The sequence below is a fragment of the Lepus europaeus genome, chromosome 14 (assembly GCF_033115175.1).
Source record: "Lepus europaeus isolate LE1 chromosome 14, mLepTim1.pri, whole genome shotgun sequence".
Classification (NCBI taxonomy): domain Eukaryota; kingdom Metazoa; phylum Chordata; class Mammalia; order Lagomorpha; family Leporidae; genus Lepus; species Lepus europaeus.
Genome location: NC_084840.1, coordinates 2450453 through 2738810, shown reverse-complemented (window position 1 = coordinate 2738810; position 288358 = coordinate 2450453). Strand labels below are relative to the sequence as shown.

General features: G+C 47.7%; 4 protein-coding genes and 1 pseudogene across 11 annotated transcripts; 2 read left to right on the top strand and 3 right to left on the bottom strand.

Annotated features, from left to right (window-relative positions):
- Window positions 1-85590: 85590 nt before the first annotated feature.
- Window positions 85591-105008, top strand: IVNS1ABP (influenza virus NS1A binding protein). Of its 3 annotated transcripts, none has more exons than XM_062211510.1 (15): window positions 85591-85726; window positions 91306-91522; window positions 93122-93250; window positions 93451-93620; window positions 93747-93822; window positions 94878-95051; window positions 95362-95487; window positions 96845-96952; window positions 100927-101056; window positions 101288-101512; window positions 101943-102064; window positions 102160-102286; window positions 102370-102501; window positions 102613-102786; window positions 103687-105008. In XM_062211510.1, exons 3-15 carry the CDS (start codon window positions 93140-93142, stop codon window positions 103938-103940), a joined length of 1929 nt encoding a protein of 642 aa, XP_062067494.1. In that variant the 5' UTR covers window positions 85591-85726; window positions 91306-91522; window positions 93122-93139; the 3' UTR covers window positions 103941-105008. The 3 variants fall into 3 exon arrangements, with proteins under 3 accessions (XP_062067494.1, XP_062067493.1, XP_062067495.1); XM_062211509.1 differs by lacking the exon at window positions 85591-85726 and adding an exon at window positions 86661-86769; XM_062211511.1 differs by lacking the exon at window positions 85591-85726 and adding an exon at window positions 87340-87358.
- Window positions 105009-110664: 5656 nt separating this feature from the next.
- On the bottom strand, window positions 110665-197884 carry SWT1 (SWT1 RNA endoribonuclease homolog). 3 transcript variants are annotated; one of them, XM_062211500.1, is made up of 18 exons: window positions 197683-197884; window positions 194015-194101; window positions 188664-188722; window positions 184812-185523; window positions 179738-179797; window positions 177215-177344; window positions 175438-175539; window positions 174611-174799; window positions 170633-170726; window positions 163954-164099; window positions 161932-162095; window positions 159668-159806; window positions 155681-155832; window positions 147956-148143; window positions 145482-145613; window positions 123480-123546; window positions 121080-121144; window positions 110665-111526 (listed from the first exon to the last, which is right to left on the bottom strand). In XM_062211500.1, the coding sequence occupies exons 2-18, from the start codon at window positions 194090-194092 to the stop codon at window positions 111400-111402; spliced, it is 2604 nt and encodes an 867-aa protein (XP_062067484.1). In that variant the 5' UTR covers window positions 194093-194101; window positions 197683-197884; the 3' UTR covers window positions 110665-111399. The 3 variants fall into 3 exon arrangements, with proteins under 3 accessions (XP_062067484.1, XP_062067485.1, XP_062067486.1); XM_062211501.1 differs by lacking the exon at window positions 197683-197884 and adding an exon at window positions 196903-196966; XM_062211502.1 differs by lacking the exon at window positions 197683-197884 and adding an exon at window positions 196446-196486.
- Window positions 134164-134736, bottom strand: LOC133773661 (nucleolus and neural progenitor protein-like; annotated as a pseudogene).
- Window positions 197254-232471, top strand: TRMT1L (tRNA methyltransferase 1 like). 2 transcript variants are annotated; one of them, XM_062211503.1, is made up of 16 exons: window positions 197254-197358; window positions 198199-198333; window positions 202316-202426; window positions 203502-203615; window positions 206344-206408; window positions 207503-207632; window positions 209737-209860; window positions 210325-210404; window positions 212265-212511; window positions 213561-213773; window positions 215039-215229; window positions 221433-221511; window positions 225391-225557; window positions 227880-227942; window positions 231134-231260; window positions 231358-232471. In XM_062211503.1, exons 1-16 carry the CDS (start codon window positions 197256-197258, stop codon window positions 231608-231610), a joined length of 2202 nt encoding a protein of 733 aa, XP_062067487.1. In that variant the 5' UTR covers window positions 197254-197255; the 3' UTR covers window positions 231611-232471. The 2 variants fall into 2 exon arrangements, with proteins under 2 accessions (XP_062067487.1, XP_062067488.1); XM_062211504.1 differs by lacking the exon at window positions 198199-198333 and having other exon boundaries at window positions 197261-197358.
- Window positions 232472-239012: 6541 nt separating this feature from the next.
- Window positions 239013-284636, bottom strand: RNF2 (ring finger protein 2). 3 transcript variants are annotated; one of them, XM_062211505.1, is made up of 7 exons: window positions 284546-284636; window positions 251017-251105; window positions 249439-249599; window positions 248290-248505; window positions 240369-240641; window positions 239576-239747; window positions 239013-239312 (listed from the first exon to the last, which is right to left on the bottom strand). In XM_062211505.1, the coding sequence occupies exons 2-7, from the start codon at window positions 251101-251103 to the stop codon at window positions 239211-239213; spliced, it is 1011 nt and encodes a 336-aa protein (XP_062067489.1). In that variant the 5' UTR covers window positions 251104-251105; window positions 284546-284636; the 3' UTR covers window positions 239013-239210. The 3 variants fall into 3 exon arrangements, with proteins under 3 accessions (XP_062067489.1, XP_062067490.1, XP_062067492.1); XM_062211506.1 differs by lacking the exon at window positions 284546-284636 and adding an exon at window positions 284007-284101; XM_062211508.1 differs by lacking the exon at window positions 284546-284636 and adding an exon at window positions 282084-282223.
- Window positions 284637-288358: the final 3722 nt, after the last annotated feature.

Genomic DNA, 288358 nt, shown 5'->3' with positions numbered 1-288358 from the left:
GTATTTTCTTTATGAATTTTCAGAAAAATATCAGGTTACAACTCTTTTTATTGAAGATTTATAATTCTTGCAAAAGGTCACAAAGTCCAGAGCAAATTCTTTGTTCCTACTTCAACCTTAGGCCAGGAATTAATGGAAAGCCCATTTTATTCTCACTGGCCATGGTGTTGGGATTTACAGCTTTGAGGCCAAATATCCCATAATCCTGGCCTCTCCCAATCCCTCACACACCTAATCCAAGTTCCCACCACTCCCTGGAGTTGCTTACTATTGAACAGAACCTACGTTTACTTGTTTAATGGTAAGTTTGATATATAGTCTTGAAAGTAATTTTTATTCAGAAGAAACATCTTCCAAAATGTCCACACTTCATCTTCATGTCACCATTTGCTACGTTCTCTATAACCACGGCATTTCCATTACAATCATGTTCATTTCTCAAGAAGGGTCCGATTAGAGGTTGCTAGACAACCTCATGTTTTAGCCGGGTCATCAAAGATTTATCCAACCCGACTGTGCTCTCCAGGTTCCACGTGAGGTGCCGGAGGCAGTAACGAAGGAGCCCAAAGCCCGGTGGAATCCATGGTCAAGAGTACAGATGACGTCGCCCGAGACGGGTGTGTAAAACAGGGGTGGAGAGCATTTCTTTCATGTGGTGGCTGCCTGAAGCACTGTTTGAGAACCCTAGAATCAGGACTCTGTGAAAATTGCTGAAATAATGAACAGCGTCTGCCCTGAGCACGTGGGATTTGGTTCATATTGTACGTACACAACAAGAACAAGGGACCAAGGGTGAATACTGGATGTTGGCACTTGAGAGACCGATGGGAGAAGGCAAAGGGCAGCAGACAACTCAGGTCAACAGCAGCATCAAGAAGAAGAGTGTTTGGTGTTTAGCGCAGCAGGTGAGATCCTACTTGGGACACCTGCATCCCACACTAGACAGCCCAGGTTAGAGTCCCAGCTCTGCTTCTGACTCCAGCTTCCTGCTAATGCAAGCCTTGGGAGGCAGCACAGGATGGTTCAAGTGTGTGCATCCGGGCCCCTGACATGCCCGACCTGGACTGAGTTCCTGGCTCCCATTTCAACCTGGCTGTTTGCAGGGCTTTGGGGAGTGAACCAGCAGATAGGAAATGTGTCTGTCCCTCCCTCCCCCCCCAATAAAGTGAAAATTAATAAACAAACTTTTTGATAATAAATCAAAAGAAGAGAGTGTCCAGGAGGCAGCCATCAATGATGTCAAACACAGCATCTTGGGGGAGAAGTCTGGCAAACTGCACTCTGTCAGCCCTCTCCTGAGAGCATCTCAGCTGAGAGGCACAGCGTAAGCGCAGGCACCGAGGGAGGGAGGAAGTGGGGAAGTCGGCGTTTCCCTGGGAATCCCAGGTTCCTCACACTGCGTACCGCTCCCTAGAATACAGGGCACTTTGAAAAGTTTGTGGCAAGCGGGACTAGAAGACAAGTCTGCTTTGGTGCAAAAACAATTTGAAATTCATGCATTTTTTTTCATAATTTGCACATCCCATAAAATTTCTGAAGACTTCTCATATAAAGAGTTCCCATTTTTTGCACCAAAATAAACTTTTTTCTTAAATTATTTCATTTTTTAAAATTTTTGATTAACATGTTGTACTTGTGCATTTTATGGGCTATGGTGCAATAATTCAATACAAATACACAACAAAAACCAATCCAAAAATAAACCTTTTGTCTTTTTTTGCTAAATTATTGACTTTTGTTCTCAGTAAATTATGTCTTCAGATTCAATACCTTGAAATTTACTCAGTGTCCAATATCTACAGTGAGTCTGGTGTCTGTAATGGCTTCCCTCTGTTCAAGCTTGCTAATGGATTTTGAGTCTCCAAAATCGAACTTATTAATCAATATTTTTTTGACAGGCAGAGTGGACAGTGAGAGAGAGACAGAGAGAAGGTCTTCTTTTTTGCCGTTGGTTCACCCTCCAATGGCCGCTGCGGCCGGCTCATCGCGCTGGTCCAAAGCCAGGAGCCAGGTGCTTCTCCTGGTCTCCCATGCAGGTGCAGGGCCCAAGCACTTGGACCATCCTCCACTGCCTTCCCGGGCCATAGCAGAGAGCTGGCCTGGAAGAGGGGCAACCGGGACAGAATCCGGCGCCCCGACCGGGACTAGAATTTTCTGTGCCGCTGCCGCTAGGCGGAGGATTAGCCTGTTGAGCCACAGCGCCGGCCATTATAAATCAATATTTTGAAAACTCCTTTAGGCCAGTGCTGTGGCTTAACAGGCTAATCCTCCGCCTTGCGGCGCCGGCACACCGGGTTCTAGTCCCGGTGGGAGCGCTGGATTCTATCCCGGTTGCCCCTCTTCCAGGCCAGCTCTCTGCTATGGCCCGGGAAGGCAGTGGAGGATGGTCCAAGTGCTTGGGCCCTGCACCTGCATGGGAGACCAGGAGAAGCACCTGGCTCCTGGCTTTGGACCAGCGCGATGAGCCGGCCGCAGCGGCCATTGGAGGGTGAACCAACGGCAAAAAAGAAGACCTTCTCTCTGTCTCTCTCTCACTGTCCACTCTGCTGTTAAAAAAAAGAAAGAAAGAAAGAAAGAAAAAACTCCTTTAAAATACAAACAAATTCTGAATTTGGTTCAGGTGAGTCTTTATTCTCCAGTGTGATTACTCCACTGTGGATTATTCAATCTAAATCACACTTTGTGGAAGAGGTGACATAAAGGTATGTCCTAAGTGTGATTTCTCAACGCACACAGTCATGAAAACTGTGGACAGTTTTGGATTTGTAAGAGGCATAACGCTGAAGCCACATGGGCTGAGCCCTCCTCGGCCGGCTTGCCACACCTGTTACGAGGGCCGGAAGAACCAGCATGCCCACCCCCACAGCAAGGCTTGTTCGGGGAACAGCCACGTGCTCTCTGCTTCAGATGCATCTGGCTGGGCCACAGGTTTGTACATGTGGACAAAAAAACTGAACCAGGAGTCAGAAATGCACGCAAGGAGCGAGCTGGCAATCAGAGCCTCCTGAGCTCTGGGCGGCCAGGACAAGCACTGAGTGACATCCGTGAGGCCCCTTCCTGTGAGATACCCCCTGCCACCAGGCACCCACAGGACAGGAGGGCAGAGCAGGGCACCCAGGGCAAGCAGGACGAGGCAGACCAGCCCGAACCTGGGCACCAGGAAGAGAGCCCTTGTCTTCAAGATTAATGTTTAATGACGTGGACGGGAAATTGGCAGGCAGACTCAGCAACAAGCACTGGTTAGCGCGCTGGCCACTCCTGCAGCTGCGGGCCTGTTATGGAGGTAAATTACAGCTGCCTGGCGTGCGCCTGCACCATGGAAGGTCCTGGTCTAAGTCAGGATGGAGGCAATGCCAGCGTATTACGTCAGGAGTCATTAAGTGTGTGATTTACGCTATGTCAGGAGCTTGTGTAGCCAGGGTAAGTGCATCTTTATAAATATTAGGGCGAGTTCTCTGTCCTGTAATTTAAGTCATGATTAAAGCTTTCTTGCGGCAATACAAACTGCCAGCTCATTACTCATGATCACATTTCACATTAGCAGTATCATCTTCATTCATTCTTGTGACTCGTGAATATTTAGGCTTAATGTTGGAAGCAGTTCTTAAGCATAGCCAAATCTTCTGTCAAGCAAGTCGTTATTCACTCTCTGATTTTTTTAAATCTATTTTTAAAGTCTTATTTATTTGTTTGAAAGGCAGAGTTAGAGAGAGAGAGATCGATCGATCTTCCATCTACTGGTTCACTCTCCAGATGGCTGCAATGGCCAGGGCTGGGCCACTGTTCCGGAGCCTGGAACCCCATCTGGGTCTCCCAAAGGGTTGCAGGGGCCCAAATTCTTGAGCCATCTTTTGCTGCTTTCCCAGGCAAATTATCAGAGAGTTGGATCAGAAGTGAAACAAGCTGGAATTCAAACCAGAGCTCACATGAGATGCCAGTATTGTAAGTGGTGGCTTAACCCATTGTGCCATGACACCTGTCCCTAACTCTATTTTTTAATAAACTTATATTTTGGAATGATTTATTTATTTGAGAGGCAGAGTTACAGATAGAGGGAGGCAGAAACAGAGAGGAAGGTCTTCATCCACTGGTTCATTCCCCAGATGTCTGCAATGGCTAGAGCTAGACCAATGCAAAGCCAGGAGCCATGAGCCTCTTCTGGGTCTCCCGCACAGTTGCAGGGGTCCAAGCACCTGAGCCATCTTCCACTGCTTTCCCAGGTCATCAGCAGGGAGCTGGATCAGAAGTGGAGCAGCCGGGACAGGAACCAGAACCCATATAGGATGCCAGTACCACAGGTAGAGGCCCAACCCACTGAACCACAGCATTGGCCCCCTTACATCTGTTTTCTAACTTCATTCCCAGTGACCAATATGAGACAGTTATTGACATAAAAGATGCACGGCCAACCACGTGGTTCCTTAGGGTCACCAAGTGAAACCCAGTTCTACAGGGCAGATAGATTTGCAGTTTGCACTTGCCAGAACCATCCAAGTTGTTTGCCATTTAACTTGTCATAATGAGTTATTCAGTCTTCACTGGGTTCCAATAGTATCAAGCATTGCTACAGTTATCTGATTTAATCCTCACAATGTCAGGGATAAATATCATCAACCTGAGGGAACCAAATGCCAAAGTGACGAGCCTGGTTTCTAAATTTTTTCACCGTTGTTGTTTTTGAGTGACAAAGAGAGCGCCCATCTGCTGCTCACTCCCCAAACGCCTGCAGTGGCCAGGGCTGGGCCAGGGCTGACGCCAGGAGTCAAGAGCTCCAACCAGGCCTCCCACGTGGGTGGCAGGAGCCCAAACACTTGAGCCATCAATTGGGGAACACAGGAATCCTTATGGGGAGGTTTTTAAAACTATCATTTATTTATTTATTTTTTATTTGAAAGACAGAGAGGCAGTCCATCCACTGGCTCATTCACCAGATGCCTGAAACACCTGCGGCTGGACCAGACTGAATCCAGCAGCCTGGACCTCAGTCTGGGTCACCCATGTGGTGACAGGGACCCAGGTGCTTGAACCATCACCTGCTGGCTCCCAGGATGTTGATCAGCAGGAAGCTGGAATCAGAAGAGGCGGAACTGGAGCCCAGGCACTCTGACACGGGATGCATGCGTCCCAAGCAGTTCTTAACCACTGCACCAAACGTCAGCCCCTTGGGTGGCTTTCTAAAAATGCAGATTAGAGAGCCCCATCCTCTTTTGTACCAACTCAGTAGGCCTATGGCAGAGTTCCAAATCTGCATTTTTTAAAAGGTTTATTTTATTTATTTGAAAGACAGAGTTACAGTGAAAGGTAGAGACAGAGAGAGAGAGGTCTTCCATCCATTGGTTCACTCCCAAATGGCCGCAATGGCTGGAGCTGTGCCGATCCAAAGCCAGGAGCTTCTTCCAAGTCCCCTGCGTGGGTGCAGAGGCCCAAGGACTGGGGCCATCTTCTACTGCTTTCCCAGGCCATAGCAGAGAGATGGATCAGAAGTGGAGCAGCCAGGACAAGAACCAGCACCCATATGGGATGCAGGCGCTTCAGGCCAGGGTTTTAACCCACTGTGCCACATCGCCGGCCCCCACCGAATCTGCATTTTTAACAACAGGGAGAAAAATCCACCTCAAGTAGTCTTGGGAAAAACTCTGCCTCCCAAGGCTGCAGTGCAAGGGGGCATCTCCCCCTCGCCCTCCCTCCATTGCCTGTCGGACATCACTCATAGTCTTTAGGGTCTCCTTAGCAGAAACATCCACGTATTGGTTATGAGTGGAACTCCTCGAAGAACAGATACAATGGTGATAATCCCAAGGCTGAGCTCAGCCACCGCTCATTGCCCGACTTCTGATCATCACCATCCTGCAGTGTCGCTAACACCAGCTTCACTCTACAGAAGAAATGGCTCTTAGCCAGCTTAAACAGGTTTCCTAAGATTTTCATCTGCTTTTCTAAGACCTATGGAGCCCAGAAGAAGAACCTTTCCATCGCTCCACTAATTCGGGGAGAACTGGTTTATGATCCTGATCCTTTTCCCGCACTCAGAGTCCTGGAACTGATGGGAGCTGAGAACAGGGTTCCAGCGTCCCTGTTGCCGGCCCATTCTGCTGACTTTGTGCACAGTGAACGTGGAAAGTCCAGAGACCTCACACCTACCCTGTACCGTAACGCTCTACCCATACAGACAGTAACTAAAGATGATGCCTCGTTTAAACAGGATTTTTTACATAGAAATTCGTTTCTCATGCCTGCAACTGCTAGGCATAAAGCAGGAGTCTCGGGCCACAGCACTCTCAAATCCCTGTATCCTGAAAGTGAGCCATGCACAACAGCGGAAGAGGTTTCTCCTGGTTTCAGTACCAGAGCCCTCACCACCCCCGACACACACATCTTTCATATCAGACCCGTGTGCTTCCCTCGCAAAGACAGGGGGGTCACACACCATCCACCACACAGGGGCTGTTAGGGAGAGGAAGCTGTGCAGCAGCTGAGTGCTCCCAAGACCCTGTGAGTCTCAAAAACCCAACTCGGGCAGCCGGGGGGTTGCTCGCAATGAATGAGGGAGGCTGGCTTCCTGGCCGTGCGGGCCTGCAAGCAGCCCCACGAGTGGCTTGAAAGCAAGGTGGAAGGAACTAGGCCTCAGCCCATCAGCCGTGTGCATGGACACCCTGAGTCAATGGTCGCTATCTTAGAAGCAGACGTTGGGCCCCCGTCCAGGGAAGAAGGATCCTGATTGGCACAGTGACTGTTGGCGTTCAAAAGCCCTGGGCCAAAACCACACAGCTAAGCTGATCTTGGGTTCCTGACTCTCTGTCGTCATGAGAAAATAAATGTCGTTTTAAGCTCACACACACACACATGCACACACACACAAACCAGCACTCCTAGAACTTGCCTCTGAGATCACGTAATTAAACCACCTCCCTCAGATCTGGCCTGCAGGGAGTCTGGGGTGAATACCATGGTGTTTTGTAATTACGTTTTGTTCACTTATATTCCTATGTCAGCAACTCCAAAATGGGTTTTAGGAATTAGCACACCTGTCTCAGCCCATGTCAGCAGAGGACTGGGAAGTGAAGCTGTTGGGTCTGTTTGCAGCCAGAAAGTCACTGGTACTTGCTGTACCTTCTATGGGATCATCCTGACCCTGACTCCGCGCCAGGCCTATGTTAGCTGGACGGCAGCACCTGCAGTCTACTTGTTGACTTAACTGGACGGCAGCACCTGCGGTCTACTTGTTGACTTAAGTGGACGGCAGCACCTGCAGTGTACTTGTTGACTTCCCACCCCGAGTCACTTCTTGGAACCTACAGAGATCCTGGGTTGGCTATGGTCTGGGAGTGTGACATTCGTGGGATTGGACCATGGCCTCTATCCTACTTGGTTGAGATTCCAAGGCATTTATACAAACAGGTGCCAAAGATGAACCATATCTTTCATGTTGGCCCCAAAGCAAAGCACATCAAAGAAGAGTCTAACGATTCCAACAAGGAACTTGGGAGTCCTGGAACCTTAGTGCCTCCTCCTCTTGAGTGTGGCTAGGAGAGTGCCCGGAGTCCTGGCTGGCACAGCCCATCCGTGTAGCAGGTGAGCATCAGCCTTGCTCCTGGAGGCCAGGGGGCCTATCCTCACCACGGACTTCATTCTCTGACTTCAAAGGGAAGTCTGCTGTGCAGAGTGAAGGCTCCTGGATGCGAGCATGGGATGAGGAAGGCAGTTTTTAATCTCCTGTCTGTGTTTTGTGAGCCACAGCTTTGCTTGGTTTTAAACATGGGCTGCCCAAGGGAAGTGGCTCAGAGACCACCCAGGAGCCTTGTTGGTCGAGGATTCTCCTTGTCCAGCTTCACCGTCTCCCTCCCCTTGGGAACCGTGTGCTGCATTTCAGCAATGTGAGCAGCCAGGGATTCATCATTTAATTTCACAGAGAAAAGGCAGAGATGAAAGATCTTCTGTTTCTTTAGAATGTACTGGTTGTTTTTCTTTGTGGGTTGTACTGGAGATCACCTCCAGGAGCCGTGGTGCCCACCTTACCCTATCCCAAACGTGCCCAGGCAGAGAGGTTCTGCACAAGCCAGCTGTAGGACACTGGCCTCGACTTCCCAACTCTGTGTCAGAAGGCTTGGACTACAGCTGGTTGGGGTCATATTCTAGGGACACAAAATCTACCTGGGAGGGATGTGTTTTTTAAGCAAATATTGTGAAAAGTCACCCTTACAGCTACAAAGATTTAAGAATAAAAAGGGTCTAGGTCTGGGCCAGGCTTGTGGCACAGTGGGTTAAGCCACCACCTGCAATGCCAGCGTCCCATGTAAGCACTGGTCAAGTCCTGACTGCTCCACTTCCCATCAGCTGTCTGTTGATAGCCTGGGAAAGCAGTGGAAGATGGCCTAAGTACTTGGGCTCCTGCACCCACGGGAGACCCAGATGGAGTTCCAGGCTCCTGACTTCAGCCTGGCCCAACCCTGGCCATTGCAACTATTTGGGGAGTGAACTAGCAGATGAAAGATCTATCTCTTTCTGTCTCTGTCTGTAACTCTGCCTTCGAAATAAATAAATCTTTAAACAAATAGAAAGGGTCTATAGCAAGACAGTTCCAGGGAACTTCCAGCATTTCCTACGATTGTTCACATCCTCTCAGACAACTGTGCCTCTGCTTGACTGTACTCCCACTCTCCAGGGGTAGCTGGGAAAACCCCACACCCAGGGGTAGCTGGGAAACTCACACCCCACAGCCAGCTTCCTTCAGTCATTGGTACCTGGCCGCGGCATGAGGCGTGGCCTGCGGGGAGAGCAGAGTGAGTGCATCGCTGGTGCTCAGGTCTCTTGGAATCAGGTATGGCCCCGCTCCCTGGGAAACATGACAGTGGGCCCGATTCTAGTTAGCTGTGCTTCCCTGCAGAGGTCAAGGCTGACCACTGCAGATGGAGGACACTTGGCCTGTTGAGGTGTCTGGCTCCTCCCCAACAGTCTAAGAGGAACAACGTTCCCAGTTTGCCCAGGACATTCCTTGTGTTGGCCCTGAAGGCCCCATCTGGTACTTCACCCCTCAGTCCCAGGGTGGCTGGTCACCCTATGCCAACTGTTGGCCTTAGGGGTGAGTGAGTGGTGTAGTGGTTAGGTCACTGCTCGGGAGGCCCACCTTGTGACATAGCAGGCTAAGCTTCCATCTGCAACTCCAGCATCCCAGATGAGCACCAGTTTGTGTCCCGGCTGTTCCACTTCTGACCCAGTAGCCTACTAATGCACCTGGAAAAGCAGTGGAAGATGGCCCAAGTCCTTGGGCCCTGCAGTGCAGGGAGATCCGGAAATAGCTCCAGCTCCTGGCTTCAGCCTGGCCCAGCCCCAGCTGTTTTGGCCATTTGGGGAGTGAACCAGTGAATGGAAGATCTCTCTCTATAACTCTGCCTTTCAAATAAATGGGGAAAAAAAATCGTAAGTCCCTTCTTGAGATGCCCAAGTTCTTGGGTCCTAGCTCCCACATGGGAGAGCTGACTTGAGTTCATGGCTCCCAACTTTGGCCTGGCCCAGTCCTGGCTGTGGCAGGCATCTGAGGAGTGAACCGGTGGATAGAAGTCTTCTGTCTGTCTCTCTGCCTTTCAAATAAGGTAAAGAATAAATACAATTGTTTTTAACAGGTTGGCCTAGGAGTTAGTTTTTTTTTTTTTTTTCAATTTTGAATGGGCTAACGAGATTTAAATAGCAGATGATTTCACAGAAAAAAAAAAAAGATTTCTGGGTTCTCTTCAAAAATGGAACTATCTGGCACCACGGGTCTCTCATGGCCATGAAAAGCAGAAACTGAGGGAGCTGCCCCACGGGACAAGTGCTGTCACTGCCAGGGCCCCACAGCCCCAGACGCCACTGCCCCAGAGTGACCGGAGCCCTCAGGAGTGGGACCGGAGCCCCCAGAGTGACCGGAGCCCCCAGAGTGAGACCAGAGCCCTCAGAGTGATCAGAGCCCCCAGAGTGACCGGAGCCCCCAGAGTGAGACTGGAGCCCCCAGAGTGGGACCAGAACCCCCAGAGTGATCAGAGCCCCCAGAGTGATCAGAGCCCCCAGAGTGACCGGAGCCCCCAGAGTGAGACTGGAGCCCCCAGGAGTGGGACCAGAGCCCCCAGGAGTGAGACTGGAGTCCCCAGGAGTGAGACTGGAGTCCCCAGGAGTGAGACTGGAGCCCTCAGAGTGATCGGAGCCCCCAGAGAACAGAGCCCCCAGGAGTGGGACCAGAGCTCCCAGAGTGAGACCAGAGCCCTCAGAGTGATCAGAGGCCCCAGAGTGACCGGAGCCCCCAGAGTGAGGCTGGAGCCCCCAGGAGTGGGACCAGAGCCCCCAGGAGTGAGACAGGAGCTCCCAGAGTGACCGGAGCCCCCAGAGTGATCAGAGCCCTCAGAGTGATCAGAGCCCCCAGAGTGACCGGAGCCCTCAGGAGTGGGACCAGAGCCCCCAGAGTGGGACCAGAGCCCCCAGAGTGATCAGAGCCCCCAGAGTGACCGGAGCCCCCAGAGTGAGACCGGAGCCCCCAGGAGTGGGACCGGAGTCCCCAGGAGTGGGACCAGAACCCCCAGAGTGAGACCAGAGCCCTCAGAGTGATCAGAGCCCCCAGAGTGACCGGAGCCCCCAGAGTGAGACTGGAGCCCCCAGGAGTGGGACCAGAGCCCCCAGGAGTGAGACTGGAGCTCCCAGAGTGAGACCAGAGCCCTCAGAGTGATCAGAGCCCCCAGAGTGACCGGAGCCCTCAGGAGTGGGACCAGAGCCCCCAGAGTGGGACCAGAGCCCCCAGAGTGATCAGAGCCCTCAGAGTGATCAGAGCCCCCAGAGTGACCGGAGCCCCCAGAGTGAGACTGGAGCCCCCAGGAGTGGGACCGGAGCCCCCAGAGTGACCGGAGCCCCCAGAGTGAGACTGGAGTCCCCAGGAGTGGGACTGGAGCCCCCAGAGTGACCAGAGCCCCCAGAGTGGGACCAGAGCCCTCAGAGTGGGACCAGAACCCCCAGAGTGAGACCAGAGCCCTCAGAGTGATCAGAGCCCCCAGAGTGACCGGAGCCCCCAGAGTGAGACTGGAGCCCCCAGAGTGGGACCAGAACCCCCAGAGTGATCAGAGCCCCCAGAGTGATCAGAGCCCCCAGAGTGACCGGAGCCCCCAGAGTGAGACTGGAGCCCCCAGGAGTGGGACCGGAGCCCTCAGAGTGACCAGAGCCCCCAGAGTGAGACTGGAGTCCCCAGGAGTGGGACCGGAGCCCCCAGAGTGGGACCAGAACCCCCAGAGTGAGACCAGAGCCCTCAGAGTGATCAGAGCCCCCAGAGTGACCGGAGCCCCCAGAGTGAGACTGGAGCCCCCAGGAGTGGGACCGGAGCCCCCAGAGTGATCAGAGCCCCCAGAGTGGGACCGGAGCCCCCAGAGTGGGACCAGAACCCCCAGAGTGAGACCAGAACCCCCAGAGTGACCAGAGCCCCCAGAGTGGCCGGAGCCCCCAGAGTGAGACCAGAGCCCTCAGAGTGATCAGAGCCCCCAGAGTGACCGGAGCCCCCAGAGTGACTGGAGCCCCCAGAGTGAGACTGGAGCCCCCAGGAGTGGGACCAGAACCCCCAGAGTGATCAGAGCCCCCAGAGTGAGACTGGAGTCCCCAGGAGTGGGACCAGAGCCCCCAGGAGTGAGACTGGAGTCCCCAGGAGTGAGACTGGAGCCCCCAGGAGTGGGACCAGAGCCCCCAGGAGTGAGACAGGAGCTCCCAGAGTGACCGGAGCCCCCAGGAGTGGGACCAGAACCCCCAGGAGTGAGACTGGAGTCCCCAGGAGTGGGACTGGAGCCCTCAGAGTGATTGGAGCCCCCAGAGTGAGACCGGAGCCCTCAGGAGTGGGACCGGAGCCCCCAGAGTGAGACCAGAGCCCTCAGAGTGATCAGAGCCCCCAGAGTGACCGGAGCCCCCAGAGTGAGACTGGAGCCCCCAGGAGTGGGACCAGAGCCCCCAGGAGTGAGACTGGAGCCCCCAGGAGTGAGACAGGAGCTCCCAGAGTGAGACCGGAGCCCCCAGGAGTGGGACCAGAGCCTGGCCACTGTCCTCTGGCTTCTGCAAGGTGCCCCATGCTCACATCCACACCTGAGCCCTAAGAAGGGAAAGTGGAGATGGCCCACTGTGGAAACAGTGCCGTGGTGAGGGTCCTGGCCCTCCACGTCTGGGCGGGTGGCTGTGCAGAGGCCACCACGCCCTGGCACCTCGTGCACCAGCTCCCTCCCGTGGGACGCTCCACTTGCATCACCGCTCCTGCCTGTGTGAAAAACCAAAGCGACCTTGTCTTCCCCACCAGGACTCCCTCGAGATTCCCCGTCTCTAATCACTGTCTGGGCTTCACCGATCTTGCAGTCAGCAGGGACTCAGGCAAACACACACAACCTCCGCCACGTGGTGGACGTGCGTGTCCTGCCACATGGAGCTGTTCACAGAGGCTCATCTCCTACTGAAGACTCTTGTCAGTCTTTATATCCTCTCCTGGGAGCCCCAAAAAGGCCACCAGCCCGGGGTTGGGGTGGGGGGACCTGAGGGTCTCGGCAGGGCGAGACCAGCACACAGCACATACCTGGCCTCCAGTGCTGACCTAAGTCGCGTTAATGGGATGCAAAAACTGCCCAGAAGGCGTTGGCTCTGAATCTGGGGAGAGGTTAAGTTCAAATCTGCACGTCCAGCTCAACACTGGCTGCTCCTAGCCAGGTGTCCTTGACCAAGGAATTTCTCAGCGTCCACGTGGGCATGACACAAATAATCCTTCCTCTGCCCAGGGAAGCTGTGAGGACTGAACAAGACAATGTTCCAGGCCTAGCACACAGCAGGCCCTTGATAAAGAGGAGCTACTGCAAGTTGTCTTCCACAAAGGAAATTGGAGGGAGAGGAAGGAATGCTCACGCCCCCTCTAGGCGTGAAAGACGGCAAAGGGAAGACAGAAGTGTAAGAGTTGAGCCTTTCATAGGAGCCCGAGCCTCCACCTGCGGCACTGGCATCCCATATGGCACCAGTTCATGTCCCGGCTGCTCCTCTTCCCATTCAGGTCTCTGCTTATGGCCCGGAAAAGCAGTGGAAAATGGCCCAAGTTCTTGAGCCCCTGAACCCACTTGGGAGACCTGGAAGAAGCTCCTGGCTTCTGGCTTCAGCTCCGGCCATTGCAGCCATTTGGTGAGTGACCCAGAGGATGGAAGACTTCTCTCTCCCTCCCTCTCTTTCTCTGTAACTCTGCTTTCAAATAAATAAATAAATCTTTTTTTAAAAGGATCAATAGAAAATTATCGTTAGGAAGCCACTGTTCATCTGACCAAGCTTAGGAAATGTACAACTCCTTTTTTTAAAAAGATTATTTATAATCATATGAAATGCCGGCACTGTAGGCGGCGTCTTTACCAACTATGCCACAGCGCTGGACCCTAAATTGATCCTTTTAAAGTTAGGTTTTTGATATGTAAAACTGATAAATCAACAGCATCCGTGATGGCAAAGAGCTTTCTCAATCAGAAAAGCAGGCAGATGTGAGGTGAAGATTGAAAAGAACTGTGGATTTTATCCTTCCGTTAGTACTTTATTAGTTATATTTTATATATACACATACAACTTACATAGGTGTATATATAATATAGCACTGTATTGTTCAGGTATGTTTATAAAAATAATAATAAATAGGTACATACAAATAAACCTTTATGGATTTAACATAATAAAAGTGAAGTCGAGTAACAGGTTTCTTTCTTTGCTGATATAAAAATCCCCACTCAGAGGCTGCACAGTCCAAGTCCTTCAGAGAGTTAAGTTCCACCGCCGCCCTCGGCTGAAACAAAGGTCCACAGCCAGCCATGGAAAGCAGTGCCCGGGCTGGCCCACGCCTCACTTCTCCGCGAGCTGCACACCGGCCCTCTCTCCAGAGACCTGAGAACCTCACTGAGCTTTGTTAGAGACCAGGGCTTCAGAGGTGGGGTTGCTGCTCACGACCCCAGACTCACACCACTGCCTCCTTGGAGAACAGCAGCGATTCCTGAACTGAGGAAGGGCGGTCTCTCCAGAGGTGGCCCAGTCTAGGCGTGGCTGGCGAGGCTGCCCCGAAGGCCCGTGGAGGCTGTCGGTGCTCCTGGGAGCCACACTGCAGGATTATTCCCTGTCCGTTTAAACCAGCTTGACTCCCTTCTTTCCAAGTGGGCCTCAGCAGACGCAACCCTTAGTCCCCACTCCTGAGAATCTCATCCAGCCTGTAGCCACAGGTGATCAGGGAAGACCCCTGAGCAGAGGACACTGGAGCAGGGACCTGTGGGTGCCACTGAGACCGAGATCCGCCCCAGGGACCAGGCAGCGCCACTCCTGCCAGGGCCAGCACGAAGAACACGGGCTGCAGAGCTTGTCCTGGAGGGGCCCATTCGACCTCTGGGCTCGCATGCCAGCACCCCTGGGTGGTGGGACCAACTCAGACAACATCCCTGACTCCATCCCTGTGAGAGGTGGCTGTGGCTTCCTGTGAGTGCCCTGTCAGGGACCAGTCTGAAGGTCGGTTCAGTCTTCACGTGTTTGTGGAGCACCTGCTGTGCCCTGGGCACCATTCCAGGTGCTTGAGGTACACCAACGGCAAAGAGAGACATGGATGTCTACACCAGCGGCAAAGAGAGACGTGGATGTCTACACCAGCGGCAGAGACGTAGATGTCTACACCAGCGGAAAAGAGAGACGTGGTGTCTACACCAGCGGCAAAGAGAGACATGGATGTCTACACCAGCGGCAGATGTAGATGTCTACACCAGTGGCAAAGAGAGACGTGGATGTCTACACCAGCGGAAAAGAGAGACATGGATGTTTACACCAGCGGAAAAGAGAGACGTGGGTGTCTACACCAGCGGAAAAGAGAGATGTGGGTATCTACACCAGCGGAAAAGAGAGATGTGGGTGTCTACACCAGTGGAAAAGAGAGATGTGGATGTCTTTACACCAGCAGCAAAGAGAGACGTGAATGTCTACACCAGCGGCAAAGAGAGACGTGAATGTCTACACCAGCGGAAAAGAGAGACATATAGCTCTACACTAGTGGAAGAGAGATGTGGGTGTCTACACCAGCGGAAAAGAAAGACGTGAATGTCTACACCAGTGGAAAAGAGAGACGTGGATGTCTACACCAGCGGAATAGAGACGTGATGTCTTTTTGTTGTCATGGAGATCATGTTCCAGCTGGGGAGGATGAGGAGGACCAATAACAAACAAACATGAAAAACGCACTTTGTGCGGGACCTGTGGCTCTCAACTGTGAGTGACTTTGCCAACCAGGCGACATCTGTCAACATCTGGAGACACTTCGGGCCATCACAGCCTGGGAAAGGAGTTGCTGGTGTTTCTCGGGCAGAGAGCAGGGATGGTGCCAAGCATGCTACAACACACAGGATTAACCTCCCCACAAGAATTATCCCCCAGATGTCAGGAGTGCTGGAGGAAGGGCCGGCGGCATGGCGAAGTGGGTACAGACACTGCCTGTGACACCAGAATCCCATACGGTCACCAGTGTTTCCTGGCTGCTCCACCTCCAATCCAGCTCCCTGCTAATGGCCTGGGAAAACCAGCAGAAGGTGGCCCTAGTATTTGGGCCCCTGCACCCACATGGGAGGCCCAGATGGAGCTCCTGACTCCTGGCCCAGCCCTGGCCACTGCAGATGGAAGATCTCTCCCTCCCTCTCTGTAACTCTTTCAAATAAAATAAATAAATTTTAAAAAAGAAAAGGGGTGCCAAAGGTGAGAAACCTTGTATTAGATGGTGACAAGTGCAGTGAAGAGGAAAATCAGAGAACGGTGATGGGGAGTCCCAGGGGCAGGGTGGAGGGGTGGGGAGTTGCTCAGGGAAGCACCTGCTGGGAAGATGGCCCCTGAGAACACCTGGAGGCGGAGAGGCCGCTGGGCACCTGCACGGGAGAGTGGCAGGGGTGGAGGCAGAAGGGCACGGGTCCAGGCACACTGGCTCACTCCCCAAATGCCCACAACAACTGAGCATGGGCCAGGTTGAAGCCAAGAGCTGAGAACTCAATCCAGGTCTTCCACATGGGCAACAGGAACCATGTGAGCCGTCACTGTTGCCTTCTAGGGTCTGCACTGGCAGGGAGCCCGAGCTAGGAGCCAAATGTGGGACTTGAATCCAGGTGCTCTGTCGTGGGATACAGCATCTCAGCCCCCGTAGGCCTCTTTTTAAACAGAAGGTTCCTACTAAGCCATATATCTGGTTCTCAGAATAAGTTTATGCCAAATAGAAGAAAGGAAATACCTAGAGTTCCAGAAAGTGACCTTAAAGCACACCCACTTTGAGAAAAATAATGGAAACAGATATTTTTAAAGGTCCTTATTAAGGAGGGATAAAGACAGTGTCAAGACCTCTTGGGAGGTGCAGTCTGCGTGCTTTGATTCCTGTCGCCTGGGGTGCCCAGGCTTCCCCACCAAGGGAGTGTCAGCCCAGACCCGGGTCTGCAGGGGAGGGTACGTGGCCGGTGCTGGCTCTCCCCACCGTGACTCACAGGATGGCGGGGCCAGCTCACTTCCTGTTCCTTTGTGTGCTGTGGGGCCTTCTCTGTGCCGTGGAGCCTTCTCTGTGCCGTGGAATAAGCGTGGTGGTGAGCACGGTTGGTGGCACAGGAGGGCGATGAGCTATCCTCAGGCAGACGCAGGAGGCCTGTGCCTCCTGCTGTAGCTCCCCGCCCCCACCGGGGAGTCCTCCAGAGAGAGCCGCTTTGCAGGGGAGGACTAAGTCTTGGGCTCACCAACTTCCACCCCAACCTGGACTCACCTCCTTACCCTCTGTCCAGCTGCCAGAGCAGCAGGGCCCCTTGCCACGTGGCTGGGGTCAGGGCACGGGACTGCTCCCCTTCTCCTGCACTTACAAAGAGCCCCGTTGCTTTATGCCATGTGTATCGATGAGCTCTGTGAGCACCAAATACTCATGGACAAATCGAATTTCTCCCCCTAGTTGAAAAGGCTACGGACGAGTTTCTTCTGCCTTTTGAGTTGTGCTTCTGGACACGACAAAGAAGCAGGGATACGAGATTGAGAAATAGGAGGTGCAGCTTCCCGTGTTCGGTACATCCCCAACTACCTGTATGACCCTCCGCTCTCCCCAGAGCCCTGGTCGAATGGGTTGGCCACACGGAGCCTGTATGACCCTCCGCTCTCCCCAGAGCCCTGGTCGAATGGGTTGGCCACATGGAGCCTTAGCCTTCTCACAGAGAATGTCTGGGATTCAGTTTTGACGACTTCTGTACAACCTACAGAGTTCCTTAAATGATGCCAGTAATGCATGATACTGTTACTTTCAGTTTCTTGGTCTCCTAAGGAATTTATGCTAATAATTATCCACTCCTGAGAATTAATTTTTAAAAGATTTATTTATTTATTTGAGAGGCATAGTTACAGACAGAGAGAGAGGTCTTCTATTTCCTGGTTCACTCCCAAAATGGTCACAATGGCCAGAGCTGGACCATTCCAAAGCCAAGATCCAGGAGCTCCTTCTGGGTCTCCCACGTGGGTGCAGGGGCCCAAGGACTGGGCCATCTTCTGCTACTTTCCAGGCCATAGCAGAGAGCTGGATTGGAAGCAGAGCAGCCAGGACTCAAACCAGACTTGAAGCCCATATGGGATGCCAGCACTGCAGGGGGCGGCTTTGCCTGCTGCACATAGCCACAGCGCCAGGCCCCGAGCATTAATTTGAGGTGGCTACAAGGGAAAGGATACTGGGCCACAGGCTGAAGGGGCTGCTCCAGGAAGAGTGCAGATGCATGGGGGGTGCTCGCAAAAACACCTAGGAGTGCTACAGCCTGCCAGGCCATCCAAGAGCACTACCCACCACAGCCAGTGTCTGAGCAGACAGTGTGGAAACACTCAAGGGGTGCCCCAGCGGGGTCCACATGGCATCGGAGGTAGACCAGATGACCTCTAGGCCTTTCTGACTCCAAATCTAAAAAGTATTGTCTTAAGGCATTTTCTGCTGTACCAGAACCACACAGAGTGAGGAACTTGCAGGCAATGGAAATGCAGGGGCTCACAGTTCTGGGTGCTAGGAAGGGTGACAGCAGAGTGGCGGTCTCCAGCCCACATCATGACACAACGACGAACGAGCACGCATCCACGAGAAATACACAGGGCTGCATGGTGACACAGCAGCAGGTGAGCATGCACACATGTGAAACACAGGGATGCATGGTGACACGGTGACCAGTGAGCACGCGTCCACGTGAAACACACAGGGCCGCATGGTGACCAGTGAGCACGCGTCCACAGCAAACTAACAGGGGACATTGGCCAAGCTAATTGCTCCTGAGAGCAGCTCCTAAGGGCTCTGCTCCTCAAACTCCACCGCCTTCCCTTACAAGGAAAGTAAACACCCGCACGGGTTCTGAAGGGTGCACTCCGGGTGAAGCTCTGGTGTTTGCAGGCTTTGCCTTGCTAGGGTTCCCTGTCGCGCTGTTGTCTCTGTGTGCACTGCCGCTTCCCAGGCAAGTCCAGAGGTTCTTCCAGGGCCAGAATGGGATTCCCTCTCATAGAGCATCTATGGAACGCATCTTAGAACCTCCCAACTCTGCCTGGAGCCGCCATGGCCCACCATTCAGGAAGGCCACACAGTGGGTGGGACCTGGACCCCAACTCTCAGCCCCCAGTGCATCCATCTGCTTGGAGCTGTTGGGCTCTCCAGGCGTAAGCCTGATCCAAGAATGATTTTCTTTTTTTTTTTTTTTTTTGACAGGCAGAGTGGACAGTGAGAGAGAGAGAGACAGAGAGAAAGGTCTTCCTTTTGCCGTTGGTTCACCCTCCAATGGCCGCCGCGGTAGCGCGCTGCGGCCGGCGCACCGCGCTGTTCCGATGGCAGGAGCCAGGTGCTTCTCCTGGTCTCCCATGGGGTGCAGGACCCAAGGACTTGGGCCATCCTCCACTGCACTCCCTAGCCACAGCAGAGAGCTGGCCTGGAAGAGGGGCAACCGGGACAGGATCGGTGCCCCGACCGGGACTAGAACCCGGTGTGCCGGCGCCGCAAGGCGGAGGATTAGCCTGTTGAGCTACGGCGCCGGCCGTCCAAGAATGATTTTCCTAACATACACCATTGCTGTTGTTTTCTCCATAGTTTCTCGGTGCAAAACAGGGCATGATTTTGGCTAGCTCCGTTCTTTCTCAGTAATCTTAAAGTTCAGATAGGTGGCCAGAGGAAAAAAGTATCAGAAGCTTGGAAGTGCTGTGAGTAGCCACACTTCCTGATGGTGGCTGTCCCTGCAGAGTGCTCTCTAAATCACAGAAAAAAGGCATCCAGAGGGAGCCAAACCCAGATGCCACGGACTCACACATTCAGAGACAGAGCCTCGACATCCAGCGTCTGTCTTCAGATCACAGCACGAACCACAGCGCTAGTCCTTATGTGTTATGTCTGCAAATGTATACAGTGCAAACCACTGAAGGCACGGGAATTAATCGGGACAAACAGCATTGCACGGAAACAGGCTAAGCTTTTTCCTTACACTCATTGATCTGCTATTGTAAGAGACTGACAAAGCAAAAACCACATGACATGCCTGTCCAGTTTGTTTTCACCAATCTACTTTGCAATATGAATCTTTTTATCAGATTAATACAATTTCCCCAGCTAGAGATCATTCTTACTAATATAGGCAAACTGTCTATCTGTAAAATTCTGAAAATCCATCACTAATCACTAAAAATAACCCCAGCTCATTGAAAACCGTGTCTTCTGTTTGAAAGCATTTAGAGTGCTCCCACGAGCAGCTTCCCTGGGGCTCTGGATCCATCTGGGATCTGTGGATGTAGTCACAGCGCCGAGTAGCCTGGCCACCGCCTACGGTCAACAACTCCGCGCGCACGAGAAAAATGAAGGGTGGCTTCGGCCATGAATCACACTCCGGCTCAGAAGTTACTGTGCCCATTTGTGGCTTCTGTATGAACGTACTGAAAAGGTGCACCCTAACAGGGTTGTAGTAAATCCAGCAAAAAGACAGAGCAAACCCTTTTATACGGCCCTTTTAATCCTCACTGATTTCCTGAGAAAAATCAGGACTCAGAGTTTGGTGCAGCAGGTTGGACACAGCGTGGGATGCCCGCGGGCTGCAGCAGAGCACCTGGGCTTGAGTCCTGGCTCTGTTCCCAGCTTCTGGCTAAAGCCCATCCCGGGAGGCAGAAGAGGTGGCTCAAGTGCTTGGGTCCCTGCCACCGCACAGGAGACCTGGGTTGAGATCCAGGATCCTGACTTTGACCTGGCCCAGCCCTGGCTCTTGTAGGTGTCTGGGGAGCAAAACAGTGCATAGAAGATCTCCGTCTGTCCTGTCTCTCTGACTTTCAAATGAATTAAATAATTTTTTAGATTTTTAAATCAAATTTAGACTTCTGAAGCCTATCATATACTATTTATTAAAGAGTTGTTACGGGGGCCAGCGCTGTGGCACATCAGGTTAAAGCCCTGGCCTGCAGTGCCAGCATCCCATATGGGCGTCGGTTCTAGTCCCGGCTCCTCCTCTTCCAATCCAGCTCTCTGCTATGACCTGGGAAAGCAGTAGAAGATGGCCCAAGTCCTTGGCCCCTGCACCCGAATGGGAGATCTGGAGGAAGCTCCTGGCTCCTGGCTTCGGATCTGCGCAGCTCCAGCCATTGCGGGCATCTGGGGAGTGAACCAGTGGATGGAAGACCTCTCTCTGTGTCTCTATCTCTCTCTATCTCTTTCAAATAAATAAAACAAATCTTTTAAAAAAAAAAAAAAAAGTTGTTACTTTAGATTAACTCAAGTAGTCGTGAAATCTGGTTAGCCGAACACCATGAAGTCAGTCTCGTGCTGACAGAAAAGCAAGAACTGAAGCGTCTCCCTTCGTGGCTTTGAGGCCAGGGCAAGTCAGCAGACTCAGACAAGTTGACAGTCTCGGCACTCGCAGGGAAGCTGCGCAGGACGGACCAACCCTGGCATCCCGGGAGAAAGCCACCAACCAGGGCACTGAGCTGAGCAGGCCCAGCGCCTCTACTGTCTTGAGCCAGCTGTGCCCGCGTCATGGCAGGCCAGCGTGGAAACCATGATTAGTCCTTTGGTAAACAGAGAAGAGGTTCTACAGGCAAGAGAAGCCAAACCTGAGTCACACACTGGAGGCTGCACCCGGGAGGAGCTGGCTCAGCCCCCTCAACCCCTCCTGCAGAGCCCGCACACTGCCCGCTGGTCTTCAAAAGATGGAAAGACCACACCTAGGCCACAGCAGCCATGGTACACAGAGACCCAGCACCAGCACCTGGGCCACAGCAGCCTAGGTACATGGAGGACCAGCACCAGCACCTTGGCCACAGCAGCCATGGTACACGGAGACCCAGCATCAGCACCTGGGCCACAGCAGCCCAGGTACACAGAGACCCAGCACCAGCACCTGGGCCACAGCAGCCATGGTACACGGAGACCCAGCACCAGCACCTGGGCCACAGCAGCCTAGGTACATGGAGGACCAGCACCAGCACCTTGGCCACAGCAGCCATGGTACACGGAGACCCAGCATCAGCACCTGGGCCACAGCAGCCATGGTACAAAGAGACCCAGCATCAGCACCTGGGCCACAGCAGCCATGGTACACGGAGACCCAGCACCAGCACCTGGGCCACAGCAGCCATGGTACACGGAGACCCAGCACCAGCACCTGGGCCACAGCAGCCCAGGTACACGGAGACCCAGCACCAGCACCTGGGCCACAGCAGCCATGGTACACAGAGACCCAGCATCAGCACCTGGGCCACAGCAGCCATGGTACACGGAGACCCAGCATCAGCACCTGGGCCACAGCAGCCATGGTACACGGAGACCCAGCACCAGCACCTGGGCCACAGCAGCCCAGGTACACGGAGACCCAGCACCAGCACCTGGGCCACAGCAGCTCAGGTACACAGAGACCCAGCACCAGCACCTGGGCCACAGCAGCCCAGGTACACAGAGACTCAGCATCAGTACCTGGGCCACAGCAGCCCAGGTACACAGAGACCCAGCACCAGCACCTGGGCCACAGCAGCCATGGTACACAGAGACCCAGCACCAGCACCTGGGCCACAGCAGCCATGGTACACGGAGACCCAGCACCAGCACCTGGGCCACAGCAGCCATGGTACACGGAGACCCAGCACCAGCACCTGGGCCACAGCAGCCCAGGTACACGGAGACCCAGCACCAGCACCTGGGCCACAGCAGCCATGGTACACAGAGACTCAGCATCAGCACCTGGGCCACAGCAGCCATGGTACACGGAGACCCAGCATCAGCACCTGGGCCACAGCAGCCCAGGTACACAGAGACCCAGCACCAGCACCTGGGCCACAGCAGCCATGGTACACGGAGACCCAGCACCAGCACCTGGGCCACAGCAGCCCAGGTACACGGAGACCCAGCACCAGCACCTGGGCCACAGCAGCCCAGGTACACGGAGACCCAGCACCAGCACCTGGGCCACAGCAGCCATGGTACATGGAGACCCAGCATCAGTACCTGGGCCACAGCAGCCCAGGTGCACGGAGACCCAGCACCAGCACCTGGGCCACAGCAGCCATGGTACACAGAGACTCAGCATCAGCACCTGGGCCACAGCAGCCATGGTACACGGAGACCCAGCACCAGCACCTGGGCCACAGCAGCCATGGTACACAGAGACTCAGCATCAGCACCTGGGCCACAGCAGCCCAGGTACATGGAGACCCAGCACCAGCACCTGGGCCACAGCAGCCATGGTACACGGAGACTCAGCATCAGTACCTGGGCCACAGCAGCCCAGTTACACGGAGACCCAGCATCAGCACCTTGGCCACAGCAGCCCAGGTACACAGAGACCCAGCACCAGCACCTTGGCCACAACAGCCATGGTACACGGAGACCCAGCACCAGCACCTGGGCCACAACAGCCATGGCACACGGAGACCCAGCATCAGTACCTGGGCCACAGCAGCCCAGTACGCAGAGACCCAGCACCAACACCTGGGCCACAGCAGCCATGGTACACGGAGACCCAGCACCAGCACCTGGGCCACAACAGCCCAGGTACACGGAGACCCGGCACCAGCACCTGGGCCACAGCAGCCCAGGTACACGGAGACCCAGCATCCGCGGGTGCAGCCCAGATGCATTCAAGGCCACCACATCCCAGGGGCTCAGATAAGTCTGCCAAAGTCCACCCTCCCCACCCCATTGACATGGGAGACTCAGGCACCTTCCCTCTGTAGACTCCAGGCATGTTTGACGTAGGACGAAGTCCCTGGACTTCCCCCAGCCACCAAGGTCTCAGCCTGGTATGCTCTGGGGACCATCCTGCCACCGTCATGGGTGCTGCCCTCCCTGTAGCCCAGGCTAGATAGGGCCAGTTCCTTCACATCCACACCTCACTTCACGTCCTTCCCCAATTGCCACTGATTCATGGCTCTGGCAGGATCTTTTTTTATCTTTTTTTTTTTAAGATTATATTTATTTGAAAGGCAGAGTTAGAGAGACTGTGTGTGAGAGAGAGAGAGAGAGAGAGAGAGAGAGAGAGAATCTTTCTTCTGCTGGTTCACTCCCTTCAACAGCTGGAGCTAGGCCAGGCCAAAGCCAGGAGCCTGGAACTCCACCCAGGTTCCCCACATGAGTGCAGGGGCCCAAGGACTTGGCCATCTTCTGCTGCTCTCCCAGGCCATTAGCAGGGAGCTGGATGGGAAGTGGAGCAACCTGGACTCCAACCATATGGGCACTCATATGGGATGTCAGTGCTGCAGCCAGTGGCTTAACCTGCTGCGCCACTATGCAGGCCCCTGCACCCAACTTCCAGGCAAGATTCCAGGCAATGGGGAAATGAGAGTGAGAATGTGAAAAACAAAAGTAAGAGCTAAACATCCTTGTTCCTAAAAGGCCCTGGGTCACCCTGGCCCCAGCCTCTGGACTCGACTCTGTCCCTCCCTGCCACTTTCTGCTGAGCCCCTCTCCCCAGCCCCTGTCACTTTACCTTGGAAACCGACTGTTCCCATCCCCTTGCAAACGGTATCCTCCCCATGAGCTCTGAAAACATTTTCCTAAGTAAAGACACCACCCTTCCCTCTGCGGCCAGGTGATCGCACACAGCCTGCCAGGCACACACACCTGTGCCTTCCTTGGAAACCCAGGAGCAGGCAGTGGGTGCCCCGAGGGGGTCCTTCAGACTCGGGGGAGAACCAGCCGGACGACAGGCTCTCCGAACACACTTGAGCTTTCACACCTGAGACGGCTTGTCTGGGACACCAGCAAAGGGTCCCAGGCCCGGTCCCTCTCTGACAGCCCTGCACGGTGGCACTGACACCGTCGGGGTCACGCCATGGTTCCAGCCTCCCAGCTGTAGCTCACGCTGCCACTCTCCCAGCCCCCAGCCCCCACACACGCTTTTGCTCCTGGAGGCCCTTCCTGCCGTTCACCTCCTGACTCCGTCCTTTCTCCCAGTCAACCCGCAGGCAGCCCCCAGCCAGCGGCGCTTGGCGTCACTCCGCCTCCTCCCTGCTGATTCCAGGAGCCCCTGCAGGTTCCTCACAGGAATGGAGCAGACCCAGGGTCTCCAAACCAGAGGGCAATTAACCCCAAAGTTAGTGCAAGGGTACCTCCAAAAATTCACAGAAAAACAGATTTATGTTTGATGCAGATTTTGAAAACCACACATAGTTCTTTCGCAAGATGCATTTTTCCATGACCTTTTGGGAGACCCCTCTTGTCCCTGCTGAGGTCAGCTAGGTGAGCCTGTGCACCCAGAAATCACACTGTGCAAGAGACCCAGGGTTTCTATTCCTAAATCCCGTATCTACCTGGTTGTGTCCATGATTGGTCATTAACTTCTCAGATCCTTATTTTTAAAAATATGTAATATATTGTACAAAATCAAAGTAGCTGCCCAACTCAGCACATTCGGCAGTTAGAGGATTAAATGTGAACGCATACATGTCCTCAATCTGGGGAGCACAGTGCATAAGACGGACAAATTACTACAAGTATTAGGATGCCCCAGATATCTTAAACAGACCTTGCATATCTTGTCAGGCAGCTCAGACTGTAGATAGAAATGTCCCCATGTTCATTATGCAGAATTTTCTAATAAAGAAACACCACTGTTATCTCTCAAGAACATTTACTCATCCATAAAAAAAAAAATCTCGCCAACAAGCAAGACGTCTTCTGTCTTTCTCTCAACCACAGACCTGCTCCCCTGTCCTATGGGATTAGCTGTCATGGAAGTCGAGGGAGAGGCCACCTTTAAGGCCAATGTCATGAAAATGATTGTACTTTTCTTTTTTAAAAAGAGATTCATTTATTTACTTGAGAGGTAGAGTTACAAACAGAAAGAGGAGGGAGAGACAGGGAGGTCCTCCATCCACTGGTTCACTCCCCAAATGGCCACAACGGCTAGAATTGGACCAGGCGGAGGCCAGGAGCCAGAAGTTTCTTCCAGTCTCCCGTGCAGGTGCAGAAGCCCAAGCATCTGGGCCATCTTCCACTGCTCTCCCAGGTCATCAGCAGGAAGCTGGATTGGAAGTGGAGCAGCCGGGACTCAAACCAGTGCCCACATGGGACGCCGATGCCGCAGGCAAATGCTTAACCTCCTGTGCCACAGCACTGGCCCCATGGTTGCACTTTTCAACATTTGATGGAAAACTCTGCTAGCAAAAGACATTTTCAACGCTGCAAATTTTACTTAACACTGAAGAATCACTGTTTTTAGTTTTTTTCTTTTAAATAATGAGCATATTTTCTTATAGGAACCTAATAAACATTCAAGTCCTTTGGCCCATGGTTCTTCGTCCCCTGTTCCAATAGTGGTTAGTTTCCTTGAGCTGCTGTAGGAGACCACCACTATCTTGCTGACTTCAAACAACAGAACTCAGTCTGGAGCCAGCAGTGGAAGTCAGTTTTGTTCGGCTGAAGTCAAAATATCAGCATGGCTGCCTGTGTGTTTCTTCTCCAGGCTACAGGAGAATCCTGCCTTCCCTTCTCCAGCTTGTCTTGTGGCTGTCTCCCTGCAGGCTCTGCCCCTGTGTCCACAGTGCCTCTCCCACATCTGCATGGGTGACCTCCCAAGATACTTGTGCTGAACTCCAGGATTACCTCTTGCCTCAAAATTTTGAACTGCTGCAAGGGGGTGTGTATCTTCATGGTGAAATGACCACATCTCACATTGGAGTGCCCGATTCCAGCTTCCTGCCAATACAGATCCCGGGTAGCAGTGTAGTTGGGTTCTGCAACCCATGGAGGAGACCCAGGTTGAGTTCCCAGCTCCTGATTATGGCCCCAGTCCAGCCCTGGCCACTGCGGGCATCTGGGGAGAGAATGAGCAGATGGGAGCACTCACATGCATGGTCTCCCCCCCCCCCACCTTGTCTCTGAAGTTAATAACATTTACTCTTTAAGCACCTCTGCAAGGACTTTCTTTCCAAGTAAGGTCATTTCTGTAGATCCCAGGGATGAGATGAGGGCATCTTTGGGGACGCCATTCTCAGCCTACCACACAGTGCTTCTCAAACTTTAGCATTCGTCAGAATCTCTAGAAGGGCCTCAATCCCCTAATTTCTCGTTTAGAAAATTTGGAGTGAAGCCCAAGATTCTGAGTTATTAGCAAATCCCTGGTCTCCAGGCCACGTTCTGAGGCTCTCTAGTCTCCTCTGTCTTCTTGCTGAATTTTCCCGCCACGTTTTCCACGTAGACGTACCTTCAGGGCTGCTGGCGGAGACAGTGCGGGAGATCCCCGCCTCCTCTCCGTGAAGCCGCACTTTCTGCTCTGCACCTGAGCCCTGCGCTGGATGCTCCTGCCTTGACCGAGCTGGCGCTCTTGTTGGTTTCTGAGAGGGAAAGCGTCAAATAATTGGTGAGATAATGGGACCTCGTGTAAGGGCTTTGATCCACACCTTCCATCTCCAGCCAGCCTCTGTGCCATTCCCCAGATGCCATGCCCAGCAGGAGACCGTCTCCCTCACCTGTCCAGACTTCCACCTCTGCCACCCAAATCCCAGCGCTCCAGAAGGTTCAGACCGTCTGCCTAGCCTTTCCTCCTGACGTCAACGAGTACTTGCTAAGCTTCCTGCCACCATCAGTACGCCCTCTCATGTGAGCGGATCTCTTGGGCCTGGCGGGGAAAACTGACCTGAGAGCGTGAGGTTAGCACGTGACGAAGAACACAAACGCAAGGGAGAAGGCAGGGGTTCTCACGCCGTCAGCTCCCCGTGCGCCGTGGTGCCTGCCTTTTGGGCAGTTGCGTTGTAAGAGCTGCTCGGGTTTGATTCTGTCTCTTGCAGTCCTTTCTCATAACCCACGTGAAGGGTGGAGGACTTCCTCCCCTCGACTGTCCCCTACGAGGAAAGCACTCCCTCCCTGTCCTGGCAAGAGCAGGCCGAGCCCCTAACCCTTCCCAACAGGAGGCCACGCGCTGGCCCTGACCACGCTGGGTGTCTTGAAAAGTCACCTAGGAATACTTGCTGTGAGCCTGAGGCGGCACAGAACTAAGATCAGAAGAGCCTGTTTTCTCTCGGGAGAAATGTTCACAGGAACCATGCAGGGGAAGGCCCGTGTGACCGGTTTTACTGTAAATCCAGAGAAGTTAAGTAGGTTTTTATGATGCCACAATGCCAAGGGAACAAAAGGAGTAACCACTCCTCCTGAAGGGCTGGTATTTGGTGGGGAGCAAGGAGGGCGGGGCGGAGGGGCTCACGGGGAGGGCGGGGAAAGCCACAGCCAAAGACGCTTCACCAAAGAGCTGGTCCCAGAGCCTTCACTCTGCTTGGGAGCTGCTTGGCCTTTGTACGGGTCCTGGCAATGTGGCTGAGCGAAGACTCTGGATCCCAGGGCTTCACAAGCCCACACTGTCCTGACCCTAGCAGGTGTCCTTGTGGGCAAACTCAACTCAGAGCCACTTCCGGGAGTGGACACGTGGCAAACATTTACATTTACAACCTTCCTTATCTCCTGAGTCTCCTGACTCCCAAGTCTGTTCCGAAGGAGATTTCCTACGCCAAGAAGTTCATTTATTAACCTAGTGACATAGCTGCGGCTTCCTGTGTAACCTAGCAGAGAAATCAGTTACTAAGGAGGAAGGGGTTGGGATTCTCATGTAAAACTCTGGGGCTAAACGAAGGAACCCATTCCAGTGGAGATCCTGACTCCAGCCCTGGGCGCAGCCCGCTGCCTGTCCCCTATCTGAAACAGGACCAGAGTGCTTCAGGGTGTGGGGTGTTCTGGGTTTCAGGTTATTTGCACAGACTCCATCAGTTGAGCGTTCCTAATAGGAAAATGAAGATCTTGGCTCTTCACATTAGGCGTGGTCAGCCTCGCCCACCCCGGCTGAGCCTTCCTCACCATAATTGGTTCTCCAGCCTCTGAGCCATGGGGGGGGGGGGGGGCCACTGGCTATGTGTAACACCATTCACAGGCCATGCAAAACGATCGACTTAAATATTAACCTGCTATGGATTTATTGAATTTCGAGTCCTGCCTGCAATTGCCTTGGAGGGGGGGCCAGACCCAGCGATTTCACAGGCCTCATCCGGTCCATGGGCCGGATGTTCTGCTTTTTAAATACAGAGCAAACACTGGGTGGCTCGGGACCAGGGTGATTATAGTTGTAATGTTATTCCAGATTGTTCACTTTTAAAGAACCTGGGGGATTCTTCTCTGTCCTCATTGCCTTCACAATTAACTCTCTTTTTTTTTTTTTTTAATTTATTTATTTGACAGGAAGAGTTACAGAGAGAGACACAGAGAGAAAGGTACGGTTAACTCTTACATGTGAAGTGTGTGGGAATACAGAAACGAATGCCAGGTTCTTTCTCTGCAGAAGCTGAGTCTAACAGAAGATGAACGGGAGACAAAGCATGCGGGTGCCACCACGGCTGTGTATGCAGGGGCACGAGTGACACACAAAGCAGGGAGGGCGTGTCTGCTCAGTGACATGAGACAGAACGGAACCAAAAACGGCTTCATGGGGTCAACTCCTGAACCCACTGCTCAGACACAGACTGCCTTGCAAGCCAACTCTAGAAACCGGCTGCATGTCTTGCTCCCCTGGAACCAGCTCCGGGCCCTCCCAAGCCGGCTTTTTTCCTCCTTTCCTCTCACCCCCACAAGTCATCCTTCATTCAGTCAACAAGCACTTGCAAGGCTCCTACAGGCGTGAAGCACAAGTTGTATAAGTAAGGATTCTTCTCTCGAGCAGCTCATGGATTGAAGAGAGAGAGAACATCTCAACTTTTAAAGTATCCTGTGGTTAAAAGATAAAATCCTATGACACTTTGGATTCTGTTTCCCCGAAGATGGATGGGGCCAGGAGGGAGGAAGAGGAGGAGCGAAGCAGAGGTATTAGGGGATGACAATTGTCGGAATTAGACGTAGCAACCATCTCAGCTTGTGTTCTGGACTGATACAGACCAGGTGCCTTATGAAGAAAAGAGGTTTATTTTGGCTCAAGGTTCTGGAGACTGGGAAGTTCAAGTGTGTGGTGCCAGCACCTGTTGCAGGTCTTCCTGCTGCAGAGCTGCACACAGACATCATATGGCCAGGGGCTCCCAAGAGACCAGCAAACTGGCTTTTATAGCAGCCCTGCTAGTGATAACTAACCCACTCCCTCAATAGCCCCTTAGCCTGTTCCTCCTTACCCACTCACCTCTCAGCACCACTGCACTGAGGACCAAGTTCCCCACACACCTCACACCACAGCAATGTGTGCAATGCGACCACTTGTCCGGGCTGGACTGCATTTCCCAGAATCCCCCTCCCCTAGGTATCTGCTTAGGGAAGGCCACAGAAATCCTTATGTGGGACTCAGGGAGCTGAACAGGCACCAGCATTTGGCCAAGCAGTTGAGATGCCAGGTGCACCCGTGTCAGAGGCCTGGGCTTGAGGCCTGGCTCTGCTTCCAGCTCCAGCTTCCTGCTGGCACACACCCTGGGGGGCAGCAGGGGACGGCTCAACAGTAGGGGGTTCCTGCCACCCACGTGGGAGGCCTGGATTGAGTTTCTGGCTCCTGACAGTGGCCCCAGATCAGGCCCAGTCATTGCAGCTTTCTCTGTCTCTCAAATAAATAAACAAAAATCTTTAAAAATTAACGGTTATTTGGGACTGGCACTGTGGCATAGCAGGTAAAGCCACCGCCTGCTGTGCTGGTATTCCATATGAGCACTGGTTCAAGTCCCGACTGCTTCACTTCTGATCCAGCTCTCTGCTATGGCCTAGGAAACAGGGGAAGATGGCCCACGTGCTGGGGCCCCGTCACATACTTGGGAGACCCAGAAGAAGCTCCTGGCTCCTGGCTTCAGATCTGGCAATTGCAGCCATCTAGGGAGTGAACAAGCAAATGGAAGATCTCTCTCTCTCTCTCTCTCTCTCTCTCTCCCTCTGCTTCTCTGTAACTCTTTCAAATAAACAAACACATCTTAAATAAAAAGTAATGGTTATATGTGCATTTTCAACTGCACAGGGGCAGTGCCACTACTCCCTGCTGTTCCAGGGCCAGCTGCACAGTACGTCTTCAGAGCCCATGACTAGTATCTAGTCCTCCACGCGGGCTTCTCCCGCAGCCACTACGTTCTTGCTGGAAGAAAGGAAGTCTCTGCGGCTCTCGATTCTGTGGGCACCTCCAGAGGACATGGGGGGACAGGTCTCGGTTCTGTGGGCACCTCCACAGGACATGGGGGGACAGGGCTCTCGGTTCTGTGGGCACCTCCACAGGACATGGAGGACAGGGCTCGGTTCTGTGGGCACCTCCACAGGACATGGAGGACAGGGCTCTCGGTTCTGTGGGCTCCACAGGACATGGAAGACAGGGCTCTCGGTTCTGTGGGCACCTCCACAGGACATGGGGGACAGGGCTCTCGGTTCTGAGGGCACCTCCACAGGACATGGGGGGACAGGGCTCGGTTCTGTGGGCACCTCCACAGGACATGAGGGGACAGGGCTCGGTTCTGTGGGCACCTCCACAGGACACGGGGGACAGGGCTCTCAGTTCTGAGGGCACCTCCACAGGACATGGGGGGACAGGGCTCGGTTCTGTGGACACCTCCACAAGACATGAGGGGACAGGGCTCGGTTCTGTGGACACCTCCACAGGACATGGGGGACAGGGCTCTCGGTTCTGAGGGCACCTCCACAGGACATGGGGGACAGGGCTCTCGGTTCTGTGGACACCTCCACAGGACATGGGGGACAGGGCTCTTAGTTCTGTGGGCACCTCCAGAGGACATGGGGGGACAGGGCTCTCGGTTCTGTGGGCACCTCCACAGGACATGGGGGACAGGGCTCTCGGTTCTGTGGGCACCTCCACAGGACATGGGGGACAGGGCTCTCGGTTCTGTGGGCACCTCCACAGGACATGGGGGACAGGGCTCTCGGTTCTGTGGACACCTAACACAGGACATGAGGGAACAGGGCTCGGTTCTGTGGGCACCTCCACTGGACATGGGGGACAGGGCTCTCGGTTCTGTGGGCACCTCCACAGGACATGGGGGACAGGGCTCTCGGTTCTGTGGGCACCTCCACAGGACATGGGGGACAGGGCTCTCGGTTCTGTGGACACCTCCACAGGACATGGGGGGACAGGGCTCTCGGTTCTGTGGGCACCTCCACAGGACATGGGGGACAGGGCTCTCGGTTCTGTGGACACCTCCACAGGACATGGGGGACAGGGCTCTCGGTTCTGTGGGCACCTCCACAGGACATGGAGGACAGGGCTCTCGGTTCTGTGGACACCTCCACAGGACATGGAGGACAGGGCTCTCGGTTCTGTGGGCACCTCCAGAGGACATGGAGGACAGGGCTCTCGGTTCTGTGGGCACCTCCACAGGACATGGAGGACAGGGCTCTCGGTTCTGTGGGCACCTCCACAGGACATGGAGGACAGGGCTCTCGGTTCTGTGGACACCTCCACGGGACATGGGGGGACAGGGCTCTCGGTTCTGTGGGCACCTCCACAGGACATGGAGGACAGGGCTCTCGGTTCTGTGGGCACCTCCACAGGACATGGAGGACAGGGCTCTCGGTTCTGTGGGCACCTCCACAGGACATGGAGGACAGGGCTCTCGGTTCTGTGGACACCTCCACAGGACATGGAGGACATGGAGGACAGGGCTCTCGGTTCTGTGGGCACCTCCACAGGACATGGAGGACAGGGCTCTCGGTTCTGTGGGCACCTCCAGAGGACATGGAGGACAGGGCTCTCGGTTCTGTGGGCACCTCCAGAGGACATGGAGGACAGGGCTCTCGGTTCTGTGGGCCCCTCAGAGGACATGGAGGACAGGGCTCGGTTCTGTGGGCACCTCCACAGGACATGGAGGACAGGGCTCTCGGTTCTGTGGGCACCTCCAGAGGACATGGAGGACAGGGCTCTCGGTTCTGTGGGCACCTCCACAGGACATGGAGGACAGGGCTCGGTTCTGTGGGCACCTCCAGAGGACATGAAGGACAGGGCTCTCGGTTCTTTGGGCACCTCCACAGGACATGGGGGACAGGGCTCTCGGTTCTGTGGGCACCTCCACAGGACATGGGGGGACAGGGCTCTCGGTTCTGTGGGCACCTCCACAGGACATGGAGGACAAGGCTCGGTTCTGTGGGCACCTCCAGAGGACATGGAGGACAGGGCTCTCGGTTCTGTGGGCACCTCCACAGGACATGGAGGACAGGGCTCTCGGTTCTGTGGGCACCTCCACAGGACATGGGGGGACAGGGCTCTCGGTTCTGTGGGCACCTCCACAGGACATGGGGGACAGGGCTCTCGGTTCTGGGGGCACCTCCACAGGACATGGAGGACAGGGCTCTCGGTTCTGTGGGCACCTCCACAGGACATGGAGGACAGGGCTCGGTTCTGTGGGCACCTCCACAGGACATGGAGGAAAGGGCTCTCGGTTCTGTGGGCACCTCCACAGGACATGGAGGACAGGGCTCGGTTCTGTGGGCACCTCCAGAGGACATGGAGGACAGGGCTCTCGGTTCTGTGGGCACCTCCACAGGACATGGAGGACAGGGCTCTCGGTTCTGTGGGCACCTCCACAGGACATGGAGGACAGGGCTCTCGGTTCTGTGGGCGCCTCCACAGGACATGGGGGACAGGGCTCTCGGTTCTGTGGGCGCCTCCACAGGACATGGGGGGACAGGGCTCTCGGTTCTGTGGGCGCCTCCACAGGACATGGGGGACAGGGCTCTCGGTTCTGTGGGCACCTCCACGGGACATGGGGGACAGGGCTCTCGGTTCTGTGGGCACCTCCACGGGACATGGGGGAAAGGGCTCTCGGTTCTGTGGGCACCTCCACGGGACATGGGGGACAGGGCTCTCGGTTCTGTGGGCACCTCCACGGGACATGGGGGACAGGGCTCTCGGTTCTGTGGGCACCTCCACGGGACATGGGGGACAGGGCTCTCGGTTGTGTGGGCACCTCCACGGGACATGGAGGACAGGGCTCTCGGTTCTGTGGACACCTCCACAGGACCTGGAGGACAGGGCTCGGTTCTGTGGGCACCTCCACAGGACCTGGAGGACAGGGCTCTCGGTTCTGTGGGCACCTCCACAGGACCTGGAGGACAGGGCTCTCGGTTCTGTGGGCACCTCCACAGGACATGGAGGACAGGGCTCTCGGTTCTGTGGGCACCTCCACAGGACATGGAGGACAGAGCTCTCGGTTCTGTGGGCACCTCCAGAGGACATGGAGGACAGGGCTCTCGGTTCTGTGGACACCTCCACAGGACATGGGGGGACAGGGCTCTCGGTTCTGTGGACACCTCCACAGGACATGGGGGGAAGGGCTCTCGGTTCTGTGGGCACCTCCACAGGACATGGAGGACAGGGCTCTCGGTTCTGTGGGCACCTCCACAGGACATGGAGGACAGGGCTCTCGGTTCTGTGGGCACCTCCACAGGACATGGAGGACAGGGCTCTCGGTTCTGTGGACACCTCCACAGGACATGGGGGGACAGGGCTCTCGGTTCTGTGGGCACCTCCACAGGACATGGGGGGACAGGGCTCTCGGTTCTGTGGGCACCTCCACAGGACATGGAGGACAGGGCTCTCGGTTCTGAGGGCACCTCCACAGGACATGGGGGGACAGGACTCGGTTCTGTGGGCACCTCCACAGGACATGAGGGGACAGGGCTCGGTTCTGTGGGCACCTCCACAGGACACGGGGGACAGGGCTCTCGGTTCTGAGGGCACCTCCACAGGACATGGGGGACAGGGCTCTCGGTTCTGTGGACACCTCCACAGGACATGGAGGACAGGGCTCTCGGTTCTGTGGACACCTCCACAGGACATGGAGGACAGGGCTCTCGGTTCTGTGGACACCTCCACAGGACATGGAGGACAGGGCTCTCGGTTCTGTGGGCACCTCCAGAGGACATGGAGGACAGGGCTCTCGGTTCTGTGGGCACCTCCACGGGACATGGAGGACAGGGCTCACGGTTCTGTGGACACCTCCACGGGACATGGGGGACAGGGCTCTCGGTTCTGTGGGCACCTCCAGAGGACATGGGGGGACAGGGCTCTCGGTTCTGTGGGCACCTCCACAGGACATGGAGGACAGGGCTCTCGGTTCTGTGGGCACCTCCACAGGACATGGAGGACAGGGCTCTCGGTTCTGTGGACACCTCCACAGGACATGGAGAACATGGAGGACAGGGCTCTCGGTTCTGTGGGCACCTCCACAGGACATGGAGGACAGGGCTCTCGGTTCTGTGGGCACCTCCAGAGGACATGGAGGACAGGGCTCTCGGTTCTGTGGGCACCTCCACAGGACATGGAGGACAGGGCTCTCGGTTCTGTGGACACCTCCACGGGACATGGGGGGACAGGGCTCTCGGTTCTGTGGGCACCTCCAGAGGACATGGAGGACAGGGCTCTCGGTTCTGTGGGCACCTCCACAGGACATGGAGGACAGGGCTCTCGGTTCTGTGGGCACCTCCACAGGACATGGAGGACAGGGCTCTCGGTTCTGTGGACACCTCCACAGGACATGGAGGACATGGAGGACAGGGCTCTCGGTTATGTGGGCACCTCCACAGGACATGGGGAAAGGGCTCTCGGTTCTGTGGACACCTCCACAGGACATGGAGGACAGGGCTCTCGGTTCTGTGGGCACCTCCACAGGACATGGAGGACAGGGCTCTCGGTTCTGTGGGCACCTCCAGAGGACATGGAGGACAGGGCTCTCGGTTCTGTGGGCACCTCCACAGGACATGGAGGACAGGGCTCGGTTCTGTGGGCACCTCCAGAGGACATGGAGGACAGGGCTCTCGGTTCTGTGGGCACCTCCAGAGGACATGGAGGACAGGGCTCTCGGTTCTGTGGGCACCTCCACAGGACATGGAGGACAGGGCTCTCGGTTCTGTGGGCTCCTCCACAGGACATGGAGGACAGGGCTCGGTTCTGTGGGCACCTCCACAGGACATGGAGGACAGGGCTCTCGGTTCTGTGGGCTCCACAGGACATGGAGGACAGGGCTCTCGGTTCTGTGGGCACCTCCACAGGACATGGAGGACAGGGCTCTCGGTTCTGAGGGCACCTCCACAGGACATGGGGGGACAGGGCTCGGTTCTGTGGGCACCTCCACAGGACATGAGGGGACAGGGTTCGGTTCTGTGGGCACCTCTACAGGACACAGGGGACAGGGCTCTCGGTTCTGAGGGCACCTCCACAGGACATGGGGGGACAGGGCTCGGTTCTGTGGACACCTCCACAGGACATGGAGGACAGGGCTCGGTTCTGTGGGCACCTCCACAGGACATGGGGGACAGGGCTCTCGGTTCTGAGGGCACCTCCACAGGACATGGAGGACAGGGCTCTCGGTTCTGTGGGCACCTCCACAGCACATGGGGGACAGGGCTCTCGGTTCTGTGGGCACCTCCACAGGACATGGGGGGACAGGGCTCTCGGTTCTGTGGGCACCTCCACAGGACATGGGGGACAGGGCTCTCGGTTCTGTGGCACCTCAAGAGGACATGGGGGACAGGGCTCTCGGTTCTGTGGGCACCTCCACAGGACATGGAGGACAGGGCTCTCGGTTCTGTGGGCACCTCCACAGGACATGGGGGACAGGGCTCTCGGTTCTGTGGGCACCTCCACAGGACATGAGGGGACAGGGCTCGGTTCTGTGGGCACCTCCACAGGTCATGGGGGACAGGGCTCTCAGTTCTGAGGGCACCTCCACAGGACATGGGGGACAGGGCTCTCGGTTCTGTGGGCACCTCCACAGGACATGGAGGACAGGGCTCTCGGTTCTGTGGGCACCTCCACAGGACATGGGGGACAGGGCTCTCGGTTCTGTGGACAACTCCACAGGACATGGGGGACAGGGCTCTCGGTTCTGTGGGCACCTCCACAGGACATGGAGGACAGGGCTTTCGGTTCTGTGGACACCTCCACAGGACATGGAGGACAGGGCTCTCGGTTCTGTGGGCACCTCCACAGGACATGGGGGGACAGGGCTCTCGGTTCTGTGGGCACCTCCACAGGACATGGGGGACAGGGCTCTCGGTTCTGTGGGCACCTCCACAGGACATGGAGGACAGGGCTCGGTTCTGTGGGCACCTCCAGAGGACATGGAGGACAGGGCTCTCGGTTCTGTGGACACCTCCACAGGACATGGAGGACAGGGCTCTCGGTTCTGTGGGCACCTCCACAGGACATGGAGGACAGGGCTCGGTTCTGTGGGCACCTCCACAGGACATGGAGGACAGGGCTCGGTTCTGTGGGCACCTCCACAGGACATGGAGGACAGGGCTCTCGGTTCTGTGGGCACCTCCACAGGACATGGAGGACAGGGCTCGGTTCTGTGGGCACCTCCAGAAGACATGGAGGACAGGGCTCTCGGTTCTGTGGGCACCTCCACAGGACATGGGGGACAGGGCTCTCGGTTCTGTGGGCACCTCCACAGGACATGGGGGGACAGGGCTCTCGGTTCTGTGGGCACCTCCACAGGACATGGAGGACAGGGCTCGGTTCTGTGGGCACCTCCAGAGGACATGGAGGACAGGGCTCTCGGTTCTGTGGGCACCTCCACAGGACATGGAGGACAGGGCTCTCGGTTCTGTGGGCACCTCCACAGGACATGGGGGGACAGGGCTCTCGGTTCTGTGGGCACCTCCACAGGACATGGGGGACAGGGCTCTCGGTTCTGGGGGCACCTCCACAGGACATGGAGGACAGGGCTCTCGGTTCTGTGGGCACCTCCACAGGACATGGAGGACAGGGCTCGGTTCTGTGGGCACCTCCACAGGACATGGAGGACAGGGCTCTCGGTTCTGTGGGCACCTCCAGAGGACATGGAGGACAGGGCTCGGTTCTGTGGGCACCTCCACAGGACATGGAGGACAGGGCTCTCGGTTCTGTGGGCACCTCCAGAGGACATGGAGAACAGGGCTCGGTTCTGTCGGCACCTCCACAGGACATGGAGGACAGGGCTCTCGGTTCTGTGGGCACCTCCACAGGACATGGGGGACAGGGCTCTCGGTTCTGTGGGCACCTCCACAGGACATGGAGGACAGGGCTCGGTTCTGTGGGCACCTCCACAGGACATGGGGGACAGGGCTCTCGGTTCTGTGGGCACCTCCAGAGGACATGGAGGACAGGGCTCTCGGTTCTGTGGGCACCTCCACAGGACATGGAGGACAGGGCTCGGTTCTGTGGGCACCTCCAGAGGACATGGAGGACAGGGCTCTCGGTTCTGTGGGCACCTCCACAGGACATGGAGGACAGGGCTCGGTTCTGTGGGCACCTCCAGAAGACATGGAGGACAGTGCTCTCGGTTCTGTGGGCACCTCCACAGGACATGGGGGACAGGGCTCTCGGTTCTGTGGGCACCTCCACAGGACATGGGGGGACAGGGCTCTCGGTTCTGTGGGCACCTCCACAGGACATGGAGGACAGGGCTCGGTTCTGTGGGCACCTCCAGAGGACATAGAGGACAGGGCTCTCGGTTCTGTGGGCACCTCCACAGGACATGGAGGACAGGGCTCTCGGTTCTGTGGGCACCTCCACAGGACATGGGGGGACAGGGCTCTCGGTTCTGTGGGCACCTCCACAGGACATGGGGGACAGGGCTCTCGGTTCTGGGGGCACCTCCACAGGACATGGAGGACAGGGCTCTCGGTTCTGTGGGCACCTCCACAGGACATGGGGGACAGGGCTCGGTTCTGTGGACACCTCCACAGGACATGGAGGACAGGGCTCTCGGTTCTGTGGGCACCTCCAGAGGACATGGAGGACAGGGCTCGGTTCTGTGGGCACCTCCACAGGACATGGAGGACAGGGCTCTCGGTTCTGTGGGCACCTCCAGAGGACATGGAGGACAGGGCTCTCGGTTCTGTGGGCACCTCCACAGGACATGGAGGACAGGGCTCTCGGTTCTGTGGGCACCTCCACAGGACATGGAGGACAGGGCTCTCGGTTCTGTGGGCACCTCCACAGGACATGGGGGGACAGGGCTCTCGGTTCTGTGGGCACCTCCACAGGACATGGGGGACAGGGCTCTCGGTTCTGTGGGCACCTCCACAGGACATGGAGGACAGGGCTCTCGGTTCTGTGGGCACCTCCACAGGACATGGAGGACAGGGCTCGGTTCTGTGGGCACCTCCACAGGACATGGAGGACAGGGCTCTCGGTTCTGTGGGCACCTCCACAGGACATGGAGGACAGGGCTCGGTTCTGTGGGCACCTCCAGAGGACATGGAGGACAGGGCTCTCGGTTCTGTGGGCACCTCCACAGGACATGGAGGACAGGGCTCTCGGTTCTGGGGGCACCTCCACAGGACATGGAGGACAGGGCTCTCGGTTCTGTGGGCGCCTCCACAGGACATGGGGGGACAGGGCTCTCGGTTCTGTGGGCGCCTCCACAGGACATGGGGGGACAGGGCTCTCGGTTCTGTGGGCGCCTCCACAGGACATGGGGGACAGGGCTCTCGGTTCTGTGGGCACCTCCACGGGACATGGGGGACAGGGCTCTCGGTTCTGTGGGCACCTCCACGGGACATGGGGGAAAGGGCTCTCGGTTCTGTGGGCACCTCCACGGGACATGGGGGACAGGGCTCTCGGTTCTGTGGGCACCTCCACGGGACATGGGGGACAGGGCTCTCGGTTCTGTGGGCACCTCCACGGGACATGGGGGACAGGGCTCTCGGTTGTGTGGGCACCTCCACGGGACATGGAGGACAGGGCTCTCGGTTCTGTGGACACCTCCACAGGACCTGGAGGACAGGGCTCGGTTCTGTGGGCACCTCCACAGGACCTGGAGGACAGGGCTCTCGGTTCTGTGGGCACCTCCACAGGACCTGGAGGACAGGGCTCTCGGTTCTGTGGGCACCTCCACAGGACCTGGAGGACAGGGCTCTCGGTTCTGTGGGCACCTCCACAGGACATGGAGGACAGAGCTCTCGGTTCTGTGGGCACCTCCACAGGACATGGAGGACAGGGCTCTCGGTTCTGTGGACACCTCCACAGGACATGGGGGGACAGGGCTCTCGGTTCTGTGGACACCTCCACAGGACATGGGGGGACAGGGCTCTCGGTTCTGTGGGCACCTCCACAGGACATGGAGGACAGGGCTCTCGGTTCTGTGGGCACCTCCACAGGACATGGAGGACAGGGCTCTCGGTTCTGTGGGCACCTCCACAGGACATGGAGGACAGGGCTCTCGGTTCTGAGGGCACCTCCACAGGACATGGGGGGACAGGGCTCTCGGTTCTGTGGGCACCTCCACAGGACATGGAGGACAGGGCTCTCGGTTCTGTGGGCACCTCCACAGGACATGGAGGACAGGGCTCTCGGTTCTGTGGGCACCTCCACAGGACATGGAGGACAGGGCTCTCGGTTCTGTGGGCTCCTCCACAGGACATGGAGGACAGGGCTCGGTTCTGTGGGCACCTCCACAGGACATGGAGGACAGGGCTCTCGGTTCTGTGGGCTCCACAGGACATGGAGGACAGGGCTCTCGGTTCTGTGGGCACCTCCACAGGACATGGAGGACAGGGCTCTCGGTTGTGAGGGCACCTCCACAGGACATGGGGGGACAGGGCTCGGTTCTGTGGGCACCTCCACAGGACATGAGGGGACAGGGTTCGGTTCTGTGGGCACCTCCACAGGACACAGGGGACAGGGCTCTCGGTTCTGAGGGCACCTCCACAGGACATGGGGGGACAGGGCTCGGTTCTGTGGACACCTCCACAGGACATGGAGGACAGGGCTCGGTTCTGTGGGCACCTCCACAGGACATGGGGGACAGGGCTCTCGTTTCTGAGGGCACCTCCACAGGACATGGAGGACAGGGCTCTCGGTTCTGTGGGCACCTCCACAGGACATGGGGGACAGGGCTCTCGGTTCTGTGGGCACCTCCACAGGACATGGGGGGACAGGGCTCTCGGTTCTGTGGGCACCTCCACAGGACATGGGGGACAGGGCTCTCGGTTCTGTGGCACCTCCAGAGGACATGGGGGACAGGGCTCTCGGTTCTCTGGGCACCTCCACAGGACATGGAGGACAGGGCTCTCGGTTCTGTGGGCACCTCCACAGGACATGGGGGACAGGGCTCTCGGTTCTGTGGGCACCTCCACAGGACATGAGGGGACAGGGCTCGGTTCTGTGGGCACCTCCACAGGACATGGGGGACAGGGCTCTCAGTTCTGAGGGCACCTCCACAGGACATGGGGGACAGGGCTCTCGGTTCTGTGGGCACCTCCACAGGACATGGGGGACAGGGCTCTCGGTTCTGTGGGCACCTCCACAGGACATGGAGGACAGGGCTCTCGGATCTGTGGGCACCTCCACAGGACATGGGGGACAGGGCTCTCGGTTCTGTGGACAACTCCACAGGACATGGGGGACAGGGCTCTCGGTTCTGTGGGCACCTCCACAGGACATGGAGGACAGGGCTCTCGGTTCTGTGGACACCTCCACAGGACATGGAGGACAGGGCTCTCGGTTCTGTGGGCACCTCCACAGGACATGGGGGGACAGGGCTCTCGGTTCTGTGGGCACCTCCACAGGACATGGAGGACAGGGCTCTCGGTTCTGTGGGCACCTCCACAGGACATGGAGGACAGGGCTCGGTTCTGTGGGCACCTCCAGAGGACATGGAGGACAGGGCTCTCGGTTCTGTGGACACCTCCACAGGACATGGAGGACAGGGCTCTCGGTTCTGTGGGCACCTCCACAGGACATGGAGGACAGGGCTCGGTTCTGTGGGCACCTCCACAGGACATGGAGGACAGGGCTCGGTTCTGTGGGCACCTCCACAGGACATGGAGGACAGGGCTCTCGGTTCTGTGGGCACCTCCACAGGACATGGAGGACAGGGCTCGGTTCTGTGGGCACCTCCAGAAGACATGGAGGACAGGGCTCTCGGTTCTGTGGGCACCTCCACAGGACATGGGGGACAGGGCTCTCGGTTCTGTGGGCACCTCCACAGGACATGGGGGGACAGGGCTCTCGGTTCTGTGGGCACCTCCACAGGACATGGAGGACAGGGCTCGGTTCTGTGGGCACCTCCAGAGGACATGGAGGACAGGGCTCTCGGTTCTGTGGGCACCTCCACAGGACATGGAGGACAGGGCTCTCGGTTCTGTGGGCACCTCCACGGACATGGGGGGACAGGGCTCTCGGTTCTGTGGGCACCTCCACAGGACATGGGGGACAGGGCTCTCGGTTCTGGGGGCACCTCCACAGGACATGGAGGACAGGGCTCTCGGTTCTGTGGGCACCTCCACAGGACATGGAGGACAGGGCTCGGTTCTGTGGGCACCTCCACAGGACATGGAGGACAGGGCTCTCGGTTCTGTGGGCACCTCCAGAGGACATGGAGGACAGGGCTCGGTTCTGTGGGCACCTCCACAGGACATGGAGGACAGGGCTCTCGGTTCTGTGGGCACCTCCAGAGGACATTGAGAACAGGGCTCGGTTCTGTCGGCACCTCCACAGGACATGGAGGACAGGGCTCTCGGTTCTGTGGGCACCTCCACAGGACATGGGGGACAGGGCTCTCGGTTCTGTGGGCACCTCCACAGGACATGGAGGACAGGGCTCGGTTCTGTGGGCACCTCCACAGGACATGGGGGACAGGGCTCTCGGTTCTGTGGGCACCTCCAGAGGACATGGAGGACAGGGCTCTCGGTTCTGTGGGCACCTCCACAGGACATGGAGGACAGGGCTTGGTTCTGTGGGCACCTCCAGAAGACATGGAGGACAGGGCTCTCGGTTCTGTGGGCACCTCCACAGGACATGGAGGACAGGGCTCTCGGTTCTGTGGGCACCTCCAGAGGACATGGAGGACAGGGCTCTCGGTTCTGTGGGCACCTCCACAGGACATGGAGGACAGGGCTCTCGGTTCTGTGGGCACCTCCACAGGACATGGAGGACAGGGCTCTCGGTTCTGTGGGCACCTCCACAGGACATGGAGGACAGGGCTCGGTTCTGTGGGCACCTCCACAGGACATGGAGGACAGGGCTCTCGGTTCTGTGGGCACCTCCAGAGGACATGGAGGACAGGGCTCTCGGTTCTGTGGGCACCTCCACAGGACATGGAGGACAGGGCTCGGTTCTGTGGGCACCTCCACAGGACATGGAGGACAGGGCTCTCGGTTCTGTGGGCACCTCCACAGGACATGGAGGACAGGGCTCGGTTCTGTGGGCACCTCCACAGGACATGGAGGACAGGGCTCTCGGTTCTGTGGGCACCTCCACAGGACATGGAGGACAGGGCTCTCGGTTCTGTGGGCACCTCCACAGGACATGGAGGACAGGGCTCGGTTCTGTGCGCACCTCCACAGGACATGGAGGACAGGGCTCTCGGGTCTGTGGGCACCTCCAGAGGACATGGAGGACATGGCTCTCGGTTCTGGGGGCACCTCCACAGGACATGGAGGACAGGGCTCGGTTCTGTGGGCACCTCCACAGGACATGGAGGACAGGGCTCTCGGTTCTGTGGGCACCTCCACAGGACATGGAGGACAGGGCTCGGTTCTGTGGGCACCTCCACAGGACATGGAGGACAGGGCTCTCGGTTCTGTGGGCACCTCCACAGGACATGGGGGGACAGGGCTCTCGGTTCTGTGGGCACCTCCACAGGACATGGAGGACAGGGCTCTCGGTTCTGAGGGCACCTCCACAGGACATGGGGGGACAGGACTCGGTTCTGTGGGCACCTCCACAGGACATGAGGGGACAGGGCTCGGTTCTGTGGGCACCTCCACAGGACACGGGGGACAGGGCTCTCGGTTCTGAGGGCACCTCCACAGGACATGGGGGACAGGGCTCTCGGTTCTGTGGGCACCTCCACAGGACATGAGGGGACAGGGCTCGGTTCTGTGGGCACCTCCACAGGACATGGGGGGACAGGGCTCTCGGTTCTGAGGGCACCTCCACAGGACATGGGGGACAGGGCTCTCGGTTCTGTGGGCACCTCCACAGGACATGGGGGACAGGGCTCTCGGTTCTGTGGACACCTCCACAGGACATGGGGGGACAGGGCTCTCGGTTCTGTGCGCACCTCCACAGGACATGGAGGACATGGAGGACAGGGCTCTCGGTTCTGTGGACACCTCCACAGGACATGGGGGACAGGGCTCTCGGTTCTGTGGACACCTCCACAGGACATGGGGGGACAGGGCTCTCGGTTCTGTGCACACCTCCACAGGACATGGAGGACAGGGCTCTCGGTTCTGTGGGCACCTCCGCAGGACATGGAGGACAGGGCTCTCGGTTCTGTGGGCACCTCCACAGGACATGGAGGACAGGGCTCTCGGTTCTGTGGGCACCTCCACAGGACATGGGGAAAGGGCTCTCGGTTCTGTGGACACCTCCACAGGACATGGAGGACAGGGCTCGGTTCTGTGGGAACCTCCAGAGGACATGGAGGACAGGGCTCTCGGTTCTGTGCGCACCTCCACAGGACATGGAGGACAGGGCTCTCGGTTCTGTGGACACCTCCACAGGACATGGGGGGACAGGGCTCTCGGTTCTGTGCGCACCTCCACAGGACATGGAGGACAGGGCTCTCGGTTCTGTGGGCACCTCCGCAGGACATGGAGGACAGGGCTCTCGGTTCTGTGGGCACCTCCACAGGACATGGGGGACAGGGCTCTCGGTTCTGTGGACACCTCCACAGGACATGGGGGGACAGGGCTCTCGGTTCTGTGCGCACCTCCACAGGACATGGAGGACATGGAGGACAGGGCTCTCGGTTCTGTGGGCACCTCCACAGGACATGGGGGACAGGGCTCTCGGTTCTGTGGACACCTCCACAGGACATGGGGGGACAGGGCTCTCGGTTCTGTGCGCACCTCCACAGGACATGGAGGACAGGGCTCTCGGTTCTGTGGGCACCTCCGCAGGACATGGAGGACAGGGCTCTCGGTTCTGGGGGCACCTCCACAGGACATGGAGGACAGGGCTCTCGGTTCTGTGGACACCTCCACAGGACATGGGGAAAGGGCTCTCGGTTCTGTGGACACCTCCACAGGACATGGAGGACAGGGCTCGGTTCTGTGGGCACCTCCAGAGGACATGGAGGACAGGGCTCTCGGTTCTGTGGGCACCTCCACAGGACATGGAGGACAGGGCTCTCGGTTCTGTGGGCACCTCCACAGGACATGGAGGACAGGGCTCGGTTCTGTGGGCACCTCCACAGGACATGGAGGACAGGGCTCTCGGTTCTGTGGGCACCTCCACAGGACATGGAGGACAGGGCTCGGTTCTGTGGGCACCTCCACAGGACATGGAGGACAGGGCTCTCGGTTCTGTGGGCACCTCCACAGGACATGGAGGACAGGGCTCGGTTCTGTGGGCACCTCCACAGGACATGGGGGGACAGGGCTCTCGGTTCTGTGGGCACCTCCACAGGACATGGAGGACAGGGCTCTCGGTTCTGTGGGCACCTCCACAGGACATGAGGGACAGGGCTCTCCGTTCTGTGGGCACCTCCACAGGACATGGAGGACGGGGCTCGGTTCTGTGGGCACCTCCACAGGACATGGAGGTCAGGGCTCTCGGTTCTGTGGACACCTCCAGAGGACATGGAGGACAGGGCTCTCGGTTCTTTGGGCACCTCCACAGGACATGGAGGACAGGGCTCGGTTCTGTGGGCACCTCCAGAGGACATGGAGGACAGGGCTCTCGGTTCTGTGGGCACCTCCACAGGACATGGAGGACAGGGCTCTCGGTTCTGTGGGCACCTCCACAGGACATGGAGGACAGGGCTCGGTTCTGTGGGCACCTCCACAGGACATGGAGGACAGGGCTCTCGGTTCTGTGGGCACCTCCACAGGACATGGAGGACAGGGCTCGGTTCTGTGGGCACCTCCACAGGACATGGAGGACAGGGCTCTCGGTTCTGTGGGCACCTCCACAGGACATGGAGGACAGGGCTCGGTTCTGTGGGCACCTCCACAGGACATGGGGGGACAGGGCTCTCGGTTCTGTGGGCACCTCCACAGGACATGGAGGACAGGGCTCGGTTCTGTGGGCACCTCCACAGGACATGGAGGACAGGGCTCGGTTCTGTGGGCACCTCCACAGGACATGGAGGACAGGGCTCTCGGTTCTGTGGGCTCCACAGGACATGGAGGACAGGGCTCTCGGTTCTGTGGGCACCTCCACAGGACATGGAGGACAGGGCTCGGTTCTGTGGGCACCTCCACAGGACATGGAGGACAGGGCTCTCGGTTCTGTGGGCTCCACAGGACATGGAGGACAGGGCTCTCGGTTCTGTGGGCACCTCCACAGGACATGGAGGACAGGGCTCTCGGTTCTGAGGGCACCTCCACAGGACATGGGGGACAGGACTCGGTTCTGTGGGCACCTCCACAGGACATGAGGGGACAGGGCTCGGTTCTGTGGGCACCTCCACAGGACATGGGGGACAGGGCTCTCGGTTCTGTGGGCACCTCCAGAGGACATGGGGGACAGGGCTCTCGGTTCTGTGGGCACCTTCACAGGACATGAGGGGACAGGGCTCGGTTCTGTGGGCACCTCCACAGGACATGGGGGGACAGGGCTCTCGGTTCTGAGGGCACCTCCACAGGACATGGGGGACAGGGCTCTCGGTTCTGTGGGCACCTCCACAGGACATGGGGGACAGGGCTCTCGGTTCTGTGGACACCTCCACAGGACATGGGGGGACAGGGCTCTCGGTTCTGTGCGCACCTCCACAGGACATGGAGGACATGGAGGACAGGGCTCTCGGTTCTGTGGACACCTGCACAGGACATGGGGGACAGGGCTCTCGGTTCTGTGGGCACCTCCACAGGACATGGGGGGACAGGGCTCTCGGTTCTGTGCGCACCTCCACAGGACATGGAGGACAGGGCTCTCGGTTCTGTGGGCACCTCCGCAGGACATGGAGGACAGGGCTCTCGGTTCTGTGGACACCTCCACAGGACATGGAGGACATGCAGGACAGGGCTCTCGGTTCTGTGGACACCTCCACAGGACATGGGGAAAGGGCTCTCGGTTCTGTGGACACCTCCACAGGACATGGAGGACAGGGCTCGGTTCTGTGGGCACCTCCAGAGGACATGGAGGACAGGGCTCGGTTCTGTGGGCACCTCCACAGGACATGGAGGACAGGGCTCTCGGTTCTGTGGGCACCTCCACAGGACATGGAGGACAGGGCTCGGTTCTGTGGGCACCTCCAGAGGACATGGAGGACAGGGCTCTCGGTTCTGTGGGCACCTCCACAGGACATGGAGGACAGGGCTCGGTTCTGTGGGCACCTCCACAGGACATGGAGGACAGGGCTCTCGGTTCTGTGGGCACCTCCACAGGACATGGAGGACAGGGCTCGGTTCTGTGGGCACCTCCACAGGACATGGGGGGACAGGGCTCTCGGTTCTGTGGGCACCTCCACAGGACATGGAGGACAGGGCTCTCGGTTCTGTGGGCACCTCCACAGGACATGGGGGACAGGGCTCTCCGTTCTGTGGGCACCTCCACAGGACATGGAGGACAGGGCTCGGTTCTGTGGGCACCTCCACAGGACATGGAGGTCAGGGCTCTCGGTTCTGTGGACACCTCCAGAGGACATGGAGGACAGGGCTCTCGGTTCTTTGGGCACCTCCACAGGACATGGAGGACAGGGCTCGGTTCTGTGGGCACCTCCAGAGGACATGGAGGACAGGGCTCTCGGTTCTGTGGGCACCTCCACAGGACATGGAGGACAGGGCTCTCGGTTCTGTGGGCACCTCCACAGGACATGGAGGACAGGGCTCGGTTCTGTGGGCACCTCCACAGGACATGGGGGGACAGGGCTCTCGGTTCTGTGGGCACCTCCACAGGACATGGAGGACAGGGCTCGGTTCTGTGGGCACCTCCACAGGACATGGAGGACAGGGCTCTCAGTTCTGTGGGCACCTCCACAGGACATGGGGGGACAGGGCTCGGTTCTGTGGGCACCTCCACAGGACATGGCGGGACAGGGCTCTCGGTTCTGTGGGCACCTCCACAGGACATGGGGGGACAGGGCTCTTGGTTCTGTGGGCACCTCCACAGGACATGGAGGACAGGGCTCTCGGTTCTGTGGGCACCTCCAGAGGACATGGAGGACAGGGCTCTCGGTTCTGTGGGCACCTCCACAGGACATGGAGGACAGGGCTCGGTTCTGTGGGCACCTCCACAGGACATGGAGGACAGGGCTCTCGGTTCTGTGGGCACCTCCACAGGACATGGGGGACAGGGCTCTCGGTTCTGTGGGCACCTCCACAGGGCATGGGGGGACAGGGCTCTCAGTTCTGTGGGCACCTCCACAGGACATGGGGGACAGGGCTCTCGGTTCTGTGGGCACCTCCAGAGGACATGGAGGACAGGGCTTGGTTCTGTGGGCACCTCCACAGGACATGGAGGACAGGGCTCTCGGTTCTGTGGGCACCTCCACAGGACATGGGGGGACAGGGCTTTCGGTTCTGTGGGCACCTCCACAGGACATGGGGGACAGGGCTCTCGGTTCTGTGGGCACCTCCACAGGACATGGAGGACAGGGCTCTCGGTTCTGTGGGCACCTCCACAGGACATGGAGGACAGGGCTCGGTTCTGTGGGCACCTCCACAGGACATGGAGGACAGGGCTCTCGGTTCTGTGGGCACCTCCACAGGACATGGAGGACAGGGCTCGGTTCTGTGGGCACCTCCACAGGACATGGAGGACAGGGCTCTCGGTTCTGTGGGCACCTCCACAGGACATGGAGGACAGGGCTCTCGGTTCTGTGGGCACCTCCACAGGACATGGAGGACAGGGCTCTCGGTTCTGTGGGCGCCTCCACAGGACATGGGGGGACAGGGCTCTCGGTTCTGTGGGCACCTCCACAGGACATGGAGGACAGGGCTCTCGGTTCTGTGGGCACCTCCACAGGACATGGAGGACAGGGCTCGGTTCTGTGGGCACCTCCACAGGACATGGAGGACAGGGCTCTCGGTTCTGTGGGCACCTCCACAGGACATGGAGGACAGGGCTCGGTTCTCTGGGCACCTCTACAGGACATGGACATGGAGGGACAGGTCCTTCCCTACCCTCACTCACCGCAGCTCATGGGCGGGCACTGGAGAGATCAGCCAGCAGTGCTCCCTCCTGGCCTTTGGAACCGGCCGGGAGAAGCCTTCTGCGGTACCCAAGCCTCTGCTGCTACATCCAGCAATTCGGAGCACCCCAGCACCGGGTTTCTCACTCCAACACATTTCTCTTCAGATCCCTACGGCCAGTCAGCTTTGTTAGCCACAGCCAAGAGACTCACGACCACCTAACTTCTCACCCACTTAATCTTGCCTTTCCTAGAAAAGTTAAAGACCTCGATGAATGAAGAAAATACATATGAAATTGTGCTAGACAGTTTTACAGCACATAAGCCTCTTTCTTCTTTTGGATACAATAGGATTCAATAATTCAGTGTTTCTAATTTTTTCCCATTTGTAAAAGATACACATGTAGGAGGGCCGGCGCTGTGGCGCAGTGGGTTAAAGCCCCAGCCTGCAGCACCAGCATCCCATGTGGGCGCAGATTCTAGTCCTGGCTGGCCTCTTCCGATCCAGCTCTCTGCTATGGCCTGGGAAAGCAGTAGAAGATGGCCCAGGTCCTTGGGCCCCTGCACACATGCAGGAGACCCGGAAGAAGCTCCTGGCTCCTGACTTTGGATTGGCTCAGCTCCAGCCATTATGGCCATTTGGGGAGTGACCTATTGGAATGGAAGACCTCTCTCTCTCTCTCTAGCTCTACCTGTCTCTGTAACTCTTTCAAATGAATAAAATAAAATAATTCTTTAAAAAAAGGTACACATGTCTTCTATCTGAAATGTTTAACAACTACTTCAAAACTTACACAATTTTTTAAAATTCCTTTTTTTTAAATAAATATCTTGTGAATTCATCTGTGTTCTTTACAGACAATTAGCAAATCCCATGATACAGCTCCTACTTCACATTTCCCACATAAGATCCCCGAGCTCAGCCGGGAGCCGACCCTCTGGCTTCAGTGAGTACCTCGGTGACCCTCACAGACACGATTTGCCTCAGATTTGTGGAGCTTTCCCTTTTACACATCAGCTGAGCTGAAACGTCTGGTTGCTATGCAACCACTTTTCTCTCAACAACCAGAAATAGAACTCATAGATGGCCGACTTTAAACATATAACACACACAGATCTGAAGTTACACAGGGACCCAGCCCACAGTGTGGTGTTCTTGTCATGAATATGGATTTCATGGTGACACGAGTTCTGAATAATTTGATCCATGCATTCTCAGATAGCTCTACCACCTGGTGCTTTTCCCCAATAATTCCCTCGCTGCTGAGCGTGGATTTGACACGGAGACCAACCAGCCTTCCGAAGCAACTCTCTCGAAAAACTGCTCATAAACTGGACAGTGAGCTTTTGTTGAATCAAAGCTTTCTTTTTCCCCTTAAAGTTTCATTCATTCATTCATTCATTGCATTCATTCTGACAGAGAGCAGGGGTGAGGCAGAGAAAGACAGATCTGACCCGGTCACTCTCCGGGAGCATTTGCGCTCCGGCTGCACCACAGCTCTCCTGGTTGAGCCTTGCCACTGCCTCCAGGAAGCCACCGCCTGCCTTGGCCAACCTGTCCCTTACAAAGATCTTTGGAGTGGCCATTGGGTGTTGAGGAAGCACGAGGCCCTGTTTTAAGTCCAACGTGTGTCTGAACTCACAGGAGGAGTCCCATGTGACAGACGAGAAGAGGGGAACAGAGAGGTCACAGAACTTATTCCGGGTCAGGCATCCAGAGAGCAGCAGCGTGGGGATCCAGACTCGGGCTCCGTCTTCGTCACTGCACTCTCGCCTTTGGCAAGGTTCGTCACGCGGGCTTTAACTACCTTTGAGGCGCATCGTACAGTCGCAGGACACACAGTTACCTGTGTAGCTGGGTGTTCCGCTCATTCGCGTTTCACCATCAGCTTTAGTCGGGCTCGTACCAGTGGGAATTCAAGAGCAAAACAAGAGTGTCACAGGTGAGCAGGAGCCGCCGAGGGACTGACTTCAGCCAACAGGGCTGACGCTGGGCCAGTTCAGCTGAACTCCCACAGCACACACTGTGCTCACTCAGAGTGGGTCCCTGCATCACGAGGTTTCTAGAACCACTTCCAGTAAATTCCACTTCTGAGAACTAATTTCCTTCCTAGAGGAATGCTTAGCGACTTAAAAAAGAAAAGAAAAAGCCTGATGTATCATACCAAAATAAATAAATAAGAGACAAACCTTGTTTTCTTAGCAGGGAGGGAAATGACACTTTAAGGGGAGCCAGCATTCGTTCGGAAGGTTTGCAAAGCTATGGTCTGGCTACATGCACAGGACTGTGGGATAAAGGGAGACACTTTTGGCAGTGGGAGGAAGAGAAAAATAAGGGGAGACACAGTAACTGGTAGCAGAGATGCCCAGTGGGTATTTGAGATGAAATATTATGTGTGATATAAAACTTGTCCTTCATTTCCCCACGAATTTGCCAATAAATTTCACATTTCTCAATAAATGAAAAGTTATTTCCATTTAGAATACTCACAAACATCTTTTTTTTCAAAGTAGTTTCCCCTTTTATGCTGTCATTTGACTTTCTAAAAATGACGTATATTGGTAAAAAGCCATGTGCTGGTATGTAGCTTCCTCTTCCCTTCCCCACTGAGGTCTCAGTCCAGAAGGGGTGAGTGTTTACCAGCAACACAGGAAGGAAGGATGTTCCCCTTCAATTATTTCCCAAAGGAGGAAGGGAAGGTATTCAACATAAAGAAAATATAAATCAGCCCAGAGAGGAGGCACCAAGATGGCAGAACAGGGAGGCGCTTACTACCCTAGTCTAAGGGAAGACAGTTTTTAAAAAGAAGTGGAGAGAGTGCAGTTTCAGGAAGAGCTGGGGAGAAAACAGCAGAGGAAACTCGATGCATATTAGAGGGACGCTGTGGACCCATGTGGGGGGCGTGGCTGTGCACACCTCAGGATTCCAGCAGCCGAGAGCCTCAGCACCAGCTGTGGAGTGAGGTGAGAACAGACTGCGGCTACCCAAGCCTCTGGCAATAAAGCTGCAGGAAGAGCCTGGTGTGAGTCTAGCTTGGAGCCCTGTGGGGGGCAGTATACCTGCCAACCTAGAGGAACAAAAAGGGGGCACGTTTCTCTCTCCCTGGCCACCCGACACTGGTGGCCTATAAGTGGCCAAGAGTGGTGGGTGCCATTTTGGATATATGTGCCCAGCAACCAGCCGAGAGGAGTCTCGCTGAGAGAACTGACAAGGGGCTGGGTGCTCGTGACTGAGGGAGCCTTGTGTGCTGGGACTGTGAAAACACTGTGGCTGCATGGGAGGGCACGAGGTGTGGCTGGGTCTTTGGGCAGTCACTGTGGGTGGCTCCACACACTCACGGCTCCCTGACTCCCTGGTGAGGGTCACTGCTGCAGGAATCCATGCTCACACCGAGGAATGCATGGATCCTCTGTGTGGTTCTTGTGGTAGTGCAGATGAATACTGTACCCACAGGGGCTAGTGCCCACGCACTGGTCTCCTTGGAGGAGAGGAGCCGAGTGGGAGACTACACTAACAGAGCTGAACAAACCTCCCATCCGATAAAAAAATTATCATGCCCAATTTGGGAGTCACCTTGGACACTCCCCTCACCCTGGAGCACTGACCAGAGCTCTCTCTGGCCACACCCACCACATGCCTCAGGGTAGTCACTGAAAGAGCAGACACTCCACCAAACCACAGAGGCAAAGTCCAAAGATAAATGCTATCAGAGGGAAAAATAAATCACCAAGTACCTCCATAAATGTCTACAAATAAACACAGCAATTGAAGAAACAAGAATAAGGAAGACAACATGATGCCCCCAAAGGAACACAACACTTCAATACCAGAATGTGAAGATGAAGAGATTGAAGAAATGCCAGAAATGGAATTCAGAAAATTGATCATAGGATTCCTTAGAAGTAATCAGAAGCAAACCCACACATTAAAGAAATCCATACATGACATGAATGAACATTATTCCAGTGAAATTGAGATTTTAAAGAGAAATCAAAACAAAATATTGAAAATGAAGAATTCATTAGAACAAATTTTTAAAAAGGTGGTAAAAAGCCTTAACAACAAACTTGGTGAGGCAGAAGAAAGAATATCTGAGTTAGAAGACAAATCTCTGGAAATTTTACAGTCAGATCAAAAAAAGGAAGAAGAAATTAGAAAACTAAAAAACAGTGTTGGAGACCTATGGGATACTATCAAATGACCCAACATATGGGTCTTAGGAGTTCCTGAAGGCAGGGGAAGAGAAAATGGATTAGAAGTTTTTTAGTGAAATAACTACAGAAAACTTCTTGGGGCCGGCGCTGTGGCTCACTTGGTTAATTCTCCTCCTGCGGTGCCAGCATCCCATATGGGCGCCAGTTCTAGTCCCGGTTGCTCCTCTTCCAGTCCAGCTCTCTGCTGTGGCCCAGGAGTGCAGTGGAGGATGGCTCAAGTGCTTGGGCACCTGCACCCCATGGGAGACCAGGAGGAAGCACCTGGCTCCTGGTTTTGGATCGCAGCACTCTCCGTACCAGCCATTTGGGGAGTGAACCAATGGAAGGAAGACCTTTCTCTCTGTCTCTGTCTCTCTCTCTGTCTACAACTCTACCTGTCAAATAAAAAAAATTATAAAACAAAAAAAAGAAAACTTCTCTAATTTGGAGAGATAAAGGGATGTCCAAGTGCAGGAAGCACATAGAACTCCTAATAGACATGACCAGAAAAGATCTTCACCACGTGGTAATCAAACTCTCCACAGTAAAACATAAAGAAAAGATTCTAAAATGTGCAAGAGAGAAATGTCAGATTACTCTCAGAGGATCTCCAACTAGACTCACAGCTGACTTCTCATCAGAAACCCTATAGGCTAGGAGATAATGGCGAGATATATTCTAAGTCTTAAGAGAAAAAAGCTGCCAACCCAGAATACTATACCCTGCAAAGTTCTCATTTATGAATGAAGGTGAAATAGAGACCTTCCATAACAAACAGAAATTGAAAGAATTTGTCACCTCTCATCCAGCTTTTTAAGTATAAAAGATACTTAAGGATGTGCTGCACACAGAAACATGGTCATCACTATGAAAGCAGGTGAAGGCAGAAAATCTCCCAGTAAAAGTACAAAGGAAATCCAAAGTAAAAATAGAAATATTTATGGGAAAATGGCAGCGCAAAGTCATTACTTATCAAAAGTCACCTTGAATGTAAATGCCTCAATTCTCCAGTTAAAAGACACAGAATGGCTGAATGGGTTAAAAAACAAAACCCATCTATTTGCTGCCTACAAGAAATACATCTCACCAACAAAGATACATGCAGAGTAAAAGTGAAAGAATGGAAAAAGATATTCCATGCTAACAGAAACCAAAAAAGAGCTGGTGTAGCCATCCTAACATCAGACAAAATAGACTTTAACACAAAAACTGTTAAAAGAGACAAAGAAGGTCACTGTGCAATAATTAAGGTATAAATTCAACAGGAAGATGTGACTATAATAGATGTATATGCACCTAGTTACAGGGCACCTGGTTATTTAAAAGAACTGTTAATGGATCTAAAGGGAGACAAAGACTCAAATACAATAGCAATGGCGGACTTCAGTATCCCACTTCCAGCAATGGAAAGATCAACCAGACAGAAAATCAGCAAGGAAACAATAGTTAATCAACACTATAGACCAAATGGACCTAATGGATATCTACAGAACTTTTCATCCTGCAGTTGTAGAATACACACTCTTCTCACCTTTTGCATGGAACTTTCTCTAGGATAGATCACAGACAGGCCAGGTCATAAAGCAAGTCTCAGCAAATTAAAAAAAAAAATCAAAATCATACCATGCATCTTCACTGACCACAAAGGAATGAAGCTGGAAATCAACAACTCAAGAAACTCCAGAACATATGGAAACACATGGAGACTGAACAACATGCTCCTGAATGAACAGTGGGTCATAGAAGAAATCAAAAGAGAAATTAAAAAACTGTTGAGGAAGGGTTTTTTTTCCATACTATTTGTTGAACTCTTTACTTAGTATAATCTTATGTGTATAAAGTTAATTGAACATAGATCTTAGTAAAAAATAAGAATGGGAATAGGAGAGGGAAGAGGAAGAAGGGTGGGAGTGGGGGTGGGAGAGTGAGTATGGTGGGAGAATCATATCTCTATGTTCTAAAGTTGAATTTATTAAATCATGGAATTTGTTTACCTTAAATAAAAGGTTTCTGGGGAAAATAAATAAATCAGCCCAGAAAAAACCACCAAGAACTTTGTTGAGAATTAAATCAACCTGGGAAAGAAAGCAAGCTGAAGATATGCTAGTTGATCGCTTTCATGAACTCTTTGTCCACTTACTCACCCACCTGTGTGTGAACACCACCCTGGATGCCAGAGACAGAAATGAAGTTCATATGCCTGACGCTCACACCAGAAAAAGAGGAAGCAGATTCGGAACCAAAAATCACACTTGAATGTGGCAGCATGCTACTGGAGGCAGGAAGAGGAGACCCATGTGAGGGCTTGGCTGAGGAGGAAAGTGGGGTGCAGGGGGCCTTCTATGAAGGGTGCAGCTGAAGCGGGGTCTGCAGACGTGAGCACACATTCTCAGAAGGAAAAGCAGCTCAGGTCCCAGGATCAGATTTAATGTTAGGAGCAAAGTCCCTGCAAGATAAAAGGTCATGGTGAGGATGAGGTCAGAGACAACTAGGCCAGCGAGATAGCAGGAGGCCTGGCGGGAAAGGGCTTCTTTACTTCAGTAGGGAATTTGGACTTTATCCTGGTGGCAACCAAGAGCTGACAGAGATCTGGAGGGAAACTGGAAGGAGAGAGAAGCAGCCAACACATGTGCTACCTGACTCACTTGTCATAGCCGGGAGCCAACAGGCACACCGGAAATCAGGCTGAAGACAGAGGCCATGTATACTGTCCAAGACACAAACAGCAACTACTAGAACTGAAGATACGTGAGCCAACAAGTGCCGGGAGGTGGAAGTAAGCAGAGAGAAGCTCCTGTGAGAGCGCTTCCTACACCTCACACGTTGATAGTGCCCAGAGCTGATAAGTCAAGAATAAGAAATTGACAGAAGAATTTAAAGTAGTAGACCTAGAAAGGGTGCCTAGGGAAGGAGAGATTTATTTTCATCGCCTATGCTTTTATGCTGTTTGATTTGAGGGGCTTTTTTCCTGTACTTTAGGTATTTATGTTTAAAGAGAGGGGCATGGGGCAGGTGTTTGCCTAGCGGTTAGAACATGTCCATGAGTGCCTGGATTCAAGTCCTGGCTTGACGGAGAGGGGAAAAACAGAGAAAGAGATTGGGAGAAACCTACCACTTGGCAGAAAGCTGGTCAGGTAAGGTAGGTCTTTGGCTCCTAACTACTCATCTTAAGTAACTATTCATGATTTAACTAGGCCTTTGAATCAAAGCAAATGGGAACTGGCCTAAAAGGAAATATACTTAGATAGATAGATAGATAGATACAGACAGACAGACTTAGGTATAGATACCTATATCAGAGAGAATGTGGTCTATAGACCAATATGGTACCAACAGTAAGTAGCAGGGTTACCAAAGTTATATTCTATTTTCTGGCTTCACAAATATAATTCCTTAACACATTTCATATAAAGTGTGTAAGTGCCAAACACTGAACTGTGAAATGACAATGAGTTTTTTTTTTTTTCAGAGCTATGATGCTTTGTAGAAAATGACTTTTAAAAGAACCATGTTAAAAAAAGTTAACTGGGGCCGGCACTATGGTATAGTAGGCTAAGCCTCCACCTGCTGAGCTGGCATCCCATATGGGCACTGGTTTGTGTCCCAGCTGCTCCTCTTCCAATCCAGCTCTCTGCCTAGGGCCTGGGAAAGCAGCAGAAGATGGCCCAAGTGCTTGTGCCCCTGCACCCGTGTGGGAGACCTGGAGGAGGCTCCTGGCTCCAGATCAGTGCAGCCCCAGCCACTGCAGCCATTTGGAGAGTGAATCAGTGGATAGAGGACCTCTTTCTCTGTCTCTCTCTCTGTGTCTGTAGCTCTGCCTCTCAAATAAATAAGTAAAATCTTTTTTAATTATTTTTTAATTATTGAACAAATTATCTTTATGAAAAAGAATATATGGAAAAGACCATCCCCAAGTATCCCACTAGCAAATTATTTCTTTCTGTTGGTTTTGCGCCCACATCCCCTGCATTTGGTGCAAACAGAGCCAGGTGCTCCTTTTTCCTCCCCTTCATCACCTGCTACACAAGGGCACGTGTCACTGTCACCTTGGTGACAGGATCCCGCACCTCTCTCGGGAGGGGGTCTCCAAAGGGATGTTTGTTGCTCTTCCTGGTTCCATCAGCCCTCATGGACCTCACAAGCAAAATAGCCTTTACCCACACACTGGTGGTAAAGCATGGATCCTAACCCACACAGTGGTGGTAAAGCATGGATCCTAACCGTGTCCCTAAGTTCAAAATAATGAGCTCTAGTGTTGCTCCTCTACTTTACATTCAGCAAATCTAAGGAGTAAGAGATTTAAAGCCCTTGATCGTTAGGCCTTTGAGGAAAGGCCACTAGACACACAGCAGGTTCCAAATGAACACTTGGCTTTTGTTTCTTGCTTTTTTCATGTTTACCACAGAAGAGTTCAAACTTTATTAAAACTGTCCTAATAATTTAGAATGGACACTGTCACCGGAGTTTTCAGTTTCCCTTGGAAATAATATTGTTGCTTTGTGATAAATTCAAGATTAAAAAAGTGTAAACCACATTTAACAAACCAGCAACAATCTTCTAGAAGATTATGCTAAAAAGCCAAGAGCAAGAATCCTTAAAAAGAAGAGATTCATCCCTCAGTCAGAAAGGTGACACAGAAAACAGCATTACAATCTTCTCGTGGCAGGACCACCTATACATCAGCCCTTGCTTTCTTGTGCAATATGGTGTATGTGTGAGCCCACATTGCACCACACTCACGAGTGGCAGCCGATGCGGCAAGACCAGGGTGGAACACTCAGCTCCGCCCCTAACTGGGCGGCCTGGGCCAGGTATTTAATCCAAGTCTTGGGTTTCCACTCACACTGACTTCGCAGGGCTGTGGTGAGCAGTAAATGGAAGAACGGCTGCAAGGAACTTGGCTTGGTGCAGGGCCAGGGTCAGCTTTGCTCTAAGTAACATTTTATTTCTTAGCAGAAATGCCTATTCTATTTTAAAAAGCACCTTTAACACAGGCTGGCAGCTACCCTTTAATATGTGAAAATCAGAATTTTTAGGTAGATGTTGTGCACTCGACAAAGATAACTAAACAAACTAACAACCCAAGGCCTGCGAGGCAGGTTCTGCCGCCCACAACCCTCGCTGGCCACACCAGCATGCCAGGAAGTCCTCCCAGGCAAGGCCCTCCTCCAAGGACGCCGTCTCACGGCGACTGTTCTCTCACCAGCAGGAAAGGACATGGCCGTCGTCTGTTGGCTCGAGGAGAGGACGCTGGTCACCAAGGGTAACTCCCCCAGACTCTCCCCGGAAATCTGAACGCCGAGGCCAGCAGGAGTTTCCTTCCACGCTACTGTCCTAACGCTACAACTCCAGCGTCAGACGATCTTCTCCGGGCTTCGGCAGCGGGGTGGAGGGGTGGTGAAGACGCACACGGAGCCGGCGTGTGGCCTGCATCGCAGGAGCGGGCTGTCCACCCCTGCTCTAGGGTCCACGCACAAACCTTGAGAGCCTCTGCCTGACCGACTTTGAACTCCAGAAGCAACGCAGTCAAAACCTGGATGCACGCGTGACGAGTGCGGGGACACGGCCTGCTCCCCGTCCCGGCTGCTTGGGTTATCACAGGAGGCGCTGGCTTTGTGGCCCTGCGATCATTTAATGCCACACTGGGAGATTTCTGCGAGCCCACAGGGACCTGCCACCCAGCAGTAACACTCCCAGCTGTAAAAACTGCTCAGAAGCTCAGAGAACTGGGAAGTGTGCCCATGGTTTGGGCACCAAAACTCGTTTTTGTGGGAAAACCCGAATGCGACTGATGGGAAATGCTTGTTGCCTCGGTGCACCCAGTGTGGCTGTGGATGCCGTCCTCGGCAAATATGGAGCGTCTGGCCCAGACTGCACTGAGCGTGTCCATGCTGCCTCCTGGCCCAGAAGGAAAGCGATCCGAGCACTGGCCACAGCCGGCCCCCAGGGTTGCAGGAAGGAGCTGTGCACCTGTGTTCCACTTGACCACCGTTACAGCACAGAGGCAGAGCAGGAGACCTGGTCTGAAACCAGCACATTTACCCCCGGGGCCCCCCCACACGAGACTCCTCCAGTTCTCAGTGTTTGCACAGAGTACACGCCCAGCGTTTGCTCCACTGAGCAGGCGAACACAGGGCTCTCATAGGCATCTCTTTGAAGAGGGGCTGCACACAGAGCGGTAGTGCCAGGGAACCACCGCTGTGAAGACACGTGAGGACTCCTAACGCCGTACGCATGCTTCTCCCTCCACTGTTGCCGTAAGTTATTTTCATTCAAAAATGTCATTTTTTTTCTCCCCTCTATGTACCAGGCACTAAGGTGGATACACTGTGAATGGAAGCGGCGTCTTTTTTTTTTTTTTTTAACTTTTATTTAATGAATATAAATTTCCAGTGTACAGCTCATGGATTACAATGGCTTCCACCTCCCATAACTTCCCTCCCACCCGCAACCCTCCCCTCTCCCGCGGCGTCTTCTTTCATAAGAAAATAACAATTCAAAGGAGGGCTGCATCAAATTGAGAAGTTTCTGTACTTCAAAAGAAACAGTCAGGAAAGTGAAGAGGCAACCAACAGAATGGGAAAAAATATTTGCAAACTATGCTACAGATAAAGGGTTGATAACCAGAATCTACAAAGAAATAAAGAAACTCCACAACATCAAAACAAACAACCCACTTAAGAGATGGGCCAAAGACCTCAACAGACATTTTTCAAAAGAGGAAATCCAAATGGCCAACAGACACATGAAAAAATGTTCAAGATCACTAGCAATCAGAGAAATGCAAATCAAAACCACAATGAGGTTTCACCTCACCCCGGTGAGAATGGCTCACATCCAGAAATCTACCAACAACAGATGCTGGCAAGGATGTGGGGAAAAAGGGACACTAACCCACTGTTGGTGGGAATGCAAACTGGTAAAGCCACTATGGAAGTCAGTCTGGAGATTCCTCAGAAACATGAATATAACCCTACCATACAACCCAGCCATCCCACTCCTTGGAATTTACCCAAAGAAAATTAAACTGGCAAACAAAAAAGCTGTCTGCACCTTAATGTTTATTGCAGCTCAATTCACAATAGCTAAGACCTGGAACCAACCCAAATGCCCATCAACAGTAGACTGGATAAAGAAATTATGGGACAAGTACTCTATAGAATACTATACAGCAGTCAAAAACAATGAAATCCGGTCATTTGCAACAAAATGGAGGAATCTGGAAAACATTATGCTGAGTGAATTAAGCCAGTCCCAAAGGGACAAATATCATATGTTCTCCCTGATCGGCAACAACTAACTGAACACCAAAGGGGAAACCTTTTGAAGTGAAATGGACACTATGAGAAACAGTGACTTGATCAGCCCTTGTCCTGATTGTTGATGTACAATGTAATACTTTATCCCTTTTAGTATTTTTTTTGTTCTAATACCATTGGTTGAACTCTGTAATTAACACACAATTATTCTTAGGTGTTTAAATTTAACTGAAAAGTGATCCCTGTTAAATATAAGAGTGGGAATAAGAGAGGGAGCAGATGTACAATTTGGGACAGGCTCAATCGGACTTGCCCCAAATGGTGGAATTAGAAACGTGCCAGGGGATTCCAATACAATCCCATCAAGGTGGCATGTACCCATGCCATCTCACTAGTCCAAGTGATCAATTTCAGTTCACAATTGATCACACTGATAGGTCTAAGAGTCAAAGGGATCACACAAACAAGACAAGTGTCTGCTAATACTAACTGATAGAATCAAAAAGGGAGAGAACAATCCAATATGGGAAGCAGGATACACAGCAGACTCATGGAATAGCAGATGTCCTAAACAGCATTCTGGCCTCAGAATCAGCCCTTAAGGCAGTCGGATCTGGCTGAAGAGCCCATGAGAGTATTTTAGGCATGGAAAGCCAAGGCACTCTGGGGAGGAAAAAAAAAAAGAAGACCTAAATGAAAGATCTCTGTGAGTGAGATCCTGGTGGAAAGAACAGGGCCATCAAAGAAGGACGTACCTTTCTCTGAAGGGAGGAGAGAACTTCCACTTTGACTATGACCCTGTCTGAATAAGATCGAAGTCGGCGAACTCAAAAGGCTTCCATAGCCTTGGCAACTCATGACTAAAGCCTAGGGAGATTACTGATGCCATAAACAAGAGTGTCAAATTGTTAAGTCAACAACAGGAGTCACTGTGTACTCACTCTTCATGTGGGATCTGTTCTTATGTGTTGTCCAATGTGAAATAATGCTATAACTAGTACTGAAACAGTATTTTACACTTTGTGTTTCTGTGTGGGTGCAAACTGATGAAATCTTTACTTAGTATATACTAAATCAACCTTCTGTATATAAAGATAATTGAAAATGAATTTTGATGTGAATGGAATGGGAGAAGGAGCGGGAGATGGGAGGGTTGCGGGTGGGAGGGAAGTTATGAGGGGGGGAAGCCATTATAATCCATAAACTGTACTTTGGTAATTTATATTTACTAAATAAAAGTTAAAAAAAAAAAAAAGGAGGGCTTTTGGCTCAGGGCTGAGACTTCGGGGCCCCTGCCTCCCATATTGGATTCCTGGAGTTCTGCTTCCATTCCAGCTCCCTGCTACTGTGCACCCTGGGAGGCAGTGGGTGATAGCTCAAGTGTCTGGGTCCCTACCACCCACGTGCGAGCTGCACGTAGAGTTCCGGGCTCCTGCTTCAGACTGGTCCAGTCCCAGCTGTTGTGGGCACTTGGGGAGTGAACCAGCAGACGGAAGATCTATCTCTGCCTTTTAAATAAATAATTTTTGAAAAGAAGATAATGATTTGAAAGTGGATACACAAGATTCCTCTAGGTGCTTTTTAATTTACTGAGTACCTTCTACAGGCCTAGTATTCTAGGTGCTGGGGACTCCACCATGAATAAAGCAGAGAAAAATCCCCCAGCGTCACACAGCTTACATCCTAGTGGGTGGAAGTGGCTCACAGCCTATCTAAATAACACGAACAATAAATGTGAAGCAGAGGAGACAACAGGCAGTGCGACAGTGGGGTGCAGCTTTACAGGGGGTGCTCACGGAAGGCTCACTGGCAAGAAGACGTCTGAGGAAACAGATGGAACAAATGAGACAGGGCCCTGCATGTACAGGCAAACGGCAGGTGTGCAGGCCCTGAGGCCAGAGGGGCCCGGCCACCCTGGAGGAAGAGGAGGAGGAGGGAGGGGCCCCGGGAGGACTGGACACGAGTCTGGTGAGTGAAGAGCCTCTGAGGGATGCTGAGTAGTTGGGCGGATGACGGATGTATAGGAGTTTCTTGGTGCCAGGAAGGAACTGAGCACGGAGGAGTATCTGGGAGAGGGAATCCTGGCCAAGGGGCCGGCGAAGGCCTCGCTGAAGGGAAGGCACTCAGGTCTGAGGAACCTGGAGAGGCTACAGTAGGGGATTAGCTCTCAGGAAAGGGAGCAAGTGGGAAGCCACCATGGCCTCACGTTTTATCTCCTGAAGGGGTGAAATGACCTTCCCAAGGCCTTATAAAGACTGCTCGTGTGACTCGTAAAATGAAAGAATTTTTGAAAAGCAGGTCATAACTCATTTATGGAAGTGGTCACCATATGGAATAGAAAGCATCAGAATGTCCCACAGGCTGTAAGGTAGGGACAGGGGTAGGAATCCGAATTCTTCATGCACATGCAAGTCTGTGTCCAGTCTGAAACTCACGTGATTAGAAGGAAAGAACATGAAAGGGGAGGGCAGGAGAGACACTGCTGCCATCTTACTGCTGGGTGCAGGGAATAGAACAAGAGAGAGGGGCTGGCGCTGTGATGCAGCAGGTAAAGCTGCCGCCTGCAGTGCCAGCATCCCATATGGACTCCGGTTCAAGTCCTAGCTGCTCCACTTCCGATCCAGCTCTCTGCTATGGCCTGGGAAAGCAGTAGAAGATGGCCCCAGTCCTTGGGCCCCTGCACCACGTGAGAGACCTGGAAGAGGTTCCTGGCTCCTTGGTTTGGATTGACACAGCTCCGGCCGTTGCAGCCAATTGGGGAGTGAACCAGCAGATGGAGGAGCTCTCTCTCTCTCTCTCTCTCTCTCTCTCTGCCTCTCCTTCTCTCTCTGTGTAACTCTCTCAAATAAATAAATAAATCTTAAAAAAAAAAAGTACAGGAGAGAAATAAGGGTGTGGATGCCTCACCTGGTAGATGTGGGCAGGCAGAGTGGCCAGGGTGGGACCCGGATGGAATGGATGGCAGGCCCATTGCTGATCTTGAATGAGTGGCCGGGGAGATGATGAGGTGAGTCTCCACCATGCTGGCTGCTAGACGCCATGAGGGAGATCTGTGATCAGCCTGAGGAGGAGGCTGGATGTGGGGACGGGGAGGTGATCAGCACTCATGTAAAAGGAGGTTCTGAAGGGTTTCATGATCAGGCCTATCCAATCCATAACCATGCCAATGCATACTATGCCAATCCAATCTGCAATCACGCCAGCCCATGACCATGTCAATCCAACCCACAACCATGCCAAGTCACAACCATGCCAATCTATGACCACGCCAGTCCATGGCCACACCCCCCCACAACCATGCCAGTCCGTGACCACACCCACCCACAACCATGCCAGTCCGTGACCACACCCCCCCACAACCATGCCAGTCCGTGACCACACCCCCCCACAACCACGCCAGTCCATGGCCACACCCCCCCACAACCATGCCAGTCCGTGACCACGCCAATGCATAGATGGGGCAGCTATCCCATACGTATTTTGAGACCTTTAAAAAAAAGGCTTTTCTGAAATTCATACTGCCCATGGCCTCCCTTATTTTTCTTGCAATCTTAATCAAGGTCAGTCCCTTGAGAACAAAGGCGCACACACACACACACACACCAGTAGCGTAAATGATGATAATCCAGGCAAGAAGTAAGAAACGTCCAAAACCAGTGTTTCTCCAGTGGAAATCTGAATCAGGCCATGAACCCGGGTCTTGGAATGTGTGGCTGACTCCCGCTGTATGGCTCAGATTCACCACTGCCACCCCCGTCTGCTGCGGCTCACCTAGGCGCTCAGACTTCCCAGAACACCGCCCTGGTCAGGGTTGAGAGCTAACACCACCGGGCCGTGGGCAGAAGGCTCTGTTGACATTTTCACTCCAGCAGATCTGTTTACAGTGTGGAACCTGGCAGCGAGACTTCCACGGGACGGTCCCACTGTTGATAAGGTTTCCCTTCAGCAAAACACTTGGGCCACACTCATTTTCAACATGTACACCCAGGCTTTGACTAATTTGGCCTGTAAAAAAAAGCCACTGAGGAACAGAATAAAAGTAAAAGCAACATAGCAAAACTATTTCAAAACACATAATATTTTCTTCACTCAGGCAGCTGTGCACCTCTTGCCCTGAAGTTTCACATAAGACCTGGGACCCACAGGATCCCACAGCCTTGACCCAACAGCAAACTGCCAACCACACTGACCCTGGGCTCCAACTCCCAGGGCTCCTGGGAAAGGACCGAGCCAGCGGGCACTCGTGCACATTGGCAAAATGGGATCAGCACGTCCCACGTCATGGCTCTTTGTCTTTTGGGGGCTCAAGTTCCCTGAGCAGAAAGGGGCGGCATGGCAGAGGGATTTGTACAAGCCTGTAATGTGACACGTAATAGAAACAGGAGTGGCATTTGCCGTTTAATCACATGACATCGTCAACACAGAGATTGAGACAGCACTTCAGCAAGGGAGGTGATGCTGGCTCGAGTGGTGTGCAAAGGGCAGCCAGGCAGTGTGCTCTCGGGGGTCCCACAGCGTCCAAAGCTTTCGGCATCTGAGCTGGTTGAGTGCAGCTCTGGAGCCAATGGCAGCCCTCTCTATCCTTCCTCACATTCAGCGAAGGACTACCTCCAGCTGGGCTCCAAGAACAAAAGGACCACTCGCAGGTCAACTGTGGACTCCACCCTTTGAGCAAGTGACCCTAGATGCCAGCAAACAAAATTCATGGGAGGCCATTTGTTGGAACTGAGCACCTGCACCAGGTCCTGGTAGAGCAAACCAAGCCAAAAGCGGCACCGGGAAAGAGTAAGAGAGAGGGAGAAAAAGCAGCCGACTCTGTAACCCAGAATACAGGATTGAAGCCAGAGGTGGCCACAGGGACTCAACAGAGCATCTGAACCCAGCTTCCAGCTTGAGCCTGCTTCATGGAGAATGTTCTAGAAACACCATAATCAGGGAGGACCAGATCATCACAATAAGAAAGCCGCCGGAACCAGTCTGAGTCAGACTTTCAGACTCGGGAGTCTGAAGCTGTGTTTGCAAACAGGCAGGGTCCTCACGCCTTCCCTCCTCCTGCCTGCTGGACTCTCCCCCCACCCTTGCTGTAAGGGCCCTGGCCAACGGCTTCTGGCGGACGCAGTTTCTCAGGGCACTGAGACCCCTGTCTCCTTCCTTCGTCCTAAGTAAATAAGGTGTTCCTCTGGGCACCCCGGCTTGAGGCTGGTTATCTGGCGACACCCCAGGCTAACAGAAGGCTTCTAGTGTCCACTAACAGATCCGAATTAGAGCAGCGTGAACCAGCACAATGAGGATGGCTCCTTACAAGGAAAGTAAGCAGAAATCTGAGCCTGGGAAAAGCAGAGGAGGATGGCACCAGTCCCTGGGCCCCTGCACCCACGTGCGGGACCCGGAAGAAGCTCCTGGCTCCTGGGCCCCTGCACCCCACGTGCAGGACCCGGAAGAAGCTCCTGGCTCCTGGGCCCCTGCACCCACGTGCGGGACCCGGAAGAAGCTCCTGGCTCCTGGGCCCCTGCACCCCACGTGCGGGACCCGGAAGAAGCTCCTGGCTCCTGGGCCCCTGCACCCCACGTGCGGGACCCGGAAGAAGCTCCTGGCTCCTGGGCCCCTGCACCCACGTGCGGGACCCGGAAGAAGCTCCTGGCTCCTGGGCCCCTGCACCCACGTGCGGGACCCGGAAGAAGCTCCTGGCTCCTGGGCCCCTGCACCCCACGTGCGGGACCCGGAAGAAGCTCCTGGCTCCTGGGCCCCTGCACCCCACGTGCGGGACCCGGAAGAAGCTCCTGGCTCCTGGGCCCCTGCACCCACGTGCGGAACCCGGAAGAAGCTCCTGGCTCCTGGGCCCCTGCACCCCACGTGCGGGACCCGGAAGAAGCTCCTGGCTCCTGGGCCCCTGCACCCCACGTGCGGAACCCGGAAGAAGCTCCTGGCTCCTGGCTTCAGCCTGGCCCGGCCTTAGTCATTGTGGTCATTTGGGGAGTGAACCAGCAGATGGAAGATATCTCACCCCTCCCCCAGCTCGTCTCTCCCCTTCTCTCTGTGTAACTCTGCCTGTCAAATAAATAAATAAAAATCTTTTAAAAAGTTGTCAAGTTAGCCTAAGACACCACCAAAAACAAACACTATAATTTACAAAATGTAAAGACAATAAATGGGTGTTTTAACTTCAGTGTAAAACTGGCTCTGACCAGCAAGCAAAAACAAAGAAAGCGACTGGCATCAGGTAGCAGTACTGCAAAGCAGGAGGAGAGTCCCCAAGACGGAGCGTTTTCCTGGAGGCTTAGCCCGATGTTTCTAACAGGAAATATTTTTTTAAAGATTTTATTTATTTTACTTGAGAAGTAGAATTACAGACAGTGAGAGGGAGAGACAGAGAGAAAGGTCTTCTGTCTGTTGGTTCACTCCCCAAATGGCCACAATGGCTGGAGCTACGCCAATCTGCAGCCAGGAGCCAAGAGCTTCTTCCAGGTCTCCCACGTGGGTGCAGGGGCCCAAGCACTTGGACCATCCTCCACTGCTTTCCCAGGCCGTAGCAGAGAGCTGGCCTGGAAGAGGAGCAGCCAGAACTAGAACTGGTGCCCATATGGGATGCTGGCACCGCAGGCAGAAGATTAACCTACTACACAACGGTGCCAGCCCTGGGAAATATTTTTAAAAGTACTTGGGAGGGGCCAGCGCTGTGGCATAACCAGTTAAGCCACCATCAGCAATGCCAGCATCCCATATGGGTGCCTGTTTGAGTCTTAGTTGTTCCACTTCCAATCCAGCTCTTTGCTATGGCCTGGGAAAGCATCAGAAGATGGCCCAAATCCTTGGGGCCCCTGAACCCACTTGGGAGACCCAGATGAAGTTCCTGGCTCCTGGCTTCAGCCTGGCCCAGCCCTGGGGATTGTGGCCTTTGGAGAATGAACCAGTGGATGGAAGATAGCTAGCTAGCTAGATAGATAGATCTCACTCTGCCTTTCAAATAAATAACAAATCTTTTCAAAAATAATTTTAAAATATTTAATAATAATCATTGGGAATAATTTGGAAACAACTGATCTTTTTATTTATTTTTGATAAAAGGTATTTAAAAGCTGTTGAATCATCCCCACTACTTAGTAAATAGAACAACTAGAAAACTGTTTGATGAATCATCCTATCTAAATAATATAATAGTGTGCAAGTCTCTCTAAAGAAACCAAGGAGTGGGGCTGGCGCTGTGGCATAGCCAGTAAAGCCGCCACCAGTGATGAAGCAACCATATGGGCACTGATTCCTGTCCTGGCTGCTCCACTTCCAATCCAGCTTCCTGATAATGGCCTGGGACAGCAGCAGAAGGTGGCCCAAGTGCTCGGGCCACTACACCCACATGGGAGACCTGGAAGAAGTTCTTAGCTCCTGGCTTCTGCCTGGCCCAGCACTGGCCATTGTGGCCATTTGGAGGAGTGAACCAGCAGATGAAAGCTCGCTCTCTCATGTGCTCTCTCTCTTTCTCTCTCTCTCTCTAACGTTCAAATACATAAATCAATCTTTGAAAGAAAAAAAAAAAAAAGAAACCAAGGTGCTTCACAGACTTACCCAAAGCCCTGCTAAAAACAGTAAAGATGGCTTTACTCAAGGGAGCTACTACAAGGAGTAGGGCAGACAGACACTTTACTCAAGGGAGCTACTACAAGGAGTAGGGCAGACAGACACTTTACTCAAGGGAGCTACTACAAGGAGTAGGGCAGACAGACTTCTCAAGGGAGCTACTACAAGGAGTAGGGCAGATACTTTACTCAAGGGAGCTACTACAAGGAGTAGGGCAGACAGATACTTTACTCAAGGGAGCTACTACAAGGAGTAGGGCAGATACTTTACTCAAGGGAGCTACTACAAGGAGTAGGGCAGATACTTTACTCAAGGTAGCTACTACAAGTAGTAGGGCAGACAGACACTTTACTCAAGGGAGCTACTACAAGGAGCAGGGCAGACAGACACTTTACTCATGGGAGCTACTATAAGGAACAGGGTAGACAGATACTTTACTCATGGGAGCTACTACAAGGAGTAGGGCAGATACTTTACTCAAGGGAGCTACTACAAGGAGCAGGGCAGATACTTTACTCAAGGGAGCTACTACAAGGAGCAGGGCAGACAGACACTTTACTCATGGGAGCTACTACAAGGAGTAGGGCAGACACACTTTACTCAAGGGAGCTACTACAAGGAGTAGGGCAGACAGATACTTTACTCATGGGAGCTACTACAAGGAGTAGGGCAGACACACTTTACTCAAGGGAGCTACTACAAGGAGTAGGGCAGATACTTTACTCAAGGGAGCTACTACAAGGAGTAGGGCAGACAGACACTTTACTCATGGGAGCTACTACAAGGAGTAGGGAAGACACACTTTACTCAAGGGAGCTACTACAAGGAGTAGGGCAGACAGACACTTTACTCAAGGGAGCTACTACAAGGAGTAGGGCAGACAGACACTTTACTCATGGGAGCTACTACAAGGAGTAGGGCAGACAGACACTTTACTCAAGGGAGCTACTACAAGGAGTAGGGCAGACAGACACTTTACTCAAGGGAGCTACTACAAGGAGTAGGGCAGACAGATACTATACTCATGGGAGCTACTACAAGGAGTAGGGCAGATACTTTACTCATGGGAGCTACTACAAGGAGTAGGGCAGACAGATACTTTACTCAAGGGAGCTACTACAAGGAGTAGGGCAGATACTTTACTCATGGGAGCTACTACAAGGAGTAGGGCAGACAGACACTTTACTCATGGGAGCTACTACAAGGAGTAGGGCAGATACTTTACTCAAGGGAGCTACTACAAGGAGTAGGGCAGATACTTTACTCAAGGGAGCTACTACAAGGAGTAGGGCAGACAGACACTTTACTCATGGGAGCTACTACAAGGAGTAGGGCAGACAGATACTATACTCATGGGAGCTACTACAAGGAGTAGGGGGGAGAGAGCAGGCTGCACATCAAGCACAAGGAGAAGTGGGACTCCGTGAGGGAGGAGGTGTCAGTGGACGGGAAACCCCTGAGTGAGCAGCAGAGGGGAGGAGGTGTCCTGGCTACACGTGTGACAGGCAGGCCAGGGTCACAGGACGTCACCTGGGGCAGGACGGAGGAGCCCATCAGCTGTCGGGGGTGGTCAGAGACAGAGGCGGGGCGTTCTTGCTAACCTGGATTCTTGGGGCGCATGGCGGGGACGGGGCCACCAGGCACACAGGGGCTGCTCACAGTTTTCTCAGGGACAGACCCTGCCTGCAGTACAGATCTGCTCTAGAAAGGGTGCCGCTTCCCGCCCGGGGTTGGGAACCGGGAGCAGGCACCAGGCTGCAGGCCCCGCTGTGTTCGCGTGCTCAGAGACCAGGAAGCCCCTCTGGCAGGAACTACGGCGATGTGGGAACTTGGGGTGCCCCAGCGGGGCTCCTGCTGCCACATGACAGTGGGGGACCTTCAGGAAGACAAACCCACATGGGAGAGGGTTCACTCACTCACGTTATGAACAAGGTCTGACCTGAACATGGCAAACCTGCAGCTCCAGGCCGGCGTCATGGTGCAGTGGTAAGCCACCTGCCACACGGCATCCTTTATGAGCACCTGTACAAGTCTCAGTGACTCCACTTCCCATCCAGCTCCCTGCTAATGTGCCTGGGAAGGCAGCAGATGATCACGCCCCAAGCACTTGGGCCCCCGTGACCCATGTGGAAGACCCGAATGGAGTTCCAGACTCCTGGCTTCAGCCTGGCCTAGCCCCAGCTGTTGTGGGCATTTGGGCAGTGAACCAGCAGAGGGAAGATCTCTCTCTCTCTCTCTCTCTCTCACTAACTTTGCCTTTCAAATAAATTTCAGGTGAACCTGATGGCCATGCCACTTGAAACTGGCTTGTTAAGGAAATGTATCTATCTAATCCTGATTTCTTGGAAGATCAGGTAAACCACTCAGTTTCAGCTTGGTGCCATGCAACTTTAGCCTGAGTGACTCATCTTGAATTTTGGAGGGCCCGGCCAAGCTGAGTGCCACAACCATGGCCTCCTGTAAGGACTAACTGAGCAGTGGGAGAGAGCTCAAGGCCGCAGAAGGAACAAGGAGCAGGCACTACCTTCACTGTGTCGCCCCTTTCAAGGGCCACGGGAAATACCTGACACCACAAGCAGGCCAGGAAGACCCCAGGACTTCCCAGTGGCCATGTGACTAACTTTGGGAACTTCTCGATGTAGTGGGGAGGAGACGCTGGGGGCTCCGACTCACTCCAGTTCAACCCTATGAGTAACAGCCTCTCACTGCTGCTCCAGTGAGCTCACTGGGCATGATCTGGGGAAAGGCAGGTGATCCTTTAGATAAAAGGTCTAAAACTCATTACATAGGAAATCTCTGTTGTCTCCACCTCCAGCCCCCTTCCCTGCAAACCAAGCCCATGAGGAAACTAGATTGATTTGTCAAAGTTCTAAGGCAGTACCTTCTCATGCCAAGAAAGAAACCCAGATCTTTCCATTTCTGTCTCTAACTCCACTCTCCGAAGTTCAAGTCCAGAATTTTAGCCACAGACTAGACACAACTGCAAACAGGCTGTCTCGGCGAGGCATTAATTTGTATTTTCCTCAAGTTGTTTTTCATGCTGTTTGGCTAAAACACAGCATTGGCTAGGCTGTGTACCAGTCCCTGAATCACCAGGTGCGTCAGTCCTCTTGGGTGGCAGCCTGCCTGCCGACGGGACAAGTCCCCAGACCAGTATTCCTCCCTTTGTCAGCATCTCCCTGGGAGGGACTCTGGGGATTCCTATGGGTAACAGAGGCCCCATTTGCTAAAGGAAAGAAGATTCTGAGCCTGAACTTCCCATTAAGGATTTACAGTCTTGTTTGGCCAAGCACAGATATCAGCATGAACGGAAGGCATTCACAGGGGAGACCAACGACAGGGTCTCCAGCAGAAATTCTCATCTGCTGTTGTACAAAATGTGAGGCCTGAAAGCCATTTGTTGACTTCATTAAGAACTTTCTGTGGCCCAGAAACATGCTACATTTCTGGAAATTGCACATTTTAACTCAAATTAGTGCAACATGGCTCCTTGTACTCTGGTTTCTTTTACACCTGCAGGGTTATATCCACCAAGGGACAGGACAGGGTCTTCCAAATCATTTTGTGAGCATCTGTGTTGTTTCTGGGGCCGGCGTAGTGGGTAAAGCCATCGCCTGCAGTGCCAGCATCCCATATGTTGTCAGTTCAAGTCCTAGCTGCTCCACTTCTGATCCAGCTCTCTGCTGTGGCCTGGGAAAGCAGTGGAAGGTGGCCCAAGTCCTTGGGCCCCTGCACCCACGTGGGAGATCCAGAAGAAGCCCCTGGCTCCTGGCTCCTGGCTTCAGATTGGCCCAGCTCTGGCCATTGCAGCTATTTGAGGAGTGAACCAGTGGATGGAAGATCTCTTTCTCTCTTTGCCTCTGCCTTTCAAGTAAATAAATAAATCTTTAAAAACAGTATTGTTTCTGATCCAGTCCAGCAGGACCCTTGCAGCACCTTTGGTGACCTCACAGGCCTCCAGGATTGGAGTTCAACTCTCACTTTCCCAACAGATGGCAGATGGCACTCGTAGATACCAGTGCAGATGAACACTCTAAGCATTGCCAATCAGTAGAGGCTGACTTCTAATTCAAAAGTTATTTGCAGGGACTGGTGTTTTTGTTAGGTAGGAAGTCAGATAGGAGGTTATGTGTGTGTGACAAAGGCCTAAGGAGACATTTGGGTCCAGCATCTGCATCTCAAGGTCATCCCGATAACCTTCCAGGGGCAGCCCAGTATTTGCATCCTGCCCTGCCCCTTCTACCCATAACCTGCCTGGTGGGGGACCCCACCCCTTCTGCCTCATATCTGCATTTCAAATATCCTGCTCAGGATCCTGATCCTCCAGGGGGTACTTCACATCCTTCCTCTAACCGGGGCAACGGGGCAACGACAGCCAGGCTTCCCCGTGTCTGATACCTTCAAGGGGAAAACTCAGATAGGAGTTTTTAGTATTTACATCCATGAAGTCTTTTGTTCCAGGAGGAGATGTGAGAAGACAAAGACCCATCCCCTTAAAAACCGCGGACCTACCAGACTGCGCGCTCAGCCCTCTGCCTCTATGCTGAGCTGCCCGCCTGGCCTGCCCAGGTGTACTCTCTCCACTCAACCATGTAACCCCGCTCTCCCCAAGTCCGAGCGACTGGGCACTCTCTCTCAGGTCCTGTCTGGAGAGGTGCCCATCCGTTCTCACAGATGTCCCTTCCCTAATAAACCTTGCTATTTTACTTTCCACTACTCCCTGTCTCACGCCTGAATTCTTTCTTGTGTGAAGACAAGAACCCTGCCATTCACTGGTAACATTTTGGCACAGCAGATTGGGCCTCTGCCTGTGATACTGGCATCCCATAGGAGTACCAGCTCAAGTCCTGGCTGCTCCACTTCCGATCCGGCTCCCTGCTGGTGAGCCTAGGAAGGTAGCAGAAAATGGCCCAAAGTGCTTGGGCCCCTGCCACCCATGTTGGGGACCCAGATGGAGTTCCAGGCTCCTGGCTTCAGTCTGACTCAGCTCTGGCTGTAGCAGCCATTTAGGAAGTGAGCCAGCAGATGGAAGATCTCTCTGTCTTTCAAATAAAAAATAAATCTTTAAAAAGGAAATTTGGCTGGCGCCGCAGCTCAATAGGCTAATCCTATGCCTGTCAAACAAACAAATAAATAAATAAAAAGGAAATTTATTTGTAGCCCCAGGACTAGCTAGGTTAAATCACTAGAAAATCTTGTTCTTGAGAAGATTTTTAGACGTCTCACATCTTTTTCCTAGAGCCTTAATGTCCCATTCCCAATGGAACATTCTTTAGATAACTCCAAAATACCATCTCCCTTTGTTTGAACAACATTAGAATTCCAGTTCCCCGGGAGCTTTGATTGGTATTAAGAAATAACTGCATGGCCGGCGCCGTGGCTCAACAGGCTAATCCTCCGCCTAGCAGCACCAGCACACCGGGTTCTAGTCCCAGTTGGGGTGCCGGATTCTGTCCCAGTTGCCCCTCTTCCAGGCCAGCTCTCTGCTGTGGCCTTGGAGTGCAGTGGAGGATGGCCCAAGTGCTTGGGCTCTGCACCCCATGGGAGACCAGGATGAGCACCTGGCTCCTGCCTTTGGATCAGCGCGGTGCGCTGGCCGCAGCGCACTGGCCACGGTGGCCATTGGGGGGTGAACCAATGGCAAAAGGAAGACCTTTCTCTCTGTCTCTCTCTCTCTCACTGTCCACTCTGCCTGTCAAAAAAAAAAAAAAAAAAAAGAAAGAACGAACTGCAGGTGGGAGACAAGGAACAGCTTATCCTCTCCCTATTTAGATAGATAGATAGATAGATAGATAGATAGATAGATAGATAGATAGATTCTTTGAAAAGAGTAGGCCTGCGGTTTCTCAAATGTCCTACTTAAGTTGGCCCTACTTAAGTTGGAATGTTGGTTTGACTTGTGTCTCGGGCAGGCATCGTATCAACTCCTACTCTATCCAACTTCTCCATCCTCAAGGGCTCTGCACAGCTGCTGCTGAGTATGTGCAGGCTTGCTTGAGAGCTGTAAATCCCCACTTGTGACCGGTGAACACTGCGGGACAGGAGCTGCAAATCTGCGGTCCTTTTCAGGATTCCAGAACAGAATCCAACGTGTCTGGCTCAGCGTTTTACCAAGAGTGCTCCCTCTACAGAAGGGGTCCTGCCATCAGTTAAGTTCAGGAACCCAGAATCCAGCATCCCTCTCGACGATGCTAGCACGTGAGAGGGTACAAGAAGTCCCACGGGAATAGCTAGGCCTGTCCAGCTGCGCAGAGGCATGGGCGCTCTGCCCTCCACCCACAGTGGAGCCGCTCGCCTCCCCTGCAAACATGACAGTGACCCCACTTTATGAGCCCGCTCCTGCTCTGTGGAGTCCTCCATTCCCCTCACAACTTCTGTCTAATCACCCGCGGGGCCAGGAGCTCACCAGCGGGAAAGCTCTCGGCCAAATCGTTTTCTTAAAAAAACGCACCGATGATGGCGTTTCTCCCCAGGTTACCATGCCTCAGCCACGTCCTGCCGCCTTTCAGACAACTCTGGCTTCTGAAGACCAAACAGGGCATCTGCCTCCTGCCTGCCTTCGTTTCTTTGGTTGGTCAACCTGCTCCCTTCTTGCCACCGACCCCGACTCGGACCATAACCTACAGAGAGTCCTCAGCCGCCGTTTTAATTTAGCACCTGTGTCCTATGGTGCCCTTCCCTACGCACCCCGAAGACTGGAATCCATCACCAGGTCTCAGCTCAGGTCCCACCTCCTTCGGATGCTCCCCTGACCACTGGCCTCCTTCCCCATCCACAGCACTTGGAGCCTGTCTCCCTCAGTGTGTCACAGCCGTATGCCAGTGTCTGACCCCCACCCCCTGGGAGAAAACCTCCCCACAGTGCCTGCTACACTGACGCAATAAACCTGTGCCAGGGAATCAGTCAACCAGCAGACATGAGGCTTTGCAATCAGCTTTTCATTTTCTAGGAAAGGGTGCACCACCAGCTCTTTCCTTATCTGCTCTGCCTTCTACCCTCTAATCTGCCCCTGCCTTGGGTAGGAACCTCTCTGGTTTCTCCACATTCCTGTTAGAAGGAAGAACATGAAACTAGAGCCCTAGGCAGCACGGCATGTTACCTGGGGCCTTAAGCTGAATCCTCTGTCGGGTAGGAAGGTAGACTTTAGCCTTTGTGGGAGAGGGGGAGAATGAGGGAGGAAACATGGACGCTCATCTTGGGAGCAGGCCAGCATTTCCACATCAACCCTTACTGCGTCCTACAACCTCGCAGGTGGGTGCCAGGTCTTCCCGGGACACCTCAGGGAATCTTCCCAGCCCTGCGCCAGGGGAGCTGTCAGGTCCATAACACTGTGTTGATCAAACCAGGGAGGAATTTCATGAGTTCCACACCTGGAAAGCCCCTGGCCAGCAAGCCCCCAGATGGACTGGGCTCTCGGCTTTTTGCCAAGATGCTCACCTGGCTGGCCAGGCGCATTCTATACACTAAACCTCGCTAGGCTGATTACTGTTTCACACCTGACATTCTTTTGGGAAGACAAGGACCTCTGCTCTGGTAACAAATCTACAAAGAATTTCATCTCAAAACTCATCTCAAAGTTTGGTACTTCCATCCACAGACATTTTCTTTTTAAAAGAAATGTAGGGAGAGAGCACTGTGGTGCAGTAGGTTGGCGTGCCTGCTTCTAGTCCCAGCTACTTCATGCTTCCCATCCAGCTTCCTGCTAACGTGCCTGGGAGGCAGCCGTGATGGCTCACGTCCTTGCGTCCATGGCACCCATGTGGGAGAGGCTGACCCCTGACTTTGGCCCAGCCCCAACTGTTGTGGGCATTTGGGGAGTGAACCAGTAGGTGGAAGCCATCTCTCTGTCACTTTGAAATAAATAAACAAATCTTAAAAATAAACAAATAAAAGCAAGAAATGAAAGGTAGAACTTTGGACAAGGGAAGCCCTTGACCCCACAGTCGGAGCCATCCCCAGCCTCTGTACCCCTTGAGCAGTCAAGACCCTCCCCTTGGCTGCTGTCCCCTCATCCAAGGCCTACCAGCAGAGCTGTGCCTGGAGTGAGGCAGACGCCCACTTATCATGAACAGCATCCTCCTGAGATCCTGGTGAGGACAGAGGATGACGGAAGATACAAGGTGGGAAGCAGATTCCCATCTTGGATGAAACCGAGTTCCTCGACTTAATCAAGCCAACAAGGGAGACCCTCAGAAGGGCTCACAGCCCTCTTCCCATTGGTGACTGTTTCCACGCCCATGGTGAGGAGGATGAAGGATTCCTGTGCACAAGGCCTGTGCCTCTCGCGAGACATTTGCAGTGGGGAGAAAGCATTTGTTCTAGGATTTTTTACTTCCTTATCATGGGAACAAAATCTGGATGTTGCCACCTGAGTCCGTTCATCCAATCACGGGTCAATACAGCCGTCGTGGTCCCGCAGGGGTTTAGAAAGTTGTTTTTGTATTTGATGCAGAAAAACTGAGTTTCAAATGAGCACATTGGCTTTGAGAAACTCCAGTTAAAACCTAGACTACCTTGTGTTCAAGTTTTACAAGTTTAAAACAAAATGCTGTGCACCCTAAGTTGCCAGTGAAGCATTTCTCTTTCCACGCTCCTTTCCCCGGCGTGATTACAGCTCCGCAGTCTCCTGAGGGTTCTGGGACTTCCACCTCTGGACAGAAAGGTTTCTCCTCTACAGGGTCTGCAAGCTGAAGCTGTGTGTACCCCAAAAACACATTTGTCGTAACACTTGGCGCAAAGCTGGGCACGCGGAGGAGGTGAGAAAAATACCCTGAGCACAAACTGCTGTTCCAGGTTCCTGACTCCTGTCAGAAACGGACCAAAAGTCCAAGCTTTCGCAGTTAGGGAGTTTCATTTGGTTTGTCCTCAGACAGCCACATACACACAGAAAAACACTGGTGCTCAGTAGGAACCCTGAATAATTTATATATTTGGTCTAATCTCTTAAACGCCTTGGAGAAACAGAGTGCCGCATCTCGTTCTGGGTTTCTCTGGTACAAGAGCTCAGGCGTGAGAGTACCCGTTTTGGTAAAGAAGTAAGCAGTTGCATTTGTGTTTCTTTAGCATGGCGGTAGGATTTAGTAAACACGGTGAGGACTCTCAAAGTTAGAAACCGCTTCTACTGGGCTCTGCGTTACCTTATACATCGCCTTACTAGAGGATATGTCCCAGGAACATCTTCCCCGGGAGAAATCTGTTCTTCTGATGTTAAAGGATTGTAACTTCCTCAAAAGAAAACACTTTTAGTACCTTTAGTGTTGGGTATATAACTCATACTCAAACACAAAAAAGATGAATAACTTAAAGATGTCCATACATTTTCGCTAAAGACTACTGAAAGCAATGTTTCAAAATAACCTAAGTCTGCTATTTTGTACTGTTAGGAAAAGCGAAGAAGAAAATTTCTTGAGTCTTTTGAAGACAGCAAAATTCGGATTCCCAAGCAGGACCGCTGCGATGCTTTGAAGGTCCCCTTTGTGACTGGTATTGAGATTACTCCTCCCTGTGCGAAATCCAGAGGGCAAGACTGACTCCGACTGTGACTGTGGTACTTGGAGGTGGGTCCTGTGGGGTCCAGAGTGGCTTAATGCAACAGGACTGACTGTGGCTGTGTCAGACAAGGAGGAGCGACCTAAGCAGGACACTCCTTCTTGCTATGGGATGCTTGGCACCTCCCTGGCTTCTGCAGAGCCCCCAGCAGTGAGAAGGACCTCCACAGACCAGGCGGCAAGGCAAATAAACCTTTGCTTCTTAGAAGTCTGTGCTATTCAGTTTTAGCACCAGAGAAAATGCACTAGACAACCAAGCATGCCCATGACATTGCTCAATTGTCAAAAGTTAGCAAAATTATCTAAAGGGGCCCCAATGTCCCAAAGAATCCCAGGGTGGGACATTAATAAGGCCTTTGGGGGCAGGTATTTGGCACAGTGGTTAAGAAGCCATTTGGAATGCCTGTGTCCCATGTTGGAGTGCCTGGGTTCCAGTTCTGGTTCTGCTTGAGTGAATTCCGGCTTCCAACTAATAGGCACCGGGGAGGCAGCGAGTGATGGCTCAAGTACTTGGGCCTCTGTCATCCACATGGAAGCACAGATTCAGTTTCTGGTTCCTGGCTTTGGCCTGGCCCAGCCTCGGCTATTGCAGGTATTTGGGAAGTTAACCAGCAGATGGGAGCTCAGCTCTCATTCTGTCTGCCTTTCAAAAAAAAACAAAGTCCTTTCAATTACCAGCACTCCCTGGAAAAAGTCCACCTTGGGAAAACATGCCAAAATATGCCAGGAACACAGTTGCTCTGAGCACAACACACAGGCAGCAGTTGAAGTCAAGATACCACATGGCACCACCAGGACTTTTGGATGGTAAGTGATGAAAAGTGCAAAGAAACTTGCCAGGAGCACCAGTCTGGGCAGTGCCCCTTGGCTGCCCTGCAACCCTCACGTGGCCCTGCTCTCCCTGCGGCTGGCTTTCTCCGTGGGATGGCCACAGCGGCTCCAGGCCCCGATCTTCCATGTTCCCGTCTAGTCAGTGTCCCAGGATTCATTACCATTGGACTAGTTTTGGTTACAAACCCATTCGTGAACATTTGTTGTGACTCAGGGGTGCTAAAGAGGAGGAGAGAGAGATGGACCTCCAGACACCACACTGTCCACTGTGGTGACTGCATCACCAGTTGTATACTGCTTTTGAGCTGTGTCAACATCGAGTCAACACCCTGTTTCTTGAAAACTCACATCCTGAATTCACGGAGCCATCTGCTCAGGTCATAATGCTTACAAGTTCAAGCGTTCTCTTTGTGATGGTGAAGGCACACAAGGCCGTGAGAAGGTTTTTGTTTATTTATTTTTGAAGATTTATTGATTTGAAAGGCAGAGTTATGGGGGTAGGAGAAGAAAGAGAGAGAGAGAGAGATTGAGTCTTCCACCTACTGGCTCACTGCCCAGATGGTCCCTATGGCCAGAGCTGGGCCAGGAGCCAGGAACTCCATCCAGGTCTTGTCACATGGATGGCAGGGGCCAAAGTACTTGGACCATCCTCCATTGATATCCCAGACATAGTAACAGGCAGCTGGATTGGAAGCAGAGGAGCCGAGATTCGATTCAGTGCCCTGATTGGCATGATGGCATCACAGGTGGTGGCTAAACCTACTGTGCTGCAACACCCCTTAGTTGATATTTAGCTAGGTTTTCTGATAGAGACCCTCACGGCAGAACAGGTAAGCTTTCCCATCCTCAGGTGCCCATCATTGATCGAACAGACCATTCCTTGAGTCTGCAGCACCACAAACGTGAGTGAAGGGTGGGTGCAGTGGAGCACCCTACATCCCCTTGGGCATACTCTTGCCCTCCTTGAGGAAGACATGAGATCAGTTAAGGCCACCTGGCACTGAGTCACCAGAGGAACCTTTACACCCTCAGGTACGATCTGTGCCTCTTTCCAGATCCTTCGCACTCCAGCTTTCTCCTGAGTCACAGCCAGGATCTGGAATAGGGCCTCCAGTCCAGTGCTCATCCCCTTCCACTGGGCTGCTCCTTGCAAGTGGGAAGGTGCTAACTGGGTGTTGAAGGACAGGTCAGAGCTAGGTATCGTGACGAGGGAAGTGTCGAGGAGGGAGCAGGGTGTCTTTGGCTATGTTGTCACCATAGTTTTACTTTTTTTTAAAAGGATTTATTTTATCTTTTTTTAAAAAATTTACTTGACAAATAGAGTTAGATAGTGAGAGAGAGAAAGAGAGAGAGAAAGAGAGAGAGAAAGAGAGAGAGAAAGAGAGAGAGAGAGAGAGAGATCTTCCTTCCATTGGTTCACCCCACAGATGGCTGCCATGGCTGGTGCTGCGCCAATCCAAAGCCAGGAGCCAGGTGCTTCCTCCTGGTCTCCCATGCGGGTGCAGGGCCCAAGTACCTGGGCCATCCTCCACCGCCCTCCCGGGCCACAGCAGAGAGCTGGACTGGAAGAGGAGCAGCTGGGACTAGAAGCTGGTGCCCACATGGGATGCCGGCGCCGCAGGCAGAGGATCAGCCAAGTGAGCCACGGCGCCGGCCCCCAGGATTTATTTTATTTTAAATGAAAGGTAGAGGTACAGAGAGAGACAGAGAGACCTTCCAGCCACTTTTTCACTCCCCAAATGACTGTGATGGCAAGAGCTGGGCCAGGCCAAAGCCAGGAGCCTGGAACTCCATCTGGGTCTCCCATATGGGTGGCAGGAACCCAAGCACTTGGGCCATCTTCTGCTGCTTTCCCAGGGCATTAGCAGGGAGCTGGATTGGAAGTGGAGCAGCCAGTGCTCATATGGGATGCCAGCGTTGAAGGCAGCAGCTTAACTCTGTGCCGCAACACTGGCCCTACCAGAGTTTTCCTTTCACATTTTTTTTCCTCTAATGAGACATCAGCAGTGATGATTAGCAGTAAAATGTTTCCTTGATGTTTCCGTCTCCAACGGCCCCAATTCTGAAGGAGCGCTGCTGGCAGGCGCTACTCTGAAGAAGCAGGAACCTTTAGGTAATTATTTATTTATTTATTTTTACTTGAAAGAGACAGAGATTTTCCATCTGCTGGTTCACTGCCCCAACGGCCTTAGCAGCCTGGGCAGGGCTAAAACCAGGGCCAGAAATTCCACCCACGTGTCTTACATGGGTGGCAGGAACCCAGCTACTTTTGCCATCACTGCTGCCTCCCAGGGTGTGCATAAACAGGAAGCTGGAGTCCCAGTTGCAGCTGAGCCTTGAACCTAGGCACTCTGATGTGGGATCAGGCATTCCAAACAGCATCCCAACCACTGCACCAAACGCCAGCCTGTAGATAACCACTGTACAACACTGTCTTCAGTAGTCAGATGTTCAGCTCACCACATCTCGTAAAACGTGTTCTCATTGTACTTCACTCTGGTCTTCAGACGGCAGGAAACGTTACTGAAAAGGGAAGAACTGAAGTCATATCCCAACTGCTCTGTCTTTCTGTGTTTGTTCTGGAACGGTCTCCAGGTTCCTGTGTGAAGTGATCAGTTTACACTAGCAACAGTTGGCCGGCCAGTCCAACTGAACCAGATCGCCTGTGACCAACCAGGTATGTGGATGTGACCACAGCAAAAAACCTCTTTCCGGCTGGAAGGGTATAGATTGTGCTTTATATTGCTGACTTTTTATACACTTGATGAGTGAGTACCAAACTCAGCGTAGTACACCTGCTGCTTATACCATGCCTTTCTTACTCCCAGCAAGTAAGCTGATTAAAACACGAAAAATTTTTTGATGAAATCTTTTTTTAAAGATCTATTTATTTTTTTACTTGAAAGTCAGAGTTACACAGAGAGAGAAGGAGAGGCAGAGAGAGAGAGGTCTTCCATCTGCTGGTTCACTCCCCAGTTGGCCCCAATGGCCGGAGTTGCGTCAATCTGAAGCCAGGAGCCAGGAGCCTTCTCCAGGTCTCCCACGTGGGTTCAGGGGCCCAAGGACCTAGGCCATTCTCCACTGCCTTCTCAGGCCATAGCAGAGAGCCAGATCGGAAGTGGAGCAGCTGGGACTCGAAGCAGCGCCCATATGGGATGCCGGCGCTGCAGGCGCAGCCCCACCGGCTACACCGCAGCACTAGCCCCTGGATGAAATCTTTTAGAAAACCTAAGCTGCCGCTCAGAGTTCAAGAGCTGACTGTAACATTTGGGATCACAGGTCCAAACAGGCAACACGGGAGGAATGTTTGAATTGTGTGAGAAGTCTTAGTTCCTGAGAAACAGTCCCAGACTCCTTGTTGTTGGAAGAGGAAGCTGGAGCTGTTCTCAAAAGCTCTGGCAAGGCTGGTGTCTGGCACAGTGGTTCACATGGCTGGGGAGGCCTTTATCCCTTCTCCCAGTCTGGGTTCAAGTCCCAGCTCTGCTCCACATTCTAGTTTCCTGCTAACACACCCTGGGAGGCAGCAGAGATGGCTCAAGTGTTTGGGGTCCTGCCACCTGTGGGGGAGACCTGGATTGGATTTCAGGCTCCTGGCTTTGGCCTGGCCCAGCCCTGGCTGCTGAGGGCATTCAGAGAGTAAACCAGTGGATAGAAGATCTTTCTCTGACTCTGTCTCTGAAATAATGAAACATAAATACTTTTTTTTAAACTTCTGGCATTGATGATGTTAGAAAACTAGCACAGGCCATTAGTAAGTCTTATTGGGATGAGGGCCAGTAAGGATAATTCAGGACTAAAGTATATATTTGGAGGTATATATTTGGAGAATTTTATACCCTTGGATTAAAAAAAAAATCTGAACAGCTTGCTCCATACTGAGAAAAAATCTCTAAGGAAGCCCTAAGGGGAAAATGGAAGATTCCTCCTAGACGGGAATACTTTTTTTTTTTTTTTTAAGATTTATTTACTTGAAAGTCAGAGTTACACAGAGAGAGAAGGGGAGGCAGAGAGAGAGAGAGAGGTCTTCCATCTGCTGGTTCACTCCCTAATTGGCCACAACATCCAGAGCTGTGCTGATCCAAAGCCAGGAGCCAGGAGCCTCTTCCGGGTCTCCCATGTTGGTGCAGGGGCCCAAGGACTGGGGCCATCTTCTTTCCCAGGCCATACCAGAAAGCTGGATAGGAAGTGGCGTAGCCAGGACTCGAACCGGCACCCATAGGGATGCCAGTACTGCAGGCGGCTTTACCTGCTACGCCTCAGCGCCAGCCCCAAAGGGAATACTTATTAAGGGAACACGTTTTCAGAGAGGCGTCAAGCTCTCAGTGTGTTATGCATTGCAGCACAGAACAATTTCCAATGACCTACTTTAGAGGAAGTGAGTGTGGATGTTTCCAGATTTCCCCCTAGGCTTCTTATGCCTTTTATGACACTACCATTTTCTTGTTTCTGCTCTTAAGCCTCCATGAATGTACCCTAAAAATACCCGGAAAAGCCCAAAGAAGAGAACAAGACTGAGCCACGAGCAGCAGGCCAGCCACTCAGAGCACAGACACCAGTGGGCTCAGGTGGGGAGGACCACTTCGCTGAGTCTCAGGCAGGCAGCAGAGGGCAGCTGGCAGCTGACCAGACAGCTGATCAAAAACCGAGGTACCGTGACAGAAGTTTTACAAAGTAAACAAGATGCCAATGTAAAATTATCTTTAAGAGCAGTGTGGGGGCCAGTGTTGTAGCGTAGCAGGTAAAGCCGCTGCCTGCAGGGCCGGCACCCCATATGGGCGTCGGGTCCCGGCTGCTCCACTTCCTATCCAGCTCTCTACTATGGTCTGGGAAAGCAGTAGAAGATGGCCCAAGCCCTTGGGCCCCTGCATCCACATGGGAAACCCGGAAGAAGCTCCTGGCTTTGGATTGGCACAGCTCTGGCCGTTGTGGCCAACTGGGGAGTGAATCAGCAGATGGAAGACCTCTCTGTCTCTACTATCTCTCTCTCTCTCTCTCTTTCTCTCTCTCTGCCTCTCCTTCTCTCTCTGTGTAACTCCGACTTTCAAATAAATACATCTTAAAAAAAAAAAAAAGCAGTGTGAAGGAGAGGTGAAGACACAACTGCTTCCCCTTCCCCACTCCCACCCCTCCGTCATCATGCCCAAGGGAAGGCTGAAGGGGCTGCTAAGGGGGCTAAGGCCAAGGTGAAGGAGGAGCCACAGAGAAGCCCTGCAGGGTTATCTGCTGACCTGGCTCCTCTAAAGCCAGATCCCAAGCCGAAGGCCCCAGTGAACGCGAGAGAAGGGAAGAGGGAGCAGCTGTCACTGGCAGGAGAGTAACCCTGCAGAAACCAGACAGGACGCTGCAGGTGTCCTTCTAAGATCGTCACAAAACACACCAAACACCGGAGTAAGGCAAAGGGTTTACTGGGGAAACCCAGCAGGCTGCAGGGAAGGGGCGAAGTAGGAAAAAGAGAAGGAGAGTGTAACAGAGAGGAGAGAGAGGGATGAGCTAGCGAGGAGAGAAGAGAGAGACGAGAGAGAGCGAGCAGGAAAGAGGAGGCTAGAGAGGCGAGGGGAGAGGAGCGAGAGAGAGGAGGAGCGAAGAGAGGGGATCAAGAGAGAAGCCAAGAGAGAGAAGAGAGAGCAGAGAGACAGCGAGAGAGAAGCAAGAGACCAGAGTGGGCAAGAAAGAGCGAGAGGAGAGCCACGTGTTCAGGAACAGATCCTTTTAAAACTTTGCCAGAGGGCAGGCAGGGAAGTAGGAGCAGCGAATCCCATTAGGATGGGGGTGGAGCTTGACACTGATGGTTGGGCCTTGTGGCCACCTGGCTTCCAGCAATAGCAGGGGGGGGGGGGGGGCGGCTAGAGCCTAGGATAGTGTCAGGGTGTAGATAGCGCCATAGATAAAACTGTGCCATTTTCCTAACAGTCCTTTGTTGGTAAATGTATACTTCTGGGAACTATGCAGCTTGAAATACTATTTTTAATCAAGTTTTATAAAAATGCAGGACTTTGTTTTACTTTTTGTGAGCTACGTTGTTAGCACAGAACCCTTCATTCTTGTTTTGGGGGAAGGAGCACGGGTCTCTAACAGAAGGTCTCAGGCTTCTCCCTGCCCCTGACACACAGCCACCATGGCCCAGTGTCTCATGGCATTGAGAAGCTAAATTCAATTTCACGTCCTCTTCCTCCTCCCTGGTTTGCCTTCAACATGGACTCCTTTACATCCAGAGACCTCTTGAATCCGAACCCCCAACCCCCCAGAATGACAGACAATCTGGACATCACCGTGACACCATGGAGATGGCCCCTTTAAAGAGCCACAGTTCCTTTTCTAGATTGTGGATCTTCAGATAATTCTACCACCTCCATTCCATTTCCTGCAAGTCAGCGTTGATTTGTGCAAAGTTGTTGAACAAGCTAGATGTGAAATGTCCACTCTCTAAACTCTCCCTGTTCGGAGCATCAGAAAAAGACTTCATTGGGTTTTACAACGGCTTTCAGATTTGGTAGCCCACTGAGGAAGGGAGTGTGACAGTTGCATACATTTTTGTTTGTTCTGTACAGGTTTTTTTAGAATTTATTTATTTGAAAGGCAAAATTACAAAGAGGGAAAGAGGGAGAGATCTTTCACCTGCTGGTTCGTTCCCCAAATGGCCACAATGGCCAGCACTGGGCCAGGCCAAAGCCAGGAGCCAGGAGCTTCATCCAGGTCTCCTGCATAGGTAGCAGGGCCCAAGCACTTGTGCCATCTTGCACTGCTTTCCCAGGTGCATTAGCAGGGAGCTAGATTGGAAGTGGAGCAGCCAGAACTTGAACTGCTCCTATGGGATGCTGGCCCCGAATTATTGTCTACTATTAACAATTTTCTGCCTGTGTCCCTGCTGAAATATCAAGATTGTTTATGAAAGGAACTTTAATACAGCTGGACACAGTTTGTCTCGGAAAAAATAATGTTAAGACCATGATTCACAAATTGGCTGAACTGCTAAGCGGTACTATTTAATTAAATCAACATATCATAATTAGCGTGGCTGGTAAGTAAGAGAGGTGACTAATACCTGGGGAGAGGTGGAGCAGGTTCCGACGCCCAGCAGTGTGGGGACAAATGGCCCAGGTGCTTGTCCGAGCACGACCTCCAGCACCCAGAGGTGCTGCTTAGCAGTTTTAGAGGCTGCACACTACTGCCTGCAGGATGGGGTCGCTGAGAGTTGGGGGCGAGTGTGCTGTGCCTGTGGGAGGGTTGGCAGCATTCCAGGTCCAGACAGCAGCAGGGCCTCTCCCCTGCGCTCCCCAGAAAGCCACTCCCCTTTGCTTGTCCTTTAGTCCTGGGACCTCTGTCTGTCTCTAGGAAGGATACTGGGTGATCCTAACCAGTGTGGTTGGTGACTGCACTTGAACCAAAGCGGACTTCCAGAGCCCAGCACCTCAAAGTCTGATCTTGTCAGCAAACTGAGCAGCTGCAGGCTTAGCCAAGACAAGGTCCAACTGTGGTACAGCGGGTGTCCAATCCACTCCGCCTGGTGTCCTTTGGAAAGGGGGACGTCTGCACAACAAGCAAGCACACGGGGAGGACACAGTGTAGACTGGACGCGTGGCCACAAGCCAGGCACCATCCCGGGCTGGGCAGGGGCGTGGCCCTGTCTCCTCCGAGCTCAGACCACAAGCCCGGCAACCTCCCGGGGCTGGGCAGAGGTGGGCAGCCTGGCCCGCCGCACTGAGCGCTCATCCGCCAGAGCTGCAGACCACCTGCTTCTGCCGTGTAAGCCACGGTCTGCGGGACCTGGTGAGGCAGTCTTGGCGAACTGCTGGCGGTGAGGAGAAACACGGCACACAGCGGCGCCCCGGAGTTCAGGAGGTGGGTGCGCGAGGCGGGGTCGGGGACAGTGATGCCAACATGGCAGACCGGCCCCAACGCCTGGTTCATTTCCCAAGGCCCACGCAAAGCAGGCACTCAAGACGTCGCTGCTCTCATTTTTAAGCACTGCGACCAGACGCTTCGAACTTGCTGCTCCAAAAGGCTGACACGACCCGCAGGCTCCGTCTCCAAGTTTCGGCCCGCGCGGCCCCTCGGCTGCAGCAGCCGCGGGCGCGTTTCCGGCCAGAGCGGGCTGAGCGCGCGCAGGTGCGAGCGCGGCCTACCCTCTCCTCAGGAGACCACAAGCCGGCACACTCGCTCCGCCCGGACTCGGCCATGTTGGGGGGTGGCGAGCAGGACTCCCCCGCCTCAAGGGGACGCTCCCTGGCGGCCGGCTTTCCTGAGGCGGGGATCCGCGGGAAGTCCGGGAACACGGAGCAGGGCGCGGGGGCCCGCGGGAGCGTCACAGTCCCGCCGCGCGCGGTCGGGGCGCGGGCCGCTGAGTCCCGCGGCGCGGGGGCCTCCCGAGGCCCAGGCACCCGGGGGCACCGGACCGGCTGAGGCGCCCGCCGCCACCCCGCGCGCCGCGGAGCCCGCCGAGCCGCCGGGGCGGGGCCGAGGGCGGGGGCGGGGTCGAGGGCGGGGGCGGGGCCTCCCGACGCGCGCCTGTGATTCGCCGCCGGGGGCGGGCCGGAAGCGGGCCGGGGCGGGGCCTTCCGACGCGCGCCTGTGATTCGCCGCCGGGGGCGGGCCGGAAGCGGGCCGGGGGCGCCGGCGGCGCGGCGCACGTGGTGACGTGCGCGGAGGCGCGGCGGCGGCGGCAGTGTCGGCGGCCGCGCGCGGAGGTCGGTCGTGCGGGCTGCGTGGCGCGGCGCTGCGGCGAGAGAGGCTCCCGTGACCCCGGCGGCGCCGCGTCCCCTGCCCGCGCGGACGGGCCGCGACGTCCTCCGCCGCCTGGAGCTCCGCGGCGCCGGTTCCCGCCCGCCCCCCTGCCCGCCGCGGCCCCCGAGATGCGTTTCCCCGTCTCCTCAGACGCGAGCCAGGTAACGCGCGGGCGCCCGCGGGCGGCGGGGGCCCGGCCCCGCGCGCCCCCCGAGGCCGCCGGGCCCGCCGGAGTGGGCGGCGCCGCGGGCCTTTGTTCCCGCTCCACGTTGCCCGCGTCTGCGGCCCGCGCGGGGCGGGGCGGCGCTGAGTGACTGCGGGGCCCGCCAATGGCGCGCGCGCGCGGCGGGTTCGCCGCCTGGCCCGGGGTCCGAGGACGGCCCCGCAGCCCGCGCGCGGCGGGCGAGCGTGTGGGCCGGGGATGGCGGCGGCGACGCCGGCCGCGGGGGCGCCGTGCGCGGTGACCTCGGTCGGCGGCGAGGCCCGCGTCGTCCTGCGGCCACTCCGCCCCGGTGCTGGACGGGGAGAGAACAGCTCCGGGCGGGCACCCGCCGCCGCGGCGCGTCAGGAGTGTGGGAGTGGGGGTAAGCGCGCGTGGACCGCTGGGCGCAGCCGGTAGGTGCGGGTCTGCCCGTGGCCATTGTTCGCAGCTGCGGGTCTGCTGTGCTAACCCTCTCCCGCCCCAAGACCGAGCGTTTGGGTTTCCGCCGTGGTTCTGAGTTAGTGTCTCGAATGACTTGCTGTTGGAAGGTGAGGTTTTGTTTTTTACTTGGGTGTTTTAAGGGGTAAGTGGATGTGGCTTTTCCGGTAAGTTTTTAATTATTTTCCTGGTAGGGAAGTCTTTTCGCCTTTGAGACTGCGATGACGTCCCTGTGAAGTGCCCCGGCTGTGTGACCCTACCGCCACACCCCGCAGCTAGGAGGTCCTGCACCTGCCGCGGCGCGTGGGCGGAGGGGCTACGGGATTGTGATTCCTGGGCTTTGTTAGCGCCACAGGAAGCGCATGTGTGTCTGGACTTGTTAACTCGTGTTGCCACCTTGCAGATGCTTCTAGGCCTACACTGGGTCAGCATTCGCCCATTTTCGATAGCACCCCGAGGAGCAGCAGCTACCTCCGTGTTAGAATGTCCCAAACTAAATTCTTGCTTTCCTTCCTTTTCTGTGATGCTTCCTGAAATTCTTACTGTCGGTGAAAGTCCTCTCAGGCTTAGTAAGGGGCCAAACACCAGTGTGCACCATCTTCCATGGTTTGCCCTTCTCCCTGTTCTTCTCGGCTGGCCCCCACGTTTGTGTCTCTAGCGTGCCCTGTGCTTCCTTGTTACCGTTCTTCATCTGCTCTGGGTGCTTGGCATTGTGTAAACCTTAGAATTGGTCTCTTACTTCCCCTCCCACAGTTTGCAAGACTACACTCTTGAAACCAGAGAGCTGCAGTTTCTGAAATTTGTGTGCTGTCATACCACTTTCCCCTCTTTTGTCCCAGCTTTTTTCGCTGCTTAGTTTATCTGTCCTGGCTGGTAAATAAAGTGTTCAAGGCTGGGGAATTAACTGCATTGTGTTGGGAGCATTCCTTTCCAGTTTGTGCTGCTGTGTTTGGTTCCACAGTGTTAGTGCTGTAATGGAAGAATTACAGAACTATGAGATTAAAGGCGTGGAGCCAGTGAGTGAGTTTTGGTGTGGATTATGGTGCTAGTGGCTTTAGAAGTGATGTTGGGACTGGTTTTGAAAAGCCCTGTTGCTTTTTGTGTTGTTTACTGCTCTTAAATGATTGCCTTTAAGCTGAAATATCTGTTCACTTGCCTTGGGGTTTTGAGGATGCATTAGAAGTTTGGTGATAAGGTTTTATCTGGCTCTTGCTGAAGCCAGAGAATTTTGGAGAGGCCATACTGTGCCTGTCCTTTTCACAACTTGAAGACCTATTGAATTGTATTTAGTGAAGGTAATCTTTGCGGGCTGTGGTAACTTATGAACCTATGGGTGTTACTAAAGCAGTGTAATTACTCATTTGTGAATCTCCTCCCTTTCTTGGACTGGCCATACTAAGGAAGTGAAATACATTTTCTTAATCAGAATATGTTGTGTTTGACCCTAGTTCTGTTTTTTAAGTGGATCAGTTAAAAGTGTATTTTAAACACCAAGTAAAATTCCGAGTTTTTTTTCTTGTCTTTTTCTTTTTTTTTAAGATTTATTTACTTGAAAGGCATAGTCACCAAGAGAAGGAAAGGGAGAGAGATTGAGATCGAGATCAATCTTCCATCCACTGGTTTACTTCCCAAAGGACCACAACCAGCAGGGCTGGGCCAGACTGAAGCCAGGAAGAGCTTCATCCAGGTCTCCCACATGGGTGCAGGAGCCCAAGCACTTGGGCCATTGTCTTCTGCCTTCCCAGGCAGTTTAGCATGGAGCTGAATTGAAAGTGCAGCGGCCAGAACTAGAACTGGAACTGGCTTCCATATGGGATGTTGGCATTGCAGGTAGTGGTGTAACTTGTTATGCCACAACACTGGCCCCAAATTCTAAGTTTTAAACCCTTAATGTGACTGCTGGATGTTTGGGCTTTTGATTTGGCCTTGCAAAGGAAAAAATTATTCCTTTTTGTTGTTCTTATTGTTGTTGTTCCTTAAGTTATTGTGTTTGGGTTTCATGGACCAAGTAGGAGTTGTGAATTTGAGGGGGTAGTTTACGGCTCTTGATTTACTCAAGCCTACTTTAAACATGAAAGTCAGTGTGGTCTTTTAAAAACAAGATCACATTAGCTTAAATGTGATCTGAATTTGGGCTAGCTAGGGCCATCCTCTAACCATAGATAATAAAGAGATGGGGTTCATGCTAAGAACTTGATGCACTAAAAAGCAAGTGCTCCATGTAGGACTCATTCTATTGCAAAACTCCTAGCAGTGTTGTACAATTTGTATGCCAAGAGTTGCTTCAAAGTTCCCCAAAGGACTGTAGTATTTTTAGCCTTCTATTTTCCCCCCAAGTTTAAGGTGGGGCATTCAACTCATCAAACATGTCCAATGCCTTTTTTTTGTTTAGATCAAGACAAGTTTATGAATAAAGCTAGTCAGTGTTTGGACTATTTAAATTTACATATTGCAGGATTTTATTCGCTTTTCAAAGGATGTATTTTAATCATATCTGCATAATTTGAGGTTTCCCTGCCATCCAGCTTGTTTTGAATGCATCTTAGCAAACTGGAAAGGAGCTTCCAGCCAAGCCTGTGAGTTGCCCCCGTGCCCCCCCCCCCCCAAGTATACACCACAGATAAAAGATTTCCTTAGTTTGAGCCAACTGTTGGCTGAAAATGTTGGGAGGCTTTTTTTTTTAAACATAGTGTGTTCTCTGTATGCATGGTATTATGTGAATCTGGGAAAACATTGTTTCTTAAAGCAAGCTGAATTAGCCAACCTGAATAAACATGTAGAACAGAGGAAATCAGTATCGCATGATGATATGGTAAGGTTTCGATGCAGGAGTGAATGTTAACAGCACTCCCAACCTGAGCTGGATTACTCAGGTTTCCTTAAAATGGAAATTATGGAAACACTAGTTGGGACGTGGGGACCCTGCACTCACTGACAGCACACGGGTTGTACTTAGCACAGCAGGGTTGTTGAATTAAAGCTGGATTGGCCTCAGTAGAGTCAGGGTAATTATTCACTTTGACATAATTATTAAAATAGTGAATTTGATTGTATAAAGCAAATCCAGGTAATTTTTTAAGATGTCCATTTTTTAAATTGTGGACATTATTTCAAGTGATTTTTTATTTAGTTCTAGTTTCCTGAGTTAGACTGTGTTGTAGTAGCAGTTCAGATAATTAAAAAAATAACTCCCATCTGAATTCTACTGGAGTAACTGACAGGGGAAAATACGGAGAGCAGCAGTTGGGTAGGAGGCTTGCTGACCCTGACTGGTGTTTTATTTCTCTTTAAGAAAACTGATGATGCAGAGTAGGGGCACTGTGTTTTCCTTTTTGTTTGTAGATGTATAGGCTGGCTGTGGCGGGGAAGAGGGGGGATGTGAAAGGTGAGCAGAGTCTTCCTGGGGCCTTGAAGATGAGCAGATACATTGAAGTACAGAGCAGACAAGCTGAAGGATGCCAGATACCTTTCGTAGAAGGTCCTGTATGTGGAGGATGGGGAGAAAGTACCCAACTGTGGGGATTTGGCTGAGGCTCTGTGGTGGTAAGATTCCGTCTGGCAGAGGTTGGGTTAAGGGAGTTGCAAGTAGAGGGTAATTGAACAAAGGTACAGAAGCAGAAAGTGCAGAATGTGTTCCGAGGAACAGTGTATTCCCATTTGGGAACCGTGCCTAAAAGTGGTTTACTGACTCCTAAGAGCAGGTCTCAGGTGTGCCTGTTGGTTGAATTCTAAAGAAGAAATTGAACAGTAAAGAATGTTAGACTTAACAGTATTTATGTTTTTCTCTAATTCTTATGCTTGTATATACTACTTAGCAATAAATCATTCGTTCCTTCCCTCTGGGGAAGTATTTTTATTTTTTTTAAGATCATCAGATTAGTTGCAAGGCAAGTAAAAAGTGTTTATGTGTAATTAGATTTGTTGGCTTTTGAATGCAGTGTGAATATTTTAGTGTTTAAATCAAAAATCTCTTGAAGATCGGGAATTCTTATGTATGTTGTATGTAGATTTGGTCTTCTCGTTCTGAATATCTGACTTAGATCTGTCATTGTTTTAGATTATGATGCATCATTCTCACAGAAGAAATTCGTGTCTATAGCTTTTAAGGACTGATTACATCATTTCCAAGCCTGATAGTTTTGGAGTCACCATTAGAGCTTAAGACACATCTGCCGTCACTTCAGCCACCTGTCTTCACCTGACACAGTGCTGGGCATCGACACGCCTTTGTTCTTGGATTGTTTGCAGAAATACGGTTCTCACCACTGGAGCAGGCAAGTAAACGCAGTGCCCGGGAAGACATTTCTCTGAAGATTGTGCTGGGTACAATAATAGCCTCTCATGATTTTTTAAAGGGCAGACAAGTCAGTACTCGTTTGAATATGAATATGAGAAATACTTCTGTTTACCTTGTCTATGACCTATGTTGACTTTAATTCAGTTACTGCAAACTGAAATCTCCTATCAGTGCTTTTTATGGATACATTTTATGTAGTCATTTGTTTACAGGTAAAGGTTAAATGTGAAATTTTCTCAAACTTAAGTGTCTGTTATGTAATCTTAATAAAATGATTTGTAATATAGGAAGCTCACTAAAGGAAAGCTGTAAATTCATATTTACCTCAGATTTCAAAACATACTCAAAAAAAAAAAAGTCATTTGGCAATAGTGACAGGACTTTTCAGACTTCCAAGTGTGTTTCTAGTTAAGGGAGGAAGAAGTTTGAGAATTTCCCACATCTAAATCTTCATTATGTATAAATTTGAAGGATAGAGTCACATTGAGGATTCTTCAAGGGAACTGAAAAGAGGTAGTTTTGGGGTCTATAGGAGTTTTCCTCATGTGTGTGTAAGGGAATACAACAGCCCAAATCCAAGGAAATCTGTATGATGTGATGGTTACTGCACGTCCTTCCAGCCTTTCGAGGCTGCTCGTTACAAAGGCTTGAGCCAGGGCAGAGTTTCATTTCCTTCTGTTCATAATAAGCATGCTAACAGGCATAGAGGCCTGTCCTGAATTCTTGAGATAAACCACTGTTGCATGAATCCTTGAAAAGATTTATGACCAGGGGCCAACGCTGTGGAACAGTAGATCCTCCGCCTCTGGGGCCAGCATCTCATGGGCGCTGCTTCTTGTCCTGGTTGCTCCTCTTCCAATCCAGCTCTCTGCTGTGGCCTGGGCCAAGTGCTTGGGTCCCTGCACCCGTGTGGAAGACCTGGCTCCACAAAGAAGCTCCTGGCTTTGGATCGGCCCAGCTCCAGCCGATGCAGCCATTTGGGGAGAGATTCAGTGGACGGAAGACCTCTCTCTCTCTCTCCCTCTCACTGTAACCCTACCTCTCAAATAAATAAATAAATCTTTTAAAAAAAAAATTATAACCAGTGCATTGTGGGTACAAAGACTTGGTCACTCACCAGAATTGTTTTCAGCCAAGTTTTTATGTAATAAAAATTTTTTTCTAAAGATTTATTTATTGAAAGGCAGATTTAGAGAGAGATAACCTCCATCTACTGGTTCACTCCCCAAATAGCCGCAACAGCGAAGGCTAGGCTGGGCCAAAGCCAGGAGCTTCTTCAGGTCTCCCATGTGGGTGCAGAGGCCCAAGTCCTTGGGCCATCTTCTCCTACTTTCTCAGGCTCTTTAGGCAGGGAAGCCGGATTGAATGTGGAGCAACTGGGACATGAACCAGTGCCTGCGTGAGCTGCAGGTGGTAGGTAGCTTATCCTGCTACACCACAGTGCCAGCCTCTGTATGATAAGATTTTTATATGCTATTTATAGGATAAATTTGAGAATACAGATTCTATATTACTCTTTAAACTTTTAGAAACCACCATTTGTAAGTAAAATAACTCTGCCCTTTTCGCCATTTAGCTAAATTTATAAGAAAAAATGATTCCCAATGGATATTTGATGTTTGAAGATGAAAATTTTATCGAGTCTTCTGTTGCCAAATTGAATGCCCTGAGGAAAAGTGGACAGTTCTGTGATGTTCGACTTCAGGTATTTTAAACTTCATTGGAAACTTATAGAATTGATCTTTTATTGTTAAGTTTTTGGGTTTGCTTATTTTTTCCCTGTAGGCATTTAATGAAAGGACTTTTAAACAGAATGCTATACCTAGAAACGTAAGAGAATCTGGTGTAATTAGCTAAAGCCATGTAGGTCCACATACTTCTGATTTTAATTCTTCATAATTTTAGGTCTGTGGCCATGAGATGTTAGCACACAGAGCAGTGCTGGCTTGCTGCAGCCCCTATTTATTTGAAATCTTTAATAGTGACAGTGATCCTCATGGAGTTTCTCATGTCAAATTTGATGATCTAAACCCGGAAGCCGTTGAAGTCTTGTTAAACTATGCCTACACTGCTCAGTAAGTACTCTGAAGTAAAGCATGTAATTGGGGAACATTAGGGAATCTCAAGTCTCTCCACAGATTTAAGTATCTGTGCTTTAAGGCCTTGGTATCATAAAGAACTTTTTTTTTTTTTTTAAATAGGTTGAAAGCTGATAAGGAATTAGTAAAAGATGTTTATTCTGCAGCAAAAAAGCTGAAAATGGATCGAGTAAAGCAGGTAGAGTATCAGAAGTCATAAACAAGGGTCACTGTAACTAGACAGTCTGATTGTGTGTGACCTAAATGCAGAAGTTATCATAAAACGTTTCTTTAGTCTCAAGAACTTGGACGTGTCCCTTTCACCCCAGAGAACCAGGTGCGTTGTTCTGTTTGGCTGTAGTAGTAATGGAGCAAGATCACACTTTCTCTCAGAAAGGTAATTTGACTAAGTCTTGGTTTTTTAACAGTGTCTTTGGGATGGCTAAGTCAGTTTCTGACAGCATTATTACAATATTCATCTGTTCTTCTGTCTCAGTTCTTTGTTCCGCTGTACCTGGTGGTGGCTGTACTCCATCTAGAATTCGGTGCCAGTGAGAAGTGCTTAGTGGTTAATAGAGAAAAGGACATTGGGTTGTCTGAGGCTGAGGGTCAGTGAACTGCAAGCCAGAGGCCAGCTGCTTGTTTCATCAAGTTTTATTGGAACTCAGCCCCATGTTTGTTCACATGTGATCACAGCTGCCTTCCAGCCACAGTAGACTTGAGTAGCGACAGGCGATATGGGGCCCACAAGCCTGAAATACTTACTGTCTGGGTCTTTAAGAAAAAGTTGGGTATTCTGGTCCTTCCTCTGATGCTTCCCCGCCAAAAAAAAAAAAACTTGATTTACAGCATGTGCACCTGAGTTCGTGTGCCAGGCCCTTCCTGCTGTAGTTGTGTCTTCGAAGTTGTTTCCCAGTTTTCTTTTGCTGCAGCGAAACTGAATTGCCTGCAGCATCTTCCCCACTGCTTGTCTGTGCCAGCGTAGTCATCGTCTCTGCTGTAGAGCCCAGTTGTGGCACCGCCTCTCGGGAAGCCTTACCTTGTTGTAGTTTCAGTTGGTCGCCTCACCGTAAACAGCTCAGATGATTGAAGCTTATCGTTTGCCGCTGTGTGATTCCTACTGTTAAACTGGTTGTATCAAAAGTGATTTTGATTCGTCTTTATATCTTTTGTAGTGTTTATACATTGACATCAAGTAGAACTTGTTGAATGACATGTATGTGAAGATTGACACTAGTGTATTTTTCCCCTAAGGTTTGTGGTGATTATTTGCTGTCTAGAATGGATATAACCAGCTGTATCTCCTACCGAAATTTTGCCAGTTGTATGGGAGACTCCCGTTTGTTGAATAAGGTTGATGCTTACATTCAGGAGCATTTGTTACAAATTTCAGAAGAGGAGGAGTTTCTTAAACTTCCACGGCTAAAGGTAAGGGGTTAAAAGTTTAGAAATAGATGATGCCAGGTAGTTCTAGGCACAGGATCTTTGTCCACACTTCAAGAAAATGAGTAATGGTTATGAAAACAATTTTTTGAAATCGTTATTCTTAGAGCAGTGGGCTTTGGTCTATTAGTTTATTTGCTTTTTAAAATTCTGGCTCCTGGTTTAGTTATAGGTTAGATAGAATAAGCAATATGGAATGCAGTTGGGCATCTGTGACATGTTTGTTATGAAATTGAGAGCTGAGAACCAGAAGTTTCAACACTGATATGTGTGTCATTTCTTTCCCCAACTTTAGTTGGAGGTAATGCTGGAAGATAATGTTTGCTTGCCCAGCAATGGCAAATTATATACAAAGGTAATCAACTGGGTGCAGCGTAGCATCTGGGAGAATGGAGACAGTCTGGAAGAGCTGATGGAAGAGGTTAGTTTTAAAGTAAATGGGATTCAACAATTCTTAAAAATTATTTTGCTATAACTTGAAGGATTCCCTTTAACTTTTATTTTATAACCATGACCCTAAAGAATTTAAATTTTGCTATAGGTACCCCTAAGCTGAGAAACAGGGGGGGTGTCCAGGTGAGCTGAATGAACCGTTCAGTTTGGTCTTCTGCTTTTCTTTTTTTATTTCTTTGCTTATTATGTGCTGTTAACTTTCTTTAAAGTGGCATGTAATTTGCTTTAGAAATGGGAGGTGGTACTGAGATTTTCTGTAGATTCTTAATTTTTCTTCACAGGTTTTTGCTTTTAATTTGACAAGTAGGTAAAAGCTTCTAATGGTTGTTCCTCCCCATTGATTTATCTCCCCATAGGTTTATTAACAAAACTAGGATACCCAAGACTGAAGAAACCAGAAGAAACCTCAAGTGTATTGACACGTAAAGAAGCAGCAGTCCTGCCCCAGTTCTCCTAAGAAAAACCGCTGTGGGCAGAGAACGATGATGATTTAATGGTGTTTACTCCTTTACAGGGTTCTTATCTTTAAAGCTTTGTGTCTTTTTCAATGGTGTTGTTCACACATACAGTCACTCACTTAACTTGGGCTATTTTTAAAAACACATAAGAGAAACAAAATTGATGGAGAAATGGTGGGAATTAAAAATATACAGGTGGGACAGTGGAGTAACCATGAGTTTTATCCACATGACCCTCTCAGAGCTACAGACTTGCTGGATCTGTTAGGCCTAGGAAAACATTGTTGTCCTTGTGTTCTGGAAAGGCTAACAGATGCTTTGTAAGTCCTGTATGATTTCCCACTGGAAAATCAGATACATTAGCCGTGTATTAGCATCTGCCAAGGGAGATTCCTCTACAGCTTGCTTGAATTTTTGGATTTGTTTTTTCTTAGTTTTTCTTAACATTGTCTACAGGAGAGAGATGTGTATGCACAACAGACCATTTATCTTCAAAAGTGTAAACTATATTCAGTATTTTGCTGTAAATGTGTGTATTCTTTGAGTGCATATGTTGTTGTACTAGTACCTGTTTTCTTAATGTTGGAGAGTAGAAATTATGAAAAATTGAAGATTTCTTTGAAACCAGTCAAGCCAAGGAGTTCAACCAGTAGTGGATTTTGTGTATGATTTGGGATTTTTGTTTTTGCTTTTTAAATTTTTACCACCATGACATACATTTTTCTTTACTGCGGGATCCTGCCAGAGTAAGATGTCAAGGAGCACAAGCAGCACACGGGAGGTTACCGTGAGGCGTTTGTGTGGTCTGCGTACAGTGGAGTAGCCGTGGTGAAGTTGCCACATGGGTGTTCTGTTGCTGTTTTGCAGGTTCAAACCTTGTACTACTCAGCTGATCACAAGCTGCTTGATGGGAACCTTCTAGATGGACAGGCTGAGGTGTTTGGCAGTGATGATGACCACATTCAGTTTGTGCAGGTACACATTGCACAGTCTGAGGTAACCTCAGGTTCAAGTTTGACTAGAGAATTCTATAGCTTACAAATTTTCCTTTAATAAAGGAAACTAGATGAAGTTCATTGATCTAACTGTACAGAAACATTTTTGGGAGAAAACCAGCATATTTTAGGTTTCCTGGCATTTTTGCCATATGAGAAGAAATTAAATTAGGAAACTCCATTTAGGTTTTTTTTTTTTTTTTATCTAAAGTAGAATTTACAGCTAGGAAGGGTCAATAAGATGAAACAATGTAAAAATTACTTGTTATATTGGTTACATTACCAGAAATAGTTGTGTGCAGTAGACGTGGCTAATGGACCCAATTTAAAGGTGCATGGGGGGATGCTTAAATTGTTGACAGCTCTCTGAAAAAAGTTTTTTGGGGATGTTTAATTACCTAGCATTCTCATAACTTGAATTAGAAATGGTATAGTTAAGACTGCACAATGTTAAAAACTTGAGAGGTTAATCACAAGTTACAAAGTTGAAAGTGATTGAGCAAAATAAATTTCAAAAAGCACCGATGTGTTGATTGAGTTACCCTGCCTTTTATAGAGGCCATTTTGACTATCCCCCATGTCTTTATTGGGGAAATCGTACTTGTACATGATCAATAATTGATAGAGAACAGATATCGCAGCTAGCTTACAGACAAGTAACCTCCAGAAGGAACACAGATTTGAAGTGTCACACGGTGAAGACCCATGCAGGACTGCCCAGGTCAAACAGATTTCGAGCATCCTGGAAGCCTGCCTTTTGCCCTCTCCCCATCACTGCTCCTAACTTGTTGACATAATCCATCGGTTTGCTTGTCTGTAAAATCTCTACAAATGGTCACTTTTACGTGGTCTTTAGTGCAGCCTTGTTTCTAAGAAGCTGTAAAGTAGTCTGAATCAACCCAGATTAAGGATTGTTGTCCTCTCAAAACCAGAGAGGGTAAATGGTAGAGTCAGTGGTAACCGGGATAGATGGTCATCTGAGCAGATGTTAGCTCAGTCCATTGGCAATAGTAAGTGATTATGTCCACTTTTGAAAACTAAGATGAACTAGTTTGAGAACTTTGTGTCTTGAATATTTAGGTATTTCCCCTCTTACTGTAAACATTTAAAATTAACATTTTGTAGAGTACCTTTTTCAACAAGCAAAGATGGCCCAGTAAGTGGCAGGCTGTGGTCCTTGGCATGGAGCCACAGAGTGGGGAAGAGGCAGTTTCTGCTTGCTGGGCCTGGTAAGAGTGGGCAGAACTGTGCCGACTTGTCTGACCTGTCTACCTGAAGCCTAAGGGGGAGAAGGCCGCAGAGGCGAAGCTGACACACTGTGGAAATGTCTCCGAGCAGGCACTAGGGGGAGCAGTCTTGGGATTACAGGAGTTCACGTGGCAGATAGAGGGAGCCGTGCAATGCACGCTGGGGACTGGGCAGGTGGGTAAATGCCATCTGAGTGAGACTTTGGCAATGGAGGGCTTTTACTGAAGTCTAGATGACGGAGTGATGCAAACAGATGGGTTTCAAAGCTAGTAATGAAAAACAGTAAGGGGTTGGAGTCAATCACTGTTTTTATAGTTGAAAGAGACCTATGGATTCACCAGTGGTCATATTTTAAACAGATGGTTACCTATTAGGTGGCAGTCTCTGGACATTGGGATCCCAGCTGATTTGTGTCTGACCTTCCAACACTGCTGCCTTGGACCATTCCTGTTTTCATAACCAGGCACACATGGTAGATTAGAACTTGGGAGACTGGTTCGTAAACTGTTGCAGGCAGTAGTTCAGGTTTAAAAAAATTAAAGAGGGCTTAATCTAAAGGCATGAAGGCCAAGATAAATTCTTTATAGACACTGGTAGGTGGATACTTCAAAAAGTACATAGAAAATGAAACTATAAAAGGAGTTTATTTTGGTATAAAAATTTTGAAATTCATGCATCATTTTCCATAATAGACACTTTTTTGTGAATTTTGGACTCCTCCTCCATACAGAGGATAAGCTGACCTTAGTGATTGCTTAGGAAGATTAACGAAAAGGGAGAGTTGGAAGAATGAGCGGGATTCTGACATGTGACTCGAGGTCATGAAGGTAAAAGGCTACGGAGACATTAGGCCTCAGGAATAGGAAAAGGAGGCTGAGCGAAGCTGTTAAGGATGTAGGAGGACAGTCAGAATCTGATGTCATAAAGCTACCTAAAGCAGGGGGGCAAAAGGCGAAATTGTAAACTCCCAGGTCCACCTCGGAGAGGCTGTGTAATGAAAGAAGGGAACTGGTAACTCTATGATAATTCTTTAATGGATTAAAGAGTTAACCTGCATTTTTGTTACCATGGCTGAATGCTGTAGCCGCTTTCACATTCATTTCCTCTTGTTTACAGTCCATAAAGGAGAAAATTTATTTTACTTTTAAATCTGAAAGGCAGAGAAAGGGAGCTTCCATTCCTTGGCATTCCCAAATGCTGAAACAGCTGGAGCTGGGTCAGGCGGTGTCCAGGTCTCCTGTGTGGGAGGCCAGGCACGCACTAGCAGGAAGCAGGAGCTGGAGGCAGAACCAGGCCTTGAACATCACGTACCACTGTGTGATATGGGTGTCTCACTGCCGCATCCAACCCCTGACTCCATACAGTGACTCTTAACGTAAGCCTTGTCCACAGTGCTAGTCTGGACCCCGTACCACAGATTGGAATGGGGTCTCCTGCGCCTTGTAATTCCTAATAGCAGAAAAGGTTAGCTCTGTTAACTTGCAACCTGTCACAGTGTCGAGTGGGCTTTGTCCTCAGAATTCCCAGTGTTTTGTTTTATCTGAATTATCTTGGGAAGTGCATACACGTGTTAGTCTGTAAGATGGTACAAACTGTCGCGCTCACTGATCCGGGGGGTGATGTGAATAAAGTGCCTGATGAAAGTCTAAGTGGAGCTCAGTGACCACCAGGGGCGTGACCTGTCCCCTTTTCAGGACATGCTTGCTGAACCACCTGGACTTCACTGTTCTGGGTATTTTTCTAACAGCTTCTAGTTGCTAACAAAACCTTTTACTTATTATGTGGCTTTTTGTTTCTAGTGGCAACAGGAATTTCCATTACAAATCGTAGTAATTTGTGTGGTCTGGCCTTGAGGACCAGAGTAAGCTGCATGAGCAGACTGCCGGGTACTGAAGGTGTTCACTGGCAGTTCCTCTGAGCAGTCCTGATTCTTCACATTCCACGTGTCATGTCCGTGAGAAGTGGCCAGGGCTAACATGATTGGAAGAAAGCCACAGAAGGAAACAAGGGCGTGTGTCTGGTTCCTTGACAGTGGCGTGGGAATTGGCAGTGTTGCCCCATTTCTCCCTCTTAGCATTCCTGTGTACTCCAGCTTTATGAATATTTGGTTCTTTTAGTATTAGTATTGTTTCATTTCTGATTACTATTTTTGTTACTGTGTTTGTATTTTATCTTAGAAAACTACTCCATAATATCTTTAAGGCAGCCTGAAAGATAACAAAGTTTAAATGTTTCTTGGAATTGCCACTCCTTTATAAAACCTGTGCTCACTGGTTGGCATTGTGTAAAGGATATACAGTATTCTAACAGTTTCTTGGAGACAGTTAAATATGTTCTCCCATTTAGAATTTTTAATGTCTGTTGGAAGATTCTGTACTTTAAAAAAAAATACGTGAATTAGGTGGAGTATATAGGTGATTTTTTTTCCCTTCCCCTCAACTTCTCGTTTATGGAAGGATTCTGGTACTTGAACTGCAGCGTCAGGCTGAGCTTAGTTTCTGCCCAGGCCAGCTGTGCCACTGTAGTTCCTTCATTTTGAAGTGGACATGGAGGTAGGCCCGTGGTTTCTGTCAGTTGGAAAGTGTTGCTTTCCGTGAAGCGTAGTGGTTGCTTGGCGTTTGTGCAGGGATGTCGAATAGCTCAGGTACAGCGGTGCACCAGCTGTAGCTCTGGCTAGGTGTCTGTAGCTGCCTTTTGGTTTTGCAGAAGAAGCCACCACGTGAGAATGGCCACAAGCAAATCAGTGGCAGCTCCACTGGATGTCTGTCTTCTCCCAGTGCTGCCACGCAAAGCCCTAAGCATGAGTGGAAAATCGTTGCTTCGGAAAAGACTTCAAGTAAGTAAATGACTCTTGTCAGATTATCTTCAGTGTGTCTATTTTTAAGGAGTGCTGTCCAGTTAATACTTGGAATGGACTATTTGAGGAAAGAAACTCAAAAGCAGTGAAATTTGAAAAACAATAGATTGTTCCAGTGTAGGAACTAAAGACTGGAATCCAGTTCGGGATCTTACAGGAACCAGAATTAGTAATGATTGCATCTTAAACATGGAACTCTTATACTTGCAGATAACACTTACTTGTGCCTGGCTGTGCTGGATGGTATATTCTGTGTTATTTTCCTTCACGGGCGAAACAGCCCACAGAGCTCACCAACAAGTACTCCAAAACTAACTAAGAGTTTAAGTTTTGAGATGCAACCAGATGAGCTAATAGAAAAGCCTATGTCTCCTATGCAGTACGCACGATCTGGTCTGGGGACAGCAGAGATGAATGGCAAACTCATAGCTGCAGGTAAGAACAGACCCGTTTAGTGGTCCATCAGAAGTAGTAACTGGCTAGGCCCGTCAATGGGCATCCCCCTTGCTTGTGGCATGCAAACTCCGGAAGACAGATGATGCCTTCTCCCGTGGCATCCCAGAGAGATAGGGAGACCAGCCTCTAAAGGGTATTGAGCTTACGTAAGATGCAGGCCAGTGTCTGATTCTAGTTTTCAGCCAATTAAAAGTGGGACCATTTTTCTCTCAATTCTCAAGCCATGTTAAGTGATTTAGTCCCTGATACTGTTATTCTTCAACTGTTACATGTAGATAAACCATCAACCTCTGGGCCCTTCAGATTTTTTGATACATTTTTTCTTGGAGTGCAGATGCTAAGCCATTCTGGACTGGAAACCCTGGTCCAGTTTATGATCTTAGACACCTTTTTGCGATTCTGGTTCTAGGTGGTTATAACAGAGAGGAATGTCTTCGGACGGTTGAATGCTATGATCCACATACAGATCGTTGGTCCTTCCTTGCTCCCATGAGAACACCACGAGCCCGATTTCAGATGGCTGTACTCATGGTAAGCACATTGCATTGCAGAAGCAACCCATATTTAGCTGCTTTTCATAGCCTACCTGAGAAAGGTGGAAATTCTCATCTCTCACCTTGGCACAGGGCCAGCTCTACGTGGTGGGTGGGTCGAATGGCCACTCTGATGACCTAAGTTGTGGAGAGATGTATGACCCAAACATAGATGACTGGACTCCTGTTCCAGAATTAAGAACTAACCGTTGCAATGCAGGTAATGATACTTTCCTTACGAAGACAGCCAGCATGTAAAGAGGACAGTTGGATTAACCATATGGTCACATTTTGTTTACATAGGAGTGTGTGCTCTCAATGGAAAATTATATATCGTTGGTGGCTCTGATCCATATGGCCAAAAAGGACTGAAAAATTGTGATGTCTTTGACCCTGTAACAAAGTTGTGGACAAGCTGTGCTCCTCTTAACATTCGTAAGTTTTTTCTTTGGGGCGGGGTAGACCCGGGGATCAACCATTGGTGTGGTAAATACTTAACATTTTGGGGAGGTGTAATAACAATATAAGTTTGACTTGATTTTATAGGTAGACACCAGTCTGCAGTCTGTGAGCTTGGAGGTTATTTGTATATAATCGGAGGTGCAGAGTCTTGGAATTGTCTGAACACAGTAGAACGTTACAATCCTGAAAATAACACCTGGACTTTAATTGCACCCATGAATGTGGCGAGGCGGGGAGCTGGAGTAGCTGTTCTTGAGGGTGAGTTGGGGATTTGGAGAGGTGAAGAGCCAGGTAGTGGCAAGAGTCTGCTGGGTGACAGTAAGCCTACACCGGTTTAAATGAGAATTCAGGAGCAGCCATCTGGGGGCAGTGGGCATTGATCTTAGAAATTGTCTTTTCTAATCAGAGACTCATAGTAGTGATCCGTGAAAATATTCACCGAGCTTAATCAAGTCCGAAGTCACTGTCTTCCATAAACCATATCCACAACGCATCATCTTGGGTTTTGAGTTTCCCTTTCTTCAAAGCTGGAACATAAGAATTTTATTTGCAAAACAAAGTAAATGGAAATTCTTAGTCTTTTCCAATTATCTACTCCATTCCTTAACTATAAGTCTTCCAAAGCACTAAACATTTTTATTAATTCCTAATGCAAATAGCATTGCTTTTGGGGCAATAGTTAGCTGGTGAAAGCTTCAGTGTGTAGACCCAGTAGCAAGCAGCACACTGGTCGGGAGCCTTAAATCTTTATTCTGTTGGGAAACCTGAGAAGTTCTTCAGTTATCTGGGCCCTGCTTTCCTGTAACTTCCTTTGAGTCTGCGTTTCGTCCACTAGTCTGATAGAAAATTCCAGTGCAGAAAACAGAACTTGTCACAGTAGTTGCGTTGTTAGGCAAATTGCCAATTCTGCATCTTGTTCCTACAGAGTAGGGAACTGCGGTAGGAGTGTTGCTGCTGCACCCCACTCCCACTTAAGTTTTCCTATGTTCTGAGTGGGAATTTTTATTGGTTTTGTTCATGTACCCAGCTTCTAATGTGCTTGCCACAATAGTAGACATTTAATAAGGACACTTTTTTTTTTTTTTAAAGCAAGACAGACCAAGAGGGTTACTGCTTGTTGCGTAGACCTCTAAACTGACCATCTTGTTTCTTTTCTAGGAAAACTGTTTGTCGGTGGTGGCTTTGATGGTTCTCATGCCATCAGCTGTGTGGAGATGTATGATCCGGCCAGAAACGAGTGGAAGATGACGGGAAACATGACTTCACCAAGGAGCAACGCTGGGATCGCAACTGTGGGAAACACCATTTATGCAGTGGGAGGGTTTGATGGCAATGAGTTTCTGAATACGGTGGAAGTCTACAATCTTGAGGCAAATGAGTGGAGCCCCTACACAAAGATCTTCCAGTTCTAACAAACCCTCTGAAACTAACAGGCTTAGTGATGTAATTGTGTTCAGTAGAGGCACATTTGTGAATAAGGAGGGTGGGTGGGATTGGACGTTGCTAAAGGCAACACAGAGCTTTTGCATATTGCATACTTTAACTTTTCATTTGGAAAGGAGTGCAGAGAGGAAGATCTGTTTCGTGTATTTTTAAGATTTCCTTGGTTGTTTTACTTATTGGAAGTTGATACTGTAAAAGAATAAATTGAGAATTGATTGGGCACATCTTTTCAAGTCCCCTCTCCACGTTGGTTTTGCCGGCTTGCGCACTTTGACTCATAAGCTCTGTATTATGGGACAGCGGGGTAGGGTTTAAAGATGTAAGCAGATTTTTTTTGTTTTTTTTAAGGGCCCTTTTCCAATAACTGGAACACTCTAACAAATTCTTATTTAACTAGATGACAGTAAATATTTTTGTTCTTATTAAAGGAAAGTTGACATGCGTATCAAATCTTTAATCCTTTATTGTCGCCTTTTTGTAGCTTTTCATATTCTCGGCAGAGTGCTTTACCTGTTGAAGTACAAAGTGGCAAATCGAACTCACCAAGCATGCAGACTGAGGCTTTTCTTTTAAATACCCAAAATACAGGCTTTGCCTCGGCAGTCTTTTTTTTTTTCTTTTTTGAGAATGCAGTGCTGGGGTATTTGAATGGAATTGCTAACCAGTGCATAGCTGTGAGGTTCATGGGTGAAACACTGGTTTGAATTACTGCTTATTGAGAGTATATTTTATATAGCAATACATTTAATACTTGGTAGTTAAGAACAGTGAGTACTTTGTCTTCTGATAATTCCCGCTTTCTTCATTTGTCATTGGCAATACAATCCTGAATGGTAGCTCTCAGTTGTGACAAGTTACTAAAGCTGTCCTGAGTGTGTGAATGGAGCCTTTACTTATCAGAACTGTGGGATAATCTGGGTGGGGTGCCTTGGTGTCTTGTGCGGGTGCTATGCACCTACTTCAGGGCACCGCAGTGACGGCGTCCTTCATGCTTGCTGCTGATGCAAACACATTAAAGGTTTCTTGCAAGAAATGCACCATGGGAGTAATGTCCAAATATTGTTTGTGTACTCATTAACTAAGAAAGCTATTGCACAGCGTTTCCAATAACACTGAGCTTGTAATGCATTGGAGAAGTGCTCACCTGGGTGCTGCGAGGGGTGAAGCACACAGGCACCTCCTGAGCCAGGGGGATGAGCTGACACTGGCTAACCTGTTCCCCTCGCCTAATGTTCCATTGGGACTTAGCCTCTCTCTCAAAGAACAACCAGACAGGGAAGTCAGTTTACTGTGTAGTGCCTGAGCATCTGTCCCTCTTGACTCTGAACCAAGACTAATAGGACCTTTTATATGATCTGTACGTGTTCAATTCAGCACAAGAAAATAAAGGTTAGTTGAGGATCTCAGCACTAAAATCCTCGAAGTCGCTTCTCATTTCCTGACTTGCTGAAGTGTTCCACAGGATATCTGTGTTGCCACTGATGCCAGACCACTGATGTGGCTGAGAGATGGCATTGTTAGGAAGCCAGTCTCCACCAACACGAGTGTCCATGCAGGAGGAAAGTGGTGTCGTCACACACCCGTCACCCTCAGGCATGGCTAAAGGTGCCTGTTGGGAGGCGGAAAGGGCGTGGCCTCATAAAACTTTTAAACCATTATTAATGTTGGGATAGTTTAGAAGTAATATTTGTACCAGAACTTGATAGCACTTGTGTTTAAAACAAACTACTTCTATACTGCAGTATAAAATGTCTGCTTCTAATTAATTGGTAATACGTAGGCATGACTTTTATTTGGCTTGGTAGTGTTCTCATTTTTGGCTTCCGAGGTATGAGGATACCTCAAAAAGGTTGGGGAAAATGGGAAAGCTTTCATTCAGGAATCTTTGAGGTCACGCACACGATGATCAGTCTTGGAGATGTGTATCATGAAAACTGCAGAGATTAAGATTTTCTTGCATCTATTTTTTAAGAAAATCTATTCCATTTCTTTACTTTTTGGGAAAAAGAGTTCCTGTACCTATCTGTTCACTTTTTTTTGTTTGTTTGTTTTTTAAGGATTTATTTATTTGACAGAGCTACAGAGAGAGAGACAGAGAGGTCTTCCATCCACTGGTTCACTCCCCAGATGGCTGCAACAGCTGAAGCTGTGCCCATCAGAAGCCAGGAGCTTCTTCCAGGTTCCCACACCAGTGCAGGGGCCCAAAGACTTGGTCCATCTTCTACTGCTATCCCCAGCCATAGCAGAGAGCTGGATCGGAAGCAGAACAGCTAGGACTAGAACTGGCACCCATATGGGATGCTGGTGCTTCAGGCAAGGGCATTAAACCACTACGCCACAGTGTTGGCCCCTATCTGTTCACTTCTAAAATTCCTATAATGCCAGGGCTGGGGGCCTGGAAATGAGTCAGGAGATGGAGTTGGGCATCAAACTAAGGGGAAGCAGGCATCTGTTGATGCTATGAATGCCTGTCCCTCTCCATTTTGAAAGTACCCTTGCATGCTTGACCTTTGCTTATTTTAAGAAAAACATCTGGTTTTGGGGGTGTGATAGAGCACTGGTTCACTCCCCAGATGACCGCAACGGCCAGAGCTGTGCTGAGCAGGAGCCAGGAGCTTCTTCCAGGTCTCCCACACGGGTGCAGGGGCCCATGGACTTCAGCCATCTTCTACTTCTTTCCCAGGCCAGGGATTTAACCTGCTATGCCACAAAGCAAGCCCCTAGAATCCTTTCTTAATAAATGAGGTATGGAATTTAATCTCTCAGACATCAGAACTCCTCTAGGCAAAGCAGAAATATTCTCAACAGAACATTCTGCAGCTTCAGGGTAGTCCTGAAAAATCCAGTCTCTAGTCCTAGTCATTCATTTGTATCCTACTTTGTCCTCAACCCAGCCCCCAAGTCTTTGAAGAATCTGAGGCATAAGATACAAGGCAAAGGGACTGGTGCTGTGGGGAGCAGGTGAAGCCGCTGCCTGTGATCCTGGCATCCCACAGGGATCCCACAAGTCCTGGTCGCCTCTCCAAATCCAGCTCTCTGCTACGGCCTGGGAAAGCAGGAGAAGATGGCCCAAGTGCTTGGGCTCCTGCACCCGCTTGGGAGACCAGAGGAAGCTCCAGGCTCCTGGTTTCAGATCGGCCCAGCTCCAGCCATTGTGGCCATTTGGGAAGTGAACCAGCAGATGGAAGGCCTGTGTCTGTCTCTAATTCTGCCTTTCAGATAAAAGATACAAGGTAAGTTAACTGAAACACCAATATGAACTTTGAAAATACTTGATAAGGGATGCCACAAATTTCGGGCAGGCCTTGTAAACGAGCTCATTACATCAGAGCATCAGTAGATAAAAGATCTGCCTCTCTGTTGCTTGTTCAGATATTTTAAAAGAAGTAATTGCTCTGAAATACAAATAGCCCATGTAATAAGACCAGAAATTTCAAAAGGATCTTGTGATACACATAGTAAAAAGAATTTATGGGGGGGGGGGGGCACGCGTGAATGTCTGCTAGCATAATGACCAGTGAAGTACTGGACTTTCTGAGTAGCTGCACCAGTGCTGGCTGGAGAGACGCATGCTCCATCACTGGGCTGAGGATGTCAAGTTTGCATTCTGTGAAAACAGAACAAACTAAAGGGAACCTACGTCTGACCAGTGACTGCCGTGGACTTCCAACCATCTGTATGCTCCCCCTCCCAGGTCCTGACAGTCCTCCTGTATAAACAAGCATTTAATTATCTTTCTCTTAACCAAAAGGGAACCAAGTCTTTAATGGTACAAGCTTGAAAAATAACCCATGAAGGATTTACAGAACTCTGGAAACAACACTGTAGCGTTTTTCCAGAGCTTCTTCCAGGTCTCCCACGTGGGTGCAGGGGCCCATGCACTTGGGCCATCCCCCACTGCTTTCCCAGGCCATTAGCAAGGAGCTGGATTGGAAGAGGAGCAAACCAGTGCCCATATGGGATGCCAGTGTCACATGTGGCTTAACCCACTATGTCACAACACTAGCCCTAGCACTTCAGCTCTTAAAAATGTGCAAAGACATTTTACCAAAGAAGATAAACTGATGTCAACAGGAACATGAAAAGATGCTCGCTCTGATAAAGCATTAAGAAAATGTAAATTAAAATTCTATTAAGGGGGCCAGCACTGGCATAGCGAGTAAAGCTGCTGCCTGCAGTGCTGGCACCCATATGGGCGCCAGTTGGAGGCCTGGCCGCTCCACTTCCAGTGCAGCTCTCTGCTGTGGCCTGGGAAAGCAGATGGCCTAAGTCCTTGGGCCCCTGCACCTGCATGGGAGACCTGGAAGAAGTTCCAGGCTCCTGGCTTCAGATTAGTGCAGCTCTGGCTGTTGTGGCCAACTGCGGAGTGAACCAGTGGATGGAAGACCTCTCTCTCTGCCTCTCCTATTTTTTTAAAAAATTTATTAAGATGCACAGCAACTAGAATTCATAAGTTGCTGGGGAAGTAGCACAACTGTGTAGGCACTTTGAGAAAAGTCGGCAGCTTCTAACACCCTGTGGCAAAGCAGTCCCAGTCCTAGGTTCCTGCCCAAGTGGAGCATGTTCACACAGAAACCTGTGTTGTGAATACAGCACTTCATTCACAATCACCAGGGACCAATCCGCTGGAGTAGCCGCCCAACAGCCGAGTGTGTAAGCTGGTCCATCTATGCGATGGAATGCTATTTAGGAACGAACAGAACTGGTGAACACTGGATGGCCTCAGGCGTCGAGCTAAGGGAAAGGCCTGGGAGGCTCCCTGATGGATTTTCTTGGGAAAGGGACACAATCACAATCAGTAGCTTCCCAAGGTAACTACAAGGGGGCATGTAGGAACTTGGGATGATGGGACCTTGGAAACAACAGTTCTATAAATCAAAATGACCTCGCCTGTAAAGGAGCCAGCTTGAGAGTGAGAGTGAGTGGACAGGCTGAGGAGAGCTTACGAGGGACAGGACAGTGAGACGAGGCGCTAGGCTGGGAGCGGCAGCGTATCCACCTACCTCCTCTTCCAGATCTGTACATTGGCACTTCATGGAAATGTACCCTCAATGCTTCTGACATCCAGAATTTGAGGCAAAATGCATCCAATTTACAAACAAAACTAAGAACAGCATAGAGATTCCTATCACAAGACTGTCCAAATCGGAGGAGAGCAGTGGTGGCTGCAGGTTGCTAAAAGCCAGAAGGAATAGGAACAGTGACAGCCAGGCTCAAGGTTAACCAAGACACCAGCCCTGTAAACCTGGCCTGATCCTGAAAGGACTTCTGTTCTTCCTTAAGAAAACATCTAAAATAGCAAGAAAATAGAGCTTTGGATTTTTTTTTTTTTTTTTTTTTTTTTGACAGAGTGGATAGTGAGAGAGAGAGACAGAGAGAAAGGTCTTCCTTTTTTACCGTTGGTTCACCCTCCAATGGCCGCAGTGGCCGGCGCATCGCGCTGATCCAAAGCCAGGAGCCAGGTGCTTCTCCTGGTCTCCCATGGGGTGCAGGGCCCAAGGACTTGGGCCATCCTCCACTGCACTCCCGGGCCATAGCAGAGAGCTGGACTGGAAGAGGGGCGACCGGGATAGAATCTGGCGCCCTAACCGGAACTAGAACCCGGTGTGCTGGCACCGCAAGGCAGAGGATTAAAGCCACAGCGCCGGCCATGGATCTGTCTTGTGTGGTGTTTCATGTGACAAAGACCTACGACGTGGAAGTCTAGTCACAACTGCCCACAGCAAGTCCTAACAAGACGATTTGGGCCCAAGAGACCTCAATTCTTAGCCAGCTTCTCCTTGGCCCAGAACACAGGGAGAGCCGAGGGCCTTCAAAACCAGACGATTCTCCTTGGTCTTCCTGGGAAGGAAGATGAGAGACTAGTATGTAAAAAGGAAGACTGGAAGAGGCTGAGTGTAAAATGGTGCCAAGGACCTAGGCACGCACCACTTGAGTCACCTGATGGTGCTGCTTTTCACAGCAGAGTACCTCTGGTGCGACCTACCTGTCACTCCTGGCTCACAGCATGCTCACCACGACTCCACCCTGAGCGTGCGAGCTGTGCATACTGAAGAACGGAGACTTGGGAGCCCCAAGCTGCTCTTCCAAGGATCTCGCCATCACGCCATCAAAACATCAAAATGCATATTCTGCAAGGAGAGGCTTAGGATCCATAAACCAAATGAGTTACTCCAACCCAGAGCAGGCCAGACTAGGGAGCGGGAGGCAAAGAAACAGAAACGTACAAGTTTAAGATCAGAAAAGAAGGCAACAAAGAATGGAGAGGGGAAGAGGGGGGTGGGGGAAGCTCTGACATTTTAAATGAAAGAACAAATTTTAAAATAATTATAAACCAAAGTAAGAAGACTGTAAGAAAGGATGAGATAAAATGACACGTTAATGTACAACGTAAGAGGTATGTAGCGTGCACAGGTGACAATATGAAGGACAGCAAAACCTGAACAGCACTGAGGTAAAAGCAAGGGACGTGAAGTGACAGAGCCAGCGGCCGAGGGGTGACAATGTAAGCAGTTCTTGTGGGGGCCGAGGGCTGTTCTCTGCTCATCTCATGGCTCACGGTGCACAGGCCCCACCAGGCCATGGGCCGTACACTTTCCTGCACAAACTCCAGCAAACTCCTCAAGAAGTTATTAGACGAGGGCCACTCGTACTATGTTCAGAAATCCAACCGAAAAGGAAAGTGGAAAAAACTACCAAAAATAATTTTTATTATTTTTGACATTATAATAAAATGTCAAGTTGTATTTAATCTGATGTATTAACAAAAGCATAATACATACCAGTAAACATTAGGTTTCCAACTTAAAAAATCAGAAGAGAGGAGTAAGTCCACTATACACTTGTTTCAGTTAGCAGCAAACCAGGGGCAAGCTGTCAGTCCCTGCCACCTAATTCCATAAACTCATTCTTCATAGTTAAGGGAAACTCAAGAGGGCTGGCCTGGCTCCTCCCCATCAGAAATGCACTCAAAAGTAACAAGGCCAGAGAAGAGGTTGCACAGGAAGTGGGAGCTGAAATCAAAATTCAACTTTCATTACCTTAGGAAGGGGGATGTTGGCATGGATGACATTCAATCATAAAACAGCACAGAGCAAGATGTCGTTCGGATGTGGCGAGTGTGGGTTTGTGGTGTCTCTGCTCACCTGCCATCATCAGGCCTGAAAGATGCTAAAGCTGTGCTTTGAGCCGTCCTCCGGTGCCACCGCCCCAGGACGAGGGCAAAGGCGGCTCTCTGAGGGCCACAGGCTCCACGGCACCGCAAAGGCAAGAGCGCTGGGCTCACAGCTCACCACACAGTGGCCACCTCAGCGGCCTGCCAGGGACAGGAAAGCACCTTTGTGTACCTAGGAAACATCCCCCACAGAGTGACCAGATGGAAGCGACTCTCCTTCACGACACATGGGATTCCAGGTCAGCAGGGAGGCCCTAGGGCTGGGCGTGCACACCTGCACACCAGCCCCTGTGTCTGGCCTCCATGTACACAGATGCGCTGCACTGCTGCATGGCGGCCGCCATCTCGACCAGCTGGCGGCATCCGATGGTTAGCTTTTCCCTAGGAGAGAGAAACGCCGAGTCACTGCAGGGCAGCTGGCCACGTACGTTTTGCTTTGTATTTTCTTAATTAACAAGTGACAAGTATATACATTTATCAAGTACAAACTGGTATTTTCAAATATTTTGAAATATTGTGGACTGGTTAATTAGTATATGCATTACCGCATTGTGTGTGTGGAGAACACTTAAACATTACTCTCTTAGGAGCTGGCATTGTAGCAGAGCACGTTAAGCCACCACCTGTGACTGGCATCATATGAGCACCAGTTCGAGTCCTGCAAGCCAGCTCCCTGCTAATGCACCTGGGAAAACAGCAGAAGGTGCTCAAGTGCCTGGGCTCCTGCCACCCACATGGGGGACGGGAATAGAGCTCCAGGCTCCAGATCTGGCCTGGCCCAGCCCCAGCCATTTCAGCCATTTGGGGAGTGAGCCAGTGGATGGAAAATATTCTCTCATATTCTCTCTCTCTCTCTCCTCCCTCTCTCCCTCCTTTTTTTCAAATACATAAATAAATCTTTTTTAAAAAGTTACCCAGAGATTTTCAACATTCAGAGCTGTTACTAACTGAAGTCACCATGCTGTACAATAGACATCTTGAACTTACTCCTCCTGTATGGCATTCTGTGTCCTTTCAACAGCATCTCCCCAAGTTCCTATCCCCAAAGCCCCTGGTTATTGGTTATTTTCAATGTACTGTCTCTATGAGACCAACTTCTTTTAGACTCCACATACAATGAGATCACACACAGTATCTGTCCTTCCTTCTGTGTCAGGCTTATTTCATTTAATGTCTTCCAGCTTCATCCATGTCACAAGACAGGATCCTTTTTTTTTTTTTTTTTTTTTTTTTTGACAGGCAGAGTGGATAGTGAGAGAGAGAAACAGAGAGAAAGGTCTTCCTTTTTGCCGTTGATTCACCCTCCAATGGCCGCCGCGGCCGGTGCATCGTGCTGATCCGAAGCCAGGAGCCAGGTGCTTCTCCTGGTCTCCTGGTGCAGGGCCCAAGCACTTGGGCCATCCTCCACTGCACTCCCGGGCCACAGCAGAGAGCTGGCCTGGAAGAGGGGCAACCGGGATAGAATCCGGTGCCCCAACCAGAACTAGAACTGGGTGTGCCAGCGCCGCAAGGCAGAGGATTAGTCTGTTAAGCCACGGCGCTGGCCAAATGAACAGTACTCTAACATTCAAAAATCCCACATTTCCCTTCCTCTGAGCTGCTAGTGGACACTGAAGCTGACCCCTGGTCTTGGTGATTCTGGATAGTGCTCATTAACATCAAAGTGCAGGCGTCTCTTTCATACACAGATTCCATCTCCTTTGGATATATTCAAAACTCTTAATGATACAAAATACACCCAGATTTTGGGATGAAATGCCAACAATTATGGTCTCTTAGGACAGATAAAACAACATGGATAATCACAACTTCACATACTTGTAGACAGCCAACGAGGGGCCGACCTTGGCAAAATTCCTAGGACTCAGGACTAAGGCTCCCGGGGCAGGCCTGCTGCCAACAAGCCAAGCTGGAGTGTAAACAGTGCAGTGGGCTGGGCTGAACAACCTCGTTCTGCTTTCCTCTCTGAAATTCCTCTCCTAGCAGGAGATGGACTTACCTTAAAATGTTCTAATCCAAGGGGTAAGCAACACTGGGACTGTTAGCTTAACACTGTCTTACTTGGCGCTGGCTTGGAGGAAACAGAGAGGGTGCGCCTCCTAAAGGCAGCAGGTGCTTGAGAGGATAAGAAGCGACAGAGCGTCCACAGTTAGGCAGAGCTTCTAGATTACCTGGCAGTTAACACGGAGTATCGGCTACCAACCCTGAACAAGGGGTGGGGGTGCAGGATGTAACACCTGGTATCTTCCGTGCCGCCACTGAAATTTTTCCCAAGGCAAAGCCAGCCAGGCAGGCGCTCAGAAGCTGACCTGGAGCTCCCTAGCCACCAAGCCCACGGTTGTGTCTGCAGTCTGGAATTCCAATCTCACGGAGAACACCCTGCAGCTACACAAGCTCATGGAGAACACACGCCAGGTGTTCAGGAAACGACAACCGCAGTTTTTATTACAGTTGTTACTTCCTTGGCCTCTTAGGTGGCCCAAGTCTGCACACCACTCACCTCTCCCACACCGCGGATCCCTCGACACACAGACAAGGGAAACAACGGCTATCAAAACCCAGGGACAGGACAGAGGGAGCTGCGACAATGAAGTGCAGATCCGCCATGTTTCGAACAAGCTCACTTCCTGAGGATGTGTCTCTTGAGACCGGTTAGAACTTGACTGTGGCTTTGTTACCCCAGTCCTGCTTCCTACACTTAATGATACCACCACCCTGTACCAATGTTCAGGAAGTGATTTCAGAACACCGTAAGATGGTCAGAAGAGCAGAGATATAAATGTTTTCTTATAAACACAAAAACAAATCAGACAGGCAGGTCCCTAGTCTTGTCTTCGCTTGTTGATTTCATATGTGGGGAAAAACCCCTCGCCAACCAGATCCCCTGGAGCCTGGCTCCGTGACTTTCCCTTTCTTCTCGCTCGCATTCAGAGGCGACACTGCCCCTGGTGTCCTCTGGGGCCTTCACTCCCGTGACTCAGGCTTCTCACACCAAGTCTCACCTACAGACTGTGTCCCTGCAGCAAGTCCTGACACTGCAGACGGGCAGTGCCCAGCTTGCGCTGGCTCTAGTCTCTATCAGAGCATGCTGGTGAGAATTCTCGAATTCCCTCCCCCATGGCTTCTATGTAGAGTGACAGAACCTCAGGTGCCCCTGGAGGAACACTGGACACCTCTGCTCGCCACTTGGCAGCCTCTCTAAAGTCCTCTCGCCTCGGCTTTTGCCTCTCGGTGATGGGAAACTCTACGTTTTGGAGATCTCCTAGTTATCAGGAAGTTCTTCCTTCACAGCGGGACCACAAAGGTCATCTATCTGACCTAAGTGTGCCTAAATAAAAACAAAAAGCCTGTATCTTTCTTCAAATAGTACAAATACCTTAGGTCCCTTACTGAATTCCTATTTTTTTTTTCTCCATACTAACCCTATTAACCCACGTATCTTTTCTGGACCAACAGCTTAAAACTGGAGGTTGCTTCTAGTTCTGTGACTTTTTTGTTGTTCTTAAGATTTCTGCAAAACAAAAAGCCCCTGTTTCTCTGTATTTTCCCATTATGGATACCAAATTGACTTACCAAGTCTCAGGTCAAGATAACCAGAAGTTTGGTCAAATCCATTAAAACATAATTCCACTTAGATGTAATTTTTCCCAGAATCCTTTCTATGTATTAGAAGGAAGTCCATAATGGACATTTTGTTTTCTAACTCACTGACCATTACCACACATTTGCAATGTGTATCTCAAATGAGAGAGAAACAGGATGCAGTCTCAGCGAATATAAAAGCAGCATGCAGCAGCCAGTACCATACTCAACGGTAGATTGACAGATGGCTGCAAGAGCAAGAAAAGGCTGCTTGTATTCAACAACTTACTGCAAAGTCTAGCCAGAGAAATTAGGTACAGAAAAGAAACTGGAAACAAAATTATCTCAAATTGTAAATTCTAAAGAACTCACAAAATAATTGTGAGAAAGAACTGATTTAGCACTAACAATGAACAGACCAAAAAGGAAATAAAGATAACAATCCCATGTATAACAGTATCAATTGTACACTAAAAATAAATACTATTGCTGGCCGGTGCCGTGGCTCAACAGGCTAATCCTCCGCCTTGCAGCGCCGGCACACCGGGTTCTAGTCCCGGTTGGGGCGCTGGATTCTATCCCGGTTGCCCCTCTTCCAGGCCAGTTCTCTGCTATGGCCCGGGAAGGCAGTGGAGGATGGCCCAAGTGCTTGGGCCCTGCATCCACATGGGAGACCAGGAGAAGCACCTGGCTCCTGGCTTCGGATCAGCGCAATGCGCCGGCCGCAGCGGCCATTGGAGGGTGAACCAACGGCAAAAAGGAAGACCTTTCTCTCTGTCTCTCTCTCTCTCACTATCCACTCTGCCTGTCCAAAAAAATAAATAAATAAACAAATAAATAAATAAATACTATTGCTGAAAGAAATTAAATACCTAAGTAAGTGAAAAGGCCATGTTAATGGACTGGAAGATGGTATGTTCCCCAAAGACACTGACAGAGTCAACACAATGCCTACCAACATCCCAAAAACCTTTTTTGTGTAAATGGAACAGATGATCCCAAAACTCATATAGGATTGTGAGGCACCCCCAAACTGCCAAATCTTGAAAAATGTCAGATGATGCACATTTTTCAATTTCAAAATTGTATGCAAAGCAGCAGTTATCAAAACAAGTGTGGTACTGGCATAAAGACAGGCATATAGACCAATGGGACAGAAATGAAGGTGTAAAAATAAACCCTCTCATAAAGGAGTCTTAGGGTACGACAAACGTGTTATAATAAAAACGTGTGGAATTCACTGTTTTTAATACTAAATAAACTTATACTAATGTGTGACAACATTTCTTGGAAGAACTGTAACAGGAGCTAAAACCAGAGGATGCAAGACCTCTCTGTCTCTCTCTCTGTCTTTCCCTCTGTAACTCTGCCTTTCAAATATATAAATAAATCTTAAATAAAAAAAAAAACAGTAAGTTAAAGTGGTAGCATATTTGACCACAGATAATAGAAAATTAACAAAATTTTTTTTAAAAAAAGGAATAGAAGGAACATACCAACATAATAAAAGTCCAAATCTAACAAGCCAACAGCTGACATCACACTGAATGGGGAAAAGCTGAAGGCTTTCTAAGATCTAGAACAAGACAAAGATATCCTCTTTCACCACTTTTATTCAACATCGTACTAGAAACCTTGGCTAGTAGAATTAGGCAAGAGAGAGAGAGAGTTTCCCAACTGCAAAGGAGGAAGTCGAATTGCCACTGTGTGCAGAGGACATGCTCTTATAGAATGAAAACCCAAAGCCTCTACCAAACAGCTGCTAGAATTAACACGTTCCACCAAATTCCAGGCTGCAATGTTAATGTACAAAAAAGAACACTACTGTATACTGGGTGACTCACCTGAAAAAGAAATAAAGCAATCTCGTTTCCAAGAGATAAAAAAACAGAAATTTAAACAAAAACCCTAGGAATAAATTTAACCAAAGTAGTGAAAGATCTCTAAAATTAGAACTATACAACACTGATAAAAGAAATTCAAGACAGAAACAAAAGGACACTCCATGTTTATGAACAAGAATCAATATCATTACAATGTACACATTACACAATTTACAGATTCAATGCAATCTCTATGAAAATCCCAAAAGCATTTTTCACAAAAGTACAAGAACATGACTAAAATTTGTATGGAACCACAAAAGACCCCAAATACAAAATAACCTATAGCAAAGAGAATAAGCAGGAAGCATTCCATTACCTGACTTCATATGGCAAAGTTACGTGGTAAGAACGGTATGGCATTGCCATAAAGCAAGACAAAGAGAATAGAGCAGAGATACTGGAAGTGAACCCTTGCATCTACAGCCAACGGGTCTTCCACCAAGGTGCTAAGAACATGCACTGGGAAAAGGAGTCTTTCCCAAAAAAATGGTGCTGGGAAAACTGGATATCCACATGCAGAAATAAATGAGACCCTTATGTCTCACGTACAAACATCAATTCTAAATGGATGAAAGACCTGCAGGTAACACCTGCAACTTTGAAACTACTGGAAGACTACAGAGGAAGAGCCTGAGGATGTAAGAGCAGGCAAGGATTTTTTTTTTTTTTTTTTTTATGGCTCAGACCCCAAAAGCAGATAAACAAAGCAAAGAGATAAAATACGATTGTATTAAACTAAATAGCTTTTGCAAAGCAAAAGAAACATTCAACATTGTGAAGAGACAACCTACAGAAAGTAAATATTTGAAAGTTATACCTCTGACAATGGGTTAATAATGAAAATATATAAGGAAGCTAAACCAGTTAATAGCAAGAATTTCACAAATAATCCAACTGTATAATGGGCATTTTTCAAAAGAAGTCATATAAGTGGGAAAATGTACATAAAAAATGCTCAGCATCACTGATCACTAGGGAAATAGAAACCAAAACCATCATGCGATATCACCTAATTCCAGTCCGACTGCCCAATATCAAAGACAAAAACAAGTACTGATGAGGTGACGAGAGGGCATGCTTGCACACGGCTGGCAGGACTGTAAGTTGGTAGAGCCGTTACGGAAGAGCACATGGCAGTTCCTCGAGGGACTACACGTAGAACCATCACGATCCAGTGATCCCAATACTTGATAAAGACCCACGGGAAACGAAATCACTCTGTCAAAGAGAAATCTGCACTCCCCAGTTCACCGCAGCCAAGAAGAGAAACCACCTGTGTCTGTCCACGGCGAATGGACAAAGAAAACAACACAATGAGAAGGCTGTACCCTCATCTCATCTGCAGTAACATGAATAGAACTTCAAGTCACCATGTAAGTGAAGTAAGCCAGCAACAGAAAGACAAGTTCCACATGGCCTCACTCATATGTGGAGTGTAAAAAAGTTAATTTTATAGAAGTTGAGAGTACAGTGGTGGTTTCCAGAGGCTGGAGAGGGAAGGGGATAGGGAGGAATGGGGAAAGGTTAATTAATGGGCACCAAGTTACAATTCTATAGGAGGAGGTGGAACGACTGTACAGTAGGGTGACTGAAGAAAATAACACGCTGAGTATGTATAAAAAAGCACAGAGTTTTGAATGTCTTCACCAGTAAGAAATGTTAAATATGGGGCCAGTGCCGCGGCATAGCAGGTTAAGCCTCCACCTGCAATGCCCACAACCCAAGTGGGGTTCAAGTCCCGGGTACTTCACTTCTAGTCCAGCTCCCTGCTAATGGCCTGGGAAAGCAGTAGAAGATGGCCCAAGTCCTTGGGCCCCTGCACCCACGTGGGAGACCCAGAAGAAGCTCCTGGCTCCTGGCTTCGGATTGGTGCAGCTTCAGTCATTGCAGCCATTTGGGGAGTGAACCAGCAGATGGAAGATATCTCTGTCTCACCCTCTGTAACTCTGCCTCTCAAATAAATAAATAAATTTTTACAAAATGTTCAATGTTTGAGGAGATGGGTACATTCACCCTGACTGGACATTACACAGAGCGTACATGGAGGGGACATCACATGGTCCCTCAGAAATACGTATAATTTTAAGGCATCAGTTAAAAGTTAAAAATAAATAAAATTTTAAGAATTGTTTAAAAAATCAAAACAAGACATTCAAGAGCACAGGCCATGGCAACATCTTGAGACACTTAAGGTGTTCTGTCGATGACTTCTGGAGGGCCGAAGAACAGCAGCATCTGCTTATTGTGAGGGCGCTGTGAGGGGCCGGCCGCAGCTGCAGCAGAAACACAGGCAGGAAAGGCCCCCAGAGTCCAGCCCCAGGACCGCACTCGAGCCCCTTCGCTCCGGCTCAAGGACCATTTCCAAAGTTTTGATGGGAAGTCACTAGACATCCACCTCACAGTCCTGATTTGCCTCCTTCTGACTTCGGTCTCTTTATCTTAAAATAATCTGCAAAGGGCACCCATTTTTATTCAGTTAATAATGTAAATGATGGCACAGACATGGCTGAATTCCCAGAGTCCTCAATTCTTTAAGTAAGGACTACATGGTTGGTATTGTAACTTACAATGTGTCTTGATGGAACTTGGGTTGAGAAAGTTCACATTTTTCATTTCCATCTTTTAATTCCATTTTTCCACATTTTGAAGTCCCTTTCAAAATGGTCAACTGATTTTCAATAAGGAGACCATGACCCTTCAATGGGGGCAAGAATGGTCTTTCCAACAAATGGTGCTATTATAACTTTGCCTTGTGTTGCTAACTATGATATTTGGAAGGTCAGGTATATTAAATGCATTTTCAACTTTGGACTTATCTTCAACATATGATATGATATTGTAATCTACCCTACCTTACCTTGAGTGGCAAAGTCCTAAATTTGGCTTTTAGATTATTTTTCTCAAAAAAAAAATTTTTTTTGAAAGACCAGGCTATTAACTTAATGCAGTGGATCTCAAACTTGGCTGTACTCTAGAGGAACTGTTTGTAAACACTGGGCTCTATTCCCACTTTCTGATTCTGTATCAGAATCAGATACAGAATCAGAATCTGGGGCAGGTCTTAGAATCTGTACTTCTGACAAGTTTCTGGGTCCAGGACACACTTGGCGAGACACAGATCCAACACAACCCTGAGGATTCTGCCATGGAGCTCACCTCTGTAGTCAGAGTATGGAAATTCCTGGGGCCAGCACAGCGCGCTAAGCCGCCACCTGAGACCCTGGCATCCCTATATGGGCACTGATTCAAGTTCTGGATGCTCCACTTCCAAGTTCCCTGCTAACGGCCTGGGAAAGCAGCAGAAGACAGCCCAAGTAACCGGGCTCCTGCCAGCCCCGCGGGAGACCTGGATGGAGTTCCAGGCTCCTGGCCTGGGCCCGTGTCTGCTACTCACAAGTTGCCTAGTTTTCGGTATTTCGTTTCAGCAGCCTGACTGGATCCAGACAGCTCTCAAGTTGAGGGTTTCGGCAGACAAGTTCATGAGGCTCTCCAGCACCTCTACCCCCATATTCTATTTTAGGTCAAAACTAAGGTTCATCCATGTTCTGATTCATGGTTTACAATCAGTTTACTGCAACATACATAGGCATTCCAAAACATCACTATTGCTAATACCAGTGCATTATCCAAAACCATGCAGTAAAAACCACAGGCTTTATGGGGAAAATATGGTTGGGACACATTTGCGACAACAAAACAGGATGGCTGGGGCCAGCATGGCACAGCAGGCTAAGTCACAGCCTGCAACAGTGGCATTCTTTACGGTCACCAGTCCTGACTTCTGATCCAGCTCCCTGCGAACGGGCCTGGGAAAGCAGTGGGAGATGGCCTCAGGGCTTGGGCCCAACCAGCCTCCACGTGGGACCCGGACGAAGGTACAGGCTCTCGGCTTTGGCCTAGCCCAGCTCCAAGAATTGTGGCCATTTGGAGAATGAAGCAGGGGATGCAGGATATCTCACTCTGTCTCCCTGTAACTCTGCCTTTCAAATAAGTAGAATGTTTATAAAAGATCTACTTATGTATTTGAAAGGCAGAGTTACACAGAGAGAGAAGCAGAGACAGAGAGAGAGAGAAAAAGAGAGAGACAGAGAGAGAGAGGCCTTCCAACTGCTGGTTCACTCCCCAATTGGAAACGACGGCCGGAGCAGTGCCAATCCAAAGCCAGGAGCCAGGAGCTTCTTCCAGGTCTCCCACGTGGGTGCAGGCACCCAAGGACTTGGGCCATCTTCTACTGCTTTCCCAGGCCATAGCAGAGAGCTGGATCGGAAGTGGAGCAGCCAGGACTAGAATCGGCGCCCATATGGGATGCTGATATTGCAGGCAGTGGCTTAACTGCTGTGCCACAGGGCTGGCCCCAATTTTTTTTTTTTTAAATCACAGTGCAGTGGAAAGGATTAAAAACAGCCAGAACTTTTCACCCTCACACCAAGTGGTGAGTATGGGAAGCGCATGGACACAGGCCTTACCGGTACTCAGTCTGAGAGACACAGTCATGCAGCTCCTGAGCAGTAAATCTGACATTTTTATTTACCTGAAAAGAATCAAAATATGGTTATTAAAAACGAGCGATGAGAGCACCATCACATCTGAGAGCAGAATCTCTCAAACAGTAAGTCCAGTGACCACAACGCTAATTATCTCTGGCGCTTGTCTTACAAGTCAGTCTGTTCACAGCGTCAGCTGAAGTGAGCTGGACTTAGAAGTCATGGGAATCTCAACAAAGCAGGCGATCACTTTGGAGATCAAGTGGACGGAAAACCATGTAAGGCTATCAATGGTGGAAAGATCCATCTAACTTAGGCAAAAGCTTCACATACGGACATTTCCTCAGGAAACCCATTTTCAGTTTGAAGGTCTACATATTTAATGTAAGTTACGAAGAATGATAATTCAGAGACATAATTTACGACCCTGAGTATAAAATTTCTTCATCACACAAACACTTGTGTGGCACACATATGGAGGCCACGTGGAAGGAGCTTTCTTCCCGCACCTTGCCGCTGACTGAGGCCACGCTGCATTTACGTGCAGGGACGAACCTGGAAACGTGCACAGGAACATCTTTCTTACCAGAATGCAAGGACAGGGGACACATTTTCAAAAAGTTGACATACGGTTTTATTGTTCTGTATCTACTGCTGTGACTCCCATTTAACAGATGAAGGAACCGAGACACAAAGAATTACAAATTGTTCCTAGCCATACAGTTAACAAGCGGAGGACACAACAGTTGAACATAAGCGGTCTGACCTCAGAGTCCATGTTCTTTTCTTAAAGATTTACTTTGTTTATTTGAAAGTCAGAGTTATGGTGGGGAGGGATATTGATCTTCCATCTACTGGTTCACTCCCCAAATGTCCACAATAGCCAGGAACCAGGAGCTTCTTCCAGATCTCCCACTTGGATGGCAGGGGCCCAAACACTTGGACCATCTGCTGTTGCTTTTCCCAGGCCATAGCAGGGAGCTGGATTGGAAGTGGAGTGGCTCAGACACACACATGGGGGCCAGTGTGGGATGTCGGTATTGCAGGCTGCGGCTTCCCACCACGCCATGCCACAAGGACAGCCCAGCGTCTGTGCTCTTAATCACCAGGTTCTTAATGGAAGGCATGGCATGCAAAAAACCACATAGTGGCAGGCGTTTCATGCTTTATTCCATATCTGAGTGCCTGGTTTGACTCCCGGCTCTGCCACTTCAACCCAGCTTCCTACTAAAGTACCTGGGAAGACAGCAGGTGTTGGCTCAGAAGCTACTGGGTTCCTGCCATCCTAATGGGACACCGGGTCTGAGCTCCAGGCTTCTGGCTTCCGCCAGGCACAGTCCTGACTGTTTTAGGAATCTGGGAGCAAACTAGCAGACGGGAGAGCTGTTTCTCTCTCTACCTTTAAAGTACATTGAAAACAAAATTTGAAAAGATTTTTTTAGGAACAAATGTATAGAAGTATATTTAAAGGAGCTTATTTCCTTAAGACATGAGACCTGAATCTATGTCACACTGCTTCATTTAGAATGTTTTAAAAATGAAACACACAAACTTGAAAATAGGAATATACAAAGAATACAGGCAGAGTTTTGAGCAAAAACTGGCAATCGGCAGAGCACCTTCTGTGGATCAGCAAGATGCAGCTCTAACCCCAATCCATGCTGCTGCCCCAGAGGAAACACAACTGTGGTTTTCCTTCCCAGTATCGGGGTTCTGCCTGCCTGGGGGTGGGGGTGGGAGTGGGTAGCATCTGTAATTGCCACAATGACTCGGCTAGCCAATTAGTATTTGAAGAGGAACCACAAAGTCAGACAGCCAGCTGTGCTCCACACAATCCAGAAACGACCTGTCCAAAATGCCAACAGCACCCTGATGAGAATCAGTTCTGCGCTGGAGAAAAGGTACTGTTCTTATGATTCTACTGTATGCTTTAGGGAACCAAAGTAGAAACTGAATACATATGTCACTCTTGGGCTGCAGGAGTCCTGGAGATGGGAAGGTGTAGGCCAAAGCACAGAAAACAGGATAAGCAGGGTGAGTGAGCCCAGCGATCTGATGTGTCACATGAGGACCATCGCTAATGATCCGGCGACATGTGCCATCTTTGCCACACACACACAAAAGGGTACTATATTAATTTATCTGACTACAGTAACTTTCACTATTGTATGACTGTGTCAAAACATCATGTCGTACATCTTAAACACATACAATTTCTAAGAGATAGTATGTCACTGGCAAATTTCTGTGGCATTCAAGAATTTAATTTAAAGCACATACTAAACAGCATTCCATTCCATTTCTGAAACTCCTACTATCATTATTTGTATTAAAACTTACTTATGGTGGAAACATAATAACAGCTACAAGTATTTCTCTTACCTCATACTTGATTAGGAAGTTATAGAGGGTCTCAACATCTTGATAATTACTGTCAGGGGCTAAAATCCTGTTTTAAAAATAAAACAGAGAAGGGGGGATAAATTAAACAAAAAATAAACCCCTAAAAACCAGCACATTCTCCCCAAAACATCCCCATACTGTGAAATGACCCTGAAATAACTTATTCAAAGGTTTATATTCTGTTTCATCTTTCATCAATTAAAAATTATAGAACCATGAACTTAATTCAACATAGCAATTTATAAAAATATTTTTGATTATTTAAATTGACTCTCATAACATCCATTAATCAACAACCTTAAGTATTCTTGCAAATGAAATTAGGATTCATGTTTTGAGTTACAATAACACAGACTTCTCAAAAAGGGGCAGAAATATCAAGCGCATTTACCCTCCATGTCTTTTAGGCTGTGGACAAGGTTTCAATATCTCCCACAGAAATGTTCAAACAGCCCAAACAGATAACTGATGAAACTCTTAGACACATAAAAGAAATCCCAAAGATCGTGACTAAATTTTTTTTTTAAGGTTTATTTATCTGAAGGGCAGAGTTACACAGAGAGAGCAAGAGGGAGGGAGGGACTGAGAGAGAGAAAAATAAAGAGGGCTTCCACTGCTGGCTCACCCCAAACGGCCACAGTGACCAGGGCGGGGCCAGGCTGAAGCAGGAGCTTCTTCCAGGTCTCCCATGTGGGTGCAGGGCCCGAGGCCATCTTCCCTTGCCTTCCCAGGCACATTAACAAGGAGCTGGATCGGCAGTGGAGTAGCTGAGACGAACCAGTGCTCACAAGAGATGCTGGTACCACAGGTGGCAGCTTAATCCACTAACAGACACAACACCAGCCCCAATGACTAAAGTCTAAAAACACTGAGCCATCAACCTAGCGTTTTATGAAAATCAAGTTATCAGTCATGGTGGTTCAGTGGTTGAGTTCTGTCTATCTCACTTCATCCAGCTGCGTGACTTTGGGTGAACTATCAGGGATGAGGATGATTAACGGTCTATTAGTTTTGAGAATTAAGTTAATTACAGTAAGAAAAGGCCTTTACAGGCGAGTATGTGGTGAAGGGATTCAGATACGACTTGGGGCCCCACATGCAGTGTCAGGATGCCTGGCCTGGAGCCCTGGCTCTGCGGTCTGTTCTGCTGATGCACACCCTGGATGGCACAGGCCATGGCTCAAGCACTTGGGGCTCTGCCACCCATGTGGGAGACAGGCTTGAGTTCTATGTGGTTTTTTAATTATAACAATGTGCCTAGGTCCTTACAACGCCTGACTCTGCCAGATTTGAGAGTTGAACATCTCTCAATCTTAATTACATCTTTAGACTATTTGGTCTTTATTATATTTATGGGATAGCTTTTATAAATAATTTTTTAGGTTATAGTCAAAGTTGCTATGCTCCCTTGGAGGGCACACATACAGAATATCTTTAAAAATATGTAAGTCTGCATGATAATACCAATTTCACACCAACAAGTTTTTCTCCCAACAAGTAATTCTAAACTACAAATCATCTCCTGAGTGAGAGAAAACACACACCCACGGGAGCACATGCACGCAAGCTAACACGTGGGAAGGGAAAGGTCCAGAAGCTGTTTCCTTTAAAAGCATACATGAAAACAAAGCTTTGTAACTAATCTAAAGCAACCCTTCAAGAAAATAAATAAATAAAGCAATCCTTCAGAAAGGTGACACACACAAAGCAGTATGTTCTGACTTTGCAGCCACTGGAAACAAACTGGCAGCAGCATGGAGTCGCTGACTCCTGTCTTCTGTGGCTTTGGAAGTAAAACCCAAACTGTCCACACGAGAGGTAAGGAGAGGAGACACAAGATGCTTCTAGTAAGAGCCTTGCAAACTCCACGCTCCTATCCCAGAGAACCAAATGAACATGTCTTTGTGCTTAAATATTTTATAGAAAAACTAGCTCTAGGGAAATTAGCTATTTGTCTATAGCAACATATCAAATCCAAAGTAAGAAATAAAGGAAATAAGCATGTTATAATTCAAGTATTTCTTACAAACTCACAGATCTATACAATGACCACCACGATCCAGATCCCTCTGTCCTCACTGCCCATTCCCTGTCTTGACAGAGCTGCCCTTTCTGGACTCAACAATTTGCTCGTTTCTTTCCTCTGACCCGCACAGAGGCACAGCGGTGACTGCAAACAGCTGCACACCACACTCAAGTCCAGAGGAGGCGGCGAACTCCAGCAGACACCTGCGTGACCTTCAATGTGAGCCCTCAACGGAGGAGACAAACTTTATTAAAGGTGCTCAATTTAGGGGTGAATTTAGACCTCCTTACATCCTGTGAGCGCAGAAGGGAATGGAATGTGGTCTATAGGAAAAACCACAAACTTGTGCTCATACAAGTACAGCCTCAAGAAAACATACAAAACCAAAATGGAGACAAATGGATATGAACTTTTGTGCCTTAAAACGTCCCCACACAACATTCCTGGGAGGTCAGCTTCCTCTAGTTCTTTTTTTCTTACGTCAGTAGGCAGACAAAAGATTCTTAGAATTAAAGTCTTACAATTATCCTTTTCAAATGGCAACTTTCTAAAAGAGTGTTAGAAAAAAAGAACTAGCCCTTGGGGAAAGTAAGTATTTTCAGAAAATGTCTATTCTTTATTTATATTTATATCCATATTTGTCACTTCAAGAGAAACTCATATCAACAAATAATGATTTATTAACAAAGCAAGATTGAATGGAACAGACTTCAGTTTCCTTTGTAACAGCGTTGACACTAGGCTGGTAGCTGATGGCCCAGGAGCACAGTAAGACGGGTACCACGGCAATGCTGAAGACATCCACTGAGGTAGGGGAACACACCCACAGCAGGGAACTACAGCACATTAAAAACTCATGTCCACACTCTCCAAGAGCGCAGTTGAAGCTTACACATTACTAGGAAACATTATTACAACTTTCGGGTTAATAGTCTCATTTATCTGGCACTTAACAAATGCTTCCTCCTTTACCTCTGCAATTCAATACTCTAGGTCATAAACTGCACTTCACATATTAGGAAACAAGCACACAAAAAGACTAATCTATCTGGTAAGGAGATGGAGTAAGGATTCACCTTAGGTCCGTCTGACCCTCAAAGCTCTGTTCCTTTTCATGTGAATATGGTGACACACCTGAAAACGCCACCGGACTGGAATCTGCTGCTCATGAATGCTAAGTGATGTCACGGATGCATACAAGCAGCATCACTACTAAACTGGGCGAAATTCATCCGATCAACAACAGCAAACACTGGAGGAAAAAAGTCTTGATCTGGATGATATATAAAAGTAAAATTAAAATCACATGTTTTCTGCAGTTAATTTGGTGACAAGTATACAAATGAAAGACATTCTTCAGCCCCAGATTCTTAAAGAATGTCTATATAAAAACGGTAAGAAGAAAAAATAGTTACCACTTAAACAAAATTGTTTAAAAATATTATTTATTTGAGAGGCAGAGAGACAGTGAGACAAACGGAACTGGTAGAGAGGAGGAGCTACATGCCAAAGAATGAAATTGAACCCCTCTCTCTCATCATATACAAAAATCAACTCAAAATGGATTAAAGACCTAAATGTGAGTCCTGCAATTTTGCAACTATTAGAAGAAAACACATCAGGACATCAGAATGGGCAAAGATTTTCTCGATCAGACTCTAAAAGCACAGGAAATAAAAGGAAAAGTAGATAAATTGGATTTTACTAAGGAACTTTTACACACCAAAGGAAATAATCAACGGACTGAAGAGACAACCTACAAAATGGGAGAACATATCTGCAAGCTATATATCTCAAAGGGCCAATATCTAGAATATGTAAAGAACCCAAACAACTCAGTAGCAAAAAAAAAAAAAAAAGAATCCAATTTTCAAATGGAGAGATAGTTAAACAGACATTTCTCATAGGAAGGAATGCAAATGGCTAATAGGTATATGAAAAAATCCATTACACCATCAATCATCACGGAAATACAGATCAAAACCATAACAAGGCAAACCTCACTCCAGTAAGATTGGCCATTACCAAAAAGAAAAGATAGGGGCTGGCGCCATGGCTCACTTGGTTAATCCTCCACCTGCGGTGCCGGCATCCCATATGGGCACCAGGTTCTAGTCCCAGTTGCTCCTCTTCCAGTCCAGCTCTCTGCTGTGGCCCGGGAAGGCAATGGAGGATGGCCCAAGTACTTAGGCGCCTGCACCTGCGTGGGAGACCAGGAGGAAGCATTTGGCTCCTGGCTTCGGATCGGCGTAGCTCTGGCTGTAGCGGCCATTTTGGGGGCTGAATCAATGGAAGGAAGACCTTTCTCTCTGTCTCTCACTAACTCTCTCAAATAAATAAATAAATAAAAGATAACAGAAAACAACTTCAGCAAAGATCTGAAGGGAACTCTTGCACACTGTAAGTGGGAATTAATTTAGTATAGCCACTGTAGAAAATGGCATGGAAGTTCTTCGAACTAAACATATAACTATCTTGCACTTGGGCCATCCTCCACTGCACTCCCGGGCCATAGCAGAGAGCTGGCCTGGAAGAGGGGCAACCGGGATAGAATCCGGTGCCCCAACCGGGACTAGAACCCGGTGTGCCGGCACCGCAAGGCGGAGGATTAGCCTGTTAAGCCACGGTGCCAGTCTAAACATATAACTATCTTATGATCCAGCAATCCACGCCTGTGTATATACGCACACAGATCTGAAATCCATCTGCTGAAGAGACATCTGCACTGGCCTGTTGGCTGCAGGATTCAGAACAGCCAAGAACTGGAAACAATGTGTCTATCCACCGATGAACGGATAAAGAAAATGTGGTATACAGACACAAAATACTACCAGCAAAAAAAGGATGGAATCCTGTCATCTGCAACAACATGGGTGGAGCTGGAGATCATTATCTTACGTGAAATAAACCAAGTACAGAAGGCAAGTATCATAGGTAGAGCCTAGCAAACAGGTGCTCTCCTAATGTAGAGAAGTTGGGAGAGAGCGATGAGGAGAGGTTGACTGTTGGGCAACAGGCTATCGCTGAATCAGGGTAAGAAGTTCTAGGGTTCTACTGCACAGTAAGGTGACTACAGGTGACATTAACATGCTGTATAATTTCTCTATTAAAAATCCTAGAAGACAGGATTTTAAATGTTCTCACTATAAACAATGTCAAATGAAAGGGAACATATTACACCATTTACTATGAGTAAATATTGCAGTGTGAACCTGCAACAAAGCATCACAGTGAGCACCCCACAAATATGCACAATTTTTATCTTTTTTAAAATTAAAAAAGTTGGTGATGAGAACAAGAGAGTTTTCAGGTAATTTTATGACTGTATGTGAGATTAATCATAAAGCAACTCTACAGAAGGAAAATATTATTTTGGTAAAGGAACAACTCATATTGTATGGCTTTCACGGAGAAGAGACACACAGATACATCCTGTCAGAGTGCACTGATAGGTGACACAGTTCCTTGTGGACTTTGCAGATGGGCCAGAACATATGTCCATGTACTGTTCACGGACCCTGGCTGTTACCTGGTGAGCCAGCATCTTCCGCTACTGTAGGTTCTCTTCTACACTGGCATTTAACCATAGCAACACCCGTGCTTATGCTCACAGGCTCTCTCTCGTCAGCCTGCCAGAGTTCAAAACACAGTAGGACCACTTTCTGGCCAGATGTTACCAAGGAAATTACTTTACCCTCTCTGCGCCTGTGTTTCTCATTTTTGAAACAGGGAAAACAATAGTGTTACCTACCCCCACAGGGCTATTAACAGGATTAAATGAGTTGATACACATATTTGGAATAAGCCTTGGTTTAATAAATATGTTAGCTATTATTATAATATGCTACTATTATTATTCTATTTATCTTTTTTATTTTTTTTAAAGATTTATTTATTTATTTGAAAGTCAGAGTTACACCGAGAAAGGAGAGGCAGAAAGAGAGAGGTCTTCCATCCGATGGTTCACTCCCCAACTGGCCGCAACGGTCAGAGCTGCGCCGATCCGAAGCCAGGAGCCAGAAGCTTCTTCTAGTCTCCTGCACGGGTACAGGGGCCCAAGGACTTGGGCCATCCTCTCTTGGTTTCTCAGGCCATAGCAGAGAGCTGGACTGGAAGAGGAGCAGCCAGGACTAGAACCGGCGCCCATATGGGATGCTGGCGCTTTAGGCCAAGGCGTTAACCCACTGTGCCACAGTGCCGACCCCTCTTATCTTTATAAAAAAAAAAAATCTCAAATTATCACTGTTGCTCATCAATAGAGAACCAAATGAAGATTCCGATCTGGTAGTCTGCTCTGGGTTTGGCAGGCATATCAGCAGACCCTGTGGTCTCTATTAATCTAACACTCTGCTCATCTTGGTCCTAGACACTAATACAAGAATCAAGAGAAGTCAGGGGCCGGCGCCGTGGCTCAACAGGCTAATCCTCCGCCTTGCGGCGCCGGCACACCGGGTTCTAGTCCCGGTCGGGGCACCGGATTCTGTCCCGGTTGCCCCTCTTCCAGGCCAGCTCTCTGCTGTGGCCAGGGAGTGCAGTGGAGGATGGCCCAAGTGCTTGGGCCCTGCACCCGCATGGGAGACCAGGAGAAGCACCTGGCTCCTGCCATCGGATCAGCGCGGTGCGCCGGCCGCAGCGCGCTGGCCACAGCGGCCATTGGAGGGTGAACCAACGGCAAAAGGAAGACCTTTCTCTCTCTCTCTCTCTCTCTCTCTCTCTCTCTCTCTCTCTCTCTCTCTCTCACACTGTCCACTCTGCCTGTCAAAAAAAAAAAAAAAGAGAAGTCAGGAAAAACGAAAAGCAAAAGATGCCTAGTGTCCACTTCATAACAACCCTCAATTCCTCCCGGGGCCGCCACTGTGGCACAGCAGGTTAACGCCTGGCCTGCAGTGCCAGCATCCCATATGGGTGCCGGTTCGAGACCCGGCTGCTCCCCTTCCAATCCAGCTCTCTGCTGTGGCCTGGGAAAGCAGTAGAAGATGGCCCAAGTCCTTGGGCCCCTGCACCCATGTGGGAGACCCAGAAGAAGCTCCTGGCTCCTGGCTTCGGATTGGCACAGCTCCGACCATTACGGCCAACTGGGGAGTGAACCAGCGGATGGAAGACCTCTCTCTCTCTCTGCCTCTCTTCCTTCTGTGTAACTCTGACTTTCAAATAAAATAAATAAATCTTTAAAAAAATTCCTCCTAATTTTGTAAATAAAAAAAAAAGTAGAGCCAAATTCTAACAAACCAAGATGGTTACCAATACAGAATCCAATATTATCTAGACATGGGGGGGGGGGGGGGGCACAGGGGTAGTGCCCAATCCACTGTCTCCCAACTAGATGAGCAGAGGTGGTTTCACGTTAGCAGGGCCCAGGCTCGCTCTCAGTAGTTATTCTGATACGTGGCTGTAGTCATAGTACTGAGCTTTGCTTAGCTGTGTTGGCAACAGCTCCAGTTGTTCCTTCCGAGACTAAGTAAAAGGGACAGCGAGGGACACTCCACACGTCAGTGCTTTAGAACTGTACCTACTGTAACCCTGGTGCTTATGTTTCAGGTGCTATCTAAGGAACATTCCTACTGATTTGACCTTCTGTTTGTCCTAAGGAAATCCAGCGCAAACTTGTGATCTCTTCTAGCTACAGCATGTTCTCTGGCTGTTTCTTCCTTGGCCCCAAGTCACTCCTTAGCCTAACTATCTTAACTCTACCCCAACATTCTAAAAAACTGCCACTGAAAAATTTTTTTAGAAATTAATTTTTTTTTTTCATACCAAAGGAAGAGAGATAGACAGGACAGTCGGACAAAAAGAGATATCCCACCTGCGGGTCCACTTCCCAAATGCATCCAACATCTGGGATTGGGTCAGGCTCAAGTCAGGAGCCAGGAACTCAAACCAGGTCTCCCCAGGCAGATGGCAGGGACCCAGGTACTCGAGCCATCGCTGCCTGCCAGGGTGCACATTAGCAGGAAGTGGCACACACAGCAGGGCAAGACTCCTACCCAGGCACTCAGATGTGAGATGCAGGCTACCCAAGAAATGTCTTAACCATTGCACCAAATACTCACCCCACCAACCAATGATTTCAGGGTTGTTCAACCCAATGGACACTTTTTAATCACACCTTATGGGCTCCTTGGTTATAGCATGAAACTGTTAACGCCAGCATCCCACATTGCAGTGCCAGTTTCAGTCCCAGCTCTCCACTTCCAATCAACTCTCTGCCAATGCACCTGAGAAAGCAGCAGGAAATGGCTCAAGCACTTTGGCCCTGCCACCCATGTGGGAGACCTGTATGGAGTTCTACGTTCCTGGTTTCAGCCTGGCCTAGCTCTAATCATTGAGGCCACTGGGGAATGAACCAGTCGACAGAAAATCTGTCACTCTTCCAAATAAATAAAATTTTTTCCTTTTTTTTCTTTTTAAAAGGTCTATTTTCTTTTGGAATTCATTCCTCCTGGACATTTGTGATGTCCATCTCTTTTTTTCTTTTTAAAAGATTTTATTTATTTATTTGATAGGTAGAGTTAGAGAGAAAGGAAGAGACAGAGAGAAAGATCTTCCTTCCGTTGGTTCACTCCTCAAATGGCTGCAATGGCCGGAGCCGCGCCGATCCAAAGCCAGGAGTCTGGTGCTTCTTCCCAGTCTCCACATGGGTGCAGGGCCCAAGGACTTGGGCCATCTTCTACTGCTTTCCCAGGCCACAGCATAGAGCTGGATTGGAAGGGGACAGCCAGGATTAGAACCAGCACCTGTATGGGATGCTGGCGCTGCAGGCGGAGGATTAACCTATTTTTTTTTTTTTTTTGACAGGCAGAGTTAGACAGTGAGAGAGAGACAGAGAGAAAGGTCTTCCTTCCGCTGGTTTACCCCCTGAATGGCCGCTACAGCTGGCGCACTGCGCAAATCCGAAGCCAGGAGCCAGGTGCTTCCTCCTGGTCTCCCATGCGGGTGCAGGGCCCAAGCACTTGGGCCATCCTCCACTGCCTTCCCAGACCGCAGCAGAGAGCTGGACTAGAAGAACAACAACCGGGACAGAACCAGCGCCGGGGTGCCGGCGCCGCAGGCGGAGGATTAGCCCAGTGAGCCACGGCGCCAGCCGAGGATTTACCTGTTGCGCAGGGCACTGGCCCCGTGATGTTCAGCTCCTTACCTTGACCCTCTCCTCCCTAGTCTCCTTCCACAGGGCTGTACATCAGACTGGGCTAACCACCCCTGCTGGCTGAGCGCTCCCCACACTGCTTACAGACACATGCCTCAGGTCCTCCCATCCCTACCTGCCTGTCTTTGGCTCCTCATTCCTTTCTAGACTTCCTCCTGTGTATTTCTACCTCAAATTTCCGGCATCATGTTTGTCCCTTGGGCCTACGGAGTGTTTATACAAATTCAGCATACCTGGGGTACTATTTGTAACATCATGTGGGGCCTGCATTGTGAGGCCCATGAGTTAAGCCACTGCCTATGACACAGGCAGCCCACGTGAGTGGCCAGTGTGAGTCCTGGCTGCTCCACTTCCAATTCAGCACCAGCTCGTGTGCCTGAGAAGGCAGTCGCAGATGACCCACGTACTTGGGCCCCTGCCACCCATGTGGGAGACCTGGCTTTGGCTTTCCCTGGCCACTGAGGCCACTGGGGAGTGAACCAGCAGGTGGAAGATCTGTCTCTCTCCTTTGCTGCCTCTCTCTAACTCTGCCTTCCAAATACATCATAAAAAAAAAAAAAAAAGATACCATGTGCTCATCTTCTAACAATAAGCATAATTTTCCTTTTCTTATCTTGAAAATACTATATTCTACTCAAGCATGTTTTCTAAGTTCTTAAACATTTCTAAAATATCTACTCTATTACAAAGGGAAAAACTCAAGACATACTATTATAATGCATCACAATTACCAACTTGCCTTTTGCTTCTTCATCTATGAATGACACGCTGTGTTGGTACATGAATGCTAACTTAGCCTTGACCTTGTGTGGTCCATGCCAAATAATGGAAATTTTTACTTAAGTTTTTGCTGTTGTAAACTTTTATTTACTCATTTTAAAGGCAGGACAGAGGAAAAAAGAGAGAGAGAGAGAGAGAGAGAGAGAAAGGTCCCAACCACTCTTTCACTACCTACAGGCTACATACAACAGGGAGCTGGGAGCTCTACCCAGTTCTGTTGCGTGGGTGGGTGAGCAGGAAGCTGGAGTCAGGAGCCACGCTGGGTTTGGAATCCAGGTCCTGCAGTGTGGGATGCAGCGTCTTCACTGGCGCCTCACCTGCTGGCCGTGTGGACACAGGTGTTAGCCATCCCTTCAAACTGCATGGCGCTGATGGTCAGCACCACTTCAGATCTGGTTTCCTGACCTACTGTGCCAGCTGCTTCAGTTGTTAACATCTGTCTCTTGAGATAAGACCATTTACTAATAGAAACACTTTAGGGCTATTCATTTCAACCAAGAAAAGTAGACTTATTTTCAGAAAAAGGGAATTTTCTTTTAAGTGACACACAACTACCAGGTTTTATTGAACTAAAGTGAACTCTTGTGCAATACTGCACAAATTCATCTTTTCCCTGAGTTCCATCCAAGTAGTACTAAAAAATTTCAACAGTTCTACTAAAACAGAATAGTAAACGAGCTTGCTAATTGTTCAACAGCCTCATGTATGAATATCTAAACTCTCATTAAAGCAAAAATATCACCAGTGTCATCTGTCTCCTCAGTGGTTCCCAATGTGCTGTTTATTTATTTGCATCTTTCTCCATGAATCAGTTTCATAGTCACTGCTTCCTGTAAGGTTCTCATGAGTCTGCTTCTCCGTGGTTTGTTAAGACCAGATTGAAAGCCCTGCTGCTGAGAGGCGCACACTGTCAGGATCAGGGCAGAGCTCAGCGCGTGAACTGCGCGGGGTGGCCGTCTCCACCAGGCGCTGGAATCTGTGGTCATCTTCTGAGTCCCTCGAGAGAACTGCTGAATTTCCTCTAAAAGAGCTGACTGAACCTTTCTCTGTGGTTTTCTCTGTCTTGGTAAAAATGTATTCTGTGATCTTAGGATAATGCTCTCAAGTTTTGATACCTGAGCCACAAACAAGGCAGCTGCAATTGGATGTTTCTTGGACAGCCTGCAGCCCTGAGCTTCCACATGTTCAAGCCGGGTACTTTTAAAAAGTGTGTTACCCAGAAAGGTGGCCTGAGCCCTGGGCTTTTTGCTCTTGCACCATATAACTGCTATTTGAACTTCTTCAGAAAGTTATATGAAAGTTGAAAAAACAAATGAAAAAGGATAAATGCTCCTAAGTAAATATTTCCTATTTTTTGTCAGTTACATAATATTGTTTTAAATTAGATTTGGAAATTTTTTTAAAGTTCTATAAAACCAACTTAATAATTGAATACAACTCACTCTGAAGTCATTTGTTCTTCAGTTAGAAACCTAGTGTATTTAAAGGTGGGTTCTACAAAATGAAACCAGAGCTTACAGTCATCCTGCTGAGTAGAACTGTGTGACTCAGGCAGCGATATACCTTTAACTCCACTGTCACAAGTATAAAATGGATGCGATAGCACCTTTGATAGGGCTACTGTATGATGCAAATAACGTAATCTAAGTGAAGGACCTAGCACAGTGCCTGGGAAATATTAAGTATTTAACAAACAGTACCAAATATTGAATTAGTACTGTTAGCATTAAATAATATTGAGTTCAAACAAATCTTTGTAATAAGCACTCAAAGGAACATGGCTAGCTCCACCAGGGCTAACTGGGAAAAGTGTGTGGAATAGAAGGTCTCAACACTGTCAATGTACAAATGGATACGACTCTGAGCAGTGCACGGAGATTGAGAGGTCATTCCAGGCTCTGAGAAGAGATTGAGTTCAAGGTTCACCACCAAGAAAGACAGCCTGCCTCGAACATCACTAATAAGGGGAGACACTGCGTCACAATGTGTTAAGCTGCTGCATGTAACCCTGGCATCCCATGTGATCGTCAGTTAAAGTCCTGACTGTACCATTTCCAATCCAGCTCCCCAGTAATGCACCTGGGAAATCAACAGAAGATGGTCCAGGTATTTGGGTCCCTGTCATTCAAGTGGGAGACCCAAATGGAGTTCCGGCCTCCTGGCTTCAGCCTGGATCAGCCCTGAACACTGTTGCCATTTAGGGAGTAAACCAGCAGGTGGAAGATTCCTCTCTTTTTCTCTGTCACTCTGCCTTTCAAATAAACAATAAAATATTGTTTTAAATCACTAATAAACAAATGTGGCCTAACTATATAAAGAACACAACAGGGAACAGAAGGTAGATGTGGGCCAGGCAATAGAAAGGAATGACTGCTACAGTGGAGAAGTTATTTGAATCAGAGGCCAGAAGGGGTAAATGAGTGTTTTCTGAACACAAGAATAAATGAAACAACTGAAATGTGATGTAAGCCCTGGGTAATCTGGCAGCTGCCCAAGGTGTCTGACAGAGTCTGTTAGAAGACAACGACAAGAATCTCGACATTAAGGCGTAATGTTGGAACCACAAGTTCTGCTAGCACCAGGAAATCCAAGACTCACACGGAAACATAGGAAAGGGAGAATCAATAGGATCCGCCACAGTCCTGACGGTACAGACGGATGCTGCACAGCTGGGTAAGGCCAGGGAAAACAAGCACAGTCACTCCACAGCAGACTACGGCTCCTAAAGAGGGTGCATCTCCAAAGCAAGATAAAAACTGCTTTTGAGAATAGAAACCAGTAAGAATAATGACATGAGAACACAGAAGCAGTTAGACATTCATATACTAACATGTGCTAGTTCGTTACTTCATCCCAATAATACTATGAGTACTACTGCTCTTTCAGACAAGCTGAAGAACAGGGGTTCTAGGTAACTTCTCCCAGGTCAGGGACCTGTGACGCAGTAGAGCTACGATGCGAGCCCAGGGAAGAGACTCCAGTGCCCATGTTTCTGGCCATCAACACCACAGACGAGACTGAGGCCCACTCCGAGAGATGACAGAGCCTCGGAGACTCCCCAGTTCTAGCCAAGGTTCTCACAGCAGCTCCTTAGGGAAGGATGAACACACACTCCGTAGACAGCACTGCAGCCTGCCCTGCCATGTTTCAGTATCCTGAGACAACTACCGGGACGCCATAGGACAAAACCTAATAATCTGCACAGAGCTTAGAAAGGGGACTGAAGAATAAGAATGTCCCTATATAGAGGAAAGGCTGCCTCAACTATTTGGCAAACAAAACTTGAAAGCGGAAAAGTGGCTAGAGTCAAACCTCTGCGGCCTGCAGCTGTGGATTCAACCAACCTAGGATCAAAGTATCTGGGGAAAAAGCCTGTTGTGCATATGTACAGAGTCTTTCCTTTCCCATTATTCCCAAACCAATGCAGAGCAGCAACTGTTCACACAGCATGCAGTGTGTCTTCCCTCCAGGAATCACTCTACTCACAAATATTTTGTTTTAGCTGGTAGTTTCTGATCTCAGTGTGGACACGTAAATGGACATTGTGATATACAATCCCCACTTTCTTCAAACTGGATTACTACGAGTCCAAGTTTTCAGTAAACTGGCAAAAAAATTCCTAAACTTACAAATGTGGGAACCAAACTCTGCACCTATGTCTGTGCAATCCCAGTGTTAAGATTTAAATAACGAGGTAGTTCCATTCACTGTAATTATTCCTGCCTATTGTTTATTATGTATGTTAACTCTTGTACAAGATAGAGATAGATGAAAAACAAAACAGCTTTTGCCCTTAGAGCGTTTACAGTCTGGTCTCTAAGACAGCTGAATATAAACAATGTGAAGGAATTATACACTTTTAAGTGATCAAATGTTTTTTAAATTAGGAAAATATTGATGAATCAAACTATAAAATTTGAGTTACTCAAGAATGCAACACCAAGGTATAAAAGAGATGGAAACAAAATCAAACAGTCCAGAGAGATGGCTGATGGAATGCTGTTAACCAAAACAGAAATTCTAAAACAAGAGAACTAAGGGGAATGCAGGAGAGGTGGTAATGGTGAGGTAATGCCAGCAACTTTCCAGAAGTGAGAGTGTAAACTTTCAAATGGAAGGAAACACATACCTGAAATTAAATGAAACAAGCTTTATACTCAGATATACTGTGATGAAACTGCCAAACAAAAGTTATAGAGGAAATCTTACAAGCATTCAAGGGGAAAAAATTACCTACCCTTTCTTTATGCAGACTTCCTAATTCCAAGATGACCAAAGATAATGAAAGTATCTTTTATCAGTATAATTATAAAATTGTAATTTTATAAGTGTCAACCTAGAACCTATACCCAACTAAACTATCCATCAAGAATGAAAGCAGGGACATATTTTACAGTGGTTGGGATGCTTCTGGGATGTCCACAACCTGTATCAGAGTACTTGGCCGTGACTTCTTGTGTACTTGGCTCTGTTTCTAATTCCAGGTTCCTAATGGTGTGTATCCTGGGAGGCAGATGATTTCTCAAGTAGTTGGATCCCTACTGCCCACATGTCTGGGTGTTACCAGCACTGGAGAGTGACGTAGCAGACGGGCTATCTCCATCCGTTTGTCTCTATATCTCTGTCCTTTAGATTAAAAAAAAAATCTTTAAAGAATGAAAGCAAAATAAAAATACTTCCAGCCAGAATGAGAGTTTTTATCACTAACAGGTCTCTGCTAAATCACTAAAAATGTGCTTCAATCAACAGGGAACTAAGAGTCAGCAGTGTGGCACAGCAGGTTAAGCCTCCGTCTGCAAAGGCACAATCCCATGTGAGCAGCAGTTCAAGTCCCGGCTGCTCCACTTCCGATCCAGCTCCCTGCTAATGCACCTGGGAAAACAGCAGACGATGGCCCAAGTCCTTGGGCTCCTGGCTTCTGCCTGGCCCAGCACAGGCTGTTGTGACCATTTGGGGAGTGAACCAGTGGATGAAAATCTCTCTCCATCTGCCTCTCCTTCTCTTTCTGTAACTTTCCTTTTCGAATAAATAAAAAATATATCTTTAAAAACAATAAATTAAGGCCGGCGCCGTGGCTTAACAGGCTAATCCTCCACCTTGCGGCACCGGCACACCGGGTTCTAGTCCTGGTCGGGGCGCCGGATTCTATCCCGGTTGCCCCTCTTCCAGGCCAGTTCTCTGCTATGGCCCGGGAAGGCAGTGGAGGATGGCCCAAGTGCTTGGGCCTTGCACCCCATGGGAGACCAGGAGAAGCACCTGGCTCCTGGCTCTGGATCAGCGAGATGCGCCGGCCGCAGCGGCCATTGGAGGGTGAACCAACGGCAAAAAGGAAGACCTTTCTCTCTGTCTCTCTCTCTCACTATCCACTCTGCCTGTCAAAAAAAAAACAAAAAAAAAAACAAAAAAAACCCTAAAAACAATAAATTGGAGCTCTCTGTCTCTCCCTCTCTTACACTTTCCTTCTCCCTCTTTTCCTTCTTCACTCCTTCCCTCTGGTCTGTCTGGTTTCCCCACCAATAAACCTTTTTCCCTAAAATAATAATAATAATAATAAATTAAAAATTATATGCTAAAAGAAAAAGTAGGATGAAGAAGATAGCAATAAAAATTTTCAAAAGCAAATCAACATGATAAAGCCAAAAACAATAAATAGAAACTATTACATAGAAACAGGGTGGTGATTTAAAACAATACAGAACTACAGTGTTACCAGGAAATAAGGACAAGGAGGATGGAGACAGGCCAGACGGTAAAGTGTTCTAAGATTTTATTCAGGATCTGAATAATATTGATATTTTAGACTTTATAAATCAAATACACATTTATTAGTTTAAGGGTAAAAACAAATAATTAAATAAAAAGTATAACTTTCGAACTAGTAGAAGGATAAACAAGAGGAACTGGAAAAACAACAGCAACAAATCTCATACACTTTGTTTAATCCAGTAAAAGGCAAAAAGAGCAAATGAAAAGGATCATAAATAGAAAAAATAAGGCAGGGCTGAGGCTATGGCACAGTAGGTTAAGCTGCCAGCAACACCAGAATCCCACATGGGCACCAGTTCATGTTCCAGCTGCTCTACTTCCGACCCAGCTCTCTGCTAATGGCCTGGGAAAAGTAGCAGAAGATGGACCAAGAGTTCTGGCTCCTGCACCCATGTGGGAGACCTGGATCAAACTCCTGGCTGTCCACAACTCCACAAGAGAGCTCAGGTAAGAACTGCCCAAGAGTCTAGTCAACCCCTAGCACCGAGAAAAAAAAAAATGGTTGCTACTGTTTCCAGGGGTAGGGAACGTAGTCCGTAGCCATATAAGACTTGCAAAATCACTTGGCCTGGGTAAGGACTCGAAATTCAGTAATTCTGTAGCAGGCTGACTTTTAAATTGATAATTTCATATGGTCTGCAAGTGATGTTATAAATATATAAATGGTCCTTGGCAGAAAAAAAGGCTCCACACCCTATTTAGGGAGATTTATTATGTAGATAACCAAAACATGAAGGCTAGAAGTAAGGCCATCAACAATCAATCAGACAAATGTAACCTATGCCATTTCTTTTGTAGCTAATCTTTCGGTTGGTTGAGCACAAAGAACTCTAACTGCTATTGCTTTTCCTTTCTCCTAAACTCATCACCTTTTTAGAGGAGATCCCATCCATGAAAGTTCTGTATCTAGCTGATCATTTCCCACAGGAGTAGATAAAGGGAAAAGACCATTCATTTCCACTGATGGTAGACAGATGTGACGGTGGCAGCAGGAACCAATCACCCCAGAACCCAAGACACATCCAGAGCTGGAGCAGAACGCAGAAACCCACGGAACAGGCAGGTACACACACCAGTCCCTCCTTAACAGTCATCCCATCTCAGAAGTCTCTAAGTTGAAGAACTCATGAGTAAAATTTTGAACATGGAATTCCACTGAAAATGACTTTCAATATAAAGTTGAAAATGCATCGTTTTTGCAAATACATTGATCCATGTGATAATAAAACATCTCTGTGAGTTCTCTCAAGACAATGGCTCCACCAAAATTTTCAATTTTCATTTACAACAGTCACGTTGAGCTTTATTAACAGTGAAATACACACTTTCAATTTCAAGTATAATATATCAGCATGAAGGAAAAATAAGACTAACATTGTAAATACAGCTTAAAAAGTAATTGTCAGGGGCCAGCGCTGTGGAACAGCAAGTTAAATCTTTGGCCTACAGTGCCAGCACCCAATATGGGTTCCAGTTCAAGTCTCAACTGCTCCACTTTTTGATCCAGCTCCCTGCTAATGAGCCTGAGAAAGCAAGGCAGGATGGCCCAAGTGCTTGGGCCCCTGCACCCATGTGGGAGACCTGAAAGATGCTCCTGGCTCCTGACTTTGGATCGGCACAGCTCTGGCCGTTGCAGCCATTTGGAGTGTGAACCAGCTGATCAAAGATCTCTCTCTCTCTCTCTCTCTCTCTCTACCTCTCTCTGTAGCTCTTTCAAATGAATAAATAAATAAATCTTAAAAAAAAAAAAAAAGGCTGGCGCCGTGGCTCAACAGGCTAATCCTCCAACTTGCGGCGCTGGCACACCGGGTTCTAGTCCTGGTTGGGGCACCGGATTCTGTCCCGGTTGCCCCTCTTCCAGGCCAGTTCTCTGCTATGGCCTGGGAGTACAGTGGAGGATGGCCCAAGTGCTTGGGCCCTGCACCCCATGGGAGACCAGGAGAAGCACCTGGCTCCTGCCTTCAGATCAGCGCGGTGCGCCGGCCGCAGCGCGCTGGCCGCGCCGGCCATTGGAGGGTGAACCAACGGCAAAAGGAAGACCTTTCTCTCTGTCTCTCTCTCTCACTGTCCACTCTGCCTGTCAAAAAAAAAAAAAAAAGATTTATTTATTTATTTGAAAGTCAGAGTTACACAGGGAGACAAGGAGAGGCAGAGAGAAAGAAGGGGGGGGGGGGGTCTTCCATCTGCTGGTTCACTCCCCAACTGGCTGCAACGGCCAGAGCTGCAACAATCCGGAGCCAGAAGCCTCTTCTGGGGTCTCCCACATGGGTACAGGGGCCCAAGGACTTGAGCCATCTTCTACTGCTTTCCCAGGCCATAGCAGAGAGCTAGATTGGAAGTGGAGCAGCCAGGTCTTGAACTGGCGCCCATATGGAGCTGGCACTGCAGGCTGTGGCTGCACCCGATATGCCACAGTGCCAGCCCCATAAAAATAAATCTTTAAAAAAAAAAAAAAAACAGTATTTTGGATACCATTTAATTATTTTTTAAAAAAAGTAAGTTTCATATACATCATCTTATATATTATTCTGACAAAAGCATCAGAATTCTCATTTAACAAGGAAAGAAATCATGGCTTAGAAAGGTCAGATATCAGGCCCAAAGTCTGCTACAAGGGGATATATGTGGAACTAGAGCCCCAGGCTCTGAGTTCACCAAACACATTTTCAGTCTCTTCTTCAACAGAAGGACCTTGTTAATGGGCCACCTTACTACTGAGTCTCCGTGTAGCACCATCTAATGTTTAACTATCACATTTTAACTTAAATATCTATTGTCTGAAGTGTGAAGGAAAAAAAAAAACCCTTTGCAATCATCAGAGTTTCTGTGAATTTTCAACACCCCTCCTGGTGGCTCACAGGAACAGCAGCATCTACGGGAACACCATACACACGTACCCCTGGAAAGCTTGTTTAAAACACAACTTCTCTGTTCTACAAAACAGCTAGAGTTTTTACTCCAGTAAGTCTGGGATATAAGACCCAGGACTCTGCATGCTTAACAATTCCCCACAAACAAGTTGAGAATCACCAGCTTGGTTAGTAATGCCAACAACTTATTTTTAAAGCACAACAAGCCTGTCAAATGCTCTGGAAAGTTTCTACAAGGGTGCTTTCAAACGTCCATGAAAAATGTGTATTATAAAAACCTATGCATGGATTTCAACAAGGTTTTCCAACAAAATGTAAACTTATCTTTTAACTCCGTTTTTCATATACTTTTTGAAGTATCTTCATAGGATGGCTGTTTTATAGACAAGGACTAAGGCTGAAAAGACAGTTTTAATGATATATACCAGGTCACATGCTAAAAAGTAACAGAGCCACCCATGTTTTCTTTTTTGTTTGTTTTAATTTTTTCACCCATATTTTCTTATAGATAGGATTAGGAGTTTTAAAAAGGAAAAAATAACAAAATTACATCAGTCTTCATGTTCAAGAATGACTTGTTTCTAGTTCAGCTCTCACATAAGTAGTACACACTCTGTCTCTCAGCCCTGGCTCCACAGGGTCCCCAGAGGCGTGTGGAGAAAGGCCTATGCCAAAGCCCCGCTCAGCGAGACTGACATTTAATTGGCTTAAGGTAGCGCCTCCTCAGGGATTTTTTGTTTTACTTTTTTTAAACACTCAGGCGATTACAATCTGCCATCAGGGCTAAGAACCAGTAAGCCAGCACTGCTCAGGCTCTTCGGGGCACCGAACCCCTGAGAGGCCAATGTCGCCGGGCCACAGGCCCAGGGTGTCTGATTCAGTGAGACTGGGAAGGCCGGAGAATGCACTTCTAACAAGTTCAAGGTGGACCACACTTGCAGAACCACTGCCTAAGCACACTGGCTAATGGTTCTCAGCCTTGCCTACACAACAAAATAACCTGAAGAAACTTTAAAAGTCTTCATAGCCAGGCACACCTCACAGCAACTACACCACAATCTTTGCCATGGGGGATCCAGGCATCACTATGTTCTTAATGCTCCTAAAATTAGTAAGGTTGTTCTATAGAGGTTTATAAAGCCATTAAGATGCCAACAGATATAAAGTGAGTTCCCAAGATAGCAGTATAGTATGCAGTATTTCTAATGATTTTTTTTTTTTTGGACCAGAAACAGTATGTCAAGGACATAATTAATGGTTCTGAATATGTGTTAAATAGGAGCCTATACATACACTGCTTTGTATGGCCTACGAGACAATTCTCCTCCAACCTTGACCAACGCCCTCCTCCGTCCAGTGCAGCCGCCCCGTACGACACGCTGTAGTCACAGCAGTCCACAGTCCACCCTCACCCCACTGCACATCTTTGCAGTTTCAGTTGCCTGAAGTCAACCATGGTACAAAACATGGGACAATAAGCCACAGTCACATAACTTTTATTATATTTTATTGTTATAATTGTTCTATTTTATTATGTTGCTGTTAATCTCTTGGTGTGACTGATTTATAAATTAAACTTTAAACTTGAGCCAAAACCTGTAGCCTCCCAAACTGTCCATTAGCAGGAAGCCAAAATCTGAAATGGAGTCAGGACTTGAACCCGCATACTCTGACATGGGCTGTGGAAGTGCTTAGTGGACTCCCTTACAAAAAGAAATATTTTATTTTATTTGAAAGGCAGAGCTACAGAGAGAGATCTTCCATTCACTGATTTACCCCCCAAATGGCCACAATGGCCGGGGCTGGGCCAGGCCAAAGCCAGGAGCTTTACCCAGGTCTCTTGTGTGGGTCATCCTTTGCCACTTTCCCATGCACATCAGCAGAGAGCTGGACTGGAAGCAGAGCAGCCAGGACTCAAACCAGCGCCCACAGTGGAGGCCAGCATCACAGGCAGCAGCTTAACACACTGTGCACAATGCTGACCCCTACAGTGGACTTTTTTTTTTTTTAATTTATTTGAAAGGCAGAGCCAGAGGCAGACAGACAGATCTTTCATATGCTGGTTCACTCCCTAAATAGCCAAAATGGCCGGAGCTGGGTCAATCCAAAATCAGGAGCCTCTTCTGGGCCTCCCCTGCAGGTGCAGGGGCCCAAGCACTTGGCCATCTTCCACTGCTTTCCCAGGCCACAGTAGAGAGATGGACCACATCTCCCACGGGGGTGTAGGGGCCCAAGCACCTGGACTGGAAGTGCAGCAGCTGGGACTTGAACCAGTGCCCATAGGGGATGCTGGCACTGTCGGTAGAGGCTTCACCCGCTACGCCACAGTACTTGCCCCTCAAGTGAACTCTCAACTACTGTGCCAAACATCTAACCAGCATGTATTTTCTATGTACTTCATCATAAATATTTAAAATAACCACATATGTGTAAGTCTCAAAGCATATTAAGACCATGTTGCACAGGGCTGGTGCTGTGGTATAGCAGGTAAAGCTGCCGCCTGCAGTGCCAGCACCCCATATGGGTGCCGGTTCGAGTCCCGGCTGCTCCACTTCTGATCCACTTCTCTGCTATGGCCTGGGAAAGTAGTAGAAGATGGCTCAAGTCCTGTACCTGCGTGGGAGACCCGAAGAAGCTCCTGGCTCCTGGCTACAGATCAGCATAGCTCTGGCTGTTGCAGCCATCTGTGGAGTGAACCAGCGGATGAAAGACCTCTCTCTGTTCAACTCTGCCTTTCAAATAAATAAATTAAAAAAAAAAAAAAATACTATGTTTCTGGGCCCAGCATTGTGGCAAAGCCAGCACCCCATGATCAGAATGCCAGATCTTGCCCTTGCTGTTCTGCCTCCAATTCAGTTCCTTGCAAATGTGCCTGGGAAGGTGGTGGAAAATGGCCCAAGAGCTTGTCTGTGTGTGTGTCTGTGTGTGAGTGTGTGTCCCTTCAACTCCTGGGGGAGACCAGGAGAGTTTCTTTCAGTTTGTAGCACTGTACTGCAGGAAATCAACCCTGTTAAAGACATTAACAAGCACTGACTTTATCTAACGGGGCCGTGATAATTACTGTAGCGTACTGATCCTGTAGACTGTAGTGATTAGCAAGGGCCCGCTGTGGATCATGCTCCGTTCCAGGAGCTCCGGCTACACAACAAAGACAACAAACTTCTTCATGATGCAAAAGCCTTTGGCAGGTTTTTTTTCTAGACAGGGAAAAGGTAAAAACATTCTTGTGGTACAAACTAGAAATATGGATTCGCTGAATGGGAGGGATAAAGAGCTTAATCTAAAAACCATTAGTTCATGAACTTGCTGGAAGATACCCAACAATTTTGTAAAAGGTGATAAGCACTGAAGAAAGAAAAGCAATAAGTGAAACTCTAAATTAACACAGTGTTTACCTCTGAATTCCTTCAAGAATGTCCTTCACAGCTGCCATTAACTTCTGAAGATAAAGAAACGCTTCTTCCAATGATGCTACCGTTGAAGTACTCAGAGCTGAATTTGAGCCCAGTCTTTGAAACACATCCATACTAACAAAGAACAAAAGAAAAGATACTCATGGGTACATATGCACATTTATTGTGGTTCAAGTGTTTCGATGGCTAATGCAGACAATAATTTAAAATCCATCTCTCATAATGGCAACGTGTAAAAATTAAAGCTAACATTCATGCATAAGACCTAGGCCAGACAGTATACAGGTGTAATCTAAAATAATGCTGAAAAAGCTGCGTGAATGATGCTTCATTCAGAGACTACAAGAGACAGAGGGAAGCAGTACTATCAGCCTACATTCACAGAATTCAAGAATGCAAAAATGAAGATAAACATTAGGTATCAGATTAGTTATCTATTGAACCTGGAAGTTTAGTCCAGTAATTCCTCCTCTAGAAATCTATCATAAAGAATGATTATTCATAATCAGGCAAAAAAAAAAAAAAAACTAATAATACCCTAAATGTCCAACAATATACAAAGTATTTAACAGTAAATGATCAAACAGAATATTATTAAAATGATGCTCATGCTATCCATGAAATAGAAAAACAAAGGTATAGAAAATTTACTTATGTAACATGTAAGCAATCATTTAAAATAATCAAACATGTGGTAATGGTTTTGAACTGTAACCCCCACTCCCCACCACCATCACCAAAATTCACGTTCACCCAGAGCCTCAGCATGTGACCTTATCTGAAGCAGGGTCTTTGTAGATGTAATAGGTTAAGCTAACATTAAGTCACATTAAGGCAGGCATTTTGTCCCACAGTTAAGTTGCCTGTGCCCCCTACTGGAGTACCCAGGCTCACCACCCACCTCCGGGTCCTGCCTCCAGCTTCCTGGGAGGAAGCAGGTCATAGCTCTAGTACTTGGGTCCCTGCCACTCAGGGGGCTGATGTGGACTGAGCTCCCAGCTCCTGGTCCCCACGGGCACTTAGGGAGTGAGCCAGCTCAGTGGAGCGCTCTCCCTGTCTCAGATAAAACAGAACTCTCTTTTTTAAATGAAGTCACACTGGATTAGAGCGGGGCTGCCATCTGTGAAGACAGCAGCAAGAGCTAACACCTACAGGCAAGGACTGCCGGCGCCCACCGGAAGGCCAAGGAAAGGCAGGGGACACGCCACACCCTCTGAGAACTTCGAGAAGGAATCACTAGGCAGATCCCTGGCTTTCAGACTTCAGGGCTCAAGAACAGGGAGTGAATAAATTCATGCTGTTTTAAGTCACCTGGTTTGTGGCAATTAGTTATGGCGGCGCTAGGAAAGCAATGCAGATGCCCCCAAACACAGCCGGGTGCACACGACATTAGCAGTGCTTACTAACTGTGCTAGCCTTCAGTGAGCACACCAGGGAACTTCCTCCCCCACCTCAACAGTACTCTCCAAGGTATTCTTTTTGTTAATTGTGGCAAAATACACATAACATAAAATTCACCATTTATACCAAAAGGTAAAAAAAGGCATTTTGCTTAATTACAGTTCCCACTGCAAACTCAAGAGTACATGTTAAAAACTTATCTCAGAAATTTTACTGAGAACCAGCAGGAAAGATTTTTAACTTGAAGCATTAATAGCACCTAACAGAAACACACACACAAAAGCTTACCTGATGAGTAGTCCATTCGCAGCTGATAGCAAGCCAGGGGCAGGAAGATATCATTCAAAGCCACGCACAAACACTCCGAGAGTGTGGAAGAGGGACTGTGCACAGGTCCTACCACGTCACTCAACGGGCCTCTCCACACGAGAGGCCCACACACAATTACAGTGAAAAAGCTCCACAGTGACTCTGACACCCAACCACGCTTGGGAAACAATGAAGGAGGCTTAAGTAAACAGCATGGACCGAGCAGCCTCGGCCTCTTCTCTTCCTGAAGGCCCCTGTGTAACGTCTACTGTCCAGAAACTAAAAGGAGCTCTCCAGGATGCAACACAAAAGCATGTGCACTGTCAGTCAATTCTAAAACACATGAAGTACCCAAACCTCGCTTTTAATTCCATTTTTCCACACATTTTCTGAAGTATTCTCATATTTAGGTAATGTCTCCTTAAGGTTTCACATCTGAACCATCCATAAAGAGTTGTTTTTTAAAGACACTCTAGCAGCTTCCACCTCAGTCGCACCGAGTCAACTTCTAGGAACAGAGCCCAGGCATACAAATTTCTAAAACTCGTCAGGTAATTCTGACGTGTACCCCGATTTAAGAACCACTATTTCTAAGGTATCACACTTTGACAAAAAGCCTGAATAAGATATTCTAGTACATTAAACCAACAACCCAAACCCACCTGTTCAACGTACAGTAGCAACAGAAACCTTTGAAAAAAGCAAGTTTGTAATTCTAGAATTAAAAGTTCTTGGAAGTTTGGTACCTGTTTTGACATATTGAAATCCAGACATTCTCTAGAACAGACCAGATTTCTTGATGCCTGCTAGGCTGGAGAAGACAGGAATCTGAGAACACAGCGCTTTCTTGGCTATGAGACTTCACCGGACAAGTATCTTCTTGCTTTTTATTCACTGCGTGTTCTGAAGAATTTGGCTCCAGTGTTGTCTTGACCTGAGGAGAGAAGATGCAGCTAGTCTTTCACAAGTCAATAAGGAAAAGGGAATACTGACTGCACTTACAAAGGTTCTAGCTATCTGGGAGATATAGAATAGTCCCAAGAAAAGCATCAGAATTAGAAAACATTTTCCTTCTCCATCAGAATAAAAAATTACACTTCCAGTCTATTTATTATAGTGCCTTGATTTCTTAACTAATATGCCAACATCAACTTACAACTTTTTACAGATGTGAGTATTTCTACAGATATTATGGGACTTAATTAGCCAGAGAACTAACAACAGTCAAGCATCCATGCACCTCACAATCCAAGAAAAAGAACCATAAAGGGTTGCAAAAAATAAAAATAATTTAAACCTGACATCGTGGACAATGGTTACCACCACTGAAGGTTTCTAACTTAGGCGGGGATACTCATGCACTCAGAATTGCATTCTAAAGACAAACTGCAACAAAATACAGGCAGGAAGACTGCTTAGAAGGCTACTGAAATAATCCAGGAGTCCTGAGAACTTGAATTACATATGAAAGACAACAGAATGGAAAAAAAAAGTATGCAGGAAATATTTTAAAAGTACTTGGTAGCTGGCGCTTCGGCTCACTAGGCTAATCCTCCGCCTGCGGCGCTGGCACACCGAGTTCTAGTCCCGGTTGGGGCGCCGGATTCTGTCCCGGTTGCCCCTCTTCCAGGCCAGCTCTCTGCTGTGGCCAGGAAGTGCAGTGGAGGATGGCCCAAGTGCTTGGGCCCTGCACCCCATGGGAGACCAGGAGAAGCACCTGGCTCCTGGCTTCGGATCAGAGCAATGCGCCGGCCACAGTGGCCATTGGAGGGTGAACCAACGGCAAAGGAAGACCTTTCTGTCTGTTTCTCTCTCTCACTATGCACTCTGCCTGTCAAAAAAAAAAAAAAAAGTAATTGGCCTGAAGTGCCTGCATCCCATATGGGCGCCAGTTCAAGAACCGGCTGCTCCTCTTCTGATCCAGCTCTCTGCTATGGCCTGGGAAAGCAGTAGAGGATGGCCCAAGTCCTTGGGCCCCTGCACCCACGTGGGAGACCCAGAAGAAGCTCCTGGCTCCTGGCTTTGGATCGGCACAGCTCCGGCCATTATGGCCAACTGGGGAGTGAACCATCGGATGGAAGACCTCTCTCTCTCTCTCTCTGCCTCTCCTCTCTCTGTGTAACTCTTTCAAATAAATAAATAAATCTTTAATTTTAAAAAAAAAAGTACTTGGCCAAGTACTATATTCAGGAAGTGAGGGAGATCTTTAGATTTTTCTTAACCTAGATACCTGGGAGAATAAAGCTACAACCACCAGAGAAATATAAACACAATTTTATTTAGAAGTCAAACATAAAAACACTTGGAAGCAGCGTGTCCCAGACACGTGTGATGCAACGATAGAAATGCTATTTTATTGTGAACATTCACTTTGATTTTAAACCAGCACATCAAGGTTTTGCATTGCTGATGAGGGATAACAATCTTAAAATAACATAATAATATGAAATACTATATCTTAAAATGGCAATAAGTGATTTATTGTGTAATTTGTCTATGTCTCCAACCTTATGGCCTCCTGAGGTAAAGCCAAGAAAGGCTGCTTACAGAGAAGAAAAGGAGAACAGAGTACAAGCTGCTTTTTAAGTATATGTGTATGCTGCCAGGTAAACGCAGATCTAACAGGTAAGCAGATGTGCAGAGCTGAAGCCATCACAGAAGCACGGAGACGCTGAGGGAGAAGGCAGCATAAAGGTAAGGCCAGAAACACTGGCCACCTGCCGGGGGAAGACGGGCACAAGTGCACAATGGCAGTGGGCGCTGAGCGAGAGGGCCTCCAGGAGGGGGGATGGACAGCATCAATGCTAAGAGCGGCTGAGACGCTAAGAGGGAGAGAGGGTGGCCTCCCCGTCAGGAAGGCGACGAGCACCTGGGGTCTGGACTGAGTGTGGAGACAGAACTCCCCCTTGCCGTGTGCCACCACAGACAGAGAAGGGAGGCATTAGACAGAAGCATCTTCAGGCAACACTCTTCTGCCCTTCCCACCAGGCCCGATTTTATGCATCTTTCACACACAGCAGCAGGGACTTGGCTGTTTGGTATCTGAACCAGTCAAAGCAGGAGGCACTGTGAGAGGCAGATGACTGTCTGCAACAGGAACTAAGAGCTGGGAGCCCAATGCCAAAGAAGAGACCAAAACAGAAATTGGCAGCCCACTTGCCAATTACAGAGAAAGGGAAAAACTGTCCCAATGTCCCAGTGGCTCCTGGGAGTGCTGACACTGTTCAAAATGGTGACCCTGAGTCATTAAGAAAATATTTTACTCAGTTTGAGAAGCACCATGCTTGCTAAATTATGCTTAAATGAGATTTCTAATATTAACAGCAATAATATTCGCTGAGCATCTTTTAATGTACAGGAACTTTCTAAGAATTTTCCGTGTATTAGCTCACTGAATCTGCACAACCACCCTGTGGAGCAGATACATGAGTATCAAAGTGTCCCCTTTCCCTCTGCTGGGGTGGAAGAAAACACAGATGAGTCCTCCCATTTTTGTTCATATTAAATTATGAACTTAATAAATACACATGAATGGAAAGACATTTATGCCCTGTGATAATTTGTTTTAAATCGCCATATACATTTTAAATATGTGCCTACTGATTTATTTGAAAAGCAGAAACAGAGTATCCATCTACTGGTTCACTCTCCAAATGCCCACAGTGGCTGGTGATTGGCCAGGCCAAAGTGGGGAATCAGAAACTCAATCCAGGTCTCTTACATGGGTGGCAGGAACTGACTCTTGAGTCAACACCATTGCCTCCCAGGGTCTGCATGAGCAGGAAGCTAAAGTCAGGAGCTGGAGCTGGTATTGCAGTGTGTGATGTGGGCATTGGTATTTAGTAGCAACCACTTTGCCAAATACCCACCCCACCACATACATTCGAAATAAAGACCAGGGCAGTGCTGTGGTACAGTGGGCACCCCATAGCAGAGGTGCTGGCTCACGTGCCAGCTGCTTCGTTTCCAATCCAACTTCTTGCTGATGCACCCTGGGAGGCAGCAGATGATGGCCCAGCAATGGGGTCTACACCCACTTGGGAGACCCAGATGGAGCTCTGGGCTTCTGGCTTCAGCCTGGCCCAGCCCTGGCTATTGTGCGCATTTGGGGAGTGAATCAGTGGATGGAAGATTCTCTCCTTCTCTCTCTCTCTCTCTCTCTGCTTTTCAAGTATATAAAAATAAATATTGAAAAGTAAATAAGTAGACTAAAGACCAGCCTTCAGCTAGAGCTCTTTAACAGAAGTATGTATGACTACACAGGCAGACCCTCCCTCTGTGCTAGGCACTAAGGTCTCTACAGATATTAACCTGTCTCCTCCTCATGACAGTTCTACGGCAGGCATCATTATCATACTAACTGTACAAAAGAGAGGATTAAGGCTCAGAAAATTTAAGTAACTAGAGTTAGAAACCCAAGTCAGGACCCTGAAGTCTAAATCTGATTAACAAGACTGTCTGTATTCTATCATGTTGGTGTGGCAAACCTACTGGGGGGGGCAAGGAGTGTGAATGGTTTATAAAATAAAAATGTATATATCTGCTTCCTGTTTCCACCCCACTTACGAATACAAAAGAATCTAGAAAATGATAATGCTGGTTTACCTTTCCATTTGGTTTCTAAAAAGTCTTTCAGAAACAAACAAATAATGAATAGTTCCAGGGCCAGTGTTGTGGTGTAATGCCAGCATCCCATATGGGCACTGGTTTGAGCCCCAGCTGCTCTCCACTTCCGATCCAGCTTCCTGCTGATGACCTGGGAAAGCAGCACAGGATGACCCAAGTCTTTGGGCCCTGCCCATGTGGGAGATCTGGAGGAGACAACCGGTTCCTGGCTTCAGCCTGGCCTATGCCCAGCTGTTGTGGCCATTTGGGGAGTGAACCAGCAGATGGAATGAATCAATCAACCAATCAATCTCTCTCCCCCCACCTCTTTCAAATAAATAAATGAATAAAAATATGAAAAAAATGAGTAGTTCTCTTTTCCTTGTTTTCTACACTTGATAAATAGTGGATTTTATAGCCACTAAACTGAGATACCCTATCTTTGAAGGTTATTTATTGCTCAAGTTAATGAGACATTACTAAATATTTAACACATGTACAAAATCTAATGCACTGTACAAAACTGTTGAAAGCTTTTTTGTCAAAGACCAAGCTAAATCACAATAATCAAGTTACTGAGACAATGAACTGTTGCTAACTTGAAAACCACGGAAAAACACTTCAGCGCTCCAGAGCTGGAAACCAAGCAGGCTGTTTCACACGAAGGCTTCATGCTGAGGGGAGAGAGCTAATGAGGACACTGGATTCTGTGCCACTCACACTCAAGAACCTCTTGCTAATGTAGCAACTGCAAAGTCGAGATCTAGTGATAAATAACTATGCAACAGTTCAATAGTTCTAAGTATGCAGTGGGAAACCAAACAGCAGGAATACCTTTACCAGAAAAATACCACTAAATGTCAACATCACATTTTCAGGGAACCTCCATCTTTTGGTGTCCAGTAGATGGACAGAACTGAAAACTTTTAAATTTAACTCACTGTTAAAATACTTTAAATATTAAAATAATTTTAAAAAGTATATTTTGTCTCAATCCTAAATTTCATTTTATTCTCAACAATCTTAATGCAAATAAAGTTAAGCCCATAAGTATACTGGAACTCTCCATCTCAGTCACTACTTTATTTCACTAAAGATACTGCACAGGACTCAACGCTGGGATGGGAATGAGGTACCATATCTCTTCCAACACAATCCTAATACAGCGCTCAAGCCCCTACTAAGGAGCTTCTGTAAGTCACCCTTGCCATTAAAAACAAAAACTACCAATGTTTTGAACATCTCAAACCAAAGATCATTTCATCCCTTTGTCAATTCCTTCCTCAAGAATTATCACATATTCTCTCTCTTCCCATGGACTCAGAGGATGCAGGATACTAAAATATCCACTCCCCCCATTCCTTTCCCTTCCTGAACAATGCCCACATGTATGTGTGCTTTCCTCACCTTTAAGTAAACTTTATCACTTTGTAAGAAAAAAAAAATGAATTATGTATTTCCTGCTAGTTTATAAAAAAGATGCACCTTTTACTTCACAAGATAGTCTCTTAGCAAGTAAGTTCTTTTCTCACCAACTATAATGAAGGTTAGTTAGTGTCATCAAATCCTTGGCTGACTTCATAGCTAGTAGCCCTATCTGACCATGAAAAGATCAATGAGGAAAACCTAGCCAATTCTGTGCCTTCAAGAAAAAAAAGAACATGTTTTCTATATTAAAGTCCCATAATACCTCCTCTAGTAATAGTGACACTGAGGTATTTTGAGCAGTTTCTGGCACATAAAGCTCCCAGAATTTTCTGCAATTGAAATTAGACTTTACAAATAAAATATTACTGGGGACAAAATTTACATAGGTAAGTTTAGAAAGAGTAAAAAGGTAATAGTGTTAGGATGATGCGTAAGAATCACATGAGGAAACATGTTTAAAAAAATAGGTCAAATGGTTACATTTGGGGATGGCACTGTGGTGCAGTGGGTTAAGCCATCACTTACGATGCCAGCATCCCGGACTGGAGCGCTAGGAGTCCCTGCGGCTTCACTCCAATGCAACTTCCTGCTAATGTGCCTTGGAGCTCCTGGTTTTAGCCTGGCCCACACTTGGCTGTGGTGGCCATTTAGGGACTAACCAGCAGATGGAAGATACCTGCTCTCCTTTTCTCTGTCAGTCTTTCATTTAAATACACATGTTTTTTAAACGGTGAAGCTTAGGAGCTGGTGCTGTGGTGCAGAGGTTAAAGCTTCCACCAGTGATGCTGGCATCCCATATGGGTGCCAGTTGGTGTCCTGGCTGCTCCACTTCTAATCCAGCTCCTTTATAATGGCCTAGGAAAAACAGTGGAAGATGGATCAAGTGTTTGGGGCCTTCCACCCACGTGGAAGACACGAATGAAACTCCAGGCTCCTGGCTTCAGTCTGACTCAACCTTAGCCATTGCAGCCACCTGGAGAGTGAACCAGTGGACGGAAGATACCCTCCACTCGCCCCCACTCTCTGTAACTCTTTCAAATAAATAAATATTTTTAATAACTGAATACATGACAAAGCTTAAATCAGGTTTACAGATGAGATGCTTGTATCACTTCAATGTTAATGTCCTGATTAATAGTACTGTAGTTCCAAATGATTTTTTAATGGAAATTTTTGGGAATAAAAGGAGTATTATTATATCAGTGATTTACTCTCAAGTAGCTTAAGAAAACACTATGGATAAACAGGTAAACAGGTGGAAAGATAATAAAACAAATATAGAAAAACACTTGAGGACTCAGTAAAGGTTATACATGTACATAAAAATTCTTCGTATTATTGCCAACTTTTTCATAGAGTTTAAAGTCTTTTTTTTTTAAAGATTTATTTATTTATTTGAAAGGCAGAGTTACAGAGAGAGGGAGAGACAGTGACAGTGCCAGAGACAGAGAGATATTCCATCTGCTGGTTCACTCCTCAAGTGGCTGCAATACCTAGAAGCCTGGAACTCCAGCCAGGTCTCCCACGTGGGTAGCAGGGCCAGACAACTGAACCATCTTCCATTGCTTTCCCAGGTGCATTAGCAGGGGGCTGGATCAGAAGTGGAGTAGCTGGGACTTGAACAGGAGCCCATTATGGGTAATCCACTACACCACAACACCAGCCCCAAGTTTGAAGATATCTTAAAATAAAAAAATCAAACAAGAACAACATTACTGGGCACCACTGCCTAAAAAATACGATTCAACAAGCATTTATACAGCTTGGCATCTGCATGTTTAAAAAACAAATTCTAAGTGGTTTTGTTGGATGTGAGGCCCACTGGCCTAGCTAGGGTACTAGAACAACACATAGCCTTCTATGAATAATATAAAATCCAGCAACTGTTGTGACCCTACTTCCATAAAGGGATGTGTGTGTGTGTGTGTGTGTTTTAAAGACTGATTTATTTATTTGAAAGGCAGAATTTACAGAAAAAGAGAGAGAGCAATCCTCCATCCACTGATTCACTCACTTCCCAAATCACCCCAACAGCCGGAGCTGGGCCAGTCAGAAGTGGGAGCCAGGAGCTTCTTCTGGGTCTCCCACGTCGGTGTAGGGGCCCAAGGACTTGGGCCATCTTCCGCTGCTTTCCCAGACCAACAGCAGGGAGCTTAATCAGAAGTGGAACAGCTGGAACTCAAACTCGCACCCATACGGGATGCCAGAGTCACAGGTGGCAGCTTTATCCACCGCACCACAACACCAGCCCTGGGATGTGTGTTTCATAATTCAGGGTAAGAGCTGCTTATTTTCCATTTGATTCACTAAGCATTTGCTGAATGCTTTTAGTGTGTTAGAACAAGCTAGAATCAGACTATCCTTGACCTGACGCTGTCCACTGACTCGACTCTAGGACACGATTAGCTTGTCTGAGAGGCATTCCGAAGGTATCTTACCTCTGCAAATGTTTGGAGCAGCTTGTCCACTTCAGCGAAGGCCCGTGGAAGAACACCATCGTAATCTGACCTTGTACTAAAAGCATGTAACAAACTCTTAGAATCCTGAAGCAGGAACTTCACTGTTGTAAAATCCACTGCGTTATTATTAGCTGGTAACAGGAAATCAAGAAGAAAAATAAGAATGAGCATACAACACGAACATGTCTTTAGAACACCAATTAATTGAAATCTACAAACAGTACACATATAAACATACATGCCACTCCGAATTTATCCCTCTGGAGTCAAAAACAACAATTAAACAGACTTAAATTACAACTAAACCCTCGTAGACAAAGTCCTTCCAGCTGATCCTGTATTCTGTTTTCCGGTCTCAGACATTCCCTCAAAATGGTCAACTTCAAAAGTGACTTTTTTGCTTTCAACTTTAAAAGCAAAATCAGTGATACTTTTCAGAAAAGATAGCTCAAAGTTGAGGGTGTTTCACATGCAGATTACCATGGAGGCGTCAGGTTAGTCATACATGAGTGGCAATCATATATGTGGTACATCACATAGTCAGTGCAGGCATCATGTAATGATTTGCCTTCAATTCCACGAAAAATATTAGATTTACTGGAAATGTGTGATCTTTCTGTACAAAACTTGAGCCACAAATAAACAATGGCCACAGTGAAAAGACAAGCTAGCAGATGTTCTTACAAATCATAGAACATCTAGAAATAAGAAATAAAGTGTATCAAATTATATTGATTCTATTATACTCTGAAACTTACACAAGAATTTGCTTGTGAAATCCTGAAGGGGCAAATGAAATTCAAAAGTTTAATTTTAGTAACAATTTAATAATTGAATCCACAATGTTCAGGAACTCTAATGTGATCATCACAGCAGCCACGCCTAGCAGCGTAACTCCTGACAGGAACACGTTCAGTTCATCCTGAAGCCAACGACTAGTCCAAATGCCTGTGGGGAAAAGGCAGCTGGGGATCCAGGCCATGGGCCCCAAGAGCATGTGGAGTGTCCAAGCAACATGTAACTGGACACAGCGTCTTCTAAGGGTATTCTCTGTGTAAGAGGGCTTATATCCCTGAATTAATCATTTGGTCTCCATCACAAAAATTACTAAGATTGGCAGAAGAAGGAAAATAACAATGATAAATTCGGATACAGACACAACAAGAAAAGAAATCTACATTTGTACAATAGCTTCATGCTCAATTAAGGCCAATAAATAAAGTTAATATATATAACAAAAATCACCAAAAGTTATTAGTAATTTTCTATACAATTTTCTGTGAATAAGGATATGTGTTTGGTATACTGAAATCAAACACACAGAGTATCTCAACAGCTGAGGATTTTACTTAAGATAATGAACAGTGAGTGGGCATTTAGTCCAGCTGTTTAGACACCAGCATTCTACAATGCATCCCACATCAGAGTATTCGGGTTTGATACCCAGCCCCAGCTCCTGACTTCAGCCTCCTGCCAATGCAGACCCTGGGAGGCAAAATTGATGCCACAAGTAATTGGGTTGCCACCCACATGGGGAACCTGAATTGAGGTCCCAGCTTCAGCCCTGGCCCAGACCTGGTCATTGCAGACATTTGGGGAGTGAACCAGCTGATGAGAGCTCTCTATATCCCTCTTTTTCCCCTCTCTCTGCCTCTTAAATAAATAAAATTTTAAAAAATTATTTTAGAGGTGGAAATACTGTTATAAGTCCATTACACACTCTTAGGAAGTAACTAAACATTACCTATCAGGTCCTTCTAGATCAAGGACCAAAAAATTATGCACAAAATGATGGCAAACTTTTTAGCAGAAGGCACATTTTCACCTTTATCCCTCTCACCTGTCAGAGCAAAACACTGCCTACCTCTGGAAAAACAAATGAAACATGGGAACTGGACATCCCATTTTTAAATCTAACCTTGTTCAAGATTACACACAGTTAGAAGAATAAACTAAATTATGCTCCGAGAAGACAGGGAAATATTTCCACAAGTTGTGTACAACAGCCTTGAGGACATGCCCAGTGTGCTGTTTGATGTCTGTTATATAACAACACCCTTAACAAATAATTTCTGTGGTTAAGGGCACTGACAGGTAAGTGTCCTTCTTTAAAAAACACTAACTTTCGGGGCTGGCACTGTGGCGCAGCGGGTTAACACCCTGGCCTGAAGCACCGGCATCCCATATGGGCGCCTGCTCGAGACCCAGCTGCTCCACTTCCAATCCAGCTCTCTGCTATGGTCTGGAATGCAGTGAAGGATAGCCCAAGTCCTTGGGCCCCTGCACCCACGTGGGAGACCTGGAAGAACCTACTGGCTCCCAGTTTTGCATTGGCGCAGCACCAGCCATTGAAGCCAATTGGGGAGTGAACCATCAGATGGAAGACCTCTCTCTCTGCCTCTCCTCTCTCTGTGTAACTCTGACTTTCAAATAAATAAATAAATCTTAAAAAAAAAATTAACTTTTAAAAATAGCTATTCATCAAACAGCTACCATGGCTAAGACATCAGAGACCAACCAGGAGCTTTGCATCCTCTAGAAGGGACTTCTAAAGCTATGAACAATCTTCGGAGTTAAAATGTCACAAAAGAGAATGAGGTACATCTGCCACAGGGCATGCTCCCACCAACCCCCTAAACTTTTATTTATTTGGTTTACTTGGAAGGCAGAGAAATCTTCACTCCCCAAACGCCTACAACAGCCAGCACTGGGCCAGGCCAGAGCTAGGAACCAGAACTCACTTTGGTCTCACTCTGGGTGGGTTGCAAGGACTCAAGCAGTTGAGCCACCGTGTGCTATCTCCCTGGTAAGCATCAGCAGGAAGCTGGATCAGAGGCAGAGCAGCCCAGGCACAAACCAGGTCCTCCAGTATGGGAGGTGGGCATCCAGAGCAGCGACTTGAATGCTGTGCCAAATGTCTGCCCAAGCAGAGAATCTTTCTTTCTCAAATTCTACATGGACTACACATATATCAACAGATTTTTTTTAAAAAGTTGCTCTGTGAAAGTTAGGGTCCAGGCACCACCTACTAAAACTCTCCACTGATCTTTCCACGCCCATCCTGGGCACGCAGGTACTTTAGGAAACCTAAGGTTCAGTTCAGCGTGGTCAACAATCCACCGAGTGGTTCGCTATTATCTCATCAAGTTCTAAATTCCACTATGCACCAAAGCCAACAGTTTCCTATTCCTTGTCCAAATAATTTACAGAGAAAGCTTGATACACAATTGTAAAAATTAGTACATAAAATACACTCAAAGTTTGTGTGTTATACACAGTGAGAAATGAAAACTATATAAGTTTATTTGCAAACCCAGAATATAAAATATGGTCTTAGGGAGCGAGCGCTCTGACGTAGCAGGTAAAGCTGCCACCTGCAGTGCTAGCTTCCCATATGGGCACCAGTTCAAGACCTGGCTGCTCCGCTTCCAATCCAGCTCCCTGCTGTGGCCTGGGAAAGCAGTAGAAGATGGCCAAAATCCTTAGGTTCCTGCACCCGTGTGGGAGACCCATGTGGGAAGAAGCTCCTGGCTCGTGGCTTTGGATTGGTCCAGCACCAGCCACTGCGGAGTGAGCCAGTGTATGGAGGATAACTCTCTCTGCCTCTCTCCAGCTCTGCCTTTCAAATAAATAAATAAATCTTTAAAAAAAAAAAAAAAGTTAGAATCATACAACCTTACTCTTAAAAAAAAAAAAAAAAACCACAGTTTTAGGTTTTCAAAGTTGACATTAAAAATGATCTATTCACAATACCTAGGCACATCAACAATGACACCATTTATAGTCACAGCTCTATGAAAAGCATTCAGATGCCACAGTCTCACTTTAGGAATCAGAAGTATAAATGATTACCCACTAACTGACAATGTTTTCCTCAATTCATCTCCACATCCTATGGAATGTACCTGCTAGTCCGACTCAATACTTTAACGCAATGCTGCTAAAGAAACAATGAAAGACCCGTACCTTTACAGAGATTCTCGTACACGCTCTCAACAGTTAAAAGCAAGTTCTTTTCCGTAATTAATCCAAATACAGCCAACCAGTGTTTTCTAAAGCATCGCAATAAATGTATTAGCGTCCACGGCGGTTTCACGTACAGTATCTAGAAAGTTTTTAGAACAAATTAGCATCTGTGGATTTATTCTTGCTATTATTTAAAAGTATTTAGGGGCAGGCATTCAGAGCAGCGGGTAAGAAGTCACCCGGGACAGCCATACCCCAAGTCAGACTGCTCGGGTTTGCGTCCCGATTCTGCTTCGTATTCCAACTTCCTGATGTACACACTGGGAGGCAGCAGGAGGCTCAAGGAGTTGGGCCCCAGCCACCCACTGAAAGACCCACACAGAGGTCCCAGCCCACACCTTCAGCCTGGTCCAACCCTGGCTGCTGCACGCATTTGGAGAGTAACACTGGACAGAAGATCTGTCTCTGTCTCTCACTCTCTTTCTTCTTTTCAATTAAAAGAAAATAAATAAAATTCAAAATACCTATTTAGGAATTCCTACATATATTAATGTGAAAGGTAGTTAAAATTCTTTTAAAAGATCTTTTCTTAAAAGCCAATTATAATTTTAGATACTAATTCCATTGCATATTGCTTTTATGAAACTTGTATAGCATTCAACTTTACAGTTTTAAAATTATACATACAAAAATAAAGATCAGACAGGAAAAAAAAATTTTAAAGATTTTATTTATTTATTTGAGAGGTACAGTTACAGATAGAGGGAGAGACAAAGAGAAAGGTCTTCTATCCACTGGTTCACTCCCCAAATGGCCGCAATAGCCAATGCTGGGCCAATCCGGAGCCAGGAGCCAGGAGCCTCTTCTGTGTCTCCCATGTGGGTACAGGGGCCTAAGCACTTAGGCCATCTTCCACTGCTCCCAGGCCATAAGCGGAGAGCTAGATCAGAAGAGGAACAGACGGGACCTGAACTGGCGCCCTTATGAGACATCAGTACCATAGGCAGAGGCTTAGCCTACTACGCCACAGAGCCAGCGCAGGAAAAAGTTTTAATCAGCAAAGTTCTTCAGTCTACTTTTTAACATGGTAATCTCTATGACAAAATCAATCTATTTTAAATAACTGGGGAAAAGCTATCTAGAAAAAATTGTCAAATATAACTGCTTCAATGTTACAAAGCTATGTTTATAAAGATCTACAAAGAAAAATAAAAAATAAAGCCATGTTTATAAAGAAAATTGATCATTTAGTTCTATTAATACTATTTTAATTATTTGTATTTCTCCTATAAATATGCAATTTAAATCAATTCTCACAGTATCTTCTGATCATTCTTCAACATCTTGGTTGAATCTTCCAAAAACGTAACCAAGGGGCTGATGATGTGGTGCAGCGGGTCCAGCTGCCGCCTACAACGCCAGCACCCCTGCTGAGTACTGGTCCAAATCTCAGCTGCCTGGCTCCCAACTGAGCTCTCTGCTATTGCACCTGGGAAAGCAGCGAAAGATGGCCCCTGCTATCCACGTAGGAGACCCCGACGGAGCTCCAGGCCCTGGCTTTGACCTGGCCCAGCCACCTGGGGAGTGAACCATGAATAGATCTTTTTCTCTGCATCTCTGCACCTCTGTTACTCTGGCTTTCAAATAAGTGAGTCTTTTTTAAAAATATACATATCATACACAAAATTTACAAATATGTATATATAATCAAGTAGCAAACTCACTGTATTAGTAATGTTAGAATCTCCCTGAAGAGCTGGAATGGACAGAAGCTATAACTGATGGAGCAAGACGTTTCTCCTAACTATAAACGTGAACAGCAAGCAAACACTAAACAGAACTTTTAGGACCACTTTTGCTAAAGTTGACTGCAGAAAATATACATATCTAAAGAAAATTCAAAATATGTTGTTAATATGATCAAATTACGCTGGTTCTCCCAGTTACAGGCACAAACCAAAATACACACTTCTTGAATCCACAAAGGAATACATATAGCTTGGGGAAATTTCTTATATTAGACATTTTGACAGTACTCAAACTAAACAGGAGCAATTTTTCTGAATTCCATTTAAGCTCCATGGTAAAAGCATTGTCCTGCCCTTTAAGAAATGTCTATCATCTATCTAAAAGTTTGTTCAGAACCTTGAAGAAAAAAGTGTAATGTGATACATATTACAATGCATATGTTCTTTAAACAATTATTTCTTAAGATAACAAAATCAATGAAGAAGAAATTTTCAACTAAGAGTTGAACTAATCACCTCCATCCAGAGGTTTCCAAAAGCGATTTTCATCTCTGTTTCTAATATTGAAGATAAAGCTGTTCCAAGAGACTTTTCAAGATCAGATATGATACTCTCCAGCATAATGGACAGCCCAGAATTCGTGGGTTCTTCCTCATGGCTCTCTTCCAACAGTGCTGCTTCTTTAAAACAAATAGGTAACAGGCTTTTTTAGGGCTCTAATAGTAAATGTTACACATATATAATAAGTATTTGGCCATATATAAAGGTTTTATATATATAATTAATCTTTGAATTACCTAGAAGAGAGAGGTAGTTTATTTTTAAAATAGTCTCTACTATAGTGGTTTTAGACCTCATACAATTAGGGCAGAGGCTCAGTACAGCAGTTAAGATGCCACTGGGTACCGGTACCTGCATCCCATACTGGCATGCCTGGGTTCAAGTCCTGACTCCACTCCCAACTAACTCAGCTTCCTCCTAGTATATACCTTGGGAGTTTGGTCTCTGCCACCCACAAGGGAGACTTGGAAGGAATTCTCATCTCCCAGCATTGGCTACAGCCCAGCCCCAGCTATTGTGGGCCTTTGGAGATTGAACCAGCAGACAGTAGCTCTCAAAAAAAAAAAAAAAAAAAAATCCAAATAAATAAAATGACACTAACGTAAATGGCAAACTAAAAACACGCTACCCCTGAAAAAACTGTAAACCAGAATATTCTGTTACTCCTTTCCAATGTCATTTTGCATTTTATAATAAACGACATGCTATTACATGCTATTTCCAAAAAGCGCCAATAAGCAGTATGTATGTACATATCAGTATTTAGAGAAGGACACAGAAAAAGTAAATACGTATTAGAGACTTCAATAATTATTTTCCCCATGGAATGAAAAGATGGGATATGCTTATAAATGATGTCAGACTTAATATACTATTCCATCAAACATCAAGCTACTGAAAAGATTATTCTACTGGAAAAAGAGATAAAAGTATTGCCTTTTCTTTAATTATTTGTATAAAATTTAAAAAAGGAAAATCATTCCTAATGTTCTGTTTCTCTATTAACTGAATTCTTAGTATATTGAAAGAAGCGGCCGGCGCCGCGGCTCAATAGGCTAATCCTCCGCCTGCGGCGCCAGTACACCAAGTTCTAGTCCCGGTCAGGGCGCCAGATTCTGTCCTGGTTGCCCCTCTTCCAGGCCAGCTCTCTGCTATGGCCAGGGAGTGCAGTGGAGGATGGCCCAAGTCCTTGGGCCCTGCAGCTGCATGGGAGACCAGGAGAAGCACCTAGCTCCTGGCTTCGGATCTGCGCAGTGCGCTGGCCGCGGTGGCCATTGGAGGGTGAACCAATGGCAAAGGAAGACTTTTCTGTCTCTCTCTCTCACTGTGCACTCTGCCTGTCAAAAAAAAAAAAAAAAGAAGAAGAAGAAGAAGCTATGAAGCTAATTTTCAAAAAAAACTAAAATATTCTTTCTACTTCAAATGAGTATCTCCTGTAGCTAATACTACTTTAAAAGGTGTTCTCTACAAAGAACAAAATTGCATGCACACAGTGATTACAAATATGGAAAAATGTGTAAGAAATATTAATAAACGAGTAAATCCCTAATGTTACCAAACACAGTGGAGAGGCTTTGGCTTACAACAAGCCAGTCTGTACTGCATGAGCAAACGGGAAAGAGCGTGAAGTCTTCCATCATGAAGACTCTCAAAGCAGCAGCAATGCTGCTCAGCCTGACTGGATCAGCACAGACTGTACACACGCACCAAAATGTCACTCTGTAGCCCATAAATGTGGACAGTATAGACAGTGAAAAGCTAAATTCATAAAAGAACACATAGAAGGCAATATTATTAATTAGATTTTCTTTTGGGTTATCATTTTCATTTAATTCTAAAATTTACGTGCTGGAAAACACTCCCAACATGATTTTTTTTTTAATTTATAAGATTGAAATTTATTAATTACAGATGTCATCAACAATCTTAATGCATAAAATTAGATATATTTCTAATTATTCACAGTAAGAATACTACCTGCTTTCAACTGTTGCTTAGAAACACAAGGCTGCTGACACACCTCTGTGTTCTGAGACAAGTCCAACAACTCTGCACTCAATTCTTCTTTACTGAGTGACTTCACACCACTCATTAGGCCTTTGTTTCTTAAATTTCTATCATCCCTAAGATGGGGGTTAGGAGGAAAAAATATTTTTTTATAAGATAAACCAAATGGCAACTCAAAAACACGGGATCTGGTCCAGCGCTGGTGACTCTTGGCATACAACAAAGGATCACATTTTTTAAAAATATGAAGATAAAGGACTGTATGTAAAGTCACATTTCCTGAGCTTTAGGTTACAATAATAATAATAATTTATCTGCTGAGTGTTTCCCTGGTCTCAAGCACCTTGCTAAGTTCTTAGATACACTGATTCGGTTAGTCCTCACAATCCGTCTCTGAGAGAGGAGTGGTACTCATTTCAGGGTAGGAAACTGAGGTGTAAAGAGGGCACATGACTTACCTAAGTTATAATCACCCAAAGAGAAATAAACACAGAGTCCTAATACAAGAAGTAACTTATGTAGAACAATCACCAACATACTCAGAGTGAGTAGAAGACAAATAATATGAATTTGTATTTGCTCAAAGAGCAAGACAGTGAATGAGGCCAGGTAATGGGGTCACAGAGAAAGACAAAAGCATTAATAAATGGGAAAACACTCAATGACGTCTGACCAGATCTGCATTTATTAAATTGTTCTGGAGCCCAGCCGGCTTCCAGCTTCTGCTAGGGGCAGAGTTGCTTGGTCAGACTAACCTTCCTACAGATGAGAATTTATAAAATCTGAACAAAAAAGGGAATTAATTATTTGAAGGTATTAATGAGCATTAAATTGGAAACAGAACTAGTGAGAGGGGAGTCTGCAAGACATAGAAACTGCACTTGTGAGAACTACAAGTTTCTATCTTTTGGCCTGAAGGCATTTCCCAATTCATCAATGGCTTAGGAACACAGAACGTCACGGCCTTAGTGGCTTGAAATGTAGAGAACTGTGTTTAAGAATGACCTGGGGGAAACTGAAGGGAAGAAATCAGAGCAAGTAAGCCCCAAAATCTCCACATAAATTCTGACCAGCAGAAACACCACACTGCTAGGAGAGAAAGCAAGCAACACAATCAGACTCAGAGGTAGCACAGACACTGAAGCTGCAGAGAATTTAAAATAATTTTGATTAACAAGTTAAAGGCTCTAATGGAAAAGGTCAATAGAATGTAAAGGCAGATAGTTTCAGCAGACATGAAAACCCTAAGAATGAAGTGGACATGCTAGCAACAGAAGTGAAGACGGCTTCTGATAGGCTTGTCCAAAGGCTCATCAAAGGGGAGGAGAAAACAATCAACAAACTTGAAGACAGGTCAAAAGAAACCACTCGGGGCCGGCGCTTTGGCACAGTGGGTAAATCCGCCGCCTGCAATATGACATCCCATATGGGCTCTGGTTTGAGTCCCAGCTGCTCTGCTTCTGATCCAGCTCCTGGCTAATGCACCTGGGAAAGCAGTGGAGTATGACCTAAGTCCTTGGGCCGCTGCACCTGCGTTGGAGACCCAGAAGATCCTGGCTCCTGGCTTCAGATCAGCTCAGCTCCAGCTACTGCAGCCATCTGGGGAGTGAACCAGCGGATGGAAGACCTCTTTCTCTCTCTCTTTCACTCTCTTTCTGTCTCTACCTCTGTCTGTAACTCTTTCAAAATAAATAAAATAAATCTTTAAAAGAAAAAAGACTTGATCTCTTAAAAAAATCACTTAAGGCCGGCGCCACAGCTCACTAGGCTAATCCTCCGCCTTGCGGCGCCGGCACACCGGGTTCAAGTCCCGGTCGGGGCACCGATCCTGTCCCAGTTGCCCCTCTTCCAGGCCAGCTCTCTGCGGTGGCCAGGGAGTGCAGTGGAGGATGGCCCAAGTCCTTGGGTCCTGCACCCCATGGGAGACCAGGATAAGCCCCTGGCTCCTGCCATCGGATCAGCGCGGTGCGCCGGCCGCAGCGCGCCAACCGCGGCGGCCATTGGAGGGTGAACCAACGGCAAAAGGAAGACCTTTCTCCCTCTCTCTCACTGTCCACTCTGCCTGTCAAAAAAATAAAATAAAATAAAAATTAAAAAAATTATAAAAAAAAAATCACTTAAACTAAAACAAGAGAGAATGATGTTTTTTTAAAAATACATCCCAGAGTTGTGGAACAATATATATACTGTTGTATGAGCCTTATTCAGCATTGTCAAGCAGTATATTATTTGAAGGTAGACCAATACCAAGTATAAAATGAGTATTTTAAACACCAGGGCAACCCCAAGAAATTTTTTCAAAAAGGTATAAATAATCAATAATGGAGATAAAACACTGTAGAAGAGAAGTAGCCAATAATGGAGATAAAACACTGTAGAAGAGAAGTAGCCAATAATGGAGACAAAACACTGTAGAACAGAAGTAACAAACAGAAAGTAACTAGAAAAATGGCAGCCGTCAATCCAGCTAATTAGGTGAGTGTGGTCTACATTCCCCATTGAAAAGACAGAAATGATTAGACTGCACAAAGAGAACTACATGTTATCTGCAAAACTTAATTTAAATATAAAGACATAGATTAAAAGCAAAAGGATGAAAAACGATATACCACATAAGTACTAAACAAATGAAAGCTGGAATAGTTACATCAATACTTGACACAGGAGACTTCAGATCCTGGAATTCTACCAGTAACAAATAAGGTCATGCTACAGTTTGACTATGATTTGGTCCCGAAGTCATGCATTTAATCCCCAAAGTCATACATTACTGGTACAAAGAGGGCAGAAACCTAACCCAATTATGGGGTTTAGGAGGTGAGGTGCAGTAGGAGGTCCCTACTTCACAGTGGATGTGTTTTTATAGAAGCCTGAACTGGGCCCAGACGTTTCACTGTCTCCTTGCCCGTCATGTGACCCTAAGCCTCCACACATCAGATGCCAGACCAGCGCACTTGCTTGATCTCAGACTGTGAACCCAGGGAACCTGCAGCCAAACTAAATCTTCTTCCTTTATAAAACTAGGGTGCCACAAATACTTAATACAGACAAAAAGCTGACCAGTGAAGAACATTATACAATGATAAAGGGGGTCAATTCTACAAGAAGACATTCTTTAAAAAAAAAAAATATTTATTTTATTTATTTGAAAGAGGTAGAGACAGAGCGAGAGGTCTTCCGTCTGCTGGTTCACTCCCCAGCTGGCCACAACGGCTGGAGCTGCGCTGATCCAAAGCCAGGAACTTCTTCCAGGTCTCCCACGCAGGTGCAGGAGCCCAAGGAGAGGCAGAGAGAGAGAGAGGTCTTCCATCCGATGGTTCACTCCCCAATTGGCCGCAACGGCCAGAGCTGCACCGATCCGAAGTCAGGAGCCAGGAGCTTCTTCTGGTCTCCTGCGCGGGTGCAGGGGCCGAAGGACTTGTTCCATCTTCTACTGCTTTCCCAGGCCATAGCAGAGAGCTGGATTGGAAGAGGAGCAGCCAGGACTAGAACCGGCGCCCATATGGGATGCCGGCGCTTCAGACCAGGACTTTAACCTGCTGCGCTACAGCGCGGGCCCCCAAGAAGACATTCTACACAATTCTAAGCTCCTTGCTTCTGGCTTCAGATTGGCTCAGCTTCAGCTGTTGCAGCCATTTGGAGAGTGGACCAGCGGATGGAAGACCTCTCTTTCTCTCTCCGCCTCTGCCTCTCTCTACCTCTGCCTTTCAAATAAATAAATATTTTATAAAAGAAAAAGAATAAATGGAGAAGAGCAAGTATGAAAACAGAGTGCTTAATTAGTCTTAGGATAGAAAAAGGAAAAACAACATGGCCTGACACGGGATAGTGTCAGGGAGGTAAGGAAGAGCTGACCCAGAGCACTGAACAACTGACTGCAAACAGAGTGTGGACAGAGAGATGGGCATGGAAATGACCGCCAGCGTCTGGCTTCGGTAAATTGGAGGGAGATGGTATTTTTCCCTGAGATGAAGAACAATGTAGCCGAGGATCAAGAGTTCACTTTGGAGAAGACAGGCTTCAGATTTCAACCAGACGTCCAAGGAGAGACATCGAATGAGTGTGGGATCTAGTAGTCCAGAGTTTAGAAAAGGGGCCAGCGTTGTGGCACTGAGGGTTAAAGCCCTGGCTTGCAAGGCCAGCATCCCATAGCGGCGCCAGTTCGAGTCCCGGCTGCTCCACTTCCAATCCAGCTCCCTGCTAGAATGCCTGGGAAAGCAGCAGAGGAAGGCCCAAGTGCTTGGGCCCCTGCACCCATGGAAGACCTGGAAGAAGTTCCTAGCTCCTAGCTTCACATCAGCTCAGCTCCAGCCATTGTAGCCATTTGGGGAGTGAACCAGTGGACCGAAGACCTGTCTCTACCTCTCTCTGTAACTCTGTCTTTCAAAATAAATAAAATAAAACTTAAAGAAAAAGTAATATGAGGGGCCAGCATTGTGGTACAGGGGGCTAACCCACAAAGGCAATCCCACATGAGCACCAGTTAGCAGGCTGGCTGCTCCACGTCTGATCTACTTCCCTGATAATGCACCCGAGAATGCAGCAGATGATGGCCCAAACCCTGTGCCACCATGTGGGAGACCTGGATGGAGTTCCGGGCTCCCGGTTTCTGCTTGGCCCAGCCCTGGCCATTGTGGCCAACTGGGGCGTGAACCAGTGGATGGAAGACTTCTTCCTCTCTGTCACTCTTTCTCTGTAACTATGCCTTACAAATAAATACATAAAGGAAGAAAGGAAAGAAGGGAGGGAGGAAGGGAAGTAAAGGGAAAGAAAGAGGGAGGGAAGGGAACTAACACGAACTGGAGATACCCATGCTCGCCCAGCGGTGGGACTGTACATGTAAGGAGACCACTCAAAATGACGCACGGCATATAATGTAACAGCAGTTTTCCATCTTACTATCATTATCAACCGATATTATCGACATCAAGATCCTCCATTTAAGTAATAAAAACATTTTCGTGGCTTACACACTATACATAATCACCACCATTTATGGGAGTGGGGGGAGAGCAGATGGACCAAAAGGGAACAGCCTCGGGGCTGGCACTGTAGCACAGCAGGTAAAGCTGCCACCTGCAGCACTGGCATCCCATATGGGCGCTGGTTCAAGTCCCGGCTGCTCCATTTCTGATCCAGCTCCCTTCTAATGCACCTAGGAAAGCAGTGAAAAATGGCCCAAGTCCTTGGGAACTTGCGTCCACATGGGAGACCCAGATGAACTTCCTGGTCCCTGGTTTCAGCCTGGCCCAGCTCCAGCTGTTGCAGCCATTTGGGGAGTGAACCTGCAGATGGAGGAGCTCTCTCTCACTTTGTGTCTGCCTCTGCCTCTCCCTATCTGTAACACTGACTTTCAAATAAAATAAACCTTTAAAAAAAACCAAAAAGCAAAAACACAGGCTCAATACCTGGACCTTGAAATCACTACAAATTTTCATTTAAAAAAAAACAAAAAAGTCATACCTACTAATCCCAAGAAAGTATATACCCGATGGAGAACTGATAAAATCTGATTGTGAACTGAACTCCAACAGTAACAATGGGAGGAGCGTCTGGTCTGGCGGTTAAGACGCCAGTGGGATGTGTATCTCCCATAGCAAAGGCTGGATTCACATCTGAGTGTGATCATCAAACTGCAAAAACTCCAATTTGTAATGAACAGAAAGATTTCAAACTAAAGTTTTTCTTCTATTTCTTCAGACCCTTTCCTTAGACATGGTGGAATACAATTTTGTTTAGCATTGCATTAGTTTTTATCTTAGACCCAGATTATGAAAATGTTAGTGGGGAACAAAGGAGGAAGAAGGAACGAGGGAAAACCCTGAGGAATCTCTGAGTAGGGCCCTGGTCGAAGTCCTTAGTAGGTGTTATCTAATCAAACCCAGACGTCGAGTCAGGGATGAAGACCCTCTCTCTCATTACACACAAGGAAACTAAGCTAAGCAACCGCTAAGGGGCCAAGACTGCTGACATGAATGCAAGACTCCAGCCAACAGTACCCAGAACCCAACTGCAACATAAATTACCCCCCCACACACACAAGGAACCACAGGTCTACAAAATTCTGTAAGACTGCGATTTATGAACTGTTTGGGGTGATACTGTCTTTCCCTGCCTTCTCCAAAGTTTTCTGCACAGCATATGAACTTAACTAAAAGGTACTTTATTATTTGAGCTCTCATTCATTTAGGCTCACATTATAACATCAGATATAATGAGCATGCTTCCTAGCAGATTCAGAAAATTAGGTTTTGGTTCTTAGTATGGTAGAGACAGTATGATTTAAAAAAATATTTGGTAGGACTTATTACTCAAAACAAAGACTGGGGCTGGTGTCGTGGTGCAGCAGGTAAAGCTGCTGGCATCCCATATGGATGCCACTTCATGTCCCGGCTGCTCCATGAGCTCCCTGCTAACAGCCTGGGCAAAGCTATAGAAAATGATCAGAGTACCTGAGCCCCTTCACAAATGCGGAAGACCTGGCTCCTGGCTTTGGCCCAGCCAAAGCTCCAGCCGTTGCAGCCATCTGGGCAGTGAACCAGTGGATGGAAGATCTCTGTCTCTCCCTCTGAAACTTATTCAAATAAATAAATACATCTCAAACAACAACAACAAAAAAAGCAAAGACTAAAATAACTATGAAACTCACGTGCACAAAACAACGAGAGAACAAGGGAATAATTCCTGGTACTGAAGACAGCATTTTAATACTCGATCATCATTGTTCTCATCACGCAATTCATCTGTAAATGTAGCAAAAGCAACTGTCAATCAGCACACTGGAAATCTGGGTTCCACATGAACAATCTGGGCTATATTCCCAAATCAAAAACATCCTGAAGTTTGAAGGCAGTGAAATGACTCTATGATACTCTGACAGCAGACACAAGTCATTGTACATCTGTCCAAATCCACATAATGTGAGTTCTCAGAGCAAATGCTCAATCCAAGGACAGCTCGGTGGTAACAATGTTGTCAATGCAGGTTCATCAACTGTAACAGACGTAGCACCCTAGTGGTTGGAGGTATAATGGGGGAGGCTATGATTATGGGAGTAAGGTAGGAAATAATGGAAATCCATGTATCTTCTACTTAATTTTGCTGTGAGCCTAAAACTACTCTAAAAACTAAAGTCTATTTTAAAAAATTTAGAATAAAGAAAACTTAAGTAAAAAGAAGATAAATGATGACAAAACAATGTCTTGGAAAAACTCTAGATCTACAATTCACATTGCATATAGCTGTGGACTTATAGACTAGCATATGCCTATTAATAAGCTCAAAGGAAAGAATTGGAATCAGTAGGATAAGCTGTTCTAGAATTCAAAAGCTGGGGCCGGTGCTATGGCACAGTGGGTTAAAGCCCCAGCCTGCAGCACCAGCATCCCATATGGGTGCCACTTCCAATCCAGTTCTCTGCTAGGGCCTGGGAAAGCAGTAGATGGCCCAAGTCCTTGGGCCCCTGCACCTGCATGGGAGACCTAGAAGAAGCTCCTGGCTCTTGGCTTCAGATCAGCTCAGCTCTGGCCATTGCGGTCATTTGAGTGAACCAGTAGAATGGAAGACCTCTCTCTCTCTCTGGCTCTACCTCTCTCTGTAACTCTGCCTTTCAAATAAATAAAAATAATTCTTTAAAAAAAAATCAAAAGCTATGAATCCTGGTCTCAACTCAGGTATTTATAGATTGTAAATAAATTATACAATTATATCACACTTAAAAATATCTCAGCTTAAAAAAAAAAAAAAAAAGATGTGCATAAGCTAATCAGCACCCACTCTAAAACCAAAATGAGCTGTAGAAGGAAGGAAACACAGGCCCTAGGCAGAGAACACAAAGAGTAATTTCTAATAAATGTTTATCGGTTGCTGACAGGGTGTCCTCTGGCATTCTCCACGCCTTAAAACTTAAGTCTCTGAGAAAATAACGCAATGCACAGTAAGAGGGCCAAAGACGGCATGTCTCAGCTTCTACACGACCTGCCCCTGAATCTTGAGGGTGCCTGTTAGTAACGCAGATGGCAGGGCACACCCGAGATTGAATTCCAGGTAAGAATTTTTGGAGCCTGGACCCAGATGCTAATTTAAACTCTTGGGGTACCTCTTGCACACTAAAACGCAAGGCGTACTAGCCAATAGACCTCAATTTGCTTCCCAGTGTACATTTTCCCCTCACTTCCAATCCAGCTCCCAGCTCATGCACCTGGGAGAGCAGATGGTCCAAGTACTCGGGTCCCCTGCCAGCCACATGGGAGACTCAGTTATTTGGGGAGTGAACCAGTAGATAGAGATCCCTCTCTCCCTCCCTCTCTCTGTAACTCTGCCTTTCCAATAATTAAAACAAATATTTTATAAAATCAGAATTATCAATACATGGAGCTGGAAAAGTACATCTAAAAGTGCAAGAATGTTCATAAAATATTTATTCATTCAATACATATTTTTTAAGCAATTGCTCAGGAATTTTACAAGTAAACAAAACAAAAACTCTAGAAATTGCCCAGTCTGGTTTTACTCTGGGCAAGGTGCTTCACCAGAGGGAGTCAACGAAGAGTGGATTTCCCGCAGTTGGCCCAGTATACAGCAACACCAAATGCTTAAGAATATTATATTATGTAAGAATCAGCTCAAATGGCACCTCTACAGCAACCAGCTCTGTTCACCTAAACCACAAAAACACATTCACATAAAATAGCAAGATTATTCATGTCTCGGAGAACTTAATTTCCTCAAGGGCAATCATTACCCTCATTCACTGCTGCAGCCCAGTCCTTAGGAAAATGTCTGCTACAAAAATAGTCATCAGAAAAATGAACCAACAGAAACATAACTAAAGAAAATATAAGAATATGAAACAAATGTCTAACCAAGAGGGTGACATAAAACTTTTATTTTTTGCCCTTTATTATTTTTACCCTCTTATTAAAGAATAGGTAATTTTATAGAAAACTTAGAAAAAGGAAACCAAGTTAAAATAACTCATATTTGTCAGTCAAGTATCACCAGTATTCATCATTTAATTATATGCATAAATACATTTGGGATTATTTCTTATATTTTATAAATCTTGTTTTTGTTTTTATTTATTATTTTATTTACTTAAAATTACATGTCATCAATGGTTCCCAAAATATAGTATTCTCTCATATGGCTACACCAATGTACTTACCATGTCCAATCGTTATAAAGGTAATTTACAATTTTTTGATGTACAATAATGCTTTGAGGAATAATATTTACCTAAACCACTGTGATCAACTCATTCATTTGCTTTGTTTTGTTTTTTTAAGATTTTGATTTATTTGAAAGGCAGAGTTATGGGTCTTGAACCGGCGCCCATATGGGATGCCAAGCACTGCAGGCAGCAGCTTTACCCACTACTGCTACAGTGCTGGACCTCATTATTTCTTAAGATACATTTATACAGGGGGCCGGCAATGTGGCATAATGGGTAAAGTTGCCACTTGCAGTGCCCGCACCCTTTGGGCGCTGGTTGGAGGCCTAGCAGCTCCACTTCTGATGCAGCTCTCTGCTGTGGCCTGGGAAAGCAGTAGAAGATGACCCAAGTCCTTGGGTCCCTGCACCCATGTGGGAGACCTAGAAGTAGCTCCTGACTCTTGTTTTCAGACTGGTGCAGCTCCAGCTCTTGCAGCCATCTGGGAAGTGAACCAGCAGATTGAAGAGCGCTCTCTCTCTCTCTCTCTCTCTCTCTGCCTCTGCCTCTTTGAACTCTTGACTTTCAAGTAAACAAATAAAATCTTTAAAAAATAAGATACATTTCTACAAAGAAAACTTTATTGCTAGGCTCTTTTATGCACACTGTTTAATTATTGTTCTAGAGGCAGTGGGTGTCTGGCTGGGTTCAGGATTCCCATGTCTCAGAGTGGCTGGGTCAGAGTTTGACTCTGACTCCTGATTCCAGCTTCCTGCTGACGCACTCACGGGAAGGCAGCACTGATGGCTCAGGAAGTTGGGTCCTGGGACCAGCACTGTGTGTAGCAGGTAAAGCCACCCGCTGTGATGCCAGCATCCCATATGGGCACCAGTCCACGTCCCACTGCTTTGCTTCTGATTCAGCTCCCTGCCAATGGCCTGAGAAAAGCAGTGGAAGATAGACTAAGTGCTCGCATCACTACCATTCACATGGGAGACCTGAATGAAACTCCTGGCTTTGGCCTGGCCCAGCACTGGCATTGCAGCCATCTGGGGAGCGAACCAGCAAATGGAAGACGTGTGTGTGTGTGTGTGTCTAACTCTTGACTTTCAAATATATACATCTTTAAAAAAAAGAAGTTGGGCCCCTGCCTCTCATATGGGAGACCTGGATTCTCTTAGGAAAAAAAAGAAAAGAAAAGAAAAAGTGCCCAAAGTTCTGTAGTAGTATAGACAAGTACGCACATAGAGGTCCACAGTCCTGCCTGTGAAGTATCAACAGTTTTTCCCAAGTACGGGAAAAGCAGAAAAACAAAAACCCAAGATCCCAAACTAAGCTGCAAACCATCACAACACCCTTCCCATGTCACATTTCAATGCCATCAATTTTTTTAAAGGTTTGCACTACTTCCCTCCAATAATGTTAGTAGCCCAACAAGCCTTAAGTCAGGATGCCCCTTGAGAGAACAATACTTACAAAATTTTTGTGATGCAAGTTGTATTGACTGACCCCACAGTTTCCTGTCTTTACTTTTCAAACTGTCATTGATGAAGTGAACTGCAGGGATAGCTTTGTACTGTGCGTATTTCAATAGTTTTCCTTCTTTCATGCGGTCTAGTTCTTGCACAACAACCCAGGGAATTATTAAGATAAGTCTGTCAAAGCCTAAAAAAAAAATAAGATTTCTTAGGATTCAACATTTAGTGAACTACCAAATCAAATAGTTGTAAGAAAAGCAAGTTTCCCTACTTTTAAGAAATTCACAATAAATGGATATAATACATTTGTAAAATGAAAATTAAAAAGGGAAGTGGCAAAAGTTAAAATAATAATATTGGAGATCAAAAAAATGCATTCAGATTGCTAGTTTAACTTAGGCTATTTTTTTTTTCAGTTAAACTGACTATGCTTAAGAGCACATCCAAACGGAGGCAGCCTTGTGGCATTGCCAAGTTAATCCACCACCTGCTAGCACCCCATGGTGGAGTGCCAGTGCGAGCTGACTGCTCTACTTCTGATCCAACTCCCTGTTGATGTGCCTAGGGAGGAGTGGAAGATGGCCCAAGTGCTTGGGCCCTCTACCCACGTGGAACAGCCGGATGGAGTCCCAGACTCCTCGCTGGAAGCACAGACATCCCAGCCACCTGGGGGAAGAATCAACAGAGGGAAGATCTCCGTCTGCCCCTCCGTGGTTCTTTCAAGTAGCAGATCCCTACAAAGGGGGCAGGGGCACATCCAAGTGGAGAGGTGTCCTTAAGGAAAAAGAAATAACAACCGTTGACTTACATATGTTTTGTAAATACCTGGTATTTCTGTTGTGTTCAAAATTCTAACAAATTTGAGATGATTCATCAGAATATTTGTGTCAATAACAATTAGCAGCTTTTTGTCCAAAGCAGTATTTGCTGGAGAAAAAGAGCACAACCAGGATTTCAGGACACTTGAAAATAGGCTTGCATGGACTAAAATTTTGATATCATACAATACAGAAAATTCAACTAAATTTAAAACCTATGGTTTGTGAACCTATCAGAGAAATCACAGAATCAGCTGGACTCTCAGATGGGTAACAGTCTGGTTCATCTTTGTGTTGCCAAGCAGGTTTTCCTGAGAACTAAGGGTCCCCTGGGCAGGAATCGGGACTCTTGTTTGGGGTCGGGGTGGAAGGGGTGGACTCATCCAGGACCAAGAGGGGAGAAGGTAAGGTCAGGTCTGGCAAAGCAGACACATGTGAGGAGACTTGGAGCCAAGCCTGGAAAACAGCCCAGGAGAGTCTGACAGCATTCCTCAGGGAAGGAAGTCCTCCAGAAAACGAAAAACAATTGCTTCTACTCCGGTTCTTCAGGGTGAAAGAATAGTAATCAATGTTTAGTGATGTGAGACTAATACTAGAAATTGATGATGGGTAGATTTAAACCGCAGGCAGCCTTGCCTCAGCAGTAACTGTTTCTAAGCCCTGTCCTGTGGTACTTTGTGGTTGTACACTTAGGAATTTAAGCTAATTTTAGTAAAACAGGGTAGAACATAAATGAGAAAATAAACTTAAGTCTTCAAAAAGTTCATAGGAAAATACATACTATGGAAAAACTATACATGGATTTCGATTTCAAAATCTTTTGCACCAAAATAAATTTAACCTTTCATTCCATTTTCCATAAGCTTTTTAAAATACCCTCTATGAATAAAGGAATCAAGTAATACCACTGGTATTTTATTTTATAGAGAAATTGTGAGAATCAGATAAGTTAAAGCATAAGAAACCATTTAATATACTGAAAAATGCAATATGAATGCAAAACTGCAATGCTATTTTTATAACTAGATTTCAAAATAGTATACTAATAGATTTTGCATAGTTCTCTACAATTATCTTTTTTCAATAGTAAAAATGATCAGATTTTACTATGTGAACAAGAAATCCATGAATACAATCACATAATCTGTATTATTTCTGCCCAGTGTTTTATATACTTTAAATTATTAAAATTTATGATTAAGAGCAAGAATAAAAGACAAGTTATAACTCTACCTTTTGGCCACAGAAAAATAGAAAACTGCCCACTAACGTAAGATATATAAAACAAATTATAAGAGTAGGCACTGAGTCAAATGGTCAAGACACCAGGCTGGGATGCCTGCATCCAGCTGGGTTCGAGGCCCAGCTCTGCTCCCAATTCCAGCTTCTTGCTAATATGTACCCTGGGAGTCAGCAGGTGAGGGCTCACGTGGCTGGGTCTCTGCCACCCACTTAGAAGACTGAGATTGAGTTCCATGCTCCTGGCTTTGGTCTGCACAGCCCTGCTATGGGCATCTGGAGAATGAACCAGCATATGGGGGCCCTCTGTCTTTCCTAGTCTCTCTGCCCCTCAAGTTGGGTTGGGGGGGTGGGGTGGACGGGGTTATAAAAAAAAAAAAAGACAACCAATAGACCTAAATCCTGTGGGTAAAAGAAATATTCTGTATCATTTCAAATGAGCATATTTTAACATTTTCCATCCAAATACTGTACAAGTTAAATGCTGGCACATTAACTCTTAGGAAAGCACAGGAGTGCATCGCCATTAACATACATTAACATACCTGCAGAAGAATGGGCATCGTCTTCCACCAGGTCGACGTCCATACTCACTAACTCTCCAGAAGGTGGCACCACAGGCAAATCCACACTTCTCCAGACACGGGCAGCATGCAGCTCTTCAACTATCTGCATCTAAAGTGTGAAAGACTCCAGTGAAATATTTCGAGTTACGGATTCAATGGATTATCAGAACACAGCAATCGATTCTTAAGTTACAGACGACAAGACAGTTTGTGAAAAAGAAAGATTTTAAAAATATGGAAGGAGTATGGTAAAATAATTCAATGTACAAACATATAAATGGCTGCTTTTTTTCTTTAAAGATTGATTTATTTATTTGAAAGTCAGAGTTACACAGAGAGAGAAGGAAAGGGAGAGAGAGAGAGAAGTCTTCCATCTTCTGGCTCACTCCCCAGATGGCTGCCGGAGCTGTGCCGATCCAAAGCCAGGAGCCAAGAGCTTCCTCCAGGTCTGCCACGTGGGTGCAGGGGCCCAAGCACTTGGGCCATCTTCCACTGCTTTCCCAGGCCACAGCAGAGAGCTGGATCAGAAGTGGAGCAGCCGGGACTCAAACCGGCAGCCATATGGAACACCGGCACTGCAGGCGGCAGCTTTACCCACCACACCACAGTGCAGGCCCCATAAATGGCTTTTAAAAATCATTTGGGGGGCCAGTGCCTTGGCGTACTTAGTTAACCCTCCACCTGCGGCGCCGGCATCCCATATGGGTGCCGGGTTCTAGTCCCGGCTGCTCCTCTTCCAGTCCAGCTCTCTGCTGTGGCCCGGGAAGGCAGTCGAGGATGGCCCAAGTGCTTGGGCCCTGCACCCACATGGGAGACCAGGAGGAAGGAGCTGGCTCCTGGCTTCAGATCGGCGCAGCACCGCCGTAGCAGCCATTTCGGGAGTGAACCAACAACAGAAGGAAGACCTTTCTCTCTGTCTCTCTCACTGTCTATAACTCTACCTGTCCCAAAAAAAAAAAAAAAAAAAAAAAAAACTGAATATCCAGTTCCTTTCAGGATTTTTTGTGAGGATTAAATAAATTATGTGAAGCTCCTTGCAGAGAGCCTAGCACGACAACAAAATGGGTTCATTTTCATTTCCATTCTCATTTCAAAGTACTTAGAGCCAAAGATGTGTTCTTGAGATTGTTTTTAAGACATGAAAAACAAAAATCTAGATTTTTAAGTCCCTTCTCAATTAGGGAAGTACTTCCCTGATAAACCAAATATAAGCCAGCTTTACAGCAAAGGTAGGAAGCCTTCTACCAAGGGACACTGGCCCATAAGAAAAACACAACTGGCTGCACCATCAATTAATATGGTTTAAGTCTCTAAACAGAAAAGTACAGGGGACAGCACTTGACACAGCTGGTTAAGCCACCACACCTGCAGTGTCAGCATTCCATCTGGGTGCTGCTTCATATCCCAGCTGCTCTACTTCCGATCCAGCTCCCTGCAAATGCACCTGGAAAAGCAGCAGAAGATGACCCAAGTCCTTGGGCCCCTGCACCCACATGGGAGACATGGATAGAGTTCCAGGCTCCTGGCTCCAGCCTGGCCTGAACCCACCTGTTGCAGCCATTTGGGGAGTGAACCAGCAGATGGAAGATCTTTCTCTTTCTCTCTCTATAACTCTGCCTTTCAAATAAATCAATAAATCTTCAGAAAAAATATAAGTGTTGCATGAATCTAATTTCAATTTAGTACCAGAGAACATGAAGTTCCAACAGAAACTCTTCGAGGGTTAATCAGGAGATTTTAGCCAAGAACACGCATGCATGTTTTCACTGAATAACATTTTCATCCTATTGCTGATTAGGGCAATGAGATAAAACACCTTCATGTCATACTACATTTGTCAGTTGCCAAAGCCCAGGAGTACACTTATAAAGGTGCAGCAACATTAAATCAAAATGCAGGAAACCTGTGGGCCACGGGTTCCATGCTCTCTTCAAAACAGATTAGCTTATTAGAAACAAAGACAAAAAGAGTAACTGAGTAAACATAAATACTTTTCCAAAGAGTTTCTGATGACTTCCTAAAAACTACATATATTTTGGAGCCAGCGCCATGGCATAGCGGGTAAAGCTGCCACCTGCAGTGCCGGCATCCTATGTGGGCACCAGCACGAGACCTGGCTGCTCCACTTCTGATCCATCACTCTGCTATGGCCTGGGAAAGCAGAAGATGGCCCAAGTCCTTAGGCCCCTACACCCAGGTGGGAGACCTGGAAGAAGCTCCTGGTTCCTGGCTTCGGATCGACATAGGTCTAGCCCTTGCGGCCATCTGGGGAGTAAACCAGCGGGTGGGAGACCTCTCTCTCTCTGCCTCTCCTTCTCTCTCTGTGCAACTGACTTTCGAGTAAAATAAAAAAACTTAAAAAAAGAATACATATTTTTAAGTAGATATATCACCATTATTTTCACATAATCAAGGTTTTCGTGGTCTCTAATTTTTATTAAAAGGAGGACCTGTTTGGCTTAATTTCATTAAAAATATTCAAAGCAAATAACTATCAATAACCTCTTGATCTGTATCCTCAGTACTTTCAGATGACACCGAAGAACGTATTGCTTCAAACTTCTGAAATGAAAAGCAGTCGTATTAGTTAAGAACAAACCATGAACCTAGAGTACGGGTTCTCAGCCTTGGTACCAGTAACATTTAGGGACAGATCACTGTGCTGCCTGCCGTGTGCACGACAGGATACTCAGCAGAGCCCTAGTCCCCGCAAACCAGCCATCAGTAGCACTGCCCGTCCACTCTGACTTACACAGCCAACACTGTCCCTAGACACTGCCCAACATGCCCTGGGTGGCAAAACTGCCCCTAGCCCCCAGAATAGGAAAACGCCATACTATCAAGGTATGAAATGTGGTGGAAATTCTTTAAGGTTTACTCTTTCACATAAACATTGCTTAGAAAGATCCACATTCTAAGCACGAAGCTATACTACAGGCCACTCTATGAAATACAAAGAACCATGGCAAAGGTAAACAAGCTGTCCTTCAGGACAGGAGATTTTCATCCAGGAATAACCGAGCCTCATCTAGAAAAACAACAGAGAATTTGAGGATTACAACATGCCCAAGGGGGCAGCGCTGTGGCACAGCAGGTTAATGCTCTGGCCTGTAGTGCCGGCATCCCATATGGGCGCCGGTTCTAGTCCCAGCTGCTCCTCTTCCGATCCAGCTCTCTGTTGTGGCCTGGAAAGACAGTAGAAGATGGCCCAAGTCCTTGTGCCTCTGCACCCATGTGGAAGACCCGGAAGAAGCTCCTGGCTTCGGATTGGCACAGCTCCAGCCACTGCGGCCATCTGGGGAGTGAACCCCAGCGGATGGAAAACCTCTCTCACTCTCTGCCTCTGCCTCTCCTTTCTCTGTGTAACTCTGACTTTCAAATATATAAATAAATCTTAAAAAAAAAAATTGGCCAAGGCAAGAAGGCTGAAAAATGTACAGCTGCACTCTGTGTGGTTACAGCACCAGAGGGTTGTGTTTTATTTTTGTCTTCTAACAGAGACTGAAGAATCTCTCCATGAATTCCAACACTGCACTGGCACTTTTGCTGAATGGATGACACCCACTTGACCCCACACACAGGTTACAGTCCAAACCAAATCCCGTTCTAAGAATTCTCCAAGATAACTCCAAGCTCACCTGCACTTTTTAGGAAGCTATTTATGGAATGTGTTACAGACCCTCTCTAAACAAGCGCCTCATAAGCAGAAATGCTTTATGAGAGCTCATCTTTCTGCCCCATCTTTCCAACACGATCAGACCTCACAAACATCAGCACCATATGCAGCGCACAGACGGCCCATTAGAGTTTTCTTCTTCAGTGACCACAGGATGTATAATTCCCTCTCCACCTGACTTTAAATCTTATTAGAAATCTTTATGGTTCTTAGACAGTAAACGGCAAGCAAGCTAGAGATTACTAGAACTTCTTGCAACTCCTGACATCCTAAGTCTTTTTCTTCTCTTCCTTAAGTCACTGCTGCTACTGTGAATGCATGTGCTATCACCCGACCTTACAGAAAAGTCCCCATCGACTTAGCGAGCCCACGGCTGCTTGCCTCCCTTACGACGTTTCATTAGGGGTGACAAAAGGGAATACCCATCATAAGGGTACTAATGGTGTTATCTCTCAACAGAAAATGCAATTACACTGCCCCCGATCACATTCCAGGGGTTCTCTTCCAGCTACAGGACACATGAGAAAGAGAACCACCCGGTTAGGACACTGGCTGCCTCGCCGACTTCCGCTCCCACATTTCTGCACACGCTGACCTCAGTCACACTGAGCAATGCACATGCCTCCTGCAGTGCGGCTGTACACCTCTGTGTCGGTCACTCAACTGTCACCTATGCAGGATGGACAGCACTTCCACTCCTCGCTCTATACACCCTTCAGACCAAGCTTAAAAATCTCAGCCTGGATGAGTCCTTTCTTAACTCGTCCAGAGGGCCATGCTAACACCACGGGCTCTGACACTCACTTCACTATAGCACAGTTCTGCATGTCCACTGACCGTCCTTCCTGGGGCATTCCGAGGATGCAGATCCTCGCACTCATCTCTAAATCCCTGCATCTAAAAAGCACTCAATACAGCACAAGTACCTTTACTTAAGGTTTAATAAACTAATGAATTCCAGGCTCACAGACTGGTAGGAATAGTGGTTTATAAGCCATGAGTCCAGAACATTCATTTGTACTGAGGGGCGGGGGTCTAGATCAAAGGACTAATAACTAAGAAACAAAAGCAGCTGTTTTCAGCGACCAGTGCTGTGGCACAGTGGCTTAAGCCACAGCCTGTGATGCCGGCATCCCACATCAGCCTGTGATAGCGGCATCCCACATCAGCCTGTGATGCCGGCATCCCACATCAGCCTGTGATGCCGGCATCCCACATCAGCCTGTGATGCTGGCATCCCCTATCAGCCTGTGATGCTGGCATCCCCTATCAGCCTGTGATGCTGGCATCCCACATCAGCCTGTGATGCCGGCATCCCACATCAGCCTGTGATGCCGGCATCCCACATCAGCCTGTGATGCCGGCATCCCACATCAGCCTGTGATGCCGGCATCCCCTATCAGACCGTGATGCTGGCATCCCACATCAGACCGTGATGCTGGCATCCCACATCAGCCTGTGATGCCGGCATCCCCTATCAGACCGTGATGCCGGCATCCCACATCAGACCGTGATGCTGGCATCCCACATCAGCCTGTGATGCTGGCATCCCACATCAGCCTGTGATGCCGGCATCCCCTATCAGACCGTGATGCTGGCATCCCACATCAGCCTGTGATGCCGGCATCCCACATCAGCCTGTGATGCCGGCATCCCACATCAGCCTGTGATGCCGGCATCCCACATCAGCCTGTGATGCCGGCATCCCACATCAGCCTGTGATGCCGGCATCCCACATCAGCCTGTGATGCCGGCATCCCACATCAGCCTGTGATGCCGGCATCCCCTATCAGACCGTGATGCCGGCATCCCACATCAGCCTGGGATGCCGGCATCCCACATCAGCCTGTGATGCCGGCATCCCACATCAGCCTGTGATGCCGGCATCCCACATCAGCCTGTGATGCCGGCATCCCACATCAGCCTGTGATGCCGGCATCCCCTATCAGACCGTGATGCCGGCATCCCACATCAGCCTGGGATGCCGGCATCCCACATCAGCCTGGGATGCCGGCATCCCACATCAGCCTGGGATGCCGGCATCCCACATCAGCCTGTGATGCCGGCATCCCCTATCAGACCGTGATGCCGGCATCCCACATCAGCCTGTGATGCTGGCATCCCACATCAGACCGTGATGCCGGCATCCCACATCAGCCTGTGATGCCGGCATCCCACATCAGCCTGTGATGCCGGCATCCCACATCAGCCTGTGATGCCGGCATCCCCTATCAGACCGTGATGCCGGCATCCCACATCAGCCCGTGATGCCGGCATCCCACATCAGCCCGTGATGCCGGCATCCCACATCAGCCCGTGATGCCGGCATCCCACATCAGCCCGTGATGCCGGCATCCCACATCAGCCCGTGATGCCGGCATCCCACATCAGCCCGTGATGCCGGCATCCCACATCAGCCCGTGATGCCGGCATCCCACATCAGCCCGTGATGCCGGCATCCCACATCAGCCTGTGATGCTGGCATCCCACATCAGCCTGTGATGCCGGCATCCCCTATCAGACCGTGATGCCGGCATCCCACATCAGCCTGTGATGCCGGCATCCCACATCAGCCTGTGATGCTGGCATCCCACATCAGCCTGTGATGCCGGCATCCCCTATCAGACCGTGATGCTGGCATCCCACATCAGTCTGTGATGCCGGCATCCCACATCAGACCGTGATGCTGGCATCCCCTATCAGACCGTGATGCCGGCATCCCACATCAAACCGTGATGCCGGCATCCCACATCAGCCTGTGATGCCGGCATCCCACATCAGCCTGTGATGCCGGCATCCCACATCAGCCTGTGATGCCGGCATCCCACATCAGCCTGTGATGCCGGCATCCCACATCAGCCTGTGATGCCGGCATCCCACATCAGCCTGTGATGCTGGCATCCCACATCAGACTGCTGGTTTGACTCCACTCCAATACAGCTTTCTGCTAATGTGCCTTAGAAGGCAGCCTAGGTGGCCCGAGTACTTGGGCCCCAGCCACCCATGAGGGAGGCCAGAGCTCGTGGCTCCTGGTTTCACCCTGGCCCAGACCTGGCTGTTGCAGCCATTTAGGCAGTCAGTCACCGGGAGAAGATCTCTGTCTCTCCCTCTTTCTCTGTTTCTGTGCCTTTCAAATACATTAATTTTTTTTTTTAAAGCAGCTATTTTCTCTCTAGGAAAGAATAAGTTAACTAACAACATGATTATTAAATCCAGAAATTATTTCCTTAGAAGTACACTCATTATAAACAATCAGCTACTGAGGAATTAGTAAAACAAAACACTTAAGGAATTAAAATGATTATCTGTGGTCAGTGACGTGCCCCTGTGTCTCCCAGCCGACGCTGCCTTCACCTGGGTGACTCCAGCTCACTCTCATTCTCAGCTGAGACACCACCCCTGCACTGAGCCTTTCTTAATGAATCTACCCGCAGTCCACCAAGGCTTTGTTCATCCCTGCGGTGTCTTCTCATGATAAATAACAAGGACTTCACTCATATTTAAGGAAATTGCTTCTTTCCTTATAGTAAGTCTGAAACAGAGAATCAGTGTCTCTTACAGGCTAGTTTACTGCAGTATCTGGCACATAGTTGCCTTGAAAAAATAATCTGTTAAAGGAATAAGCAATTCAGAATACTCCCCAGGTGTGCTCCAGTGTCTGGGGCTGGGGAAGAGCCCAAGACTGTGGAGATCCATCTGGAACCACCTCTCCCCACTCTTCCACACACTTCCTTCGCACGGGTCAATATCACAGGGCATCTTCCCAGTGAAGGTGGTACGAAAGAGAGCAAGACAAGGAGGTCCACACATCCCTTCACAACATTCCGTCAGCCCGCTGTGCCTACCCTCAGTGTCAAAGTCCTCTGCTGACAGCTACACACTTCACTTCGTGCTCCTCACCTCAGTAGCGATTTCCCCAGAACTGGAATCAATGCTCTGCTGACGTTCATCATGAAATGTTCCTTTCCACTCAGCAACAGACTGCTTATGTGCGGACTCTGAAAACCAGCGTCTGGGTTTGTGCCTGACCACACTGCATGACGCACGGGGGCTTTCCCGGTGTTCTTCTTCTTCCTGCTCAGTCTCCGACTTGCGAGAATCTTTCTGGAGAGCAGGATGGGATTTAGTGGGGATTTTGAAACTGATCTTCCTTCTACATTCGAACGTCCCCTTGATTATCTCGTTGGAGTTAGAATCCTGAGAAAACGGAATTCGCTCGCGTTTCTCCGAGAAACGTTGTTCAGAACTGTCTCTAAGTTTACTGTTCCTTTTTTTCTTGCATTTTTTCGTCTTTTCCCTCTGTGCAAGTAAAGGAGGCTGTTTCTTTTCACCTGCCTGGCCTTCAGCTTCAGGTTTCACATCTCTGGCAGTCTTAGGACTGCTAAGGTTCAAAACATCATGATCAAGTTTACTCCTAACATTTGTCAATTTAATATCTTTAAGTTTAAAATCTGCGTAGTTATTTATATCTTTTTTAGCTCCATTTGAGGAAGGACTCTGTGAAGTAATTTGATTATCATTTGAATATGATGCTTCTTGGATTTTATCAGGTTCTTGGGATGAGGAATTGATTTTCAGTCTCTTTCTGGGAGTGTCAATTTCTACACTCAATCTGCAAAGCAGATCAGAAGCCCAGGTTACAGTTATACCTAATGATGCAGTTTGCCATTTTAGTTCGGGACGACAGCACTGGCCTGTTACCCAAGTTCATAAAAAGTAAGAAATGGTTACATTAAAAATGAAGTGAAAAGAATTACTGGACAAATAATGTGGGAATCATGGGTTTACTATTTGGAAAAAAAAATACAAATTTATAGCTTTATGTAATAGCAACCATAAATTCCAAAGGGATTAAATACTTAATACCAAAATACTCATTATCATAATTGCTAAGATTTTCACCAAACCTGTATAAAACCCTGGTGGGGGCAGAGAGGGGAAATAAAGGAAGAGGGAGAAGGAATGTTTGATTTCTAACTATGATAACAGTGGGAGAAATAAAGAAAGACATTAATAGCAATGTAACTATTTAAAACCTCAGAATACGAAAAAGATTTTAAAAATCAAAAGAACTGAGAAATGGTATTTGCTAGAAATGTGACAACTTACTAGCCTCAGCAGATAAAAAGCCCATCAAAAAGTACTAAAACTCTAGATTAGGACATAAAAATTAAAGAGAAAAAGGGAATGGCTACTAAACACTTTTTTAAAAAAAGTATATTCTCAATAATTTAAACAAGCATAATAAAAAGACCAGAAAGAGGCCAGCACCACGGCTCAATAGGCTAATCCTCCGCCTGCAGCGCCGGCACCCCAGCTTCTAGTCCCGGTCCGGGCACCGGATTCTGTCCCGGTCGCTCCTTTCCTGTCCAGCTCTCTGCTGTGGCCCAGGAGTGCAGCGGAGGATGGCCCAAGTGCTTGGGCCCTGCACCCCATGGGAGACCAGGAGAAGCACCTGGCTCCTGGCTTCGGATCAGCGCGGTGCGCTGGCCGCAGTGCTAGGCGGAGGATTAGCCTATTGAGCCGCGGCGCCGGCCTAAATCGTTAATTTTTAAGCGCCCATCACTCCACTCGGCATTGAACAGCCAGTAACACACAACACCTAAGAGTCCTAACACCAACTGGTTTACAGTTCAACAGAAGAAAAAGACAGTAAATAAATGACTTCTCTAATAATTAAGAACATAGGAACAAGCTATAACATCTCAGAGTTCTAAGAATTCCACGTGAGTCTCCATCTGGTCTTAATTTCTTTGTTACCTCTTTCGTACAAAAAAAAAAAAAAAAAAGCAAAACAACAACGGCCTATGGGTCAGGTATTTGGCTCAACAGTGAAGTCACTGCTTGGGACATCCATATCCCACGGCAGAGTGCCTGGGTTTGCTCAGGTCCCAGCAGGCGACAGCACAGGCAGCTGGACCCCTTGCTGGCTCCCAGCTTCAGCCCTGCCCAGACAGCCCAGCTGTTGCAGCCATCTGGAGAGTGAACCAGCAGATAAAGATGTCTCTGCTTCTCTTTCTGCTTTCAAATCAACAGAATTTAAAAGAAATCCATGCGTAGTTTTTTCATTATACATTCTCCATGAACTTTCTGAAGCCCCCTATATGGACAACTCAACAGGGAGCAGCGAGTCTATTTATACTTTGCCCTCTTAGATTAGCACGTAAAGGCAAGGGCTAAAAATTGTGCCATTAGGTGAAAAGTCAAAGTGTCTTAGAACTTAAGAAGTCCAAAGGGAATTAAAAGTCTGGCTTAGAGAAACACACGAAGGCAAACTATCATGTGAACATGAAGGCAGAGACAGGGCGGTGTCTACACCCCTAGAAGTGGTCAGAGACCATCAGCAAATGACCAGAAGCTAAGGGAAGGCATGGACAGAGGCTCCCCTAAGCCTCAGGAGGAACCGAGCCTGCCCAAACTCAGAGCTCAGACTTGGGTGTTGAAGCCAACCGTCCTGCGGGTTTGACTACTAGAAGGAAGGAGAATGGCACAGGATACATGAGTTGGGGCTGCCCCTCCAGCACTCCCTGGAATGTTGTGGTGCAGGGCGCACTGAACACAGGGGGTAATGCTCACACTCCAGAGAGCCCTGTCACAGCAGTTCAGGAAGGAAGGAAATCTAGTTTAGAAGTCCGGCAGTGACAGTCAACGTAGCACAAACGCTGTGACAGAATGAGTGTACTTCAACAGATAATGCCACAGAGCAAGTATCACCAAAAAGCACAGATGATTCAAAAGAAAAACTGAACAAAAGTCAGAGGCAAATTGGATTTGTCTGTCTGTTTGTTTTCTGCAGTCACTGGAATTGTTCAGGAAAACTTTTATTTATACAATTAACGCTGCTTGTTCAGGAGTCTCAGAGGAATCCTCATCGCATCAGCACCTGTCATACCGTATACCTGTCAGACCCACTCACATTCCTTCATGACAAAATCCCAAGACTTTTCTCTAAAGAATACAGAAATTAAAGAAGTTCCCTTATTCTAACCATCACTCTCCAAGTTCCCGAGCTCTTACTACATGCTGCCTAATAACACAGCTGGAACCACCATGACCTAATAAGCTACACAACCTATTCATAGGTGTGGAAAGATAACTCATTCAAAACTTCTTTTTTTTTTTTTTTTTTTTTTTTGACAGGCAGAGTGGATAGTGAAAGAGAGAGAGAGAAAGGTCTTCCTTTTTGCTGTTGGTTCACCCTCCAATGGCCGCTGCGGCCGGCGCATTGCGCTGATCCGAAGCCAGGAGCCAGGTGCTTCTCCTGGTCTCCCATGCGGGTGCAAGGCCCAAGGACTTGGGCCATCCTCCACTGCACTGCCAGCAGAGAGCTGGCCTGGAAGAGGGGCAACTGGGACAGAATCCTGTGCCCCAACTGGGACTAGAACCCGGTGTGCCGGCGCCGCAAGGCGGAGGATTAGCCTGTTGAGCTATGGCGCCGGCCCCTCATTCAAAACTTCTAAATAAGCCTCCAAGTGTCTTCCCTTGGTGCATGTAATGAAGTTATATATCTTATAATCAAGTGAAAAACAAATCGTTTGAGACAACAATCTACATTTTGAGTACAAAATATAGTTTTCATGGTCTTTTATTGTACTCAACTTTTTTTAAAATTTATAATAAGAAAATTCAGTACTCATATTTGCATGCACAACAGTAGTAATCAAAGTAAAATAAGATTTTTTCCAAACTTAAATATTTAGTCTCACAATTCTAAGCCAAAGTATAAGAGTATCAAGAAAAAGGAAAACTTACCTTTTCAAGTTTTGCCTTCTTTTCATATTATAGCACAGAGTGTCTGCATGATCTGATTTCTGAAATTAAAAGAAGCATCATTTAGGAAATACAAGTTCTGCACTGGTGCTGTAATAATGGAAAAGGGGACTGAGACTGTATTTTTTCCAGAGCAATGTGTTAGTGAACAGGCTGACATATGGTTTACTTAATCTTTCCAATAATCTGAGACAATATTAACGTTTGTATTTTACAGATAAAGTGCCAAGTCTCACACAGAACTGGGTCTCTCCCTCAGTGTAACAGAGCAAGTCAGTAGCAGACACCTGAACCCAGATAGGTCTTGCTCTAGCATCCTGACTCTTGTATACTCTGGGGATCCAAGCAAGGCCTGAGAAAAGTCAGACAGACGTAAGATACATTCGCTGACCTACAGAAAACAGAGTGAACAGATAAAGAGAAGTAAAAGGGAACGCACATGCAATCTGATGTAAGTGTCAAAGCAGAATAGTCAAATGCTGGGTGAAGGTGACTAAGAAAAAGACGAACAAGGCAGATGCTAAAGATCGAAAGATGGGTACAATTCTAACAATTCTGCTGACATGCTATGTGTTCTTGGTTGTTTTGTTTTGTTTTTTAAGATTTATTTATTCATTTGAATGGCAGAGTCAGAGAGAAGTAGAGAGCTGGATCAGAAGTGGAGCAGCAGGGACCCAAACCAGCGCCCATATGGGATGCCAGCAATGCAGGCAGCAGCTTTACCTGCTTTGCCACAGTACCGGTCCTGTGTTTTTGGTTTTTAACACTTAATTTTAACATTTCAGTACCACCATACCTTAACAGTCCTGTAATAATTAATACTTAAATAATTCTGAAAGAGTCATCACTTATATTGCCTGAATGTTATGTGGTGCTTCTCGGCTGTATTAATACTGTGTGTGGGGCTGGCGTCACGGTGCAGAGTAAGCTGCCACCTGTGATGCTGGCATCCCAAATGGCGCCAGTGTCCCAGCTCCTCTGCTTCCAATTCAGCTCCCTGCCACTGCACCTGGGAAAGCAATAAGAGATGCCTCAAGTACTTGGGCCCCTGCCACCCACAAGGGAGACCCAGATGGAGTTCCTGGTTCCTGGCCTCAGCCTAGTCCAGCCCCGGCCACTGTGGCCTTTTGGAAAGTGAACCAGCAAATGCAAGATCTCTTTGTCACTCTTTCAAATAAACAAAATGAATCTTGAAAACCCACACACAATTCCACATCCCTGGAACCTTCAATTCTTTCTCTTACACCCACAACTATGAAGCTACACTGTGTAGGCACATAACCCCAAGTTGAAAGCATAAATACTTCATCAACCACTCAAGAACTAGCCGAATGTGTTTAATAGTCTATCACTGTTTCTAATTACTTGGGTAAGAGTGGGAAGAATTCTGAGCTTGGTTCTATTGCTATACAAAGTTCTGTGTCCTTGGACAAGTCATTCAAAATCTGGATCTCAATTTCCAAATCTGAAAATGCAAATGATATATCTGCCCTGATTGCCTCAAAAGGAAATTGTAAAGATAAACACACATGAATATACTTAAAAATGGTCTTAATTCATATCCCTGTTGTCTAAACCCAAATGATAGGGTCTATTCAGCACAAGAAATGAAAATGCTTTTTGGTGACTAGAAGGGAGAAAAAAGCCAAATCTTGATTTTCTTTCTGTTGGGTATCAAAAATTAAGTATAGCGGCCGGCATCGCAGCTCAATAGGCTAATCCTCCGCCTTGCGGGGCACACCAGGTTCTAGTCCCGGTCGGGGTGCCGGATTCTCTCCCGGTTGCCCCTCTTTCAGGCCAGCTCTCTGCTGTGGCCAGGGAATGCAGTGGAGGATGGCCCAAGTGCTTGGGCCCTGCACCCCATGGGAGACCAGGAGAAGCACCTGGCTCCTGGCTTCAGATCAGCGCGCTGCGCCGGCCACGGCAGCCACTGGAGGGTGAAACAATGGCAAAGGAAGACCTTTCTCTCTGTCTCTCTCACTGTCCACTCTGCCTGTCAAAAAAAAAAAAAAAGAAAGAAAGAAAAAATTAAGTACAGGATCCTGGCGCTGTGGCACAGTGAGTTAAGCTACCACCTGCAAGGCCTGCACTCCATACAGGTACGGGTTCATGTCCCAGCTGCTCCACTTCCAATCCAGCTTCTTGATAATGGCCTGGAAAAGCAAAGCAAGATGGCCCAAGTGTTTGTGCCCCTGCCACCCACATGGGAGACCTGAATGAAGCTCCTGGCTTCAGCCTGTGATGATGGTATGGAAAAAAAATAAATAAAGCACAGCAAAGGAACGAGAAAGGCAGCAAGGCAGTGGTGCAGGATTTGCAATTTTAAACAGAGTATTCAGAAAATACCTTACTTGGGCCGATGCTGTGGCAATGCAGGTAAAACCACCACCTGTGGCACCGGCATCCAACACAGGCTCGGGTTCGAGTCTCATATGCTCCACTTCCGATCCAGCTCCCTACTAATGCATCTAGGAGAGTAGCAGAAGCTGGCCCAAGTCCTTGGGCTGCTGCACCCATGTGGGAGACCCAGAAAAGGCTCCTGGCTTCAAATTAGCCCGGCTCCAGCTGCTGCAGCCATTTGGGGAGTGAACCAGTAGATGGAAGATCTCTCTTCCTCCCTAACTCTGCCTTTCAAATAAATAGATATTAAAAAAAGAAAAAGAAAATATTCCTGCTGATGAGTTGGCAGCTGAAAGGAGATCTCAACAGAGTAAAGAAATAAACCATACGAATACCTGGGGAGAGCTCAATTCCAAGGGGACACCACAAGTACAGGCAGTTGGAACATGCGCCAACAAGGAATCCCTGGAGGGCAAGCGCAAAGGACAGAGGGACAGGGGATGAGCTGGGAGAGAAGGCAGCGCTCAGGTAGCCCAGCAAGGACTTCAGTGTTTCCTCTGCATGACAAGGAAAACCACCACAAAGCATGGAATGGGGCCCGTGCTGCGGCATAGCCTGTAAAGCCTGCAGTGCTGGTCAGCGGGTGAAAGCCCTGACCTGTAGCACCGGCATCCTAGACAGGCACTTATTCAAGTCCCGCTGCTCCACCTCCAATCCAGCTCCCTGCTATTGTGTCTGGGAAAGCAGTGGAAGATGGCCCAAGTGCTTGGGCCCCGCACCACTGGGGAGAACCAGAAGGAGCTCCTGGCTTCAGATGGGCCCAGCTCCAGCCACTGTGGCCATTTGGGGAGTGAACCAGTAGATGGAAGACCTTTATCTCTCTACCTCTGCCTCTCTGTAACTCTGCCTTTCAAATAAATAAATAAATCTTAAAAAAAAAAAGTATGGAACAGAGAAGTGAAATGATCCGACCTTTTTTTTAAAGGCATTTATTTTAAAGGCAGCACATGAAAGAGAGAAAGAGAGGGAGAGGGAGAGAGGGAGAGAGGGAGAGAGGGAGAGAGGGAGAGAGGGAGAGAGAGAGAGAGAGAGATCGATCTTCTAACTGCTGGTTCAGTCCCCAAACGCCCCCAATAGCCAGGGTTAGGTCAGGCCAAAAACATGAGCCAGAAACTCCATGTGGGTCTTCCACAGGGGTGGCAGGAACTCAGGTATTCGGGCCATTATCTGCTCCTTTCCAGGCACATCAGGAAGAAGTTGGATCCAAAGCAGAGTAGCTGGGACTTGAATCAGGCCCTCCAACATGGGAAGCACGTGTCCCAAGCAGTGGCTTAACTCACTGTACCACAGTCTACCCCCGACTTAAATTTAATGAGACTACACTGGCTCTGTGATGAGAAAAGACCACAAAGAGGCAAAGGTGGTAACAGAGAATTTAGAAACTACCAGAATGATCTAGGAACACAGTCGGACTCAGTACTTTACAAAGAGCTATGGAGTCTGCTGGTCGGCTGGATGCACAGAGAGGATGACCGCAAGGGATCTGGTGTAAGCAACTGAGAGAATGGAAAACTGAGCTGAGCACTTGAAGGTTGCCGTTCGGGAGCTGAGGAGGAGCCAGCCGTCTCCAGTGAGGAGGAAGGCCAGCAACATGGTCTTTCCAAAGGGAAGAAAGCATTTGAGGGGAAGGCTGGGTCAAATACTGCTGACTGATCAGGCGAGATGAGGCCTTAGGACCAGCCATTGTTGGATCTGGCAACGTGGAAGCCACTGATGGCCTTGAAGAGTCTCTCTGGAGAGGGAAGAAATGATTTGGCAGGAGGTTTAAGACGGAATAAGAGGGGAATAAAAACAGCAAGTCAATTATTGATGGCAAATGGGACGTACATCAAGGATACCAGAGTGCCATACGGCTCCCCACCAGGGGGTCTGGTCTCCCTCCCAATTTTCACTATTCCTGGTAGATCAGTTAGTCATCAGAAAGGTAGTAAGTATCCAAAATCAGAAAGAGGAATGACTTCTCCAGGTCATAAGAGTCTTGCAAACCAACCTGCCACCACAAAAGTCACCTTTGCCGAGCAGTCTCACCTTGGACAACAAAACAGCACAAGCAGTCTGGTGGTGAACCACACACACTATTCAGAGAATATATAATAAAACTATTTTAGGGCTTTTGTTTGTTTTGGTAACATCAATCACATTGCAGTCTTGCTTCCTAGAGACAATGCTCAGCTTGGTTAATGAGGTATCCTAAATTTTATCTACCAAAACACTTATTAAGGCAGTGTGTTGACAGTAATAGAGAAAGGCACATGGTGAGCAAGTCTTCCCTACCCTCAGTCTCCGTTCTGATAAGTGAAATCTTAGCCAACACCCAAAAAATGGAAAAAGAAAAAAAGGTGAGAAATGGCACAACAGTTATAGCTATGCATGGGAGAATCCGAGAGGCTTAGAATTGAAATCAGGAATGCCTAAGAAAATTACTTACCTCTCTAACTATTCTCTAAGCTCTAGTTTCTTCATCATTGTAATTGGAGTAGTAACACCTACCTCAGTGTAGGGAGGAATATATACAACAATGCAAGTAAAGAACGGGACAAGTAAATGCCTTCTCCTGGGACAGCAGAACAAAATATTTACATACCTCAGGAGCAGGCACTGCCGGTCTCGCACATTTGAGTACCTGGATTTGATCCCTGGCTATCCTGACTCCAAATTCCTGCTAATGCTGAACCTGGGAGGCAGCAGTGAGGGTTCCTGCCCCTCCCTGGGAGGCCTGGACTGAGTTCCTGGTTCCCAGGTCCGCCCCAGCCAGCTAGGCCTTTGTAGACATTTGGGAACTAAGCCAGAGAATGGACACTCCCATGTTCTCTCTCAAAATAAAAATGTTTTTAAAACCACTTATATATCTCACTGCAAAAGTGAGTTGTATTTTTCTCATTATACAAAAACAAATTGTAAAACAGTCTAGGTTAATAAATCAAAATTCTTACTTCATCAGAGGCGGGTGATAAAGCATTGCTTTTTCTCTGAGATGGCTCTTTTTTTCCACAAGATTCTTTGTTGGACATCTTGAAAAGCTGGAATAACATCAGAAATGCATTATGCATTTTTACCACAACAGAAGTCCATTAGAAATCATTTCTCTTTCAGGGCATAAAGACTGGAGTCGTACAAAATGATTTCCATTTTCCAATCATGACCAAGATGATCAGACTCTCTCAGTGGGCCATTTTCTTTCAGAATAATTCCTTCTCCTCCCTCAGCCTTCTCTGTCCCCTTTTCAGGAAGGGCTCTCAAAACCTGCCTTAGGCCTGACTTCTGGTACCCATCAGATCATCACCCTAACTGCCTGCAGGATGCTCTGTTTTGCCCCACCCACAGCATCCTGTGCTGGCACACAGAGACCAGAAATTGAGAACATCATCAGGTCTGCTGGGGCAGGAAGACACTAACGGGATCTAAAAGGAGAGCCCAAAGGAGGGTACCTGGCTGGTAGAGACATAAAGACTATGAGCAAAACAAACGCTAGAAACCAAGCACCTCCAATCATGATCACAGTAGGTAAAGTTCCATAAAAGAATGACCAATTATACTGCATCAAACTTTTAGAATACTGAAGAGTACAAAGAAAAAGAAAATGCTAATAGGTAACAGAAAACTTAATTACAAGAATCAACAAATAAATATTCAACATGCATTTCTAAGAACAGATCCTAAATCACCCAGAAATTTCGGCTTGTTAATTCATAGTAACAGTTGAATTCACGTTTGAGCTTCCAGATTACATTAGTAATCTTTTTCTTTCCTTGGCCCAAGGATTCCATTCTATAGGTGGAAAAGGCACAATAAAATATAGAACTTCCAGGAAAGGCACTATTTAAAAAAAAAAGTTATTTTTTCTAAATATTTATTTATTTATCTGAAAGGCAGAGTTAGAGAGAGGTAGAAGCAGAGAGAGGTCTTCCATTCTCTGGTTTACTCTCCAGATGACTGCAACGGCCTAAACTGAGCTGATCCAAAGCCAGGAGCTTCTTCCAGGTCTCCCACATGGGTGCAGGGGCCCAAGGACTTGGGCCATCTTCTACTGCTTTCCCAGGCCACAGCAGAGAGCTGGATCGAAGTGGAGCAACTGGGACACAAACCGGGGCCCACATGGGATGCTGGCACTGCAGGCGGCGGCTTAACCTTTTATGCCACGGCGCTGGCTCCGTAAATAACTTTCTAATGTCATCTTTTACAACTTAACCTGATCCATGCTGGTCTGTTATAATTGCTTCGAACATAAAATAATACTAACTTCTTATCCACAGGACACACTGAAAAAATTCAGACTGTCCAGGAAAAAAAACACCTATATGCTTATTATGACAAATGTTTTATAGTCAGCTTAATGTGAAATGTATACTGATTGCACACAAATCAAAATAAACAAGGGTGGCCAACGCTTGTGGTGTAGTGGGTTAAAGCCCTGGCCTGCAGCACCAGCATCCTATATGGGCGCCAGCTTGAGTCCCAGCTGCTCCACTTCCAATCCAGCTCCCTGCTAATCCTCCTGGGAAAGAGGATGGCCCACGTCCTTGGACCCCTGCAACCCCGTGGGAGATCCAGAAGAAGCTCCTGGCTTCGGATCGGCTCGGTTCCAGCCACTGCAGCCATTCTGGGAGTGAACCAGCAGATGGAAGACCTCCCTTTGTGTGTCTCTATCTCTGCAAATCTTTCAAATAAATAAAACAAATCTTTAAGAAAATAAACAAGGGGGACTTCCTCTGCGGCTCCCCACTCTCCCAGGGCGCCCGCCACAGTGATCAGCACCAACCCACGTGACCCTGCAGGATCCTGCCGCACGGGGGGTGGCACGGGCAGGAGTCCCACAAGACACTGGGGCCTATCCCGCCTTGCTCTTCCCTGGACTGGGCAAGAGGACACTCAAGCAGCCAGCGAAAAGGCCGCACGGCCAAGAATGGAGGCCTGTTGTCAGTGACCAGAACCAACGCCGAGGCACGGGAGTGAGCAGCTCGGGAAGCCGAGCAGTCCTAAACAAGTGCTCCCCAGCCTGCACCAGGGGCAGCTGCGTCCAGGAACCGGGAGCGGGTAAAAGAGCAGCCCCGGACACAACTTCCGGGAGGAGGGCGGCAGCTAGCTCCCAGGGCCAGCTTCAAACGCCGCAGGGCCTCTCTCCCTGGGTTCTGGAACACGTAGTTCAGAAGCAGATGGAAAAGCCAGGCTTTCCTTAGAAAAGGGAATTGCGAAGGCGAGCCTGGACCTAGGGGTTCACTGGACACCCCGCGCCTGCCCTGCCGCCGCCTGTGGCGCCGGGGCCGGTCCCCAGCCGGCCACACTGGACTCTCAGCGGGGTTAAGGGCACCCCGAGGCTCGAGCTGCGCCAGGGGCCGGGAGCGCACGGCGGGGCCCCGGGCTCACCGGGACCCCCGAGGGCCTTGGCAGAACAGGAGCCAGTTCCCACGCAGGCTGAGGCGGAAACACGGCCAGGGGAGCGCGGGCGTCCAGGACAGACCTGCGGAGCCGGACCCAGCCGCGCCCGGGCCGATCCTCACGGGCTGGGCACGCATCGCCGCTCCCGGAGCCGGCCCGGCAGCGAACGCCCGGGGGCGCCGCTCGAGTCCCCGGGTCCCCGGGTCCGCAGCGCCGGCAGCCCGCGGGGAACGCGGCGGGGCCGGGGCTCCGGACGGGCCAGGCCCCGCCGGCCGCTGCCCACCCGCGACGCCCGCGACGCCACTCCCCACTCCCGTGCTCCGCTTCCCACGGGGACGCCACTCCTCGCCCCGCCGGCCGCTCGCCACCCGCGACCCTCCTCCCCGCCGGGGACGCCCCCTGCCCACCCGCGACGCCCGTGACGCCCGCGACCCCAGCTCCCTACCGGGCCGCCGCGCCGGCCTCCGCTGAGCGGCCCCAGGCCCGAGCCCCGGAAGCCGGCCGGGCCGCAGGGGCCGCCGGGAAGTGTAGTTCGGGGCTCGGGCCGCCGCCGCCGCCGCGCGCCGCGCGTTCCTCCTGACGGGCGCGGGGGCGCGCGGGGCGCCTGGGCCGTCGCCGTCCGGCCGCTGCCGCGCAAGTGCGGCGCCGCGCCCTGACAGGACCCGGGCCCGGGCCTGCTCCTCCGCGCGAGGCGCGCGTCCGGCCGCCCCGGCCCGGCGCCGGCCGGCCGGGCGTCCACGGCGGCTCCGGGCCCCGCGGGTCCCGGGCGGGCCCGGCCCGGAGGCGGCGACCGCGGACATGGCGGAGGAGGAGCCGCGGCCCCTGCCGGAGGCGGCAGACTCGGACGCGACTCCGGCCGCGGGCCCGGCGCACGCCTCCGGCCCGGAGGAGGCTGGGCGCGGTAAGTGCGGGGAGCCGGCCCCTCTGCCGTGCGGGGCGGGGGTCCGGGAGGCGGCGGGCAGCTCGCTGGCTGGGGCCGGGGTCTGCTTACGAGGCACAACAGCGGTTTGCACCCAGACCGACGCCCCCCCGGCGCCCGGACCCCTAACCTCATCCTCTGGAGCAGCGTGAGCGCCGCCTGGGGTCTGGGGTCTGTGCGTGGGAAGCCGCCGGTGACCCCGGTGCTCACGTGTGTCTGGCGGCGCCCGCGAGGCCACGCGAGCCGCTGCACGTGAGTGGCTCACGGAAGCGCTCCAGGTTCTGTGGCGCCGTCAGTTGGCCTTACCCTTTTTCCAGATTAGAATTCAAAACGGCCTAAAGTAATCCGTCGTCTTCCCCACTTCGGGGCGAGTTTTGAGTCTGATGTCTGGAGACGCTTGGGTGGTTAGAAAGTTGCTTGGAGTCGCTTTGCCTATCCCTGGTTCCGGTAGATTCCAGATGGGGCTGGTCGCGGGCAGCCTCAGGAAGGCCCCTGGTCCGCTGCGGTCGGAGCTGCAGGTGCAAGAGGCCGGCTGGGACTTCACCCACAGCCGCAGGGGGGGTGCGGGGAGGCGGGCAGGTGTTGCAACCTCTGTGTCGCCTCCAGATGGCATCTCTGCATCAACCAAAAGTGGCTCCACAGCTTTAGGGAATTTGGAAAAAATTTTCCTACATTTTACAAACATGTAATGTGAAGAAGAATGTGTGCTGTTTGAGAAACCGGGAAACGCGTTACTGGTACAAGGATCGGGGAAAAATAACAACATGTAAGAACTAAAACACATGTTAATCACATTTTTAAAATTATTTTTCGATGGTCTAGTTAGTCCTTTGAAGTCAGTCATAACTAGGAGAGATGGAGATGGCCCATCTGAAATAGAACTGAAAATTGAAAAAGGAGAAGAAGAAGTTGTCAAAGAACCTCCCGGCATCCTGGATTCATCTGATTTAGCACGAGGTTGGCCTGTTGACTTCTGCACTATTCGTGTGTTACAAAAAGCGGGTTGAGCGATTTGAATACAGGTTTTTCTGATATCTACTCTCTTGAACTAGAAAGTAATTGCAGAGATAGTTATGAGCATATCATGAATTTTTCAACAGATGTTGAAACATCACCAAGTTTTCCATTTTTTAAGTCTCTCTCTTATTTTGTACTATTTAGTAGTTAGAATAATTTCCATAAGCATATCTTTATGTAGTGCTGTAGATGTTGTTTCATATTCACAGGACTTTGAACAATGGAAGTTCCAAGTTCTAATAGTACACATTAGGTTGGTTGGTTTGTGCACATGGGTTCATTTCCAGAATATTACTGTCTGACTTAACAGTTAACATTTTTCTATCAAGTAGTGGGAAAACGCCCTTTTTTTTTTTTTTTTTTTTTTTTTTTTTGACAGGCAGAGTGGACAGTGAGAGAGAGACAGAGAGAAAGGTCTTCCTTTTTGCCGTTGGTTCACCCTCCAATGGCCGCTGCGGTAGGCGCACTGCGGCCAGCACACCGCGCTGATCCGATGGCAGGAGCCAGGTGCTTCTCCTGGTCTCCCATGGGGTGCAGGGCCCAAGGACTTGGGCCAACCTCCACTGCACTCCCTGGCCACAGCAGAGAGCTGGCCTGGAAGAGGGGCAACCGGGACTAGAACCCGGTGTGCCGGCGCCGCAAGGTGGAGGATTAGCCTAGTGAGCCGCGGCGCTGGCCAAACGCCCATTTATAGAAATGATAACTCATTGTAAGCCATCTGAATGCTCCTGTTACAAGAAGTTTACCCAATAATGTTGTTACTTGTGCTCATTTAAAAATAAGGTGGAAATTATGGATTTATTTTAATTATTTATTTGAAGGGGAGAGAGAACGAGAGAGAGGTCTACCTTCATCTGCTGACTCTCTGCCCAGAACAGTTGCAATGGCCAGGGCTGGACCAGGCCCAAGCCGCCATGAGCCCAGGTCTCTGTCTGGGCTGCCAGCTGTCACTCGGCCTTGAGTCTCTGAGCTGCCAGTTGTCTGTCACTCGGCCTTGAGTCTCTGTCTGGGCTGCCAGCTGTCTGTCACTCGGCCTTGACTCTCTGTCGGGGCTGCCAGCTGTCTGTCACTCAGCCTAGAGTCTCTGGGCTGCCAGCTGTCTGTCACTCGGCCTAGAGTCTCTGGGCTGCCAGCTGTCTGTCACTCAGCCTAGAGTCTCTGTCTGGGCTGCCAGCTGTCTGTCACTCGGCCTAGAGTCTCTGTCTGGGCTGCCAGCTGTCTGTCACTCGGCCTTGAGTCTCTGGGCTGCCAGCTGTCTGTCACTCAGCCTAGAGTCTCTGTCTGGGCTGCCAGCTGTCTGTCACTCGGCCTAGAGTCTCTGGGCTGCCAGCTGTCTGTCTCTCGGCCTTGAGTCTCTGGGCTGCCAACTGTCTGTCACTCAGCCTAGAGTCTCTGTCTGGGCTGCCAGCTGTCTGTCACTCGGCCTAGAGTCTCTGTCTGGGCTGCCAGCTGTCTGTCACTCGGCCTTGAGTCTCTGGGCTGCCAGCTGTCTGTCACTCAGCCTAGAGTCTCTGTCTGGGCTGCCAGCTGTCTGTCACTCAGCCTAGAGTCTCTGGGCTGCCAGATGTCTGTCTCTCGGCCTAGAGTCTCTGGGCTGCCAGCTGTCTGTCACTCGGCCTAGAGTCTCTGTCTGGGCTGCCAGCTGTCTGTCTCTCGGCCTTGAGTCTCTGGGCTGCCAGCTGTCTGTCACTCGGCCTAGAGTCTCTGTCTGGGCTGCCAGCTGTGTGTCACTCGGCCTAGAGTCTCTGTCTGGGCTGCCAGCTGTGTGTCACTCGGCCTAGAGTCTCTGTCTGGGCTGCCAGCTGTCTGTCTCTCGGCCTTGAGTCTCTGGGCTGCCAGCTGTCTGTCACTCAGCCTAGAGTCTCTGTCTGGGCTGCCAGCTGTCTGTCACTCAGCCTAGAGTCTCTGGGCTGCCAGATGTCTGTCACTCGGCCTAGAGTCTCTGGGCTGCCAGCTGTCTGTCACTCGGCCCAGGTCTCTGTCTGGGCTGCCAGCTGTCTGTCACTCGGCCTGAGTTTTCACCTTGACAGGCTCTTCTCCCTTGGCTTCTGCATCATCTTGATTTTACCATTTGTTCTTTCTGAATCTACTTTGATTTTTTTACACAGCATCTCTTAACAAATGCCTAAATCCTTCCATTCCTCACTTCCTAATTTTGTATGTTTATATTAATCAGCAGTGGGTTCAGCAACATCCGGGAATGAATCCTTCACCCCAATCAAAAATATGTTAAACATACTTTGGAAAGACTTATTCATATATTCTTGAATTTATAAGTATTTAATTCAAAGAGTGCATACCATTTGAGAAACTTGGAAATGCAAATAATGATTGAGAAATGTGAAATGCACAAGAATTGAAAATATATAAATTACATTTTAAAATTAATTTTAGATTAGTTGTTTGAAATTGGTCATAATGAGGAATGGGCCATGACTTTTCTCTTTTTTTAGCAATTTTTTTCCTCGGGCTTTCTTGCTCACTCTTATAGTTTTATCTAACGTGTATTTATGGTTTGTGCATCCAGAAGCCCTGCTGAGCCCCAGAAACAAACCCACTGCTGCCTGCTGGACATTGTTGTCTGAACAGTCCACCCACTAGCACATCAGACTTCCTATACCAAAAACTAGATTTCCTGTTGTCTTTTCCTCTACCTTTCTGCCAAAAGGATTTCCTCTCCTTTGGTAATGGAACCATCATTCTCAGTCACATAAACTCAGAATCTTATCCTCTTTAATTTTACCTTTTATCCTGTGCTTCATATCCGTGTTGCTTCCTTTAATATTCTCCCCTCCTGTACCTTTCCATTACTACTCCGTCACCTCCTGAGAGGCATGGAGAGCAATCATTCACTCCCCAGAAACCGTCCAAGACCTGTCGTTGCCTGCAGAATGAAATCCAGACTAATGGCACAGAATTTATGCCTTCCGTGACCTGTATCCCGTTTTTTTTTGTTTTTGTTTTTACTTTTTGACAGGCAGAGTGGACAGTGAGAGAGAGAGACAGAGAGAAAGGTCTTCCTTTTGCCATTGGTTCACCCTCCAATGGCCACCGCAGCTGGTGCGCTGCAGCCGGCGCACCGCGCTGTTCCGAAGGCAGGAGCCAGGTGCTTCTCCTGGTCTCCCATGGGGTGCAGGACCCAAGCACTTGGGCCATCCTCCTCTGCACTCCCGGGCCACAGCAGAGAGCTGGCCTGGAAGAGGGGCAACCGGGATAGAACCCGGTGTGCCGGCGCCGCTAGGCGGAGGATTAGCCTGTTGAGCCACAGTGCCCTGTATCACGTTTTTAACTGCATCGTTTTTCTACTCATCGCACCCCCTAAACGTAACATTCTAGCCAGAGCCAGGTAAGAGTGTGGCTGCATGCCTTTGTTCATGAGGTTACTTCAGTTGTGAAGGCCAGGTACCGAATCTCTGCTTCCTGAAATTCTGCTCGTACCCCGTGTCTCAGAAAAGCGCCACTTCTCCAGTGAAGACGGCTGCCTCCACGTGCCTGCGTCGTAGTACCTCTGCCTGTGGCACTGCTCTCATCCTGCCTGGTGTTGTAGTCAGAAATGAACAGGTTACTCTCCCCCATAATCTCATCCATCTCGAATTACTCTTGAAAGTCTTTGAAGACAGGCAGCATAGCTTATATTCCTTCAGGATCTTCTACAAAGTAGAAACTTGTATAGAATTGCAGTGACTAATTGGGTAAACTTTGAGATGTGAAGTCACATATTGGAGGTTTTCCCCCAACCTTTTTGCCTTCTGAAGCACACTGGTCGTTTTATGAACTTAATTGTGACAGTATTCCCCATCCAGGTCCTAGGAACATAATAAGGAAACAAAAGTATAGATTTCTATGTAACCTGACCAAGTAAAAATGGGACTAGAATACAACATAACAAACACAGATTTCTAACAATTCAAATTCCTTTCAGAAAGACATATCTCCATTCAGAGACAGCTTGCTGACCTAGAGAAATTAGCTTTCAGAGCTGAAGGGGATCTTGAATCTGCCAGTTCACTGAACTCCGATAATCTTGATGCAGGTATTTCTACATCTTTGGAATTTTTTATTTAGGAAATTGCTAACCTCCTATATGCAAAGGTGCTACTGGAGCAAGTTACTTTACAACTGCAAGGAAAATACCAGTCTTCTCGATGTCTAGGTGCTGTGTACTCTGTAAGTTAGGAATTGCATTTGGTTAGGAGTAACTAGAAAAGGATCCCTTAAACAGAGAGGCCAGTATTCTGTCCTGGGAAAGATTTCAGGACAGGCAGTTTCAGAATGGCCCGAGAGTTCCATGGAACTGTTAGCACCTCCAGGTGCCTCCTCTCTGCTCTGCTGTTTCCGTCCCCAAGATCACCTCATGGCTTTGTGAAGTAGGCAGTGTATATACATGTATTTGTATGTACACTTGCATCTTGCTATTGGTGAAAGATATTTGTTAGTTTAAAAATGTTACTAAAAGTGTTATTTATTATTTCTATATATTTCATTGCTTTAAACCTGAATTCAGGGTTTATTTCATTTGTATACCATATATCAGAATTTTTATTTTAGATGTATTACATTTCTAACTAAGTAAAGCCTTCTATTTTGATGATCCACAATCTTTTTCAGGAATGTGTTGATAAAAAATCATTAGTAGAGTACAGTGATTCTAACCATGCCTCCACGGCCAGAACAGCAATTATGCTGAGTGCCGTCTGTTCCCGCCCTTCCTCCTCCATGTTTCGCACTCCACATGTTAACCATCTTTGTCGGTGCAGGGTACTAGAAGAATCGCACAGCAGCTTCTTGTGCTCTCCGCCCAGCCCCTGTCCTGTCCTTTCCCCTACTCAAAGCAGAGTACTGCTCTCTCTGGCAGGCAGCTTAGGACCTCCCCACCCTCCCTGTTCTCAGTGGCAGCAGAGGCATCAGCCAAGCACAGAGGAGAGTTCTGGGGGAAAGATCACTGCTCATGAGCTGCTCTGATATTGTTAATGATCCTGGGTTAGGGATAATGACTTCTCCCTAGAGTTAAGAAAAGCTTTATCTGAGAAGTGGGAGGTGAGCATGGAGGTGCCCTTTACAACTATAGCTGAATCCAGTAGTTAGTTGGTTCTTCATTTCTCTTTAAGGAAACAAACAGGCTTGTCCGTTGTGCCCTAAGGAAAAATTCAGAGCTTGTAATAGCCATAAGCTTCGTCGCCATCTTCAGAATTTACACTGGAAAGTCTCAGTTGAATTTGAAGGTAGGTATTTTTGTGCTTCTGTAAGTGATGTCCATGAAATGGAATGTTTATTACTGTTGGGGCTAGTTACTATTATATAGCGTAGTGTAGAAGTATAGATTCTAAAGCAGGAGTAGGTTTGAAGTATCTAGATGGTGCTGGGCTGCCCTGGGCTTGACCTTTCCCAGTCAGACACGGAAGGATGGAGGTGATAAATTTGGTGCAATGGCACCTGATTTTCCTTGTTCCCCAATAAATGATGTAAGTGGAATCAGTGACCTGTTCATCCAGGGACAAGTTGCTCTCCACCCCAGATGCTTGACAAAATAAATTGATTAGGATGGGGCCAGTGCCTTGGCACAGGTTAATCCTTCGCCTGTGGCGCCAGTATCCCATATGGGCGCCGGTTCTAGTCCTGGCTGCTCCACTTCCAATCCAGCTCCCTGCTATGGCCTGGGAAGGCGGTAGAAGATGGCCAAAGTGCTTGGGCTCCTGCACCCACATGGGAAACCCGGAAGAAGCTCCTGGCTCCTGGCTCCAAATCGACGCAGCTCCGGCCGTTGCGGCCATCTGGGGAGTGAACCAGCAGATGGAAGACCTACCTCTCTCTCTGTCTCTCCCTCTCACTGTCTGTAACTCTACCTCTCAAATAAGTAAATAAAATCTTTATAAAAAATTGATTAGGGTTACCTTATTCTTGGTTTCATTCTGTTCCTGGTTCTACTGATCACATTAAAGAGCTTCGTGGTGTTTGCTAAGTTTTCCTATTATTGTTAGTGTTTGTTATGAATAGTTAATGAATAAGCCCTAGCAGCTCTGAGCTCATGGGATAAGGAAGATAAATAGTTTTGTTGAAGCCTTGCTTTGTTCTGATAGATTTAAGGAGTTTCAAACTATTTGTTGAGTTTCCATGCTATTGTATCTGTGCTTAGATGATGTTAACGATTAAACATGGAGAGCAGGAGGCATTTGGGCTGTCGTGTGCCACATGCAGTGTCCCTGACCCCTGCTTTGCCTCTCTCTGCTTTGTGTGTCTTACGACTCCTTCAGCACCCGTGACTCTGCCTCACAGGTGTTGGCTAGTCCGTGACATAGCTCCACTTCTAGCATTTTATGGTGAACATAAAATTTTTAAATAACCCCTCATCTAAAGTACCCTTAAGTATAAAATAAATTTAATACCCTCACTTTTAGTGCTTGTAATAAAAAAAAAATGCCACTCTATAGGCAAAGGTATATGTGACACAAGAGTTTAGTTCAGCAAACTTGTTAAGCATCTGATCGATACTGGGTTCTCTGTTGTGTCCTGGGAATCCATGTTCACACTGAAAACGTTTTTAGTAAGTTACACTTCTGCAGTAGAACAACTACTATTTTACATTTTTTTTTAAGATTTATTTATTTATTTATTTGAAAGGCAGAGTTACGGAGAGAGGGAGAGAAAGAGGGAAAAACAGATTTTCCATCCTCTGGTTCACTCCCCAAGAGTGAATCAGAGATGGGCCAGGCCGAAGCCAGGAGCCAGGAGCTTTTTCTGGGTCTCCCATGTGGATGGCAGGGGCCCAAGTACTTGGGCCATCTTCCTCTGCTTTCCCAGGTACATCAGCAGGGAGCTGTTTTGGAAGTGGAGCAGCCTGGACTCATACTGGTACCCACCTGGGATGCTGGCATTGCAGGCAGTGACTTTACCCACTAAGCCACAATGACGGCTTCTTACATGTATTTTTGAAAGTATAGTAAGTATAGTAAAACCAGGAAATAAAATAATTGGTAGGAATACTAGAAAAGAGAAGATTGCATCTCATTTTCTGCTGATGGCCTAAAAAAAGTAAGAATGTTCAGAAACACGATAGAATATATGGTAATGTAAAGAAGAAACAATACACCGATTACAGTTGTGACAAAAATGACGGAATCTGGGCGGATGAACCTAACGAGGACTCGTAGAGTGGAAGGACAGAAAGTGAGAGGAGAGATCACTGGAATCCGGAAAGGAATTAAAGTTACTAAGGCAATGAGAAGAAGTCAAGTAACCAGCCAGCCCTGAGGGACATCTACATTTCAGGGAGGAGAGGAGAAGGAGAATATGTAAAGAACAGGAGTGAGAGTGGGAAGGGAACCAAGACGGTGCCATACCGTAGATGGAGAGGGACCTGTGAAATGGGCAAGGGCAGCGTGAGGCAAGGCGATCTGGATGCCAGGTGCTGTATCATCACACTGATCCCGAAGAAGCTGAATGACGAGCCCAAGATAAGACAGAGGGCAGAGTCAGCATTCTGCTTCCCTGTTTTTGTATAAACATAGATGTCTCCTAATAAGTGTATAGGCTAAAGCAAGCTCATTGAAGTAATTTTGATACTATAAAAAGAATAGTCACAATTACTATAAAATCAGATAAAATTTGGGGGCCAGAGCAATGGCACAGTGTGTTAAAGCCCCAGCCTGCAGCACTGGCATCCCATATGGGTGCCGGTTCGAGTCCTGGCTGCTCCACTTCCCATCAGCTCTCTGCTATGGCTTGGAAAAGCAGAAGATGAACCAAGTGTTTGGGCCCCTGCATCCACATGGGAGACCCACAAGAAGCTCCTGGCTTCAGATCAGTTCAGCTCTGGCTATTTCAGCCATTTAGAGAGTGAACCAGGGGATGGAAGGCCTGTCTCTAACTCTTTCAAATAAATATAATAAGTATTTGAAAAAAATTGGCGGTGATAATTGAACATTTAATGAACAGTAATATTCTTTTTCTTAGGTCACAGGATGTGCATCTGTCACTTACCTTGTCTGCCTGTGAAACCAAACACTGTTGGGGAACAGGTGACTAGATATTAGACTTGTTAATTTTGAACTTATTCCTCTTTAAAGAAACTGTAGTTTTCACTTGCTTTAAAGGTAAAATGCATATTCGGCAATGTGGTTGACTTTAAAATTCTGTGCGTCCTTTCAGATTACCATAATAGGGAAAATGTGGAATATATGGGAAAAAAGGGTTGCTGCATTGGACCTCTCATTATATGGTTTTCAGTTTCAGATAAATTGATTTTGTGTTCAACATTAACATTAACCCATTTACTGATTTTTGGATGGAGAATTTAAATAGAGGGTAATTTTTTTTTTCTTTTAAAGTAAATTTTGATCATGGAATAAGTTCACTTTCTGTGATTTATTAAATATCTTGGTATGTCTGTGTCACGTTCATCCTTCTCTTGTCCTTTCATTTTGACAGAATCAAGAAACTCTGGAATCTTACTAGCTCTTAAAAATACGTGTCTACTTTTACAGTGATTTGGCCTAAGGACACACTGGACAAACTATATCGTTTTTTTAGTAACACTGACATGAATACATACTAACTTAATATGTTAAATACTTAAAACTCCTAACACCTAGTTGTTTTGCTATCTTTACCTGTCATCTATGTACTTTTTCATCTATTGTATCTACATTATGGCAAGGCTCTAAAACAGTGTGATATTGCACAGCCCTTCCCAAATTCATGGTGATGTCACATTGGTAGTTTGAATTTGGCCATGCTAGAATATTTATGGCAGAGAAATATGCAAATATTAAAAATCTGGGCATTTTCTTGGAGATCCAAGTGTTGAAAGTGTACCAGTCATCGCTATGAACATTTTGGCATTTATCAGTACAGCTTTCAGAAAGTGCATATAATTATTTGCTGATTAGAATGAATGAGAAAATTAAGAAATTAAACTTGTGGCCTCTTGGAAAAACTAAAAGACATATATACATATAGATAAGGATGTTAAGTTTCTTTCAAAGTCATATGACAAAATTATTACTTTGTATGACATTAAATCCTAGACACACTAACATACTGAAATCTGCAACCTTAAACCTCTATCTCCTTGTTATAGTAACTTATTTAAATTAAATACTCTGTTTGATAGATATCCAGTAAGATGGGCGCCCATTATCATTGTATCATTTGTTCAGCAACAATCACCCGGAGAACTGATATGCTAGGACATGTTAGGCGCCATGTGAATAAAGGAGAGACGAAGTCCAGATATATTGCTGGTAAGTTGAATAATCTCATTAATGTATTAATAATAGATCCTTAAACAGTGCTTCAGTTTTTTTTCTTTTTTTTTTTTTTTTGGACAGGCAGAGTGGACAGTGAGAGAGAGACAGAGGGAAAGGTCTTCCTTTGCCGTTGGTTCACCCTCCAATGGCCGCCGCGGCTGGCTCGTTGCGGCTGGCGCACCGCGCTGTTCCGATGGCAGGAGCCAGGTGCTTCTCCTGGTCTCCCATGCGGGTGCAGGGCCCAAGCACTTGGGCCATCCTCCACTGCACTCCCTGGCCACAGCAGAGAGCTGGCCTGGAAGAGGGGCAACCTGGACAGAATCCGGCGCCCCAACCGGACTAGAACCCGGTATGCCAGCGCCGCAAGGTGGAGGATTAGCTTATTAAGCCACGGCACCGGCCCAGTTATTCTTTTTTTAAAGGTTTATTTATTTATTTGAAAGTCAGAGTTACACAGAGAGAGGAGAGACAGAGAAGAGAGAGGTCTTCCATGCGATGGTTCACTCCTCAATTGGCCACAACTGCCGGAGCTGTGCTGATCCAAAGCCAGGAGCCAGGAGCTTCTTTCAGGTCTCCCACGTGGGTGCAGGGGCCCAAGGACTTGGGGCCATCTTCTACTGCTTTCCCAGGCCATAGCAGAGAGCTGGATCGGAAGAGGAGCAGCTGAGTCTCAAACCGGCGCTCATATGGAAGGCAGCAGGTTTGGGCCCCTGCCATGCATGTGAGAGACCTGAATGGAGTTCCTGGCTCCTGACTTTGGCCTGGCCCAGTGCTGACTGTTGCAGCCATCTGGAGAGAGAACCAGCAGATAGAAGATCCCACCCCCCCCCCCCCCGTGACTCTGCCTTTAAAATAAATAAAGCATTTTAAAAAATAAAGAAATACAAAAAGAACGGTCATTGAGGCTGGCATTTTGGTTTAGTGGGTCAAGCCAGCATCCCATATGGGCACCGGTTTGAGACCCGGCTGTTCCACTTCTGATCCAGCTCCCTGCTAATGCACCTGGAAAAGCAGTAGAAAATGGCCCAAGTGCTTGGGTCCCTGCACCCATGTGGGAGACCCAGATGGAGCTCCAGGCTCTTGCCTTTGGTCTGGCACAGCTCCAGCCATTGCAGCCATTTGAGAAGTGAACCAACAGATGGAAGATCAGTCTTTGTCTCCCTCTCCCTCTCTTTCCCTCTCTCTGTAACTCTGCCTTTCAAATAAATAAAAAATAAAACTTCAAATACAGTTACTGAAATAATTTTCTATAAAGTTTAATTTTCTTACAGATCCTTGTTTGATCTGATATGTGATACGTGACAGGCCTTTTGCAGGCAGTAGAAGAATATATAACACCATTCTAGGAAAATTTACTATTATTTGGCATTGTAGAAAGAGAAATATGATTGTCATTTAGTTAACATTCTGATAGCAATATTATCAAGAAATTGAAACATAAAGAATCTCAGTTCTTCCCTACACATTATTATAGATCTCATTTCTTGAATATTTAAAACCATGTGCATTTATATACACATCAGTATTTCATTTGAGTTTATAGGTGAATGATTCTAATGTATATGTAAAATCATTTTTGCATTACTTTGTAGCCATTTAAATGTAATTTGTGATTTAAAAATCATAGTTATGAGATTGTGTTCTGAAGTCCAGCATGTTTGGGAAACGCTAGCTAGCGTCTCTCAGCCAAGCTGGCTAACAGAGTGCAGCCACGTGGAGGTGCTCATTTGCTGACAGCACCACCCTGGCAGCCCGCCTCTGCAGACAAACAGAATTTGATGAATCTTGAGGGTGTTTCAGGATTTTGTGTTATTTTGGGGTGACTGTCGTTAAGCATCATACAGATGCACTGATGTGGTCGGCAGTAAGATTTTAAGTTAATAAGTTTGCTTTCTTTCAATAAATACTTAACTGGGTGGTACTGTTTTCCAGAGACATTGCTGAGTAAATCAACCTTTTGGTTTGGTTTTGTCTTTTTACATCTGCCCAACTGTTTGCATTAACACAAAGTAATATATTTTTCAAAATGTTTATTATCTTAGAAGTTTAGAATTATTTTGTATATCCCTGTAAATCTTTTTTTTTCCTCCCATCTTAGCTTCTTCTACTAAACCATCTAATGAAATTTTGAAAGAGGCAGACACGGATGTACAAGTTTTTCCTAACTATTCTATACCTCAGAAAACAGATTCCTACTTTAATCCCAAAATGAAACTAAATCGGTAAGATAAATTGAAGATAGGGTTATGGGAGCATTGCATTCATATCATCATAAATGTACTTTCTTTCCACCTTTATGTCCAAATATACTGAAGTTTAAAACTAGATGCAGAATGAAGTTATCTACTTGAACATTTTTTTCAGAATGATTTTTTCCTTTTTTTTTTTTTTCCTACCAAGCCATTTTCTTTATCAGAATAAAATAGGGCTAACTTTTTGTAATTACTCAACAGGCTGGTACTTTTGCAGACATACTTTGTTTATAAATAAATAAATGCTTACTGCTAGAACCAATTAGATTCATAGTTTAATTTCATAAATTTTCAGTAATTATACTGTTAAATTGAGAATATTATTAGATTTTCTTTCAAAAATATATAGTAACTAGGAACCTCAGTTCTTATTGTTCTTAAATAAAATCTACAATGATATAAAGAAGTTATTTCAGATTATTGCTTTTTTGTAGGCAGCTAGTATTCTGCACATTAGCTGCCTTGGCTGAGGAACGAACACCGCTGGAATGTCTGGACGCCTTTGGAGCCACTGGTGAGTCGGAAAGCTCTCTTAGAACCCTGTTGTGGGCCGGTGCCGCAGCTCAACAGGCTAGTCCTCCGCCTGCGGCGCCAGCACACCTGGTTCTAGTCCCTGTCGGGGTGCCGGATTCTGTCCCGGCTGCCCCTCTTCCAGTCCAGCTCTCTGCCGTGGCCCGGAAGTGCAGTGGAGGATGGTCCAAGTGCCTGGGCCCTGCACCCCATGGGAGACCAGGAGAAGCACCTGGCTCCTGGCTTCGGATCAGCGCCAGCCGTGGCGGCCATTGGAAGGTGAACCAACGGCAAAGGAAGACCTTTCTCTCTGTCTCTCTCTCTCTCACTGTCCACTCTGCCTGTTAAAAAAAAAAAAAAAAAAAAAAAAACCTTTTATTTATAAGACTTATGCAATATCTTTACTTAGAAATTTTATGTGGGTTTTGTATCTTGCAAAATATTTTGTTGTAAAAAAAATAAAGAGTTGAGGTTAAATTTCTAAATTTTTTACTATGAAATATTTTAAATGTATGCAGAAGTATAATAAGTAAATCACTGTGTATACATCATTCACCTTAGAAATCATCAACTTATGCTCAGTGTTGTTTTATCTGTATCTCTATACCTCATACCTTCCTCCATCCCCCTTAATTTGGAAGAAATCAAGGGCCTATCTCTTCACCTGTTAGTATTTCAGCTGGGTGTCTAAACAGGACATTTCAGAAATAAAACTGTGATACCATTATCATACCTAAAATGTTAAGAATGAATTTTAATATCAATAATTATTTAGATATGCCAAGTTATCTCAGAATATTTTTAAATTTTCAAATCAGAAGCCAGACTAAAGCTATATATTCCAATTCTTTGATATGGCTAAATCTCTCTTTAATCAGTTCGTGTGTGTGTGTGTGTGTGTGTGTCATGTTGATGTACCAATCTTTTGACCTGTGGCTTCCCACCACTTAGATTTTTGCTGGTTGTGTTACCGTGGCTCATATAGCATGTTTCTCTGTCACTTCTTTTTTTATCAATTGAGAGTTTCGTTACATTGAGATAGGAATTTTTTTTAAGAATATTTGTTTACTGCAGTCACAAAACACCTAGTATCTGTCATGTTTGTGCTGTGATAGTTTGTTGTGACCTAGCCTTGAAGCAGTGGAGTGAAGGAAATTTCAAAGGTTGAGAACACTTTTCCCAGTGGAGCTACCAGTAGAAAAAACATAATGGAAAAAAACTAAAACTTTCTAAGAAGCTGCGTGCCCCAACTCAAGTCTGTCTTCGTAAAGATCGTAGAAGTGGACTGCTGAGAAGCTCGTAGCCAAGACAGAGCGCGGAGTGAGCTCTCCCTCCAGGCGTCTCTCCTCGGGACTGGGGAGCTGAGCTGCCGGGTTCTACCCCAGCTTCCTCGCGTGGCAGCTGGGCCACTGCAGGAAACTGTGCCTCCCTCTGGTCTTCTGTGAAGGGCGAGAAGGGACCTAAGTGCTCACCTTATTGTGCAGTTTCAACAAATTAATACATGTGAAGTCATGAGGACAATACACGGTATATAAGTGCTGTGAACGTATTAGATACTCATTATTCTGATGTTACCACGTGGGAAATCTCTATTGAATTACCAGCTTCTGGCTTCAGCCTGGGCCAGCCCCAGCTGTTACATGAATTTGTTGAGTAAGCAGATGGAAGATCTCTCTCTGTCTCTGCCTCTTTCTGTTGCTCACCCTGTGTGTTTCTCTGCCTTTCAAATAAGTTTTTAAGAGAGTTATGAAAATGTTAAATTTTGAAGCAATTTTTACAACGTATAAAATTTTGTTACTATTATACTGGATTTTAAAAGATTGTTACAGTTTAAAAACCCATCTTTCTCTCCCTTTCTCCTAAGGGATAATGGGACTGCAATGGGCAAAACATCTTGGAAATGCAATCAAAGTTACAATTAACGACTTGAATGAAAACTCTGTGACACTGATTCAGGAAAACTGCCATTTAAACAAACTGAGAGTGAAGGGGGACAGTGAGGAAGAGGAAGAGAGAGAGGGTCTTCCTGAAGGAGAGGAAGACCTCGGTAACATTAAGGTCACCAAGATGGATGCCAATGTGCTGATGCATTTGAGGTCTTTTGATTTCATGTAAGTGAAAAAGATTTCCTAAGTCAGTTTCTAAACTGAACTGGAATTTTGGGGTGGGGGTAATTAAAAATTAAGATAGTTTGTTGTTCATTAAACTAATATAGTTTTTTTATACTGGCTAAGGTATGTAGTGAGAAAAATTTGTAGCATTTGGAATAAAATGCCTGGGCATGATACTTTTCCTCTAAGCCTGATTTATGTTTACATGTCTGCTGTGCCATGTGATCATTTTGTTACTTTACAAACAGAATTCCAGGGGCAGGTGTTCAGCACAGCACTTAAGACACTGCTTGGGATACCCTTATGTCGTATCACAGTGCCTGGTTCAGCTCCCACTCTACTTCTAGGTCCAGCTTTCTGCTCATGCACCTCTGAGAGGCAGCAAGGGATGGCTCGTGCAGTTGGGTCCCTGCCACCCACGTGGGAGTTCCTGACCCCTTGTTCAGCCCTGACTGTTGGCAGGCATTCAAGAGGTGAACCAGCGGAATGGGAGATTTCTGTTTCTCCCGCTCTCTCTGCCTTTCAAATAAAAACAAATAAAGTTGACAATTCAATGTTTTTTTTTTTAAAGATTTATTTATTTTACTTGAAAGTCAGAGTTACACAGAGGGAGGAGAGGCAGAGAGAGAGAGAAAGGTCTTCCATCCGATGGTTCACTCCCCAGTTGGCTGCAACAGCCAGAGCTGCGCCAATCTGAAGCCAGGAGCCAGGAGCTTCCTCCAGGTCTCCCACACGGGTGCAGGGGTCCAAGCACTTGGGCCATCTTCTACTGCTTTCCCAGGCCATAGCAGAGAGCTGGACAGGAAGGGGAGCAGCCAGGTCTCGAGCTGGCGCCCATATGGGACGCCTGCACTTCAGGCCAGGGCATTAACCTGCTGCGCCACAGTGCCGGCCCCGACAATTCAATTTTAAAACCATAATTACTCACTTAAAATAGATTTGCAAAGTACTGTTGAATTCATGGAATTTTATCATTAGAAATAATTACAATGGTATGGTTTTGATTATTGATATGAGTTTAAATATGTCTCTATTCTTTCTAATTTTAGACACCTAGACCCTTTTGGAACATCTGTGAACTATCTGGATTCTGCATTCAGAAATGTAAGAAACCTTGGCATAGTGTCAGTGACCTCTACTGACATCAGTTCTCTGTATGCCAAGGCACAGCACGTTGCGCGACGGCACTATGGCTGTAACATCGTCCGGACAGAGTACTACAAGGAGCTGGCTGCCAGAGTAGTTGTGGCTGCAGTGGCAAGGTACCACACTGCCAGTCCTGCACCTGTGTGTGGGCACACGCCAGGAAAGGAAGTGCTCTTCTCAATTTTCAAAACACGCATGAAACATACACCTTAATTTTCATTTCTATAATCCTGATTTGTTTTCAGTGTGTTTTGGTTAGAATGTTATTTAAAAGCTTATGCCTGAAATGCTGTTTGCTCTCCAATTTAAAATATTATTAAAATCATTGAGGGATTAAAAAAAGAAAAAAATGAAAGTTAATTTAAAATCAGTTTATTTCAACAACATAGGATAGGTAAAGGATAGTAATATGAAAAAGAAGAGGAAAAACTGTTTTTATATTTAGAACCAGTCATTTGTTTAATATGTAGTTCATCTTCCTTGTATAATTTGAACAAATTGATGGCTTATAAATTTGACTCTGTGGTATGCTCATTCAAAACCAGAAGTTCTGTTTCTTATCAGGATTTTTTAAAAGTTGAAAAAAGGAAGATTTTTTGAGCATGTATTACATATAGGACATTATACTAAAAGAATTACATAATAAAATATAAATGGACATCGAGAGTGCAGCTGGTGCGTGGTCATCAGCCAGCTCACTCACTAGCCCTAACACCCGTTTCCAGCATTTTGCTGAAAGTTCCAGTTCCAGTAAATAGACCTCAGGACTATTCCTAATTAACTGAAAACTCTGATGTTCAGTTTGTATGTGCCAAGAACCTGCTGTACATACTTAAGATGTCCATAACAGCACATTCAAATTAACATATATAAACTAAATTCAGTGTATCACCACAGGAGAAGCTAAGTACAGAAGTGCTGTGTCTGTTAAAACTCATGCCACAAAGTCTCTACAATGCCTGGGGAAAGGATTTTGACTATCTGTTTTTCATTAGTAGAATATCTTATATATAACCAGTACTCAGTAAATATGAATTGTTTGGAACACAATTTACATAGAAAAAAAAGATTAAAAAAAGAAGGAAGAAGGTGGTGATGACAACACTGAAAACCAGAAATTGTGTTCCTGTTGAGCGAGTGTGTTAAACAGCAAATACCCAGGGGCCGAAGAGCCTGCTAAGCATCCTTTTTTCCCTGTGTTTCAGTTTGTGTAAAAGTTACAGTAATGATCGTTTAAAAGCACCAGTACTAAGAACTGAGTTTTCCTTGAGTTCCTGTAACTTTGAGTTCCATAATTTACTGTCCAGGTTGGTATTGTCAGTAATAAGCCAAACAAAGGAAAACGATAAGGCCCCAGTATAACTTCAAACATTTTTTATAGAGCTGCAGCTCGATGCAACAAAGGCATAGAAGTCCTGTTTGCAGTGGCGCTTGAGCACTTCGTGTTGGTGGTCGTGAGAGTCTTGAGGGGGCCCACCTCAGCAGATGCAGCAGCCAAGAAGATCCAGTACCTGATCCACTGTCAGTGGTGTGAAGAGAGAATCTTCCAGAAGGATGGTAACATGGTGGAAGGTAAATTCAACTTGCTTTTCACTGTGTATTTAATTTATCCTTAGGTCTGTAATGCATAAGCCTTTATCTTACCCTAATTATGTGTATTGTTGTCCTTTGATTTTAGATTACAGTGCTAAATTTGTTATTTCCTATACTGGACATTCGTGTGAGTTCATTGAAGTTATGTATTCATGCTGTGCAGGTTACACCCTCTAGCCCTGCCTCCAATTGAAGCATCTAGAAATAACTTAGCTTCCGCTGTCAACTAATTTTAGGGATATAAGTCAGATTACCTCTTTGTCTAGGTTGCTATCGATGATTAATTTAATTTTATGAAGGTGATTTTCATGTTTCTGGCTGAATATAAAAGGCATCTGTTAGGACATTCATCCAGTAAGCATTAATTGAGTCTCTACTATATGCCAGGCAAGAGGATACAAGGAAAAAGCTGTAGCTTATGCCCTCATAATGCTGTTTCTGTTTGCTTTTCTGGGACACAGAAAAAGATGCCTGTTGTTTTCTTTTAGGTTCTTGGAATTTTTATATGAATTTTGAAAAAGCTTAGCTCTTTCTATATGAGTTGCATGTATTTTTTCTTGTTTTGTTACTTGTGTTTGTGTCTGTATTTGTTAGTTTGTCACGCAGAAGCTCTTCATTGTTACTGTTATAAAATGAATTGAACTTTTACATGCTCTGGACTTGGTCAGTAGCGCTTTCCTATCCCTATTTATTCCAGCTTTTACTGCGCTATCCTCCTCCACTGATTTGAGAACACCTTCCGTATCTTACACTGCAGTTCTGCACATTGAGTTTGTTCTTGGATTTCAGCATCTTTTCCCACGGTCGGGTGTCTGTTCACGCACCTCTGACACACTTCAGTGGTAGACTTTTAGTGTTGTGACTCATTAAGGCACTCCCTCTTTGAAGCTCCTTGTTTTTTCAAGGTGTTCCTAGTATAGGATCCTTTTTTTTCCCTTAGGAAAAAAGTAAAGAAGTAACCCACTTGATACTTTATTTTGGTCACATTAAATTGAGGATGATAGTTGTGCTTTTGAAGCTTCCCACAAACATAGGAAATTCTGCTTGTCATTTGTTCAGGTTCTTTAGTGCAGAGTAAACTGACGGTGGTAATAGAAGTGCCTCCTGTTACTTTAGCTCCCTTGAGCTCTCTGATCTAGGCATGACAGTGGATTTTTATCTGAGATACCGATCGTTGACCATGTTGACAAGTATCCTTCATGCCCACTTTTGTAATATTCTATCAAAATGGTGAATTTTTTTTTATTATTATTATTTTTTGACAGGCAGAGTGTACAGTGAGAGAGAGAGAGAGAGAGAGAGAGAAAGGTCTTCCTTTGCCGTTGGTTCACCCTCCAATGGCCGCCGCCGTAGGCACATTGCTGCCGGCGCACCACGCTGATCCAAAGCCAGGAGCCAGGTGCTTCTCCTGGTCTCCCACGGGGTGCAGGGCCCAAGTACTTGGGCCATCCTCCACTGCACTCCCTGGCCACAGCAGAGAGCTGGCCTGGAAGAGGGGCAACCAGGACAGGATCGGTGCCCCGACCGGGACTAGAACCCGGTGTGCCGGCGCCGCAAGACGGAGGATTAGCCTAGTGAGCCGCAGCGCCGGCCCAAAATGGTGAATTTTGATAATATGCATTTTGAATGTGGAGATGACTACATGTTTTTTCATATAAGCTTATTAATCTGATTATTTATAATGAAGTTTTTTGGTTTTTTAAATTTTTTTATTTTTTTATTTTTACAGAATGGACAGAGAGAGAGAGACAAAGAGAAAGGTCTTCCTTTGCCGTTGGTTCACCCTCCAATGGCCGCCGCGGCCGGCGCACCGCGCTGATCCGAAGCCAGGAGCCAGGTGCTTCTCCTGGTCTCCCATGCGGGTGCAGGGTCCAAGCACTTGGGCCACCCTCCACTACACTCCCGGGCCACAGCAGAGAGCTGGCCTGGAAGAGGAGCGACCGGGACAGAATCCAGTACCCCAAATGGGACTAGAACCTGGTATGCCGGCGCCACTAGGCAGAGGATTAGCCTGTTGAGCCATGGCGCCGGCCTATAATGAAGTTTTAAATATTGAACCATATTGGAGTTCCTAGAGTAAACTACTTTGTCAGGAAATATTCTCTTAACATGTTACTGGATTCTAATTTTCTTAAGTTTTTTTTTTGTTTCAGTATTCATAATAGTTTATCATTTTCCTTTTTTAATTTTTAAAGATGTTTTTCTTTCATTTTATTTGAAAGGCAGAGAGACAGAGGGATAGAGATCTTCCATCTCCTGATTCACTCCCCAAATGCCTGCAATATCCAGTGCTGGACCAGGCAAAAGCCATGAGTCTATAACTCCATTCAGGTCTCCCAAGTGAGCGGCAGGAACCCAAGTACTTGACCCATCACCTTCTGGTTCCCTTGGTGTATAGTAGCGGGAATGTTGGATCAGAAGCTGAGTGGCCTCAGGGAACCGGGACACAGGTCCCGAGAAGTGACCTAATTGCTGCACCAAATGCCTGCCCCTATACTTTTTGTTTTAGCTTCATTTTGGCTGGACTTTGATATCAGTTTATGTTCCCTTCAATAAGAATTTAGAACTTTTCCATTTTGTTCAATTCTTGGAACAATTTAACTCTTGCCAGAATTGTTTCTTAAAGGTTTGGCAGTTTTACCTAGCATTTCTATTTATTTACAAAAGTTGTGTTTTTTTTTTTTCTTAAGATATACTTATTTATTTGCAAGGCAGAAATAGAAAGAGAGAGCTTCCATCTGCTGGTTTACTCTTCAAATGGCCACAGCACCCAGGGCTGGATGAGGCCAAAGCCAGGAGCCAGGAGCTTCTTCCAGGGCTCCCATGTGGGTGCGGGGGCCCAATGACTTGGGTCATCCTCTTTTTTTCCAGGTGCATTAGCAGGGAGCTGGATAAGAAATGGAGCAGGGACACGAACTGGTACCCATATGGAATGTCAGCACTGTAGGACATAGCTTTAACTTGCTGTGCCACAGTGGTAGCTCCAAGCCAAGTGTTTTTTTTTTTTTTTTTTAAGATTTATTTATTTATTTATTTATTTATTTATTTATTTGAAGGTCAGAGTTACACAGAGATAGGAGAGGTAGAGAGGCAGGGGGGAGGTCTTCCATCTGCTGGTTCACTCCCCAATTGGTGCAATGGCTGGAGCTGAGCCGATCCGAAGCCAGGAGCCAGGAGCTTCTTCTGGGTCTCCCACCCAGGTGCAGGGGCCCAAGGACTTGAGCCATCTTCTACTGCTTTCCCAGGCCATAGCAGGAGCTGGATTGGAAGTAGAGCAGCTGGGTCTTGAACTGGCCCATATAGGATGCCAGCACTTCAGGCCAGGGCATTAACCTGCTGCGCCACAGCGCCAGCCCCAGGGAATTGGGCATCTTAACACCTGGAATAAACCTCTGCCCCAGCAGTTAGTTTTACATACTCAGAGCAACGTCCTAATTTTTTTTAATACAATAGAATTAAAAGAGTTACAGAATCTACTTTGGCTTTTTAAAATACAAACTTTCACCAGGGCCAGCATTGTGGTGTAGCAGGGAAAGCCGCCACCTGCAACGCCAGCATCCCATATGGGCGCTGGTTGGTGTCCCTGATGTCCTACTTCAGTCCTGCTCTCTGCTAATGGCCTGAGAAAAGCAGCAGATGGCTCAAGTGTGGAGCCTGCCACCCATATGGGAGACCTGGTTGAAGCTCCTGGCTCCTGGTTCCAGAGTGGAATCGACCAGTCTTCTATCAGCTTTCAGGGAGCCACAGTGAGGACAGAGACTGGAAGGTCTTACCATTCATGCAGATTTTTACTTAATCTCTCTCTTCCCATTCATCTCCTCACCTTCAACTATTACTAAAGCTCTGGTTCCAGATCTCCAATGGTTCAAGCTCACCAAAGCTCACCAACTTCATCTTTTGGGGATGGGGAAGACACAGAAACCCAGTTTTTAGTAGGGGAGATCTGAGAGTCTTATTCGAACCCTTTGAAAAAGTTTGACCAGGCCTCTTTTTTCACAGTAGTGTCATACACTCATCTTAAGAGAAAATCAGTACCTTGAATTCTCTGGCCTTCCCAGGGCCCCACAGCTTTTTGAGGGCTTTTCTGTCTTGTAACTAGTGGCCTTGTGTGGTTGATTGTCCATTTGTCTACTTCAGACTTAGGCTTTTGCTGTTTTTGGTATAAATCAGTTCTCCCATGGTGTATGTGTGTGTGTGTGTGTGTATGTATATATATATCTGATTTCCACTAATAAAATTGTATTGCTGTCTCTTATCATTCTCTCATTTATCCTTGTGTTTCGATTTCTATTGCTTGCTTTAAGAGATGGCAGAGAGAAATTATCTGTTTAACTTTTTGTTTGAATCAAAGCTCAGGGTCGGCTATTTGGTGCCCTGATGCTGCTGGGGACACCCACATCCCACACTGAGAGCCTGGGTTCAGGTTCTGACCGCAGTTCTGATTCCACCATTCTGCTGTGCACACCCTGAGAGGCAGCAGTGGTGCTCAGATGGTTGGGTCCCTGCCACCACACGGGAGACCTGGATTGAGTTTCTGGCTCCCAGCTTCAGCCTGCCCCAGCCCTTGCTGTTGTGAGCATTTTGGGAGTGAACCAACAGATGGAAGATCTCTGTGTCTGTCTTTCTCTCTCTCTCTCTCTCTCTCCCTCCCTCCCTCTTCCTCTCCCTCCCTCCCTCCGTGTGTGTGTGTGTCTGCCTTTCAAACAAAATAAAATTTAGAAATAGAAGCTCAGAATTTTTAAAATTCTTCATCTGGCATTGCACCTACAGCATATATGCCAACAACGTGGAAATACTAGTTTTCTTTCTTTTTCACCCCTACATTTTTTGCTGTCAATAACTTGAAGTGATAGCCTGGACTTTTCAGAAAGGAAGTTTGCTAATGCTGACCTAGATCTGAACAATCTTAGCAAAGAGTCTTGGGCAAAGTTGTACATTTTGTAAAGCACATCAAGATACAAACTGATTAATACAGAGTCCTGTGTGTGCTGTCTGCCTGTGTTTAAGTGAGTGTAACTCCCGGAAGAAAGTGTGAATGGCTGTCCTGCTGTGGTGATGGCTACCCATGGTTATGGTTTAGTTATGTAATGCTACAAAAGACTTGTTGAAGATACGCATGTTTGTCTCAACAAATCCATGTCAGTGATAAGCACACCCTGCCATTAAGGCTTAGAGTTAAGAGACACTGGAGAGGAGGCCTTGGAATGAGCAGCGAAGGACACGTCAAATGAATTTGAACTGCGATCTCACCAGTGTGCCATGGACTGAGCTGCACTGAGTAGCTGAGTGATATTATCAGACATCTAGCTGCTGCTGTCTCCCTGTGTTCCCTCCACCGGAATCCTGGCTTCTGGGTACATCCAGGACTGATGGATCAGATCAGGCCGTTCTGAGAAAAGTGATCAACCCAGGAATGGCCTGGAGCTGGGCACTGGGTTGGAGAGAATCTAATTTAAAATGACTGTTTTGGTCCTGGAGTAGACTTACAGGCCCCATGGTAGGATGCTGCCCCATGCTACTAAGACAACATTCTGCCTACAAACTGAGAAGAGCTACTCCCCAGTTTCCCTGTGATTCTGTCAGTCCTCGCGACCCTTTCCAGACCAAATTAGATTCTTGTAGCCTAGGCTTTAGGGAATGAAAAAGAATTCAGGCTTTGAGAATAACTACGTTTATTACATGAGGAGTAATTACTTTTGTTTCCAATTGCAGAAAAGCCAACTTAAGAGAAATGTCTACATTTTCATTGGGATGTTGGTTACAAGGGTGTATGTTTTTGTCAAATTTCATCAACCTTGTCATACAAAATTTATGCATTTTATTAGACATAAATTAATCCCAGTTAATTTGAAATTATGTATATCTTTTGGACTTTAAGACTTCCCTTATACTGTTTCATATAGTCCACTAAATAAAGCCACAGTCACTTATGCCTCTACTAAGCCATCTGACGTGGATTCCACAACTTCTCTTAAGCTTTAATCCTTTGATCTGTATGGTTAAGAGTTTAACAATACCTACTTCAGACAAAGAATTAAAATTTTAAAATATATAAAATACTAAGCAGAATACCTGGCACATAGTAGATCCTCATTACATAGTAGCTTTAAATTATTATTAATAATCACTGCCGTTTACATTAGTCATTTCTCCTTTGCTTTCTTTTTATCATCTTTTTACAGAAAACCCATATAGGCAGCTGCCCTGTAACTGTCATGGAAGCATGCCAGGAAAGACAGCAATAGAACTTGGACCCCTGTGGTATGTTCATAAGAACATATTAAAAATTGATTTAAATCAAATCTGAATCAAAATTACTAGTTGCCAAGTTTTGATTATATGTGGTAAATGATAAACAAATTTAGATTCAGTTTTTTAAGTCTGGGCAAATAATTATAATTCCTTTCACCCTATGTTCTGAGGTGTGTTCTGCTTTCAGATTTTTTTTTCCTACTATTTTTCTGCCTATTCTTGACAAAGCAGAGGAATTAGGTGAAGAGAAGCTTGGGCAATCTGCAAAGTAAATAATTCAGGGGAAGGCACTTGGCACAGCAGTTAGACACCGTTTGGGATGCCTGCATGCCATGTAAGAGTGCCTGCCTGGGTTTGGGTCCCAACTCTGCTCCCAGTTCAGACCTTCTGCTAATGAGTACCCTGGGTGACAGCAGGTGATATCTCAAGGATTTGAGTCTCTGCTGCCCATGTGGAAGACCTGGGTGGAGTTCTTGGATCCTGGCTTTGGTCTGGCCCAGACCAAGATTGCATGCATTTGAAGAGTGAACCAGAAAATGGAAGCTCTGTCTTTATGTGTCTGTCTTTCTCCTCTCTCTCAAATAAATACATTTTTAAAATAAATAACTCATTTCTGAATAGGAAGAAAGAGGCATTTTCAATTGATTTTTTTTTTTTTTTTTTTGGACAGGCAGAGTGGACAGTGAGAGAGAGAGAGAGGCAGAGAGAAAGGTCTTCCTTTACTGTTGGTTCACCCTCCAATGGCCACTGCGGCCGGCGCACTGCGCTGATCCGAAGCCAGGAGCCAGGTGCCTCTCCTGGTCTCCCATGGGGTGCAGGGCCATCCTCCACTGCACTCCCAGGCCACAGCAGAGAGCTGGCCTGGAAGAGGGGCAACCGGGACAGAATCCAGCGCCCCGACCGGGACTAGAATCTAGTGTGCCGGCACCGCTAGGCGGAGGATTAGCCTATTGAGCCACGGCGCCGGCCCTCAATTGGACTAGTATGTGATTGCAAAATGATCCTAACTTCTTATAGAAAAGTCAAATAATATAAAAGGTCTTAGAAAAATTAGTGAGAATGGTATATAAAAGTGTCTACCTGTTTTAGGTGAAACTGTTTAGAGGGGTCAACGCTGTGGTATAGCAGGTTAAGCCTCCTGTGACACTGGCATCCCATATGGGCACTACTTCCAGACCCAGCTGCTCCATTTCTGATCCAGCTCCTTGCTAATGCGTCTGGGAAAGCAGTGGAGGATAGCCCAAGTGCCTGGTTCCCTGCACCCACGTGGGAGACTCAGAGGAAGCTCCAGGCTCCTGGCTTCAGCATGGCCCAGCCCCAGCCGTTGTAGCCATTTGAGGAGTGGCCCAGAGGATGGAAGATCTCTCCCTCTTTCTCTGTCTCTCTCTCTGTGTCACTGCTCTCTCTACCTTTCAAATGAATAAAAATTGGATTTTTTTTTAAAAACTGTTTAGAAAAATATAACTGCAAGTATTTAATGTTTATGTTCTTTTGTATCACAGGTAAGAAGTTACGCTATTTTTAATGCCTTAAATTTGAACTGCTTTCCATCAGAATCCTTACATTAAGTTTGTTTGTTACTAGAAATCCTTGTAGAAATTTGAGATTCCTAAGGACATTGTGACAAGAATCATTGCAAATTTCTTCCTCGTCATTTTACAAGGTCAAGGCTTAGCTATCTACTAAACCTAAAAATTGACCCAAATGGTAAATATGTTTGTGCTGATGCCCTTTTTTTTTTTTTTTTTTTTTTTTTTTTTTGACAGGCAGAGTGGACAGTAGAGGGAGACAGAGAGAAAGGTCTTCCTTTTTGCCATTGGTTCACCCTCCAATGGCCGCCCCGGTAGGCACGCTGCGGCCGGCGCACCGCGCTGTTCCGATGGCAGGAGCCAGGTGCTTCTCCTGGTCTCCCATGGGGTGCAGGGCCCAAGAACTTGGGCCATCCTCCACTGCACTCCCTGGCCACAGCAGAGAGCTGGATGGGAAGAGGGGCAACCGGGACAGGATCGGTGCCCCAACCGGGACTAGAACCCAGTGTGCCGGTGCCGCAAGGCGATGCCCATTATTTTATCATCATCCTGTATAAATACTTTTAGATTAAGAATGACTCAGCCAGCCTTACCTTCAGTCCTCTTACCTGTGTCATCTGCTACTTGTTGATCCTATTCACTGGTCTCAGAACTGGGGGTACTAGGAGTAGCAGGTTACTGGGTCCAGAAATATCTCTGGCTCAACTCCATCAATTTTAAAATGACAAAATTACAGCACAGTGTTTTAAGTCCTTGTTAAAACTGACAAAATATATCTATATAACCTCATAAATATTAATATTTATAATCATATTTTTATATCTTAAATCTATATAAACATAGTATGTATTTTGTAAGTAAACAGACGTGTATGTATTTTTCTTAGCACAGGTCCAGAACTTAGGTTTTCTGACGCCCAGGACTGAGTCCAAGCCTTCTGATGTCCTCGCTCACAGCCATTGGTCCCGCCTCCTCTCCTCGGGAATGCCTTCCTCCTCTCCTCCACCCCCATTCTGATTACACTTCCCTTGGAAGTCTCTCCTTAGTGGCTCAACCCAAAATAATTTCCGAATTGCCTTTAGCATATATTATATTGACCACTCATTGGACACTTTAAATTCATATACCCTCTCATATTTATTTGCTAACCCTGATAATAGCTATTATTTATCAAGGATATATTCTTTGTACTTGGCTTTAGACATATCCTGTCTCATTTAATTCCCTTAAAGATCTATGAAAAGTTTTTATTTTCCATTCCGTGATGAGTACAAGTATTAAAAGTACTGATGACGCAGGACTACACAAGTCGTGAGGGTGGGGCTGGGGCTGGGGCTGGGCTCCAGGTTTATCCAACTTGGAACTTCCTATTTTGTACGTTACACCTGCACTTCTCAGTCTAAATGGGAAGCATTTCAGGTTCATCCCGTGTAGCTCCTCCCACTTCATGCCACACCCTGTGCACACCGGTGTTAGGATTCACAGTTACATTGTGAGAAACCTCTGCGTTATGCCGCAGTCCTATCCAGATGCTGTTTAGCTTTCTGGGCTTGTCTGCAGCCATAGTGTAGTTTACATTCCGATGTATTCTCCAGCCCCCCCCCCCCTTCCTATCCAGACCCTGTTTAGCTTTCTAGGCTTGTCTGCAGCCATAGTGTAGTTTACATTCCGATGTATTCTCCAGCCCCCCCCCCCCCTTCCTATCCAGATCCTGTTTAGCTTTCTAGGCTTGTCTGCAGCCATAGTGTAGTTTACATTCCGATGTATTCTCCAGCCCCCCCCCCTTCCTATCCAGACCCTGTTTAGCTTTCTAGGCTTGTCTGCAGCCATAGTGTAGTTTACATTCCGATGTATTCTCCAGCCCCCCCCCCCTTCCTATCCAGATCCTGTTTAGCTTTCTAGGCTTGTCTGCAGCCATAGTGTAGTTTACATTCCGATGTATTCTCCATCTCTCCTCCCCTCCCCCCCCCCCCATTCCTATCCAGACCCTGTTTAGCTTTCTAGGCTTGTCTGCAGCCATAGTGTAGTTTACATTCTGATGTGTCCCCCCCCCCCCCCCCCAGTGCACCACAGGACTGTGAACCTGATGGAGGCCCAGTACACATGTTGATTTAACATGAATGAAATTTCCTTGAGTGATCCTACGTATTTAGAGAACAGACATGATAAAAAGAGTGGACAAACAGAACTAACCTGTTTCAAATTAAATCTTAAAAACTTTTTGAATTTCAGTCTTACTCTATTCTATAATTAATTTTGTATCTTAGTTTTGGCTAAATAACAGAGACTTTTTTTTTTTTAAAGAAAAATAAACATTTCCCAAGCCTGTTTTTCTAAAATGTCTGATTTTTTTTTTCAGGTCAAGTTCCCTTTTCAACACTGGGTTCCTGAGAAGAATGCTGTTTGAGTGTCTTCAGCATGGTTTGGATGACGTTCAGGCCCTGCTGAAGACGCTGATCTTTGAGTCAGAGTGCACTCCTCAAAGCCAGTGCTCCGTCCCTGCGCCCTCCAGTCTCAGCAAGCAAGGTGCCCGTTAAACCAGCTCACAAACTGAGTACTGAAATCACTGGGTCTTTTTATCTTTATTTGATGTTATAGTCAAAAGCAATCTGATTACAAAGTCTAATCATAATCTGGTTAACCTTTTACAAGAAAAGATTTATTTATTTACTTGAGAGGCAGTTACAGACAGAGGGAGGGAGGGAAAGAAAAAAGGAAAAAGGTCTTCACCTGCTGGTTCACTCCCCAGGTGGCCACAATGGCCAGAGCTGGGCCGATCTGAAGCCAGGAGCTTCTTCCTGGTCTCCCACGCAGGTGCAGGGGCCCAAGCACCTAGGCCATCTTCCACTGCTTTCTCAGGCCATCAGCAGGGAGCTGGATGGGAAGTGGAGCAGCCGGTACTCAAACCAGCTTCCGTATGGATTCCGGAGCTGCAGGTGGATGTTTAACCTCCTACACCACGGCACTGGTTCTGTTAAACTTTTTTTTTTTTTTTTTTTTTTGGACAGATAGAGTTACAGACAGTGAGAGGGAGAGACAGACAGAAAGGTCTTCCTTCCACTGGTTCACCACTACAGCCAGAGCTATGCTGATCAGGAGCCAGGTGCTTCTTCCTGGTCTCCCAATCAGGTGCAGGAACCTTTTTTTTTTTTTTTAGGATGCATTGGGTGTTGTTTTTTTTTTTTATGATTTATTTATTTATTTGAAAATCAGAGTTACACAGAGAGAGAGAGGTCTTCTAGGAGCCTTGAGCCTCTTCCAGGCCTCCCATGCAGGTGCAGGGGCCCAAGGACTTGGGCCGTCCTCCACTGCTTTCCCAGGCTCATTAGCAGAGAGCTGGATCGGAAGCGGAGCAGCCGGGACTTGAACCAGTGCCCACATGGGACGCCAGCACCTCAGGCCAGGGCATTAACCCGCTGTGCCACAGCATTGGCCCCGTTAACCTTTTTTTTAATTGCAAAGTTTTCTTCAGATTTGTACTCAGGCTTGAAATGTATAATGATTTAAGGTAATCTTCATTTCTTTTTCATTTTACAGGATTAAAAGAAATAAAAGTCCTCTGTGATTTTATTATGCTTTCTAGAAAGAAAAGCGCTAGCTAATTCTAGGATTGTTATAGCCAAAATTTTGATAACGTCCACTGAGACACAGAAGCTAGATTTACACTTATCACTCAAGTTTTTCTCCTTACACAGCCTTTTGTAATCTTAACTCACTATTAATAAAAAAGGGTGAGTCTACTAAACACCTCAGCGATCTCCTAAGTAATTAGAAATTATTACAGATGATTAAAAAATACAATTTTGTAAAAACATGTATTTATTTTGAAAGAATTAGAGAGCAGAGAGAGAGCTCTTCAACTCACTGGTTCACTCTGCAGATGATGGCAACGGCCAGTGCCAAGCAAGGCCAAAGCCAGGAGCTTTATCCAAATCTTCAACATAGGTGGCAGATGCCCAAACGCTTGGCCATCTCCTGCAGCTTTTCCCAGGCCAAGCCATTATCAGGGAACTGAATCAGAAATGGAATAGCCAGGACACAAACCAGCGCCCTTGTAGGATGCTGACTTCACAGGCGGCAGCTTTACCCACTATACCACAACACCAACCCCACAATTCTATTTTTAAAAAGAATTACTTACTTGAAAGGCAGACTGAGAGAGATTTCCACCTACTGGTTCAGTCCTCAAACGCCTGCAACAACTGAGGCAAGGCCAGGCCAAACGAGGAGCCAGGAACTCTATCCAGGTCTCCTCTGTGGTTAGAAGGAACCCAGGTATTTGGGTCGTCATCTGCTGCCTCCCAGGCACATCTCAAACCAGACACTCCAATGTGGGATGCAGGTGCTCGAATGAGCACTTTAACCTACTTTGCTACATGGACCACCCCTAAAAAATGTAATTATTGGGGCATTTGTTTTGGTGGGTAAGAAGCCTCTTGGGAAGGAGATCGCAGGAACGGCTGCAGTAGCTGGGTCCCTGCCGTCCAAGTGGAGACCCAGGTTGAGTGCCCGACCCCCGAATCCAGGTTGAGTGCCTGACCCCCGAATCCAGGTTGAGTGCCTGACCCCCGAATCCAGGTTGAGTGCCTGACCCCCGAATCCAGGTCGATCCAGCCTGGCCGTTGCAGGAATCGGCAGGGTGAACCAATGAATAGAAGACCTCTTTCTGTCGGCCTTTCAAATAAATAAAGTAATTTTTAAGAAATACAATTGTTGCAGCTTTTTGTGGCCAGAGAATTTCATGTATTGATAAAAGCATTGTGGATAGAATTTCTTAAGCTTTTATTTGAACTTTGAGTTGTTGCTTAGTGTTGTCGTTCTGTGTTTTCTCATTTCTTTCTATTTTAGAAGAAAATGGCGTGTGTGTTAAAACTACAGACGAACCCACAACAGACAATTACATTGCACAAGGTATGTATACATGTGTGTGAATATATGACCTTTTGCATGTATCAGCACAAAAAGTTATTTTCATCATATTATGCTGACAAAACCACTGGTATTTACACAGCCCAAAATTTCTATTAACATGTATTTTTTTTCTCTTTTTGAAATTCCTTTTTTTAAGGATTTATTTATGTATTTGAAAATCAGAGTCAAAGAGAGGCTGAGACAGAGAGAGAGAGAGGTCTTCCATCTGCTGGTTCACTCCCCAAATGGTCACAATGGCCATAGCTGGCCAATCTGAAGCCAGGAGCCTGGAGCTTCTTCCAGGTCTTCCAAGTGGATTCAGGGACCCAAGGACTTGGGCCATCTTCTGTTTTCCCAGGTGCATTAGCAGGGAGCTGGATCAGAAGTGGAGCATCTGGGACTCAAACCAGCACCCATATGGGATGCCAGCACTGGAGGCAGTGTCTTTACCCACTGTGCCACAGTGCCAGCCCCTTAACATGTATTTTGTTCACATCTCTAATATATGGTGATATCTTTGAAAGCAATTTAAGATCTCAACCATGTGGATGAAAATAAAATGAAGTTCTATGTGACAAGTTAAACAGTTAAGATTTTCTGATTCTTTAAAAATTGCTCATCAGTTTGATTGATACCAATCTCACTGAATTAACTAGAAGACCCTGTTTTCCAGCTACAGGAATATACCATATTCCTTAGGTCGTGCATATACTTTAAAACGTATGAGGCATTATAAATTAACATGAAAAGGATATCAATTTAAAATTTCAGTACTCTGGGGCTGGCACTGTGGCGCAGCAGATTAAATCACCAGCCTGCAGCACCAGCATCCCATATGGGCACCAGTTCGAGTCCCAGCTGCTCCACTTCCGATCCAGCTCTCTGCTATGGCCTGGGAAGGCAGTAAAGGATGGCCCAAGTCCTTGGGTCCCTGCACCCACATGGGAGGCCTGGAAGAGGCTCAAGGCTCCTGGCTCCTGGTTTTGGATCCGCTCAGCTCTGGCTGTTGCAGTCATCTGGGGAGTGAACCAGTGGATAGAAGACTTCTATCTCTCTGTAACTCTTTCAAATAAATAAGTTTAAAAATAAAATGTCACTACTCTTTTTCCCTTGCTTTTTAAAAAATCTTGACTGTAAATGTGTTTTGAATCCAAACAAAGAATATAGTAGGATGGAAAAGCCATAGCCTATATATTTCCAAGCTGTAATTCTGTATTGGTTGCTCAACAGTTTAGTGTTGCCCTTAATTCAAAGATGAACAAACTTAAAACCCTGCTAACAGGGTATGGTTTAATAATTACCTCACAGTCCTTCCAATAATCATGTTCACTTGGCATCTTCAACTAATTTGGTTGGTAAATTTAAATCACTTAATTTCTCTGTTGAAGGGAAAACTGGATTATGATATACTATAAAAGGTATCAGGTTTTAGAGCATCATTCCATTTCTTTGTGGTGTTAGTTGTGTAGTCTTAGATCTCACGTCTTCAGAACTGTTTTAAATCCTTTTTAGAATAAAGTAAAACTTTAAAAATATTTAAAGGGAGTAGGCACTGGCCTAGCAAGTTAAGCTGTGCTTGGGGATGCCTGCATCAACTCCTAGCTACACTGCGCTTCTGATCCAGCTTCCTGCTGGTGCACCTGGGAGGCAGCACCTAATGGCCCAAGTACCTGGGTCCTTGGCACCTGTGTCAGACACCTGAATGGAGTTCCAGGCTCCTGGTCTTGGCCTGCCTTAGCCCCAGCCATTTGAGAAATGACCCAGTGGATGGGAGATCTTTCTGTCTTTCCCTCTCTACCACTCTTTCAAATAAATCTTTAAAAAATAAACTAGGGGCCAGTGTTGGGCGCAGTGGGTTAAGCTGCCACCTGCAACACCAACATCCCATATGAGCACTGGTTCGAGCTCGAGCTGCTCTGCTTCCTATCCAGCTCCCTGCTGATGCTCCTGGGAAGACAGCAGAAGATGATCCAAGTGCTTGGGCCCTGGCACCCATGCAGGGGACAATAAAGCTCCTGGCTTCAGCCTGGCCCAGTTCCAGCCATTGCAGTCACTGGGGGAGTGAACCAACAGATGGAAGGCATTTCTCTCTCTCCCCGTGTGGCTCTCCCTTTCATAAATATTTAATTTTTAAACCTCTAGGCCTTTGTCATATATGAAAAATTAAGGACATTTAGACTAATCTCTGTAGGCTGTTGTGTAACTCTGAAACTAAATTATGTGATCATTCTAAAACTGATCTATCAATACATAAAAATCTCCAAGACAGAAAATGTAAGGGAGGAAAAAAAGGTACTGCTGATAGTCACTGTTGAGGGATTCCACTGGGTTTGTCTCGGACTCTCCTGTAACATGTACTGTATCTGCGTGTATGTTCTTTTATTGTGTGCCTTTCATACAGGAGAATGATCAAATTTTAATTATCTGATTTAATGGGGGGCCAAGTTATTTTTTATGTAAAAAGGCAACAATTGATCAATTGTATTTTTCTTTCATCATTTTCATGCATCAAATTTGCCTTCTGAATAATTTTGCTGAAGCAGAGGTTACCTGCTATCACTGTAGAAATGAAATCTGAACCTTCAGGCAGAATCATCTGTTTGTTCCTTTGTGACTCTGGAGTGATACCAGCCTCCTTTCACCCACAACAGAAAGACAGTACTGTGGCAAGAAGTATACAATGAGTGTGCATCTGTGTGCAGGCTCTCAAAACCTTTTGTATTGTTTCTTGTTCTTGAAGACCTGCTATGTGTCCAGTACCAAGCATTCAACAGAGACGACGGATGTAAAAGTAAAGGACACTGACCCCAGGAAGTTAAAATATAATTTGGGGAGAAAGGACTTGCAACACTAGACAAGAAAAAATGATAGAACTTTAGTCAAACTCCAGAGTTAGTGTACAATTCATAATAGTGAAGTTGATTGACTAGTGCAGAATTCATAAATGATTTCCTACAGGAGATGCAAATGGAATTGAAGTTTGAAGTTGAAGGAGGTGAGAGGAAGGCTGACTCAGCAAACAGGCGAGCACCTGAGAGAAGGGCAGTGAAAATGTGTAGCGTAAGTCCTTAGGCTAGGACTGGACAGAGTGACATGGCTGTCAGAGGGTTAGACCTGAGTGATAGATAGTTATAACAATGTTTAGTTTGTAATTTTTAAGAGAATGCTAACTTCCTATGTGTTTACTCTAGGGAAGAGAAAAAGTAATGAAGTGATCCCAAATTTAGCCAAGAAGCAGAAGACTGATGTCAGTACGGAACATCCTCCCTTTTATTACAATATCCACAGACACAGCATTAAAGGGATGAACATGCCAAAGTAAGAGAGCCTGTGGATGGCAAAGATTGTATTTACATGGAAAAATGTTGGGAAACAAAAATACAAGAACTAACTTCTTTTCCTTTCTTTGTTGCAGGTTAAAAAAGTTTTTGTGCTATCTTTCTGAAGCAGGTTTTAGAGTAAGCCGGACTCATTTTGACCCAATGGGTGTTCGTACGGATGCACCTCTGATGCAGTTTAAATCGATCCTTTTAAAGTACAGCACCCCCACCTACGCTGGCGGACAGGCAGAGGGCCCTGTCCAGTCAGCAGCTGAAGACACAGCGGCCAGCAGGGCTGAAACGTCCGTGAAGGAAAGAGCAGAAGCAAGTGGCTGCAGAAGATGGTAAATGCGGAGAAGAGCCTGGTGTTCCGCACCAACCTAGGTCCTTTTCTAACCTTTCAGTTCAGTGCTGTAATAAAAAGAAGTGCTGTTTTCATTCAGAAAATTAGCAGTTTTTAACCTAGCTGGTTTGGGAGCTTTGCATCCCAGGTTTTTCTTATTTTAAAGAGAAGTCTTTAAGGAAACATTTCATATGAAACCGCGATTCTGATGGGGATCACCCTACTGTTTAATAATTTGGAGAATTTTCATATGCAAAGTGTTAGAACTTAACGTACGTTATGGAAGCCATCTTTACTATTGTTAACCACATCTCTACTTCATGATGCTTGTTTTTCTGTATGTAGCATACAAAGTGAAGCCAAAGCCTTTTTCCTATTAGAATGACCTGGATAGAACAGGTGTATTTCATAATTGCAAAGCTAAAATACATTACTATGTTTAAGAAATCAAACTTCACATAGATTGTATTATCAGCTTTTAAAAAACACTCATCTGAGGTAGAAAATTTTTTTCTTACAAGTTTAAGGTCTAGATAACTAAATCCAGAATAAGATTTTGTCAGAATAGAGACCATTGTTCCAACAACTGTTCATGAGCACCGAAATCCTGAAGAAGAGACACTTTATCTTAAACTAAACAGGTCTGGGTGATCTCAAGTGCCTCGGTAATGCACATCTAACAACCACTCGCTTGGCTGTGCTGCCTCTCAGTAGTGTGTTCCCCTCTGAAATGAGCATTTCTAGTGTGGGGGTTGGTTTATTTGTTTTGGTTTTTTTGAATTCTGTGTATGTAAATCTTTTTATAAATAGCCTAGCCTAGCCTAGCACAATTATAAAAATTGAAAAAAAAATCTTATTTTCACTGAGCTCCTTCTTGCTTCATTTGAGTGTAAGATTTTAGATGCAGTCTTCCTATAAGCAGACTTAGGTGATCTGTGAAAATGGTTCACTGTTGACTTGATCCAGAAAACCCACTAAGCCATGCAAAGCAAGAGAGTCAAATCTCCTTGTTCACTTTAAGAACTTGCAAGAAACTGCCCAGGCTACTAGGCAGGCATGTCCGAAAAGCCACCAAGTATCTGAAAGATGTCACATTGAAGAAGCAACGTGTGTCACTCCCTCTGTAGAGTGATGGAATCGATGGTTGTACCCCAGCCAAACAGCAGGGCAAAAAGAGTGCTGGGCTTCTGTTGTCTCTGCTGAAGGATGCAGAGGGGTGCTGCCTGGAGGGTCTGGATGTAATCCTCTGGTCCTGGAACGTATCCAGGTGAACCAAGCACCACGCTGCACCCCAGATTTACAAAGCTCACCCATGGTCAGATGAACCCATACCTGAGCTGAGAGCATCACCACTGAAAAAGAACAGATTGTTCCCGACGCAAAAGAGGAAGGCAAAGAGGGATTCCGGAATAATGGAGAGACAGACACTTCTGGCTCAGGAATAAACTCCGCATAAAGTAAATGTAAACTAAGACCAAAAAAAGATTTTTTTTTTTTTTTTTTTTTTACTTTTGGCTAGTGAGAGAGAGAGGCAGAGAGAAAGGTCTTCCTTTTGCCATTGGTTTACCTTCCAATGGCCGCTGCGGCCGGCGCACTGTGCTGTTCCGAAGGCAGGAGCCAGGTGCTTCTCCTGGTCTCCCATGGGGTGCAGGGCCCAGGCACTTGGACCATCCTCCACTGCACTCCCGGGCCATAGCAGAGAGCTGGCCTGGAAGAGTGGCAACCGGGACAGAATCCGGTGTGCCGGTGCCACTAGGCGGAGGATTAGCCTGTTGAGCCATGGCGCCGGCCCAAAAAAAGATTTTATCCTGAATATTTCCTGGGGCAAGTAACCTTTTAGAACCATCAGTTTGCACTTGTTGGTGTTTCTATGCTGCCATCTTCCTTACTTCCATACGAAGAGGAAAACCTAAGCCATTCACCCAAGTTGTCATTCCTTGGGGCCTGAGGTCCTACAAGTCTTTCTCTTTATCTCTCAGAATTCTGGGTTTTTAGTTTTACTTAACTAAAGGAATAGTTGCAAGTGTTAAGTCTTGTACAGTCCCTTTTCTACCTTGTTGGATTTGGTTTGGTAAGTTTTGTTGTGGTTATTCGGAGTTGCTGTCTGAATTCATCAGGAATATTCATCTGTAGTTCTCCCTGGTGATGCCTTTTCTTAAGTTTTAGTATAATGCTGACAGGCCTCCTAGAATGACCTGGATGGGTTCACAAAGGAGTGGTTTTAATTTTTCTGTAAACATTTGGTAGAATTCACCTGCAGAGCCACTTGGTCCTGGGAATTTTTATGAGTTTTCTGATCACTAATTCAATGACTTACAAAAACCCATTCAGATTTTATTCTTGAAATAGTTTTAGAAGTTTGTATCTTTCCAGGAATTTTGTCCACCATATTGTCATTACATAATTTGTTAGCACACAGGTTTTTTTTTTGTTTTTTTTTTTTTTTTATTAACATTTTAAAAGGCAGAGTGACAAAGAGGATTGGGGGGTGGGGGCAGGGAAAGAGAGAGAAAAGAGAATCTTTCCCTCACTGGTTCACTCCCCAAATAGCCTCAACAGCTAGGGCTGGGCCAGACTGAAGCCAGAAGCCTGGAATCCATGCAGGGCTCCCATGTGAGGGACAAGGCCCTAAGTACTGCCTTCCCAGGCACGTTAGTAGGAAGCTGGGTCAGAAACTTACGTTCCCACATGGGGTAACAGGACCACAACGGGAGCTTTCACCTGCTGTACCACATTTTTCTTTGCCTCTCTCTCCTAGAAATTCTACTCTGCAAGTTAGTGCACTTGATGGTATCCCACAGGCCTCAAGGCCCTGCTCATTTGTGCACACTCTCTTCCAAGCAGAATATTCTCAGTTGGCCTGTCTTCATTAATTTATCATTTTGTCTATCAAATCCATTTTTGCAACTCTATCAGACATTTCCTGTATTTTGCAGCCTGACTTTCTGCTCCCCACCCCTCCCCATACTTTACTTCTATTGGTATTTTCTCTACTGAGACATTTCTCGCATGTTTAGTTCTTTAGACATGACTTTTAGTTCCAGGTTCTTGACTTTGGCCTGGCCCAGTGATCCTTGTGGCCATCTGGGGAGTGCACCAACAGAAGGAAGATGTATGTGTGTGTTTAACTGCCTTTCAAACAAATACACAAATCCCTTAAAAAATTATTTAAAAATAATACTATTGGGCAATTCTGGAAATTAGAATTTCTGCACACATTCCCAGAGTTTACTGTGTGTGTTTCATAACCTTCCTGGACTCATTCTGTGAAGCATGCATTCTCTGCTGTGTGTGGCCACTTAAGTCTGCTTCATTAGCTTAGTGGCCAGCTCATACCTGGCAAAGACTCCTTTAAATGCCTTAAGCCACTCTCTCAGCCTTTGTTGGCATATGCCCTCAGCACTCCGGCACGTAGTTTATTTAGTGTGCCTTAGCCCTCACTTCCTGCTTGCTCAGAGCCTCACAGACCACCACAGCTGAGGCTAGTGCCTTCTTAAGGTTTTATCTTGAGCAAGCAGACAGCTATGCCCATGTGTGTGCCCTTCGAGATGGCATGGAATATGCTGGGACATCTCAGCCCTCTACAGACAGTCCACTTGTTGTGTTGGTAGCCCTTACTGTCCCAGGCGACTGCGGTTAAGCTACTTTTCACAAATACTCTGAAGACAGAGGTTCTGCACAGTGAGCTGAGTCAGGTCAAATAAAAGCAAAGTCCGCTGCACTGAGGGCCAGGCAGGTCAAACAGTGAGTTTGCTGGGGTGACATTTGGTGGGCAGCAGGAAGGTGGGAGTTGCAGGACATTCTTCAAGAAGCTTTAAACTTAGTCTTTCTGGGTTACTTCAAGGCCTCTGCAGCGGCTGGCAGGATGCTAATTTTCACAGCTGTCACCATTATGAGACTTAGTTTTCAAGGTTACCCAGAAACTAAGGAAGGGGGAATAAAACATGTTAAAAAACTACAAAACTATTGAACTCTGATCACTGGAGGCCTTTGGTTTTGAAAAAGTTGATTTTGACAATTTTTTTGGTTTGCTTTTTAGAACCAGTTTTTCAAAGGTCCTTAATCCACTAATCCAGGAGAGTTCTCCAGAAAGGTTATATAGTTACCCTTGCACATTAATTAATACTTCTTACTTATAAATAGCTGTGCTTGTAATATCAGCACACAAAAAGATACAAATAGAAATCACAAAACAACTATTTCTAAGTAGAAATGCAATGGGAATTTAAACAAAAAGGCTTTTCTCATCTGGCATTTCAGTTCTTCCATGTTTGCTTATCCAAGTAATAATACTGGGCTTAGTTCTGTCAGATGTACAGGGGTAGATCGTGTCTTCCTCACAAGGCTCAGAAGATTAAAAGTAATGGAAAACTTATAAAGGTACAATAATCAAAACTGTGGTACAGGCAGAAGGACAGACAGACCAACAGACTAGAGTCCAGAGAAAGTCTCGCCTGTATGAGTCATCAGCAAATAGTTCATGGAAAAGTTATGAAAAAGCTGTATCGACTTCAGTTTTTTTCACCAAAGTTATGTTTTAAGTCCATTTTCCATGAATGTTTTCCAAAGACTCTCATATGGCCAATGGATCTTGAACAAGGATGCCAAGATCATTCAGTGGACCCTTCAGCAACCGATCACACTGGGTATCCCGTGGAAATGAACAGGGCTGGACTGTGCGCTTTAACCACAAACAAAACTCAAAATGGGTCAAAGACCAAATGGAAGAGCTAAAACTCTCACAAGAAAACAGGAAAATCTTTATGACAATGGATTTGGCAATGACTTCTTGGGACAGGAGACCATAAGCACAGCCGCCAACAACAACAAAATAGATACGCTGAACATCATTAAAACATCATAAAAAATTATTTTTAAAAAATTCTTAGAGTGGAAAGAAAACTTAAGGAAGAGGAGAAATTATTTAAAATCATATGTGATAATGATTAAAATAAAGAATATAAAAATATAACTCCTACGAGTCAACAACAAAGCACTCCAACAAAACATGGGCAAGGAACTTGACTATACCATTGCTCCACAGAAGACACGCGGACAGCCAATAAAGCACCCGAGAGGATGCTCGGCGTCACAGCCAGCAGGGAAATGCAAGCCACACTGAGCGGATGTGCCCATTAGGAGAGCTACTGGGAAAGAAAGAGCAGAAGACAATGGTGCTACCACTGTAGAAAACATGAAATCTAGAATTATCATGATGCAGCAATTCCTCTCTTAAATGCTCAGTGCAGTATTACAACAGCAGAAAGTGTGTATCAACCTAAATGTCCATCAATAATGGGTAAACAAAATGCGGCATGCACATAACAATATTATTCATCCAGAAAAAGAAATGAAATTCTGAAATTCTAATACATGCTATTTCATGGGTGAACTGTAAAAATATTACAGGATTCTAAATTCAGAGAGAAAGCAAAATAGAGGTTCAGAGCATTGAAGAAGGAAATAGAGTTGTGTTTATAGCATACAGTTTCCACTTGGGATGATAAAAAGGTTTTTGCAAATAGATAGTGAGGATCATTACATCCCATTGAGAAGGTGCCTGATGCCACAGAATTACACATTCAAAATGGTTCAAGTGGGAAGTTTGGTTACAAATGTTACTGTAACACATTTTAAAATAATGTCTCCAAAGGCTTTCAGCACATTTAGTGAGCTGTCCTCCAACCATGATAGTTGTTTTATCAATTAGACAGTTCTTTATACAACCGTGGCTGGTAGTGATGGCCAAGAGATCCACCCTTTCCCTGCCCCAAAACACACACATAATACACTCAGTGCTCTATCAAATACCTATAATTTTTTGCAAAGGATTACATATCCAATGACTTCTCTAATGATGCATACTCCCATACTGACAGATAAAAACACATACATTCTCTAAGCATAAAGCTTGTATTAATAAACAACTTTCTGCTTAAAGACAAAATTTCAATTAATAATCACAATGGGATTTTAGTTATTTATGCAATCACTAATCTAATATGTCACCAATAAAATCTAAGCAGTTTTATCACAAAACCAGGGTTATATTCAGTGGACATGCATTAATAATCTATACAACTTAACATTACACCAGAAAAAGAATTGAATATAAAAGTTCCCTTGATTTTTGGTAGTTTTCAAATTTCATGGCACATTACCAAAAAAAACTGTAAAAACAGGTTTTATATATTTTCAATAAAATGGTAAAAAATCGAATAAGCCTTTAAGTTTTCATACTGGGCTGAAGATGGAAAACATTCTGCCACACCAGACAGGTGATTCTTCCCAGCGACCAGACAGCCTTAGGAACAGTGGTGCTGGAGGTCTGCGCCCTGTCAGACACCCTCTGGGGTTAATCGTCTTCATGAACACTATGATAATACGAACTCAGAGTCGTCCCTGGAGTCAGGGCAGGGGTGGAAATGAGCACAAGTCAATCTGACGCCTGCCCTGTGAGAATCACGCTGTCTGGACATCCAACAATAAACTCCGTCACAAAACTGAAGCCGATCAGAAGGACTCCTGGCTGGCACTGCTGTAGAATTACCTGCCTCCACATACCAGCACAGGGCTCCTGCTCCATGACCTGCTTCTCCAGTGTGTTAGCAGAGCACCAGACTTATACGCTGAAATGGCAGCCCAAAATGCTAAACACACTTTCTGAAGAGAAGCAAACTCCGACTTTTAAGTTCTATGTGCCATGTTATTCTTAAAACTCACGTGGCTACAGGTAAGAAAACAATTAGGGAAGCTTTGAACGTATCTTGTACTTTCCATCAAGGCTAAAGTGCAAAATATCTCCACATCTCTGGTATTTTAACAGGAAAAACATCAAACATACATAATAAAAGAACTGAAGTGACAGAATACCAAAAAAAAAAAATCTTAAATAAACACTTGAAGACTACATATTACTACCAATTTAATTTGTCTTTCTTCAGTGAAATCTGTTATTGAACCAAGTTCTCATAGAACCTAGGATTTTGTTTGATTCTCTTCCCCAGGACCAGAAATTCCAAAATATAAGGGGGAAAAATAACATTGCATTACAATGGACAGTAAGTTCATAAAGAACATCTTTTTAAAATGAATTATGGAAGAAAATACCATGAAAATAATAATCCTATGAGAATTGTTTTTAAGCACAGTAAATTTGAGCCTTGGTCTTCATGAAGATTCTCTAGTTTATATAGAAAACTATAAATATACAAGACTTCGGGGAAAAAGTCAGAATACATATTATTTAACATTCTATAGGCCTAAGAAACTTGTGAAAGGAGTGGGGAAAAGAAGGCCAACTGAATCTGAAGAATACAGAAAACTATCAAACTTCCTGGGTAAAAAAGCTGCTCCAAAACGGAACCATGCTCTGTGAAGCCCACAGCTTGGGTGTCTTTTTAAAAGAAAAAGCACTGAATAATGGCAGTCCCTTCCAAAAGGAAATCTTAAATTAAGGGGAAGATTCTAATAGTGTAAACGAGTCTGGCTCAGAAAGGAAACTGAACATATCCAATATCTGTCCTTAGAAGCAATGATGGTACAGCTTTAATATTAAACAAATGGGCTATAAAAAAGTTCCGTCTCGGAATTGGTTTTAAAAGCTCATTTGTGCTCCTTTGTGGGTGCATAATAAAGTTCCATGGGCTTGTTCACTTTCCAGTATTTCTCGCTGACCAATTCCAGAGAAAAAGAGCCATTTAAAACCTGGAACAAAAGAGAAAATACCATGAAAACTTGACCGAGCACAGTGACAGTGAGACTGAACAACAGAAGGCCACAGAATACACATTTTAAAAACATCTGAGGGCCCATCTTCTTGCTACATTGTTCAGAACAGAAGGAAAGTATCAAAAAGGTATGCTCCAGGCAGTTTCCTTTCTGTCCAGGTTTCAGGCCCCACCCCACCGCCCCCACGTCCTCAATCAGTGCGCTCCCAGTTTCAACAGTCTGCCGCTTGATAGACTCACGGTGAACTGGCCACTGGCTGTTGCGATGTAGATGGTATACTGCTTCTCACTGGCTGTATCAAGGTTCATCTGATTTGATTCTCCTTTGCTTCGAAGTTCTTCTAAAGCTAACCTTACGGCCAGATACTTGGATAAGTGATCAACAGTGGCATTACCTGAAGTTTTTATGTATCTGAAAGAAAATCATTAAAAATTTAACTTCTAGAATATACCGAGGGGAAACTGACTTAAATTATGGAACTAATACTGAAATGCTAAGTAAAATGTCTCAATTATGAGTAAAACACAAGAATCGTACTGCTATATAAACATTTTTGAAAGGTTCCCTCTGTAAAATTTGATGTAAAGTTAACAAAAATCAAATAAAATTCATGGCGTACTGGGAGTTGGGGGGTAAAGCATACCCCAAAGCCAAGGGTCAGAATCTGCTAACTGTAGCAACAATACAAAAGTAAGAACATGAGCAAATGTTAGCAAATGTGCTAACCTGGTCATTTTTAGGGTACGGTGTATGGTTCACTCACTCAGCACCACATGTTTACCCACAGTGATGGTGGTGCACCGGAGGCCATAGTAAAGCAGGGTTTTAGAAGTGCCTTACATCCTAGCGTCCTGTTAGGAAATCTGAATAGGAGGACCATTTTTCTCAGAAGTGGAACTTTACATGCAAAACACACCCGAAAGAAAGAAAGTGGGAAGACAAGTACTGCTTCTTCCTCCTTACACAAAATCGCCGTAACTCCAGATTCAACATTCTGAATCCAGATCACCCTACATCAGTCTACACACTTACCTTGTTTGTGCACTGTCATCTTTCTCCATAAGTGTGGGATGAGGCCTGAACACTAACTCGATTTCACTAGCCCCATCCAGCACTGGATCAATGGCCACTGACGCATTGTTGTTATCCAGCTCGAGGCCAGAATCATCAGAGGTTTTGGTCCGTTTGTTACTAGGGCCTGCTTCCTGGTTGCTGTGGGTGGATGCATTACTGCAGTGCGAACTGTCGCCATTATCTTCCGCTCCACTACCATTTTCGATCTGCTGTTTCTTGCCTCGCTGTAATCTAGACAAGGGAAAGAAGCCACAGGTTCATATTTAGGCCTTTAAAGCATCAACTCTGAGACGCATTTATTATAACTGAACTTTAAGATTCCAAAAGATCCTGACAACTGTATTTGCTCCAAGTTGGGCAGCACTGCTGTCTCTCATATGTCCTCAAAAGGCCTAGAAGATTTCAAACACACACACGCATTTAAATGACTCAGCAAACGTTTCTATTCCTTTAGTAATTTCTTTATTGAACAAAACAAAGACAACAGAATTATTCACAAATCCTTGTCTATATTTTTATTGTTTTGTTGGTTATGCAACTCGAAGTCTAAACAAAGGGATGATTCAGGGGTAGGTGTTGTGCTACAGTCGGTCAAACTGTTGCTTATGATGCTAGCATCCCGTATCAATACCAGCTGCTCCACTATCGATCCAGCTTCCTGCTGATGTCCCTGAGAAGGGAACTTACGATGGCCCAAGTACTTGGGCCCCTGCAACCCGTGTGGAAGACCAGGATGGAGTTCCTGGCTCCTGGCTTTGGCTCAACCTAGACCTGGCTATTATGGCTATTTGGGGAATGAACCAGCAGATGGAAGATCTCTCTGCCTTTCAAATAAATAAGTAAATCTTAAAAAGAAAAAACAGACATGACTTGGATATGAAAACATGAAAGTTTGGGGTGGGTGCTGTGCAGCAGGTTAGGCCACCACCTGACATGGCAGCGTCCCTTAGCAGAGTCCCAGCCGCTCCGCTTCCACTCCAGCTTCCTGCTCATGTGCCTGGGAAGCAGCAGAGCATCATGGCCCACGCGCCTGGGGAGCTTCTGACTCCGGCTTCGGCGTGGCCCAGTCCTGATCACTGGCCATCTGCAGGTATACCTGCACCACCACCCTCCCTCCGCCCACGTCTGCCTCCTACCATCATTCTGCCTTCAAACTTTTAAGATTAAAAAAAAAGAAAATGAAACATTTTAAGAACATATTTATGTCTTTAATTAGAAATTCCTAAGAAAACAGTATTTTTAATAAAGATTTTTATTGACAGTGAGCAATCCCCAAATGGCCACGACAGCCCAGACGAGGCCAGGCCAAAGCCAGGAACTCCAGCGAGGTCTCCCAAGTACTCAGGTGCACTGCTGGGTACGACACCCAGCAGCAAGGACTCTGATCAGGCCTTCTCCTATGGCATGTGCTCACCCCAAGAAACACTGTAGTAGGCTTGGTAAGTACTCGCCTACTGACCTCTCTCCAGTGAGAAAAATGGGATGGTGTTTAAATAATCAGGATGGACACAAAAGCAGCTGACAAGCTTAGACACTGAGAACCGTTCACTGGGCAAGGCACTCAGTCTTCAGAACAACACAAGGCAGTCAGCATTTACAGCTAAGCTAGGGAACTTAGGTACGCTTAAATGACGTGCCAACAATTATATAATTAATTAGTTGAGTGCCAGAGCTCGAGTTGGGTATGATTCCAGATCACATTCTACCGTATCTTGTGACCCTCTACCTACATATGCAAGAAAATAGGAGGGGTACATGACATGCATTTCTATGAACAGCGTTATTTTTATGGCCAGAAAAAAGTAAAATAGCAGCCTACTGGGGAGGAAAATAATTCATGAACTCTTGCTTTTTTAAAAAAATAAAAGCCATGGGGCTGGCGCCATGGCTCACTTGGTTAATCCTCTGCCTGCAGCGCCGGCATCCCATATGGACACCGGGTTCTAGTCCCGGTTGCTCCTCTTCCAATCCAGCTCTCTGCTGTGGCCTGGGAAAGCAGTGGAGGATGGCCCAAGTCCTTGGGCCCCTGCACCCATGTGGGAGACCCAGAAGAAGCTCCTGGCTCCTGGCTTCGGATTGGCACAGCTCCGACCATTACAGCCAACTGGGGAGTGAACCAGCGGATGGAAGACCTCTCTCTCTCTCTCTCTGCCTGTCTTCCTTCTGTGTAACTCTGACTTTCAAATAAAATAAATAAACCTTTAAAAAAATTCCTCCTAATTTTGTAAATAAAAAAAAAGTAGAGCCAAATTCTAACAAAACCAAGATGGTTACCAATACAGAATCCAATATTATCTAGACATGGGGCGGGCACAGGGTTAGTGCCCAATCCACTGTCTCCCAAATAGATGAGCAGAGGTGGTTTCACGTTAGCAGGGCCCAGGCTCGCTCTCAGTAGTTATTCCTGGCTCCTGGCTTCAGATCGGCGTGGTTCCGGCTGTTGCGGCCAATTAGGGAGTGAACCATCAGATGGAAGACCTCTCTCTCTTTCTCTCTCTCTGCCTCTCCTTCTCTCTGTGTGTAACTCTGACTCTCAAATAAATAAATCTTTAAAAAAAAATAATGGTTACTTTAAAAGAAAGCCAGCTTCTGAAATCTATAGTTCATTCAAAAACTAAGAGGCAATACTAATAGGTTAAATAACAAAACTATGATACAAAGAGATCTAAAACACAAAGCCTTAAAATGGAAGGAACCCATCATGTGCCATAGTGTGGATGAGCATGTTGAGGAAGGCGATACTGTAGGATTCACTTATATGGGGTACTGAGGGCAGTCAATTCATAGAAACAAAGTATGGTGCCGGTGCCTGCCGTCCCATATGAGCACCGGGTTCTAGTCCTGGTTGTTCCTCTTCCAGGCCAGCTCTCTGCTGTGGCCTGGGAGGGCAGTGGAGGATGGCCCGAGTGCTTGAGCCCCTGCACCCGCATGGGAAACTGGGAAGAAGCTCCTGGCTCCTGGCTTCGGATTGGTGCAGCCCGCCAGCCGTAGTGGCCATTTGGGGGGTGAACCAACGGAAGGAAGACCTTTCTGTCTGTCTGTCTTTCACTGTCTATAACTCTACCTGTCAAATAAAAAAAATTTAAAAAGAAGAGAGGTGGATACCAGGAGCTGGGGTACGGGAAAACACAAAGTTTTTGCTTAATGGGCACAGAGTTTCAGTTTTTAAGATAAAGAGTTCTGAAGATTGGTTGTATAACAATATATAACTGAACAGTACACTTACAAGTGCTAAACACGGAAAGCAGGCATTTAACCTACCACTTAAGACAATTCCCAAGTTCGACTCCCAACTCCAGCCTCCTGCCAACGCAGAGCCTGGGAAACAGCAGTGACGGCCCGGGGCTGGGCTCCTGACACCCAAGTGGGAGACCTGGGCAGCAGTAACGGCCCGGGGCTGGGCTCCTGACACCCAGGTGGGAGACCTGGGCAGCAGTAACGGCCTGGGGCTGGGCTCCTGACACCCACGTGGGAGACCTGGACAGCATTCCTGGCTCCTGGCTCCTGGCTCCTGGCTTCAGCCCCAGCCTCAGCCATTGCAGGCACTGGAGAGTGAAGCAGTGGGCGGGAGCTCTGAGTTTTTGTCTTTGTGCCTCCTGAATAACTTTTTCAAGTAGCTAGGATGGTAATTTTATATAAATGTATTTTGACCACAATGTTAAAAATGGGGCCAGCATTGTGGCGCAGCAGGGTAAGCTGTTGCTTGTGACGCCTGCATCCCATACGGGTGCCGGTTCAAGTCCTGGCTGCTGCACTTCCAATCCAGCACCCTGCTCATGTGCCTGGAAAAGCAATGAAAGATGGCCCAAGTATTTAGGCCCCTGCTACCCACGTGGGAGACCTGGATGGAGCTCCTGCCTCCTGGCTTCAGCCTGGCTCAGCCCATTGTGGCCATTTGGGAAGTGAATGCCAGGATGGAAGACCTCTGTCACTCCTCATTCCCCCAACTCTACCTTTCAAATACATACATAAATCTTTTTTAAAAAGACACAGGACAAGCCGGCGCCGCGGCTTAACAGGCTAATCCTCCGCCTTGCGGCGCCGGCACACCGGGTTCTAGTCCCGGTCGAGGCACCGATCCTGTCCCAGTTGCCCCTCTTCCAGGCCAGCTCTCTGCTGTGGCCAGGGAGTGCAGTGGAGGATGGCCCAAGTGCTTGGGCTCTGCACCCCATGGGAGACCAGGATAAGCACCTGGCTCCTGCCATCGGAACAGCGCGGTGCGCCTGCCGCAGCGCACCTACCGCGGCGGCCATTGGAGGGTGAACCAACGGCAAAAGGAAGACCTTTCTCTCTGTCTCCCTCTACTGTCCACTCTGCCTGTCCAAAAAAAAAAAGACACAGGACAAAGTAATGGAACATAAAATAATTGTTTTAGTTGACCTTGAAGTAAAGTGATCTAACAGGCTCTAAGACAGTTATTTCTCTCACACTTCTTTGCAAAAAAGGACTGAAGTGAGAGCTATGCTGATAGAATTTCAGGTATTTAAATAATAGCGTTCAGGTAAAAGGTTAATAATATGCTTCATTTGTGAAAACACATCTACAATTCTACAAACTGTCCTGATTGTAGCATATGAAGGACACCAACATTCCTGAAAATCCTATGAAAAACAGCAAGAAAATTAGGAAGATGAACTCTCAGCCCTTAGAGAAGTGTGTAAGAACATACAACTGTACCAAATACTAGAAAAACTAGAGGCAGAATCTGAAATGCATAAAATATTTCAACAGAAGACTGCACTATAAAGAAAGAACTCAAAAAGATTCATGCATACAGGGCTGGCATTGTGACATAGTGAGTAGAAGCCACTGCCTGCAGCGTGGACATCCCATTTGGGTACTGGTTCCTGTTCTGGCTGTTCCACGTTCTCAGCCAGCTCCCTGCCAATGGCCTGGGGAAAGGAGAAGATGGTCCAGGAATTTGGGCCTCTGCCACCCCCTTGGGAGACTTGGATGAAGTGCCTGGCTTTGGCCTGGCCCAGAGCTGGCCATTGCAGCCATCTGGGGAGTGAACCAGTAGATGGAAGACTCCCTCCTATCTCTCTCCCTTACCCCTCTCTGCAACTCTGACTTTCAAAATAAACAAAGTTTAACCAAAAAATTCATGCATACAAAAATACTTATTGAGCAACTGCTCGAAAAGAGTCCATGACACTGTCAGTCTACCCTCCTAAAGCTCGTATTCTAGTCAGAAGACAGCAGATGTGAGAGAATAAGGTGAACGATGGAGCCAGACACTGAAGAAAGCCATACGGATTATCCGGGGAAAGAACAGAGGTCCTGACGCAGAAACACGCCTGCTGAGTCTGAAGAAGGACGGAACTGTCATCAAGTGCAGCGGATGCCAGGACCCAGGCAGGCCTCCACCACCGCAGTGTTCAAGCGAGACCAAGGGCCTGCCTGTAAAGCCTCTGGCCAAAGGAACTCTCGCTCCTGATAAAAGACAACACTAAATAAACATTAAAATCCTTCCAATGTAAATTCTATAGAGATAAATACTTTCAACATTTAACACTTTACTCTACTTTTAGAAATAGAGTGGTACGTCATTTTAATGTCGTTAAAACGCAGTACCTTTTTTAACCCTTGGGCCTAGTGGTTTGGACCTTACTTGCATTCAGAATCACCCATGAAACCTAAAAAACAGTACTGCCTGGGCCCCAGTTACCTGGCCTGGATGGCACCTCAAGCTTTCAAGTGATTCTGATGGTCAGCCAAGGTAAAAACCACTAGACTCGGATGGTCTTTCCCAGCATCTCCTGCTTTGGAAGATGGTGCTTCTCACGTCAGACAGGAAGAGGGGTAAGGAGAGTGCCCAGAGTACGTGGGGCCCTGGACACCATCATTGAGGCCTTCTGGTTTCTAACCTGCACGTAGACAGACGCTATTAGAGGGTTCTGAACAACAAAGAACCATGATCTTACTTTAACTGTAACAGAATCAATGTGGCTGCTTGTGCTGGGAAAAGCACAAGTAGAAAGACCAGTTGGGAGCCTGCTGGTCAAAGTACAGTGATGTCCTGGAGTAATCTGGATATACCACAGAGAAAGCTAAAAATGCTGATTTATTCACAGACTGTAATGTGGGGAACCAGAAAAAGACATAAGGGTGAATCCAACTCTTGGCTTAAGCAAGCAGAATAAGGGAGCTGCCATCAACAGCAAGAGCAGGAATGAAGAGAAGCATGGGTAAGATCCCGAGTTCCAGTCCTGAGTACACTGTGTTTAAGGTGTTCATCAATATCCAAGAGATGGCTCTAGGACATTGTCAGCATGGAGATGATTACAGGCAGGAGAAGAGATCACGTGGAGACAGGCTATTAAAAGGAGAAAAAAGGGGCCGGCCTTGTGGCATAGTGGGTAAAGCCGTCACCTGCAGTGCCAGCATCCCATATGGGCAAAGGTTCAAGACCTGGCTGTTACACTTCCGATCCAGGTCTCTGCTATGGCCTGGGAGAGCAGTAGAAGATGGCCCAAGTCCTTGGGCCCCTGTACCCACGTGGGAGACCCAGAAGAAGCTCCTGGCTCCTGGCTTCAGATCGGCCCAGTTCCCACCATTGCAGCCATTTGGGGAGTGGACCAGCAGATGGAAAACCTCTCTCTGCCTCTGTGTAACTCTGCCTTTCAAATTTCAAATACATAAATAAATCTTTAAAAAAAAAAGAGAGAGAGAGATAGAGGGAGAGAAAAACTCATCCCTGAACTGAGGCACTGCACCTGAACAGTTAAGGAAATTGAAATAAAACCTACAAAAGAATAATTAATGCAGGGGCCAGCACCATGGCTCACTTGGTTAATCATCTGCCTGCGGCGCTGGCATCCCAAATGGGCGCCGGTTGCTAGTCCCGGTTGCTCCTCTTCCAGTCCAGCTCTCTGCTGTGGCCCGGGAAGGCAGTGGAGGATGGCCCAAGTCTTTGGGCCCTGCACCCGCATGGGAGACCAGGAGGAAGCACCTGGCTCCTGGCTTCGGAGGAGCCTGCCTTACGGCGCAGCTCCAGCTGTAGCGGCCATTTGGGGGGTGAACCAATGGAAGGAAGACCTTTCTCTCTGTCTCTCTCTCTCTCTCTCTCTCACTGTCTAACTCTATTTGTCAAATAAATTTTAAAAAATTTTAAAAAAATAATTAATGCCATACAAAGGGAACCATGAATATGGTTCACTTAGCTAAAACTAAGTGAAAAAAAAAACTATTCAAAGAGGAAGGAGAAATTGTTACAAATGCTGCTAAGAAAGATGCAGTCTGAGACTCTGCCTCAGTTGCACAGTGCGGCAATCAGGGATAACCTTGATAAGGCTGACAGTGGTGTGGACAGGGCCGAAGTCTCCCTGGAGAGGGTTCAAAACAGGATGGAAGAGGAGACATTTGGAGCAGTTGTTAAGCTGTGTGGGATGCCTGCTTCTCACAGCCGGCTCTGCTTCTGATTCCAGTTTCCTGCTAATGCACATGCCGGGAAGCAGCAGCTGATGGCTCAAGTGTTTATTACGTTCCAGGCTCCTTGGCTTTGGCCAGCTCAGCCTCGACTACTGTGGGCATTTGGAGTGTGAACCAGTGGCTGGAAGACCTCTATGTATCTGCCTCTGACTCTGCCTTTCAAATTTAAAGAAAAAAAGAAAAGAATCAGATATAAACACAGCAAACTCTTTGCTCTAAAGGGAGAGGAAAAAAACAGAATGGCGATGTATGAAGAGAAGTAGGTACAGAGCAAATCATGGCACCCTAAGTGGAACACCTGTTATTCCTGGAAGTGCATGGTACACCCGCTCGAAAAGGTAATCATGCGTGACTTTGTTCTAAATCTCATTTTTGCCAAAAGTTAACTCCAACATTTAATAAAAGATTCACAAGAGCAGTGCCCTCGCGGGGCCTCTTCCCTGCGTACCTGTTCATGGCCTGGATCTTCAGTCCCTCCTCGATGCTGTGACTCAGGGCTTGCTGATTGTTGTGCTTGTTGATCCTGGCCAAGACTCTCTCCTGATGAGCTTCATACTCGTCACGACTCGGATAAATTTTGCTGATGAGGGCATCAAAGTTCGGATCTGGCCTGAGTGACCTTTTGGAAACTAGCTTTTTCCGACAGGTGGGACATTCTTTGTTGCTAAATAAAAGCAGGAGAAAGAAAGAAAAAGTAAACAATGCCATCTTTGGCTAAGACAAGAATACCCAGTTTTCTTTTACAAATAAGTCACAGGAATTTAAGCTGATTAACCCCAATTTCCTTAAAAATCTGACAAGTAGGTAAGCAAGATTTTGGAAATCTTAGACACTCTAGATACTTACCAAAATACTTCTGAATACTTCTCAATAATTTATATGATTGTTTAAGAAATACAAACCCAGGTTTTTTTTCCTACATTAAATTTCCCCCCACTTGGGGCCAGCATATATGGCGCAGCGGGTTAACGCTCTGGCCTAAAACGCCAGCATCCCATATGGGCACCAGTTCGAGTCCCAGTTGCTCCACTTCCAATCCAGCCCTCTGCTATGACCTGGGAAAGCAGTAGAAGATGGCCCAAGTCCTTGGGCCCCTGCACCCACGTGGGAGACCTGGAAGAACCTCCTGGCTCCTGGCTTCATATCAGCGCAACTCCGGCCATTGCAGCCAATAGGGGAATGAACCATCGGATAGAAGACTTTCTCTCTCTCTCTCTCTGCCTCTCCTCTCTCTGTGTAACTCTTTCAAATAAATAAATAAATCTTTTTAAAAAAATTTCCCCATTCCATTCAGTTCTTTTCTTGAAATAGCGTTTTCATAAGGATGTTATTTTATGTGTTTAGGTTGGAAAAGCATGGTTTCATGCTTCATAATTTCCTCAAAACAAACACTCATCCTATATAAAGCTTCTAAAATTATATAAAGCCAAACTGTTTCAAAATAAAGATTCCTCAGTGACTGAAACCTAGACTTCAGAAACAGTTCCAGTTCTCAGTCCGATCCATGTGAAGAAGGTGCTCCTCCAATCCCGGGGGCACTGACGCGGTCTAAGCGCCCGGCACGCCTGGCGCGCCCGGCACGCCGCACTTAACCCACCCGCTCCTCAGGGCCGTGATGATGCAGTCTGCACAGAAACGGTGCAAGCACTCCTTGGTGGTCATGGTGTTCTTCAGCATGTCCAAACAGATCGGACACATTAACTCGCTATGGAGACTTCTGGGTGAAACCACGATTTCCAGGCCATCTGTTATTGCCTCCTGGAAAAAAAGTCACTTTAAAATTAAATACCACTTAATTTTTTAAAAGGTAAGGTCAAACAAATTATTGAAGATGGCAAAAAAAGAACATCGATGTACTTGTCACCCAGCCACCTTTTCAACTTACCAATCTTATTTTTGCTATAATCTTCCCTAACTTAGCTATTTTAAAGATACCAAGTGGTTGGGGCCGGTGCTGTGGCATAGCGGGTAAAGCTGCCACCTACAGTACTGGCATTCCATATGGGTGCCAGTTGGAGTCCCGGCTGCTCCATTTCCGATCCAGCTCTCTGCTATGGCCTGAGAAGCAGTTCCCTGGGCCCCTGCACCCACGTGGGAGGTCTAGAAGAAGCTCCTGGCTCCTGGCTTCTGATCAGCGCAGCTCCAGCCATTGAGGCCAATTGGGGAGTGAACCAGCAGATGGAAGACCTCTCTCCCTCTGCCTCTCTTTCTCTCACTGTGTAACTCTGACTTTCAAATAAATAAATACATTTAAAACAAAAACAAAAAAAGATACTAACTGGAAAATTAGCCTGGTATGATCTTTGTAAAAAGACACTGAATTTACAGCCATTTGCCCAAGTTCTAATCTTTAATAATTCGTTATGTGACTCTAAATGATTACTTAATATTGTTTTCTTACCTGCAAAATGAGGACACTGGGACTAAATGAACCCTAAGAATTCTTCCATATAAAAATCATACCATTTTGGGGGCTGGCTTGGTGGTGCACCAAGTTAAGCCGCTGCCTGCAATGCAAGCATCCCAAATGGGCTCTGGTTCAAGTCTCAGGGGCTCTGCTTCCAATCCAGCTCCCTGCTAATGTGCCAGGAAAAGCAGCAGAAAATGGCCCAAGTGCTTTGGCCCTCGCACCCACATGGGAGATCTGGAAGAAGCTCCTGGCTTCGGCCTGGCCCAGTACCAAATACCGCAACCATTTGGGGAGGGAACCAGCGGACAGGACAGCTTCACTTTCATTCTCATCTCGTTCTCTCTCTGTTTCCCTCTGTGTAACTCTGCCTTATAAATAAATCTTTTTTAAAAAATTATACCATTTTTATAAATTATGTTTCATACTCCCATTAAGATAATTTAAGATCCAATAAAAGTATTCTCTTACTTATAAATAATGTAATAGGATTTTAAAATCAACTTTACAGCTCAAAACCTCTTTGTCTTTCTACACACAGGGGTCAGTTTCTTCAGCTCGTTAGCACACAGTGAGACCACATGGCATCTTACGTGTCTAAAAACGCCTCTCTACAAAGCAGAACCTAAGACACACGTCTCCTGCTGACGTGATGCTGAGTCCTGCCCCTTCTCCATCGCCACGCACCCTCCCTGGCTCTAAAGCGGCACCAATGCCCACTGGCCCAGTGTACATGTCTCACATGCCCCTACGCCGCCCTTGCATTACCTGAGGTGTTCGTTGTAGTTCATATAAACTGAGTTCCCATGTTTTGCTTAATGGCTGAGTTCCATTTGTCTGCACAGCCTGAGACATGGCTAGCGATCAAGAGGAGACAGAAACAGTTTTAGTGTTAGCACAGGAAGAACAAGGATCTGAAAGCACACGTTGCCCTCTAACCCCAAACTCACGCTGAGATGGCTGGGGCTCAGGAAATAACAGGACGTCAAACCGAGAGCACCGGCGGGGGGGGGGGGGGCATTCCCGGGGTCCCTTATCCACCTAAAACCCTCTCTGCCAAAGAGGGAGACAGCTGCCTTCAACTCTTCATGGAATGTCATCCACCAAAGAAGATTTAAGTCCTATCCCAGAGGTAGCCCAGAGGAACTCTGTCCCCAGCTATCTGTTCTCTGGCCTCAAGTTCTCCCCCCAAATGTTTACCACCCTAAAATTGTAGAAGTCACCCACTCTGTCTCTCCAGTGAAGAAGGCAGTCAAGCCTCAACCACCTGGCCCTTCTTTGAGCTTCATTATTTTGTATGGCTTCCTTGTTCATAAACCGATTGCCTTTTCCTATATTACACGCCTGTGGTGGCTTTATTGCAGGATACTTAGTTACTGCACCTTCAGAGGGGAAGTATGATCTTCCCTGCAAAACCGAATCCCTAATGCAACAGTGAAGCCCCTGGCAGGGCAGGCGGGGAGGGCCCCTCCCTAGGGAGTGAGGCACAGAGACCCGTTGTTCCCTTCACCAGAAGGCACAGTCCTCACCAGACCAGGCCCACGCTTCCTTGGTCTGGGACTCTGCCGGCCCCGCGTGAGCAGGAAGCTTCTGGTGTTCACAAGAAATGATCGAGTTCCAAGCACTCTGCCCCAGCAGGCTGAACAGGCAGTAAATCTCAAAAGTGATTTTCAGAAATTGTTAATCTTGAGAATAACAGAAACAAATTATACAATGGGTCCTCAAAAAAAAAAGAGAGAGAGAGAAAGTTCTAGAATCTGCATTTAAAAATATGAACTACTTGGCAGTAAGAGATTATCACTGATGTCTGAATGCCCCAACAGCTGACGTACAGTAAGTACATAACAATGTCAAAAACAGTTAATTATTCAGTGTGCCCAAGGGTCTCTTAACCCCAAACAATAAAAACATTTTCCTGAAACTCAGATCACAGAACATGTTACTAAATCAATAACATGCGTGGGTAAGATGACAACAGATCAAACAAAGGCGCTCCAGCCACCCAAATATTGTGTAGGCATCCGCACACTCCTAGCTGGCGTGCTTGCCACAGAATTCTTAGTCTGGAAAGAAATGTGACAGATAAACTACAGCTGGAAAAAATAAAAGCTAGGGAGTATGGACAGAATGACATGGCTACTAGAGGAGGATCAGGGGACGTGAGGGCTCGGGACAGGCTGCAGGAGAGATGACATAAGCCTTAATAAGGTACAAAATTACTGCAGAACAGAGTACAGATGGGAAAAGAGAGCACACGTATGATGACAGACAGGCGTGCTTGTGTCTGGAAGACCATGACGTTTTAGCAGGAGGGTGATGTAATCAAAATTTCACAGAAACAGCAGCGGCGTAGGAGGTGAAAGAAAAGAGAGCAACCAGCAGGGAGCAGTGCTGTGGCACGGCGGCAGGCGACGTCACGGCCTGAAGCGCTGGCGTCCCTACGGGCACAGGTCCCAGTCTCGGCTGCTCCACTTCTGGGAAAGCAGCAGAAGATGGCCCGAGTAGTTGGGCCCCTGCACCCACGTGAGAAACCTGGATGAGGCTCTGGGCTCCAGCCTGGCCCAGCCCTGGCTGTTACAGCCATTTGGAGAGTAAACCAGCAAATGAAGACCTTTCTCTCTATGCCTCGCCCTCTCTAACTCTTTCACAGAAAGTAACCCTGACTGACATTCACTGGACAGAACAAGGCAGACAGCCCTCCAAGTGGTACACAAGAAAGAAGGGGTAAATCGTCACTCTGGGAAAGCACCCAGCCCTCACTGAGACAGAGAGCAAGAAGGCCAGGTGTGGAGCTGACACAGCTGCGTGCCAGTTACTTAGAAGCCACTGTGGGAGACGGTCCAGTAGATGGTGGAAAAGAAACATGCCGTGCCTTTCTGGAGACACAGCCGGCCCTTCACGCCTACACCCTGGGGCTAGAGACTCCCAGACTGGTAATTAGCTTGACTAGACAATCAAGCCCTAGCCACCACTTCACGAGCTTCACTAGACACCTACCAGCACAGTGGCTCTCCCCTGTGAATCAGTCAAAGCTACAAATTTCACAGGCAGCATGCCCGTGGCCGACACGCACTGCTAGTATTTTCCTAAATTACTGTGCTTACTGGGCTAAATGGCACAGGTCCTCCAAGGACGACCTGCAATCACCTCAGCTATTATGGGGAATTTGGAGCATGTCAGACACAGGGCAGCTCTGGAAAGAAGGTAGAAAAAGAACCGGCCGGCGCCGTGGCTCACTAGGCAAATCCTCTGCCTGCGGTGCAGGCACACCAGGTTCTAGTCCTGGTCCCGGTCGGGGCACCGGATTCTGTCCCGGTTGCTCCTCTTCCAGTCCAGCTCTCTGCCGTGGCCCGGGAAGGCAGTGGAGGATGGCCCAAGTGCTTCGGCCCTGCACCCGCATGGGAGACCAGGAGGGGGCACCTGGCTTCTGGCTTTGGATCAGCGCGGCGTGCCAGCTGTAGTGGCCATTTGGGGGGTGAACCAACAGAAGGAAGACCTTTCTCTCTGTCTCTCTCTCTCTCTCTCTAACTCTGCCTGTCAAAAGAAAAAAAAAAGAAAAAGAACCAAACGCACACTGGCTAGCCTTCTAAGACTGATGTGTTGAGGCCTCAAAATGCAATTCTAGACTTTGAACCCGCATCCCTGAAAGTCTCTCAGAGGCAGAGAAGAAACCACGGAGCCTGCCCCCTGCGTATCCGGTACTACCCCCTCAGCACTGCCATCGCTCTGGATTCCCTCTGTTCCTCTCCATTCCCTTAACATCCTACAGAAACCATCTTTTCCTGAAGGCTTCCCAGGAAAATAACCAGTGACCCCGTGAACTCATAATATTGCTGGGTAAATTGAATTAAAGCACAGTTTAGAGCTGAGCTAACAGAGGCAACAGATGACTGGAAAAAGACTTGAGACTGTCACAGGGGTCTGCACTGTGGTGTGGCACCAGCATCCCATATGGGTGCTGGTTTGAACCCCAGCTGCTCCACTTCGCATCCAGCTCCCTGCTGGTGTGCCTGGAAAGGCAGCAGGGATGCCCCAAGTGCTCGGGCCCTCGCACCCATGGAGGAGACCCAGAAGCTCCTGCTGGTTTCTGCCGGCCCAGCCCTGGCTGTTGCAGCCCTTTGGGGAGTGAACCAGCGAATGAAAGATTCTCTCTGCCACTCCACCTTTAACTCTGACTTTCAAAGAAATAAAATAAATCTAAAAACGAACAAATAAATAAAGTGCACAGCTCCACACTGTCCGGATGAATCCGTGCAGCTCGTGGGGAGGGGAAGAGAATGCACTGTGTGCTCAGTGACCCCGTTTTCTTGGGGCTACTCAACAGGACTTCTGTCCGCCTGACTTAAGTGTCCCCAGGTCTTAGCTGGTCCACCAGGGAGACCACGTCAGCAGAAACGGGACTCAGGCCGGCAGTCAACCCTGGCTCAGCACAGGGCGAGTGAGTCAAAAACCATGCCCCAGCTTCTCTGGGGAACGCCAGCTGGCTGCGGTCTGCCTCAGAGCACTGGCAGGACTTGGTGAACTCGAGATTCCCAGAGGCTGCTAAGAGCAAGGACAGCAAGCTGGACCAGCACAAAGGTTGTAGAAGCTCCCAGAACCTGGTCAGGCTGATGAATAAGGTCTTCTCCATGACTGGGCAAGGCGGCCATTTTGACTGATGTGCACAAATCGACACAGAATCAAGGAAAATGAAGAAGCAGAGTTCCAAACAAATAAACGAGAGAAATCCCCAGATGCTGACCCTAACGAAACAGAGGTGTATGATTTACCTGCCAGAGAAGCCAAAATCCTGAAGATGTTCACTGAGATCAGAATAATGCATGAACATGAGAACTTTAGCAAAGAGAAACCGTTAAAAACTACCGAACACACACCATGATGCTGAAGTCCTAACAGAGCAGCGCACTGGAGGAATTCACAGAGGAAACTACCAGCAAACCTCAAGACGTATCACAGGAAATTATTAGTGAGAGAAAGAGAGTTGAAAAAAGTGGAGAAAGCCCAGGCACTCTGTGCGACACTATGCAGGGGACCAGGACAACACTACCCAAGCTCCACAAGGAGAAGAGGACCAGAAAGCTCAGTCAAAGAGATAATGACTAAAACTCAAATTCCTGGCCACAGCCAGAGAAACGGACATCCAGGTCCAGCCCAAAGGATTCCAAAAAATGAACCCATCATAAAGGTTAAGGGATGGAATAGTAAGTAGGAGACATTAAGAAACTGGCTGAAAAACAACAGAACCAAAACTAATATAAAAAGAATTTTGTCCTCTCTTAAGACACAAGACTTCAAAAATATTGGAAGGGAAAATTGCAAATTTAGAAATCTCAAACTTGTAGGTGAAAATGTTCAAAGAACCTTAGAAAACTGATAAAACTCAAACTAATTTCAGATTAAATTATCAAACTACAAGTATCAAAGAGTCTTGATCCTCTAAGAATACTGCAGATAGAGTAAGCTATTAAATAACTTGAAGATGTACCATCCGTATTAGCAAAATAAGGAGGTTGAGGGAAGAACAAAGACCCAGGGCCGGCGCTGTGGTGCAGCAGGTTAAAGCCCTAGCCTGCAGTGGCAGCATTCCATATGGGCACTGATTCAAGTCCCAGCTGGTCCACTTTCAATCCAGCTCTCAGCTATGGCCTGGGAAAGCAGTGGAGGACGGCCCAAGTCCTTGGGCCCCTGCACCCATGTGGGAGACCTGGAAGAAGCTCCTGGTTCCTGGCTTCAGATCAGCTCAGCTCCGGCCACTGGGGCCATTTGTGGAGTGAACCAGCAGATGGAAGACCTCTCTCTCTCTGGTTCTACTTCTCTCTATAACTTTATCTTTCAAATAAACAAAATAAAAAAAATTTTTTTTTTAAGAAGACCCAGAGGTTACCCAATCATGCTACTCTGAAGATGACTCTGGAATCTGAATTCCTGCTGGTTGGGTTCAAAGTAAACTCTATAAATATAAATGGTCAGGTTCCCCATAGACATATGTGGCATTATTTCTACCACAACACAATCAATCTCTCAGATAATTAAAATTACTCACAGGAGGGATTTGAAACAAAAAGAAAAGTTACTAAGTTATTTGAAAGGCAGAGTTAGTAGAGGTGGAAGTGGAGGCAGAGACAGAGAGAGAGAGATACTTCCATTCAATCACAGGTTCACTCTTCAAACAGCCAGGGCCGGGCCAGAGAAGCCAGGAACTTCATTCTGGTCTCCCATGTGGGTGGCAGGGGCCCAAGCCCTTGGCCATCTTCTACTGCTTTCCCCAGGCCACTGAAAAGCAGCAGGACTGGAAGTGGAGCAGGCAGGACAGGAACCTGTGCCCATGAAATACTGCCATCTCAGTCGGCAGCTTAACCTACCGCGCCACAATGCCAGCAAAATTGGTTCTTTCAGGGTTACTTTCCTCAGGTTGACTAGAATGTCCTGTTTGATAGAAAAAGCTCAGCGACCCCATTTTGGCTTGGTCTGGTCTGCTGCGGCCTGATGCAGGGGGTGAGCCCGGACAGTTTTGCAGGCCGAATCCCCAGCCACAGCAAGTTAACTGTCCTTCTGTTGACACAACAGAAATGTTTCACACAAAGCAGGAAGTCAAATTTGGGAGAACATATAAATGAAAGTAAACACTAGTCTGAACGAGAGACTGCCAGCTTCAGGGCAGCCGCAGGGAAAGTCCAGAATGTTCTTTCTGGGACTGGAAACCCTCGGCACTCACGTCTCATCCAGGTCTCCCACGTCGGGGCAGGCCCCAAACACGTGGGCCATCACCACTGCTTTTCCAGGCACATTAGCAGGGAGCTGGACCAGAAGTGGAGTAGCCAGGATAGAAACTGGTGTGCATATGGGATGCCAACACCGCAGGTGACGGCTTTACCCACTATGCCACAGGCCAGCCCAGAGAACAATTCTGTTTAACGTAACAGGTCCCTATTCCTTTTCCCAAGGTCACCTCTCATTCATGCCTTCAAACACTGACCCTGGTGCTGGAGGTAACAGCAGTAAACAAAACAAACAAGCACGCATATAAACTATTAAATGCTACAGAGGCAATAAATGGGAGAAAAAGAGCTATTTAAGACAAGGGGAGGGGCCCATGCTGTGGCATACTGGGCTAAGTCTCCACCTGTGGCACTGGAATCCAATATGCGAGCCAGCTGATGTCCCAGCCGCTCCACTTCCAATCCAGCTCTCAGCTGTGGCCTGGGAAAGCAGTGTTAGATGGCCCAGGTGTTTGGGCCCCTGCACCCATGTGGGCAAACTGGAGGGGGCTCCTGACTTCGGATCAGTTCAGCTCCAACCAGTGAAGCCATTTAGGGAGTGAACCAGTGGATGGATGAATGAATGATTCTCTCTCTGCCTGTCTCTATAACTCTACCTCTCAAATAAATAAATAAAATCTTAAAAAAAAGAAAAAGACAAGAGGATCAAAGGAGGACTTTCAAGCCCTGGATGGGCTGCACTGTGTTACTGCTTACGGTTAAAAAACTTGTCTCCTAGGGACCAGTGCTGTGGGACAGTGGGTTAAAGCCCTGGCCTGAAGCACCAGCATCCCATATGGGCACCGGTTCTAGTCCAGGCTGCTCCACTTTAGATCCAGCTCTCTGCTATGGCGTGGGATAGTAGTAGAAGATGGCCCAAGTCCTTGGGCCCCTGTACCCACGTGGGAGAACCATTCATTATATACATGCAAATATTCCAAAATCTGAGAAACTTCTGGTCCCAAGCATTTCAGATGGGGATAATAAACCTGTATTCTCCTAAATTTGGTCTTGGTCCCTGGTTCCTGGCTTCTAAAGCCCAAGGAATTTACCAATAGGGGCAAGAAGAACCTCTTTTCTTATCCATAAGTCCCTTTCAAATATACCACAGTTTATACTAATTAGGTGACTCTTATTGGGTCCTTGGAAGCAACTGTGTAATTACAAGTTTGAGGGGAAAACATGCTATTTATTTGAAAGGCAGAGTGACAGAAAGAGGGAGACACACAGAGAGATCTTCCATCCTCTGGTTTACTCCCCAAATGCCATAAACAGCCAAGGCCAAAAGCCAGGAACTCCACCTAGGTCTCCCTTGTGGGTGGCAGGGGCCCAAGTACTCGAGCCGTTACCCATGGCCTCCCAGACCCATTAGCAGGAAGCTGGACTGGAGGTGCACAGTAGCCAGGACTCACACAAGCACTCAGATACAGGATGCAGCTGCTCAACCCTGCTGCACCACAATGCCCACCCCAGAGGGCTGGAGGTCTTACCCCTCGTTCCCTCACCTCCAGGGATGGGAAAGAGGTGGAAGACGGAGGTCAACACCAATGGCCAATGATGTTTACCAATCATGCTCCATGAAAGTCCTAAATGACTGAATTCACAGAGCATCAGTCAAGTGTGATGCACCCTAACTCCCCACCAAACCTTCTGTACTTGGGATCATCCCCGATTTTATCCTACACACCTCTGTACCTGCTGAACTACCCTGTAAGATAAACTGCTAAATCTAAGCAAAGTGCCTTCCTGGGTTCTGTGAGCCTTACTACAAATTACCAAAACTGAAACTGGAGAGTGGGAATGAATCTTCAATCTGTAGCCGGTTGCAAACAGTGTCTGCAGTAGGAAGTCTTGTGGGTCTGAGCCCATCTTTGGGGTCTGGGGCCAACTCTGGGTAGTTAGTGTCAAAAGTGTCCAAGAAGGTGAGAATTGTTGGACGTCAAGAAATCCGCCCCTGAGGACAGACAGCAGGCTGAGTGTGACGGACATGTGCTCGCAGCGGAAAACTGCAGGCTGGCCGCCGCCAACGCCACCCCCACTATGACTTCACTGGATGACCACGCACACACGACTGAGCCCTCCAATCTGGGCGCCGGGGCAGCTCTTTGACAAGCATGCAGAGACAGTGATGCCAACAACTAAGCCCTCGGCTGACTTCCCCATGGCCACAGGCTGATGCCACGGTCACCACCGCACAACAAAAACACGGAAAACCTCCACGTAAGTTCTTTCATGTGTATAATTCCGTCAAATCAATCTGGTATTAAAATCAACCACACAAACAGGGAAAGGTAAGAGGATTAACAATTAATCTGTCTCCTATGTGAACAGAAAATATTCTTTTGTTTGTGCACTGTCAGAGATTTCTGAGCAGTCTGCCTCCTGTAGAGCCTTAAATACCTAAGGCTAAGGAAACTGATAGTGGGTGTGTACACTTCAGGGGGATGAAGCCCAGATGGTGGAGACACTCCAGGAGTTGCAGACCCTGAGACTTGTCTGATCTCTCCCCTAAACACTCATCTACATTCCAAAGACTGAGAAGTGAGGCTCCCCCTACCCATTCTCAAAGATAGGGAGCAAAGATCTATCTTGCTCTCTCAGGAGGGGAGCAGAGGGCCGGCGCCATGGCGCACTTGGTTAATCCTCCACCTGCAGCGCTGGCATCCCATATGGGCACCAGGTTCTAGTCCCGGCTGCTCCTCTTCCAGTCCAGCTCTCTGCTGTGGCCCGGGAAGGCAGTGGAGGATGGCCCAAGTCTTTGGGCCCTGCACCCGCATGGGAGAGCAGGAGGAAGCACCTGGCTCCTGGCTTCGGATAGGCGTAGCTCTGGCCATAGCGGCCATTTTGGGGGGTGAACCAGCAGAAGGAAGACCTTTCTCTCTCTCTCTCACTTTCTAACTCTATCTGTCAAAAAAAAAAAAGACAAGTCTTGGAGAAACGGAAGTAAGAGATGCTTATTCTGCAGCAAAAAAAGTATCAAAGTCCATGCAGAGTTTTTCCATAACGTGCATTTTCCCGTGAGATCTCTGCAGACTGCCCCGAGTTCCCAGACTGTATTTTCGGTCCTGACCTCCTCATCCTGAGGAAGGATTATGATAGGTTACTGCTGTAATAAGCTGTCCCTGCTCCGGACACCGTACGCCTGCCTACTTCCAGGATAATTTCCAGGGTAAACTAGAGCTGTCAGAAACATATCAAGCATGTAGAATCCTTTAACCCTTGCTTTAAGTGGAGTCCAAATTGTTGAAAATGAATACAAAAACTATTTTTTCAGTACAAAAGCATTTTAAGTCTCCAATGAGAAACCAAAATTTTCATTTTAAGTTTTTCCATTAAAAATACATGAAGTGGGGCCAGCTCCACATGGGTGCCCATTTGAGTCCCAGTTACTCCACTTCCGATCCAGCTCCCTGCTCACATGCCTGGGATGAGCAGTTGGGACCCTGCCACCCATGTGGGAAACAGGATGAAATTCCTGACTCCTGGCTTTGGCCTGGCCCAGCCCCGGCCATTAGGGGAGTGAACCAGTGGACGTGAAGATTTCTGTCTCTCCATCGCTCTCTGTAACTCTGCCTTTCAAATAAATAAAATAAATCTTAAAAAAAAAAAAAAAAGGCGCTACAGTGCAGCGGGTTAAATCACCGCTGTGATGCTGACATCGCATACCTGAGTGCGGCCTGTAACCCTGACCACCCCGCTTCCAATCCAGCTTCCTGCGGCAAGCATGGAAATGGAATGCGACGATGGCCCAAGTATTTGGGGCCCTGCCACCCATGTGGGAGACCACGATGAGGTTCCTGGCTTCTGCCTGGCCCAGTCCCAGCTTTGTGACCATCTGGGAACTGGGTCAGCAGACGGAAGTGTTCTCTCTCTCCCTCTGCCTTTCAAACAAATAAATCTTTTTTAAAAGACAAATTAAGCAGCAGCAGTGTTGTCTGAGCTGTCTGAAAACTTCTATTTATGTCATAGTTCAATTACATTACAGGTTAATCTCTTGAAGACTAATCTAGGGGCCTAACCACTAAGCACTGTTTCTACGTAAACTGGCAAACAAAGAACTGTAGAAGCTCCCTGAAATAACACGTCTATCCCACCTCTAAGCTGTAATTCTTCAACTGGTTGAGGGGAGGATGAAAAAATCTGTCATGTCTAAGGAGGCGAGGTGGGGCAAAGAATAAGGTTCCTGTGACACCAAGGCTCTTCAGCCCCTGACTGAGCCACCCATCTGTGCCTAAGAACTTCAAGGAAAAAGCAGACCCTGTAAACCATAAAATCCTCAAGAGTAAAGGCTAGAACTTTATTTTAGGCATGCCTTTATTTTACGGCACCCGAGAGAGGATGGTGGTCTTCAGAACAGCGTCCCAGCTCTGCAGTCACTAGCTCTGATTCACAGGCAAGCACTCACGCTCGTGGCTTTTCTGTTTCTTTATCTGCAGAAACTTTCAGGGTTAGTGGAAAAGCTGAATGAGATGTTCATACAAATGACCGGTACATTCCATAAATGACAGTCATAAAACTGAATTTCACCTCCTTTAATTCAGTTTTTAAAAAGAACTCATTTCTGGCCGGCGCCGTAACTTAACAGGCTAATCCTCCGTCTTGCGGCGCCGGCACACCGGATTCTATCCCGGTTGCCCCTCTTCCAGGCCAGCTCTCTGCTATGGCCCGGGAAGGCAGTGGAGGATGGCCCAAGTGCTTGGGCCCTGCACCCGCATGGGAGACCAGAAGAAGCACCTGGCTCCTGGCTTCGGATCAGCACAATGCGCTGGCTGCAGCGGCCACTGGAGGGTGAAACAACGGCAAAAAGAAAGACCTTTCTCTCTGTCTCTCACTATCCACTCTGCCTGTCAAAAAAAAAAAAAACAAAAACCCTCATTTCTTAGCCCCCAAAATGCAAATTACTAGAAATAAATCATCAAGAATTTTACATTAACCATCTTTCAAAATGAATAAAATTTATCTTCAAGAAGAAAATATTGAAAAGACATACCAGAATCTTTGGTGGTGACTAGGCTGATTCAAGTCCACTCATTTAAGTCTTAGTCTATAATAATCAAAAATCGCCGGCCAGCGCCGTGACTCACTTGGCTAATCCTCCACCTGTGGCGCCAGCACCCAGGGTTCTAGTCCTGGTTGTGGCACCGGGTACTAGTCCTGGTTGCTCCTCTTCCAGTCCAGCTCTCTGCTGTGGCCCGGGAAGGCAGTAGAGGATGGCCCAAGTGCTTAGGCCCCTGCACCCGCATGGGAGACCAGGAGGAAGCACCTGGCTCCTGGCTTCGGATTGGCGCTGCACCGGCCGTGGTGGCCATTAGGGGAGTGAACCAACGGAAGGAAGACCTCTCTCTCTGTCTACCTCTGCCTGTCAAAAAAAAAAAAAAAAATGCCAGGAGGGACAGATTTGTCAGTAGTCTGCTGTTAGCAGCCTGTACATGGCTAAAAAAATAAATGTAGTTCCTAGAATCTAAAATGAACAAACACAGGATATGTTTGTGGTTTATCTCACTCATATCTCATCAGAAATTTGTGGATTCTTTATAAAACGTTTTTTTTGGGGAGGCCAGCGCTGTGGCATAGTAGGTTAAGCCTCCACCTGCAGCACTGGCATCCCATATGGACACTGGTTCAAGTCCCAGCTTCTCCACTTCTGATCCAGCTCTCTGCTATGGCCTAAGAAAGCAGTAGAAGATGGCCCAAGTCCTTGGGCCCCTGCACCCACGTGGGACACCCGGAAGAAGCTCCTGGCTCCTGGCTCCTGGCTCCTGGCTTCAGATCGACGCAGCTTCAACTGTTGCGGCCATCTGGGGAGTGAACCAGCAGATGAAAGACCTCTCTCTCTGTCTCTACATCTCTCTGTAACTCTGTCTTTCAAATAAATAAAATAAATCTTAAAAAAAAAAAAAAAAGAAGCTCCTGGCTTCAAATCAGCCCAGCTCTGGCCATTGCGGCCATTTGAGGAGTGAACCAGCAGATGGAAGACCTCTCTCTCTTTTTCTCTGTCTGTAACTCTGCCTCTCAAATAAATAAATATTTTTAAAAAATGTTTTTTGGATCATCCTCCGATCCCCCAGTCTTTGTGGGGGGAGGGGAAGAGGCGACAATAATATAGATACGCTGCTGCCTAACAAGCAAGGATATAGGATGAGAGCATAGGGAACCTTCATGGCCTTTTTACTCTCAATAAACCCAAGCCTCAGGGGAGAGCCTGGCATACGCTGGGCATGGTGAACGAGCAGTTCTTGGGTAAGAGCATCCAGTGTGTATTTTCTATAGTAGAAAGAGGAATCCCTATGAAATGGCAGGTACACAGGCAAAAGAGTTGGCACTAAGTTGTCAAATTTGGGGTGACTTTATTAGAATAGCTATAGGAGGGCAGACAAAAGGGCGCTTCCACACCAGATGAAGCATTTTTCTCAAAAGAGGAACTTCTAATATAACTTATTTGAGCTAAATTCTCAAGAGTTCTGTGCAGCCGGCGCCGTGGCTCAATAGGCTAATCTTCCGCCTGTGGCGCCGGCACACCAGGTTCTAGTCCCGGTCGGGGCGCCGGATTCTGTCCCGGTTGCTCCTCTTCCAGGCCAGATCTCTGCTATGGCCCAGGAGTGCAGCAGAGGATGGCCCAAGTCCTTGGGCCCTGCACCTGCATGGGAGACCAGGAGAAGCTCCAGCAGCCATTGGGGGGTGAACCAACGGAAAAAAGGAAGACCTTTGTCTCTCTCTCACTGTCCACTCTGCCTGTCAAAAAAAATAAATTTTAAAAAAAGAGTTCTGTGCATAAACATGTTCACCAGTTGCTTTAATTGTAAAAAGTGCCTGGTCTCTTCAGAGTATCTGAAATGAGCTGTGTACTATACACCTCAAAGAGAGAAAGACCTCAGATAAACGGTAGTGCTGCAGTTTTCCATGGCTGCCGTGGTACCACAACACGTGGTCTCTCACAGTTCCGGAGGTGCAGAGGCCTCATCCGGTATCCCGGGGCCAAGCCCAAGGCACCGGCAGGGCCTGGATGACTCCACAGGCTCTAGCAGCCTGCTCTCACCCCTCTTAGCCGGGGGCGCTGGCCAGATCCCCTGTCTCGGCCCCTCTTTCAGCATTTATCTTTTCTTCTTACATTACAGGTGAGCATGGAGACGAGCAGTTTTTTAAAAAACAGTGCTGGCCGGCACCGCGGCTCACTAGGCTAATCCTCCGCCTTGCGGCGCCGGCACACCGGGTTCTAGTCCCGGTCGGGGCGCCGGATTCTGTCCCGGTTGCCCCTCTTCCAGGCCAGCTCTCTGCTATGGCCCAGGAGTGCAGTGGAGGATGGCCCAAGTCCTTGGGCCCTGCATCCCATGGTAGACCAGGATAAGCACCTGGCTCCTGCCATCGGATCAGCGTAGTGCACCGGCTGCAGCGCACCGGCTGCGGCGGCCATTGGAGGGTGAACCAACGGCAAAGAGAAGACCTTTCTCTCTCTCTCTCTCTCACTGTCCACTCTGCCTGTCAAAAAACAAAAAACAAACAAACAAACAAACAAAAAAACAGTGCTTACAGGATGCAGGAGCTATATGTGTGAAATTTACTAAGACCCAGCAAACCAGGGGGCAGGAGCTAGATGTGTGAAAGTTACTAAGACCTGGCAAACCAGGGGGCAGGAGCTAGATGTGTGAAATTTACTAAGACCCAGCAAACCAGGGGGCAGGAGCTAGATGTGTGAAATTTACTAAGACCCAGCAAACCAGGGGGCAGGAGCTAGATGTGTGAAATTTACTAAGACCAGGCAAACCAGGGGGCAATACTGAATCTGAGTAAGCAATCCAACTGCATCCTCACAGTGCCCACAGTAACTATCACTGCGTAAAATCCACCTTCAGCAGTTTAATCTAAAACTACAGCTGTACAACATACACTAATTTCTTTGAGCTTCTAAAGACAAGTGTTCTTTATTGGAAAACTTGTCATTGTGTTAAACATCTGGAATACCCATCTAAATTACATTTGGTAACCTAATAGCTTCTTTATTTAAAAAGATTATATAATCAATTCTTAATTAGATTATATGTTTGTTACAGAATACAGAGGAGCCATTCAAAGGTGATTTGCCAAATCTCCATTTCCCAGTCTTAATTAAGTTTTTGGATACAAGTAACTAACGTAATGTTTTCTAGGCTCTCTATAATTAAGTTATTGTTACAGAGAAAATAAATGTTTTCAAGATTTCTAAAGCGTCACTAACAATTAAAATCTACATATTGGCCGGCGCCGTGGCTCAACAGGCTAATCCTCCGCCTTGCGGCGCCGGCACACCGGGTTCTAGTCCCGGTCGGGGCACCGATCCTGTCCCGGTTGCCCCTCTTCCAGGCCAGCTCTCTGCTGTGGCCAGGGAGTGCAGTGGAGGATGGCCCAAGTGCTTGGGCTCTGCACCCCATGGGAGACCAGGATAAGCACCTGGCTCCTGCCATCGGAACAGCGCGGTGCGCCGGCCGCAGCGCGCTACCGCGGCAGCCATTGGAGGGTGAACCAGCGGCAAAAGGAAGACCTTTCTCTCTGTCTCTCTCTCTCTGTCCACTCTGCCTGTCAAAAATAAAAAAAAAAATAAATAAATAAATAAATAAATAAAATCTACATATTTAGCTACCACTGCTACATCATCTCACCTCACCCGCCACACACACGTCTTTGCTGGCCCAAATTTGGTCTTTCTCCAAGGCTCCAGGTCCAGTGCTGGTTATCTCACCAGCAGCCTTGTTTCCTTCTGTCTCTCTGCCCACCCATATTAGAAGCTCACTGCTCATAACAACAAACAGTTGGGGAGGGGCAACATGGTACAGGAGGTTAAGCCACAGTTGGGACACCACATCCCACACTAAAGGGATGGCTGAGTACTGACTACTCTGCTTCCAATCCAGCTCCCTGCTAATGAGCCTCAGAGGCAGCAGATGATGATCCAAGTGCTTGGTTCCCTGCCACCATGGGGAGACTGACACAGAACGCCTGGCTTCTGGCTTCAGCCTGGTCCAGCCCTGGCTATCAGGGCCATTCGAAGAGTGAACTGGTAGACGGAAGATCGCTCTTTCATATTCTCTCTCTCTCTCTCTCTCACTCTCACTTTCTCACCCTCCCTCCCTCCCTCCTTCCTCTGGCTTTCAAAAAATATATATAAATCTTTAAAAAAAAAAGGGGGGGGGGGGGCGCTGTGGAATAGCCGGTAAAGGCACTGCCTGCAGTGCTGGCAACCATATGGGCATGGTTCGGTACTGGCTGCTCCACTTCCGTTCCAGCTCTCTGCTATGGCCTGGGAAAGCAGTGAAAGATGGCCCAAGTGCTTGGGCCCCTACACCCACGTGGGAGACCCAGAAGAAGCTCCAGGTTCCTGCTTCGGATTGGCACAACTCCAGCTGTTGTGGCCATCTGGGGAGTGAACCAGCAGATGGAAGAACATTCCCTCCCTCCCTCCCTCTCTCTCTTCTGCCTACGCGTCTCTGTAACTCTGCCTTTCAAATAAATAAATAAAATCTTAGGAAGGAAGGGAAAGAAAGCCAGTTGAGTTCAACAGTTTAGGGAACAGTTACAGAAAGCTACCATGGAGATGACGGGAAGTCTCATTTGGGATGATGAGAAGTTCTGGAGTGCTGACGAGTGTACAGTAACAGAAGGTACTAACCCCAGAACTGCATTCTCTGAAAGGGCAAATTTCATGCTATCTCTATTTTCCCATAAAAAATCAAATGTTAAATTTTAAAAAGGACAGGAAATTATATGCATTATCCAACTTGTAGGGATGAAAACCTGAACCAGAATTCCCTTTTGGACTTCTTGCACACAAGGTACTTACAGATCATCCACAACAAGCCTATCTAAAGCATGAGAGGGGCGCCGGCACTGTGGCATAGTGGGTAAAGCCGCAGTCTACAGTGCCAGCATCCCATATGGGCACTGGTTGGAGTCCCTGCTGCTCTACTTCCCATCCAGCTCCCTGCTAATGCACCTGAGAACTCAGTGGAGGATGGACCAAGTGCTTGGGTCCCTTCACCCACATGGAGACCCAGATGAAGCTCCCCTGGCTCCTGGCTTCAGCATGGCCCAGCCCTGGTCTTTGCAGCCATTTGGGGAGTGAATCAGCATATGGACGATCTCTATCTCTCCCTCTAATTCTTTCAAATAAATAAATAAACCTTAAAAAATAAATAAATAAAGCCTAAGAGGGAGAGAGCAGGACATGCAGCTTTTGAGTGTGGACCTGTACAGCACAAGCGATAAAAGAGCAAATTAAAAATGGGTGATGTTGACAAAGGAATGATTTTTGTTCAGCAATGTGCATAGTGCCACATCGTGGAAAAGGGAGGCAAGCAAAAGACTGGACCAACCTCCACGGTCCGTTTGGGCAGAAGAAAGGCCAGGCCACTGGATGTTCTTACTCGGATGCCTACAGAACAAAGGCACCTTCTGGTGAAAGGACACTCTGAAGGAGTATTTGGAGAATCCAAAAAACACATCCCTGGAACCAAAATGATCTCTGTGAGCAGTAGGAAGAAAGGGCAGACTTCACAGCTCACCTGAAAACAGCTAGGAACGAGTCATGGTCTGTCACTGCCTTACTTGTTACAAAACAGAACTGTCTCACGACTCTACTGTACACCATGATCTAATTCTCATACATCAGAACTCAGGTCACGAGTGGCTGACGGAATACCTTTGTTAGACCGTCTTAAGTAAGACTGCCTTGTGTGGTTAAACAAATATGATTGGATTTACTGAAATTTTGATAATGCCAGTAAATATTCTATTTCCCTCTTCCAAAGATAAAATTGCACTTAACTAATAATCTTCAACTTTCCCCAAAAATGGTGACTGCCAACTCAAAACCTGTTGGGAGATTGGCTTTATATTTAAATTCTGGGGAAATCTCTTCACTGTCTCAGAATCCAGTGAGACTCACTTGCTCCTGAGCCTGTCAAGAGCCAAAGACGGGCAGCAGCACTGCTTTGTAGTTTTGGTCTTAACTATGTCGATCTAATTAGAATTCCCTGTACCTTAAATGATGCCTTTTACTCACTTAAAGGCATTTTAGTGTGGTTTACATATATCGAGTAAAGAGTATTGAACACTCCTTACATATACAGTCAGGTGACTCTGAGAGCAGCACGGGGGACGGCACTGCAGGTTAAGCTGCTTGCCTATGATCCAGCATCCCACATGGGTGATGGTTCGTGTCCTACCTGCTCCACTTCAAATCTAGCCTCCTGCTAATATGCTAGGAAAGCAGCTAGTTATGGCCCGAGTGCTTGGGTCTCTGCCACCCACATCGGAGACCCAGATGGATTTTCAGGCTCCTGACAGCCCTGGCTGATTCGGCCATTTAGGGAATGTGCCAGCAGATGGAAGATCTCTGTCTCTCCTTCTAACTCTACCTTTCAAATAAATCAATCTTCAAAAGAGAAATATATATATATATATATATACATGAATGTATACACACACAAGCAAACTCTTTAAACACTGTAACTTCCTATATTGTTAACAACAAATGACCACCTAATTTAGGTACACAGAGTATGCGAATTTCTTAAAAGTTCTAAAAGTCAGCATTTGGAGCCAATATTGTAGCACAGCAGGTTAAGCCTCCAGCCCAGCAAAGCCAGCAAACCACATGAGCACAAGCTTGAGTCCCAGCTGCTCCACTTCCAATGCAGCTCCTGGAAAAGTAGCAGATGATGTCCCAAACACTTGGACCCCTGCCACCCACGTGGGAGACTGGGATGGAGTTTGAGGCTCCTGGCTTCAGCCTGGCCCAATGCTGGCTGTTGTAGCCACTTGGAGAGTGAACCAGCAGATGGAAAATCTCTAATTCTTTCAAACAAATAAATCTTTAAACAAACAAACAAGTCAGCACCAGGCACACTGCTGCAGAAGTTCCCTTTGCAACAGCAATACAACTGTCACTATGCTGGCCTTCTTCCCCAAAAGCAGTTAACAAAACTCTCCTGGGGCCGGTATTTTGGTGCAGCACATTAAGCCGTGGCATGTAAAGCCAGCATCCCAATGAGCCCAGTTTAAGTTCCACCTATTCCACTTTTGATCCAACTCCCTGCTCATGTGCCTGGGAAAGCAGCAGCATATGGCCCAAGCCCTTGGGCCCCTGTACCCACTTGAGAGAAGCAGAGTTCCAGGCTCCTGGCTTTGGCCTGGCCCAGTCCCAGCTGTTGCAGCCATTTGGGAAGTGAACCACCAGATGGACGATCTTTGTCTCTCCCCTCATTCTCTAACGCTACCTTTCAAATAAATAAATCTTTTTAAAAATAAAAAACTAAAGTTTTCCCTAACAGTTGTCTCCCTTGTTGTAATGTCTTGGGAAACATTTCCTGCCACTAGGGGGAGACAAATGATGACAGCAATATAGGTTACGAAAGGAGAAACCACAAAATTTGCACAAATACTTTAAATGATAAACACAGTCTCACTCCTAAGTTCTCAGGTAAACCGAGGCTGGATACTGCAGCTGGGGTCCCGTTTCTTCCCTGGTAAACCTAAGGCCTTACGTTAAGCAGCCTCAAGAGCCCTCGTAATTCTAATACTTTGTGGACCAAAGCTTGCGTAAACGTTCTTGACAGCACCTGGCCCAAAGACAGCCTTGTTCTCTTAACCTAAGATACTCTGTTTAACCACTTCTTTCAACTTGAATACTTCAACTAACCACAACCAGTTGTTTCCTCCAACTCTTTTCTTTCTAAATGCAAAGAGGCATATTGCACACTAAATTCAAACATCCAGTTATCTAACTCAGAGCCAAGGCTTTCTACTTTCCTTTTCCCTTCTCTAAGGAGTAGTTAATCCCACACTTCCCCAAGTCCCTCTGCCTTGATGGCATATGTCCTAGGACACTTCAAAAAGCTTATGGAAAAAGGAATTGAAAGTCCATTTTGGTACAAAAAAAAAATTTGAAATCCATGCATACTCACATTTGAAAGAATGAGCCATCTATAGATGTCCCTTTGAATTGATATCTAGGTGCCAGAAGTCATGCATCTGTGTTTTGGGAGGGGTTTTGCTCCTTTGTTATTTTTATATTTTGTCCAATTTGGTCAGAATCTTCAATTTTTGTTTCCTAATTTTTTTAAGATTATTTATTTGAAAGTCAGCAGTACAAAGAAAAAGGGAGAGACAGATGGAAAGATCTTCCATTCAAAGGTTTACTCCCCAGATGGCCACACTGATGGCAGGAGCCAGGAGCTCCTGGCAGCAAGGGCTCAAACACTTATGGGGGCCGGCGCCGTGGCTCAACAGGCTAATCCTCCGCCTAGCGGCGCCAGCACCCTGGGTTCTAGTCCTGGTCGGGGCACCGGATTCTGTCCCAGTTGCCCCTCTTCCAGGCCAGCTCTCTGCTATGGCCCGGGAGTGCAGTGGAGGATGGCCCAAGTGCTTGGGCCCTGCACCCCATGGGAGACCAGGAGAAGCACCTGGCTCCTGGCTTCAGATCAGCGTGGTGCACTGGCCGCAGCACACCAGCCTCAGCGGCCATTGGAGGGTGAACCAATGGCAAAGGAAGACCTTTCTCTCTCTCTCACTATCCACTCTGCCCGTCAAAAAAAAAAACAAACTTATGGGATGCCAGTGTCATAGGCAGTGGCTTGACCTGCTGCTATGACAAAACACCAGCCACAGTTTCCTTATTCTTAATTTTTTGTCCCTCTGACAAGACTTATTCATATCAGCACTTTACCTCCCAGTTCTCATCTGCCAATTTGGGTTTTACGTTTTGGTTTTTTTTGAAAGACAGAGTTAGAGAGAGAGGTAGAGACAGAGAGGTCTTCCATCTGATGGTTCACTCCCCAGATGGCAGCAATGGCCGGAGCTGCGCCAAACTGAAGCCAGGAGCCAGGAGCTTCTTCCAGGTATCCCATGCCGGTGCAGGGGCCCAAGGACTTGAGCCATCTTCTACTGCTATCCCAGGACATAGCAGAGAGCTGGATCAGAAGTGGAGCAGCCGGGACTAGAACCAGCAACCATATGGGATCCCAGCGCTTCAGGCCAGGGTGTTAACCCACTGCGCCACAGCGCTGACCCCTTTTCTACTTCTTATAGTAACATTTCAATCTATTTGCATAGAGAAGTCTATTACACATATTGCAGGGCCTCACATGCCAGAACAAAAGTCAACAACTTTTCTTTTTCTTCTGGGAGGGGGGAGCAGAAAGAGAGGAAGACAGAGAGAACTTGTACCGATCGGTTCACTCCCCAAATACCTGCAACAGCCAGCAGAGCCAGGCAGAAGACAAGAACTGCAGGAATTCCTCTGCCTCTCGGGGTGCACATTAACAGGAAGCTGGAATACGGAGCTGAGCCAAGTCTGGAACTCAGATATGCCAACAGGAGACGTGGGCCTCCCAACTGCATCTTAGCTACTGAACAAATGCCTAGCCAGAAGTCTGTAACTGGAAAATCAGTTACCAAGGTTGTTATTCTTTCCTGGAATAGGAAATGCATGCCCACGTGCTGGAGTGAGCTGCAGCAAGTAATGACGTATGAAGTCACAGCAACACCTCCGCAAGGCCGAAAACAGACTCACAGGTTCTATCTCTCTGAGACGGGCATAATCCGTAGAAAAGTCAAATGTGGCCGGCGCCACGGCTCACTAGGCTAATCCTCCACCTGCGGTGCCGGCACCCCAGGTTCTAGTCCTGGTCAGAGCACAGGATTATGTCCCAGTTGCTCCTCTTCCAGTCCAGCTCTCTGCTGTGGCCCGGGAGTGCAGTGGAGGATGGCCCAAGTGCTTGGGCCCTGCACCCACATGGGAGACCAGGAGGAAGCACCTGGCTCCTGGCTTCGGATCAGCACAGCGCCAGCAGTAGCGGCCATTTCAGGGGTGAACCAACAGAAAGGAAGACCTTTCTCTCTGTCTCTCTCTCTAACTCTGTAAAAAAAAAAAAAAAAAAAAAAAGTCAAATTTGTGGTAAGGGAGTAATCTAAAACAATAATTAGATTAAGAGAAATAAGAGAGCAAAGAGTTGAAAGCTTATAGGTCCACATTCTCCTAACAACTGTAACAACCCATTTGAAAAGTAGATAAACAATTCATTTCTATAGACTTTTTGCTTTGTTTTGAAATGTTTATTTTTATTTATTTGAAAGAGTTATAGGGAGGTCCTCCATCAGCTAATTTACTCCACAAATGGCCAAAATAGCCAGAATTGAGCCAACCCAAAGCCAGGAGCCAGGAGCCTCCTCTGGGCCTTCCAAGCAGACACAGTGGCCCAAAGACTTGGGCCATCCTCCACTGCCTTCTCAAGCTACAGCAGAGAGCTGGATCAGAAGAGGAGCAGCCAGGACTAGAACTGGCGCCCATATGGGATGCTGGCGCTTCATGCCAGGGTGTTAACCCGCTGCACCACAGCACCAGCCCCGAGAGGTGTTTTTTTAAATCATGGTCTTTGACCCAGTAATCTCAGTCCTAGGAAATAATGCTATTAATAATAGGTGGGGCCAGCGCAGTGTCGAAGTAGGTTAACCCTCCGCCTGCAGCTCCGGCATCCCATTTGGGCGCCGGTTCTAGTCCCAGCTGCTCCTCTTCCAATCCAGCTCTCTGCTGTGGCCTGGGAAAGCAGCAGAAGATGGTCCAAGGACCATGCACCCGCGAGGGAAACTGGGAAGAAGCACCTGGCTCCTGGCTTCGGGTCAGCACAGCTCCAGCAGTTGTGGCCACTTGGGGAGTGAACCAACAGAAGGAAGAATTTTCTCTCTGTCTCTCCCTCTCACTGTCTATAACTCTACCTCTCAAATAAATAAATCTTTAAAAAAATAGGTAATATTCACAGAGTAGCTTACCACTTTATATGAAATCTTGTTTAATTCTTGTCAGCCTTTTTTTTTTTTTTTTTTGACAGGCAGAGTGGACAGTGAGAGAGAGAGAGATACAGAGAGAAAGGTCTTCCTTTGCCATTGGTTCACCCTCCAATGGCCGCCACGGTAGGCGCGCTGCGGCCAGCGCACCGCGCTGATCCGATGGCAGGAGCCAGGTACTTATCCTGGTCTCCCATGGGGTGCAGGGCCCAAGCACTTGGGCCATCCTCCACTGCACTCCCTGGCCACAGCAGAGAGCTGGCCTGGAAGAGGGGCAACCGGGACAGGATCGGTGCCCCGACCGGGACTAGAACCCGGTGTGCCGGCGCCGCAAGGCAGAGGATTAGCCTAGTGAGCCGCGGCGCCGGCCGAAATCTTCTTTAATTCTAACTCCATAAGTAAATAGTGTTACTGCCCTCACTTCATAAATAAATTTAATAAATAGGGAGTAAGATATTTATCTCAGAATGAGACTGAGCCAAACGATCACTAAGAAACCAAGCAAGCAAGCTGCTTAATGGTATCATGGTACATGTCAGACACAAGAATTAAATGCAGGTCTGATAACGGGAGCTGCTCTTCACCATTCCCAACACATAAGGGTACTCATAAAGTCCACGGAAAAGTGGAAATAAAAGTTAAGTTTATTTTGGAACAAGAAATTTGAAAACCATGCATAGTTTTTCCTTATACCATTTACAGGAACTTTCTGAAGGCCTCTCATACCATTATTACTACTATTATTATCATAGTAATAATACCATTAACACGGAGATGTTCAGTACAACTTGGAAATTTTGTCAGTCGTTAAAAATAACAATCATCAACACTATTTGCAATGACTAGGAATACTTATAAGGGAGAGTGATAAGGGATACCGTTAAGTTGCAAGTATGCTACAACTAGAATAATGTAAAAATTATGTTCTAGAAGGTAACACAGAGTTGCTAGAGAGATTTGTGGTATTTTTCACCTCTTTATCTCACCTCCTATTATTACCCTAAGCACAATTAAAAAAAAAAAATTTGAAGACAGCACACCCAAGAACAGAAGAGTGGAAAACACGTTTCTGGTGTGCCTTTGTCACACAGGGTAGACTCTGCTTTGTAGCAAAGCAGAAAAACAGCTTTGAGGAACTGTGGTAGGCACACTGAGATTCAAGAGACCTTCATTCTCACTTTAGGTTCTTGGAACAATTCTAAAAGGCAAACCAATTTAATCACTTTTTCTTCTGGCTTTCCTGTCTCCCAAGTTCTGCAACTTGCATCAGAATAATATTGGCAGAAGTAGCTCTAGAAGTTTCAAAGGCTAAAAGAAAGCCAAGTACTTGGAAGAGAAAGCATGAAAAACAAACATACTCTTTAAAGATAGAAAAGTCCAATACAGCTAAAATTCAAACCTAAAGTTGAATCTAAAAATTAGCATAATCTTTAAGTTCACAAAAGTAGTAACAATTTGGGACAGTTTATATAAATATTGGAAATCAACTAATGTCTCGGGGACAGGCATTGTGGCCTAGCAGGTAAAGCCACCGCCTACAATGCCAGCAGCATCCCATAGAGGCGACAGTTTGTGTGCCAGCTGCTCCACTTTCAATCCAGCTCCCTGCTAGTGACTTTGAAAAGCAGTAGAAGATGGCCCAGGTATTCAGGCCCTTGCCAACCATGAGGGAGACCCAGCTGAAGCTCCTGGCTTCAACCTGGCCCAGCTCTGGTATTGCAGCCATCTGGAGAGTGAACCAGCAGATGGAAGATCTTTCTCTCTGTCTCTCCCTCTGACTTTCAAGATAAACCTAAAACAAAACAAAACCAAACCAGGAGCCGGTGCTGTGGTACAGAGGGTTAATGCCCTGGCCTGAAGCGCTGGGATCCCATATGGGTGCCAGTTCAAGAACCAGCTGCTCCACTTCCGATCCAGCTCTCTGCTATGGCCTGGGAAAGCAATAGAAGATGGCCCAAGTCCTTGGACCCCTGCACCCACATGGGAGACCTGGAGGAGGCTCCTGGCTCCTGGCTTCGGATTGGTGTAGCTCTGGCCGTTGCAGCCAATTGGGGACTGAACCATCAGATGGAAGACCTCTCTCTCTCTGTCTCTCTGCATCTCCTCTCTCTGTTTAACTCTGACTTTCAAATAAATAAATCCTTAAAAAAAAAAAAATAAATGTCTTTATAAAGTGAGCAGGATTTAGGTGATAGCATAAAAAAAATCTATGCTGTGAAAAAGAATGTCAAACATTAGTAAAAAAAAAAAAATGCATGTTTTAAAGTCTATTAAATGGCAAGGTCACTTATTAACAACCAAGCTTTCATCATCTTAATGTGAGTTCTTCTTCAAGTAATCAATGTCAAAAAGAGAAAAATCTAAATAATGCCATACAAAGGAATAGTAGAACAAGTAACAAAATCCATTTTATCTTAGGCAAAACTGATTCCACACTGCTAAACAAATATTAATTCAATAGAGACTGCTTTGAGTATTTCTCATAATTTTCCCTCTATCTCCACTTTTCAACAAAAATCCTTTAAGTCTATGGTTCTTATTAACTTTTTGGAATCCATGTTCTCCTTAGAATCCAATGAGAGGGGCTAGCATTGTGGCGTAACGAGTTTGCCTCTACCTGCAACGCTCACATCCCATATAAGGTGCTCAACTGAATCCCAACTGCGCCACTTGTGATCCAGCTCCCTGCTGATGCACCTGGGAAAGCAGTGGAAGATGGCCCAGATGCCTGAGCCACTGCCACCCACGTGGGAGACCCAGATGAAGCTCTGAGCTTTGGCCTGCTTCAGCCCTGGCCACTGCAGCAATTTGGGGAATGAATCAGCAGGTGGAAGGTCAAAAGTTGTCATTGTCTCTAAGTCTCCCTTTCAAATAAAATAAATTAAAACTAAAAAAAAAAAAAAAAAACCTCCCATGAGAAACTCTCACCTCTGGCAAGACAAGACAACATACAAGAGCATATGCACACACTGTTCAGAGTGTCTAAGCATGGATCTTTCGAGATCCCTGGGCTGAAGGCCAAGAACAGCTGTTCTACACAATCTGAAAAAGAATTCCCAAATCTAAATGGAGGAACAAGTTAGCTTCTCCTTCTTGGTTTTCTTCAGCCACACTGCACGACAAGCTACATCAAAGACAGTTTCAGACTTGGAAGGTGAACAGATGAAGACGACAGGTACTCCTTTGGTTACTTTTACCCCACTGCCACAATGGACACTGGACCTCCCTACCATAACAGAAATACAAAGCTAAAAGGAGCCTTTTGGTCAACCACAAAGAAGTGGTTAAACACACTGCAGTATATCCATCCACTTCTAATATTATGCAGTCATTAAAAATGTCACCAAACTGGGCACATACAAATGTTTACATGATATATCTGAAGTTAAATTATATATATGATATATCTGAAGTTAAATTTCAAAACAAATAAATTTAGATCTGTATATAAAATGTAACTATGTTTTAAACCAAACAAAAATGTATTTCCCCAAAAGCCCCATAAGCATAGATTATTTCTGTTTAAGATTTCCAAGATAATTTTTAAAATAAAGCTACTGAAAATTATTTAGAGACAATTTGCTTAATATAGACTTCCCCATTCTTAGCTCTTAGACTACTCCTGAAGGTACTATACAGCATATTAAACATTGAAATTAACTAAAATCAATCCATTGATGAATGGTGGATAATTAGTCCTTTAAATTTTTTCTCACAAGCACACCAATATTGTCTTAATTTTCCTAAACCAATTATACCAACAGAATACCCAAAAGGTTTCAGAACAAATTAAACTGATTTTGATAACATTATCTATACTTTTATATAACTAATATTAGATTTTTAAAGGCAATGGAGAATTCCAGGAAAAAGAAAAATTCTTAGAGGCTAGACTAATAAGTTATCATTGGCTAACCCAAACTGGAAAACGAGACTTGTATTTCTTTTTTTTTTTTTTTTTTAAGATTTATTTATTTACTTGAAAGAGTTATACACAGAGAGAGAAGTCTTCAATCCGCTGGTTCACTCCCAAATTGGCTACACCAATGCGGAGCCAGGAGCCAGGAGCTTCTTCCGGGTCTCCCACGTGGGTGCAGGGATCCAAGGACTTGGGCCATCTTCTACTGCTTTCCCAGGCCACAGCAGAGAGCTGGATTGGAAGTGGAGTAGCCAGGTCTCGAATGGCGCCCATATGGGATGCTGGCACTCCAGGACAGGGCATTAACCCACTGCGCCACAGCACTGGCCTCGAGACTTGTATTTCAACGAAATGATAATAATTATAACATTAAGAATAGAGAAATTTAGTCTTAATATTTTAGGCAGTACTAAATTGGAAACATCTGAGAGCCTTTAGCAAAACATTTTTGTTACTTTACAGCCACATGAGGAAATGTTGTTCCTAAGAGACAGAATCTCATAGCCATAAAAAGCACCTTTCTGTTCTCCTCACAAATATGCGAACTAAAAATGTTAAGATCAAGGATAAAACTAAAACTAAACAGGCAACATGTTCAACCTTGCTGGGCATATTACTAAAAGTAGAGACTCGGGCAGACTTTTTGTGCAGTGGGTTAAGCCAGAGCCTGCAATGCCAGCATCCCATTATCAGCGCTGGTTTGAGTCCCGGATGCTCCACTTGCAATCCAGCTCCCTGCTAAAACTCCTGGGAAAGCAGTGGAGAATGGCGCAAAGTGCTTGGGCCCTGCACCCACATGGGAGTGCATCCATCTGGGGAATGAACCAGTGGATGGAAGACCTCTCTGTCTGTCTCTCCCTTTCTCTTTAACTCTGCCTTTCAAAAAAAAAAACACTTAGGAAATAAAACCTCCTGAAACAGATAACTCTCAAATAAAACAAACTGCAATAGTAATTTCTAGCCAAAAAGCAGCATCTGTGTTTTCATGACTCCCTCAGGCCCTGGTCATTTCCATAAACCACGGATGGTCTTGTTCCTACATGCAAAAAGAAAACGCAGCGTATCGACTCAGGATATAAACAAGACATTTATCACCAGGATAAGGGGAGGAACACCATCAGACTTGTGAAAATCTGGTATTTGGTAACATTTCCACAGGGCCAGCACTGTGGCGTAGTGGGTAAACCACCTGCAGCACCAGCACCCCCATACGGGTGCCAGTTCAAGTTCCGGCTACTCAGCTTCCAACCCAGCTCCCTGCTAATATGCCTGGGACAGCAGAAGATGGCACAAGTCCTGCACTCATGTGTGAGACCCAGATGAAGCTCTGGGCTCCTGGCTTCAGCCTGGCCCAGCCCTGGCTGCTGTGGCCATTTGGGAAGTGAACCAGCAGTTGGAAGACCAATCAATCAATCTCCATCTCTCTCTCTCTCTCTGGTCTCTGCCTCGCCCTCTCTGTAACTCTGATTTCCAAATAAATAAATCTAAAAAAAAACAGATTTGCACAACTCCCACAACCTTGTTTCCAATCTAACAACTTTCTTTTACATATGGAAATTCAAAGTGATCAACCAATCTTTTTCTCTCCTCACATTCACCCCTTATATGTTACCTTTTAGGTCTTTACCCAAAAAAAAAAGTGTACAAGGTCAGTAATGGTGATTTAAAAAAATAAAAAGAACCCTCGAAAAAAGGTGAAGAAACTTGCTTGTAGTGGAACCAGACCTAGAAGCCTAGTCTCCTGCCTTAAACTCTACAGCTCCTTCTGGTAAACCCAACACTACCCCTTCTGTAATACAGTAACACCTTCTATAAAACATTTGGCTGGGCTCCAAAACAGGCATCCCGGACTGAATGAGACTCTGTATGGCAAACAGTGTAAACAGTGAGGGTTTAATGCAATTACTACCACAGAGGCAGACATCTCTCAAAAAGTGAAGAATTATTGGTTTGAAATGGAAGCAGCATGCTTGGTGCAGAACAGTCCTCTGAAGCACAGTACAGCGCTGCACATGTCAACGTCTGAGGATCACTACTACAGGTAGCAATAATCTGTACGGGGAGGGGGAAAACAGATACAAAGTGGACACCTGAAAAGAGCACTATACAAAGAAACTGCAGGATGCTGTTTTATTTTAGAAAATGAGGGACCTGGGCTGGCACGCGCGGCTCAATAAGCTAATCCTCCACCTTCGGCACAGGCACACCGGGTTGTAGTCCCGGTTGGGGCACCGGATTCTGTCCCAGTTGTTCCTCTTCCCGGCCAGCTCTCTGCTATGGCCCGGGAGTGCAGTGGAGGAAGATGGCCCAAGTCCTTGGGCCCTGCACCCCATGGGAGACCGGGATAAGCACCTGGCTCCTGGCTTTGGATCAGCGCAGTGCACCAGCCACAGTGGACACTGGAGGGTGAACCAACGGTAAAGGAAGACCTTTCTCTCTGTCTCTCTCACTGTCCACTCTGTCAAAAAAAAAAAAAAAAAAAATGAGGGACCTGGAGCCGGCCCCATGGCCCTATGGCCCCATGGCACAGTAGGTTAATCCTCCACCTTCAGCACCAGCATCCCATATGGGCGTCACTTCTAGTTCCGGATGCCCCTCTTACAATCCAGCATTTTGCTATGACCTGGGAAAGCAGTAGAACATGGCCCAAGTCCTTGGGCCCCTGCACCCATGTGGGAGACCAGGAAGAAGCACCTGGCTCCCGGCTTCGGATTGGCGCAGCTCAGCCATTACTCCCCATCTGGGGAGTGTGAACCAATGGAAGGAAGACCTTTCTCTGTTTCTCCCTCTCAGTGCCTGTAACTCTACTTCTCAAATAAATAAATAAATTCCTTAAAAAAAAAAAAAAAGAAAGAAAAGAAAATGAGGGACCTGTCTCCCTTCCACTCAGAAATCACTGTGAAATTTTAAAGCATTAGATTATAAAAAATAAAAGAGGTAGGCAAGGATTTTATTTAGCCACCAAAAGAATTCATGTGAAAATAGTTGGTTCCAGAATATAAAACTCGAAGTCTCACAGATCATTTATCGGTACTATACAGGTCAAACTGATTATTTTACCCTTTCTTTTTTTTTTTTTTTTTTTTGACAGGCAGAGTGGACAGTGAGAGAGAGACAGAGAGAAAGGTCTTCCTTTTGCCGTTGGTTCACCCTCCAATGGCCGCCGCGGTAGCGCGCTGCGGCCGGCGCACCGCGCTGATCCGATGGCAGGAGCCAGGTGCTTATCCTGGTCTCCCATGGGGTGCAGGGCCCAAGGACTTGGGCCATCCTCCACTGCACTCCCTGGCCACAGCAGAGAGCTGGCCTGGAAGAGGGGCAACCGGGACAGGATCGGTGCCCCGACCAGGACTAGAACCCGGTGTGCCGGCGCCGCTTGGCGGAGGATTAGCCTAGTGAGCCGCGGCGCCGGCCTATTTTACCCTTTCAATTCTCCTAACTATAAAACCAGTAACACTTTACCCAAACTTTTTTCTAATGATCTTGGAAAAAGAAGACAATATCTACAAAATTAATGATTAAAATTTTACCACCATTTTCTACTGCAAACACAAATATTTCTTGAAAATCTATGTGTGGGGCCGGCACTATGGCATAGCAGGCAAAGCCACTGCTTGCAGTTCCAACATCCCATATGGGCACCAGTTCAAGTCCTGGCTGCTCCACTTCCGATCCAGCTCTCTGCTGTGGCTTGGGAAAGCGATGGAAGATGGCCCAAAAGTCCTTGGGCCCCCGCACCCGCATGGGAGACCTGGGGGAGGCTCCTGGCTACTGGCTTCAGACTGACCCTGCTCCATCCACTGCGGCCATTTGAGAGTGAACCAGCACATGGACAGCCTCTCTCTCTCTGCCTCTCTGTAACTTTGCCTTTCAAATAAATAAATAAATCCTTAAAAAATAAAATAAAATCTACATGCACAGTACTAGGCTAGACTAAAAGTATAGAGAATGTGATGGTGTTTATAAACTAAATGAAAAAACACAGAAAATGCTTAATAATGACTCTGATGTGACAAAATCAAAACATCTCAGAGAAACAGCTTTGACAGGAGTTGGAGCTGAATAGAGCAGTCAGGAAGAATAAAGATGGATTTGATCAGGACATGAGATAAAAACAGCAGTCATTAAGTTTGACTAAGGCAAGTTCACTGCCCCATCTTTGGATTCCCAAAACACACCACTTATCAGTTACTGTGTTTATCACATTGCTGTTATTTGTCATCCCCTCCTAGCCTGTAACGTTCTTGAGAACAGAGACCTTGCCTCATTTTTCTTCACCTAATCCATAGCCCAGGAAGTGTGGAACATCGATGTTTTTAGAAAGGCAATGTGAAAACAGGATTCCCTATTTAAATTACTATGTTTAAATCTTTACTCTCTGTGCAGGTCATTTATACATCATCTCTCAACTTTGAAACCACTCTTCTAGACTTGACTCTCTGTGGCTACAGCTAACACTGTGCAAACCCCACCAACTCCTTTGCCAGACAAGTCTCTATCAGTTGTTGCCCATGAAAGTAGTAACGGGGGCCGGTGCTATAGGTAATGCCGGCATCTCACATGGGCACCAGTTTGAGTCTCAGCTGCTCCACTTCCCATCCAGCTCCCTGCTAGTGTGCCTAGGAGGGCAGAGGAAGACTCGGGTGCTTGGGCCAACACCCAGGTGGGAGACCTGGGAGAAGCTCCTAGCTCCGGGAGGCATTCGGAGAGTGAACCAGCAGTTCGAAGATTCATTCTCTCTCTATAATTCTGATTTATAAGTAAATGAAGACTAGGAAACAGAAGGAGAGTGAGGGGACTACTTCCAGTTCCTACTAGCAGCAACTGCAGCCCCTGTGCCTGGCAGCAGCAACTAGTTCCAGCCTCGCGCTCCTTTAGGTAACTTCCAGAACCAACTTTCACATCCTGCACACGCACACGCAGCTAAGCGATGCAGACCTCGTCAAGGCCCAGCTCGACTGAGCTCCTCGCTTCTGCCTACTGGAATGCTCCCTTCCTGCTAGTTAAACTCCCCTGATCAGCTCCCTGTATTAAATCTCCTTTACCCAATGTCCCCCTGAAGTTCCCTTTTCTCATCTGGACCCTAATGCAGTACTAAATGCACTGATTCTTACTGTTCTCTGAGATATCTTGCTGCTTTGTAAACAAAACTTGGATTTTTTTTTATAGACAAAATTTGTTTCACAAAGGGTAACTTGAAATCCTCTAAATTTGCTTCTAAGTTGCAGCATAAAAAGTACAACTTTTGTGATTTAAACTATCTGGCTTTGGAAAGGGCCAGTCAGAGCACACCCACCCACCCATCGACCTCCTGGAGATGTGTGACTGGGAACACTGGGCAGCTGTACCTGAGCAGTCTCAGTGCCCACATGCTTCTCCCGGTGTGGCTGGAGACCATGCAGAATGTGGTTCTTGTATTTGAAGACTTTTTCTTCTGCTGTCATTTAACATGGCCCCGAAACGCAAAGAAAGAAACACCTATTTGTTCCAACACTAAAGCAGAGCTGAAATTACTGGTACGTCGTTCTGCCTTCCTAAGGGATTTTCAAATATAATTCTTGGTACCTATGATTTCAATTTTACACACTGACTTTAAAATCTAATCTCTTCATAAAATACAACTCTACGGCACAAAAATAAATTTCTATCACATGAGAGCCCATAAGCAACACATCTGTTGAAAACAAATGACCAAAACGCTTAGACGTTTTTCATTTAGCTTGTTCTTTCACTTAGTAGTATGCTCTCATGAGACAATCTGAGACTTATTTCAAAAACAATTCTTCACTCTTGTACTTAATACACATAAACTGGTTCCTGTTTTACAAAATTATAAAAGGCAGACACGTGGAGGCAGCAAACATGTCAATTCCTTCTGGACATGAAATAGAAGGCACATCGAAACTGTAAGATTCTTTCTCAACGCTTCTGATGGTCTCTGTATCTGCTCAGCTTCCAACAAGACATGCCCCACGCCCAGCGCCACTAGCCTACTTCACCTGCCTAACACCCCTCAGAGCCTGAGGTGCACAGGAGTTCCTCCACACAGTACGGCACTGGACAACGAGTCCCTGACTTTATAGTGGCACGAGTTTATGATCTACCTCCTGCCACCCACCATAAGGGACTCATCGTAGAGCTCCTGCCTTTGACCACATACAGCTACCCTCTACTTCAATGCCAAGAGTCCCATCACCACTTCTAGGAAATCTACAATCAATCAAACTGTAATCCCCACACCAAGAAACACCAGAAGACCTAGCAGACATGTTAGGCAGGAGGAGAAGACCTGTGGGAGAACAGACAAGCTACCCAGACCTTTAGGGTAAACATCATTGTGCCCCCAATATACCCACTCAGTTAAACACAAAGAAGTCATTAAGTTACCAGGACACTGTATGACTTCTGAGTAAAGAAATCGAGAAGTTAAACAAGTGGTATCTGATGACAATATCTGTCTTGCACAGAGCACATAACAAACACTTCAAAAACAACTGCAGATGTCTGTGTGTCCAGAGTGTACATTACCTCCTGGTTTTTTTTGTAAAAACTGCAAACTGTGATACTTTATGTTAGTTTTTCCAGAATTTAATAAATGAGTCATTGCAAAACTATGAAGTGCTTTAAGTCATACTAGAAACACTGCCATAATTTAATAAAGCGCACGTTAACGTTAACTCACTTCGGCTGGAAGGAATTACGCTTCATTGTGAAGGTGTACAAACGAGACCGTCCCTGAAACCTGTGGTGGTTATATATTATCCATTAGGCATCTACCACCTCTACCAGGAACACAGCGTAACGCAAACACAAACCATGAGTAAATCCGATTAAAGAGCTACACCCGACTCCACAAACTGAGGGTCCAGACAGAGGAAATCCCAAAGCCGTGTGCGGACCTGGGGTCTGTTTCTGTCCAAACCTGGCAGCTGTGGGAGCGCCCCGCACGGGCAGAGAGAAGCGGAATGCCCAGCGTTCTGGCCGTGTGCATGGCCTACCCTAAGCTCCAGCTCAGTCACTTGAGGGCCAGGAGCTTCTCTGGCCAACACCTGACAGGGCGGCTTTCCTCCGTCAATTCCCGTGTCCTCCTCCGTCTGCTCCGATCAACCTCGCACGCGGATGCCACAAGGGTACTCGAGGGAAATCACGAAAATTCCCTCGAAAAAGTGAGGGGCCGTATCGGCCGCGCTACCCCTGGAAAATGGAGGCTCCCAGAACCACGCGCTGGCCTGGCACGACGCGGACAGGCGCAAGCCGAGGCGCTCGGATACCTGTTGATCGTGACAAGCGGCGAGTTCAGGGGCAAAGGGGACCACCCCGGAGTCCCACGGCTGCCATCGAAGTTCCTTACAACTCCAAGGACCACACCGCACTCCAGGAAGACGCGCACGCCACCTCCGGCTCTCGGCCTTCCGCGGGCACCGGGGACGCCAGGCGGACCCATCACCCGCCAACCCCGCCAGCATCCCCGCGGGTCGTTACGTAACGAAGCGGCGGCTCGCGCCGAGTCCCGCACGTGACGGACCGCCGCGGCCCTCGCCTCCCCGCTGCCCGCGCCAGCCCCGAGCGTCCGGGCCGCAGCCCGTGGCGGCCCTCAGGCCCGGCGGAGCGGCCGCGGGGCCCGCAGAGCCCGGCCGCCAGGCCCGGCCGCCGCCGCCTCGGCGCTGGGGGCCGCCAGCCCGGCCCGCCCCCCGGCCTCGGGCGCCGCGAACAATGAGAGGCCGCCTCCCGCCCCCGCCGCCCACAGCGGCCCGCCGCGGCCGCCGCGGCCCGCGGTACCGAGCGGACGCCTCCCGCCGCCGCCACTCACCGGCTCCCGCCCCCGCCCGGGCTCCGCGCGCCGCGGCCGCCGCGAGAATCGCGCCCCAGCCGCCGCGGCCGCCGGCGCCGCCGCACAATATGGCGAGCCTGGGCTTCCGCAATGGAGCTCGGGAAACCCCGCGGGGGCCGCTCAATATTCATGAGCGGCTGAGGGGAAGCGGCCGGCGCGCCGCGGGGAGGGCGGGAAGGAGCGAGCGGCGCGGGGCGGCGGCGGCGCGGGGGCGCGCACGGCGCGGGAGGGGAGGGGGCGCCGCCCCGCCGCCGCGGCCCGCCCCGCCCCCGGCCCGCGCCCCCGGCCCCGGGGGCCCCGGCCACGCCCCCGCCGAGGCCGGCCACGCCCCCTGGGGCCCCTCAGCCCCCGCCGCGCCGGCCACGCCCCCCGGGCCCCCTCAGCTCCAGCGGCGCCGGCCACGCCCCCCGGGCCCCCTCTGCCCGGCCACGCCCCCCGGGCCCCCTCGGCCCCCGCCGCGCCGGCCACGCCCCCCGGACCCCCTCAGCCCGCCCGCGCCTCCTTCGCGCCTGCGACCCTCGCGGCCCGCCCCGCCCCCGGCCCGCGCCCCCGGCCCCCCAGGGCCCCGGCCACGCCTCCGCCGCGGCCGGCCACGCCCCCTGCGGCCCCCTCAGCCCCCGCCGCGGCCGGCCACGCCCCCCGGGCCCCTCAGCCCCCGCCGCGCCGGCCACGCCCCCCGGGCCCCCTCGGCCCCCGCCGCGCCGGCCACGCCCCCCGGGCCCCCTCGGCCCCCGCCGCGCCGGCCACGCCCCCGGGCCCCCTCGGCCCCCGCCGCGCCGGCCACGCCCCCAAGGCCCCCTCAGCCCCCGCCGCGGCCGGCCACGCCCCCCGGGCCCCCTCGGCCCGCCCGCGCCTCCTTCGCGCCTGCGACCCCCGCGGCCGACCGTCACCTGTCCGCACGCCGCGCGCACCCGCGCCCCGCCGGGCCCTCGTGGGCCGCGCGTGTGGAGGCTTCCGTGGGCGCGCTCCCTCAGCTCTGCCCGGCCGCCCCGCGTGCCTCAGGGCCGTGGCCGCGCTCCGGCCGCGTCTGCCGCGGGGCGCCGTCGGCCCGGCTCCGCCCGGGGCCCGCTTGGCCGCGTTACCGCCCGGCTTGGGGACACGAGAGCCAGTGGCCGCCACCTGAGGCACCGCCGCGTCCGCCGCCGCCGGCAGCGCCCGCGCCGGGGTGCCCTGTTCTGGCGGAGTGACCGCCACCACCGGACGCCGAGGGGCGGCCGCCTGGACAGCGGGCAGGTGGGCTCAGCGCCTCCAGCCTGCGCCCAGGAGGTGACCTGCGTGCCGGACCCGCTCCTCAGGACTTTGTCTACACTCGCTGTCGCGCAGTGCCTCTTTCCTTGGACTGCCTGAAACTACAGACATTTCCAAATAAAAGATGGGCATTTACGTCGGAGTTTGGAAGAGAATCGCCAGTTCCCGCGGCTGTGTTCTGGGGCGGCTTACTGGGGGCTAGGGTCTGAGGCGGGCTTGGACAGCACGCGGCGGGAGGAAAGAGGACAGGTGTCTGTCGCAACGTTACAGATACCACGTCAGGTGTGCTGCCTTGCAATCCGTCTCACCAGAGCCAAGCACTGTCAGTGGCTTGAAAACTTGTGCCTACCAGCCAGGGCTTTCAATGAGACGTGACGGTTTTCTACCAGGCCTCCAAGGTTAAGCTCTCCCTCCAGTGTGAGGGGGAAAGAAAGTCAAGATAATCACGAATGCTCCGCCGCTCCTGCCTCGTGAGCGACGCCTGTCCAGAGAGGACGATTGCACGGGCCGGGCCATTAGAGGACAAGAAGTCCATAATTGGGAACCTTTTGCTCTAGTTAAAATGCTTTTGAAAATCATGATCTGTGTGGTTACATTAAGCAAGGCATTTGATGTTAAGGAAATGATCATTTGTAGAAAGCTTGGGAGCTTTATGGTTGAAAATTAAATATTGTACTTAAAAAAGATTCACAGGAGAATTAGTAGGAAATGGAAAACTTATGGGATATCTGGATTAAATGTGATTAAAAAGCTAGACCTCGGGGTAGCTAACATCCTTAATATGAATTATGCTACTGACAGATTAACGGAGCTCTTTATCTTATCTCTTACTTTAAAAAGTGGCCCTGACAGTCCTATGGGTCCTCTCTGACTGAACTACTCAGAAAAGGTTAGGTAATGGCGTGGAATTCAACCTCTCCAAAGTCTGCAAGCTGTACCACCACAAAAGTGTGCTCCCGCTGCTTGCTATTTTACGTCAGACTCTTCTAGTCACTCCAGGAGCCAGGGTGACAGAGCAGCCACCCTCTCCTGTGTCACCCGGAGACCAGCAACTCGTTCTCTGTGGCAGAGGAAGGAAAGGCTGCAAAGTCCCCGTGAACTCTGAACACAACCTGAACTTGGCATGGGCACGGACCACTCACCACACCTCATTGCCCAGAACTGGTTACTTAGCCCCTGCTTATGCAAGGGTTCCGGGGCCTGGACCTGAGTTCAGAGAGGAAGTGCAGATATTCGGGGAAGTTAGTAATCCCCACCACTCTGACCCCATTAGCTACTTCCTAGATGCTATGGCGAAAACTCCAGCAAGTTTTATTCTATGACATTGGCTCCCTTGATGATTTTTTAAAATGCTACACTTGCAAAAGATAATTCTCTGTGCTTAAGAGTTGACAGTCATGGAAATAAAACAAGCTTTCTGTTTTCTTCCCCTTTAATTGTTTAACTGTGAAAGCACATAAATCCATGTAAACTCCATAGCAGTGTGTCAGTAGTGATTTGACGTGCCCAGATTACACTCTTTTTGCTTATGTTTCACCTTACTGAAAAGATATCCCCTGAAAAACATTTGTTTAAGATTTATTTATTTTATTTGAAACTCAGAGTTACACAGAGAAGGAAAGGCAGAGAGAGAGAGAGAGAGGTCTTCCATCCGCTGGTTCACTCCCTAATTGGCTGCAACATCCAGAGCCGTGCTGATCCGAAGCCAGGAGCCAGGAGCTTCCTCCGGGTCTCCCATGCGGGTGCAGGGGCCCAAGGACTTGGGCCATCCTCCACTGCTTTCCCAGGCCATAGCAGGGAGCTGGATCGGAAGTGGAGCAGCCAGGACTCAAACGGGTGCAGCTGCTTTACCCTCTAGACCATAGCTCCAGCCCCGAAAAACATTTCCTAGTAACACTCTGCCTGTATGATAAATGTGCTGATTGGAAGCGGGCTGCATGTATTAAGAAGAACATTAAATTAGCCCTCATAGTAAAGCGCTGTGCTGTAGCTGGGTGACCAGACCGACTCTGCTTAGAGCGTTTTCCCTCAAGACTTCAGGAGCAGTACTAGGCTGCTCACATAAATCAGAAGGCACCTGTAAGTGATCACAGAAATCGCCTCTCAGCCAGCTCTTTGCTGTGATCAGCCAGAGCAACTTGTATTGAGTGTCTAGTTTGTGCCAACAACTTTGTTATGTGCTTGGAATACAAATATTAATAGGATATAAGTTCCTTGAGAGCGCCAGTGTACAACGTGTGACACGTGGTATAGACTCAGTCAATAGGTAAGAGAATGAACATCTGAGATTTTTTTAATCCAGTTTGTGTATGAAACAGAACAGTGCATGTGAGCGCAGTTTGCCTCTCTTGCCAGGAGAACTCTGTTAAGATTTCCTTTAGCCCCTTCAGCAGCTTTCTCTATTTAGGCACTGCATCTTGAATGAAAGTTCACATTTGCCTATTAAATATTCACCACATGCATTTTCATTCAGTAGAGTTCCAGTATCTAATTGTTGTCTGTTCATCTCAGATCAAGACCATAGATCACCAATAGCCTGATAAT

What these genes read in the sequence shown, in the direction of transcription:
- SWT1 (XM_062211500.1), bottom strand. Translation starts at nt 194,092, where the DNA reads ATGTCCAACAAAGAATCTTGTGGAAAAAAAGAGCCATCTCAGAGAAAA. An exon ending in CGATGCCCATTCTTCTGCAG is followed by an intron (nt 175,540 to 177,214) that starts GTATGTTAATGT and finishes CTTTTTCTCCAG; the next exon opens with CAAATACTGCTTTGGACAAA. An exon ending in ACTTGCATCACAAAAATTTT is followed by an intron (nt 170,727 to 174,610) that starts GTAAGTATTGTT and finishes CTACATTTACAG; the next exon opens with ATGAATTGCGTGATGAGAAC.
- IVNS1ABP (XM_062211510.1), top strand. Translation starts at nt 93,140, where the DNA reads ATGATTCCCAATGGATATTTGATGTTTGAAGATGAAAATTTTATCGAG. An exon ending in TGGAAGAGCTGATGGAAGAG is followed by an intron (nt 95,488 to 96,844) that starts GTTAGTTTTAAA and finishes GCTGTTTTGCAG; the next exon opens with GTTCAAACCTTGTACTACTC. An exon ending in CTGTGCTCCTCTTAACATTC is followed by an intron (nt 102,502 to 102,612) that starts GTAAGTTTTTTC and finishes TTGATTTTATAG; the next exon opens with GTAGACACCAGTCTGCAGTC.
- TRMT1L (XM_062211503.1), top strand. Translation starts at nt 197,256, where the DNA reads ATGGCGGAGGAGGAGCCGCGGCCCCTGCCGGAGGCGGCAGACTCGGAC. An exon ending in AGTCTCAGTTGAATTTGAAG is followed by an intron (nt 203,616 to 206,343) that starts GTAGGTATTTTT and finishes TCTTTTTCTTAG; the next exon opens with GTCACAGGATGTGCATCTGT. An exon ending in GTTGTGGCTGCAGTGGCAAG is followed by an intron (nt 213,774 to 215,038) that starts GTACCACACTGC and finishes CATTTTTTATAG; the next exon opens with AGCTGCAGCTCGATGCAACA.
- RNF2 (XM_062211505.1), bottom strand. Translation starts at nt 251,103, where the DNA reads ATGTCTCAGGCTGTGCAGACAAATGGAACTCAGCCATTAAGCAAAACA. An exon ending in AAGATCCAGGCCATGAACAG is followed by an intron (nt 240,642 to 248,289) that starts GTACGCAGGGAA and finishes TCCCTTGTCTAG; the next exon opens with ATTACAGCGAGGCAAGAAAC. An exon ending in CAGCCAGTGGCCAGTTCACC is followed by an intron (nt 239,313 to 239,575) that starts GTGAGTCTATCA and finishes CTTTTGTTCCAG; the next exon opens with GTTTTAAATGGCTCTTTTTC.